The sequence below is a fragment of the Emydura macquarii genome, unplaced genomic scaffold (assembly GCF_026122565.2).
Source record: "Emydura macquarii macquarii isolate MOO-44397 ecotype Brisbane River unplaced genomic scaffold, CSIRO-AGI_Emac_v2 contig_3345, whole genome shotgun sequence".
In the NCBI taxonomy this organism is placed as follows: domain Eukaryota; kingdom Metazoa; phylum Chordata; order Testudines; family Chelidae; genus Emydura; species Emydura macquarii.
The window spans coordinates 2,435,317-2,708,933 of record NW_027133482.1 but is presented as its reverse complement, the minus strand read 5'-3'; the positions used below and the strand labels follow the sequence as shown (position 1 = coordinate 2,708,933).

Sequence of the window (273,617 nt, the reverse complement as noted above, 5' to 3'; positions counted from 1 at the left end):
TGAGATGAGAATCCCCCTATTTTCTATTTATCTACCTGGAAACCTCATCGTAAGTATGTTTGACAAGACACTAGTCTCTGAATACAATTAACTTATGCATAACCCAACTATATTGCCAGAGGTCTCATTTGACCTTATCTTTTCCTACCTTTAATTATGAGTGTAATTGCCAAAGATTCTTAGAAAATATAATTAATGAGAAAGCCACATATGACTATTAAACTGCTGTAATTAATCAAATGTCAGTGAAATTTGCAGACATAATAATAATGAATGGCTGAAAAAGAATAATGCACCTTCAATTCAACAGGATCTTAAAATGCTTTGGATTCACACTGAAATGCAGTCATTTCTGGGGCTGAAGGTAACAACCGGGGCATATCAGCACTATATAAGTTAGGTCAGCCAGGGAAGAACATCATACCTCTTCTGAACTGCAATGAAAATTGTAGGTAGACAGAATGCCATTACTCAAAATGAAATTTAGTTAAACACGCCTATTCTTGCATAAATTTCAATAGGATCCTTAACTATCAGAAGTTGTTAGGACCTTGGCTTTATATCTTATTCAGAAGACAGTGCCTTCAACAGTACAATGCTCCTGACACCACACTGAGGTTTTGGATCAATTATGATTCAGAAGGAAGAGTGCCAATGGCTGAATCACCAACACTGCTTCCTGCAGCACCTGTGTTTTCCCCGTGGTTTCCCATCGATGTATTGACAAAGCCTGACCTTGCTTAGCTTGTGGGTGCCAAAGTTGGCAGGAATTCAGCAGCAATGACACTGACAGAAGTCCGTCGGCTTGAGTTCTGCACTAACTATACTGAAGTCAAGTGAAGTCAAGGCCTAAATGTTCAAAAGTGTTCACTAATTCTGAGTGCCTTGAATTTTGGGTATCCATCTTGAGCCACCTAGGGACAGATCTCCAGAGGTGTCAGGCCCAGGCAACTCCTTTTGCCTTCCATGGAGAGCTGTAAGTGCTCTGAAGATCAGTCCCTAATTCTCACAAGTTGAGCACCTGAAAAATGGAGGTATAGAAAAGTAGCAAATATGTTGTGTATTTTGTGTCCTGCCTAGCTTGCTGTAGCAAACAGAGCTAGAATATTATGGGATAGCTCAGCCAGTTCTGTCTAGCCATAGAGTAGGAAAATAAACTCCGTCTGTGTGTGTTTACATCTCTCGGTGTTCCTGTCTGCTCGTGTCTCTGGGACTGCAAGTAACTTCCAAGTATCCAAACATAACAAAACACTTACGTGCCTTCCCACAGATCACACAGCAAGTCAGTAGCAGAGATGTGAATGGAACCCTGGAGTAATGCCATTCCTGTGCTCAAACCATTACCCACCAACTCTTCCACATTTGAAACAGACTTGTCTCTCTTTTTAAGAGTCTGGTTATTCTGCAAAGAGTTAAAAGGAAACGGCTTGCACTCCCCAGTAACAAAAAGTCAATTCAGTGGGCTCTTCCTGATGAATGCTGTCAGAGAAATAGCACAAAGTGAACAAGAAGTACTTATAACCATCTTGAACTCTGGTATTACAAGAATAAAGGCTTTGTCTGTGATTTGCACTTCCTTAAATTCTAATTGTCCAATTCTAGTATTTTTGGGGGGAGAAGGTGCAAGCATGTAGCTTTATACATCATACTGTCTTCTGCTAGAACAGACTGTGAAGTTCCAACTGCAGTAAGTAATTTGGAGACCATTAGTTGACAATCAGAAGTTAGATAACCTCCGGAGAAAGCCTACATTGTATAAATAATAGCACCCTCTTCTCCCTCTTCCCCCAAAAAAGATTCAGTGGAAGATAATGAAAGGCATTCAGATTCATTGATTAGGCCCAATGCAATGTGAACAATCATGTTTCATTTACAGTCTTCAGTAAAGTGGCTGTGAAGAGGCCCACTGCTGTGAATATGTGGGACACTCAATGAAAGAACAAAAGGGGTCAGGGCAGCCTTTCAGGAATTATGATTTAAAAGAGAGGTTACATATTGCTTGGGAGGGCAAGGGGGTTTATAGAGGCCTCGGCAGAGGAGCACGTCTCCTAAGGCTGACAAACGGCTTTGTTACGTAATAATGGGGTGATAGGAATGGCCTGGGTCAGCAGTGGTTTTAACATTCAGAGCACAGCTACGCTGCAGCCACAGGCGTGACTTGCAGCTTGTGTAGACATACCCAGGCTAGCTGGACTCTAACTATCTTGCTAAAAATAGAAGTGAGGACACAGCAGCCTGGGGTTCAGCATGGAGTATTCCAGCCCACCTGACCCCCCGGGAGATGTACTCGCTTGTTCAGCTGGCCCAGCAGACCATGCCGCAATGTGCTCACTGCTATTTCTGGGGAGCTAGCTAGAATGCAGCTCACGCGGGCACGCTGACATGAGCGGCAAATCACACCCCTTAAGGTCTGCCTACGCTGCAGCCGGATGTGTGCTTCCCAGCGCAGGTAGGCCAGACACACACTAGCTCTCTCTGCTCAAGCCAGCAAGCTAAGCAGTATAGCCAGAGTAGCAGGAGTCCCCTGTGCATGCCCACCCATGTTACCCACTGGCTATCTTTAGCACAGCCGGTGCATGTCTATCTACCCAAGCCGGGAAGCATGTTCCCACCTGCAGTGTAGACGTATCCTAAGAAACCACTCCCATACATTAGTTTACCTTCATAAGGAGTAGAAGAGTGAGTCTTCACTCCTGGAATTCTACTCCTCCCTCTCCCTTCCTCCCACCCATGCACACATTATACCAGTCCTTCCTGGTGTCTGGGAGGATGTCTGCTGGTCATTTAAAACTTCCTACTGGATGCAAGATGCTGGCTTATTTAACGTCAGCTGAGGCTGAAGTTACCTGTTGTGGGCATGAACAGAAAAGCAGTAGCAGTGGGAATTGTCTGCACTGCCCCACCAGTGGACCTCCATGCCGTTTTGGATGGACCATCTCAACTGAGAAGGTAGCTTATGATTCCTGTGCATTCAGCCTCTGCTGAGGCTCCTAACAAGGGTGCTGGCTAGTGCTGGGCATTGTAATATGGACACCTGCCCACTGGAAACTAGGCTGAGACCAACAATCCAGTTCATGCACTAGTAGCTTTAAAGAGTGTCACCTCTTCGGAAGACCTAGTTTTACAACATAAGAGAGCATCTTGCTAAAAATCCAGCCTGTATACGAAACTCTGTAGTCCCATGGCTCTCACTCCATTTTGTTTCAGCCAATAAGCTCCCTCCACCTTTCCATACTGTATTCAATGGTGCTGTGTGGGAGTATAAATACTCCCTCACAGGCTGTCTTGTGTGACCTAAAACAGAGCTAAGAGTAAATACTGGGGCTTCCCCTGCATCAAGAGAAAACTCTGAGGCAAAAAGATACTGTCCCCTAGGTTGGAATGCCTAGGTCCCTACTTTGGGTACTAAGGACAGAAGAAAAAAAAGAAGAAACAGTTCAGCATTTGGGTTCTCTTTGTCTTTTCCCTTGGGCATATATATGTATATATAATTTCAATGCAATTAAAATTCATTTTTGCCTTAACCCTTTCATAATTCTACTTCTTGGATTGTTTTGTTCCCCTTGCTCTGTCAGGCACACACATCCTGGAGGATGAGTTGTTACAGGAATGTTCTGTATCTATGTATATGTAAATGGATAAGGTGTCAGCAGATGACAATCAAGAATGTGTATAGGGCTTCTGATTTTCAGTTTTAACGCATAAAACACTGATAAAACTCTCCCTGATAAAATCAAATCAAATCAGTGTTTATCCAGTAAAAACACTAGTGATAGTTACTTGCACCTAATGGCTTGTTTACACGGAGCACTAATGCAGAATATGGGAGTGTAATTTCTAAAGCACATTAATTGGTCCATGTAGACCCTGCTGGTGTGCATTAAAGTTTCCCTTGTGAGCTTTAACACAGTGCTGTTTGAAACAGTATTATATTAAAGCACGCTAGAGAACATTACAAAGAGCATACTCATTACAGTATACACTACTATAATGAGTAATGGATATAATAATATTACTCATTACAGCACATACGAAGAGAAAGCCCAATTTTTGAACATCTACATACAACTCAAAAATTGCTAAAAAATACCCCCTTCCCAAAATAAATTTATAAACAAAACAAAAACAAAAATACCTAAACCCCCAGAAGCCCTAAATATGTAGCGTAATTATTTCCTGGGTTTTGTAGGGCCAGTAAAACTTGTATAGCATAAGTGGATTCTTGTGTATAGTTTTTTACGTCAGCTCTTACCACATGTTAATAATCCATGGTACTGGAAAGACCTCTTGGGTTTGGAATAATTGGTACATAGATCTTTGAAATGACATTTCTGTGAGTCCCTCACTCCAATGCTAAACTTGTTTTTAAAAAAAACAGGTTTAAGTGAGAGAATTGGAACTAGCCTACTTTTTTCACTTAGATGAAATCATATTGTTTTAAATCATGTTAACAATGGACCCTGGGCTGGGAACTATGTTTAAAGCATGATTTGAAACCCCATCAGGCTAACTTGGTTTAAGCACAATTTGGCCTCTTGGGTCTGGGTCCTGTAAAGATTTACACGTCTGCTTGAAATTTAGCATGTCAGTAACACTGCTGACTTCAATGGGACTGTTCCTGTGCTTAAATTTAAGCACATGCCTAAATCTTGTGAGTGGGTCATTCTGTGTTTAAATAGAATGTAGAGACCCTCGTTTCCAGATTCAGCCAATACATTTTGGCCTCACTTACAGTGACTGGTCAACCCAGTTAGCACAAACTGATTTTAAAACCATGTTTGAAACCACAAACACAGTAAACCCAGCTGGAGCCGCAGTGTGGCCAGTGTCAATAAAATGCATATAGGAAATAATTTTGTAAAGTATAACATTATCGATCATAAAGTCCAAGATAAGTATAGCCCTGTAAATGGTATGTGATTAGGAGTTGGCTGAAATACAATGGAAAGTAGGAATTCCTGAAAGGCTATTATATAGAAAGCAAAAAAGAAAAAGATATATACTGTTTTACAAACATAAATCACCATACAGCCATTGATAAAGCCCCAGAACAAAAATTAGAGAAGAGTTGAAAATAAAAGGGAAAGACAAAATTTCTGAACCCCTAAAAGTATTAACAGTTTAATACTGTTATACTCCAGGACGGTTGTAAATATAGATGTATTGTAATATTTAACACTTGTAGCAAAGGATTATCCCCATTTTACAGGTGGGGAAACTGCAATACAGAGGGCGAGATCCTCAACTGCTGTGAATCAGCATAGCTGCATTCATTTCTGTGGAGCGACACCCATTTACTCCAGCAACGTATCCGATCTTCTAGAGTTTGAGTGCCATAGAGGTGGGATTAGAAGTCAGGAGTTCCTGATTCCCAGGTCTGTGCTCAGTCACTAAATCATGCTGCTCCTTGCCTCACAAGTAAAACATCTGTTGCTTATGGAAGTGTAGCTCCTGTCAGAGTTCAACTAATATTGAGCTTTATGTACTGCTTTGCTTCCATTCTCTCTTACAGAGCCAGATCCTGGAAAGCAGCACGCAGACTAAACAAATAGGGTGTATAATCAGCCTATTGTGAGAGAACCATTATTTATTACCATCACACTATTGCCTACAGGCCCCAGCTGACAGTAGGTGCCCCGGTGCCGTATATACACATAAAGAGAAACAAGACCTATCCTGAAGAGCTTACACTCTAAACAGACAGAATGAAAAAGAGGTACAGACAGGAAAACTGATTTGCCAGAGGTAACACAGCAGGTCAATGGCAAAGCAAGGACTTGAACCTTTATCTCCTGAGGCCTAGTTTAGCATTTCGAGTCACTGTACCACACAGGCTGTCTACAGAGGTGTGAAATGCATAGGACTGAAGGCTGGGATTCTCAGCCACAACATGCAGCAGCCCTCACACACCTGGGTCACGGTAGCTATCACTGGTTATGTGGGGGAGATTAGCAGATGAGACCCAGCGCTCTGCGCCGGGTGGGATTTTGGCCTTTTGGGCCTAGATTCGTAGGGTATGTGTACACCGCAATTAAACACCTGCAGCTGGCCCGTGTCATTTGACTTGGGTTGCAGGCTATAAAACTGAAGTGTAGATTTTCAGGCTCAGGCTAGAGCCCAAGTTTTGTCAGCCCGAGTCATCTGACGTAGGCCAGCCATGTGTGTTTAATTGCTTTGTAGACATACGCATAGAGTTTAAGGTCAGAATGGACCATCTAGTCTGACTTTCTGGATACTACAGGCTCTTAAATTTCAGCCAGTTACCCTGTACTGTGCCTGTGCATAGACTCTGTGTCCACCACACACCACTAATGTGTCTGTTCACCCCTCTGTGTTCCGATATGCTGCCCTGGATCATTTCTCTGTAGCACACCAGGGGTTGCATTTCCACTGCAATTTGAGCCTCGTGCAGCTGTTCAGAGGCACATAGGAGTTGGCTCTGAAAGACAATTGCTATATAATCCCTCGGATTTCTTGCAAGGAAACACTGTCTCCTTATAATCTAACAATTCTTTTAAATTAAAATTTAAAACCCATTGTGATTTATTCAAGAAATAAAAAGAGGGATTTCTGTTCCACTTCTTCGCTTTGAACTTCTCTTGTCAGAGTTACTGTGTGCGAGGGGCTGGACTGAGTGAAGGCAGCATGGGATGAGCAGCCGGGGGTGGATCCAAGAAAGGTTCCCATCAAAGGAAAAAGTGGGGGCCCTGATTGAAAGGGTAAAGTTCTGAAGTTTTCAACAGAGGGGTTAAGAAAAAAAATCTGTCAGGAAATTAGCATGATGGAGAGTGGGCTGTTACAACATGTGGTTGGTGGGTGGGGTAGGACTGTAAATACTCTACTAGCAGAGGGAGCTGACCTGCTGGTGAGTCATGGGCAAGCTTTGTACGAGAAGAAGATATTGCTATTTTGGAGACAGAGAAACCCATTAATGCACAGCAGTTCCAGGATGTTTATATAAAAAGTGCCTAATGCATGTCCGTATGTGGTAGCTCTAGCTCCATCAGTTGCATTTGAGAACGTAGACAGACAATACAGAGAAAGCTCTCAACTCACCAGTGGTTCCCAAGAGGGGTCGTTATACCACAGTGATGAGTGCTTCATAAATAGCCTCAGACAGATACATCCTGGGATCTATGACCAAGCTTATGTTTGGTATTTTTAGATTTGTATGATAGTTGGACACTACTAATAATACCCACCTAGGCTACGGAAACAGCTCAAATACAAAGACGGTAGCAATGTCCAGTACATATTTTCTAACTACATACAACCATCTGTGATAATAAGCTGTTATGATTAAGTATTCATTAGTCCGGGAACGCCAGTGAAATTCACTGCTCTGGAGATCAGGATGTTAGTGGTGCATAGGACTTGTGCTGACCCTCCACAAAGACATGAATGCCACCCTAATTCCTCCTCACTTGTGCATCTGCACTCCGATAACGTCATATGATCGCATGCTATTTTTCAAAATAACAACGTATCATACATTTTCATACAAGCTTAGATACACACATGTTCCATTTTTGTATATATACGCTCATTTCACTGTCGTAACGGTCCAGTGTATCCACTGAGATAGGGCCAAATCCTCCTGGGAGCTTCTCAGACCCTGCTTTGTACCTGCAACTCCCTTTGACTTCAGTGGGAGCTTGAGGTGCTTAGCATGTCTATTTCTTACATTTTTTTTTACTGTTAAGTCCTCTACTTTGTGGGCCTGATCCATAGCCCTTGGAAGTCAGCGAAAAGGCTCCTGTAAACTACCATGGAATTAGGTCAGGCCCTCTAAGGACTATATTTTAATAATAGTATAATGCACTGCTTAAAGAGTGCCTCTCCCTGTGCCCCAGGGAACTCCAAGAGGCATTCTGCCCCTCTGAGGCTGTGCAGATTGCACTATCCCCAGTACAAGACCATACACACAAGGCATTATCGAGGCCTACCTTAATAACTCAAAAGCTGCTTCTCAGAACAATCCAGAGTCATATTGCCAGTGTGTATTTTTAGGGACTTGTTGCACTGTGGGCCCTAGGTGAGCAGAGCACTTAAACACACGATAACTGGCATCACGTGTCTTTCCACTGAATGCAATGAGACCAAAAATGTGCGTCAGTGATCTGCTGGAAGGGGGCTTCAAGCCCCTCTGAAGAACTGTAAATATTTGGGATTTCTCCTGTGAGACTCCTCAAATTGCCGTAATAAAACTGCAGCGTACTAATGGCTGTGTTTTCTTTAACATGCCCTTAGTATGTTTTTCTTAATGAGAATCTGCAAATCAAATCTGTATTCCAACACTACAGATTCAAAAGCGACCAACACATTTCTAATGAGAAAATACAAATAAATGAACTGGGGGTTTATGGACTATGTTCTGGGGCTTAAGTTTTGAACTAATTGCACAAGGTTTTTCTAATAAATCGGCTCTGAGGAGGGGCATTATTGAAGCAAGAGAGCTTGAAGTGGAGCCCTTTGGGTTACCCAAGAAGGAAACTGAGGTGAGGTGCCGCTTACAGGGCTGCCATGAGGGGGTGCCTGGGAGGAAGCCATTTGTCTGCAGGCCCCTTTCGGCCAGGCACTGCACAGACATAGAACAAAGAAGAGAGTCCCTGCCCCAGAGAGCTCACAATCTGTGTGGCCGACAGGACGCAATGGGTGGATCAAATGAACAAATGTGCTGGCAGGACGAGGCAACGGTAAAGCAAACAAAATTTAGCAGAAGCCCAACCCTAACTAGAGCCAGTTGGGACAGATCACAGCAGGGGTATGTTTTAAGAAGAGATTTAAGACGATAAAGTGGCAGGTTTATGAATTTTGATGGGGAGGCTTCCCGTGCAAAGGCGAGAGGGAGGAGCAGGCAGACAAGTGACTTGTGATCTGCTGTCACCGGCAGAGCGATGGCAGGGCTCAAGATAACCCAGTAAGCTAATAGTTTTGACTGGGATGGCATGATGAGAGGCCTGAACAGCAAAGACAAGGAGCTTGTGTCTGACGCAGGATAGGACAGGGAGCCCGTGGAGGGATCTAAGGAGACGTTTAGGGCAGTGAGCCAGGAAGATGATTCAAGTGTTTTGAATGGAAGTCGCAGCAGAATTACTACAAGATGTAGTAAAGAACCACTCTTACAGCCAGATTGTCTCTCTTTTATCCCCAGAAACTTCAGCTGTAGACATGTTCATCAAAGGTTGGCCTGGATATCTTTTATAAATGGGGCAAGTGCACTTTTTTAAATCAGACATCTCTCTCAAACCAGCCAGCATTTCTGGGCAAACCTTGCATCAGAAAAATCATTCACCTTTGGGCTGAGAACAAGCCTGGACATTTTTAGCTCCAAGAGTATCATCTTCAGGACAAGGAGAGACTGACAACAGGGGGTTAAGAACAGAAATCCTTCTGCAATAGCAATGATGGCAGCTTGCAACCAGCACCATGCTATAATTAAGTATGAAAAAATAACAACCTACCATTAAATGACCTTATTAGTCTCAATAATGACCTCAAAGCAGGACATTCACAATAGGATTAAGGAATAGTTGAAACGAGAGAGCTTCCCCAGCACACTGTTATCTCCAGGAAATGCCTTGGCGCTCAATTGTTATTACTTAAATAAACAACGAATGACCTAGTTTATTATGAATGTCATATAAGAATCTCAGAGTAGGAGGTACGGTGAGGGGGCGGGGAGGACAGTATTTTACAAAAGTATCCAGATGCCAAGTTTCTTTCCATCTTTTGGCCATCGTTTTAATTAACCAATGTGCTTTAATTGTTTATGATGGATGCTTTCAATTTAGCAGATTCTTCACTAGAGAAGAGTGATCAGAGTGGAGAAGAATTACAGCCAAAGCAGCTTTGTTTGTGCATGCTGTATTTTTGCACTTTAATTTGCCATTGCTCATGCTGTATTTAAAAATAACAAACAAACAAAAGTATTTTCTTTTTTATTTCCCCATCACATGCACAAAGAATGTGGCTAACTCCTGGTTTGTTGCAATAATGAATGAGATTGTTAGGACATTGCTGGATTACACATTCCACGACAATCAAAATCATGCCATTTATTTTCCGGAGTCTGCTACCTAAAGTGGAGGAATAAGGATGAAGCAGGATTAAGGAAAGGAGAAGGTATTTTGTGTTTGGGTGAACATACATTCTGAGGCATTGATAAAGGCTTTGCTGATTGATTTAAGGGATTCACCTTATTTAAGATAATACTGTAATAATTACCTGTCCACTCTTGGAAGTCGCTGACTTCTGATAATAGAGCAGCAGGTCACAGATTTTATTAGAAGGAGTCTGGCTTTTGGAGTCTCTCAGGAAAATGAACTCTTTACGCAGCATTAAGATAAGTAACTTATTTTTAACCTTTTTCAGCCAGGTTAAGTGAGCAGAATTGGGTCCTCTGTTTTTAAAGTCTGTAATGTAATATGACAGCTACTGGGTTCAGTTAATCATTATTGACTTCAGTCAGGCCTGCTGGTGGGGGTGGGGGGAGGGAGGGAAAGAGGGGCAATTGCCCAGGGCCCTGGCGATTTAAAAGGGCCCCAATGGATGGGAGGATAGATATGTATCCTCCTCTCCTCCATACACCCCCTTCCCCTGTGCCCCTGCTGCATGTGCTCTCCACCCTTCCCCTGAGCCGAGCATATGTATTATGTGCCATGCAGGTTCCCGGGTGGCTGAGGAGGAGATATTTACTACTCAGCTTCCAGGGTTGATCAGTAATCTCCCTGGGGAGTCCAAGGGACCCGGGAAGCTGAGGAACAGATACCGCCTCCTCAGCCCCCCGGGAATCCGCATGGCACGTAATAAGTAAAAACTTCCGGCAGCGGCATACTTGGACCTCAGCCATCCCTTTCTAGGGGGCCATTGACTGTTCTGCCCTGGGGCCTGGAATTGCTGTAGGTGTGCCTGACTGCAGTAGGCTCACCCCAGGGATGAACCTGGCCTATTCACCTTAATTAGTGTGACAGGTGTACTGGGCCTTCGAGGTGGGCTTTCTGACCCAGTACTGCCTTGTTCGTGGTTTGGCAGCCCCAAGGAATGTTGGGAATTGTCCTGTACTGCTGGGAACAGTAGGCCACCATGGCAAGGCAGACTGGGAAAGGGAAGTGAGGTATAGAAACAGCTCCCTTCTCTCCCAGCCATGAGAGATTGAGAAGGTGCTGAGGTCTCTACAGAAGAAGCCTGAGGAGGAGTGGCTGACAGTCGCCTCCATCCAAAGGGTCTTGCAAGGAGTCTTAAAGAGAGATGAAAGGCTGGGAAGAAAAAACCCCTTGTCGGGGATGTGATGCTGGCAGACCAGGTGCCAGCTCATGCCCAAGTCCCAGGCCTCACTGAACACTAACAAATGCCCAGCTGGAAGCCAGGCCGATTCACTTGTGTATTAGTAAAGATCAAAGTGATTGTTAAATCTGTAAGAAAGTGTCTGGTGTTTCAATTTCATGCAAATGAAGGGGATACTACATGCATGGTTTGTTTTCATTTATCTGTATCCTGTTGCAATGCAAATGTTTGCTATTACCCCGTAATGAAAAACCCATCAAATAAGAGAAGCCGTGTGTACTGCAAATGAAGAACTTTAACAGAAATGTGCATGTTCACGTACATTTGAAGGCAAGTGGTCATTGTGGGTGATGATCAGAGCTCAAAAGCTCTAAATGCATTCCTCTCCCGCTGCCAGGCCCAAGAAAGGAGAAAGCGACATGTTGTGTTAGCCCCCTCAACTGGCCGCACTCTATCCTGAAAGGCAGAGAAAGAAGTGGCAATGGAGAAAAGAAAGTCAGTGCATTGAACCTTTTCCACTGCTTTCCGGTGCAGCATTCACGCTGTGCTTTGGATGTCCCTGCCAATACTGAAATTAACCTAATACATGTGAGATGGGAATAATGATAGTGACCTCCTTAGCAAAATGCTTGAAGAGCTACTGATAAAAAGTACTATATGAGCTAGGTATTACAATAATAATTATACTAAGCTACCACAATCCAATACTGACTACCTGTAAGCCAAAAATGTATTCCCACCGATTACTGCAATTAACTACTCTGTCCTCTGCACTCCTGTCTCAAGCAGAGCAATCACAGAGTAATCAAGAACTGGGCAGGACAAGGGCTACAAGCTAGTCAGCTGCAGATGAGGAGGGAAAGGCAATTAATGGTCACAACTGCACCGTGCGGCTCTAGAAGCTATAAAGGATCCCAAAGGATCCCCAAGTTGTGAATTACATTGGAAAAAGGCAGCACTCCGATACATCCCTAATAGAAAGTGCAAGTAAAATCCTTCTATCACAGTTCTCGGGTAAGCTGCCCCTCTCTTGCCTTTCTGGTCTCTCTAAGTGGACCCCCTCGGGTCTTGGGCCTCAAGCCTTTTCCTGACTTGGGGTGGAATTCTGCATTTCTCCCCCAATTCGACTGGTCCCTGGGTTACAGTGCTGTGTATCAACTGTTCTCACCCTGCAGGTCTGTCTGAGTTTGGATAGCTGTGCATCTTATGTTGGGAAATCTGAAGCCAGTGGTGTATAGTGACCGGACAGCAGGTTTGAAACAGAAGTATTGCTTATTTAGCAATAGGAACAAAGCATTAGGGAGATTTTAAAACAATAAAAAGCCTACGTGTGTGTGTGTGTCTTACCTAGGATCCTACCATCCCATGATGGTGACCTGGGCAGGCCTAGTTTTTCCAGGTACTCCTCAACCTCCAGTGGGCTTTGTATCCAAGTCTCATTTCTGTCTGGTTCCTCTCTTGCTCTCCCTCGCCCCAAGAGAGTGCCTGCCTTTAAATCCTGCCTGTTTTCTTTGTACTTGTCTTTGGTGGGCCTTGGACATTTCTAGTCAAACCAGTGCTATTGGTTGGTAGGAGACTAAAGCCAGAATCAGCAAAGCCAACTATTCTGGCATTGTCCTTTTTAAAGGCCAGGTGGCCTGGGGCCAGTCAGCCCTGTTCAGTCAACCCTGCCCTGCTACACACGTGCAGGGTGTGTGATTTAAGAGGAAGGAAGCCCAGCAGCAGGGAACTGGTTGGAGAGGAGGGGAGAGGAGAAGGCTGTGAGGACAGCACAAAGCAGGCAGAGGGCAATAGAAGCCTACATGTAGGACGGTCTCGGGGTGGCTGCTCAGGAAAGAGCCAGGAGCAACCCAAAGGAGCCCAGAAAGGGCTGTGAAGTGAGATGGAAAGGAACCTGAGAAGGGCAAAAGCTGAGTTCAGTCGGAAGAAGAGTGCTTGAATGAGAGGAGAGAACACAGACCCTGGGGGATGGAGGGGCTGGGCCAGCTTGAGACTCAGGGAAAGACTTTGTGTTTTGTTTGTTTCTAGGATACCCTGGGAATGGTGGGCATTTCTTAATGACTTAGCTGGACGGCCAAGCCACTGCAGTAATTCATCCAAGCTGCCCAAAAGGTAGTGGCGGCTGGGTGGAGTTGCAGACGACCAAGAAGAAAGTGAGATAAAGTTGCTGCCCAACTGTGTTGTGAAGGAGTTTTGTAACATGTAACTTAACAACTCCTGACTATATGCTAAGAGATGGTTCATCTTGTACCATTCTCTTCCTTCCTGCAGTAGCCAGTCAGGCTCCTACTGAGTTAAACCAATATATTCATAGAATTATAGAAGATTAGGTGGGAAGGGACCTCAGGAGGTCATCTAGTCCAACCCCATGCTCACAACTGGACCAACCCCAACTAAATCATCCCAGCCAGGGCTTTGTCAAGCCGGGCCTTAAAAACCTCTAAGGATGGAGATTCCACCACCTCCCTAGGTAACCCATTCCATGCTTCACCACCCGCCTAGTGAAAAACTTTTTCCTCATATCCAACCTAGACCTTCCCACAGTATCCACACAGTAAACACCATCCCAACGACTAGGCCACCACACAGCATTCACAAATAGCACAGGCAGCTCCATCTCTGTCACATCTTCTACAGTCCTTTAGATGTGTTCTGCCCCGCCAGCATCTCCTTCTCTCTTTCCCCACTATCACAGGCCGAGAATTCCTTCAATGGATAGATACTTACTGGGTCTGGGCCTTGAGTCTAGCCAAAGAGCCCAACTCATAGTGACGTAGGAGCTGCAAAAGTGACTGGAAGTTTTTGCTCCCAGATCCTGGACTGTCTGTGTGCAGCCCAGTCCCCTAGTGCAAATCCGAGCAGTCTGAGGCCTGCTTTCGCTTGTGCTAATGACCGATAGCCCCAAGGGCTGTTGCAGCTGGCTGGGATTGCTAGAGCACAGGGAGACTGTAACCTGGGCAGTAGGAATCATTCAGTGACCGGCCAGCTGCTCTGCACAGCCCAGGATCTGCCCCATTGTGTCTGACAGCTCAACTTCCCCACACTTAAGCCAAGCTCCAACCATTTTAGTTTGCCTCCGCTAGACGAGGGGATTTTCATCGAGCATGTATGAATCAAGCATATGAATAACTGGGAACAATGGGTCCACAGTAAGAAACCACCCTCCAAGAGGCATGATCTCCCCCTCACTCCAGTCTCTCAGGAAGTGAAAGTCTGATCAGCTTAAGGGTATGCTCACAGGGGGAAGTGAGCGCGCACTAAGCTACAGTGTGAATTTAAAGTATGCTAACTCCCTGCATGGGAGCATCAAGGCGATGTCTGCACTATGACCTACAGGTGTGTTTCCCCTGCCCGTGTGCGCATACTGTCACTGAGCTAACAAGAGTATAAATGGTAGAGTAGCTGGTAGTGGCAGCGGAGGTGTGGCTGAGCCAGGCCAAGTGCAAACATGCCTGAAACCATGCTTCGGCGGTCACTCCTGCCCTACTGGGGCTATGCTGCTCTTTACCCTCATGCGAGCTCGCCAGACACGCAGGAGAATCACACCCCTTGTTCGTGATGCAGACGAGGGGTCAGAGCGCCCTTGCGCATTAAGCTAAAGCTCCTTTCCAACATGCAGGAAGCTGCTGCGGGAAATAGGTGTTCTCAGTGCGCAGTAAGGGTATCCAAACGGGATTGGGAGAGGAGCTAGGATGCACTCCTTGTGTGTGACTTTGCCTTATGGAGCCAAGCCCTGAGCTGCAGCTGCTTGGGCTAAGCAGGGCAGAGATACAGTCTTATCCAGCGGTTTATTTCTGAAGGCTAAGGCACCCGCCATATAGACTCAGTGGGGGAAGGGACAGCACGCAATAGAAGGAAGAGTCCACCAAAAGCCTGTGGAGTCATGTTGTTTCCTATCTGGGTCAGGGCCTCTTTGCCTGCTGCTTTTCTTCCTCCCTCGCCCCTCTGTGATTGGCTGATTGGCTCCGGCCTCAGCTTTGTTAACATGGACGTGTGACATACAAACCTCACCCCAGAAATAAGAGAGAAATGTCAAGGCTTTAAATCTAGCTCTGAAACCCTGTCACTCCCTTTAATCTCCAGCTGAAAGCATCCCGTCTATTTTTGGTGTCGGGGCTCTCACTCCATCTGCTCCTCTGCCTTCAGAAAGGCTCTGTCTTGTCTGTTTCAGCCGCAAGTCTCTGTTGGTTGTTTCGTGGCAGTGCTAAAGATCAGCCTAGGCTGCCTGACTTGGCCTCTGCTTCAGAATAAAAGCTAATCATTCATGAAAGTGCCCCTCCATGCTGTCCGGGGAGAACTGAGTTTAATGATGAGACATTGCCTTCTGTGATTGGGCAGAAGTAAAGGAGCCTTTCAGAAGCCCCCAAGCAATTCAGAACACCCCAAGCAGTGGGTGTATGTTTGCACAGCATAGTGCTTTCTGGTAACCCTTTATTTCCCTTGCCGTAGTAGAACAACCATCTCCTAAATCCTGTATCAATGCCAGGCCTATCTATTTATTTAACCACTGCTTTCTGAGGCCTACACTTCAGCCCCAATCTTGTTTGTTTTACCAGAGCCTGAATCCTTGCAACCCCCATCCTGACCCCCCCACTAGTCAACAGGAGGGTTGAGAATGATTTCAATAGAAGCAAATGCAGGCCCATTGACTTCAGTGGGAGTTGCAAGTGCTCACTGCCTCTCAGGGTGCGGTGGTCATCCAGGTTAATAAGCAGGATTTGGCCCCTGATGTATCTATATTTGACTGACGGAAGCAAGCAGTGAGTAGGCTTCTACTGGGTTCTTGTTTGCTAGGGGGTTAGTGACAGCTATAGTTCAGATTGCCCATGTTTTTATGCAGGCAGTCATTATCCACAGAGCAAATGTGCAAACTGTCAAGTCTTTGCATGGTGCTCTAAGGCCTTACAAGGGGTGTTGTTATGAGTGTTCTCCAGGAATTACTAGCGACCTGTAGCCCCTAAAACTAGAACATGTCATTCTGTATGAGGGCCCTTTTGGAAAGCCAGTTAATAGAGATACTTCCCCATCTGGTCATTTGTCCCAGAATGAGCCAGTAAAAGACCTGGAAGGGCAAAATGGATGCAAAAAAAAATAAAAATAAAAAAAATCTGTTACACACAGACTCCACTCTGTACAGAGGCTGTGATGTTTAGTTATTAGTGGTGGAGGATGAAATAGGTCGAAATTGTTGTAATTAATGACCCATCTGCTACCTCCAGTGTCAAACTCTTGCAGGGGTTATTCCTACATAATAGGTTACCCTTGCCCCACATGGTACTGGCATGCACAGTTCAAGACATGTTTGTCTAGGTATTGCACCCATGAGAGCTGCACTGTATCACCAGCAGCAAATGGAGCAGCTGAGTGTCTATGGCAGTCATTTAAAAAGGGAATGTCAACAAACTCTGTGCTTGGCTTGCTCTCTCTGTGGTTGCAGTGGTTTTGGGAAAAAATACTAGTATTTCCTTGTAACAGAGTGCCTTGCCCCTTTAAAACCTAGATGCCTGGGACCAGTCAAGCCTAATTACTAATTGGCACAGCTGAGCAAGGATCTGGGGGTGGCCTATAAAGAGCAGCAGGAAGCTGCAGAGAAAAGAGGTGGGGTGTTTTGGCAGAGTTAGAAGGTCTCTGCAGCGACCAAAAGAGAGCAAGAGTGATGGGTGATGAGGAGAAGGAACAGGGAGGGCTGGGAATAGCTGCTAACAGGGGGGAATTGAGTTGGACTCTGTGGAGTTTATTTTGGGACTTTGAGTTAATAAAAGCAGACCTAAGAGGGCTGTTAGCACTGAGAAGCCTGGGTGGAGCTGAGAAAGAAGGGAAACTGAGACAGGGTGCTGCAAAGCCACCCCTGGCCACCAGGGGACCTCATATGGTGGCTGGCCCAACACCATCTCCTCACTCCAAGATGGGTTGTAATCTAGCCCTCCCCTCTTTTCTTTTGGCACCTGTGGTTAGATACTAATTTTTCCTGTTGTTTCCCATTTCTTATTTGGCCTCCCAAGCTGGCCTAGTCTCTGCCCTCGCAGGGAAGTGGATGTTTGCTTAAACCATGTCACCCTGGGGGTTTAAAGATTGGATGCTCTTGGTGCAGTGAACTAGTTCCAGACAGTCTAAAGGTTCATGTGAATCAGTTCTAGTTGCATTGTGTTCATACAGAGCAGAAATCAAGTTAGCAGCTTTTGGGTTGGGGAGGAGTATTCCTTCTGCCAGTACAAATTGTGGCATGCCATTCCCAATGTCCCAGTGCACTAGGCAGCCTCTGGCTAGGCTGGATTTAAGACAGATCTCCGGGTCTGGGCCCTGGATGTGGTTTTATTAGTATGATTCTGCTCTTAGTAACTTAGCTAGAAAGGTGCAATGCAGTAAAAGTTAGTTGGTTGCATTTATTGTTGGGAGGTGTGTGTCTGCTAACTTTCTATTTATTTAAGCAAGGTCTGTGTGGCCCTCCTCTGCTCAGCCAGATGAAAGGGGGACACTATTTGCATGGGCTCTGTATTTTTTTTTACCAAACAGTGCATAAGAACTTTTATTCCAGCTCAACATGGCTGAACAGGTTTACAACAGATATGATTGTTCAACATTAAGAAACTGTTTGAAAGCTGGCATGTATCACCTTAGAGAGGAAGTAGAACAGCATAAAGCGTGAAAACAATACTGATTGTGTTAAGTAGACCATGTTCAACGTTTTATAGCTCAAACTAGAAATAAGCAGACAATAAGACAGCAGGTCAACTACTGAGAACTGTACTGGAGATACATACACTGAAGATTTAAAACATTCACAATGCAGTAATGTTTTCTGGACATTTTCATAGCTTTTTCTAGCCACTTTAACCTTAAACATTAAAATGCCCGAGTACAACGAGGTGCTCATGGTTGCACTGTACCTGCAGAAGCACGCCTAGGTGCTGAGCATGATGGGAAACAGTCAGTCTGGCTGGTGTTGGGTCACACATCACTGTAGTGTCAACTGCAGGGGTAACGAAATGTTGCTTCCTTACTGTGTGAACACATGGCGGCAGAACTGAGCGTAGCCTGTTCTGCTGGAAAGATTCGCTCTCATCTGAACAGAACTCCACAAAGGAGGCTTTTTGGATGGCAGAGCCCTGTAAAAGCAGCAGGGAGGGGGTGGGTGGGGGGATGAGTATGAGTCTTCCTGTCCCAGGTGCTGATTAGGAGCTGCTCTCAGGCATGGTTTGACGGCCTCCTCCCACTGTTAAAAGATAGTTAATGGGATTCCCCTTGGAGTTTTTTGTTTTGTTAAAATCTGGGACAAGGCTCCTCTCAGCAGCCAGGGTTTCCCCATGAACGGGAGCTGAAGTGACTGAGACGCTGAGCTCACTAAAGGAAGTGGGGAAACCTCCAGAGACTGAGGGGCAGTGTAGCTAGTCCAGCCCGGGCAGCAGAGCCCAGTGACTAGTTGAGCCCAGTGACTGACAGGGGGCAAGGGCTAGCGGAGCCTGGCAGGAGCCAGCACAGGGGGGCTAGTGGAGCCTAGCAACGGAGAGGTGAACAGTGCGGCTACCATGGCGACGGTCGGTAGGGCAAGGGAGAGGCAAAGGACAGGCCCCACGTACTTCGGGGTGGGTGGGTTCTGCTGGTGGTTCTGATGTTTATGAATTCTGGGTGCACTGTTTTCCCAGACCAGTGCTGAGTTACTGCCGTACTTTCCTTAAAAGGTTGATTTTTCTACACTCAGACTCCGTGCTTGCGAGAGGGGAAGTGTCGCCTTTTGGGGACGCCCAAGGGATGGTGTGTAATTTCCCATCTGACTGGGTGGGGGCTCGACCCGGTTTGGTGTTGTATCACTGACGGGGACCCCTAGATATTGAACACGGCCCTCGTTGCTGCCCACTCTCTCTGGCAGAAGGGTTACATATTGTTATAATTATATCAGCACAGGAGGAGTCCACTTGAATCACAGCGCGGGTGCTGGTGCTGTACAAACACAACAAGAGACTGTCCCTGCTCTGAATAGCTGACAATCCAAATAATCCTTTAGCGCTGAAAGAGCCACCTCTCCATGAGCAGAATACCTTCATAAATATGTGCCTGTTGTTCTAAGTTCCTGGCTTTGCACACAGCAGATTCTTTAAAACTAGGGGTAGGACGAGGCATTTTGGAGACCTCAGCATCCCATGGGTTATGGGTGTTTCTGAGGTGGCAGACTGCAGTTGGCTGGATTGTTCTGAAGACAGCAATCTGCAATGTATTTGTTCTCAAAAAGAGACCCTACCTTCCTGGCTATGATACAAAGCAGGCTTCACATCTTTTTTTTTTAAACTCTGTAGGTGAATTATGACAGGCTTTGGGGCACTGTATGGGCTCCACTTCTCTGTGTGATGGTATATTTTAGGGCTGCAAACCTTCTCCCACGTGCAGTAGAGATCTCACCTTGCCTCTTCATACACAGTGGCTCCAGTATGAGACTATCAGAGGTGAGGGGAATAATATTCCAGATGACCCATGTAAGCAGCAGAGAGTAAAGGAATAACTCGTGACAGCAAACAACGCTGAAGTACCACACAAGCCAATCCGCTCCCACCTTCAGCTGTGTTTTCTGGAATTTCCAACTGCCAACCTCAGAAACAGCCACTAACAAAGCAATGAGAGGAAGCCAGTTGAACTCATCGTGACTGTGTGAAGAGGAATCATCCAAATTCCTGGGCAAATTGTCAGTTCCAGAACAGCTGCTAGTAGTGGGGTTGGATGGATACAGCATGGTGGAGCTTTAATTAAGAGTGGTAGTGCATGGTCTGCTTTACCTCATGCTCTCTCTCCCGGCCCCCTTTCCATAACGGTTAGTAATAGGGCCCGGTAAGGTGTATATGGAGAATGTTGATGATTTCAGTCTCAGTGGAAGGTGCTAATGTGCTTTCTTTATCCGCACACTCACTGATAGAGGCAGTTCAAGCTTAATCCTCCTCTCTGTCCCTTCCATTGTGCCTCCACACTGACCTGCATGGATGAGAAGGGAGTTTAGTCTCCATTTCCCATTTAATCCTTGGTCCCCTGCTTAGATGACCGGAAAAGGGAAGCAGTGATAATGGTGGCTTTGTGAAGTGGGACCCTCCTTCCAGATGGCATCACGGTATCCTTTTGCTCTGAAGATACCCCTCCAGTAGAGGGGACCTCAGTTATTAGGAAAAGACAGTTAATAGTAATGTAACCCACAAGGAGATTACCTAGATTTCTGGGGCTCTGTGTGTTGGTAGCGCAGGGAGGGGGAGTCAGGGCAGACTCAGTCTGCCTGGCAACCAATAGGGATGCAGATGCCCCTCCCAGGGAGCTCAGGATAGGGGAGAGACCAGTTTGGGAACAGTCTGTTATCCTGTGCTTAGAATTTTCTTCCCACGCTGCCCTGGTGACCCTGCCAGGAAGAAATGAGGTGAGTGGAGGCACTGTCAATTAAATTCATAGGGGAAAAATATAAAGCAGATACACCCTGCTGAGTGGGGGGCAGGATCCATAAGAACCCAGGCCTGTCCATCAAATCCTATACGCAGATTGGCTTTAAAGAAGGTGACAGGGTGGAGAGGGGCATTACATATAGTTAGGTTTGTGATGAGCAGAAGAACCGCGTGGTGAATCGCTTGCAGAGCGTCAGGGTTGCAGACCTCTTGAAACATCTAGACAGACTTATGTGCAGTACTGGGGAGGAGCTGGTGGCTGTGGTACACATAGGTACCAGTGACAAAGGGAAGGCTGGCCGAGAGGTCCTGGAGGACAAATTTAGGCTGCTAGGTAGAGATTAAAGTGCAGGACCTCCATGGTAACAGTCTCTGAAATGCTTCCAATTCCATGTGCAGGGCCAGTTAGACAGGCAGAACTGCAGAGTCTCAATGCATGGATGAGATGATGGGGTTGGAATGAGGGATTTAGGTTTATTAAGAACTGGGGGGCCTTTTGGGAAAGGGGGAGCCTATACAGGAAGGAGGGGCTCCGCCTAAACCAAAACAAACCAGGTTGCTGGCATGTCAAACTAAAAAGGGCACACAGGAGATTTTAAACTAAGGGCTGGGAGAAAGCAGAGTGTGTGGTGGAGCATGTGGTTTGACCAGAGACATTGCTTAGGGGAGGATTTATTAAAGGGGATTCTCTATAGCCTAGTAAAGAGGAGAGGATAGACGTTGATGAAGTATAGGTAGGAATGAGGAGAAACAGTCAGATGAAAGAGCCCCATTCAGTTACCTCACGTGAAGGCAGACAACTAAATATTGACAAATTTTATAAGTGCTTGTATATAAATGCTAGAAGTCTAAATATTAAGATGGGTGAACTTGAATGCCTGGTATTAAATGAGGATGCTGTTATGACAGGCATCACAGAAACTTGGTGGAATGAAGATAATCAACAGGACACAGTAATATTGGGGTACAAAATATATACAGGAATGACAGAGTAGGTCATGCTGGTGGAGGAGTGACACTATGTGAAAGAAAGGGTAGAGTCACATACAGTAAAAATCTTAAATGAACCAAAATGTACCGGAATCTCTAGGGATAGAAATCCCATGATGGAATAATAGGAGTATAGCAGTAAGAATACACTATCGACAACCTGACCAGGATGGTGATGGTGACTGTGAAATGCTCAAGGAGATTAGAGAGGCTACAAAAACAGAAAACCCAATAATAATAATGAAGATTTTCAGCTATCCCCATATTGACTGGGTACATGTTACTTCAAGACAGCAAGCAGAAATAAAATTTCTAAATGCCGTAAATGACTGCTTCTTGGAACAGCTAGTCCTGGAACCCACAAGGGGAGAGGCAATTCTTGACTTAGTTCTAAGTGGAGCACAGGATTTGGTCCAAGAAGTGAATATAGCTGAACCGCTTGGTAACAGTGACCATAATGTAATTAAATTTAACATTCTTTTATGTGTGTGGGTGGGGGGTGGAGGGGAATACCAAAGAAATTCACCATAGTAGCATTTAACTTAGCATTAAAGGGGAACTACACAAAAATGAGAAGCTACTTAAATGGAAATTAAAAGGAAAAGTCACAAGGGCGAAACAACTGCAAGTTACATGAAAACTATTTAAAAACACCAGAATAGAGGCTCACACTACATATAGAGCCCAAATCAAACAAAACAGTAAGAGGGCCAAAAAGTAAAAGTAAAAATAAAAAATGCCACCATAGCTAAACAGCAGAGTAAAAGAGGCAGTTAGAAGCAAAAAGCCATCCTTTAAGAATTGGAAGTCAAATCCTACTGAGGCAAATAGAAAGGAGCATCAACTTTGGCAAGTCAAGTGTAAAACTATAATTAGGCAGGCCAAAAAAGAATTTGAAGAGGAACTAGCAAAAGACACAAATTAACAGCAAACAAATTTAAGTGCATCAGAGCAGAAAGCCTACCAAACAGTCAGGGGCGCCACTGGCTGATTGAGGTGCTAAAGGAGTACTCAAGGACGACAAGGCCAAATGAGTTCTTTGCATCTGTCTTCACTGCAGAGGATGTGAGGGAGGTTCCCACACCTGAGCCATTCTCTTTAGGTGACAAATCTGAGGAACTGTCCTAGATTGAGAGATCAATAGAGAAGGTATTAGAACAAATTGTAAATTAAACAGTAATAAGTCACCAGAAGGTATTCATTCAAGAGTTCTGAAGGAACTGAAATATGAAATTGCAGAACTACTAAGCGTGGCATATAACCTATCGCTTAAATCAGCCTCTGTACCAGATGACTGGAGGATAGCTAATGTAATGCTGATTTTTTTTTTTTAAAGGCTCCCGAGGCGATCCTGGTAATTACAGGCCAGTAAGCCTAACTTTAGTACCAGGCAAATTGTTGAAACTTTAAACTATAGCAAAGAACAGAATTACCAGACAATCTAGCTGAACACAATATGTTGGGGAAGAGCCAACATGGCTTTTGTAAAGGGAAACCATGCCTCAACAATCTATTAGAATTCGTTAATGGTATCAACAAGTATATGGACAAGGGTGATCCAGGTGAAATAGTGTACTGGGACTTTCAGAAAGCCTTTGACAATGTCGCTCACCAAAGGATCTTAAGCAAAGTAAGCTGTCATGGGAAAAGAGGGAAGATCCTCTCATGGATCAGTAACTGTTTAAAAGGTGGGAAACAAAGGGTGGGAATAAATGGTCAATGTTCACAATTGAGAGAGGTAAATAGCAAGATCCCCCAAGAATATGTACTGGGACTTGTGCTGTTCAACATATTCATAAATGAGCTGGACAAGGGGAAAAATAATGAAGTGGCACATACTATTGTGAGTAATTTTGTTCAGTCCAAAGCTGACTGCAAAGAGTTACAAAGGAATCTCACAAAACTGGATGACTTGGGCAACAACATGGCAGATGAAAGTCGATGTTGATGGATGCACATTGGAAAACATAATCCCAACTATACATACTAGGGGGTCTAAATTAGCTGTTACCACTCAAGAAAGAGATCTTGGAGTCTTTGTGGATAAGTTCTCTGAAAACGTCTGCTCAATGTGTAGTGGTAGTCAAAAAAGTAGCAATAGTAGGAACCATCAGGAAAGGGATAGACAATAAGACAGAACATGTCATAATGCTACTACATAAATCCCTGGTATGCCCACACCTTCAATACTGTATGCAGTTGGGGTTGCACCATCTCAAACAAGACATATTAAAATTGGAAAAGGTACAGAGAAGGGCAACAAAAATTATTAGGGGTATGGAACACTTTCCATATCAGGAGAGATGAAAAAGACGGGGGCTGTTCATCTTAGAAAAGAGATGACTCAGGGGGATTATGAGAGAGGTATATAAAATAATGAATGGTGTGGAGAAAGTGACTAGGGAAGTGTTATTTACTCCTTCACATAACACAAATACCAAGGGTCACCCGATTAAATTAATAGGCAGCAGGTTTAAAACAAACATAAGGAAGTACTTCGCACAACTCACAGTCAATCTGTGGAACTCGTTGCCAGGGAATGTTGTGAAGGCCAAACATATAACTAGGTTGAAAAAAGAATTAGATAAATTCATGGAGGATAGGTCCATCAGTGGCTATTAGCCAAGATGGTCAGTGACAGAACCCCAGGCTCTGGAAGACCCTAAATGTCTGAGTGCCAGAATCTGGGAGTGGACAACAGGGTGGATCTCTCAGTAACTGCCCTGTTCTGTTCATTCCCTTTCAAGTATCTGGTACTAGCCTGTCCAATAGACATTGGACTGAGACTGTTAAATTCATAGCACATAGTTAGCCATCAGATGGTAGTGACTCTGAGGGTATGTCTATACTGACGGCGGCAAAGTCGCCGCTGCCCGATTGATCTTTCTGGATCGATTGAGCAGTCAGTGTAGACCCACTCAATTGATCAGGAAGTCGACTGAGTAAAACCACCCCCTCAAGTAGCGCAGTGCTGCATCGATGGGAACTGCAGCGCCGTGAAGACAGTGGGCAGAAGGGAAGCACAGCAGTCGACAGGAGTTACGCAAAGTACTCTGCGTAGCTTGTGTAACTCCCATCGACTGCCACCGAATCACCAGGTAAGTGTAGACCAGGGCTTAGGGTGTGTGCACACCATGGAGTGAAGTCATTTTGTTTTAAATCAACTTTCACTTGCCAAGTTTAGAAGTTGCAGGAGCGTGATCACATCACACTCATTGCACTGGGGGATTGCATCCCCACTAGCCATGCTTGAGTCAACAATCAAAGCAGTGCACTGTGGGTAGCTATCCCACAGTGCAACTATCCACAGAGGCTTCTGGGAAGGTTGTCATCCTCCCATGTTGCAACGTACTCCCTCTCCCCTCCCTTCTTGTCCCAGTGCAAACAAACAGACGATCGCCTTTTCGCACCATTTTTTCAAACCCTTTACTCTCTGCTGCATGCATACCATTGCCTGAGAGAAATGGAGCCTGCTCAGCTCTGCACTGTTATTGTGAGCATCACAAACACCTCACGACTTATTCTGCAGTATTTTCAGGGGCGAGACAGGAGCCACAGCACTGAAAATTGCTACAAACCATAGAACAAAACAATTCCCATTTGCTGCAGGCTGTCACACACCATCTGGTCCCAAGAAACAAGCAGTGACTGGCAGGATCGCATCATTATGAAGGTATGGGATGATGAGCAGTGGCTGCAGAACTTTTGAATGCAAAAGGCCACTTTCATTGAGCTTTGCGGAGAGCTCTCCCCAGTCCTGAAATGCATGAATAATGGCTTGAGATCAGCTCTGACAGTGGAGAAGAGAGTGGCCATTGCTCTATGGATGCTAGCAATGCCAGACTGCTACCGGACAGTTGAGAATCAATTTGGAGTTGTTAACTCCACCATGGGAACAGCTGTGATGCAAGCATGCAGGGCCATTAATAGACTTCTGCTAAGAAGGGTAGTGACTTTGGGAAACATGGAGGACATAGTGGAAGACTTTTCCGCAATGGGGTTCCCAAACTGTGGCGGGGGCACAGATGGCACACATATCCCTATCTTAGCGCTGGACTACTTTGCCACAGAGTACATAAATCGAAAGGGATACTTCTCAATGGTGTTGCAGGCCCTTGTGGATAACAGGGGATGCTTCACCAACATCAGTGTGGGGTGGTCTGGAAAGGTGCATGACGCATGCATCTTTAGGAACTCAGGTCTGTTAAAAAATATGCAGATGGGCACTTTCTTCCCTGACCAAAAAATAAAGATTGGTGATGGTGAAATGCCAATAGTGATCCTGGGGGATCCTGCCTACCCCTTGCTAATGAAGCCCTAAACTAGGCACCTGGACATCGAGAAGGAGCATTTTAATAATAGGCTCAACAAGTGCAGAATGGTGGTGGAATGTGCATTTGAATGTTTAAAGGCACGCTGGCGCAGTCTGCTTACTACGTTAGACCTCAGTGAAAGAAACATCCCAATAGTTATTTCTGCCTGCTGTGTGCTCCATAATGTCTGTGAGACAAAGGGGGAGAAGTTCCCATTGGGTTGGGTCATGGAGGCAGATAGGCTGGCCACAAATTTTGAACAGTCAGATGCCACTGCAATGCTCAGAGCCAATCACAGAGTGCTGCACCACAGGGAAACATTGAAAAACTGCTTTTGCAACGAGACACAACAGTAATGTGTGTCGCGTATCTGTGCTGTGCTTTCACTTCTCATCCCCTACCCATCCTCCACTAATCCCGTTCCCCCCATCCCCCTCACCCACCGTTCCAGTTCCCCCACACCTTCCACCTCCCTTTATTCCCTTGTTATCAATAAACAAACAGTAATGAATTGTAAAGCAGCACTTTTTTTATTGGTGATCCTTTGCAGGGAGGGGGAGCAGAGGAAGGAAGATAATTGAACATTCCACATGCATTGTGTGGGGCCTGAGAGGAGATACAGAGCCCATTTTGGCTGTGCACACACAAAAGAATCACACATTCCCACTCCTTAAAGGGGCCATTGCCTCTTTCTGCTCCCCTCAACCGGCAAGGAGTGCAGCACGTACTGCACCCTGCTCAACCTCCTTCTAGACCACTTGGGGGTGGAGTCTAGGAAAGAGTGCATTAGCTCAGAGTTTTTCAGGGGCTGCAGAGGGAGTCTCTCTTGCCATTGAGCTTCCTGAAGCTCAACCAGATGCCTCAACATGTCTGACTGATCACACATTATACACAGCATCTCATCTTGTGTTGAACACTCATACCCCTGTGCTGCCTTCCTGTTGTCCATGTCTATGTTCAGCCTGTCAGATAATGAAATTATCCATGCTCTTAGCTCTGTGTCAGCAGCTGTGGAGGCGTTCATTATCTCATGGAACATGTCATCCTGAGGTGTTTTTTTTCGCCTTCTTATCTGCAACAGGCACTCTGCAGGAGTACGAGACGGTGTGTTGAAGGCCATCTTGTCCACTGTAAGGGAAGAAAAGCACATGGTACCCATTGCTAACTCGTCCCATGGACAAAAAGCAATGTTATAATTTATAAATAACTCCCCTTAGCCTTCCCAAGGGAAGGCTAGAACCGCATACCATTGCCTAAGTATTGCAGGGGTCGGAGTGCTGTTCCAGCCATGGTAAGTAAGGGGCTAGTGCATCTATGTTAGGGAAATCCCTAGTGCTGCTTCACAAGTCCATGCTCCCTAGAGCAACATGGATGTCTGGCTCCCATTGATCAGGCTTTTAACAGGCGGTAGAAAAGGTGAGGGGAGGGTAAGGGTTAACCATCTCTGGTGGAAAAAAATGAGAACCTGTTTGCAGATGCCGAAGGCCCATAGCAACAAGGTCCTGCTTAGGGACTTGTGGTGTGCTGAACCAAAAAACCATCCCCGGCTGCGGAACAACACACACTTTAAAAACTTTCTTGGGCAGGTACTGTAAATGTGCGCCATCTTCCCTAGGTAACCATGAGTGATATCAGCCTGCTGAGGGTCACACAGGTGGAAAGGGAGGATTTGCTGCAAGCATCTGGCTACAGGCCTGGCCCTTAGGCTGCTATGCTGTGTTCCGCGATAATGCCTGCACAATTAATAACAGAGTGGCAGGGGAAAGTGTCCTATCGTGGTGGAAGAAATAAGGCTGTCCTCACAAGAAACCTTCTGCAAAGGATTGCAGAGTACCTACATGAAAGCTTCCTGGAGATATTCATGGAGGATTCTCGGAGCATCCTTGTGCACATAAATAATCTTTTCCGGGGTGATCCCAATGCTCAAGCACACCAAGAACGAGGAAGCACAGCCCCACCACCACACACACCACTTTTTCCTGCTGGTACAAGATTATGGACTAGGCATATATCCGAAGACATGCAATGTGCAGTACATACTCACCAGATGTGCATTCCTTGGCATCCCAGTCATTCACGGTTTCCTGCATCTGGGTGGGCTGCTCCTGTGTTGCAAACAGCTTCTGGCTTTCAGAGAGAAGGGATACCCCACTCGCTTGCCCCCTGTTCTCCTCATCATCCTCCTCTTCCCCATCCGCAGACTGTTCCTCATTCATCCTGGCCTCGGATTCCCCCAAGGTATCAACGCTTCATGGTGGCATAGCGGTGGGGTCTTTGCCGAGAATTGCATGCAGCTCCTCATAAAAGCGGCACATTTTTGGTGAGGAGTCAGAATGACTGTTAGCTTCCCTAGTTTTCTGGTAAGCTTGTCTCAGCTCTTTGATCTTAACGTGGCACTGCTGCGTGTCCCTGTTGTGCCTCTTCTCCAACATGCCGCGAGATATCTTCTCGTAGATATCCTTTTGCTGGCTCGTAGCTGAGCCAGAACAGACTCTTTGCCCCACAGACCAATGAGATCCAAGACCTCAGGTCGACTCCAAACTGGAGTGCATTTGGGGCGTGCAGTCGCCATGACCAGTTGTGCTGGCAAGCTCTCTCCCCGCCGACCAAACAAGACATTGGGAATTCAAAATTTCCCAGGGCTTGAGGGGAGGAACTAGTTCCTGTTTATGTGGCCACAGTGCAGCACACGGCAAACGTGCAGAGCAGTCAAAACAGAGCATTATGGGATACCTCCCAGAGACCAGTGACGTCAATTTACGTTATGCTCTGCCTACACTGACGCTCATTCAACCCACAGAATTCGCCTTCAGCGCTACGCCACTCGCGGAGGTGGTTTTATTAAGTCGAATTTTACCACGATTTAGGCTTGCGGAACAGATCTGCCAGTGGATTTGTATACTTTATGTGATTGATGGAAGCTGCATTCTGTCAACCTACATTATCAGTGTAGACCTGGCTTTAGTGACTACCTAGCTGGAATGAATTCTAACCTGTAACTAATAAGAGAAAAGCTACATAGTTAATTATCAACCGTTACTATGAAAAAACTACCAAAGTTTTCTATAATGTTTTATCCAAAGGACACATCAAGGCTTCTAATTCCCAGCTCTTCTATAGACAAATCCATTACTTGGTTTATACTTAACCTCACAGAGTCACAACTGACATCTTCAGAATAGCCATGTAGATTTCTACAGCTGAGCAATATAAATGAACATCACCAACAGATGAGGTATCTGCAAAAATTCTCCCACTCATCTGGATTTGTTTTGAAAGTTTTATAAATTTTTGGCAGTTCTGAGTCTTACAGCTGTATTTTGTGACCTGGCTATAAAGGGAAGAGTTCGTGACCTTCCATAGCTTTAATCTTGCATCACTCATTGTCTTTAATGTTTCATTTTGTACAGCCTGCCATCACCTGACGTTTGCATAGCCAGTTAGCACTCTCCCTTTCCTCCTAATCTCTGCTACGTGTATTCTCTGTTACAGTCAAATTTAAAATACACTCTCACTCTCTTGTAACCTGGTAGCCATTTTCAGCTCCTTCCCCTTTGCCCACATCTAAACCATGTCACTTTTTACACAACATTTTGAAATCTGTCTCTTCCCTTCTGTCTCTTTTTCATCCACATCCTAAGACTATTTTTCCTCCCTGGAAAAACAGCATGGTATTATCCTGAATAAATGTGTTCCTGGCATGTCACCACATTTTTATCACATATTGGGTCATCTGGTGTTGTTTACTGTTCAGTAAGAGGAGCTAGGGAAAACCGTGCGTTCAGTCAGCTCTGTTAATTAGTGGATGATGTTACTCCACTAGGAAAGGAGACAGGAAATCTCTTTGACATGTTTACAGCAACATGCGGTTGTAAATTTTACATCATGGCACCTCTCTGCTTGTGCAGTCATGTCTCACATATCCTAGGTCTTATAAGTTCAAACAAGAGTCAAAAGCCCGTGTTCTTTCAAATCCCCCGTGTAACGCCGCACACGTACAGAAAGCAACACAGCCGCAGAACTGCTGATGCTATGGCAGAATGGACAGCTGCTTATGTTTACAGAACCTTCATTTTCCAAATGGAATCTCTTATATGTTTAAATGTCTGTGGTAGAAAATGTATGTTAAAGCACAAGTGTGAAATCCTAGCCTCCCAATGAGGCCTTTGACTTCAGCAGGACCCAGCTTTCACCTGGATGATTTATCTATCCATGTCTAGCTGGCAACCAGTCACAAGCGGAGTGCCCCAGGGGTCGATCCTGGGGCTGGTTTTGTTCAACATCTTCATCGATGATCTGGAAGATGGGGTAGATTGCACCCTCGGCAAGTTTGCGGATGACACTAAGCTGGGTGGAGTGGTAGATACCCTGCAAGGTAGGGATAGGATACAGAAGGACCTAAACAAACTGGAGGATTGGGCCAAAAGAAATCTAATGAGGTTCAACAAGGAAAAATGCAGAGTCCTCCACTTAGGAAGGAAGAATCCCATGCACAGCTACAGACTGGGGACCGACGAGCTAGGCAGCAGTTCTGCAGAAAAGGACCTGGGGGTAACAGTGGATAAAAAGTTGGATATGAGTCAGCAGTGTGCCCTGGTTGTCAAGAAGGCTAATAGCATATTGGGCTGCATTAGGAGGAGCATTGCCAGCAGGTCGCGGGAAGTGATTCTTCCCCTCTATTCGGCATTGGTGAGGCCACATTTGGAGTATTGTACCAAGTTTTGAGCCCCCCACTACAAAAAGGATGTAGACAAGTTGGAGAGAGTCCAGCGGAGGGCAACAAAAATGATTAGGGGGCTGGAGCACAAGACTTATGAGGAGAGGCTAAGGAAACTGGGCTTGTTTAGTCTGCAGAAGAGAAAAATGGGGGGGGGGGGGATTTGATAGCGGCCTTTAACTACCTGAAAGGGGTTCCAGGGAGGATGGAGCTAGGCTGTTCTCGGTGGTGGCAGATGACAGAACAAGGAGCAATGGTCTCAAGTTGCAGTTGGGGAGGTCTAGGTTGGACATTAGGAAAAAGTTTTTCCCTAGGAGGGTGATGAAGCACTGGAATGGGTTACCTAGGGAAGTGGTGGAATCTCCATCCGTAGAGGTTTTTAAGCTGCGGTTTGACAAAGCCCTGATTGGGATGATTTAACTGAGGTTAGTCCTGCTTTGAGCAGGGGGTTGGACTAGATGACCTCCTGAGGTCCCTTCCAACTCTATGATTCTATGATCTATTGAATTGGTACTTTCCTTTCAAGCATTAGGTATGAATCAGAGACAGGGTAACTAATAGGCAGGATACCACCTACTAGAAAAGTCCTATACAGATTAATAAAAATCTATATTCTTTCCTAAGTTTTTTAAAACCTTTAACATAATTTAATAAAGACTTATATCTCTGCTCTGGGATAATTCCAGAAAACCATGGAAGGATTGTACCTTCTTAGATTGTAAATGCTTCAGAGCAAGAATTGGCTCTTTGTTCCATGTTTGTACAGCACCTAGCACAATATGGCTTGGGCCTTTAGATGTTACCCCAGGACAAATAATAAATAAGAATAAATGGTATTTATTAGAATGGAGAGGATTTTAAATTAATTTCTGTAGAACCATAGTAGTTTCATCCCCATAAGGTCAGTTCTCAAGAAAGATTCATTAGCTGTGCTAATAATCCAACCTTTTATCTGGCAAGTTGGAAACAAGGATTTTGCATGTTGAATATGAAGGGGAATGAAATACTTCAGACCTGAAATGGCATTTGGAAAGCAACAGGGAACAGGCAAAAGTTCATCATGATGAACTCTTCTGGCTAGAACTGTGTCTGGTATTTTAAGGTCCAGTTTTTAAACAGAAGGGCTTTAATGGATTTTTAAATCCTGTGTTTGGAATCTCATACCAACCCATTCATTGACATAAATGCCAGTTTATGAATTTAAATGCTAATTTGACTGTCCAAATATGAGATTGAGACACAATTAGGAGCCCACATGTGAAATGGTGCTTCCTCATGGGACCTACAGAGATGACGATCACACTGTGAACTGTTCTTTTTTCGGTCTGTGTGTTTACCCATTGATTGTGTAATTAGGATCTTAAAATGAAATCAGAGCAAGACCTAGCCCTAAAGTGACAGTAATAAACTGTTATGTCATGAGCATGGAATTCTGGCCCAGCTTCTGGTCTTATTGACAGTGGGGTAAATCAGGAGTAACTCCATAGGGAAGCAGGCCTGAAGGAATCCTAAGCATCATGGAGTCTGCTTTCATTCACTTTGTCATAGAAATATAGGGCTGGAAGAGACCTTGAAAAGTCATCAAGTCCAGCCCCCTTTGCTATGGCAGGACCAAGTAAACCTAGAACATCCATGACAGGTGTTTGTCCAACCTGTTCTTAAAAACCTTTAAAGATGGGGATTCCATAGTATCCTTTGATGGCCTATTCCAGAGCTTAACTACCTTTATAGTTAGAAAGTTTTCCTTCATATCTAAGCAAAGTCTCCCTTACTGCAGATTAAGCCCATTACTCTGTGTTTTACCCTCAACAAACATGGAAAGCAATTGATCACTGTCCTCTTCATAACAGACCTTAACATACCTGAAGGCTTATCAGCTTCTCTGTCTTTTTTGCTCAAGATTAAACGTTTCCCTTTTAAAAAAACCTTTCCTCACAGGTCAGGTTTTCTAAACCTTTTATCATTTTTGTTGCTTTCCTCTGGACTCTCTCCAATTTGTCCACATCTTTCCAAAGTGTGGTACCCAGAATTGGACATAGTACTCCAGCTGAGGCCTCAGCAGTACCAAGTAAAGTGGGACGATTAGCTCCCATGTCTTACTCCTATGAGTACACCCCAGGATGATATTAGTAACTCACAACTGCATCACATTATTGACTCATGTTCAATTTTTGATCTACTATAACACCCAGCTCCTTTTCAGCACTGCTACCACCTACCCAGTTAATTCCCCATTTTGTAGTTTTGCATTTGATTTTTCCTTTCTAAGTGAAGTACTTTGCACTTGTCCTTATTGAATTTCATCTTGTTGAATTCAGAACAATTCTCCAATTTATCAAGGTAATTTTGAATTTTACTCCTCTCCTCCAAAGTGCTTTCGACTCCTCCCAGCTTGGTGTCATTTTATAAGCAAACTTTCCACTCTTTCATTGAAGTCATCCGTGAAAATATTGAGTAGAACTGGGACCCAGGACTGACACCTCTGGGACCTCACTAGATACATCCTCCCAGTTTAACAGTGAACTACCGATAATTACTCTTTGAGTACAGTTTTTCAACCAGTTGTGCACTCACCTTATAGTAATTCCATCCAGAGCACATTTCCCTAGCTTGCTTATGAGTATGCCATGTGGGACTTTGTCAAAAGCCTTGCTAAAATCAAAATATATCACAAATACTGCCTCCCCTGCATCCACTAGGCCAGTAACCTTGTCAGAAATGGAAATTAGGTTAGCTTGACATGATTTGTTCTTGCCAAATCCATGCTGGCTATTCCTTATAACCCTCTTATCCTCTAGATCAGTGTTTCTCAATTGGTGTTCCCGCGGGAACACTACTAGGGTTCCGCGGGAACACTGTTAGGGTTCTGTGAGAAAGTGACATTGCGCCGCCGAGAGCAGCTGTTCTCCATGCCGCCGAAAAAGGGAAGATGTCCCGGATTTTTCGGTGGAGGGTATCGAGTATGAGTGTAATTTCGCCCCGGAGCCTAAAGGGTTCCGCGGGGAAATTTAACTGAGAAACGCTGACCCAGTTGTTTGTATATAATTTGCTTATTTCGACATTTTTTTTGGCCCCATGTGTAAAAATACTGTTAAGAGTTTGGGGGGGGTTCCGCAATTATTTATCGAGTTCAAAAGGGTTCCGTGGCCAAATTTAATTGAGAAACACTGGTCTAGATGCTTACAAACTTGTCATTTAATATTTTGTTCCAGTATCTTACCAGGAATCTAATTTAGGGTGACTGGTCTATAATTCCCGAGGTCCTCTGTGATCCCTTTTTTAAAGACAGGTACTATGTTTGCCCTTCTCTAGACTTCTAGGACCTCACCTGTCCTCCATGAATTCTCAAAGATAACTGCTAATGGTTCTGAGATTACTTCAGCTCGTTCCTCAAGTATCCTAGGATGAATTTCATCAGGCCCTGCAGACTTAGATACATCCAACTTATCTACATTTTGTTTATCCCACTTTTTCCCCTATTTTGACTTGCATTCCTTCCCCCTTATTGATAATGTTAATTGTGCTGAGTATCTGGTCATAATTAACCTATCCAGTGAAGACTGAAGCAAAATCTTAGTCCTAGTACTAGAATTAAAAAAAGTGGAGGAAAAAAATCCTCTCTAGAAAATACTGGATGTATCACAATGGTTATAAAATTGGTTTCCCCCCCCCCCCCCCCCCAAGAACTTCCTGTGAAACCATAAGGGACTTTAAAGAAAGACTCCTTCATGAAGGAGTCTATCATTGTGGTGTTGTCAGATCATCCTTTGCCAGCATAGAATTGTTCCCTATGGAATATTTTCAAGTGTTTTGTAGCTATGTATAACCAACTTTGAACGACCCATGTCATCGGGTTCCCTCGGGAGAACTTTTCAGCTGTGTTATTGATCATATTAAAGCATAAAATATTAATATTAAAAACTGAGTCATTTCTTAGCACAAAAGGGATAAAGAGAACAGGCTATAGACAGCCTGTGTAGGTGTTGCTGTTCGCCTAGCATGGAGCTGCGGCTTTAGGAAGGGGTCAAAGGGAGGCCAGGAGGATGGCCAGTGAGTCTGCAACAGCACGGATCCATCAGCCAACTCTCCACTCTGGTAGGGGATAGCGAGCAGTAGTGGCGGAAGCTACTAAGCTTTGCTGGTATTCCTCATCTCGGTGGGGAGGATTCTGTCCCCCGCTCCCATGGAGCACCTCTGCTCAAAGCCTGTTGAACTGGACTTTGTACAGAGAGGCTGGTTTTGCCCCTATGTCTGCTGAGCTGCTCTGAGGTACCACAATATAATAAAGTGGACTTGTTCCAGGCAACTGCCCTCTAAGCCATACTTGATCTTGACTTTCTCAACCATAACACTACATGTTATTTCAAACTGGCTTGCGTGGGATAAGGGAGGTTTTTATGTCCCATCTCATTCACTTTCTCCCCTTCCCCCTCCCCCACTCAGAACCACAGCACCAATACTGCACTAAGCTTAACTAGTCTTTTCAGGTAAAAAGAGAAAAATCATATTTCTGAATCGGCTTCGTACATGGCTGTTAGAGAGCACAGTGGTTGCGGACATGGAGATTTTCCTGTTACTGTGCTATTTATTGTATTGCAAGGCACTATGAAAACCATGCTCACAGCAGGTACATAGAGTTTGGTTTAAACTAGAAGGGAACACATTTGATTTGGGCTCTGTGGAGGCATACACCACTCTTTTGAGCTGTATTTTACTGAAGCCCTCTGGTTCCTTGAGACTTCCATAAGTAAGTTTCTCCACTAGCCTCTGGGTTGTAAAATTCATGGAGCCGTCACTCTGTGCACGGCTGTGTTGCTGCTTTTTAGCATTGCACTGTGATTTCCTTGGCTATCAAAGAAGCCTGCAGATTTGGCATTGTACAGAAGCCATCTCTCTGATCAATCCGAGAGTTTCCATGATTTCAGAATGGCTCCCAGTTGGAACATGGCTTGAATAGTAATATTATTCTAGTGCACTCAATCTCCCAGAAGCCATTAATGGCTGGGGACTCTACCTGTGTATGTACCAAGGCATGATCTTGTCCCCGCACGCCCTATAAGCACCTTACCCCCACCTCTATGTCATGGTAGGGGGTCCAGTGTGATCTCCATATAATGTCGTGTTGTAGAAGTTGGTGGTCAGGCCTAATGGGGTTACTGTAAGATGGTCACACCGGGGATCATTATTCAGATGATATTTTAATAAATTGACTATTCTTTCTGGTGTTGTCACCCCAAGTAATACAAGGTATTGGAATTAGATCTCAGCTCACAATGTTGTCAGTGATGCACATGGCAGAATAGAGCTTGCTTTCCAACTGTAGTATTGGTACTAACGTGCTGACAGTAGAAAGGAGCATGTGTGTATCAGAAATCAGATGGGACTTGAGGACACCTTCGAGGCAGAGCTGCTGAGAAAGAAGCAGCCAGTTTTTTGGTTTGTTTTTTTTTTTTTTTATTTTTAAACAGAGTCATTTGTGATCACAGCTACACTACGAACAGGCCCATTATTGTTTGTGTAGACACCCTGGCACCCTTGGTTAGCATGCTGGATGCGAACCAAAGTGTGCTTTGTAAAGCCTTCTGCAAAGGGCATTGGATTGTGGTTGCATAGGTGGGGTGTACCACTGCAGGGTGCAGTCATTGGCAACTGTCGATCCAAACTGGGTCATGTTATAGACGCCAGAGCTCTAATCAGGTGCCTGAAGAATCTGCTTATGGCTGACAAGTCCAATTCAAGAGCCACACAGCCTGTTACAAATTTCACAGATGCACGTGTTGTCTGAGTTAGAGTCCAAGATTACAGCATGCTGCTTTCTTCTTTCTCGCTTGCTTCCATCCTCTGGATCAAAGCTTCCTCTATGATGAGCTGCACTCGGTGCCAAATATTCCCTCCAAATTGGATGTGATTCTGCACGCTCCTCCCAGCTTTCTACATTGATGTTGAATTGACTTCCTATCATTTTTGCATACATCATGGTATCTTCATAAAGGGTGACCCCACTTTCTAGAGCCATCCCGAATCTCACTGTACAAAATATTCTTGGGGATATGGTCTCCTCCCATTCTCCTGACATGACCGAGCCATCGCAACCTCTTCTTCTTGAAAGTGGTTTCTAAGTTGGTCCGTCCTGCGCGCTCCAGCACTTCTGTGTTTGGTATTTTGTCTTCCCACTTTATTTTCAGAATCTTACACGGGCATCTCATGTGGAAGATGTCCAGTCTCCTGATGTGCCTAGCATATGTAGCCCATGTTTCTGAACCACAAAGCAGGGATGGCGGCATACAAGTCTTATAGATTCATATCTTCACCTTCGTTGATAATTGGCTGTTATTCCATGCAAGGTGCAGGCGTCTCCTTCTAAAGGGTGCTGCGGGAAGCACAAGTCACTCGGTGATGTTCTTACCTCCGAGTCGTACCCCATTGTTCAGAGCGGATGTAAAACTGCAGCTCATACCACTCATGGGCTTTATAGTCACCCCAGCCATGAGCGAGTAATCTACATAGTCTTTTAAATATCTGGCAATCCTTCAGAACCATGGGACTACGGAAACGTAAGTTGTCATTATGACCAGTGTAGCAGCCTGTTAGATCAGAGTAGCAAGGGGACATGTTCTTGACTTGCTCTTGGCTGGAAGTAGCTATATGATAATACCAGAGACATGGCCAAAACCAAAGTCTGGGACACAAACCTCTCTCAAACAGGGGCAGATAGGCTCCAGGGTCCACACTCAGAGCTGAATTTCACAGCTGGTCTCACTTCGCATAATGGGCTGAAACCCAAGAGCCAAACAACTGTGAACTTCAGAGGGTTTTGAAGCTTGGAACTGCATTTAACTTTTGTGGCATAGGACTATCTTGCGCCTAATTTTACATATGTAAATGAAGCCATCAGGCTGCTTTCCTTTTGCTCACATACGTCAAGGTTAATGGGACACCCTGCCTGGTGAAATACGCATTGGCTATAAAAGGGCGGCTGTGCCATGGTGAAGTACCGTAATTCCTCTGCTACACTCCATTTGAATGTTTTAGACAGCTGCTAGCATCCTGGCTCCCCTGCTGAGCGGTCATAACACAATGCTGGCTGGCACACATGCAGTGCCCGTCTGTAATGGTAGCACTTAGCGTGGGTATAATAGGGGAACTGCTGTATTATTGATTGTGCCGGTACATTGGGTCTATTCCTAGCCCTCTGCGAGAGCTCTCTAGTGGGGCAGGATTAATAGTAGCACCGTCCTGCCAAAGTAGTCCAGTAACCCTCTAAACAAGGAAGAGGAGATTGACTTTTAGATGCTACGATGATGGGGGGGGGGGGGCATATAAGTGAGGATTGTATATTAAAAAATTTAACAATGTACAAAAACCTATGTTAAAAACCATTAAAGCTGCAAAATTTAAGAAATAAAGCACTCAGAAATTAAGAAATGCCAGAATGCAGCCCCTACTTATTTCCCACGTGAATACCCTTCATGCTATAGTCTGATCACACCCTATTTTTGCTGAGGACGCCTGCTTCATTAATGTTCTGCTGCTGCTACCTTTGCTGCCTACAACGTAGGAAAATCGCTGTTGTGTGTCGTAACCCCCCACCCCAAGTGCAGGCGTGTGCACACGCACGTCATGGGAGCGCCTGTCTTAATAGCGTTTAGATAGATAAGACCCTGCAGCGGGTGTCTGCCCCAGCTGCAGGCTCCCTTGGTCCCTCACTTGTAGCTGCCACTCCCTTCTTTCCCTGCTATTGACTTTCCCAGTTTCTCCCACTGTCTCTACCACTAGCTCGGACTCCTCTGGCTGCGCACAATGGCTCTCCGTGCTCCACACTGCCCCGGTTGCTGGTGTACTGTTCTAATGCAGGCCACAGTGTTGCTAGCGGGGCTGGAATATCAAGACTCCAGATGCTTTGCTCAGGGAGGAGGCTGCTGTCAGTGGCTGTACCCATTCGAACAGAACCATCTTCGCAGTGTATGGCCAGGGGCAGAAGATTAAAGAATAAATAAAGAGCGGCACAGTTGAGTTAGTGAGTCGGGTGGGTGCTATATCCCCTCCCTCCCCCGCGTCACGGATTGGGAGTTTGACATGTATTTGAATAAACAGCTGTGCTACCAATCCATAGGGAGGCTATTTATGGAAATGAATCAGTTCAGCACGGTCTGCCTGCAAAACATCATTTAAATCCACATCAGCATCATTCTGGAAAGCACTGAAATGTAAAGGGCAGAAGCTTGATTACTGTGTGGCTCCTTTCTAGGATTTCTTGACACAGAGACGGTGTTGATTTACGCTTTCAAGGCACTGAACCAGAGCTAGCTGGTTAACCCTCGCTTGCCAGGAGACAGCTGTAACAATATATGCAGAAGTCGGTAGAAACCGACTCTTGTTCTAGGACAGGGATATTAACCTTTGTAACCTGGACCCATGCAAGGTGACTGGGGTCTGAAAACGAAGTTCATGGTCTTCCCACTCTTATTCTAATAGGGAAGCAAAAGTATCAATATCCAGTAAATATAGTATAGTTGATGAAATTGCAGCCAAGAGATTTGGGCCCAGATCTGTAGCAGCGGCCAACGTGAGCTCCCCGCTGCAGTTGGCACATGGGCCTGGAGTTCAGCTTATGCAGACAGAGCTGATTATCTTTGCTCTAGGTATTCCATAACATAATAGTCACAAACCTCTTCCTGCTCTCAGAAAGGAGAGAGAATGCTATGTCCACGTACACCTCTACCGTGTGCATGTAAATTGTAAGGGGCTCAGAGACTCTGTAGTGTCCTGGCATGGGGAAGGGGAAACTGCAGAGAGGAGCCAGCCAGGATACGTCTACGCCGCAATTGAACACTCATGGTTGGCTCAGGCTCTCAGGGCTGTACAATTTCTGTGTTGACATTTGGGCTTGGGTTGGACTCCCTGCAAGGGGAGTGGTGTCCGAGGGCCTGGGGTCCCGCCAGACCCCAGACACCTCAACTGCAGGTTTTAGCCCCCTGAGCCCAAGTCAGCTGAGCCGGGCCAGCCATAGCGGTATCCCCAGCGACTGCCAGAAGTAGCAACAGAAGCAGCCAAAGCAGGGACTGCTGCATTCAGCAGGGCAAAGGGAAGGGGTAAAATGTGGCCCAACTGGGGCTAACACTTCCCCAGCAGCCCCTGGACCCAGAGCTGCGCAGGGGAGACCCCACCCTCAACTCTGGCTGCACAAGGTCCCAATTGATGCCTCCCTCCCGCATCACATGGCCTTGGTGGGGGAAAAACTACAGAGAGGAGCCAGCCAGAGACTCCAGCCAGTAGGAAGAAGAGCAGCAAAACCAGGGACCTTTGGGCAGTCTGTGAATTTTTCTGCCCTATGCTGATCGGTTGTTTGCTCCGATCTTTTCCATACCCCTCCTTCTCCATCTCTTCACCTTTGCTTCACTCCACTCCTGGTCCCCCATCCTCTTCTCTCCTGGCCTGTCCCCCTCAACCCCTTCCCATGCAGCGGAGCCCCTCCTAAGTAAACCCACCTGTCACAGGGTGCTCTATTTACTGCTGGGTGGGGCCCCCTCTGGCAATTCTGGGCGTTAGCCTCTCTCTGTTCAGTGCCCCCTTCCTGGTTTTCCAGTCACAGCTCTCCTCCCACTCACACAGTCGCAGTACGGTTGCTTCATGACTCGGCCCTCCAACCGTGTAACGTTAGGATTGCCCCCTTCCCAGGGAGTATTTCCAGGGCTCTCTGCACAAGCAGTGCCAGAGAGTCCTCACACCCACGGCCCTAATTGTGTCACTCCCACCGGCACCCAAGCAGTCTTCCTGCTCGCCGCCACTAGCAATGCTCCTCTACGGTGGGTGGCAGGGGGACCCCAGCCTGTCCGCTACTTTGGGTTCCAGGCCAGAGCCCTTAAGACAGTAGCTAAGGTCTGGGACTTCACCTACCTTACTGCTCTCTTCCCTGGACTACTTCCTGCTGGGCTTCTTAAAGCTTCTCTTTCATCAGCCTTCTACTCAGACCCCTCTCCCCTTGGCATACAAGTAAACCCTTCCTTCTGGGTGCTTCTCCTCCCCCTTCCATTTCCCTTACCTCAGGGAAACAATGCAGACTTCCTCTTTGCTATCCCTAAACTGTTTCCAGCCTCCTGGCTTTATAGAAGCCCTGCCTGTTCCCTCACAGGTGGGCTTCCATCTAATTAACACCCTCCACTCAGCTTACATCTCCCCCTCTGGCACCTTAATTGGCTGATTGTGCCCACCTGGCCTAATTCAGCTCTTTCGGGGGAGGGACGGACCTCATCCCATCACACCACCCAAACAAACAAAACAAACAAAGAAAAAATCAGCACTGCTGTGACACCTGTTGCCCTCACCTGGCTCACTCTGCTTGTGTGTTATTCCCTTTCCCCCTTCTCAAGTCTGTCTCATCTATTTAGACAGTAAGCTCATGGCAACAGGGACCACCTGTTGCTCTGTGTTTGTGCAGCACCTAGCGCAAAGAGTCCCCAATCTTGGTTGGCCCTTAAGCACTGCTGTAACAAACATGATGAATAATAATCATAAATGCTCAGGTTCATAGATAGCATGCAGGATTAGGTCCGGCTTTGGTGGAAGACCAGGTCACTGAAAATGAGGCTACCTCGATGTGTGGGTGACAGTAAAACCTCTCCAACATTTTCCTTGTTCTGGATACTCTGAGATTTTCAACAACCAGACAGCTTTGTACCTCAGCACGAGTGCTCAGTCCTGTGAAAAAATATTGCTCAAATAACGCACATCATTTGGTCTACTTGTTTGCTGCTTAGAGAGGTAATATCTAGCCAATATACAACCGAAACCGACTGACTGCCTGGAGGTCTGGAGACTTTGGTTACGGCATTTAAAAACTAAAATATTTCTTCAGTGCATCACTCTTAAAACAAGGTGCTTCTAACTCGGAAAACATGCAAAAGAGGGCGGAATTGTTTGCTTTGGCCACAAGTCAGAATGATTATCTTCTAGAACTGGATAGAAAAGTGACAGTGCTAAACAAACAGACTGTAATCTTTGCATCTAGTTGTAACCAGCTGCCTTTAAATAGCTTCTGCAATAAACATTGACCTTTTCGGGCACCTTCCAGCACTGGAGGCAGTAACGCTCATGGAAATGTGGAAGACTTGATTTTTCTTCCATTGAAAATACAGTTTCTTGGCTGTATCCCTGATCTTTTCCTAATCCGGATTCTTTGCCCTGTGTCCCTTAATGTAAACAGGACCCTTTAGATTCAACTCTATGGCAAACCTGCATACAAATATTTATGTCAAAGCATAGTTCCATCTTACAGTGTGAATGGGATATAGCGTTCTAACCATTTCTCCAACTCACGCTAACTCCTTCGAATGTAACCGTTTTTAACTAGACTTGTCCCAGGCTTTAGCAAATAGCGAATACAGATTTTGACTCTGCCTGCATAGCAAGATGGATCCGTGTTTCAACCATGTCAAGGTTCCGCCCTTTTGTAAGTGGGTCCCTTGGCATTGCAGGTTTTTGTAGCGTAGACAGGATCTAGCTTTCAGGAAGCAGACCACCAGCGCTGGTATCTTACCCAATTCCCTGGCCTTCTTGTACAAGACTGTCTATGAGGGGGAAATGACTCTTCCTCATTCCTGCAGTGATGAAGTCAGGTCCTGAAGCATGAAGCTGGATTGCAGTGAGCCTAGCAGGCATGACCACAACTGGTATTAATAAAATAAGAGCATGACTCTAATACCCTGAGATCACATAATTCATAGCTTACCTGCACATGGCAGAGGCATCACGTCACAGGAGAGAGGATATGTTCCTTCTCTGTGGCTCTAGGGAGACAGCTTGTGGAGCCCAATTGCCCTCCTCTAGGACATGAGTAAATCCCAGTTAAAACAATGATAATTAGGCTAATTCGTCAACAACTGGGGGCACTTTAATATACATAGACAAACTGGGGGAAGCTCAGAAAACAGCAACAAAAACGGTGCGGTGGATTGGTCCTGCGGCAGGTTTTGTTCAACAGCTTCATTAATGATCTGGAGGATAGGGTAGATTGCACCCTCAGCAAGTTTGCAGATGACACTAAGATAGGGGGAGTGGTAGATATCCTGGAAGGTAGGGATAGGATACAGCGTGACCTAGACAAATTGGAGGATTGGGCCAAAAGAAATCTGATGAGGTTCAACAAGAACAAGTGCAGAGTCCTGCATTTAGGATGGAGGAATCCCAGACACAGTTACAGACTGGGGACCGATGAGCTAAGCAGCAGTTCTACAGAAAAGGACCTGGGGGTAAGAGTGGATAAGAAACTGGATATGAGTCAGCAGTGTGCCCTGGTTGCCAAGAAGGCTAATAGCATATTGGGCTGCATTAGTAGGAGCATTGCCAGCAGACTGAGGGAAGTGATTATTCCCCTCTATTTGGCATTGGTGAAGCGCTGGAATGGGTTACCTAGGGAGATGGTGGAATCTCCATCTTTAGAGGTTTTTAAGCTGCGGCTTGACAAAGCCCTGGCTGGGATGATTTAGCTGAGGTTAGTCCTGCTTTGAGCAGGGAGTTAGACTAGATGACCTCCTGAGGTCCCTTCCGACTCTAATTTTCTCTGATTCTATGAATGAACTACAGCATGAAGAAAAAGTCAGAGATAACTGCAGCAATAGGATGAGTAACAATGAAGGGAAATGTTACAAACATGTACAGATATATGAAGGATCAAATCACCAAGGAGGAAGGGGAATTATTTAGGCAGCACATAGAGGATAGGGCTGGGAGTACTGTGATTGCATTAAGAAGGGGAAACTTGAAGCTGGAAATGGAGAAATGCTTGTAAGCCAGGGTCTGAATAAGCTCCCACCTGCCATCTATTGATTAAGTGGGGGAAAGACCTAAGGAGCAGACCATATTTGCATAGACACACTTTTTTCACCGAGGTGATCACCAGACAGACCTGCTATGCCAAAGTGACCAGTTCTGGCTGTTTGAGGTCAAAATTCACTTTAATCTTGGATGCAGGCGTAATGATATGTTATTATCCTTATTGTATAACTTAAAGGAGGCTGCGCTGTACTTAATGTGTCGTGATTGAGGGAGTCACCCTCAATGCAACCTCATTTGCTGAGAGTGGGGATAATGATGCCCAATTCAAATAAGAGAGTGAGTGGAGGAGAAGGGATGTGATGGTTTCTTAAAGAGCTTGGGACACTATTTATTTGACTTCCCTTTTCCAGTATTTAAAGACAGTGCTGATAAGACTCAGTGAAAGGCCTTTGTTTCTATGCATTGATCACTAAAGCTGAAATGATTAAGAAGGGGCTCTGGGTGCTGAACCTTAGACCCGGTGGGGAGCCCGTGTTGCAGTGAAAAGCAGGAGGGAGATTCCCTGCTCCCCCAAAGAAATCACTAGAGCTGCCACCACTTAGAATGGGGCTCAGTGGAGGAGCCTCAGAACATAGTGAGTAGTGGTGGCAGTGAGCGTGGGAGTCTTTGATCAATTCCTCCCGCCGCCCTGCAGGGGCTGGCAGTGAACACAGCACTGAATGGGAGGACTTTGCTGACCTCTGACAACCAGCTGTGAGAGGGTGCAATGGAGAGGAAAAGGGGAATGGCGTGTCAAAGGAGTTTTAGCCCTGGTCTGTCACACTGCAAGGTGGGAAACTGAGGCCAAAGGCTACAGCCCAAGATTCTGTGGGGAGGTTATTTACTTATTGTTGCATACTTTACAGTCATTATTGGGGCAAGTTCCCAAATGAATGCTGTGTTCTCCCTTGTAATAAAAGCTTCCTTTTGTTATACAGCGATCTCTTCTGTTGTTATACCCAGTACTTGCAAGTGTGAAAGTATTGCCTCCTAGAGGTGTCCCGGGGTGGTATTTAGCTTCCCCAGATTTCTGGATGGGGGCTTGAGCCAGTTCTGTTTTGTAACGTTAAGAGGAACCCCTCAATATGGAACCTGGCCCTTCTTGTTGTCGATATCACCTGGCAGCAGGGTTACACTTACAAATGTATTAGGCAGTGGAATAATCTCCCAAGGGAAAAGGTCCCTTCCATTGTGTGGGACTTTAAATCTGGATTGCACAAAGTCCTGGAAAATGTCCTGTAGGGGATAATCCTGCAGAAGGGGTGGGTGATCTCACATTTTTCATTCTGTAATGTCTGTGATTTTCACTCCCTTGTCAGAAAGTTGTAAAACGGGCTTTGTAACTGATGAGAAGTTGCAAGATTAATTGCTCTGAAAGCACAAAAGGCGCAGAAAATGCCTGAAGGCACTAGGATTGATAATGTGTTGTATTCATAAAAGGCTTTAATAATTTATTACCAGCAGCTGTATAGTTATTTCCCCCTCTTCCACAACTGCTCTTCAAGGATGACTGAAGGCAGCTACATTTCTACTCAAGATGTGCAAATCAAAGGACTTGGTGAATTCTTCTAAGCAGATCATATTTTATCAACCAGTGTAACTTCTTAGTCATTTAAAAAAGTAAAAGGATTTTTATTGAATGTAGGAATTTATGAAAGATGCCCTGGAAATTAAAGATTATTAACCCTGGCCCTGAGTAAGGAAAGCACCCCTGTTCAGGCAAGCATTTAAGTACATGCTTAAATCCCATTGAAATCAATAAAAATAACGGGAGTCCTGTAGCACTTTAAAGACTAACAAATTTCTGTGGGCATAAGCTTTCGTGGGCTGCAACCCACTTCATCAGATGAAATCAATGGGATTTACGTGTATGTTTAAAGCTAAGCACATGGTAAGTATTTTTGCTGAATCGGGGCCACACAGAGCAATTATGGTGCAAGCAACAATACCGGCTTTCTTTGTGCCACGTAGACCAATGTGTTTCAGTTTTGAGAAAGACCAGTTTTTTATTATTATTATTTGTATTGTGGTGACACCAAGGAGCCCCCAGTCATGGGTCAGGACCCCATAGTACTAGGTGCTGTACAAACCCAGAACAAAAAGATAGTCCCAGCTGCAAAGAGTTCATGATCTAAGTAAGCCACTTCTAAATGTGAGGCTGGTTCAGTGTCCCTGGCTTACTAAGTTCACGACCTCTCTTGTTTGGTTATTACCTGGGCATTATGCATGACTCGGCTCATTAGTCCTTGAATTGAGCATGTGGAGATTTTTAAGACAATACGTTAAATTCCCAACAACAATCTATTTTCATCAGCTGGCCCAAACCTGGTTAAATCATATGGGCGGGTCATCAACTGGTTTAAATCAGCTTAATTCCAATAAAGCCAACAGAACTGTGCATCTGAGGATCTGGCCTACAGAGAATAATACATACTTCAGATCTAAACTGTTGCAGTTTCAAGGAGCCAGAGATTATATGAATAAAGTATAAAACTAGAAAGGATACAAAGGAAATGACTGTCTATATAGTTCTTTTTTCCATTCCCATTTGACTTGGTGGAAGGCTCAGGGGCAGTGGTTTTTTTTTTTTTTTTTTTTTTTTTTTAAATAATGATGGAAAGATGAGACAGCTGAGTCCTGTGTTCAGATTCATCATGAATCTGTAGCTGTGGTGGAGAATGTGATCAGTTTATCTATTCGTTATCTATGAAAAGAGTGATTGCAGTCTGCTGAGATCAGTCTCTATCATAAATGACTGGAGCTTACTCAGTTGAGGGGCAAAGCCAGGCAGATTGGATTATACCGTTGCATGACACAAGTGAATTGGAAACTTTCCTTTCACGCATATAAAGCTACAGAATAAATACTCCAGGGATTTGTACCTACTAGTAGAGAACTCAATTAAACAAACCAAAATCAGTTTATGCCTTCTTTGTACCAAGATGGCAGAACTGAGCTTTCCATGTCTTAGTTCAATCAGCAAGGATTTACATGAGGCTTCACATTCAGACTTTCAGGAATACTCAGTGTAAGATAGACATAAAATATCGTTGTTCAGACAGAATGTTCTATAACACCCAAGCTCTTAGGATCCTAAATATCCCTTTTTCAGGGCTTAATTTATACTATTATTAGGCATCTGACTGCAGGCTGGAGAGATGTCGTCATGACGTCCAGGCCCGCTGTGGAAACAAGTAACACAGTGTATCATAAATGAGTTGATTCCCATTCACCAAAGACTATGTTTACTGTTAACTGTCCCTGTTAAGATCTTGTAATATCTTGGCAATGAAATATTTAATGCCCTGTGGTTGATCTAGATCACGAGTTGATGATGTGTTGAAGGATATTATCTGTAGTGGAGAAAAATGTCTGGAGAAGTCAAAAAGCTCAGGAGAACCTGAGAAGTGTCCACTACAAGAATTGCATTGTGAATGTGTCATTTTTCTGGAAAACAGGAGATTTGCTTGGCATAATAAGTCGTTCCAAGGCTGTATTTCAATAAGAGAACACCACTTTATTTACATGCAGAAAATGTAATGATCTTGAGAATAGGACCAGATTTTCTGCTGGTGAAAATCGGTGCAGCTCCACTGAAGTCAATGTAACCATACTGATTTACACTCATAATGGTGAAAATTGGGATTTAATACCATGGAAGTCAGTGGAGACAGGTTAAGAATAAATTAGACAAATATCTGTTGAGGATAGTTTAATCCCACTTAATCCCACTTCAGCACAGGGTGGTGGACTAGATGACCTCTTGGGGTCCCTTCCAGCTCTACATTTCTCTGAGACACATGTACATCAGTCCCCTGCTCACCCATAGTGCCGTGATCTCAGGCCTTAATTCAGCAACTGTGCAGTCAAGCACACAGCTAATGTTAAGCATGTGCATTTCTGAATAGGGATGGACTGCTAAGCCGATTGAGTGATAGATTCCAAGGCCAGAAGGGACCATTGTGATTATCTAGTCTAACTTCTTGTGTAACATAGGCCAGAGAATTTCCCCCAAATAATTCCTAGAGCGTCTCGTTTAAAAATAAAAAAAAAATCTTGATTTAAAAATGGTCATTGAGGAAGAATCCACCACAATGCTTGGTAAACTGTTCCAGTGGTTGATTGCTCTCACTGTTAAAAATGTATGCCTTATTTCTGGTCTGAATTTGTCTAGCTTCAACTTCTAGCCATTGGATCACATTATACCTTCCTCTGCTTCAATGAAGAGCCTGGTGTTAAAAAAATGTGTTCCCCATGTAAGTACTTACACTGTTCTTTTTTGTTTTGTTTTTTTAAAAGTCACCCCTTAACCTTCTATTAGTTCAGTAGATGGAGCTCCTTGATTCTATCTCTATAAGGCATGTTTTCTAATCCCTCATTCATTTCTCACAGCTCTTCTCTAAACCCTCTCCAATTTATCAACATCTTTTCTGAATTGTAGATATCAGAACTGGACACAGTATGCCAGCAGCAATTGCATCCATGCCAAATACAGAGATAAAGTAACGTCTTTACTCCTACTTGAGATTCCCTTCTTCATGTATCCCAGGATTGCATTAGCTCTTTTGGCCCCAGTATCTCACTGAGAGCTCATGGGCAGCTAATCATCCACCATGACCCCCAAATCTTTTTCTGAGTCACAACTTCCTAGGATAGAGTCCCCTATCTTGTAAGTATGTCCTACATTCTTTGTTACATTTAGCCATATTAAAATGCATATTGTTTGCTTGCACCCAGCTTATCAAATGATCCAGATTGTTCTGTATTAGTGGCCTGTCCTCTTCATTATTTACCACACCCCTAATTTTTGTGTCATCTGCAAACTTTATCAGTGATGACTTGATTTTCTTCCTGATCATTGATGAAATTGTTAAATAGCATAGGGCCAAGGACCAATCCGTACAGGACCCCATTAGAAACACACAGAATGAATGATGATTTTCCCCATTCACAATTACATTTTGAGACCTGTCAGCCAGATTTTAATCCATTTAATATGTGCCATGTTAATTTTATATCATTCTACATTTTTAATCAAAAATGTTGTGCAATAAGTCATATGCCTTACTGAAGTCAAAGTATATTACATCAACACTATTACTGTTGTCAACCAAACTTTTAATCTCATTAAAAATAATCGTTAGTTTGACAACCCTATTTTCCAAAAGCCCATGTTGATTTGCATTAATTATATTACCCTCCTTTAATTGTCTATTAATTGAGTCTTGTCTCAGCTGTTCCATTATGTTGTCTGGGATCATTGTCAGACTGACAGGCCTATAATTACCCAGGTAATCCTATTTACCTTTTCTAAAGATTGGCACACCATTAGCTTTCTTCCAGTCTTCTGGAACTTCCCCAGTTTTCCGAGACTTACTGAAAATCAACATTAATGGTCCAGCCCGCTCTTTTAAAACCCTTGGATGCAAGTTATCTGGACCTGCTGATTTAAAAATGTCTAAATTTAGTAGCTGCTGTTTAACAGCCTTCTGAGATACTAGTGGAACGAAAAGAGTTATCATATGATATGACTCAATCATCGGTTTCTTTCCCAAATATAGTATAAGCGAGATCTATGTGTCTGAGTGGCACTCCCCCTGCTCAGTAGCTGGAAGGGGGGCAAGTTATTTGCATGGGCTTTGTATTTGCATGAGTACACCTAAGTACTCAGCATATTGCATAAGCACACGAGGTGCTGAGCATGATGGGAAATGGTCAATGTGTTTGGTATTGTGTTACAAGTCACTTTTGTGTTAGCTGCAGGGGTAATGAAACGTTGTTTTCCTTCGATTGTATGAACAAATGGCATTAGATCTGTGTTTAACCTGTTCTGATGAAAAATTCACTCTCACCTAAACAGAGCCCAATAAGGGTGGTGGATGGGTGTTTCAGCATCGTAAGTGGGAGTGGTGTGTGTGTGTGTGGGGGGGTGAGAGTCTCTTGTTGAGATTGCACTAGCCCTGGTAAAGGGCTACCCTCAGGCATGGATTGACTATCTCTTCCCATTGTTAAAAGGTAGAATTAATGATTCCTCTTGGAGTCTTTTGTTTGTTAAAAGCAGGGATATTGCTCCTGTGTCAGCAGAAGGTTTTCCCATGAGCTGAAAACTGAAATTCATTAAGAGCTGAATCAGTAGAGGACTGGGAAATCTTGACTGACAACCAGCAGAGAGCAGCCAGCAGTGGGTGGTGCTTACAGACAGTGGGAGCAACATTGGTCAGTGCCAGTAGACAACGGGTACCTGCAGATGGCGCCAACCGGGACTCAGGAAGGTCCGGAGATGATAGGAGATAGCAGCGGAGGAGGCCTGGCCAATACAATGGTTAGGCTTCTTTTTAGTTCCTCATATCCTTAAAAATAAATAAATAAACTAAATAAAAACCTGCTTCTTCTTGTCCTTAACTCTGCTGGCCTTAGAGTCCCCAGGTGTCCCTTTGCTTCCCTTATCAATTTTCTACAATTCTTAGCTCCTGATTTATATTCATGACTGTCAACTTCCCCTTTCTTGCATTCTGTTTTTTATATTATATAAAATAAATTCTTCCTTCACTTCACCTCTACATCAAGCTATTTTTTATTTTTATTTTTTTTAAAACTAAGATGGCTTAAAAAATTTATGGAGGCCATAAAGTGCATTGGAGAAGGTAAAAGCTTTCACAGCTGCAGCCAGCGTTGTTGTCGCTCTGTACATACATCAAGGATTTCAACCCAATGCCTTTCACCCGCTCTAAATTAAAAAAATTGTCACATAAATATATCCACACTTTACTGTTTGTGCGTGTGGAGGAGAGAATCAGTCACATCCCGGTGACTGGGCTTGCTAGGGAGAAGAGTTACTCAAATGGGAAGAAAGGCAGATAGGTTTGTCTAGTCTGCTCACGGTAGAGATGCATATAAAGAGAAATGATATTGCTGACAATGCGTGGGGTGGCTTTCATTCTTAGTGGCAGTTTTATTGGCTTTTAAATTATGTAGACCATGAGTCAGTGACAGATACTGTAGTTAGCAATCCATGCAACCAGAGACATCGCACTGAAATGCAGGTATGCTAATACTGCTTGTATCGAGCCATGCTGGTGGCTGTCTTAAGCTTTAATAGTACACAGCTTCCAAATGGCCAATGACAGGACATCTCATTTGAAAAGTATCCGCTAGATCACTAATACCAAAGGCACTTTGTTTCCAGTTTTTATTTCTCTTTTAACAGCCTGGGACTTGATCCGTGTTTATTTCAAAGATTGAAAAAATGGGTGAAAATCAGTGCAAAAAATGAACTTCACAGTTTTCCAGGTCAGTCATGGGGGTTGAGTGCACAGAAAACAAAGCAACCAGTAGAGAAAAGTAAGAATTTATTCTTTCTGAAACCATTTTCTCTAACCTCCATTACAAAAATAAAATGTCCTTTTTAAAAGCGGTGATTGTTAGTGACTTTTGCCGTTACACTTGATATAAGGGGTTTCAGTGAGAATTCCAAAAGTCCGGGGTCACACAGGCTCAGAGCAGTTTTTGCAAAATGTATTTTCCTTGGCATGGGGAAGAGGGGGTACCCAGCAGTCGTGCAGGAAGCAAGTGGGGAAGGGACCAATACTCCCCCTCCCTGAGCCCTGTCGCTGCAGCAGTCATGGCTGGCTGCTGGCCCAGCTCGCTCCTATGCTACGGAGGTGCAGCAGCCACCAACTGCAGTTACCCCCCCCTTCTGGTGTGCTGTGTTGGCAGGAGGAGTGTCTGTGAGCAGGGAGCCAAAAAATCTGGGTAGAAATCAGGAAAATCCCAATACTGGATTTTTCAACAGTGGAGAATTTTTCAGAGGTTTTTGGTAAAAAACCAAAAATGAATTAATACCATGTTCATACTTAGTCGCTCACAGCCAGGCGAATATTTATTTAATATCCCGCTAAACGCTGTGTTCCTGTATCCCTAGCTAGACAAGCATGAGTCTGTTATTAATATGCTGGTAGTAGGCAGAGTCCCCAAATAAGACCAGCACCCCATTGTGCTGGGTGCTGTATAAAAGTGTAATAAGAGACAGACCCTGCCTGGAAGAGCTTATCATCTAAAAGGGCAAGACAAAGGGTGAGAAAAGGAAATATCACTCTCCCCATTGTACAGCTGGGAAGATAAGCACAGAAAGACTAAGTGACTTGTCCAAGGTCACACAGGGAGTGCAGGACAAACCAGGGACTGTAACCAGATGTCATGAGTTCCACCCAAGTGTTTTAACCACAAGACCATCCTTCCTCCTGACTCTCAACATTAGGGTTCCAGCATGAATACTTGCAAATACAAATTTGCTTTCTGTAAATACTTTGCAGTGTTGGCTTAAAAGTCACTCTTTTAGTGAATAGCCCAGCCAGCATGTTTACTTCCTACAATACTTGGTGAAAACAAACTCTCCAGCGCCATGAATTTGTATTTTAAACTAATACCTGGATTTTCTTAGTCACTATTCAGTGAGCATTCCGATATGTAAAATGGGTGTAATTGTAGTTTCTCCTTTCCTATCTGGTGTGTGTCACTTGTTTCCTTAGACTGTAGCTCTTACTTAATCTGTGACTATATAGTGCTTAGCAAAATGGCCCCCCCACTGCCTGGGACCGCTGGCCACTCACTGCAATAGACACAGTTAATAATTACCTATGAGTTAACATTTGTACAGTGCTTTGAAGAGGTTAAGTGCTAAATCTGATTAATAAGGTCTTGCTGCCTTCTGCTCTGAATGAGTTATACAGATGATGTAACAGAAGGGGGCACTGCTCTGCCATTTTTGCTCTCCAATGTACTTTGGTTGTTTTCTTCTGGGAATGTTGATCTATTTTTAAATTGGTTAAGGGCTAAAGCTCTTTTTGACAGCAACCACCTCCAAAGAACATGCTGAGCATCTAGGAAAGAAAAGCAAAGGAGAAATACACAGGAAATGCACTGTAGTGTGTGTGCTGAATTAGACACTAAATGACTGCTCCTAGAAATAAGCAATAAGCAAAATAATTAATCATCTCAATAGGTGACAATGCCCTAGGCACCTGGTGATTTGCTAAAATGCCCCTCTGCAAGACAACTATGTGGTGGATTAAACAAGTCTCTAATTAATGGTAGACATCCTTTGATGTATTTAGGTATTTGTATCATGTATCTACTCTAACAATGATCTTTTGTCTTGCTAATCTGATCTACCAATTTACCTAGCACTGTTATGAACTAGAGCAAAATGATTGCAAACAATAGGCCAAATTCTGTCCTCCACTTACAGAAATTCAATCCCACTGAAGCTATAAACTCCAGGGTTTCACTAGTGTAACTGAGGGCAGGATGTGACCCATTGTTCTTAGAAGGTAACATACAAATGGAGATCAACAAATTAAAAAGTCTTTCCTACACAGGTGCTATAGGGGGGAGCTGGTAGTGTCTGAAGTGCAATGCTAAACTGTCTTATATTGTTCAGCCACTAGATAGTGCTATGTGTAACATACCTTGCTTCAGCTCACAACAACTATTCCTAGCAGTGCATTGAAGTGTCTTACCATGAACACATCGCTGGTGTATCTCGCTAGGAAAGAAGCTCTGTAGCCAGTCCATATCTGGTACAAAAAGTAGCAGATCTGCAACCTGCCATGTACAAGGTGTCCATGACATTGTGTCAGAAATGAACTAATGCCAGAAGAGAACAGCAACAGAAGGAAAACAGCAACAAAGCTTGCAGGATCGCTTTCATCAACATAATACTCTTCATTGCCCCAGGGAATGTTCGTTTTGACACACCTTCAGAATGGAAGCAATATTTTGCAAGATTTCACATTGTTACAAGACTCCACCAGGGAACTGGAGATATTCAGGTATCATCTTTAATTTATGCTATGGGGAAGCAAACAAGAGTCTATCTTTCAGTCTTTTATCATTACTGAAGACAGTCACAAAGATGATTATGAAAGAATTTAGGCTACGTTTGATGCATCCTCTGTGAAATGTAGTTTATATGAAAGAGCATATTTTCACCAGAGAATTCAGGAACCAAGAGAAAAGACTGAATCTTTTAGAATAGCTTTGCATGCAGTGGCTGCAAAGTGTGATTTTTGGGACTGCAAAACATGACAATATCAGTGGCTGACTGGTGGGATGGGTTCCCCACCCTCTGCGGTGCAGCCTGGAAGCTGTGGGAATGCTGTGCCCCTTTAAATCTCCAGTCTGGGCTGGCTCTTACAATGCCTTGCCAGTGACAAGTAGTGAACCCCTCCAGCTGGTGCTATCAAATAGCAACATGCAGAGCCCCACACCCATTTAGATAGCAGGAATGTTTACCTGAGCTGCCTCTGTTACTGTGATGTTGTCAGCAAGCTACAAACCTCTAGCAGGTATAGTACTCGCACAGACATTCACGAGCAGGCGCACACCCAATTGAAGTACATGAATGCTTTCCCTAGCCACTCATGAACAAACAGCAGATAGAGGCATCAGTCAGTTCCCTCCAACTCCACAGTGTTACATTCTAGGACTGTACTGTCTTGCTCTGGTCTGAAATCTGGCCAGAGTAAGAGCATTATTTAGTCTGCCCCTCCCTCAATGTGAAGAGGTCATGCACCAGCCTTTGTTAACTGAGCAGATTTCCGAAACATTTCAACCAAGACACACGGTTTTAAGGTAAAATATAAAACATTTATTAACAACAGAAAGATTAAGTGATTTATAAGTGGTAGGCACAAAAGATCAGAGATAGCTACCAAAGAAATAAAAATAACTTCGCAATCTAAATTCTACAAACTGTACAGGATTTAAATCAAGCAATCTCTTACGCTGGCAGATGATACAAGTAGGCTACAGATTCTTGATACACAGGCTGCATCTGCTTTGCAGACTGGAACCCCCTCCCCCGTTCAAAGTCATTTGTCTTCCAGATATTGAGTTGCAGGGGAAAGATGACAAGTGATGTCACTCTGCCTCTTTTATAGCTTCTTCAAGCTTGGGAAAGATTTATGCATGTGATGGGGGGACACCCCATTGGTCAAGCAGTCTCCATTGTGTATGTGCTTCCTCTGTGAGGTCTTTTGGGATGGCATTTGAGAGAGTGGATTTCCCTTAATGAGCCATGAGCACATCTGGCTATTCCATTGTTGTACCTGAAAAGTTGGTTGTGGGTATATCCTACCTCACAATATTTTTTAGTAGCATACATATAGCAAAACTTCATACCTTCACATACAGTGGTAGCACATAGAATCCAACCGGGATATTAATGTTCAACAGATCAAGGACTTATAAAATGATACCTCACAAGGCATATTTTGCACAAACACCTAATAATTATGGACAATGGTGAACAAGGGTTCTAGGGTGCTGCTTTGAGACTCAGAGTGTCACAGCTGGTTATTGGGTTAACAGACAAGAATCTCTCACAGCAACTATAATGAATGACAGACTTACATCTATCTGCAGCTATACATATAGCAAAGCAGTCTGAACTAGTCAAACAGCAGAACAAAAGGCAGGAGCAACTTGAAAACCTGAAACTTGTTTAGAAGCTGTAAACAGATATGAGTGCTAAAAGTCATTACCATAAGGAAATACCTGAGGTATTTCAGGCAAACGACAAAGCCTTTCAGAATAAATATTTAAGGTGTAGAAAAATTCATAGCTCAACAGATATATGTTTAGCCAAAGGCACAAGGTGTAATAAATGCATAGAATATGGACTATTTTGCAGCTATTTGCTCTATCAAGGCAAATCTTGATCAAGGCAATCAAGAACCAGGGTTGCTGGGATTTATCACAGGAGATAACTTTGCCTGCCTGGAGACTGAAACTGAATATTCATAGTAAGACTGTTGACTTGAAAATTGACTCAGGAGCAGATGTTACAATCATCTCAGAAGGGACTTCTAACCCCACCCAGAGCGGAAATCACCTGACACAGCCTTGCCTGACCCCACAGATATTCTGAATTGCATGGACCAGTTCACCATAGAAACAACTTACAAAAGGAGAAAAGAAATTTATTTAGAGTGAATGTGATCAAAGGACTAAAGACCAACAACATTCTCAGTCCCAGTGTGGCTCAGTCATGATAGGCCTAGTGAGAAAGGTGGAAGGACTCGACAGAGTGTTTGGTGATATTGCACTTTTGAAAGAGCTCCTGTACAAAATAACTTTGAGACAATGCTGAACCATATAGTACACAGAGCTCTCAGGCTTTCTGTCCCACTACTTCATAAACTGGAAAAAGAGTTAAAGAGAATGGAATGGACTGGCATAAATCAAGAAAATCTGAGCCAATAGCTTGGTGTGCCCCAGTAGTACCAGTTATAAAGAGAAAAATGGAAAAATATGAATCTGTGTGGCTCGTACAAGACATAATGAAGCAGGTGTGAGGGGGGAAAATATATCCTACTAACACTGGATGACTTCCCACCCAAAAGGAAAGGAGCTACAGTATACTTCAAGTTGGATGCCTGGAGGGGATTCTGGCAAATTTCTTTAACCAAACAAAGCGCCAAACTGATGACATTCGTCACACCAGTTCTCAGTGGTCAGTGAATAAAGCATGATTCATATCTGGTCTATCTAGACGTCATGCTGGATAGAACTCACATAATGTGACCATCTTATAAGGACAAAGGTGCAACAACCTGCTTGAAAAACAAGCCAAAATGACATGGGGCACCACACCCAAACGTTACGCACTTCAGCCTTGGCAATCTGTTATTCAGCGCTGGAGTAGTGCGCTCCCACATGGGCTCACTCATCTCACACAGAGATCATTGACATACAACTTAATACCACCATGCATATCATTTCAGGCACACTTAAACCTACTCCTCTATCATGGTTACCAGTTCTTTGCCATATTTCTCTGTCCAGTGTTCGCAGAGAGGAAAGCATAGCACAGCTTATGACAAAACTGTGGGATATGCCACGTCTACCATTAATTAAAGACTTGTTTAATCCACCACCTAGTTGTCTTATAGGGGGCATTTTAGCAAATCACCAGGTGCCTAGGCCATTGTCACCTATTGAGATGATCAATTATTTTGCTTATTGCTTACTTCTAGGAGCAGTCATCTAGTATCTAGTTCAGCCAAGGCAAAGTCAGAAGGGAGGAAAGGTGAGCATGACTTTCTCTGCTCTTTTGAGCCTGACTTTTGAGCCCTTTTATGTGCGGGGCTGAAAAGCAGGTAGTCAGCACACCTGCCAGACTAATTGCTCGAAACCACCTAACTGCATCCTGTTTTGACATTCCTTACAACCTTTACTTGACAATTTCCATTTTGATCAGCTACGCAATACTTTTAACTGACATGTTACTGTAACTTTTGGGGTGTAAGGGGGAGGTAGCAAACCTGAGTCAGGCGGATCACTTTGTGGACACACTGAAAGATCCCCAGGTGCAGATGGAAGGACTGGCCCTCTGGAAATCTGTGACTGATTCACCCGAAGACTGCCCAAAGACTAGCTCAGACTTGTGGGGGTAGTGTTAAGTTTTGGGGTATGATAATATAATAGGCTATTAGTTGTGCTTAAGGCTAATAAGTTGAGACTGTTGCTGAAAGCAATTCCGAGGGAGATTGCTGGGGACCATTAAATAAAATATTAAAGTTTAAAAGCACTTGGTTTTGATTTGTGTCTGTGCCAGCCATATAGCAGGCGGATGTACTGCATTTCCTTTGGTTTTATTGCCTGAGACAGACACACAGAGACTAAAGTTACTGGGTTGAGGAACCCTGTGGTAACAGTCTGCCCTCATATTGCCTGTTGTGGATAAGTTTACCAGGTGAGGGATTTGTGGTAGAGGATGTGTGGCAAGCTTCATGGTCCACAGAGAAAGTGACTGTCTCGTTTCGGACCCTGCTCAACGTCAACCTGGTTTGATTTACTACGAAGGCAATGGAGCCTTCTGCATCAGTTTTATACCAGACATGCAACTTGTGCTGCAGCAGAATTTCAGTGATGTTTTAGAGACAGTCCACTATGTCAATGTGGGTAGCCACAAGCCAGGACACACATTGTTGACTGCAATATGACTCAATTTCCTGGAGGTCTTTGTGCCTTGTACATTGTTGATAAGAATGCTGTGGCTTGGCTTGACTGGATTACATATGCCAAATAAATGCACCAGTGCACCTGACATTTTCCAGAGGAAGATGGCAGAACTATTAAACACAAATAGAATTATGGTTTTCCAGGACAATATGTTTTAGATGGGGCTTCCTTTGCAGCCAGCTCCATAGAGATTGCAATTTCAATGGCTTTCTGCCAGGTGAGCTGGGCCTCTTTCAATAGGCTCTTCTGTATTGCTTCATTGTGCAGACCATGCACTAACCTATCACGTAGGGTGTTATTTAACACATCATTAAATTCACAGTGGTCAGCAAGCTTCTTCAGAGCTGCTACAAATTGCACAATTGTTTCACCTTCTTCTTGATTCCTTTTGTGGAATCTAAATCTCTCTGCAATTACCAGCAGCTCTGGAGAAAAATGTGCCTCTAGGATTTTCACAATGTCACTGTAAGATTTTGTCTCGGGCTTATCAGGGTGCACTAATCTGCATAATAAAGTATAGGTTTTAGCTCCTACAACACTTAAGAAAATGGGCCCCTTCTTTGCATCTGTAATTTCATTTGGCATAACAAAAAGCTGAAAACACTCAGTATATGAATTCCAATTCTCTAGAGTCTCATCAGAAGGTCCCAGGAGCCCCATAAATGTAGCCATTGCTGCCCCTCTTTTTCCCGTACGTTGTCTTGTCTTTTAGTGTCTTTTATTCATGTGTGTTGGGGCTCGTTCACACACAATTGCTGGTGATTTCCATTCACTAGCACTGCTTCTCTCCATTCCCAGTCTGTCTGCTTCATTTTGGTCAGAACAAAGCAGAACCTGTTTTAGTTTCAGTTTGAACCGTCAGTGTAAACAGCCCAGCCCCCAAAACAGCAAAAAGGTTTTTTCTTACATTGACTTTTACTTTTTTGCCGGTGCAGCACAGGTCGATCCCATTCTCCATTGCCACTTTTGTTATGTTGAATTCCTGTTAATTGCTTGTATTCAGAGAGAGAAATCAGCACAGGAACACAGACAGATGCAAGACAGGGAGCATCTTTATTGAACTAACACTAAAACCAGCCAGGACTAGCTGAGCTATCCCCTAATAGTCTAACTCTATTGCTATGGGAAAAAGCTAAGCTCAGTTGCTATGGCAATCTAGGCAATTAGGCAAGACACAAAATACACAGCACCCTCTGACTCTTTATAGGGAAAATCTGTCCTCTACCAAGCCCCATCAAGACTGATAATGAGGCAGAGGTGGACTGGTGCAGTTCCCTCTTAAAGAGCCCAGGCTGCCCTGTGGCTAGGACACTGTACGCCTTGATCCTGCAATAGCAGTGAAGATCTGTGCCTGCGTGGAAATCAAATTGTTGGGAGGCAGTTCACTGCTTTGTTTTCTGAAGCCAACAAATGCTTCTGGACTGCCCCAACGCAACAAAGTGAAATGAATAGTTTTCCATTTCAACACAAGGGGGAGATTCTAAAAGGCACAAACAGGAGTTAAATGTCTAACTCCCGTTGTTCTTCCAAGACTGTTAACTACCTAACTGCCCTTGGGACCTTAGAAAAACTCCCCTAAAAACAGCAAGAGTATCTTAAACTACACAAGCACCAGGGAACTATTTGGCTTATGGGTGTTTTTCTGTTTTACACTTTGTTTTTAATAGGAGAATTTACAAAATCATCTTTTGCCAACCCCAGCCAGTGAAGAAGTGTAAAAATGATTTGAAAAAGAAAGATTGTTTTGTGTCTTTGGGATATTTACTTAGGTAATAGTTCAACAAATATAGGAATCTATTAAAAAAAACCCTCACTAAAGTATATTTAATCACTAATTTAACCTTCCAGAGTGCTGTAAAATGCCTATAAATATACCATACAATTGGTTTAGATGTCAGCAGGTCTACATTCTGCTCTAGCTGTACGGTTCAAATGTCAACAGAACAATTACTGGAGCGTGTGCAGCATCTTCTATTGAATGTTTCTGAGGATACACTACACTACAGCCACTCCAGTGGCACAACTATGCAGCTATGCCACTGTAGTGCCGTAGCATAGATGCTTCCCTGCAGACCTAGGAACCATTCTGGAACAGACATAATGTTTCCAGGTACCCCTGCAGGCATGTCCTCAGCTCCCCTAAGGTAGCATCACAGAAGACATGACTGAGCCCTATGTACGCAAGATTTTTGCCTTAAAAATCCATACAGTTCTTAATTACTGTAAGGATTGTGTTACCTGTGTGGGGACCCAATTCCCCCATTTGGGGTGGTTTGTTACTGGGCAATCGGTTTGTTTTTGGGGGAGGGGAGTGCTGAATTGTTTTGCTGTTTTTCAGTCCAAACACAATCCTGAGGCTTCTCTTCAATCGCTTTGCTACAGAATGAGGTTGGGACCATTTGTTTGCTGAGGACCTGATTTCTTCTCCGTTAGTGGCTGCTTTCAGGGAGGTCCCACAATACAGGACATTCCCTTACTGTATTTGCTTTACTTAGGGCCTTTGTCATAAATACTTTGACTTTTAAAATTAAAAGTTACTTTTATGTAGTCTTGACAATATAAAAGGGGCTGAGTGCAGATGTTCTATTGTCTCTGCCGCCTAATTATCTCCCACTCTTATTTCTTGAAAATGTGGCGTTTACTTTGAGCTAGACTCTGCTACAGCAGCTGTTATGAAATCACCTGGCAGGAGAGCGGCGATGTTGTGACACTTGTGTGAAGCACCTATTTCCCCCAGGATCCGTGCATGAGACCACAGCAAATAACCTCCCAGAGCAGTATGGCTTTGCATGCATGTAACACTACTACTTCTTGTTGCTTTATGCTTTTAAAGGTGAAAATCACCTCTGGGCACAGGACCTGCACATGGCCTCATGCACCACTTCAAACCCTTGAGCCCCATATTGAGAGGCGGGGGTGGAGACTGTTCCAAGGTAAGGGTGACACCAGGGCGGGAGCAATTTGCCCCAGGCTCCCAACTTGAGAGGACCACCACACCAAGCGGTGTTGTGACCTGGCACCCCAATCAGGTTAGCTCAGCGGCCCCTCCATCACGATAGAGGGGTGGCTGGGCCAAACCTGAGCGGTGCTGTGAACCTGTGTGCTGGAGGTCACAATGCCACTCACTGAAGTTTGGCATGAAAGAAGATGTGAAGAAGGAAACAACACAGAGTCAGTGTGTTCTAGTGGGGACGGCACTGGGCTGGGAATCATGAGAGCTGGGTTATTTTCCTAGCTCTGCCACTGACTTGCTGTGTGACCTTGGGCAAGTCACTTTATCTCTCTGTGCCTGTTTCCCTCCCTCCCTTTGTCTGTCATGTCTATTTAGACCATAGGTGATTGGGGAAGGGACTGTGTGTTTGTACAGCACCCAGCACAATATGGCCTTTGGGTGCTACATAGAATATAAATAACAGCATTAATGAGGTGAAGGGCATGGGGAGTGAATGTAGGAGCAGGAGGAAGTAGGATCAGCAATGAGTTGTAATCAGGGGTGAGACTATAGGCCACTCATGTGACATAAGATAGTTAAGAGACAGGAGTACTGAGATATATTGCCCGTGGGCAGACCAGCTACTGGCTCTAGCTAAGAGCAGGGTCAGCTGCAGTGCTAAGTTACAATGGATGAGGCTTCATTTTTATTCCTTTCCGTCTCCCATACCAGTCGGGCTATTTTTCACCCTCCTAGGTGATACACTTTCTCTCTTTCAGTGGTCTTATTGTTTCTGAGAGCTGGCTATGACACCATCCCTGAAACTGTAGCCACTTCTGGCTGTGTCCCGCCGCATGTCATTAGCAATGCTGTCTATAACATGAAATGGTTCAACATCACATACACAGGAGTAACGCTCCATCCGAATTTCTCGGAGGGCAGATTCTGAGACTCCCCCGCTTTGCGAAGGAATGTTACTGGGCTTTGGTTCTTTAGCGCAAACTGCAGCAGCTCATGCTTTTCCGTGCTGGCCAGTGGCAGAGGTGAGGGATCACGAACTTAATTTGGCAGCAGCCCGGAGGAGGAACTGCAGAAGAAGTCCCATTCAATCCAGCCCCACCCATACTCAGTGAGTTTTATAGTGGGTGAGCCATGCTCAGTGGGTACAAGAACCTTAATTCTGTTTTTTTTCGTCCCTTTTGAGTGCTTGCCTTTGCAACTTTCCTAGTTTCTTAACAGTTCTTTTAAAATATATTAACATCCTAGGTTTTTACAACCACCAGAAATGCCATCATATTGACCCCCAGAGGTCATTAGCAGGGTTAGACCTTTAGAGTCATAGCCCAGAGCTCTGCCACGTGAGCTAATTAGGAAACTGGTAACACTAGCAGGCTGTTATCCTCTATGTGAACCAGCCACTAGAGGGGGATGAGAGACACATTTTGCCAGTGGGTTTCACAGCTAATTGCTAGACAGCAGAGGAAATCTGGGACTCAGGAAGCCTGAAGCCTATTCCAGGCTCTGGAGAGAAGAGTTCTGTAGTGGTTACAGACCATTCTGCCCCGTGCCCAATCACGTCCCCACCTCGGCATTGCCCCCTCTGCTCCTATCTCCTCCTTGTACGTCCCAGCCTCTCCTCCGCATCTGAGTCAGACAGATTCTCCTTGCTCAGTGAAGTTTATCTGAGTACCGATCTGAGACCCCTCCCCATGGTATTTGAACAGCTTTCAAACATGAGTGGATCTATTCTTTTTTTTCATGTATTTTTCCATCTGCAATAACAGAAGTTAACAGCATAAATAATCTGTATAATAAACCCAAAGTACACCGTATATACTGCTAGGAAACTCTAAGAAAGCAGTTCTTCAGACTTAGTGTATTCCTCTTCTGTATGTGGTGTACTCATGGCCCAAAAGACTGACCATTGAAAAAAATACAAAACCAGATTTTTCCAGGATAAAATCTACATGCATGGAAGAACAACGGATGCAGTCGGGAATGTGACCAAACAGCTGTTGTATTCCATGTACAGCATGAGTTACAACAGCTTTGGCCACTGCCCTTTGTATGGTCATATCAGCAATGTGTAGGAATAAAACTTGGGCAGGTACAGTCTTATTGCTGGCTCTGTCAGGATTCACAGGTCTGGAAACCAAGTCTGCTGGCTCCTGGGTGGCTGCCGTGTCCACACTGCCACCCAACAGCTCTGGTGAAGTAGGGAACAGCATCCTATGAGCCCTGCGGTTTGAAGCACCTCCCAACCACCCCGCCAGTGGTGGTCCTGATTGGCCCAGGCACTACTGCAATCCCTGATTGGCCCAAGCACACTATTTTAGGCCTAGGGAAAACTACTGCAAACAAACCTGGCTGTGCCTTCCTGATATCTTGCCTGGCTCTTGGTCCTGATACCTGGCCTCCCAGCTCCTGGTCCCCTTTTCTGCTCCTGACTTCTCGCCCTGCCTCTGTTCCACTAATCCTGCCTCAGCTGGCTCATTTGGCCCCAACCCTGCGTAGTTCAGCGACCTCGACTCTGACTTGATCCTCCAGCATGACACTCGTACGGACTGCTGCTTCTGGCCTGCGTCCTCTGGCCTGAACTCTGACCACACCCCTTCTAGCCCTGGCCTCACTCCACGCTCCATAGCTGGGGTCCTGTCAGGCTCCGATGTTAATTTTAAAAAAATCTCCATCTAGACTTTGATCCATGCGCTATCAATAGCTGACATTAAACTAGAGCAATCTTCATTAAAATCCCTCCCTTTCTCCTTGCAATAGAATTTGAGCCCTGTATCTAATATGGTTTATTCCACAGCGCTTGAATTTTTTACTAGAAATTCATGTGGGTTATAGTCATTAAGGCTTGTATTGCTCCTTTTTTATACAGAAGTTGTTCCTGTAATGGAAATTGTATATTTAATAATGTTTGGACGACTGAGGCTCCCTATTCTCCCCGCAGTATAGCAAGACTCCCATGATGCTTTGCAATTAAGCTAAAGCTAACTTTAGAGAGTGTTTTTTACCAACCTGTAAACCTTAGCATAGTTTGAGAACTGTAATACAAGCTATCTTAGCAATGTATTAACCGTAACATAGGAAACCAATAAATATGCCTAAAAAAAGGCATAAATAATGATTAACCAACAGTTGGAAAGTTGCAATGGAACAGGGAACCTTGAAAATAGCCTGAGAAGAAGTGTGTCCCAAAAAGAGGAAATAGATAAGGACCAGAATAATACACAATAAAGGTGACAAGGATATAATTTCCCCTAAATCAGAGGGGGAGTAAGACCGTCTGGATGCGGGCTGACAGAGACTGTGTCAGAGAATACTCTGGGAACTCTTTCAATGGTTTCGTATTACTTATGCCTGAGTTAGAATCATAGAATGATAGAGTTGGAAGGGACATCAGAAGGTCATCTAGTCCAACCCCCTGCTCAAAGCAGGACTAACCTCAGCTAAATAATCCCAGCCAGGGTTTTGTCAAATTCCAATCCTGCCTCTGACACTGAACAAATTATTTAATCTCTCTCTGTTGTCATTGCCCCATTGGGAATAAATGGGGATACTATTTGCTTCTCTCACAAGGTGCTATGGGATGAATGAGTTAATGACCGTACCACACTGTGAACAGGAAAATTGCTATGTAACTGCTCACTATTTTTACATGGCCCATGTATTAAGGAGGTGTAACCTCATCTAGTGATCAGAAAGGCTAGGTAGTTGATCAGAAGCTACATCTGTTTCATACTGCAGCTCTTTTAATCATATCTAAGGTCTAATATTTCTTTCATAATATGCCCATACCTGGCTTCCTCCTTAATATGCTTGGATTTGCTTTGTAACAGAAAAAGCAGACCATCTTGAAGGAAGGTAGGTGGGTTCCCATGGCATCCACCATCAAGCTTTAAGGAAACAGATTGTTGTGCTAGGAGCTGCTTCTCACTGGGTCTTCATGCTAAGATCAGGTACTTCAGAAACCGTGCTGATCAAGGGTGAATGGGTCAAAGATACAGAAACAAATTATTAAAAAAGAAGGAAAGAGACTGAAAGAGAAATTTAAAACAAGGTCCAGTGCATATCTTGGTAGAAAACATTAATTATAGGAGGTGCAGCTGCAAGTCAGTATCCACAGCTGGTATAAAAGTCAGTTTTGGTTTTGTCAGCTTGCAGGGTCTCCCTCAAAGACAGCTGTTCTTTTCCGAAGGACAGATCTTAAGCACAGTGGCTTTCCCTGCTACTTACACACTGCTGTGATGAGTGAGACCATGTTGGTGTTTGGAGGGAACACACACAATGACACATCAAGGAACCAGGTGCTAAGTGCTGCTCTTCAGATGTTCTGGCATTTGATATCGGTACATTCTGGGGGGGAAAAAATCATGGACATTCAAACTGACAATCGTCTTTTAAAAAAAAGAAAAGACAAATTTACATACACAGGGACAAAATCTGCTTTAAGTTACATATGTGTAAGATAAAAGATATTCCACTGAGTCAGCATTAATTTGAGTGCAGTTCCACTAGATGTGTAATGGACAATATAACATTTGGCCTACTATAGAGTGTGTGTGTGAGAGACAGTGTGTTTTCCCACAGGAGGGGGAGTGGAGGGGAGCAAATCTCAGGGTTAACCTCATAGCATGATTTGGGGATAATTGAGGAGGGTGCTGGTGAAGTTCATATGTACATATACACATGCTCCCACCCATCCTCCCCCTAGATATCTATTGACTTTGGAGAAAACACTGTTCATGACTACCAATCAAAACGCTATGTGTGTATATGTGTGTATGTCAGCCCTCATAACCAGATAGACTCCAAAATCCATATTCAGGCACCTAACTTTAAGCTCCTATTGCAGAAAATCTTGGACACTTTACTTATGTAACATTTCCTTTGTAGCTTCATTTGGATACAGTATTGTTCATTTTCGGTCTTGAAATGTCTTATAAAGTTGCTGTGTGCCATTTAACAAACACCCTGTTCCACCCTAGGGGCGGCTACATTGCGATTGTGGTGGGAAATAATTCCTATATGCTGGTCTTTTCTAAAGTGCTTTGGGATCCCTCGTGATGAAAGGCTGTGTCATTTGTTAATGTGACAACTAGAGGAACTTCTCTGAAATCAGCTTTCCTTAATCCTAGTTTGTGATCTGTGGTCAGTACTTCCTCAGCTTGGTCTCCATTGGACAGATATGGGCATTCTGCTGCATTAATAGATTAAAAACACCAAAAAAAAAAAATCTTGTCTCAAATCTTGACCTAAAACTATTGAGAAAAAAACCTCAGTAGTCGATGAAAACCGATTTAGGTTTCTTACATTAGGCAGGAGGGATTCCAAGACCCTATAAGTCTCTACTGTGGGGAAAATTAAACTGCGCAGTTCGTGTCTTGATGGGTCACTCACCCCAACATGGGCTTCAAAGAATTCAGAGCATCGTCAGTCTGTGCCTTTGAACAATCTGAAGCCTGGTGACATCTGAATACATCTTGTGTCAGCAGGAAAACTTGCTTGGGGAACCTGTCCTGGGGATCATCAGCTACCTTGCTGCGTTAAGATGGTACCTTAATGCTGATGTCCAGCCCAGTTAGCAAGACTGTGCGAAAAAGGAGAATCTCCACAGTTACGTTAGATACAATAAGACATTTACAAGGGATATAAACCCTCATGTATCAGTGCATAAACCAGGCTGGAGCAGACAGGAGTTAGGAGAGACTTCCCCTATGAACAGCTTGTTCTACTGCAGAGACAGCTACAGCCAGAGACAAAGCATGAGTGTGATCCATTCTGACATTTCCTATGTTTCTATACCTCAGCAATGACCTCTTACTTCAACAATGGTGTTACTGGATTTGTGAACATTTGGTCTCATCTTGACTATAATGGCTGAGTCACTGTTGTCCTTTAAGAACTATTAAGGTCTAGAATTTAGTGTTTTTCAACGAGCAGCGAATTAGCTTTCCACTTAGACCTCACCCAGGTACATAGGGTGGTGTATAGGGTGGCCAACTCATGCATTCCCAGAATACTGGGCATGCTGATACTTCTGGGAATAGCGTGGGCCCACCCTCACTGGGGTGACCCTATCCCCACTGGTGTGAACTTCCACGCACGGTGCGTATGAGGTGACACCACCTAGTCTATGATTCAATGCAATAAAAGCACAGCTCCTGAGTTGGTGTCTTTGTATCAAATCAATAAAAGAAACCACAGTAAATTGCTATTTGATGGTTTGCCCGATCAAGAGTTTCACAAGTTAAGATGCTGCCAGATGCTGTTTTCAGTAGCCTCGCTCCATCTTGGTTCCTGCAATGCTTTCCGGTGGTCCCCAGGGTTGGGTGACACCTCACTACCTCCTGTCCGTAGCATGAAGCAGCCTTGTCTTTGCCTGCCTGGGGTCAGCTTCCTGACTCCAGCCACTGGCAACCCAAGCTCCACCATCCCTTTGCAGATTAGTGATAAACAACTCAATCCTGGAGTCCTCCGAAGGCCCCCTTTGCCATGCCCAGCCCCTGATCCGCTGGGCTCTCACGGAATTTACAGAACCTCTTTTCCCAAAGAAGCAGTGCCCCCCAACTTGTCAGTTACAATGTAGGATTCAGCTCCGCTTACTGCAGGGCACTCAGATGTGTTTACAGTGAAAACAAGGTTACGTTTATTTATCAAAGAACAGAGCTTTAAATGATAGCAAAGAGAAGTATTGGAAACAAAGGGTTACATATCAAATAAAATCATAACATGCCTTCTAGAGCCTAAACATAACTAACAAGATACCATCCTGTTTGCATGGCTTCCCCAAAGTCCTTCTCACTGAGTTTTTCAACGACAATGGCTGGCCTTTCATGAGACCAACTCCGCTGGTAGCCTGTCTCCCCAGAAGAAGGATGCCACGCAGGGGTGTAGCCAGAACTGACTTTTTGGCAGGGCCTGTGGTTGACATGGGTGGGCCTGCCAAAAAACAAGCCCTTTTCCCAAACTTCCAGCTTCCAGTCACGTGACTGGAAGCAGGAAATTCAGGAAGTGACTGGCCGAGAAACTAAGCTGCCCGACACTCCAGTTGCCAAGGTAACTTAAGTGGAGCATCAGCAGCAGAACTTCTGCAACCAATTGGCTTAGCCTGCTTTCAAAGTGGGTGGGCCATGGTCCACCCAGGCCCACCTGTAGCTACACACTGATGCCGTGGTGTCTTTTTGCATGCCAAAATATATTAGAATAGTCCTTTATTCTTTATGTGTAAACTCTCCCGCTGTTCACATCTTCCTGTTAATTTCTTCTCCTGAAGTCCCTGCAACCTCTTAATTAGCATTTGTCTCAGTATGCAAATAGACTGCCATTATAAGACACACAATATACAATGGTCTGCCAGGGAGATACGTATCTCCCACCTCCTATCTGGTGGAACCCGTCTTAAGGCATGTTATTTCTGGGAGATCTGTCTTCAACGTCAAGGTTTTAAGAACATAATTTCTAATATATATACACATCTCCTTACATATTATCCACATATACCTTTCACAGAGATTATGGCAACCGATGTGACACAGGCTCTCAGCAGACACGATACACAGCACTCTTTAATGGACTAATATCTAAATATGAGACCCAGGGCATCTCTGTAACCATTATGCACTCCTATACCCTCTGCCAGGTGACATCAAGAGGTCCTTGGGTCACACTTCTCACGCCTGGCCACAGCTATAAATTGCTATTTAGCTTCACAGCATTGCACCTACCCTTCTTCCTAAGATCAAGGTCAAGTTCATGGTGATGAACTCAGGCTAAAACAGAGAGATAGGATAGACATACAGGCCGAAATCAAGTTCAAGGAAGACTTCCCAGTCCCTCGCTCCTGATGATGTCATGATTTTATTTTGCGTGTCACTCTATCATGCAGGCAAGGTTCTGGGGAAAAGCCAGAGCTTTCCTCCTCCATTTTGTTAATGTAATTTGTTGAATAAACCTAGTTATGAGATATTTTAAACTGTTATAACTATTGCCTCTAAATGCTACCCTGGCATTTTTTGGATGTTTAAGATTGAATGAGTCTGAATTTCAATAGGGAAAGACAGGGAGAACATGACACTGATATTTACCGTATTACTACATTCTGAGCCTGATTCATTTATTTTTTTAACCATTGTTATTTTACAGTTAGGGAGATAAGCTCCCTTTAAGCATCATTTTGTACACCAAACATTAGATGGGCTCTGGCTTTTGCTTTATTATTTCTGCTTCATTTTTCACAGTGAAATTTAAAAGAGCATCTCGTTGTTTGTTGTGCATGAATGCTTAAAAAAAGCACACGGCCTAGGAACGTGAAGCCTTTGTGAGCATTTCCTCAGTTGTTATCACACCAATTATCATGGGTAATTGAATTCCTACTCCCTTTTTATTTCTGATCTCATTTTTATACAGTTTCCTGATCTGCATAAAACATTTCCTGATTCATCTTCTCATCCAGATGGGCTGAAAATAGTTTCCAGTCATTGTCCTTGGACCTTTCTCGTGAATTCAAACTGTCTCTGTTGTGACAGATGAGCGACATGCTATTTCTTCCTCTAACTACAATGAATACCCGGGTATTTTTAATGCAGTATCTTAGCCAGTTTCCTGGCTCTGTTGCAAGAATAGATAAGCTCTTTTTGTCCTTAGTTCCATTTTAAAATGTCCTCTTTTGCACTGGAAAACAACAGATTTCCTTACTCTTTTTTCAAAAAAAAAGCTTTTTCCTTTGTCTCCTATGGAACAAAGCGCTTGGAACACATTATTTAAATAGAAAGGGTTAAATCTACCCCAGGTGTAAATGCATTGGTTTCAGTATGGTTACACAAGGTAGGAATTTGGCCCTAAGTGTCTAATCACTGTCTGAATTAACGAAAAAGGGTTTCTTTGGAATATACTGAATGGTTCAGCTGCAGCAATTATCTCTTCACTAATCAGAGAGATGACAAAATTAATTCCAGATGTAAAAAATGAACAATACAGATGAGATGCGTAACTGTTATTTATTTTTCAGTTAATGGTTCCTAATTCATTCTCAAAGATTTTCTGCAGCTTCCTTCCCCAAATGTTTTATGCAATCTATGCAATGTTACTTGCAACTCAAGAGGAAGAAGTCAGGGTTCTCATGAGGCCAGACATGTACATATATACATTAGCTTATGCAAGGTTCGCTTATTTTTGTGATCTGCTGTGTTACCTTGAGCAAGCCACTTCTCCTCTCTGTGCACGCTTTTCTCTTCTAGCTTTTGTCTTTCCTGTCTCTTTGGAGCAGGGACTCTCTCTTACTATGTGCTTGTACAGCGCCTAACACAATGGAACTATGTTCTTGTCCGCAGCCTCTAGGTGCTATTGCAGTACAAATAATAGTGAAAATGTCCTATCACTTTATTTGGGAAATAAAAGTTGTGAGGCTGTTACCGATCAAAACCGAAGATGCGACTTTTCCTCAGTTGCTGTTCATCGACCTGCATCTTGTCAGCATGATGGCCAAGTTGAGCCGGGCACACTGATTTCTTTAGTTCCTTTGGTCGAAGCCTGTCTTCCTAACAGGCAGTTACTCAGCCAGTCTGCCCAGCGGATTGTTACATGCCCAGAATGAACTGCAGCAGGGCGGGAAGGAGGGAGGGGCGGGAATCAAAGAAACAATTTATTGCCAAGAGGAGAGCCGAGATTTATATTTTTCTGCTAAACTCTCTTCATTTTGTAACCTAGTTCTTCCACCCTCCCCCACCACCTTGCCCTGTTGACTGAGGGGTTCTCACCTGTTTTGCCCTGTCTCTTACTTAGATGGAAGCTTTCTGGGGCAAGGACTTTCTCCTTTGCTTACTTGACTGTACAGTGCCTAGCACAATGGGTCTCTGATTCTTGACTGGTGGTCCTAGGTGCTACAGTAATAATAATAACTAATATTTGTAAAGCTGCAGTACAGGTCACACTGAGAGTTTCGTGTCATTTATTCTTCAGATTTAAGCTTCTTTTCCAGTTACCTAGCTCAAATCTAAACAATTAACAATAATCTCTAAACAATTAATAATCTGCTAGGCAATTAATAATCTTGCAAGTATTCCAGTGCTGCCTAGGTATGTGGACAAAATGCACTTCCAGTGCTTTCCTATGTAGCAGCTTCATTCCTGCTAAAGCATATTAGCTAGAAAGTTGCTACATTCCCCCATCAGGAGTGTCTGCAATAGAACCTTCCAAAGACAGCGCAGGAGCAGCAGGAAAAGGTGAGCTTGATTTAGTAGATGAGTCCGTACCGATCCAATGCCTCTGAATGGTGCAAAGGGCACAGAAGTGCTAGCAAGTGCTGTCTTCCAGCTTAGATGTGTAACTCAGGGTCCCCCGGTGATTAAACAAATCATGACTATTTGATTGATGACATTAATGACATTATGGCGTTTTTCATAAGTGTAAAAAAAGTGGTGCCCCAAATTCCAGCTCAGGGAAGTACTTTCTGCCTATCTAAACCTCCTCCTTCTTTGTTTTCATTGGGGTGTGGTGGCATACTTCATTTTCTGAACCAAGCAGTTGTAGTGTTGATGTGATCCGTCAAAGGTGCACCATGTATAATGTCCAGGGGCATTGTCCCTTCTATATTCCTGAGCTGAACTTTAAAACAGCCCAGAAAAGAAAGTGCCCCAGGATATCCCTTCAAAGGTTTTAAACTGACTCCAGGGCAGTTTAATCCCACTATGGATTTCACAATGCACATCTTATTCACCTGTTCAGAGCTTAGAGACTATGGTATATAGAATAAACTAAGATATTTAATAAAGTCTCAATGAAGCGTCTACAAGCTTGGCACATAACAGCATTTTCCATCCCAGAGGCAGCTGCATTTCAGTAGTGGGTGAAAAGATCCTTATGTATGCTTTGTGTTTTGGTTCGAGAGCCTGCGGGTCAAAAAGGTATAATAGCTATTAACAAATCACTGCAATCTTCCTTTAAAGAAGGCTGGATAGGTTACTGAGTGGAAGGCAATGTGATTTCAAACAGCTTGTCCTGTGTATTCAGACAAATGGTAAAGACATGGATAGACCTTTACTTAAATTACAGTTCAGCTCCAGGTTTTGTTTGAATTACCTGTTTGACTGTTGAAATAGGTAAAGAGCACTTTGTTAGCAATATTTTCAGATGACAGACGTGGCTATCCCAATAACCAAATTGCGGCTGTTATGTATCAAGCCTGACTTCCAGGAAAGTAAAGGAAGACTGTAGGAGCAAAGGCTGGAGAGAGCTTCTGCATTCAATGGGGAATATTCCCCAGAAAAGAAATTGCCTGAGCAACCTTGTGATGTGTTGCCTGGAGGGACCAGGTCAAAGAAAATGATCTTTTATGTGGCAGGGGAAAGAAATAGCCCATGTGCCTCCAGCGTGGTGTGAAGATCAGCGTTCTCATACCTGACACTGATGCAGCTTCGGAGGCTTTGGAGCTTACAATGTACATTCTCATACAGTGTAGAGACAAGAATTGCCTGCAGCTAACGTCTTAGCAAATCGGTCTGGCTCAAGGGCTTTCTCGTGCTTGCATCCTTCTAAACCAGAAGAGTTAGCCATGTTCGTGACGGGGGACACGTTCTATTGCTACCTTAAAGAGGTTATTCTAGGACTTGGCTAATTGGGAGAACTGACATTTAAAGCAAAATTCACCTATTTTCCTCTGTGATCATGCTAGCTCTCACAAGTTAGACAGGGTCAGGGTAAGTTATTACTTATGATGGGAGACCTTCATGGAAATACCCGGGGCATGCAGGGAGATCCAATGCCACTTAATTAGCGGGGACTCTTTCCCCGGCATCCATATAGCTGGTGCCTCTGATCATGTGCTGACGGAGGTGCCATCTTTTGGGTGAAAGGTAACAAAAAGATCTTGACCATTGGTGATACTTAAAGAGCCATGACGCTTTTTATGACTGAGGTCATTAACCACCCATGGCACTGCTTACACGAGTGAGGGAATTAACTCTGGTGTGCTGAGAAAATTCCAGCTCAAGTCCCAACAGAGCCTTATGCCCTTATGTTGCTTTATATTCTGATTTCCAATCTCACCACTGCTTTTTCTGGTGCTAGTCTCGGGGTATATTGGGTATCGCTATCTCTCTATAAACATAGTATTATGGTAGTGCCTAGATCCTCCCAACCAAGATCAGGATCCCGTTATAGTATGTGTGACAGATATGCAATATCCTCAATAAACCTTACCGATTTATATGTAATACTTTTGGGCTCCACTATGAAATTGCTTATGTGTTATTGTGAGACTGTATGTAATGTCGCTAGGAGGTGGGCCTATGCTAATGTAATTGTTCCAGTTATCACCCTTTGACACTTTGCCCCTGTTGTCTGGCTGATTACCTATTCACGGGCTCGTCAAAGGTTCAGTTTATCTAAAGACCAGCAGACAAAGAAAAGGCATTAGGATAACTAACCTGGTGGTGAACTGACTCTGGGCTTTTGCCCTGAACCAGCAAATGGACAGGACCTCTGGTCCACAAAGGGCCCAAACCTCAGGGAAGGATTGGAAGGACTTTGGACATCTAAGCCGCATAAGACTGAGTTCTCGTTCTGAGAAAATGGTGTGATGAACTTGAAACCAAAGGAAAACCCCTGGGTGGGGTTTTGAAGGACTGTTCCTGCCAGAGCCCTTGTTGGAGGGGTGATCTCTGGTAAGCTTACTAGCAAGTATGTCAGTTCTTTTATTGTTTTTAACACATTTTCTCTGCAACACCTTAAAAGAGACTTGCTTAGAAAGAAAGATGTACTAACCTACTAGCAGTTTCACTGTGTACCATCTCTGTGCAAAGAAGCAAAACAGGCCTGTTTAGGCAGACTGTCTGCTGGGGATAACATAGTGAAGCCAGAGAACTTGGTCAGGGTGGCTAATGTAACAACAATTTTTCAAAAGGGCTCCAGAAGTGATTCTGGCAATTATAGGCCAGGAAGCTTCGCTACTAGGCAAATTGGTAGAAACTATAGTAAAGAACAGAATTATCCGAACATATATCAACATGGCTTTTGTAAAGGGAAATCATACCTCACTAATCTATTGGAATTTTTTGAGGCTGTCAACAAGCATGGAGATAAGGGTGTCTCTGTGTCTGAGTCCCCACAGTATTTTGCCTATTCTCAATATTTGCCCTTGCTTCCTTCAAGTTTGCCTTTGCTGGAACCTTTCTCACCTCCTGTTGGTATAGCGTACTTGGATTTTCAGAAAACCTTTAACAAGGTCCCTCACCAATGGCTCTTGAGAAAACTAGTAGTCGTGGGATCAGAGGGAAGGTCTTCTCGTGGAACAGGGTAGTGAGGCGGCGTGGCTTCCCTCTGAACTAGAGAGTGAGAGACCCCTACACCCTCCCTGGGGCAGAGCCAAACCAGGCCCGTCCCCATTCCGGAAGCAGAAGGGCATGGCAGGAAGTATAAAAGGTGGGCTGCAGCTCAGTTGGGCCGGAGTCAGGGAAGGAGGCAGATATCTCCAGCTCACTGCAGAACTCCGAAGCTAAAACTGCGCTGTGCAGCGCCCTGACCCCAGAAGAGACCGACCCTGGAGAAGAGTTGCCAGGACTGCCATCAGTCGTGTACCCTGAGGAGATGGAGGACCCTTGGACTACGGAGCCCTACAACCAGACTGTGGTAGGAAGCAGCCCAGGGAAACCAGACATTGTCTAGTTTTGCTGCTGTGTAGTGAGTCAGCATGTTTTGGTGGCATCCCCGTTGACCCAGTGGCAGAACCATCCACCACTGTTAGGGCCTTGGGCTGGGACCCGGAGGATTATAGGGGACCCATATCCCCGAACTTCTTACTCCCTACCACCAACCCCACCCCTGGGGTGGCAGCCCACTCCCCCTTGGCCAGAAGGTCTGTGCTGTGTTTGTTTGGTTTGTCTTAGCCAGGAGGCTTTGGGCTAAAGCCTGCTCCCTGCTCTGCCCGGCCCAGTCCCAAAGCCCCAGGCTGCTTATTACTGTCTGCTCCAGCCAAGAGGTGGTGGGCTAACAACTGTTGGTACTCTGCCCTGCCCAGTGGGCCAAAGCTCCCCCCCAGACTTGCTTATTGTCTGCCTGTAGTGAGGCAGAGTGGCCTCCCTCCCTACTCCAGAGCAAGGGACCACAACAATTAGTAATTAGTTAAAAGATAGGAAAGAAAGGGTAGGAATAAATGGTCAGTTTTCAGAATGGAGAAAACAGGATCTGTACTGGGACCTGTGCTGTTCTACATAGTCATTAATCATCTGGAAAAAGGAGTGAATGGTGAAGTGGCAAATTTGCAGATGATTCAATATATTTAAGATAGTGAAATCCAAAACTGACCCTGAAGATTTACAGGGGGACCATACTACTCTGGGCAACAAAATGGGAGATGAAATTCAACATTGATAAGTGCAAAGTAATGCACACAGGAAAAAATAATCCCAACTGACTATGTATAATGATGGAGTCTAAATTCGCTGTTACCACTCAAGAAAGAGATTTTGGAGTTATCGTGGAGAGCTCTCTGCAAACATCTGCTCAGTGTGCAGGAGCACACAAAAAAGCAAACAGAATGTTAGGTGCCATTAGGAAAAGGATAGAAAATAAGACAAAAAATATAATGCCACCATATAAATCAAAGTGTGCTGTGATGGGGTGTTCACCCCAGACTAGCACAGAAAGGATGAATGTGGCCCAGGAAGAGTTAAGTAACCAGACAGGCCACACCTGCAGGAAAGTTGGGCTTGATGTGCAAGCACTGATTAAGGATGGAGCCCAACTGAGTAGAGAACCCCATGACAGGCGACCACACTTTGAATACCGTGTTTAGTTCTGGCCGCCCCATCTGAAAAAGGGTACACTGGAGCTGGAAAAGTTTCTGAGAAGGGCAATAAAGATGATCAAAGATATGGAATGGCTTCCATACCAGGAGAGACTACAAAGAAAAGAAAAGCAAAGAAAAGAAAAGAGGAAATATGGTAGAGGTCTATAAATTCATGAATGGTGTTGAAAAGAAAAGAAAAGAGACAATTAAGAGGAAATATGGTAGAGATCTATAAATTCACGAATGGTATGGAAAAGATGAATACAGAAGTGATATTTACCCTTTCCCCAATAAAAAACTAGATGTCATCTGATGAAATTAATAGGCAGCAAGTTTAATACAAACAAGAGGCTGTACTTTTTCCACACAAAGCACAATTAACCTGTGGAACTCATTGTCATGGTATGTTGTGATAGTCAAAAGTATAACTGGGTTCAAAAAAGAACTAGATAGGATAGGGATAAAACAAATAAATATAGGAGCCCTGATGGGCTTACAGTCTCAAACCCTGATCTGGCAAACACTCAAGTGCATGTGTAATGTCACATATAAATAGTCCCACCGCTGTTGTTGTTGATAAACTGGAGAGAGTTCATTGAAGAGCAACGAGAATGATTAAAGGATTAGAAAACGTTCCTTATGGTGATAGACTTGAAGAGCTCAATCTATTTAGCTTAACAAAGAGAAAATTAAGAGGTGACTTGATTACAGTCTATAAGTACCTACATAGGGAACAAATATTTTATAATGGGCTCTTCAATCTAGCAGAGAAAGGTAGAACACAATCCAATGGTGGGAAGTTAAAGCTAGACAAATTCAGACGGGAAATAAGGCTGACATTTTTAACGGTGAAAGTAATTAACCACTGGAACAATTTACCATGGGTCATGGTGGATTCTCAATCATGGACAATTTTAAAATCAAAATGGGATGTTTTTCTAAAAGATCTGCTCTAGGAATTATTTGGGGGAAATTCTATGTATGTGTTATACAGAAGGTCAGACTGGATGATCATAATAGTCCCTTCAGGCCTTGGAATCTATGAATCTATAAGTTCCTTGAGGATTGGTCCATGAATGGCTATTAGCCAAGATGGTCAGGGATGCAACCCATGGTCGGGGTAACCCTAAACCTCTGACTTCTAGAAAATGGGAGGGGAAGACAAGGATGGATCTCTCCAAAATTGCACTCTTCTATACATTCCCCCTGAAGCTCTGGTCCTGGCCACTGTTAAGACAGGACACTGGGCTAAATGGACCGTTGGTCTGACCCGCTATGGCAGTTCTTATTGTTACGTTCTTATGCCATCCCTCCCATAGAGTAAAGTGATTTTGGCTCCCACAGCAGGATCCCTTGCTGAAGGACCCAACTGAGAACAAATTTCCCACCATTTCCAATCAATTAATTCTGTGTTTGTGCCCCACCTTTGCCCATCCTCTCAACCCCGTAATTAATTATGCACCTTCCCAACTCACATCAATTCTACCTCCCCAGCCCCACATCTGCCCCTTGCCCTTCAGTGCCCCTTGATCCTGTAGTTCCAGGGGCTCTGCATCCCCCTTCCCAGTTCTGGTATCGCAGGGATGGAGAGGGGAGGGGGCCAGGAATAGAGAGGACCTGATCCATTTTCCACAGGCGGGGAACGGGAAGGAGAGAGCAGAGCCACCCTGAACTGCTGGACTCTTTCTGCTCCCTCCTCCCCTCCTGTGGGAATGGTGTTGTCTGCTCCCTCTTCTGCTCCCTTACTCAAAACCTCCACTGGGTCACTGAGGCATGGAAGGAGAGTTCTGCCTACCTCTTATAGCAATCCTGATTGGCTGCTCATCTTCAGAAAGCCGGGAAGTAGGGGAAGGCAGCCGGTCAGTGCTGCTGGGCAGGGCTGAGGATCACACGAGAGCTAGAGCATCTCAAGGCATGGTGAGGCTGTCTCCAGCCAGGGCCAAAACCGTGTTACTTGTCGTGGAATTGCAAGAGTTGGCAACATGGCAGCACATGGTCACAAGAGCTATTCTCAACACACAAAGCGGTGAAACACAGAACACCAAAAATATCTTCACCCTTACCATCCCAATATACAATTGTTTTCTATTAGAAACGGGACACAGAGGAAGTCAGCGGGTCTACTTGCATTACGCATGTACTAGAGTGTTTGCCAGATTAGCGTGTGAGAATGTAAGCCTCTTTGGGCTCCTAGTTTTATTTATTGTCTTTAAAGCCACTTGCATACCTTTTGTGCATGATAAATAATCATAAATCACTGGTGGCATGGGATGGGAGGTTTCTTATAGAGTCTGCCGGAAAGCTTTACATTTCAGTTGCAATCGTCCACAATAATTAGGCAACATGTTATAAGGTTTCATTCTCCAGGCTTAACTCTGCTCTAAGTAGGTAGAAAAGGTTTTATTAGTAAACCAAGATTTATGGCCAGTTAAGCCTGTGTGTTTTCCCAAGCTGGTATATTTCACAGAGATAATAGGAAATGAAGATGCTTTGTGTTGTTTTATTTCCTAAGGTTGGGTTCTAGGGTTTCGTTGTTGGTTTCTAAATGAGTGATTTTTGTCTTAATTTCAAGTAGTGAAAAAAAACATTTTGTGGAGCAGACAATTTACACAGTATGACAGTTCCTGCCTCCCTATCCCCCAAATCATATATTTAATTTATGACGGATTTTTCCTGGTGGCTTAAAAAAAAACATGATGTCAAAGACAGCTGCAAAATAAACTGCATTCCTCTAATTTATATTGATAGCAAAGAAACGTATAAGCTTACAACTTGTGAATGGTAGTTCTCAGAGGTGCTGTGCTGATTTAATTTTAGTCTGTGTATGTAAATACACATAGATCATAAGGAGCCATGCTGAACACCACATCAGTGAAGAAACTGCTCACAGAGGACAATATATTTGAACCCATCTGTCACTGGAGCCCTGAGCTAAGTAACCCTTTGGCTGCTGGCTTTGTTCCATATTGATTGTAATATGAAGGTTACAGTGTACATAACAGCCCGGAAGCTATTCAGCTCATTTCCATACTTCGCTAGAATGTACAGGATCAGAGAAGTGCTGCTATTGACACACAAAGAAATTGACCAAGGACTGGCAGCAGCCAATTTAGAGTCTGATCTACAACACTTACTTAAGAACATAGGAACAACCATACTGCTACAGACCAATGGTCCATCTAGCCCAGCACCCTGTCTTCCGACAATGGCAGGTGCCAGATGGTTCAGAGGGAATGAACAGAACAGGGCAAACATCAAGTGATCCATCCCCTGTCATCCAGTCCCAGTATCTGGCAGTCCAAGGCTTAGGACACCCATAGCAAGGAGTTGCATCCCTGACCATCTTGGCTAATAGTCACTCATGGACCTTACTTATATGAGTAAGAACTACATGTGTATTTATGCAATATTTCCAGGGGTAGAGGGCAGAGTTGTACTGCAAAACCACTTTTAATCATCTATTTTTTTCTTGACTGACAATATCTTGATAGAATTAAATTAATTAAAGTTATTACAGATGCATAAAGTGATTTCTGCTCAGTGTCTGTTGAGGAGGAAAATGAAACTCAAAACTTCTGCTTAAACATTTCAGGATAGAGAATTATACACGATTCTTTTATTACTATTATTAATTATTATTTCTACTACTGTAGGACCTAGGAGCCCTGGTTATGGACCAGGACCTTATGAGCTAGGCTAGCGTTTCTCATACTGGGGGTCCTGACCCAAAAGGTGATTGCAAGCCTATTGTGGGCGGGGGGGGGGGGGGGTCATGGTATTGCCACCCTTACTTCTGCATTCCCTTCAGAGTGGGGTGGCTGGCGAGTGGCTGCTGCTGACTGGACGCCCACCACTAAAGGCAGCACGGGGGTCAGCTGCAGCGCAGAAGTAAAGGTAGCATGGTATGGCGCGGGGAGGGGTTGTCACTTTTGTGATGGGGTCATCAGAGCCTGAAATATTTCCAAAGGGAGTCCCAGCAAAAAAAGTTTGAGAACCCCTGAGCTAGGTGTTGTACAAACACAGAACAAAAGGATGGTCCCTGCCCCAAAGAGCTTCCAATCTAAGGGTCTGTCTATACTGTAGTCACAGGGTGTGATTGCAGCTTGAGTAGCCATCCCCAAACTGACTTTAGTCGTGCCAGTTGGTTCCCAGACCAGCAAAGCTGTGGCACCACAAGATTCAGCATGTGGTCGCTCCAGAAATAATTACCCAGAGTTCCATTTCGGCTTGTACAGCCCATGCCGAAGTGCAAGCTGTCACAGCTTCACCGCTCAGGCACCTGAACTAGCTAGGTTGGCTGGAGCTGCATTCACATCCTGTGATCACAGCAGAGACAGACCTAAGTATGCTGTCCTTACAAGGACACATCTCCTTTCACCCAAAGATCTCAAAGCATTTTAGAAACATTAATGAAGCCTCACAACCCCTTTGTGAGGTAGGTAAATGTTATTATCCCCATTGTATAGCTGGGAGAACAAAGACTATAATGGGGTTCAAAAAGGACTAGATAAATTCATGGAGAATCAGTCCATCAATGGCTATTAGCCAGGATGGGCAGAGATTACTGTTTGCCAGAAGTTGTTAACGGGTGACGGGATGGATCACTTGATGATTCCCTGTTCTATTCATTCCCTCCGAAGCACCTGGCACTGGCCACAGTCCGAAGACTGGATACTGGGCTAGATGGACCCCGTATGGCCATTCTTATGAGGCAGAGGACCTGATTTCCAGAAGTGCTGTGTGCCCACATCTCTGGCTGATGTCAGTGAATGCTGTGAGTGCTCAGTGCTGCTGAAAACTAGGCTGTTAGCACGCTGCTGAAGGTCACACAGCAAGACTGAGGTGGGAGCAGATCAAAGCAGTCCAGACACCCTATCCTTTGTTGTTGTTATAAGAGTGAGATGGGGTATGCGCGGGACAGAAAAGAAGTGATGATCTGTGGGCTCAATCAGCCCCGCCCCACTACACCTGTGGCAGGTATTAAGCTTGGAGACAGACAGAAGCTGCAAGGGGAGAGTTTAGCTCATTCGGGGGCTGACAGGGAAGGAGTACCAGCTCTCACTCTGTGAAAGTAGGTTGGCTGGGAACGGGAACTCTCCGAGAAACTGCCATCTGCCAGAGCCTTCCTGAAGAGAGGCAGGCCTGATGAGGGACTGTTCTTTGCTACCCATGCCTTGCTTGTTGCTGCTAGGTACAATGATGGCAGGTGGTGTCCTGCCTAAAGGGGTGACAGACAAATGAACATCCTTTTTGTTGTGTGACACCCGACCAAGGTCTTGGTATTGGTTTGTCCGAAGCCCAGGAGCAACCCAGGTCACAGAAGGACATTGCAAAATATTTGTGTGGGACTCACCCAATAATCCTAGCCACTGTTTCAGTCGAGGGTGGGTGTCACACCATTGTGCTCATCCAATCCCCATATTCCCCATTCCCTCGCCTCCCTCTCCCCAGACTGTGCTGCTTAAAAAGGTGGACAAACCTTCAAACCTAGCAGCTTGCAGTGGCTGCACTGGGCATATAGGAATCCTATAAATCTGAAGTTGTAGGGAGAAAACAAATTCTTATGAAACACAGCAGCCAATTAACTTGGATGTTTCCTTTTTAACAAAAAAAAAAAAAAAATCACATGCTCCATACTTTGGGGGATAATACCCGGTATTACTTCATTTTAAAATGAATCCATTTCACAGGAGGTCAGTAAAGGTTTGACAATGTGAAAACAGCTTATTGTATTCCTGAAATAGAAACAGGATGGATTTTTAAAATAACTTCTATAAAAAAATCACTACAAACTTGTAGGGAATTGAAACTTGACCTTCAGAATGTCAGAGGAGTAAATCCTTATTGAAGGTTTATAACAAAAGCACCAGCTTTAGTGATAATATTAATATGGATTGTAATGTGTCGCTCCATCATTGAAAAATAATAAACACAATCCTAGAATATTTTAGAAACAGGAGATAGCAATGTTGCCCAGAAACTACATTTGGATTAATTCTTCTTTAATTTAGCACCTGTGGGAAGGTGGAATTTGCTTTTTTATTTTCATTCCCTCTCCCAATACTCACCTGTAAACTCTACACACACTCTCCCCTGTGATACCCAGAGATCTCCTACCTCACCCTGCAGCCCATAATTCACCTCCCAAACCATGATCCCTCTCCTTGTACTTAGCCACCACCTTGAGGACATAGCTTTTCCTGAGATGAGCCCAAGTTGGAAGGTTTACAATTTGTCTCAATAATAACTAATAATAAAATTCCTCTGTATTTATAGATAGACAAGATTTTTCAGTTGCAACTCTTGTGTTATGTCACTGGTGCAGAATCACAGATACATTTCAGTGGCAGCTGGATTGATCATTATATACTGAGGAAGATGGTCTTGTTGTTATAGCACAGGACTGGACATCAGGATGCCTGGGTTCCATTCCTGGCTCTGCTTCTGACTCACAGTGGACAAGTCACCTATGTGCTCTGCCTCAGTTTTCCCATCTGGGACAGTGATATTTTCGTTTATCACAAAATTGTTGCAACGGGGCTTTTTCATGCCTCTAATACATATGGAGATTTTTGGATGGATGTTGTTATAGAAGTATTATAGAAGTAATAAGAAGTATTAAATATGACAGTGAAAGGTGCTAAGATAAATCAATTTATTGGGAGACCAAAGAACCACGCAAGGGCCAAGTGTGTCCTCGGAAGTCCTAAAATAAGGCCTGTGGCCCACCCTTGGTATAAGCACAAAGTGATCAACAAATTATCAACTTCCAGCTGTCACAGCCGATAAATTCAAACAATCCATTTGTTTAACAAGGAAAATGCATGCACAAGCCAATATTGTTAGGTTTGTGCATTTATTTTTAATAAGCTGCAGCCCACAGCCTCCTGGCAAACTGCCAGCATGGGGTTGAAAGGTTTAGGGGTGTCTAGTGTGTAAAGGAACTTAGGATCTTGCAGTATGCAAGGCAGCATATAAATGGAGGCTATTTTTAGCCCATCTGTTTTTCCAGAAACAAATATTTAAAAACAAACAAACAAACAAACAAAAAAGGTGCAATGGGGAGGTTTTTTAAAAAGCCTGGCTACAAATGTAGCATTTTCCAAAGGCAAAAGCCAAATTGTGTCGGGCAATCTGAGCCAAAAGCACAGCAAGCATCGTCTCCACTAGGTCAAGGGTACAGAGATTTTATACTTAACCCAGATTTTATAGATTAATGTTGGATGAGAACTAGGTCAGGAAGAACCCCTGAGCAGCATGTGAAGCAAACTTCCTCCTTTCCTGACATGACAACTTTCTTTCTTTTTCATCTTTAAAGATTGTTGTACATTTAATACAGATTTGTAGCCTTACAGTTTAGAGGAGCTCAAACAATAGCGGGACACCAAATTTCAGAAAAAGTTAATTACTTTCTCCTCTAGTGTCATTGCTGTATGGGGTGTGAGTCATGTCCTGGATCTCTTCCACTCCAGTCATACTCCAGTAAATTTGACATCTTTTCTGCTTTTTCTGGGATCTTCTCAGTTTTGCCATGGTTATCCTGACTCCTACAAGTACCAGGGAAAATCAAACACAAGAAGTAGTAATGTTGGTTTAGGTGTAAAATGCAATGCAGTTTTGGTGCAACATGTTGATCCTGAATCAAAAATAACAACTTGTGTCACTGTGAAACAAAAGTCATGACATCAGTTTCTGGAAAAGGAGCCAGTCCGACACAGCTGCTAGAGAGGAGTTTCCCAGGGAGTTAATTTTTGTTTTTAGTTTTGCTGCCTGCTTTTCATCTTTATGGGTTTTTATTAAAATGGGAATGGATCTCTTTCATCTGTGGGGTTGATTGACTTGTCTCTCAGATTGACTCTCTCCTGAGTGTGTTTGTGCGACTCTTGTAGGTCTTGGTGGCTCTGTGCATGTGTGTGGATCCTTCTGTGGTGGTATTAGAATTTCCTCTATGGGGCAGACAGTTATAATAGTTAGTGCTGGAGTGACTCCCTCTCAGGAGATATAGACTCTCTCCTGAGTTGGGAAAGGTGTATATGATGAACTATTCTTAGCATTTTTGGGTGGGCCTGTGAAATAATTTTCTCTCCCCCTGTTACCTGTGGTTCTTTCAACCCAAAGCTCTTGGTAACCTTACTTTGTGCATGGCGGTGTCAGGAAATAATTCAATGGAGTCGTGGCCATCTGACTGATAGGTGGGCTGGCACAAACAGTACAACACACAAGTGCTCTCACTTAAAGCTATATTTTATTTAGTCTCAAGCACTTACACACGTCTGCAACAGGTTAGTAAAACACCCCCAATAATTAACGAAGTTTGGAGTGGCTGGAATGGTACAGCGGCAGCCTTCCGATTGGGCCATCTTCCAGTTGCCAGTGGAGATCCTAATCTGTGTCCAAGAAGAGATCCCCAAAGAGTCCAAACCTCTCCCCCTCATTTATCTTTGTCAGTGGACAATAACACGTCAAAAAAACTTGTTGGGCAAGCAGTTTCAAAGCTAATAAGAGGTTTTCACAGATCACTAATTAGCCAGATGTGTTTGTGCAGAATCTGCATGCCTTGAGGCCCTGACAAACATCTCCCATCGGGTAAATATAGATAAGCTTCTTGCTTTTCTTCTGAAACACAGACCAGCACGTTCACCAGACATCACTGGAGGGGAGGGGGAAGGGCAGAGTCAGATAAAGGTTGTGCAAAAGGCTCCCTTCCCCCCCTGGCTTAGTCATGCTAAGGCTGCATAGGCCTGCAAAAATGTCTACCGATTTTGGCTGCTGTTAGCAACAAGTATGATAATCAATATTACACTATCGGTAATGGTCCCTGGCCCTTTTACTAGTCCATCCAAATTTTCCCATATACCCCAATGCAATTAATTCATGTCAGAAAAATGTTGATCACCACGCACTGCATGGAGTTGAAATATTTTTGGGAAAGGTTAATGAAATGATTCTTTGGATGTACCTAAACTTTAACTGACTCTACAGAAAGGATGTATACCGGGGACAATCTTCAAGTCCCCCTCTCCCTCCGGTCAGCTTGCTGGAAGAGACACAATGCCCAGCTGATCGTGGCAGGGTCTGTGCAAAGATGCCAACACTTTACAAAGTTTTGCAAGGTACAAATAAATTGGTGCCTAGCAACTCCCAGGTCTCCCACTCACCAGAGGGTTGTAGGTCTTTTAATGTATTAACTCTTTTCACAGCCCTTTGCAAATGGTAACATCATTACATTGAATACCACTGCAACGTACACAGCGTCCTCTCCATTTCACACATGGGGAGAATAAGACAGAGGTTAAGTCCCATGTCTAGCCTAGATGAAACCCAGGAGGAGGCGCTCATGAATTCGAATGGCTTGTTGTCCTCTTGTGTGTTGATGTCATTGTGTGTTGACACTATATCTTGTCTACACACCATGGGGAAGGGAATGGGAACCATGCAGTACATGTATCTGAAGGAAGTAGGAGGTGATGGGAACCTGGGGGCAGGAGCTGGGGTGGTTTGGAGGGGCTGGGGGTGGGGCTGAAGGGGGAAACCTGGGCGTAGGATGGGGGGTGGCTCAGGGGGGCTGGGGGCAGGACTGGGGTGTGGTTCGGGGAAACCTGGGGGTAGGATGGGGGTGGCTCAGGGGGCTGGGCTGAGGGGATCCTGGGGGCAGGACTGGGGGGTGGGTCGGGGGAAACCTGGGGGTAGGATGGGGGGTGGCTCAGGGGGGCTGGGCTGAGGGGAAGCTGGGGGCAGGATGGGAGGGAGTCGAGGGGGGCTGAGAGACGTGACGTGACTGGGGGCGGAGCTGGGGGTGTGGGGGCGGGGCTGCCTGGTCTCGGACCCGCTGTGTCCCCCCCCCCCCCCCGGCTGTTGCCGGGTGGTACCATTGTCAGTGCGGGGGGGGGGGGAAGCGGTTACTCCGCAGGTCCGGGCCGCGCCGGGGAAGAGGCGGTGAGGGTATCGGGGGGAGCTCGTTCCTCCTCGGGGTCGGGGTGTCCTCGGTCCGCGCTGGGGGAGGGGCGGCGGAGAGCAGGAGGGCGATCCCTCCCCTGAGCGGGCGGGGTGGTGTGTTCCGGCCCGCGCCCCGCCCCCTCCCCGGCTCAGTTGGGAGCGAGGCGGCGGCGGAGCAGCAACCGCCCGGCCAGAGTCCCCGGCTCCGCTCCGCTCGCACAATGGCTCTGTCGCCTAGGCCGCCGCTGCTGCTGCTCCCCCCCCTCCCGTCCCCCGCCCTCCGGAGGGGCCGTTCCAGGCCTCGCGGCGGCGCCGACCCCTTCGTGAGGTACCGGCCTCTTCGGGGGGGCCTTGGCGGGGCGGTGCGGGGAGTGGGGCGGCCATGGGGGGGGCATTGGAGGTCCTCGGGGCGTGGGGCAGAAGCAGTGGCGGGCCGTGGGGGGCTGGCTTGGCTTGGCTCGGTGGGGCTGCCGGGACCATTCTGGGCCTGGGAGGTGGCTCGCTGGGAAGGGGGAGAGGTTGCAGGGCGTTGGGGGGTGGGGAGGCCTGTGCGCAGAGGGTGGGCTGGGGATTGAGGGGTGGGTCGTGAAGGTGGGGTGTATGGTGGGAGTGGGGTGCGGAGGAGGAGGAGAAGGGTGCGGGCTTGGTAGGGGCGGCTGTGCCCTTTGCAGTGCAGGCGTGTTGGGGCAGGGAAGGGTTGCTAGGGCTTGGCCCATTTTCTCCAGGTTCCAGTAGCCTGGAGGACAGGGCGCACGTGGGTATTAAAGCAGGGTGTTGTTATTATAAAGTCTGACTGGCTGCAAAGCACCCCGGACAGGATGAGGTGCCCGAAGGCCTGAATAATTAAAGTGCAATCTATGGCAGCAGTTAATTTCATACATACAGTAACAGGAATCTAGCGTCTGCAGCATCCAGAATGCCACCACAAAATGTTTTGCAGAGCTGCCCACATTTAAAACGGCTAAATGTTGTACCGTTTGTAATTTGTCTTCCTCTCTTTCCAAACAAATGCATAAGGCAGCCCAAAATGGGACTGTCATTCTTTAAGGGGACATGCTTGCGTATTAAATCCTGCAGGCTGGCACAAAGAATGGTGGTCTTTCCGTTTGTCTGCAGTGTATTAAGAAAACTGTTTTGTGAAGGTTAAATTCTTCTTCCTTGTGTAGTGGGAAATTGGATGTCGTGAGAGACAAGGAGGAGAAAGGGGAATCTTACTCTGTGAAACTGCTTGTCCTTCAGCTGCGGGTGTTGAAATCTGATGTTTTAAAATAAAATAACACTGCTTAGTGTTCGTTTGAAAATGGAAAGTATAGTTTGTCAAATTTGAAATAACATGGAGTCCAGATGGTTTAATCTTCATTTACTAAAAGAGAAAATGGTTTCCGTTGAAGCTTCGCTGCTTAGGGAAATGAGTGACCTTGGAATCTGAGATCCTGTTTCAGTGCTGCCTGTAGAATTTCTGATTCCTTAGAAACATCTGCGAGTCTTGAGCTCCCTTGGCATATCCAGCCAGCAATTGAACTCCTCCCACTAACATGCCAAATGTTAGCTGTTAATTTTTTCTGCTCTGGCATTCCATTTCACTTGATGCACTGTAACATTTTCAATTCAAATGGGGAGGAAAAACGTCTGTTTGCAGTAAATACTCCCAGACTGCCAATAGGTATTGGGAAGGAAGACAAGTAACTTACAAACAAAACAAAACAGCCAAGCTCCCCAAAATTCCTAAACACAAATGGAAAATTATTAGAGTATATTTATAAACATGGAGAAACATCCCAAGATAATTTTTCTTGGATCTCTTCCATGTACTTTAGAATTTCTGTACTTCTGTAGGGTGCTTGGAAAGCTGGCATTCATAACTGAAATCCTGGGCACCGTATCAGGAAAAGAGAATAAAGAATCATAAATTGTTTTAAATAAAATTTACTGAATCCTTAACTGCTAAAAGAAGTCTTCCAAGAAGTCTTTTCAAAAATTGATTTTTTTGGTGATAGAACCAGATTTAATTTTAAAAAAACCCATGTATTTTCATGTAAAAAAATTAAACACTGGTTAACAAATCTCAGCCAACAATACAAGTTAAATTTCTTTGTTAGTATAGAATTATAAATAGCTGCCCACCTTTGTGTGACCCTTACATAGCTGTCTACTTTATTTTACCAACAAGGATAACACTGGTGATTTGTACTTTATAATACAGATCACTTTTTCAAAGGGAGGAAAAATGTAAAGTCACTGTCTACTAAAATGCTTTCATTTTGATGTTTAGTAACCCTGTCTTGGTGATTCCTGGAACATAATGGAAGTTTATCTTCAAAGGTGAAATATTTAGACCAGGGATGGAGGTATTATTAAAGCAAAATTCTAAAGTAGGTCTCATGACTTTCTTAAATGGGCATCTTTCATAAATGCAAGAGAGAGCTCCCTGACTTGTAGTGAAAAGTGTGGAACTGGGGGCTGGAGAGGGAGACGAAAGGTTCCATGGACAATGAATAGTTGGCACATAAGTTCAATTTTGTATTTTTCCTAACTTGAAAAACGGGCTTTAGTTTTCCAAAATATGCTGGGCAGTCTTGTTGCTGCACTAAGAAATAAGGAGCAGCAACTGAAAGCAAACCCATTTATTTAGCTGAGGTTAGTCCTGCTTAGAGCAGGGGGTTGGACTAGATGACCTCCTGAGGTCCCTTCCAACTCTATGATTCTATCTTAGCTAGGCATTCAGTCGAAAATCCTCACAGTCAGTGCCCTTTGTAGTATGTCCAGGCACGCACTCCTGTGTTCTTGCATTTCAACATAAAGTGTGTTAAATATATAGCTACAATTATCAATCGTTCTACTGATTTGGGTAGTATGGGACTAGAGGAGGAAGTTAGGGATATTGTCTCCAAATTTCTTTATGCTGTGGATGTTCTCCTGCAGAAGGTTTGTTGTTTGCATTGGTATACTTGTGGTGTTCTTGATATAGAATATTAGAGTTGGAAGGGACCTCAAGAGATCATCGAGTCCAACCCCCTGCTCAGAGCAGGACAAACTAGAGGTGCTGGGGATTGAACCCAGAGCCTCATACATGCAAAGCATGTGCTCAAACCACTGATATGTTATGGAGGACTATGTATGTTGTAAAAACATGTTGTGTATTTTGAAAACACATTGAAAAGGGTGTTTCACTTCAAAGAGTCTCATGACTTTTTAAGTGGGTTGTCTCTCAAGTCTCTGAAATTACTGTTCTGTGGACTAGAGGTGGTTAATGTAATGACTAACAGAATTAGTTGAGCACTTCTTCCAAAGATGAAGACAGTTAGGGGAGGAGGGTGTGTATGTTTGTTTTCAGCTAAGGTCTGGTCTTCATGCAAATTTTGTATTAGTATATCTATATTGGTTAGAGGTATTTTATTGTTTTAATTGAAATTGTTTTAGTGGTACAACCCATAGTATGCATTCAGTTATATTGATATAAAGGTGCTTTGTACAGCTATAGCTTATTCCCATATGGAGGGAGAATAAGCTATGAATATGCCTTGTACAGATAGCTTATTTCTGTATGGCGGGAGAATAAGCTATACATACTGGTGGTATTGTGTCCACAGAAGGAGAGGTGTGTGTGTGTGTGTGTGTGTGTGTGTGTGTGTGTGTGTGTGTAGACTGCTTTAATTATACTGGTGCAGTTAGTGATACAACTATTGTCTGCAGACCCAGGCCTAAGTGTGCTAAGGAAAAGCATGGACCGGAGGTAGTAGGGGCGACACTTATATGGATTGAGATGGACAGAAGAGAGGGGTGCATGTTTTTGTTACCTTGCTTAATGAAATGTTGTTTTCAGTGCAAAGGTTTTTTGTTTTTTTTTTGAGGAAAAAGTTTGAAAAAAACCCAAAAACTTTTTTTCTAGTCACTTCCTCATATGGCTTCACCAAGATTTTTTTTCAACTTCTTTTTTTAGATTAATGTTGGAAAAAAATCTTAGCAAAGGCTTGAGAAAGTGAATAGGAGGAAAAAGAATAATTGCCAGTTATCAAAATGAATAGGCGGTGATACTCAAGGCTTGAAAAATTGAGTTGACACCTGCTGGCCTTGGACTGAAACCCTTGTCTAGACTAAAGAAATCAAATGGTAGTACAGCAATTGATTGTTCTTACATCTGTACTGTTACAATACAGTGTGCCTGTATATCCGTGGTGGACTTGTCTTGTACTGTTTCTGGTAGAATGGCAGTTATCTTTTACAGCTCTTATAATCAGCAAACTGAGGAGTTTACTGTATGAGAGGTCTCTGTCTTCTCACATTATCACCCTGAAATGCCCCTTTGTCTTCAGCTGGTGATCCAGCATCAGACTTCAGTCTCTGCCCACACACATACCCCCTCCTTTTAGCCAAACTCACCCACATATGCTGCCCCCCCAAGTCTGCTTTCTCCATGCGTAACCTGGAAAAACCAGTCATGGTTTTATTGGCTGATACTTCTGCTAGTAAATGACACATAGTTCGTCAGAGTAAGCATATTGATTGGTGTTGGGGGGCTGCAGCAGGAGGAGCAGAACAATCTGAAAAATGCAGATCTCAAGTTCAGCTGGCTATCTACTGTTGGAGCACTGGCTGAGTACCAGCAGATTGGATGTGCAAGAGAGAGCTCCCTGAGTTTTAGTGAAAAGTGTGGAACTGGGGGCTGGAGAGGGAGACGAAAGGTTCCATGGACAACGAATAGTTGGCACATAAGTTCAATTTTGTATTTTTCCTAACTTGAAAAACGGGCTTTAGTTTTCCAAAATATGCTGGGCAGTCTTATTGCTGCACTAAGAAATAAGGAGCAGCAACTGAAAGCAAACCCATTCTACCTGGCCTTGTCTACACTAGAGAGTTTTGTTGACAAAAGTCAGCTTTTGTTGACAAAACAGTGCTGCTGGACACTGCAATCAGTGCCCTGCTGCCACAAAAGCTGCTCTGTTTTTTGGACAAAATAAAACCATCGTGACAAGAGGTATATGGCTTTTGTCGGCTGAGTTAGGGTGACGCAGTGTCAATGAAGACACTGCATCCCCTTACATCTGTGGTGGGGCTGTCATTTTTGTCAATTTCACTGCTCCCTGGAGAGGTGAAATTGACAGGAAAGCCCAACCCTGGAGTGTTGCTCAATGCAAGGCAGGACAGGAGAAGCCGCTGGCGGCTGGGCCCTCGGTTCCCTGGAGGGGAACGAGGAACCAGCCCACCAGGAGCCAGCCTATGGGCTTCCAGCAGGGAGCTGAGAGAGACTGGTCTCTCAGCTCCTCACACTGCCCCTCTTAGGTCAGTGGAATTCTCCTGGTGAGGATGCATTCCACTGACCCAATGAGGGTAGTGTGGACGTCAGCCACAGCAGTAATTACTGTATATTATGTCAACTTAGTTTTTGAGTGTAGACAAGGACTTAATTAGCTAATAGTTGTTCAAACAAGTGGTGGTTTTTTTGGCATGATCTACATTATTTTCCTACTCTATTTTTCAGTGTCCTTCCTTCCTGCAGCTTTGTCTCCTCCACCCTACCTCCCCTTCATTTGTATAATTATGTTCAGAGTTGGTACAGGGGTAATCAATAGGTGGACCATGGGCCAAATCCAGACCACCAGATGCTTTTGAATGGATCAAAAAACCTTTTTATTTACTATTAATTATCATTTGTTTTTAATTATTTTCTTTGGAGTCTAGACTTTGACTATCCCATGACCAAGAAATTTTGACTTTGACAGAAAATAGTTGATTACCTCTGGTTTAGTATATTGTATTGTCCCTTAATTATCACCCCCGTTTTGTGTAAGAAAAAAAGTTGAATTAAAGAATGTATTGTTTTGGTACATGATGAAAAAGCACAGCTGCAAGCAAACACTGCATTTGTTTAAACTAAGTGTTGGGCTGCTGAAAGGTGCTATCCTTTTGTGTTCAATGACCATTCACAAATATAGTACATTGCCCAAACTGTAGAAGTAGCATCACAAACTTAGTCAATTCTAAATATTTCGCTTCAGATGACATCTCCACTATCCCTTCAGCCTGCAAAAGTCATATGTCATTACCATTTGACTTTTGCTGATGTGACAGATAGACATGGCTTTGTGTCTGTAATCAGTGACTGATTTAATTATCCAAGGAGCAAGAGAGACTGTCACCCACAATCACTGCAGAAATGACATGAGTGAGTGAGAGAAAATACATTCTACTTTCCCTGTGTACAAACTACAGTTTAAGAAAAATGTGTTTTTGCCTGGCCAGGCAGAGCTAGTGTCTGCTCTGTAAATTGGTATCAGTAGTCCCTCAAGGTCTACTTCACAGCAGCCTTTCTGGTTGTAATACTCACTTGGCATATGCTTTCTCATTATCTGCTTATGTCATTGCACCTGGGGAAAAGCTTCACTTGTGCTTATTGTCTCATTATTACTGAGATTCTTATTTGTAGTAAAAACAAGCTCCTTTTAGCTCCTGCCTGACATTTATATCCACTCCAACTCTTGATTTGCCCATGCTCAAGAAATGTGGTTGACTGCTGTATTCGATATCAGTAGTCCATCTTCACAGAGCAGTAAGAATTACTTTGCTCACAGCAAATGCAGCTTTCGCATGGGCAAACTGCAACTAATGTTGGGTCAAAGTCCTCTAAGTAGTAACTTAGTCATTTTTCGTTATTTTTAGGTTTGCTGATGTACCAGCTCCTACTTATGTGGTGGGAAGTTTTGGACCAAATGGTGCATTCCCCCTAATCCTACCCTATGGTCATTGACACTGTCTTCTGGGTCCCACTTAAGCAGAAGGTCAGGGGTGGGTGCCATTCTGTTCTATGAGCAGCCATGTTTCCTATTTTAGCACTTTCGATATCCGAAGAACTGATGAACAGATTTTTCATGGAGGCATTTGTTCTGTCTGGCAGTCACGGTGTTGTCTGGGGAATTATGTGGCTGCTAAACTGACTCTCAATCCTTTGTCAGTGTGGGGTGGCAAGGACTATCCAAAGTCCTTGCTTCTACAGCTGAGAGGCTATGGCCTTTATGTATCCTAACAAACTTCAACTGCAATTCACCACTAGTGCATCTCTATTGATGTGGTAGAAGCTGTGGCATAGACAGGACTCAAAAGAATGTTACCCACATATATAACTGGGAATGCCAAGTCTGAGCTCTGTTTGTACTACAGGTTCTACTGTTACAGCTGCTGCTTTGGTGGTGTATTACAGAAACAAAGCTTAGAGTAGTTGTAGTGTAACTGCAAGTACACAAACGTGTTCTCAGAACAGGGGGATGGGCTAGATCAGTGGGTCTCAACCTTCCCAGACTACTTTACCCCTTTCAGAAGGCTGAGGGTCAAGACCTGCCACCCAGGACTGAGGCATGTAATTTAGCTTTGTGGGGCCTCTGGAAGTTGCCCTGCTCGTCACCCCCAAAGCCATAGCCACTTGTGACACCCCTAAATCCCTGAGAACCACTGGGCTAGATGACATCTTGAGGTCCCTTCCAGCAGTACATGTCTATGGTTATACAGAATTCTGACATGAGTACTGGTGTGTTTTTAACAGTGGTGATGTTCAGATGTGCTAAGTTGCCTTGGGCGATCCCAAGCAACTTTGTTTTGTTGAAAACTTCATTAAACATTTGAAATATGTGGTACAGGCAGAGCCGGAATAGCAAATATTACAAGTGCAAAGCAAGGAAGAATCTAACAGATTCGAATCTCATGAATACAAAAAGCAAAAACTTGTCTGTAATTTGCTCATTCCGCATAGCCCCTTTTGAGAGTGGGAGATCCAGCAAGACATCTGAGTCTGAATTCTTAATGTGGCCTGTAATGTATTAAGAAGGCTGGAAAGTTTCAATTTTATCTACTCTGAGTGACAGGCAGGAAAAATGGGGTAGACTTTTTTTTTTTTAAGCTAATTAGAAAAATAAACCATATACAAAGTTTGGGGAAATGATTGCCATTTACGTTTTCATTCTCAAAGGTGTAGCATGAGCCTGAGGGAAGCTGAGTATCTGCAACTCCTTTTGAAGCTGGTGAGTTTTGAGAGTATTTGGCTTCTCTCACAGTCAGGCCCTTTTAACTGTGAAAACCAAAAACAGTGAATACTGAATCCCAGGGTGGATTTTTCGTAAAGGTTAATTCTGATCGATTGGTAACCATTAAAACCTGTTGATTTGCAGGTAAATATAGCTTTGCAGAAAATTAGGTATGTTTTGCTAACCAGGAGGATAGACTACATCTGTATACGTTTATTTAAGAAATTATGGGTTTATTCAGTTTTTTAACTTTTGCATGTTTTATTATGTTAGAAAATGTTGAATGATGCATTTCTTATTTACTGGATTAATTTTTTACTCATGATTTATGTCAAGCTGCATTTGGATGGAAATTGGAATGCAATGAAAAATACACAAGTATTTTAAAATTGCTTTTAATTAGTTAAATAAAATTACCTTAAATGTTCTGGATATATGAGAAGTTTATCAACATATTTTTTGCATTTAAAACTAGCTGACTTTTTAAACAAAGGAGGTATTTAGTAATTAAACTGATGGTTTCTGATCACAGTGATTTTCAAGTTTTTAGAACTAGTAGAACTTATCCTCTAACCCCTAGTTTTTATTTGTAGATTGAAGAGGAAAACATGCTTTCCTGCTTTTTCAATCCCAATCAGTTTCTCAACTTTAAGCTAGTCTTTGAAATGAACTAATTGAATACATTGAAATGAAGAAAATATTCTCTTGGCACCTGCAGAAGTGGCTATTGCTGTCCAAAAACTGACTAAGCATGTCAACAGATTCTGATTCCAGGTGCTTAGCTGGTGAATTCCAGTTCAGTGGTTTGACTGTCTTTTAAATTTCAGCAACCAACATGTACTGATTGAATATTTCTGTGATTTAATTTACATGACTTTGTTATAATAAGTTTAGGCCTTCATATCGGTTGTCATAATTTAACTAAAAAAAAATCAGCAATTTTTAAAAATGGGTTTATCCTCCCTTCTGAGTTTGAAATTGCCATTGTTTGAAATTAGGGCAGTGGTATATCCAGACCAGTAGTACTTGCTATCCTGCCTGAAAAGGAGTACCCTTTTCATATTTATTCCAGAGGGGACATTTTGTCAGCATTGCAAAACTGCCAACGGATTTAACATAATTGGCTGTTTATATTTGAGTCAGGTCTATAGCTACAATGGCAATAACAGCAGGCCTGGATACATCTTGCTGGCAACTGCTGAGGAGTGAGGTTTGTTTTAAAGACAATAGGAGAGCCTTTTAGACTCAGCTTTTTAAAAAGATTGTAGTGCAGTATTTGAACAGCAAACACTTCATGTGACAAGCATCTTATTCTTAGATAGCAAATAGCTATTTAAGCCTCTGAAGACACACATTTTAGTTGCTTGCAGATTTTGCATACTTGTGTTGTGGATCTGTTTCTTTAGTTAACGGTGAAGCTTTCATAGATGGCCATGAGTTAAGGAGTCTCAAATGTTTCTGTGGGAGGAGTGTAATGTTTACCAATGTGAAACAAAACATACACAAAGCAACACTTCAGTACAGCAATAGAGCTATAGCCGTTACATCTACTGAATAATATAGTTTACCCACTAACCACAGCTGTGGTTATGACTCAGACATATGGTAAACTATGCCATTTTAATGGCACTTTATTTCTTCCCGTTTCATCAGTAATGCAGACTGGGACACAACAAGAAAAAGAATCTGTGTGTAGTGCACTGAATAAATTAGATGTAGGAATACAGGATGCAATTAAGAGTAATAAGCAGCGTGGTAGTTTTTCCCACAATCTGGGGGTGGAGGGACCATTAGAACTTTATGAAATGAAACAAACTGCTGTGGCATTAACTTTGTAAGCATATTCAGTCCTCATACATAAAACCACACACATTTGTCCAAAATTACAATCTTGTTTTTCTGTAAGGAAAATTGCAAGGACACTGTAGTAGTTGTGATAATTGCTAACTAATGAGACTTGCCACTCTTTTGCATATTCCCTTAGATATTGATAAATGTTTGCCATCCTACTTACCTTTTCAGCACCTTGCCTATTATTTGGACTGTTGTCACTAGAAATGCTGCATTGGCAGCACTGCGCTGGTTTAGTACTTTGGTGTAGACACTCATTACAGTGATGGGAAGGATTTTCCAGTGGCTGTAGTTGATTTAGCTATCCTCTCTTGAGGAGGTGAATTAACTTCTGTTTGACCTAGCGTTGTCTACACCTGGAGTTAGGTCGGGTTAAATACATTGCTTGGGCCAAGTTTCAGTCAGACTAAATCAGTCCAAATGCTTAACTGCTGCAGAGGCGGCTGGAGAGGTGAGCAGATGTTATGAAAAGCTGACACAGTTCTGAATTCAGTTTGCTAGTGAGTGGAATCATCAGAAGACATGTCCCATTTTCGCATCACCAGTGTCTCAGTAGTTCTATAACTTGTTCCAAAGCAATCATTCAGAAATAGACATAAGAGCCTCGTGTTTCCAATATCAAAACTTTAAAATGTGGTGGTGTATGTAAAAACTTAGTAAAATAGGAGATCAAAAATGAAATGACAGTGAAGTGTTTTTTTTTTTTTGTTTGTTTTTTGGAAGAGTGGGTTCTTCACAAACCTATTAAGTATCTAAATACTTTGGAGAATACTTAGATATAGGCAACTTTTGTTTCTCAAATGAGATAAAGAAAACTTACTCTTCTGCTGAAGGTTCTGTAGTGAACTTGGCACAAACAAACAATGTATGTATAGTCTGACCTATTTTATGTCCTATATCTTGGGGTTTCTGAATGAAACTTTGTTTAATTTTGTGTGGTAATAAGTTGTTTAGTAGGTAAAAACATGAGGATTCCATATCAAGAGCATCCTAAATTTAAAAAAAATTAACTGAAAAAATATTGGGAAATCTTTTCAATCCTTTTCTTAGCTTTTTGAGTCCCTGTTGGGAATTTAAGGGGAAAAAGACAGTGCACTAGAAAATAATCATTAAGATATCTTTTTAACAAACAAGAAACCATACCTTGGTTAGTCCATCATTCTGTTCATTACGCTCAATGAGTAAACGTGTAATTGTTGCTTGATCCTGGTCTTTACTCCTCATCTCTTCCTATTGTCTTGTAATTCTCACCTCCCTAATCATTGAGGTCAGAAATTAGTTTAAGCTCCTTGGGACATGATTCCTTTCTCATGTATTTTAATTGTAAGGTGACTGGTATTTTACTATAACAAATGATCCAACATTTGGCTGTGACAGCACTAATGTTAGTTAGTTAAGACACTTAGTTAGTTAAGACACTGTTTTAAAGACAGAGAGACAAAGGACGGAGGCAGAGTAGAAAAGAACAGTGGAGTGGACTGGAAAGAAAAAGGGAAGACATTATTCAGTACACACACAGCTTCCTATATTCCCCCACACTTTTGCCATAGGAAAAACTGTCCTGGCTTCTGAGTGTGAGAGAGACCCTATCTGGGAATATTTTGAAGAAATTCCTTTCCTGAACCACCAAATAACAAGACACCATAGATGAAAAGATTGCTCGGTTCATTTATGCCACAAATTCTCCTTTTTGCATTAACAATAAACACTTCATTGACATGGTTGAGTCCTTACGACCAGGCTCACTCCACCTGATTGAGCAGACATTGGTAGAAGATTGCTAGATACAGTGTATGAGAAGGAACTTTGAACAGTGTGCAAGAAATACTGAGGGGAAATTTGCCAGTGTAAGCCTTGATGGGTGGAGCAATGTACACACTGATCCAGTAATATGTGCCTTTGTGACAGCAGAGGATGGGGTTACATATCTTTCAGAAACAATAGATGGATTGGGAAATGCCCACACAACAGAATTATTTAAAAGAAGTGGCAGTGAAAGCTGTAATAAACTGTGAACAAAAATTCAACTGTCATGTGCGCAGTTTTGTCACAGACAATGCTACAAACGTGGCAAAGACGAGAAGATACTTAGAAGAAGAAACAAAAGGATGCTCCTTAATAACATATGGCCTCAGTGCCCATTTAATGCATCTTTTAGCCAAAGACTTAATACATCTTCTCCAGGAATAAAAGAAAATGTTGTTGAAGTCTCAAAATTCTTCAGAGCAGGTCTAGGTGATATGATTTGAAAAATGCTCCAACCTGATCTATGGGAACCCTCCTGCTGTTGCTGGTGCAGGTGGAACTGCACTGATGCTAGGTCAACAGGAGGAAAATAAATTGCCTAAAATTCCAGTGTTGCCAAGGTAGTAAAATTCCAGTGTTGCAGACAGCAGTTTGGGTAGGAAGGAAGTGACTCTGATCACTATGGTTCCTGCTACTTTTGTAAAACTATTGTCACAATATAGCTGTTTAATTGTTAGGAGACACATTTGTTTTCTCTGCATGCAGCTGTGCAAGTAGATAATTTCTTGAGATGTAATCAGAACTTTTCATTAAAAAAAAAAAAAAAAAAAAGGTACATCTTGGGGGAGAGACTTTATAACTTAAGCCTGATGTAATATGGCTGAGGAGTCCACTTCAGCTACTGAGCACTTGAAATAGTACTAACAGTTTTGTATTGTTTTGGTTAGTGAAAGCAATCTCATCTGTCCTTAAATGTTATTTTAAATGGATACTTGTCAGACTCTAGCCACTCACCTCATGTCAGGGAAATCTTTAATGAGTAGTTGCTACATGAGTTGATTGCACTATAGAAGTAAACAAGAGGAGGCCGTTATTGTTTTTTGTTTAATATTAAGTTTTCCTTTTACTGAAGGCATTTATTGTCACTTGAACATTCAGGAATAAACTGTTTTGCATTTGTAACTGTGTTCTTGATTTCTCATTGTGTTTATAATATAATTTGACTCTCAAAATCTGTATTGCAGCTTATACTTAATTTCAGTTCCCTGTTGTATTGTTGCCACCTCTTTCTAAAAGGAGGAGCTTACTAAAGCTAAATTCACATTGTCTTAAATGTGAATTTTGTCTGAACTGAAAGGTTTCTACTGAAAGGACTGAAAGATCTTTTTGCTCCAGGGAATAAATTAGTTATTGGATCTATATTTGTAAAGATCAAAGACCTTGTTGGGGGTGTCATCTATGGCTTTTAATCTCTTTTTCCCATTACCCTTCTTTTTGAAATTTTTGAAACTCAAATCTGTTTCTTTATGAACAAAACAACTCCCTAACAATGATTGTGTACAAAACATAGAAATAAAATAATAGGTGCTGGTTTTCACTCTTTATTTTGTTTGATAGTATAGAACTTTAAACTTACTTGAAATTTTACTTGGATCCCAGCGTTTCTCTTTCATGTCCTTACCCAATGTATTTAAGAAAAAAGAAAGACCAATCTTGAGTCCTTTTAAGTGCTGTCTCTAAGGATTGGCTCTCTTTCTCTTGCAGTTGCAGCCGTCTTCGACAAATCCAAAGCATCCTGACAGAGAGCAGCAAATCTCAACCTGATGGCATCCTCTGCATTTTAGGTTAGTTCTCTGAACTGTTAAGTCAATAAACAACATGTTAAAGAAATGCACAGAAGACCATTAGGAGTCATGTAAACAATTGAGGATAAAGAAATATTAAAGGATGTAGAGTTTAAAACCATCCTGAAAACCACAAAATAAGATGCATCTCAGATAGAAAAAAGATACCAAAATGGAAATATGTGAACTATTATTTTTAAGTGTCTTATTGTGCTGACAAACTTAGATAGAAAAGAAAATCTGCTACCTTCCCCAAATCAGTGGGATTTTTTTCTTTAAAGGTAAATAATTAAAAACACAGATTCAGTGAGAAGCAACCTCTGAGAAACCTGGGAAGCAATGATGATTTAGTGGTGACAGTAGCAGATAAACTAGACTTGAGTTGCATTGTCTTATGGCACCAGAAAAGTTAATACAAAACAGGTTGGTGTACACAAAGGCATCATCTTATAGGAAGGTAATAGCCCCATTCTATATGCCTCAGGTGTGATCCTGCCTGTAATTTGCATTTAGTTATAAGTACCTAATTAGTATCAAGATATTGACAAAGTGGAGGGAATTCCATAGACAGTGATTGGGGTAGCTGGAGGGTATGAGTATGAGGTTAAAAGTTTTATATAGAACTTGGCTAAGCAATGACAAAGGAGGGAACATAGCAATGTACAAATATTTGAAGGATCTAAATAGGTAAGGAATTATTTACTGTAGCCCAAGAGAGGATAGAATTTATAGCACTGGGATTAAACTTGGAGAAGAGGATATAATGGAAAACTTGTTATAGATGTAGTTTTCTGAGAGTTAGACGACACAGGCTTAGCCTCCAAATCCGTACAGAGTACGGCCCTGGCGCTTGAGAGCATAAACAACGTCCATGGCAGTTACAGTCTTCCGCTTGGCGTGCTCGGTGTAAGTAACAGCGTCTCGGATCACGTTTTCCAGAAACACCTTCAGCACTCCCCGAGTTTCCTCGTAAATGAGACCCGAGATACACTTCACACCCCCACGACGAGCCAAATAGCGAATAGCTGGTTTTGTAATACCTTGGATGTTGTCTCTCAGTACTTTTCTATGGCGCTTAGCGCCCCCTTTGCCGAGCCCCTTGCCACCTTTCCCACGACCAGACATGTTGTTAGCTAGATTTAGTTTGGTATGTTAGACTGTGAAATAGTCTGCCAGAGAAACTGGTGGAAGACCATCAGTTGGAACTTTGAAAACTAGACTGGATAGAAAACTGATAAATATATGGGAGGTAACAATTATGCCTTGGCAGAAGATGGATTAGGTAACCTCCTGGATTTCTTCCATCTGTAGAATATCGGTCTTAATTGTAATAGTTTAAGAAACCTTTTGAGTTTTGGCTCAAGTTGAAACAACTTTTCCCCCACTTGCTGAAGGAATTTTTCCAAGTTGAGAGACCGTGCCAGAATTTTAATTTTAAATTCAACATTTTTCATTTCAGTGATGCAGTAAAAAATATAAATACTTTACCCAAGTTAGACTATCATCAGAAACACATCATTTGAAAACTTTCATTTTTAACTGACACAGCAAGCCCTTCATTAGCACCATAGTATTCCTTGACATACGTTGCTTTCAATTTGAACTCCTGCTGCTGTTCTTACTTTTGTAGCAGCAGCGGAAGGCAAGAAGGAAAGATGCAGCTTTAAAGAAATGCCATGCCTGTTGCTAGAAGCAGCAAGTAGTGTTTAGAGTCTCATTCTGGAATAGACTTCGATATTTACACAGTGAACCATCTGGTAGGATAAGGGAATCCTGATGCATGAACATCAGTGTGATGTGAAGTATTTCAGACCATAGGGAAAATCAACATCCAGTGCATAATTGCCACTATGAAAAATTTTGGCATTTATCATTTGTTAATAAAAAGCACAAACAACATTATTTGTTTCATATTGCAGAAGGGACCGTTATGATTGTCTACTTTGACCTACACAGCACAGGTCATAAAATTTCACCTTGCAAGAAGTTCATAACTTTTGGTTGAGTTAGGGCATATATTTTTTAGAAAGACATCCAGTCTTGATTTAAATACTCTTGAAGTGATAAAGAATTCTCTACTTCCTTAAGCTATTAACCCCACTGTTAAAAAATGGCTCTTTATTTTTAATCTGAATTTTTCTAACTTCTTTTTGCAGCCACTGGATCTTGTGGTGTTTGCTAAATTAAAGAGATCTACATTATAAATATTTCACAGTTTAGATACTTACTTAAGCATGAGGTATCATAATATAAATTGGGATATTCTCCTTTCTCAGAAAAATATTACATGAGTGTGAACTACAGATTTTTGCTCAAATTAAAAACTTCTTTGTAAGATTGCAAAGAAAGGGTGGCAGATGGAGGGTTCAATGGCAATTAAAATTGTAATTAGAGCTGTATTTTTAAAAACATGCATCTTTAAGATCCAAGGTTATTTGAATGGTAGAACTGCTGGGTTCTTTACAGGATGCGAATAACATCACAACTGGCAGTTGTGATCTGTCTGGTTCTCTCAGAAATTGCAACTCAGACTTCTTGGCAATTTAGATTGTCATAATTGGGGTTAAACTAATTTTAGCTCATCACAAATTACATTTTTAAAACAATGTAATTTTTACTTTTCGTATCTTAACTTTAAAAAAAACAAAAAAAAAACACTTGCAGTTCACCTTTGGGCTGAGCAGATTTTTGAGGACACTTAAAGTTTTCAAAATATATGCTGTACAGTTAATTATCTAGATTCACAGATATAAGGGCAGTAAAAACTGATATGCTCTAGTTTAACCATGTGCCTAACACAGGCCACAGGATTTGACTCAATAATTCCTACAGTGGAAGGAAGTATTTTCCTTTACTGCATAGCTGAAATCACTGTACTGGTATCTACATCATTGTGAATAAGTTTCAGTATAATGAAGTTTTATTTTGTATAGCTTTGTGAATTAAATAGTTTTGTTAATACAAAGTTAAATAAAAATAATAGCAGAGAGGGAGAGAAGATACAATGTATGGGCAAACTAGAGAAAATATTTTGCTAGCTGATATTTCAGATGTTTGTTCACAATGACGAGGTGTAGAGGAGAAGGCTCTTGCTTCAAAAGAGATGACATTGTATAGAGGGACAGAAAGGAAGCCAGAACTGAATGAGGGGGTTTTAAAAAGTGAGACGAGGTCTGCAAGGTAAGATGCAGCAAGTCCAGGGAAGAGAATGGATGGCTTTAAACAGAAGGAGGACTATCCTGAACTGGATTTCAAAATAAGTGGGCAGAGCCAGTTGGGCCATCTAAGGGGAGATCTAAGGTTGCGCTCCTCTGTGCTTGCAAGAAAGAAGGCAGGCAATATGATTCTGTACCTGCTGGAGTCTGGACAGCTGGACCTTCAGGCCACAGAAGGGGATATAATAGTCAAGGTAAGAGATGTTGAACATATGGCTGAAGACTTTTTGGTAGAAATGTAGTGGAGACATGGGAGTCTGCTGGGGGTGGTAAATACACCTTACCAAGCGTAAGTTTAGCTATAATTCACCTCTGGCTACAACTCTTGTTGGATGGGGGTATTTTTTTTCCAAATGGAAGCTGGTATATGTCAAAGTTGTGCTGGTAGCACTCTTTTTCTTTCCTTCATTTTATTTCCTCCATTTCCCATTCACTTCTCACTTTTTTTTCCTCTAAAGTTCCTCTACTCATTAGCCATTTATTTAGATTGAATCTGCATGGCACCATGTTGCCATGATGATTCCAAACAGCAGCGGGAAAATTGATGAGTACTGTGCAAGCCTTATCAGTTAGCATTGTTATTAGCTCTGTTCAGCTAGCAATTAATCTTAACTATGATGTGAGATTCTGATTCTTCTGTTTTGGTTGTGGATGGGTGGGAGAGAAGGAGTGGGGGAGAGAAGACTGGATTTCTACCATCAGGAATTTGAATCCCAAGGCTGTGGTGATACCCATATTTTTCTATAAGAGTGTCACGGATTGCAGAACATGCTATGTCTTGTACTCTTCTGCTTTCACTCTTCCTGTTGGACATTCACTTCACTTGAAGGAGTCCTGTGATTCTGGCACTCTTAGACTGGGTTCCTAGGCTTCAGTTCCCATTTTTCATTGTCTCCTTTAGCAAGGCCTGTCTTGGAAGCTTTGTAACCAGAAAATATATGCAGTGACATTGTTCAGCCTTCTCAAAACAAAGTATTTATTTAGTCAACAGGACACAGTAATCAAAGAAATGGGTTAAAAATAAAGAAGGCCTACATGGACTCGGGGCGCACACACAATACAATGTTTTTAACCCGTTACGACACATACATGAATCTTATTCTGGGAGCGTGCTGTAGCTAACAAGGGAGGGCTGAGACACTAGGTCCACGGTCTAAGGGGCTGGACTGTGGGGTCCTTTGTGAAGCGGGGTGTCAGAAATGAGGTCTGCACTGAGGAGTGACCAAGAGCTAACCGTGACCAGTCACTACTCAGACTCGGGGGGCTTAGCAGCCTGTGAGGTTCAGCAGTTGGATCCAGACACAGCAGCCTGGTGATCATCCACCAGGAGATGCTCAGCCAGAGTTCTAATGTGACTTTTGTGTTGTAGACTTTTTATGGGACTGTTACAGCATTATACTGTCTTGTTCTCATTTCTAGTGTATTTGTATGTCTATTATTAATGACCACTTTAGATTCTGATGCAGTTCTGAAGGCAACCTGGATGTGCTTGTTTTCTTGCTTATTGTTCCACTGAGCACTCGTCTGGTTACTGCTAATATATTTAGATTTGTTGGCAGCCACTGAATTGTATCCTAACATAACCCTGTGTGAAAGCTTGATTTTTTTTTTTTTTTTTCTGATTTATATCAGAAGTCCCGTACTTGCGCGGTGATCAAATTTGATGTCTATTAGCACATCCGGATGTTATCTGTGACCAGATCCCATACAATTTTATCTGTGGGGAAACCTTGAATCATTAGGTTCTAATGAAATGTTATACATAATAGGTTTATGTGAATGTTCTCATCTGTAAGAAATCAGTGGGCTGTTTTCTTTATTTCAATTAAAAGCTGCCAGTACAGATTTATGACAAGCTTAGATTTTAAGAGTACTACATCAAGAATTTCCTCCTTGTTTCTCTACAACTTAAGTATAATATATAATCATGTTCACACTGATAAGTACTTCAGCCAACCTGTTAACCTTTTAAGAATTTGAGGTGGCTATGAACAATTAACTCGTGGACACAAACATTGATCTAGAGTGTCACTATTTTTGTGTGTGCAGTGATGGCTTCCAAAAATGTTGTTAAAGTGCTTCCAGCAGTAATAATGTTATAAACATTTCCTTCATTGGTTGTCATGAAAATCTACACCAGTTTTAGAAAGGGAAGATTTGTAGTGTCTTTAATGCTTTTTTTCTTTCATGCCAGATCTTCTGTATTATTCGTTTTTAACGTCTTAGTGCTAGATATTTTGGTGATTATTTCTTGCAAACCTTTCATGTGCTAGATGTTTTGTGAGGATATCTGTAGATAATTTCTGTCCTACTTTTGCAGCTGCTTTTGGTGACTCAGGGATTGTACTGTAATACGTGTGAGCTAATGTTCAATCATGTAGTCTAAAGCAGAAGAATTAGGTAACGGTTAATTTATTAGGAAAGTTCAATCAAGAGATATTAATTAGAATGAATGTTGTATAATTTTAGCTAAATGTGTAAACTTGAATTACTAGATAAGTGAAGTCCTGCTGCTTGACAATGCTGTAGAAGTGTAAAGGGTTCATTTGCAGATGTGTGTGTGGATTTAGTGCAGCTTATATGGTGGTCATTGATCTGGAAAAGGGCATTGACAGAGTTTCAAAGGAAATCATCTAGTGTGTTATGAGGGAGAAAATGGTACCAAAACTTTATGTGCAGCTTGTTCAAGCCACATATGTAGATGTAACATCAATAGTTAGAACTTCTATTGGTGAAACAGATGAACTGTTGGTAAGGTGGGAGAATATCAGTATTCAGCACTGAGCTCTTTTCTTGTTCATCCTCATCTTGGATACCATCACAAGTAACATACAAAAGGAGGCACTTTGGTGCATGTTGTCTGCAGATGATATTCTGTGTAGTGAGGAGACAGGTAGTCTAGAAGAGGAACTGGATAAATATTGAGATGTGTTGGAGAAACATGAACTCAAAATAAGCAAAGGAAAAATATAGTATATGGTATATAATTTTAATAATATGAACACTGAAGAATTATCCTTGAAACTAGATGGGCAGACAATACCAGAAATGCCAAATGTCTGGGTTCCAGAATCTGGGGAAATGGGGGAATGAAATTAGAACTAGGAATAATAAATGCTTGGCTCAAATGGAGAGAGCAGTAAGATTAAAAGGGAAAGTCTATAACACAGGATTCACCCAGTTCTAATGTATGGTGCTGAGTGTTGGGCAACGAAGAAGAAATATGAGCAAATGATCTGTTCCACAGAAATGCAAATGTTGAGATGGATGAGTGGTGTAGGCAAAAAAGACCACATGAGGAATGTGTACATTAGAGACATGCTCAAAGTAACACCCATAAACAGAAAAATGAGGGAGTGCAGGGTCAGATGTTTTAGCCATGCAAAGTGCAGTCCTAATTACTATGTGGGTTAGTCCAACAGATCAAGGTTGAAGGAAAAAGACAGAGAGGCAGGCTGACCCAAGAAGTAGTGTTGGAATGTCATAAAGGAAGGCATGTGGTTTGATAGAGGTTATGGCATTGAACCAGAGCACTTTGCAGGGAGAGGACTTGTGGCATGGACCTTATTTAATGGGTTTAATGCAAGGAAGATGTGCCGCCAATATTTTAACGAGGCTTCTACAAAAATTCCCCGCAATAAGTCCTGTGTATCATGGTGCCAATGTTAGTAGAAGGGGAGGATAAGAGTTAGGGAGTGGGTGATGTAATTTGTATTAATGTTTTTTTAGTTATTTTCTCATAAGTCCTCACCAAGGGAAAAGATGATAAACTATACTACAATGCACTGCACTAGAAGTGATTCTTCTTTGTACCTGAAAAACAAAATGGAGCATAGTGGTAGTATATTGCGGTGTTCCTCTTGTGTAATCTGAAGAGAGGGTTGGAATAAAACCTTTCAAGAAGGATGTGCATCTTTTTCCAGAATTTCTCTGTCCGGAATGAGTTGGCAATATCCAGTGAGGGTGAACTGCAGCACCAGAGAAGTCACCCCAAATCTTTAATAGGGCAGTGGAATATTAACAAGCGGCTCCTGAGAACTTCTTCCAACACAGTGGTGATTTAGGTGTATAGTTCTCGTTAACAGTAACCATCTTAATTTTCTGATGTTACTCTGAAATGAGCCTCACAGGGACCAATTGGAATAACAGCAGTAATAAACAAGGTATTATTTATGTAACAGTAATGCCCAGAGGCCCCAGTCAGGACCAGGATGCCATTGGCCTAAATCAGTGGTTCTTAAACTTATTTGATCGGTCCCCCTTCTTTGTCTATTGTAATTTACACCCCCACCACACAAGTACTTATATTGATTAAAAACCAACATGCAACTCACACTAAATATTAAAAACAGAAGATACTAATTAAAACAGAGCCAACAATCCATTGTAATAAGAGTGTAAATAAAACTGCAATTGTGGTCGATGCTTATAATTAAATGTGTACGCCACATCATAGCAAACATACAGATGGCAATGACTTTGTTTAATGCTATGCCAGCTTAACAGAAATCTGTCAAATTGCACAGCGCCATCTGAGGACCTGTTATGTCTGGAGGAAACAGCTTTGCTAGTTATTCATTGCGATGGTAAAATGTGTGCAGTAAGCTTTAGTGGGAAAAACTTCTCACGCCTCTCCCCGACCCTCAAGAATACATTTCGTACCCCAGACTCCCCAGTTTGAAAATCCCTGGACTACATCATGTATTAGACCTGGTCCTTAGCTCCTCCCCTAATTTGCAAATTAAAGCCCCCATCATGCAAAGTATGTGCACAACTGTATGGTCAATGGGAATACTTGAATCTTTGCAAAATTGGGGATGAAGATAAAAGTGAATTATGAAGAGTTGAGATGAAGGGATACAATCAAGTATAAATTTTTTTTTATATACATGTATTGTCATCTTCAATTCCTGTCTATCAGCTCAACAGCGACAATGGAGCTGACTGAAGTCTTTCCATCACTTTGTATTATACCAGCTTCATAGTTGCATTCATCTTTAAACTTTTAATCTTTTGTTCTGTGCCGTTCTTCACTGTGTCTATTCAATGCCTCCTTGGTTGTCTTGTTTCTAATTGTTTACACACTAGTATGTATTACCATGTGTGGTATCCTTTCTGGGTCCATTCTTGACATGGGTCCAAACTATCGCAGTCATTCTTTACAGAATCTTCTGTAACAGCATTATTTCTTCCCCGCAGACATTTTCTTATCACTTCATTTTTTATTTTCTGTAGTCTTGAAATTCTCAGTATTCCCTTCAGCCAGTTAATTTCTGCAGTCAACGTCTTTTGTTCATCGGCTCTCCTCATACCCTAACTTTTTGACCTGTACAGAACTATCTGCATGACAGTTGTCTCATATATGCTAATATTTTCATTTTTATCGACATGTCCTTGGCAGATTTTGTGATTCTTCCTCCCTCCCCCCTCCAAATGCAGTAGCAGCTAGTCCAGTTCTTTTGTTTATCATATTCATGGTTTCTGTTCTTTGATACTAGTTCTCCCAGGTATACATAATTTTCCACTGGTTCTAGTTCTTTGTATTCAACTTTAATCCTCTTAACTTCCAATTTCCATAATTTTTGTCTTTGTGCTGATCTTCAATCCTCGTTTTCTGCTTTCCCAGTCTACCTTGTCACTTATTCTCTCTAAATCCTCCTTGATCAGTGCTACTGCATATTTAAGGTTATTTGCTGTCCTATCATATAACATTGTTACCCCCCAAAAGGCCTGTTTGCAGTCTATAAAATTGTCACAGATTTGATTGGCTTTTTTGTACTTCTCTATCTGTTTTATCACAAATAACTGATGTGTTATACTTCATCCTGGTTAAAATCTGGCCTGTTCCTCTGCAGATGCAGTTTCTACATACCTCTTTGTTCTCCTCTGCAATGTCCAGGTGAATGCTTTCTCTGGTACAATCAATAAATCTTTACTTCTAAAATTTCCAGCATCTGCTCTCCCTCATTTGTACTGGAAAAATTTTCCAGGACTTTTTCGTCTCTCATATTCTGCATAGCTTTTCCATTGCTTATTCCTTGCATGTTCATTTTCAGTTATTTGCCTGTGCATATGTTTCACCACCATCCTCAACTCATATGTCCCACTCAATTCTCTCATCTTGTGATATGAAACCCTGTGTTGCATTTCTCTTTGTGTATTTTTATGCTTCTTTGTTGTTCACTTATCGCAGTTGTTTCTGTCTCTTTGCTTTCTGTTTTATCTGTCTGGTCAACCTTTTGTGCTCAACATTTACACTTGTGTCTTTCTTTTTGTTCTCCTTCAGCATAATAGAAATATAGGGCTGGAAGGGAACTTGAGAGGGCAAGTCTAGCCTTCTGTGCTGAAGCAGGACCAAGTAAACACCTGGTAGGTGTTTGTCCAACCTGTTCTTAAAAACCTCCAATGATGGTGATTCCACAACCTCCTTTGGAAGATTATCCCAGAGTTTAATTACCCCTGTAGTTAGCTCTTTCCTAGTATATAATCAACTCTTCCTTGCTGCAGATGAAGCCCATTACTTCTTGCTCTACCGTCAGTGGACATGGAGAACAATTGGTCACTGTCCTTTTTATAACAGCCCTTAATGTAGCTGAAGACTTATCAGGTCCCCCCCAGTCTTTTTCTCAAGGCTAACATGCCTAGTTCTTCTTAACCTTTCTTCATACTTCAGTTTTTCTAAACCGTTTATCATTTTTGTTGCTCTTCTCTGCATTCTCTCCCAATTTGGTCACATTATTCATAAAATATGAATTGGACACAGTACTCAGCTGAGGCCTCACCAGTGCTGAGTAGAGTGGACAGTTACTTCCAGTGTCTTACATATGGCATTCCTGTTAATGCACTCCAGAATATTAGGCCCCCCCCCCCCCTTTTTTTTTATTTTTTTTTTTATTTTTATTTTTTTTTTTTTTTGCAACTTTGAGTCGTATTCAGTTTGTGATCCACTATAATGCCCTGCAGCGGTATTACCACCTAGCCAGTTGTTCCTATTTTTGTAGTTGTGCATTTGATTTTTCCTTCCTAGGTGAAGTACTTTGCACTTGTCTTTGGAGAATTGGACTGAAATCAACCAGATAAAGTTCAATAATTTGTCAAGGTTGTTTTGAATTCTAACCTTTCTGTTCAAGGTGCTACAAACTCATTTCAGCTTGGTGTCATCTTCATATTTTATAATCCTACTTTCCACTTCATTATACGATCATTTAATGAAAATAATGAATAGTATCAGACCCATGACTGACCCCCTGCGGGACTCCACTAGATGGTGCCTCCTGATTTGACAGCAAACCATTGATAACTACTCTTTGATTATGGTCTTTCAACTTGTTGTACACTTACTCACATTTCCCTAGGTTGCTTATGAATCATATGGAACTACGTCAAAAGCCTTATTCAAATCATATTCATATTCATATTCAAATCAAATTCATATCACGTCTACTTCCCTCCATCCATTAGGCCAGTAACCCTGTCAAAAAAGGAAATTAGGTTGGCTTGGCATGAGTTGTTAACAAAATCCATACACTATTACTTATAACTCTATTATCCTCAAGTGGCTGACAAGTTGATTAATAATTTGTTCCATATATTTCCAAGTATCAAAGTTAGTCTGACTTCTCTGTAATTCCCTATGTCCTCTTTGTTCCCCTTTTTAAAGATGGGTACTATTTGCCCTTCTCCGGTCCTTAGAGATCTCACCTGTCCTCCATGGATCTTGAAGATAATTGCTAATGGTTCTGAGGTTGCTTCAGCTAGTTTCTTAAGTACCTGAGGGTGAATTTCATCAGGCTCTGCTGACTTGAATAAATGTAATTTATCTAACTATTCTTTCCCTATTTTGGTGAGAATCTAATCACCATTAACCTTATTAGTGAAGATTGAAACAAAATAGGCATTAAATACCTCACTCCTTACTGTCAACTGTTACTAGCTCTCCTTCCACCTACTCCTTAAGTAGAGTACCTATACCTACCTTCATTTTTCTCTTGCTCCTAATGTATTTATAGAACCTCTTCTTATTCCCTTTTACATCCCTTGCTAGGTGTAACCCATTTTGTGACATAGCCTTTCTGATTTTGTACCTACTGTGCTAGTCTTTTGTACTCCTCCTTAGTAATGATTTTGTATCCTTAGTAATAGTAATCCTTAATAGTAATCCTAATCCTTAGTAATAGATTTTGTACCTACTGTGCTAGTCTTTTGTACTCCTCCTTAGTAATGTATCTGTTTCCACTTTCACCAGAATTGCCTTCTACCTTCAGATTTGCAGCCAATTCCTCCATGTTGATCAGAATCAAGTCTAAAATGGCTATCTGCCTGGTTACTTCCTCTATTTTCTGGAACACAACTTGTCCCCCTGTACTTCCAAAGAAGTTATTGAACCCTTTCTTCTTACGTTTGCACTTCATTGTTTATCCATCTTGGTTTCTTCAGTTTGGCTTTGTAGCCCAACAGTTATTCATCCACTTTCACAATCCCATTTTTAACACTGTTCCATGTCTCTTCCACATCTCTGGTGAAAGAAGAAATGAATGTTATGGTTTTGTGCATGGCTTCCTTGTATTATTTCTTGATATTTGGTTTTTTTGTTTTGTTTTTTTTTTTTAAGTTTGTCTATGTCCTAGATCTTTGTTCTCTACACTTTTTTGGTCATTCTTAACCAGCTCATTGATGCCAGCACTAACATTAGATCTGATCTGGTATCCAGTATCTAAGGAGTCTTAGTTGAACACTTTGGTGAATATTGGACCACAGAAACCAATGAAGAATGGAAAAAGAAACAAAACCATGCCAGCTGGGTCACTGCTGGACAAACAAGGGCTGTGATTTTCCTGTCTGAAATTGAAGTGAGGGCAAAAAGTATGTGATTAGAACAAACACAATACACAGGGTAGGGAGTTATATGATGATCTAGAAGGATAAAACGTACTGGAATATGGAACAGAACATAAGTATGTTATACAAAGCTAGAGCACTTGCTGTAATGATGTATGAGTTGAAAAGATATGAATGATTTATGTGAAATGAGAAAGGAAGGCAAAGGAGAATTCTTCCACAATGAACACAGGATATTGACATCAGGAAAGGAAGATGGTCGACACCTGGTCAGAATCGCAGTGGTGCTAATGTTGAAGGCAAGCCAGGCTATTATGCCTTTTAACCTGATATCTCCTCTTACGTTGAAGGTGAGATTCAGAATCAAATCTGATGCAGTTACAATAGTACAGGTACATGCGCTGACCTCAGCAATGTCCCAGGAATAAATTGATAAATTTTATAATGACCTACAGAAAGTTGTACAAGTAATTTAAAGACAAGATATTTTGGGGTGGTGGGAGATGTTAATGCAAAGGTATGATTGGTCTGGAATAATAGACAGATTTGGACTGTGGGAAGAAAACTAAAAACGAGAGGCTACTAAATTTTTGCCGAAGTGTAACAACTTGGTGATAACAAACATGTGAATTGCATATGGAAATTGTGGTGGCCAATATTGGATCAGATACATGTGAGGATCTGCTTTTTTTTTTTTTTTTTTTTTTAAATTCTGCTCATTCTGCCCATCCACTGCTCTCCTTTTTAAAATAAAGTCCTCCTCTCTTAACCCTCATCCTAGACCTTGGACTTAATGTGGAGGTTTAATGAAGGATAAATAGCTTTTGATAACCCTAAGAATCTCTGGCATGTCTAATGTAATCTAGCATTGGAACGTTGTGGCAGGACCCTCATGGCTTCTTCTGCCAGCTCCCTGAAAGTGGGTGGGGGGACCTAGCTCAATTTTGAGGTCCTTCTGATGTGGGGGTTGAGGGGAACAGCAGTGAAGTACTGAACCTTCGTGCATGTAGGAATGACAGCATGGCTCGTGTTGTGACCACACAATGTTACACTGTGTGTAGTAATCAGAATGTTTCAGGCCTCTCTGGTTATGAAAAGTGTAGTTCTTTTTTACATTGCAAGCGTAATTATTTAGTAATGAAAGAGCCTACTGTGAATGCTCAAGGGAACTGTCAAAATTCCCCACACTAAAGTTAACTTTGGAATCTGACTTCACTGAATTCTCAGGCTCACTACCAAGTAAGCATACATTTTTTTGTTTTTGTTTTTGCTTATAATTCCTTTAAAAAAAATTATTGATTTATTTTTAAATCAAAGAGGTGTAGAGGAAACGTACTTTGTTCTGCTCCTGTAACTCCATTGCTAGATGGAATGTTCTCTTCTGTCCAGCAAAGTTCTTGCTCATTATGGTGTCAAGTTCTCATCATCATTGTCCAGTACCTGTGATTTTTCATCAACTATTCATCTTACTAACTAGTATCTACATGATAGTATAACTTGCAAATTCAGTGTTTGCAGTGAGTACATAAATGCATTCCGAGAACTATAGCTGGAGTGCTAGAAAGCTATAGTTTCTATTCTAAATCCTGTGTGCTCAGTTACTTAAAACTTTCCAAAGTTTTTACTTCTTTCATCAACATTTTCCAGATTTGATCTCAGTCCAACAATGAATTTGTATTTTTTGGAATATTTAAGTAGAATAGTTCATCTGTTAAGTAGGAGAATGTGTGGCGTGGAATACATTCTCTGCCATTATTTTTGCTTGTGTATATATAGACAATATGCTATATGTGTATCCAAGATTGTAGCGTGGAAAATATGTTATGGTTGTATCCACAACCTTAATTTTGTCACTTTCTGACGTTTGAGTACTTAGCTGTGCCAACATCAGTATTTTCTTAAACTTTGATGAAATATATAATAAGCTGCCAGGGCAGATGTATGGATAGACAAATCAGAAGGAAGAAACAGTGATTTGATTTTTTTTTTTTTTTTTTGCCACTAGTACCTGTGAAAATAATTTTTAACCTTCTTAAGACCCTTAACATCATCTTCACCAAACAAGGACACTCTACCAGAGAAGTAGATTGTATCCTGGAATGGGCCACCCAAATCCTGAGAGAGCGTGTTTCAATAGAGAAGGAAAAACTCCACTGTACACACACACGTAGTTGTCACCTATCACCCCACACTGGAACCCATACGGGATATCATCGAACAGTTAAAACCCATCCTTGATGGGGACCACATCCTGAAAAGAAATCTTTCCCGAGCCCCCTCTTCTGGCCTTCAAACAACCCTCTAACCTCTCCAAGCTTATAATCAGAAGCAAGCTCCCTATTGACCAGGACACACCTAACTTAAAGTGGCCCCAGATGTTGCCATTATGATGGATGCAGAACCATATCTCTGCTGCTATGATGATCAGAACTCTTCCCAACATATCTTTCAGAATCCTTGGGTCCTACACATGCCTGTCATAATGTGGTGCACCTCATCCAATGCATCAAATACCCCAGCAATTATGTGGGTGAAACAAGGCAATCACTATGCTCTCGAATGGACTTGCAGAAAAATGATAAAAATCAAAAACACCTTATTACCTGTGGGCAAACGCTTTTTGCAAAGCAGTCACTCTATATGTGACTTGTTGGTCCTCCTCATCAAAGGAAGCTTGCACAACACCTTCTAAAAAGGAGCCTGGGAGCTTAAATTCATAATGCTGCCAAACTCTAAAAACATGGGCTCAACAGAGATACTGGTTTTATGTCTCATTACAACCATCTATATTCACTAACCTGCCTTTGTCCTATGACTATGGAGGTATTAATTGCCCACTTCATCTTAAATGGTCTTCCTGCAACGTGTTTACCCCTTATGCTAAACAATCTGACACTCCGATTACCTTTTCCAGACTTGGAGAAGAACTCTATGTAGCTTGAAAACTTGTTTTTCACCAACAGAAATTGGTCTAATTAAAGATATTACCTCACCCATCTTGTATGTCTCATGCCTTTTAAAGCATCCAACCACAAGCTTCTGCATTTGTAACTTTGAGTCCCATAATTTAAGTTCAGAAATTTTGGTAATATTCTACTTCTGCTACTGTGCCTCATTATTTGATATATACCATTAGATTTAACATCTTATAAACAGCTGAGCAACATCCAGTTGTAATTTCAGTTGCTGTAATGCTTATCTGCAGCACAAGTTTCAAGTTCTGCAGAAGGCACATAGGCTTTGTATAATATTTGTCTTTTACAGATAGCTAGTGCATCCTGATTCAGAACAGATGCCCAGAGAGGATCGCAACTTTTTTTGACAAACTGAATATGATGGTGTTTTCAACTTCGTGTTGTTTCATATTATGAGAAGGAGAGAGTTTTTAATTCTGGGGAAAGTGCCAATAAAAAAACTTTCTCCAGACGTGGTGGATGCTGCAGACTTAAAAATTATAGTTATGCTGCTTTGACGGTAGCCAAAATAATTCCTTGACTCCTTTATTATACAAGATTGCTGCTCTTTGTATGGTGTTTGGCTATGGTTCCCAAATGTGTTTAGAGATGGTAGTAGAGTGTAAGTCTGTAAATTACCTTGGAAGAACGTGTTTAGTCTGCTTTAGGGTTGCTTCCACATATTCTCCCTTCCCTTTCTCTCACTACTTGTTAGATGACTGTGGTTCTATTATTAGTGAGCGTCTGTGCCTAGCTTTTACTGTTTAGCTTTTACTGTTGCCATTCATGGTATCACATGCACAAGATTAAGACCAGTCAAAGTCAATAATCAGAGGGAGCTTTGACTTTTCATACTATAGCTGTTCGTATGTTTGTTCTTTTTCAGGAATTGATAGCAGATACAATGAAGGCTGTAGGGAGCTGGCCAACTACCTTCTTTTTGGTTTGTATAACCAAAATAACGACTTTGAAAAAACTGGGTTTCCTGAAGAAGTTCTTGATGGTGAGCAATATAAGATTAAGCATTGTATTTGCACACTTGCTTGTCAAGGTCCATTTCTTGAAAAAAGAAGTACATAGTTATTTTCTGATTTTTTTTTTTTTTTTTTTACATACAGTTTAAAAAAAAACTCATAAAAATTCCTGTGGGTGTATATTGGTGTACCAGTATAAACTCTAATCATATACAAATTATAGCTGTAATGGAAATGAGTGTTTACCGAACTGGAACTTTTGTTATACCATATGTATTTGAGATACCACAATTAATCTGAAATCTAAGTGCTTAAGTTTTTAAAATGTTCTTTGGACTAATGTGTTACCTTGGGTGGAGAGGTGAAGGAGAAGTAAATAAAAGTAAGGAATTCTTCCGTGAAGTATCAAATATCTACCCTTATGAGGTGAGGCGGCTTTGCATATTGGCAACCTATTTTCATATCAAATTAAAAAAAAAAATCTCTTATCCTGAAAGTGTACATCTGGTTTCTGTCCCTTTCCTTTGCGTGATAATGCAGTACGACCTCTTAAGAGTAATTTCACAGTAAAACAAATATGGTTATTGTTGGTACAATGTTATGTAAGTGCTCAGCATTACAACATGAATTTTTTTCAAAGCACATGGTGACACAAACCTGCAAGTAAGAGGTTAGAATAGTCATAACTGTGTTTGCTGAGAAAGAAAGTAAATGTTCCTTGATTTTTTTCTTCAAAAATAGGTATCTGTATTCAGTGCAAGTGGCATTGAGCTAATAATGTTTTCCATCACATATTTGTATTCTGCTTTGCAGACTTTTTTTAATTGGGTACTTCTAGGAAAAACATTTCCTGTTCAGTTGCTTAGATTGTATAGATATGATTTAGATTTCTAGTTAACAGTTTGTAACTATGAAATTAAAGTAGTAATCTCTGATTTGATTCTTGTTTTTGATTATTGCAGATGTAATCATATTAATAAAACCTGACAGTGTCCATCTGTATTGTAACCCTATAAACTACAGTTATCTTTTGCCATATGTGGCATATTGGAGAAATTTGCATTTCCATTGCCTGACTGAAAATGAGGTGAGTGAAGTCAGAATAAGTACACTGAGAACTTCTGCGTAATTTTTCACGAATGACTGAGACTCAAAGGCTTACACATGTTTTTGGAAAGAGTTGCTTTTTTGATAAACTGCGGACTGCCTTTTGATCCTAATAGGAAGCACTGCATTTTTGTTTATATTCTGTTGCTAAGTTATGCAGAAAATATATCACTAAATACAGTGTGCTCTTTTAAAGGAGTAAATCAAACAGAGCTGAAGAATGGATTTTTCTTCCTTGTTCTTCCTCCCTTGACAATGTCACTGATTTGACAGAAATGGATGGTCATGTCACAAGAAAAGAATATTTGTGGCATTAGCAAAATATAGAATCTGAATTAATTACCACAATGAACACTGAAATACCCAATGGTAATTTTAATTATTACTGTCCTTTCGATGTCCGAGTTAAAGTACTTTCAAGTACAAGTAATTTCAGAAGAGTAGGGAAAATATACACCAGAATCTGTGAAAAGCTTGGTTTACTTGAGCCGTGTAAGGGAAAATTATATCTTATTCTTTGTTTAGGTTTGTTGTTTCAAGAGACTACTTCTATCCCTACTCAAATGAATGGGAGTTTTCCATTAACTTCAATAGGAACAGCTTTGGGCCATGTCTTGTGATCATAGTAAATTAAATACATTAAACGTAACTTTAAACACTATCCCTTTCGAATTCTAGTAGAAGTTGATTTATCTTAAATTTCCAATGCTTCATTTTGATCCTTTATATCTCAATGAAGTGTTGGTTCATATGGACCAGGGTGCTGGACAGCCTGGTACTTAACTGCTGAGACTGTCCCCTGGAACTGACTTGGATTGAACCACTGTGCTAATAGTAATCATTGATCATGCACAGCATCATAAATGTACTATGCAATTAGAAATATTTTAATCTGTTGAAGAAAATAAAGTGGGTTTGAAAAATTTGCTTACCGTATTTTGCTGTTCTCTGGAGTAGATTCTTTGTGTATTTTTTGGTCTGGGTAAGTGTTAATGAAATGTCATGGTGCTCATTCAAATGGTTGATTGTGAACAAAAAGATGAGCCAAAACACTAATATAGTGTTGAATGAAATCTACTTTAAGATTTTGAGGTTTCTTGTACTGTACAGATGATGCTGTTTTCTGGTGTATTGCATATGAAAAAAAGGCCACCACACCATGTTAAGTGCCATTTCTTCAAATGTATATGGGACAGCCAGTTTCCTAAAGAGCTGCTGGCTGTTCATAGGAGCTGTGAAATCTTGTCTTGTCAGCCTTCAGACACCATTTTAGATTTATTCTTTCTGACTAATGATTGTCTGTGTGGCTGTTTAAAGTATTTAGTTGTTTTCCTTCACAGTGCCACATCAAAGTGTTGCCTGTTTTAGCTGTGCTTTTGTAACAATAATAATGGCAAAACTTTAGAAAGGAACAAGTCCATGCAAACACATGGGACTTGTGCAGCTCATGTAGAATATTGCAAAATTTAGTGTTCCTCCATCCTTCCATTTAGCCACAATATTTTTGAAGTGAATGTACTGAACAGTGGTGGAAAAGAAATGCCATTGAAAACATATATCTTATAAATAGCCATGTAGCATAATAAAGATACGTATTTTAAATTCTTAATATCATGCTTCAGAAGTATACTGACTGTACGCAACATATGTGATGGAGCGTATTTACAATTAAGCTGAAGAACCTTAATGAGTGACCTTACAGTGGTCCCCTGGAAACCAGGAAAGCTAGTTCTGAAGGCATTTTAAAATCTAACTCGAGTAACTGTCTGTCAATTGGGGACAGGTTTTGAACTGAGAGTGTGCTCCAACTTCCTCGGGGAGGTGAAAGAGGGCTGTATGGGAGGAACTTGGGCTGCATATTAAACTTTGTGGGAAAGCCGAATTAGGGCTTGTTTAGAGAAACATGTTCTGAAATAACTACATTGATTTAATCCCCATTGTAGACACACCACACCATGTTACTATAAACATCTATAATAGAGGGATCAGGAAGACAAGGTTGTTTAGCAGCTAAAGCAGGGTTGTAGGTTAAGAATTCTAGGTTTTATTCCCAGTTTGCCACTCACTTGTTGTGTGACTTGGGACAGACCATTTCACTTCCCTGTTCCTGTTTTCCCATATGCAAAATGGTGATAACTTTTTCTCTCAATAATATTCTGTGCTAAATAACTACTAGAGAGTCTTGAGATTCTCCAATGAAAAGAATATCTTGCACTTAAAGCTTCTTTCATTATTATGTGCACGTTTTCCATGCAAAAATACCTGTTGGTCTTCACTGTCCACATCATAGTAGGAGAGGGAGAGAGAGACGCTTCCTTGAAAATTGAAAGTAAAATATTTATTCTCTTTTCTGCATAGTCTTCTTAAAACATGTTCACTTATGTACTTCAGTTTTGAAAACAGTGCCCTTTGGCCTTTAAATATACATACTGTTATGGTTAAAATCCCTGAGTATTGTGGTTAAATAAGTCGTTTTAGAGAGAGTCTTTGTTATTGTGAGGAATAGTATAATGTATGATCATCATTGGTATGGAAAACAGCGTTTTGTTACCTTTATTGAAAATCTTGTTAACTAGAGATCTCCAGGCAGAAAATGTTAGGTTTAATAAAACTCATATTTTTAAGTTATTCCTTTCAGTATGAAGATGAAGAAGCTGCAGAGGAGTTTAAAATTGCCAGCTTTGTAGACATGGTTCGAGATTGTAGTCGAATTGGCATTCCTTACAGCTCCCAAGGTGGGTTAACTTTGTATTACTTTATTTTGGTGAATTGTTTGATCACTTGTTTGTCAGAATAGAAATAGGACATTGTAACAAAGAAAAAATTAAAATACCTCTGAAAGCTCTTCTTTGTCTTAAGTGAGCCTGTATTTAAAAGAAAAAGAATAAATTACTTTTACTTTATATAAAGTTTTAGATTTCTTAGAATCTGAAAAACTTAAGTTATTGAGGTTTTTTCTTTTCAGAGAAAATAGCGTGTGTGCATTCTACATAATGAATGCTCATAGCATGAGGCAAAGAAATAATTTGCATGCAGAGAAAAGTGTTTGGCTAAATACAGAAGTTCTCTGTTCTGATGAGAGCTTCAAATAAATGCACTTTTATGTAAGAAAAGAATAAACTTCTTTTATATTTGAGCTTCCTGTTTTAGAACAGAAAAAAAACAGGGCTGCATGGCTTCCTGTATGATGTGTTGCCAGGCCTGCAAACAGAACATTTTAATTTTATGTTCCTTCATAAATGCGTTCAGGAATGTAACAGCATACAGCAGCTGATGCAAAAATACTGCAATTCATTTGTTTTGTAATTGTTGACTTTGAAATGAGAGTTCAAAGATAACTCTGTAACAGTGTACTGCTATGCATTTACTAGTAAATCTGTCTTTCCATTGATGGCTGGTAATTGATAACTGTTGATAATTATGGTTGCATTCCATATTCACCTTTAACTCTCCTTTTATTGGTGGTCATAATTCAGATTTCTTTTGTGTGAACACTTTCCTTGCTTGGTCTTGACAAAAGGTGAAATTTATTTGCAAATTTGAGCAAAGTCAGTTCAGGCAGTTTTGTGTTATGTGAATGTAGGAAAGGTACCTTTCTTATACTTTCTGATAAGAAAATTTGTACTCGTAACTAAAATAGCAGATGCTATTAACTTTTTAAAAAATTGTTTGTCAAGTAATAATCCATCCTTAGAATTGTTAGTTGCAATAGTTTTCGAGTCATAAATATATGAAGAACCTTTAGAAATCAACCTAATCTGAGTTAAGATGCATCTTTTCTTCTGGAATTTCTAAATTTGGCTGGATGGTAGTCACACTCCAGTTCAAGCAGTTTATAAGCTCTACTGACAAACTTATGAACTCATCAAGCTGAATCGCCTTAATTTTTTTATTTATAAAAACACAGGGAATTTAGAAGAAGAAAACTAGTATAAAGCAGAGGAAATTAAAACAGTTAAGCCTACCTCCATTACGATATTTTGGACATTTTATGATACAATGTGCTACTTATATTTCTGGTTTCTTTACAAGTTGCTGCTTAGACCTAAAATTCTACAAAACATTTCAATGTGAGTAGTCCTATTAAGTTGAATAGGATTGCTCATGAGTGTAAAGTTAGCCATGTGCTGAAGTGTTTTGTGGGACTGGGACCCTCAGTCTTTCTCATAAATTGTAAAAGACATATTGCCTGGTCTAACTAGTGTTGTGGGAAAAACCTTAAACATTCTGGAAATTCTGTAATACTGAATATTGTTTCTCAACTTTCCCATACTATTAATGTTAATTTTTTCATGCAGTTAATTTTTAGTCCACCTTCCTTACATCCCCCCCCAAAAAATTGGACTAATTTTCCAAATGTAGAATACTGCTGTACATAAACTATTTTGTTTAATATACGGTCTATATTGTAAATCTTACAGCTAGTTCTGCATTTTTCCTTTTGTATTTAAGATCAGTAGGTTGTTTTCTTTTGGCTTTCTGTTGAACTCCACTTTTTGGTAACAAGCACAACAAAATAGTTAAACTGTATATAGAAAGGAATGTTTCAAGTAATTTGTTAGAACCTCAGAACAACTTTGGCATATTATGGAAAGGTGAGTTATAATAAACTGTTGCTTTATTATAGTCATTTAACTTGTTTGTGAAATATTTGGTTCCTATAGGTCATCTACAGATATTTGATATGTTCATTGTAGAAAAGTGGCCAGTAGTCCAGGCCTTTGCACTGGAGGGGATCGGTGGCGATGGCTTCTTTACCATGAAATACGAGGTATGTATTAAGCAAGTACTTCTGTTTATCATTACCTAAACATATAATTTTCTCCTCCGAGCCCCTTCCCCTCTAAAACAAAATTACCTTGGTATGAGGTGGGCAATATTCAGTTGTGAACATAGTTGTAATCTGTTAACTTATGAACTAAGTGTACTAGAAACTGGTGCTTTATTCCATTTCGGAGTTATGAATCTCCCTTTCTGGTGGGGTAGAGCATTTGTTTTGAGCCCCCTTAGGTGATAAGATATAGGTCTGAAAATAATAAACCATTTTAGGTAATTGTTAAGGGTACTTGTGACCCATCATCTGAGGAAAGAAGGAGTGACTGTAACGTCTTGTTTGGATGATTTGTTGGGTTAGCTGTTCTGACAGTTCTTATTATGGCAGGGTCCTCTCTCTTAAGTCAGGTTTTTGCAAGGCAGCATGGCTCTCTGGAAAGGACCCTAGACTGGTCAATTCCATTCCCAGTTCTGCACTGACTTACTGTTTCACTTTGGGCAAGTGTAGTAGCCTCTGTGCCTCAGTTTCCCTGTTGTAAAATGGAGATGTTAAAACTTACCCAATCTGTGTACAGAGGATAGCTCTCTCTAAGTACCATTTACTTCATTTCATCTTCCTGGACTACCTACATAGCTATGCAGACCTCTCTACTTCTGTCCCAGTTCTATTACTTTACTGCCTAAACATTCCTGCCTCATTTCGAGGCATGAGTGCTATTCATTTAGGCTCCTCTGTGGAGGTCCACTTGGTACAAATAAGTTTTATTGTTTTCTGCCTTCTTGATAATAATTAATTACTACTTTTAATGATGCTACTCATCTGACAGCTGAAATAACCCCCCCCCCCTTGTTCAAGTAAAACTTTGGCCCTTCTGTAATTACAGATCTGCCTTTCTCTTCCTCAACTGTGTTCATGTACTTCACTGCTTTGACTCTTCTGCTGAAATCCTCATCCATGCTTTTGTTTCCTTGTACCATCCTGTGTTGTGAAACTTTCTCAGAAGGTGTGAGCAGGGACTGAATAGATAGATGTGCGCTCTAATGGAGGTTTCACTAGATCAGTGATACTCAGATTGAGTGGCTCTTCTCAGCACATGATATTAAAACACTGTGATTTAATTATTAATCAATCAGGATGCTTTTACTATGTTATTAACCAATTGTAGTTGATAAAATAATACTTGGTTAGTCATTTTGCTAATGTTTGCTAATTTGGTTCCTGAACCGTTGAGGTCAGAGTGTCACTGGATGATGATGATCATTTTTGGTCTGAATTGATGGGCGAGATCTTAGCTCCATTGATGTCAATGGGAGTTTTGCCACTGACTTCATTGGGACTAAGATTTTACCCTCTGAATCTCTGTGAAACTTCTAATGGTGTGTCTACATTGCAATAAAAAACCTGCAGTTGGCTTGGATCAGCTGACTTGGGCTTGCAGGCTTGGACTGCAGGGCTATAAAACTGCAGTGTAGACATTTTAAGCTCGGTCTGGAACCTGGGCTCTGGGACCCCAAAGATACTTTAGGGTAATAAGTGCCATATAAACTTAAAGTTGTTGCTGATTCCCTTTCTGAAGTGTGGTTGAGTTTTAGGTCTTCAAACTCCATTGGTATAATGATGCTTTTAACACACAAGTGCAGTTACACTTCCCTATTCTCTTCAGTTCCAATTATTCTTCATTAGAATATTTTAAAACAATTTTAATACTTAAAGTAGTTTGTTTTTCAAATGCAGCTAAGACTTTTTAATCAATATTTCACAGAATATTTAAAGATTAATGATCATATCTCAGTATTTTATGATACAAAGGTGGTGCGTGTTCATAGTGCTATTATACAGAGAACTCCCTGTTAATGCACTTAACTGTAAATGACAACTGAATGGAAACCATGTCTTAGAAGGCGACCTGTTCCCAGATTCAGTGAAGAGAGCAATTGAAATGACTATATAAAGCAATCATATAATAGACTTTCAATGTTGCATTTTAAAAAACTGTTTGAAATATTTCAAAATCTAGAAAGCATTTAAATGTCAGTGTCTGAATGTTTTTGAATGACTAATTATAGCTCCATGTGTATGTTAACCGATGGAGAAAAATGTTTTAATGCGTGTTAGTACTGGTTAAGTTGCAACTTTCTGTAGCTTTGTACTGTCTGCCTCTCTGACCATTCGCTCATAACAAGGAATTGTCTTTTTTGCAGTTCTAGCCATGTGGAACTGCTTTCTTGTATTGCTCTACAACATTGACTCTCAATATCTTTTTAAATCTTAACTGCAAATGTATCTGTTTTCCCATTGATTATACTTATTAATATTTCTTTTCTCTGATCTTAATTAACTCTATTATATTTAACTCTGAAAAGCCTTTTAGAATACAGTTAGTATGAAAGAAGCACATAAGACCTATATATTTATGTTGTATAATATCACTTAGTGTGAAAGAGAGAACCCAATCTGTAAGATTCTTCTAGAGTTTTTAAATCCCATTCAGTCTTGAGTCTGAAATGCTTATGCCATTGGTTGGGTGTTTCAGATTAATACAAACTGTTGTAACAAGCTGAAGGCCTGACTTGCAAAAATGCTAACATCTTGCAGCTAAATGCTTGAGTACAGCATAAATCTGTGCATGTCACACAATTTTCAGTATTTTTATAGTAAAAAGATATATTTTAACGTTTTGCAGTTAATGGATGTCAGTTTGGATCTGTGGAAAACATATAGCAAAATGGACCCTGTTTCCCTGGATGACTTGCTTTTTGAGGTAATGTAGTTGAAATTTTTTAACTAATTTAAGACCAGTATTGGAGAACAAGTGTCAATTTATGCTAATGTATGCAAAAAACTGATTTGACTGGATCAGCCAAAGTGTGTGGGCTCCCCATACTATGAGGATTCTGCAGTGTCGTCTTTGGAAGTTTGCATAATTTCTGTGGAATGAAAGACTTTGCTCAGTACTTTATCTCAAGTGTATAGAGAGAATTCCCACAATTGCATGCGTTTGGCTGTATTTTGTACAGCCACAGCACTGTTTACAATGTATGTTTTTGACACCAGTCCTTCAGTGTATGTGAAAAGATCAGTGTGGCAGGAGCACCATTGTTTGACCATAAACCTAATTGGTCCATATTGATTCATTCCTACTTAGTAGTTTCAAAAACAGATCAACAGTGACACGTAGTGGCCACAGACATTTTTATAATACATTTGTTTGCATTTCCCAGTTCACACTTGTTTTCTAATCAGGCAGTCTGACTTTAAATGCCTAAAACAGTTTGAAGTTGGAGGAATATGTGCTTCTAGTATAGTAGTGCCTTTGGTAGTTAAAGTTCAGTTGACATAAACCCCAATTTGCGGAGCTTAGTATTGCTTCTGCTAAATTCAATTTGAATGCAATTTGAGATGGATTATAAAATGATTGTTCTGTCTAATCTCTTGTTTTAGTGCTGTTTACCTGAAACTGAAATCAGTCTCAAGCAGTTGAAACACTATTTTTTTGTCTTGATGGTTGTCTTTACTATAAACAATGTGGACAAGATATTCAAGATTAATGGTAGCTAATTTTGTGCTTTATATTAATTTTTGTGCATTTTTAGAAATTGGTGTGCTGTTAAAAATTGCCATATTGGCAGTTTTCTTCTGTCCTCCATAGAACAGAAACAACAAGTGTAAAGACATTGGTAACTTCCTTACATTGCTCAGGCAGCAGGCCTCTGATGCTGATGTAACCCAATTGCGTGTAGAATTGAGGGTGTATAGTAACTTACGTACTCAGTTCTTGTTGTCTTAGTTTTATTGTTGCTGTTGGTGCCACAGCATGAGGTGTTAGCTGAGATTTTGTTTTGTCATGTGGATACTTATCGTTTAAAGGTTGTGTGGTTGCTGGTTTGATGCTTGCAGTAGCACTTCGGGGATCCAGAGGTCAGGGCTCCATTGTTCTAGACAGTGAAAAAACACAAAGAGAGAGATGCTCCCTGGCCCAAAGTGCTTAAAATCTCATTAACCTAGTGGTTGGACTGAGACAGGCTCACTTCACATGTCATTAGGCTGCCATTGGATGCTAGTATGCTTTTATCACCACTCTCTTGGACTGAATTTGAACCAGTGACCTAGAGATGAAAGGTTTAGCTTATTACCAATCTCTTAAGGCATCCAGTTGTCAAAAAGTTAGCTTCCATAGTGGTTGAAATGTCAAACATCATTGCATGAATGAGAGATGGTGTCATTATTAGTTTGAGTAAGAGTCTCTCTTGAAACACATTATCAGATATCACATAAATCCCAATGAAATAAACAGGATGTTAGTGCTTTTAATTGAGTATCTATCAAAGCATCTTAAAGTATGTAAATAAGATCTATTTCAATCTTTAGAAGTGAGGCAACTGATGCATTTAAAATACATTTTGGAACAGAGACTTTTGGGAAGTGCCAGATTTTGGAAAGTGCTCACTTTCAAGCAGTTTCCTTATTTCAAATGATTGTTGTGAGGCTGCCGATTTTTGTGATGGTGATTCCGTTTTCTTTTAAATATTGAAGATACAGGGTGGGATTTTCAAAAGTTCTCGGACTTAAGCTGACTCTGCTTCCATTGAGGTGAATCTCCACCGGACATCCGTGGGAGCAGAGTTTGGTCCACATAGTGAATTTTGGAAAATTCCTGCCCTGATTTCTTTTACTCTTAATAAAACCTTGACTCGAAGTCTGACAACTTTGTTTGATATTAAAATGATGAATTATGATATTTGTATGGAACATATCATCTTGTCCTGAATAAACTAATGAAAGTACTTCTCAGCTATGCCATTTTAGAAAGCTAAAGTACCCGATGTGGTATTCTTACTGAACAGAGGTTTCCTTGCAGCATATGGCTTCAACGTGTAGAATTCATGAATATTCATTCATTCATAGGCATAAAAAATTTTGTTTAGACTTAAATGTCCACATTGAAGTGTGTGTAAGGCTAAAAGGCTGTAAATGTTACTTCTCTAATTTCTATGGCTTACTATTGTTAGCCCTGAATTAATGAGGATGCAAGTGAATGAATATTGTCTTGTGCATAGCTTGTAGTTGCTAAATTTATAATGCGGACATAAAAATACAATTTTGACTCCTCGTATCATTTTAAAAAAAAGAGCAGGGACCAAAACCCTCACTTTAGTAATCCTTCCTCTACCTTTGTCGTCTTGGTTAATGCTAAGAAAAACTATGGCGAGCCATTCCACATAATTCATATTGTGCAATAATTTTAGAGCCCATGCTATACTTTGTTATAAATCTGATACACTATATACCCCTCCCAAATATCTACTTCGTCAGTGTGATGCAATTTTGTTTTTCTCTGTTCTTTTTCTGATGTTTGAATTTCATTCTTAACTCTCACTGCTGTAACTTGTAAAAAGTCCTGTTCTCTTCTATGGCAATTCATTTCCATTCTGTATCTGACATTTAGCATGACTGGTATTTATACTTGCTGTCTCCAGCTGTGTTGCTTAAAGATAGAGGGGTGAAGGCACATGGGGCAGACTTTACCTTAATTATTCAGGATAATATCCAATTATAAGATAGTTACTGTCCTTGTTTGATGTTAAAAGTACGAACACGTATTGGAACAATGTACAGATTACTTGTTTTTAAAGTGTATTAAACAGTACTTCATTTTTGATTCTGTTCATATTTACACATCTCTTAAAATTGTGAGAATTAATCTCTTCAAAAAGTTTTTACCCAGAAATCTGAAAACTCAATTGTCCAGTAATTGACGTTCTCAAATTAAATGGCTTAATTTTTAGACTGAAATTACTAATTGGATGAAAGCTTTTTCTAATGAAAATTGAATTTTATAGTTTATATTAAGCTTTGAGTGACAAATTTCGAGGTCTGAAGTAATCATAGAACAAGATTTAGGTAATTGGAATGTAACAAAAATGTTCTAACTCTGTTGATTTCATTATTTAACATCTGTGATTTATTATCCTGCTGACAAGACACTAGCCGTCTAACACATTGCTTTTTTTCCCCTCCTCAGGATTTAATGACTTTTGAACACCAGTGGACCAGCTTTTTTGCTAATTTTGACACTGAAATTCCTTTCATTCTGGAGCTGTCAGAATCTCAGGCGGGGGAAGTATGTTTATTTGATTAAACCTTTTGAAATGCAAATATCCTTAATGCCGATTCATTGTTACCGTCTTGCCTATTACATTTGACAGGGTTCCCCCCGCCCCTCTTTTTTTTTTTTTTTTTTTTTGCTGACAGTAGCATCATAAAACATTTGTCCTTACGTTTATAAGCAAACTTGCCTATTGCAGTGTGTAGGCTTGTGAATACTCTTCTTGCCTATATTGTGTGGTTTAGACTGTGATTTCTGTTTGTTTAGCATTACGGTACAGTTTAATAAAAATGTTGCATCTGTGTAGAAGGGCAATTTATCTTTTCAGCTAAGCTCAAAGTTGAGTTTTGCACTGATGACAGACTTTATTTATATGGCATGTCTGTCTAATAGACATAGATTTATATATGAATTTAATTTCAGTTTGGTGGTAGGAATTCATATAAAGCAACAAACAGGAAAAACTGATTGCAAATTTCAGTCTAGTTTGAACATAATCCATGATAGGACTTTAATAGGATGAGTGGAGAGGTTACCAAGTATCCACTGCTATGATGTTATTGGTTCCAGTTGAGTTTACTAATTATAATTATGTAATAAAATATGAGACTTCATGGTGTTCTTTTTTTTTTTTTTTTTTTTTTTTTTTTTTTTTTTTTTTAAATGGTCTATAATGTAGTTCATTTCTTAGGGCTTGTCTACACTATGGATGCTAGAGTGGCACAGCCATGGTGCTGTAGCTATGTCACTATAGTGTCGTAGTGTAGATATTTCCTACAGCAACGGAATGGGTTTTCCATCACTGTAGGTAATCCACCTTCCCAAGCAGTGGTAACTAGATCTATGGAAGTATTATTCTGTCAACCTAATCATGTTTAACAGGGGGTTAGGTCGTCATAGCTACAGTGTTCAGGGTGTGAGGTTTTTCACACCCCTAAGTGATGCAGCTATGTTCTGTCAGCCAGGCCTTAATGATAGCATTAGCATCTCTTATTTAAACCGTGCAGTCTTTGTGTTTCTTTTTACCGTTGGAGTAGCAAAGTTGTTTTCTTTTATAGCCATTCAGAAGTTACTTCAGTCATGGAATGATTTCAAGCCATATAACAGACAACAGGTATTGTCATTTATCGTATTCCTGTGAAGATGTCGTGTATCAATCAATGTACTATATTTATATAGTCGTACTTGTTATCTGATGCCATAAGACCTATTGTAATGTCATTTGGGATCATGAATACATCTTAATATATAATATCCTATTTTGGATTTTGGTTATGGAGTTATCTTTAGCTATAAAATATTTTTTTTGTAATACCAATTATGTACAGTCTCTTCTCCTGAAGGATCCCAAAACTCTTTTTGTACATTGTCATCAATGCGACTGTATTGTGTACAGAAAGAGCATTTAGCCTTGTAATTACCCACTTTTCCCATTCTGTTGTTCAGATTCTTATACTTGATTCATTACCAAGTTATCTGAGCATCGTGTGTGTGGAATGGCCAAGTTAGAACATTTTGCTCCATATTTTTATAATAGTCTTTAAAAAGTTGCTGTGATATTTGCCTGTTTAATCATTTCCAAAACACACTTAAAAGCAAGGAGATAAGTAGATAAGACAAGCCTAGGTTTTACACTGGCCACATAAGAATAAGGATTAAATAATGCTTATTTCATTCCAGCATGAAAGCATTAATTCTGACAGACTTGTCACAGCAATCCCTATATATAACACAACTCTTATGAAAGAAGTATTATGAAAGTAGAAATGTATAAATGTGCAAATTAATGACACATACTGAACGTTGGTTGAAATGTCAAATCTAGATACATGGCTAATATTTTGCGCTCTCCAAATGCTATTTAGTCACTGGATCTGAAAGGGCACAAAGTTGGTAAGCATTGTTAGTCTGCCGGCTACTCTACCCTTGCTGGATCCTTGTGTAAACAAATGTCTATAGCTTGGAACAAACATTAGGGGAATGTACAGATTAGCTTTAGTAAGGGTGTTAACCAGCTCAGTAATTGGTAAATTCCAAGGTAATCCCAATCAAACACACAACGTATAGACATTCCCTTAAAGTTTGTTTCTACTTACAGCAAATGGACTTGGGCACATTCTCTAGGCCAGGGACCATTTTGGTGGGATGTGCAGGAGGAGATGTCACTTCATCAGCTCCCAAAGTTTCCTTTCATTTTGGAGAAGTAACATTGGCCAGTTTGGAGTTTGAAGTTGAAAATAGTCTGTCACCACTTCCCCCTCCTCTGTTTCATTGCTTAAGTGTCTACTTTTCAAATAATGTCAGTTTCTGATAGATTTTATCATTCTTCCCCTTGAAAACCACTTCTTGCACAAACTTATGTTAAAACGTGTTTCAAAGTCTGACGATGTGGTTTGTGTATTTTACTGAGATACAAAGAAACATTACATTCCTCAAAAATATAAAAGTATTTTTAGTCTTTTATTACAAAGTACTTAATTCGCTCAATTTTCAGAAAACCTTTTACTTAATGAGATGTAACTCCAATTATTTGAAAAATGAAGTGTTTTTTTGGTGGCGCTTTAGAGATAATCAAATCTACCTTCATAATGGAACTGTGGTTGTCATCTGTCACTTATTAAACATATACTTACTGATTTGAAATTAACTCCTGCTCATCCTTCTCTTCCAAAAGTAGAGCATTTTACTGCTTGAGCTAAGGAAATATCTCAGTCCGCTGTCATCTTCAAGAAATACCATTAGGTTCTTTCTTAGCTGAAGCTCATCAATGGAGTTCAAGGTATCCTCTCACACAGCATCAGGGCTTTCCATAGTGATTAATCTCTTTGAAAAGTTTGGAGGCAGATGTCAAGCTTTTTTTGAACTACAGATATCCCATGAAAGATTAGACAGCAGTCAAAATTGCAAATAGGAAATATTTAGATTCCAGTTTTCTTAATATGCTTGCAGTAGGCTTGGAAGATGTTTTCATAATTACTTGATTACCTAATCTTTTAACTCCAGAACCCTTTTGTTGGCTCTTTTTTCTAACAAAAGAGGTTTTCCATTCCAGTAAATAACTTATAAAGAATCTTAAAATATAATCAGGGACTCAAGTATTCTATGAGTGGAGCAGTAATAATTGTATTTTTTTTTTTTTTTTTTTTTTTTTAGCCCTAGCAGGCAGCCTTTTGTGCTGTTTGGTAACCACTCAACTAAAGAGAACCTGAACTCTGGTAACTTTAATTTTCCATCTGAGGGACACCTGGTTCGAAATACAGGCTTTGGCGGAAGTACTGCTAAGCACATGGTGAGCTTTTTAATAACTTACTGATTTTTTTCAAGCTGTATGGTTTTGCTTTGGTAAATTGTGTTTTTTGTATTACAAAATGCTTATTGGTGATCAATCACATATCCAACATGTGCGGTACAAATATATATTGTGAAAGGTTCAAGTAAAACAGTCAGACCTTTAGTGAAAAGGGAGGAAATAGGAAGTTAAAGTTACTACAACCCCTCTTGGAAGTCAAATTTCCATTGACTTAAATGGGTGCTCCATTCATGGGATGCTGCATGATTGGGCCCAGTATGAAAGAAGACAACTTTCTAAGGACTGTGCATAGTTGAAAATATAGGGTTTAATATCGCTGGCCTATATTTGCACTGACTCTAGGCTGCAGATAAAAATACTCTCTAACAGTGCATATTTAATCTAACTTTTTTTCTTCAGTAACTGAAATCTGAGTTATGATAACATAAAACTCTGCATATTTCTAAAAATATGCAGCATTAGCAGTTGTGATAATTTTTTAAATAACTTGTTAACTCATTAATTGTACTCTATTGTGCACTTGAACAACTGTACACTTCACAAAGTCAATGTTGCCAAACCTCATTACATTTTTAAACAGACAGACCCCAAAATCCCTGAAAAGCTTTCAACTGTTAGATTGTTACTAAGATGAACTTTTAAAAAAATTAACTTGTTTCCATTTTCAAGTAAAAGTTAAGCTAAAAAAATATTAGCTCGATGGGGTTTGTTGCACTACCATGCAGGGGACACATTTTGGGAAGTGACCCTGGTGAATACAGATTCTCAGGCTGGCTGGGCTGTGGTATCAAGAAGGTAACTGAAAGCGAACGAGGAGAGGTAGTGTGCAGATTGTATTGTTTAGTTCTCCGAAGTATCCAGTTTAGGAAGGCTTTGAGAGTGTCTGTCAGTCAGAAAGATGTTCTGTAGCATTTCAGGGCTAGAAAATTAAGCCATCTCTTTATAGTTGTTAATGTTTATGCCATAATTTATTGACCTAAGACCCACTTACATCTTATTAATACTGAAAACTAGGCAGTGCAGTGTGTATCTCCAAAGGGACCTCTGGCTTGTTCAAGGACCTATTTTTTTGGAACAACACACATTCCTTACCTAGGTAAGTCTTTCAACATTATCTCAGAGTATTTTTAAGAAACATCTCCTCCTTTTGGTTATTTGTAATTATTTAGCAAAAGGGTATTGCTTGTAGAGAGATTGAAAGCATATTCTATTTAATTCTCACAGCTGTAGTTACTCTGTAGAGGAGGAGCCCACATAAGGAATCCTACCTGAGCATAGTTCCCTTGAGCTTGTCATTCCCACCTTCACCTTTCACTAAAATCTGTTAGACTTTTTCAAGGAATTATTCAAAAGTGTTTAGAAAATAAGACAAAAATAGAGCTTAAATTAATGTAGTTTGAAAATATCTTTGACAAAGTCAAAAGGTAGAGGAGAGGAAATCTTTCAAAGACATGGGATGCATGGTGAGAGTAGAGTTGTGAGCCTCGTGGAAGTTTCTGCCTTTAAGGTGAAATCCACCCCACTGAAGTTAGTGTGGGCCCTGTGTCTTAGCTACTGCGATTCTAAGTCTGAGTTTAAATCTACCAAAGACCAGAAATATGACGTTCAAACTGAAATGTGCTATATGATTGTCACCACTAAAATGTCAAAAAATTACCTAACATACTTGAGGAACACATTTCTTCTTGGTTTAAGTATAGGAACATAACTGCAGTATCACAGCTACCTGCCTATGGTAACTATTGACACATGACTTTTAATGATTGCTTCATTAAATTGTACCATGTTGGAGTATTAAGTTCTTATATTTTTAAGTTACAGACTAATGTGGTGTTCATTGCCTTACCATCTTGTCCCCCACAGCATTTAAAAATATATATATATGTATAGGGCTTGACGGTGCTCCCTTTTGAAGTTTGCAAAACTCCCATTGATTTCAAGGGGGAAGATTCAAGTTTCCCATTGTTACAATTTTCAAGAATTGAATGGGGCCCAGATATTTTGGCAATAGGTGCCAGATGAATTTTAAATATCCTCCAGCACCTGGAACATGATTTATAAAATACAGCAATAAATTTAAAAAAATAATGCTTTTCGGGGAACATAAATCTTAATTCTAAATTGTGAGTGCAGTTGTCTCAAATATCTGTTTCAAGCTATTAGCACAATATTAACAATCAGTTGCACACCTAATATATTTCAAAATATTATGGGACATGCTTGCTTTATTTACTGTACAAAGTTTTTAAGGAACACCATTTTAACTATTGATATTTTACAAGTGACAAACAAGTGTTACACTTGTCTATAACAGAAGGTTATAGAAAATCAAAAGCCATCAATTCAAGGTGGCAGTTACATAGAAAAATCACAACTCTTCTTTCATCAAAAGAAGGTTTTTAGAAGGGAAATGAGAGAAAAGACTTCATACTGTTTTCTTCAGTCCTTTGTCTCTGCCTTGAGTCATCTGAATAGTCTACCCAAGCAAGGGTTGCAGCAATATTATCACTGTAATAAAAAATGTGTACTTTATTCCTAGCTGTAAGGTATTTTAAAAAGATTTTGTCAAATGTCAATCTATTATGTGCTGTTAAGTTTTAATCTAATTTCATCAGTTAATAGTTAGCCTGTTAAAAGTTGTTAAAATATTCTTTAAAAAAACCTCAATATACAAATTCCAATATATTTGCTTAAAAAAAGCTGCTTGTAAAGAAACATTTAGAGCCACTTAATAGATAACAGAATACTGAGATCTTGATATCAAATGTTATACCAGCATGTAATTTTCAACCGGATTAATTTACCATATAGTCAGTCTTCTCTAGAGAAATTTTGCCTCCAGTAGCTCAGGAAGACCATTTAACCAAAATTATTCCAATGAGAAGCAAATGACTTAATATTAAAACTAGCTACTCTCTCGGCTTGGGCAGTTGGGCCAAGTAATCCACCATGTGTGTGGTCTCCTTCATACAACCAATGTTAATTGTTCCTTGTGAATTACCTGTAAAATCAGTGGTGATTGGGTGTGTTACCTTTGATACCCCAATGGTGTAGGACCTTTGGCATGGGATAGATACATGCCTAACTGTAGTTGTACACAGCACATGAGTAATTCATAAATCAAAATGGATGAGAATTTAATTGGGTAGAAACAGACTGCAAATCCCAGTGATTGAACCTGGTGATGTTCTGAACAAAAAGTGCTCTCGACCATGCTTGAGGCTGTTTCCATCATTTCACACTGACTCAACAGACATTATAGGCTTTCGAGTGACAATCCTGGAATCTTCTTATATAGATAGGCCATTAATTCGTCACCTGTGATATAATTCAGTAGCTGAAGTTATTAACCAGAAACCCTGCTGGTCCTTCAAAAATAAAAAAGCTTGCATCTTATTCAAGATCAAATGTGACTTCAGATTTTGCCAAATGCATTAGTAAAAAATGTTCTCTTCTGTATTGCCATCTCACTTTATCTTATACTCACAGGTTAAGTGAGGATATTGAGAAAATTCATTTACCAAAAGAAGGTTTACATAATTTCTTTTCTCAGTGAGATTGTATTCTTAAAAGTAGTAATTTAAGATCTAGCAGTCTCCCCAACATAAACCATAGCATAAGGGCCTTGCAGTAGATTGACGTATCGATTAAATGTGTTAGGGGTTGGTATGTGTATATATTTAAAATGACTTGCATTAAATAACGTCCAAGAATCTCAAGTCAAACATAGTTGAGACCGTTAATGAAATCATGTCTTATGTCTCTCTTTATAGTTCTGAAAACTATACATATATCAGTACTGCCATAAACATTCACCTTTGTTATTTAGAATTGATTTTATTGTAGTTCAGACTTGAAAAGTCATTTCAGATAAGGCCTTTTTTCTTTGTGCAATGTTTGTAGAAAATATGAATGGAGTATTATACTATGTTGTCCTTCTTTCTTCTCTCCCTTCCAATTTTATAATTACAAAAAGGGATTTTAATGAAGCTCTTTCAGTTCCTACCCTTCTTTGTCTGTGACCATTACCTAGCGCACACTGGTGCACATGCAAATAAAAACCATCGATATGTTACTATCATGCTGTGTTTTTGCTTTAGGTATATGTGTAGCCTATATAGAGCCTTGCCAGTAATGTTAAACTTTGACTGAAGAAGTGGAACTGTCATTCTTTACGAAGTTCCTAAATAGAGTAAACATGGTTATTCATAGTATTTTGCAACGTCTTAGGTGTGCAACTATATTTTAAAATATTTTTTCCTGATTTATAAAAGGAAACTACATCCCTTTGTCTTTGACCATTGGAGGGCTTAAAATAGTCACTGTTCAGAAGGATTAGGCTTTGGTCCACTGAAGGCTGTGTGAAAGTTCTACTTTTCACTTTAATGGGAGCCAAACTGAACCTGTACTCCCCGATGCTGCAAACACTTAAGCATATGAATAGTGCCATTTAAGTTAATAGCGCTACCCACATATGAAAAGCCAAGCATGTATGTGTGCAGGATTGGCCCCTCCTGGCCAGGATTTTCAACCCTGAGTGCCTTAAATTAAATTCCTAAATTACCATACAGAAACTACCACATTACTTTATTTAGGGATTGGCCTAATTTTCTGATCACTGCAGGTCCCATTGACTTCATTGAGACTTGTGGATCCTCCACACCTTTGCAAAATAGGTTACTTATATTGAGGTGCCTCAGTATAGTAATTTGGAAGTTTCTGGTAATTTAGATGTTTAACTTTAGGTTCCCAGATATGAAAGTTTTGGCTTTGCCATGGTAGTGCATGTATTGGTACAAGTTGCAGCCTGAAATTTGCCCTCTTTATTTGTGTGGGTTTTAACAAAACCCACCTATCAAAGCAAGATCCTAACCAAAAATACCAGCCACCGTTTGTATGTCAATTTATATAAAATAAGTAGAGTATTCTGCAAGTAAAATGTAGATAGCAGTTGTTTAGATGCTTGAATTCTTAATTCTGCTTTTTTAAAGTAGATACCCTTTGCATGAAATATGTTGCATAACGTAATGTAATAGTATTTAAAACTAACTTGAAATACTTCATTTTCATACAGGAAATGACAATGAGATGCATGAGAAAACTAAACAAGTGTAAGCTATCTATTTTTAACTTTTCCCTCTTCTTCCTCCTCCAATTCCACTTTGACAATACGTCCCAAATCCTATTTTAGACGGGTGACTGCAGATATTTACAGTGCAGTTTGTTTTGTTTTTTAAACAGAGCTCTGTATATATGTAGGAAGGGTTTTTACTAGATGCTTAAATTATGAGAAATCTGGAAATTGATATAAAGTATAGGGATTATTACTTGGTGTGATATCACTTCAGCATCAAAACAGTGTTTTAAAATGTAGGCCTTATATCTTAGTTCCTCCTGTGTTGCTTACACATGGGACAGTCCACAATTAGTGGAGAAAATGGTCTGTTGCTAGTTGTAGTACTTGCTAGATGATGCCTGTGCAACCAGTATCTTGAGTTACTTTCTGCCAGGCCTTCCTTGCCTTCCTCAAGTATCCAATTAAGTGCTTGCATACCATGTCTCCAATCTGTATTTGGGGAAAAACAGATGATATTGCTACATCATGTGGTAACACACTTTCCATTCCTCTAGTATCTCAGGAGGGTGTTAAACAGCAGCTACTAAAGTTAGACATTTTTAAAATTAGCAGGCCTGGATAACTTGCTTCCAAGAGTTTTTAAAAAAACTGACTGAGTAGCTCACTGGCCCATTAATAGTTGGGTTTCAATAAGTCAGGGAACACAAGGTAGGTTGTGCTATCTAACATTTTTATCAATGAGCTGGAAGAAAACATAAAATTATCACTCAAAGTTTGTAGATGACACAAAAATAGGGGGAGTGGTGAATAAAGAGGACAGAATGATCTGGATCGCTTGGTAAACTTGGCACAAGCAAACAATATGCACTTCAGTATGGCTAAAATTATACATCTAGGGACAAGGAGTGTACGCCATACTTACAGGATCGGGAACTCTATCCTGGGAAGTGGTGACTCTGAAAAAGATTTGGGAGTCATGGTGGAAATGAGCTCTCAGTGCAGTGTTGAGGCCAAAAGGACTAGTGTGGTTCCTGGATACACAACAAGTGGAATCTTGAGTAGGAGTAGAGGTTATTTTATCACTTTGTTTGACATTGGTGCCACCACTGCTGGAATACTGTGTTCAGTTCTGGTGCCCACAACTCAGTAAGCATATTGATAACTTGGAGAGGGCTCAGAGAAGAGCCACATGAATAATTAAATAATTAGAAAATATGGCTTATTGTGATAGACTCTAGGAGCTTTATTTGGCTTAACAAAGAGAAAGTTAAGGGGTGACTTGATTAGTCTATAAGTACCTATATGGGGAGCAAATGTTTAATAGTGGCTCTTCAATTTATCGGAGAAACATATTCATCGATCCAATGGCTGGAAGTTGAAACTCTACAAATTCAGAATGGAATAAGGCATACATTTTTAACAATGAGAGTAATGACCATTGGAAGAACTTACCAAGGTTGTGATGGATTCTCCATCACTGACTGTTTTCAATCAAGATAGGATGCTTTTCTAAAAGTTCTGCTCTAGGAGTTACTTTGGGGATATTCTCTGGACTGTTATACAGGAGATCAGACTAGATGATCACTGTGGTCCCTTCTGGACCTTGGAATCTTTGAAGTCTTCGATATAGTGTAAATGTCCCAAGATCCTGAGCTTGCTTTCTTTTGTATTTTTCTAACCTGTCCTGCTCTGTCAGTTCTCTTACTCTTGCATTTATTACCTGGTCTTTCCATTAAATGTGTAGTATCTTCTTCAGCCATCTGCAGCCTGCAGTCTCTTTATTAGCCACTGTCATCAGCCAAGTCTCTGCTCTGTACAGTAATGTGCTCAGTATAATTGCATCATATACTCAGACCTTTAGTTTGGTATGGAGATCTGTTTGACCAGATGTTTATCTTTCCAAGTAGTTAGTGGTGTTTGCTTTTCCTATTCTTGTTATGAATATCTTTATTGCAGCAGGGTTGGCAATTTCCCAATAAAAGCTATTTTAGGGCAGAGTGCTAGCAAACATCAGCTTAAACCCAGTTTAAACTGGGAAGAATAATTGCATCAGTATCCATCAAGTTCTGCAAGCATAGAACACGTCTTTTCAAAGTTTAGACACATCCATTCAAACTGAGAAATAGGCTCGGTCTGTCCACTACATCAAAGTTGGTTGTCTGCTACAGAATGCTGCCTGGCCAAATGGACCTGGACTGGTAGTCTGCAACTCTGCGTGCTTCTGATTGCTTAATGCTTCGACCCTACAACTCTGCATTACTGTCATTTTCATATAATCAGATTTTTACTTTTGTCTATATAATACTGAAAACTGAAATATGAGTCACGACAGGTATAACTTCCTTGAGAAAATACCAAGCCAAAATATATACAGATATTCCAATGTTCAGTAGTAAAATTTACATACTAATATTACACCCACTACAGTTTTACTTTTTATTTGTATATCTTAAATCTATGAAACTACTGCCTTTATGTTAACACAATTTGAATATGTAACTAATATGTAGAAAACAAAACTAAGAAGTGTGGTGTGCTTTATCTAAACAGTTTTAAAAATAGAAAATGCCTTACACTGGGACTAACTAGTTTTTCCCTGTGCAGTAAAACCGATGATTTTTACCTGCTAAAAACCACCACTGGTAAATACCATGCTATCCTTGTATCACTATCACCTTCAAATGTTGACACTTCCCAAAAGCAGAACACTTGAACTTCTTTGGTTTCTTTTTCCATCTTTTCTTTTGCATCTGTTGTCCATTCTTCTATCTTAATAATCTTGGTTTTGTCCGCAATTACTTTCAATCCATTTTTTGCTGCTTCCTAAAGAAGATCGTTCCATTCCACATTATATGTGGTAAAGCAGTGTCAAGGTCATGTAACTCACAATATCACTTGAGGTGGAAAGCAATATTTTAAAGGAAACATTAAAATGAATAAAACCCCACGAACTTAAATTTACTATGTTTTTGGATCTTTAAAATGATGGAAGACTAGTAAGACAAATGTTTGTTTGTTTGTTTGTTTTGCATATCCTCAAATCTCATAAAGCTTTGTACCTATAGAAGGTGTCAAGGGTGATAACAGTTAAAGGATAGAATTAAAACACCTGCATACATTATATTTTTTTTAAAAAATCAGTTGAGTATATAGGCTAAATGACCTGTAAGATTTTTCTCAGTCTTAAGCTGATTTTCACTGTCTTGCCAGCTACCTGGCATCAAATGATACTTGGTCACATTCAATTTGTTTTTTCATGATCTTTCTTCCTGGCATTGTGGATACTCAGTACTATGATAACATTTTCAAATATCACTTTTTCTGAGTGTGTTGTTCATGCACTAAAATACCTCAACCCAATTTTTCCAGCAACGGTGTGATCTTTTCAGATGACACTTAGATATACTTCTTAATACTGCCCATTTCTCTGCATTCTTTGGCATATTCTCAAACATTGTCTGTCTGTTTACCTATAGCTGTCTGCCTTGTGTGCTGCTCCTGTGATCTGGATAAATTAGACCCTTCTTCATTGTTATGGTGTGTTTAATTAGATATGACAACTTCATGTTCCTTTTTCTGTTGCTTATGGGCTGGTCATTTTCCTGTCACTTGCAAGTCTGGTTGAGTTGGGGAATGATAGAGACTTGACTAGTAAGTATGGTGATGGCCTTTATCTTCTATATTGTTGACTTGGAAGACAAGGTCAGCATTACCAGTTACGCAATAAATGTGAAGCACTTCAAGTGGAAAGTTGTTGTTTGTGAAATAATAGACAACTCTCAAGGATGAGCATCAGAACTTTTTCTCAAAGTTGCTTCAAGTTGTCCCTTGTTATGTGTAAAGGATCTATGTACTGTCTCAAACATAAAAGAATTTGGGTATTAGTTGGAATTTCTGTATGTCTGATATCTGATTATATACTTTAGGCTGTTGATAGCACTGCCTACTATGCTGGCCAATATAGTCTTATTGCTTCCTTGTACTCCCGTATCTGTCTGCATCCACTTGCAGTCTCTTGTCTTATACTTCAATTGGAAGCTGTTGGGATGGGAGCTGTCTCTTTTTCTTCTATTTTAGCACAGTGTGGTGTCTGGCCCATGTATGGGGCTCCCAGGTGCTCTGGTAATAAATAATAAAAATGATGATGACGTAGAATCTTCTGATACTGCTCAATAAAAAGACAAAGCAGAAAGTTATTTCTGATGCCCAGCTTAGTCCCAGGTTTGGGTGTATTTAAGAAATATAACTTGGAGGCTTTTTATTCAATCCTTTTCCTGCTTGGGTGCCTTCAAGAGTATAGGGTTAGCTTTGCTCCTCTGAACGGGATACTACAGCCTGACACCAGTTAAAATAACAAAATGCAAAACCAAGTGAAAAATTTTAGTGTCATCTGTTAAAATCTAAATCTGGTCCATTTATGAGGGGCACTTCACTAAGATGTGTGGGAGTTTGTGTAACAGCTGGTCTTGGTTTTGAGCCAGAATGACATCACCTCTGAAACGTGCAGAAATTTATTTTTTTTCTTGTTTTCAGTGCATAGTTTTTTCCCAGCATATTATGCAAAGTTCATGCAGTTTTGTGAACTTGTACAACTAAACACAACAACCACTCTTCTATAAACAAACATATGATAAAATAAGTTACTTTCTCTGTTGTGCTAAGTATATGTAGGACCTCAACTACAATGGCTTGTGTAAGGTTTGTTTGAATCAGTCTCATATTGTAGTCTCCCAGTAAAAATATTTTGAGGCACTCAGCGATTTTCCCCAAATTTATACCACAGAGTGAACCATGCTTGGGAGTTTCGAGAAGCATGCAAGATTGCTTCCTTATTTTCTAAGGGATTCTTTCAATGGGCCTAGAGGATTTAATCCCACTGCCTAAAATCTGGGAGTTGCAGGAATGTAGGTAGGGGAATTGAGGTGCTCCTGTGCAAAGTTTCAGTTTAGGGTTTGAGAGACCACTAGTTAAGGGAGCAGAGTTTGTCCTGCTGTTGCAGACTTGTATAGTAAGCAGAAGAGTCACTTCTTTCTCCCACTCTTGAGCTATAAGACACACTGGAGGCTGTGAATTGTTAGAGGCCCACACATTTTCCCAAGAATTTGGAGATGGAGAGATGCTGAAAGGTATAATTCATTTAGAGGCTGATCTAATTGTCATTGATGTCTGGGAGGGTCTTTCCATTCTCCTTTTTGGAAGGAAATTAGACCAGGCCTTTATACGGGATGAATTTTCTATTGCAGAGCCAAAGAACTGGTTGAGTGTGTGGGTGTGCAGGGTAGGCTGGGGGTTGATTTTGTTCTGTTAACATTTCCATAACAGGTCAATTCTTCTTTTAGATAGATGAACCCAATGTGTTTTCAGGATCTTTGGGTATCTAGGGCTTGCTTGTATGGCCTGCTGAAGGACCGTGGATATGTTGTTTGTTGGAGGTCTCAGGGTGAGATAATTGAAAGTGCTCCCATCTCCCAGTGGTAAAAGTTCCATTGACTGCAGTGGGAACAGAGTTAAGCCAGTGCTGAGGGCTTTTGAAAGTATCTTCGTTGGTGCTGTTGGGGTGGATTGATTTAACTGAGCCAATCAGAGCTCGAGTAGGGAGAAGCTATGAAATAGGAGTATGAGACCATCCAGGTGGTCTCAGTGGATGATCCTGATGAGTTGCATGATGGTGTCAGAAGCTGGGTCCCAGTGCCTGTGATGACTTTGCCAGTCTCTTCCACTCAGTTGCACAGTCTCTAGATCCTCATGTCCTATTGTGCCATATTTATAAAGTTTGACCTCCAAAAGACGGATGTTTTTCCTCTGGTTCTCACCTTATGTAGAAGAGCAGCCATTAACTCAGTATTTGATAGAGGCCTATGGATTGAACATATTGATTTTTGTATTTAAATGTTTTAAGAGCTTATAAGTTTAGGTCTTAATAGTTTGCATTAAATTCAGATTTAATTTAAACAGGTTTATTTTTAAAAAGAAAAATGAATAATTAAAATAACACAATCAAAAATCTGATTTTAAAAAATTCATTTTTTTAGCTTAAAAAAAATCTCTTTATCCACCCCAGTGCAAATAAAATGTCATGAAAATAAACCAAGTAGGCACAATATTAGAGATTTTAAAAGGGGTCTTCACTTTTTATAGTAAGGCATTGTGAGTCTTTCCCTGTAAGAGACTTCTGGATGTTTGAGAGAAGGGAAGCTCTGACTTCCTGATTTCTTCCATTATTTAACATGAATTGCTATAGCCAAAGTTTATTTTATGTTTGCATTTGTCTTTTCAGTAGGCTGTTGTCCCAGATATATGCTGCTGTTGTAGAGGCTGTCCTTGCTGGTATTGCATGCTATGCCAAAACTTCCAATGCAACCAAGGTAATTTAAAATGCCTGTCATGTATGTTGTAGCTGAAATGTCCATTTTAATCAGTGCTGTTTCAAAATGTTATACATGCTGCGGCAAGATGTCTCTCTCTTCTACTGAATTATCTCAATACTGCACTGAGCAAAAGTTTTAGTAATCCTGGGCACTCAGTAGTCTGGCTCAGCTTTTGTATGTTACCTTATGTCTATTGCTCAGTGTCTGGTTCCTGTTCAACATATGTATGCACCCTTTAGTAATGGGGAATTTTGTAAGCATATAATTTTCTGTTTTTTTGCAGGCAAAAGAAACAGCAGAAGAAATTCTTTTGTCGATGTTTGATTCCTTTCATCTAACACAATTTAAAACTGCATTACGGTATGGAATTTCAGATATTGGCTTTTCTGTTGGTATTGTCTTAACTCAATTGTTTATTTGGTGAAAAGTCACACTTAAACCACTTCTTGTTTTTAAATTTGGTTACAAAATTGCAGATTGAAATTGAATGGGTAGAATAATTTCATTTTTCTTCCTCTCCACATTCTCCTGGACCACTTGGAAAGTGATTTTAGTGCTAAAACTGTGTTCAGAGACTTTGCATGTAGTTTAGCATGTAAAAATGATGTGATTCAAGCCTTATGTACACTTATGGCAATGTGTAGAGTACAGACACTGCACGCCCAGCTAGGACGGGTATAAAAAACAGTGTACATGGTGAGGCATGGCTTAAGCAAGTGGAATAGTGCCCTCCATGCCTGAATCCTGGGGTTATACACAGCTCTCTGCATGCCCAAACGGTGCCATTCATGTCTACACTGCTATTTTTATCAGTGTAGTGTACTGCAGCCTTTCCCCTGTTGGGGTCTTTCCCCACCACAGTGAAAGACTCTGGGAGCAGGGAAAGACTACTGGTGCCTTTCCCCAGAGCCTTTCACTGCCACATGTAGCTACACATACCCGACACGCCACTGTAAGTGTAGACAAGCTTATTCATTAGCAAATCTCTAGGAATAAAAAACATTTTAACTGGATACTTCTTCTTTATTTTTGTACACAGCTCCAAAATAGCTTTTCAGATTCAGGCTGTGAATAATCATGGAAGGTCAGTACTATCTTCTGTTTCATATAGGGAATAAATGATTTTAATGCTAATCAGCGACAAACAAAATATTTTTAGCCTTCACAAAACATATTATAGAAGACATTATGATCTTTGTTTGTTATAGCAAATTAGGGCAAACATTAAATGCCTTAGCATTTGTATACAGAGGCAACTTAATGACTTGTTATCCTTCTGTATGTATTTATATTTGTATGGAACCTTAGTAGCACTTTAAAAACAGAACAGCTGCGTAGAGCATCTTTATGATCTCTGCTAATATATAGGAGCAGCAGGAACCCATTAAGAGTTTTCATTTAAAAATAAATTTGTTTGAAGTAAGTTCGCCTTCCTCCCCCCCCCCATGGCATCTTATGTTTTGCCACACTGTCTTTTTTACCATATTTTACCAGATTGACTAAAATGCCCTAGAGGGATGGAACACTTCTTTCAAGTAGAAGTAGTTATTTTGGATGGGTATTGTAAACTCTCATTTTAAAAAGATCTAATCTTTAAATATTGAAATATTATTCTGTTTTAGAATTATTCCATTGGATAAAGACGATAGCCTGTACTTAGTTAAAACTGTAAGTAGAGCTGTTCAATGCTGTGCAACCACTTCCAACAGTGTGTATTTCTAAATGTAATCATCTGTATAGTGGTGAACTTCAAGATCTCTTTTTAAAAATATCACTTGAGGCACATCTAGGGACTAGGTAGACTTGTTTTGTAAGATTTTTGAGTTCTAGCAAACAAATCTCTGCTGTCTTTGGTAGATGGCTTTTGGATGCAAGTACTGGTAATAAGATGATTTAATTGCCTTTTGCTGAAGAACCTATGGCTGGAAGTTAAAGCCAGAATAATTCAAATTAGAAATAAGGCACACGTTTTTAATAGTGAAAGTGACTGACCATTGGACAAAGGACAAAGGGAAGTGGTGGATTCTTCATCTTCAGTGTCTTCAAATCTAGAAAGGGATCCAGTGTTGAAGATATACTTTAGCCAATCACTAGTTATTGTCCTCATTAGAAGTAACTGGGTAAAATTTAATGACGTATGTTATACCTTGGAACAGAGTACATGATCCAGTGGTCTCTTCTGGCTTTAAAATCTGCATATTAGTGTTTCCCAGAGTGAGGTTTTTTTCAGCATTGGAACTGGAAGAAAATTGGGCATGATCTCTGCACACTCCTGCTCTCACTGCAGATAAAGACACTGGGGAATAACTTCAAAAGGGGAAGACTTTTAAAATCTGAATGCAAACAAATGGAGTGAACAAAAGATAGGAAGGAAAATGGAACAAACAAAAGAATAGGGTTGGGGAAAAAGGCAAAGAAACAGCAAGTGTGTGGGGTAGGGTGCAAGGGAAACTAGGTCTACTACACCAATCCATAAAAAGGTTGAAAATCACTCACTTAAAAAATGGTTCTCCTTAACCTCTGAGTATAGGACAAGAAGCAATGGGCTTTAATTGCAGCAAAGATGGCTTTGGTTGGACATTAGGAAACATTTCTTAACTGTCAGGATAGTTAAGCACTAGAATAAATGGCCTAGGGAGGTTGTGGAATCTCCAACATCGGAAATTTTTAAGAGCATGTTAAGCAAACATCTGTCAGGGAAGGTTTAGATAATACTTAGTCCTGCCATACGTGCAGGGGACTGGACTAGATGACCCCTCGAGGTCCCTTCCAGTCCTATGATTAAATAAAATAGATGCATGCTAAAAAATGCAAATGTTTTCTCCATGCTTTAGGAGTATCTTTGTGCTGAGAGCCTTTGCAGTAATCTATTTATTTCTTCAGCCTCCGCACATTCACACTTGTGGAATTGCACATCCTGGTGAGGAGCTGGTTGCAGGGAGGTGCAATCCCACAAGCGTCAATGCACAGAGACAATGATCAATCTTGATGACATACGTATTAAAGAATAGTAACAGCGAAGATTTTCAACAGTTGCGGTAGTTACACTGAAGTCCGGACTCCTTACTTAATGTGGACAGATAGCTACAGTGGCAACTTAAATAAAGAAAAAACAGACCAGATATTTTCCTGTAAACTGAAAATTCAGCCATAGTATGTCCACTTATGTTTGAACTGCTTTCCCTGTACTGCTGGCTGTCTTGTGCTACATCCCCTCCCTCCTTTTTTTTTTTTCCTGGGCACTGGGTTGGAGAACTTGCCGGAGAAACCTGGGGAATTTAAGAGAGCAGCTATGAAGCTCTGGCTTCAGAATCAAAGTATTTACACAGCAGGAGTTCCACAACTCCAACCTTATAAATCTTATACGCCAATCCAGTTTACAATTTTGGTACTCATTTTGTTTTAAAGTATTCCAAACCAAAGCTCTTAGCTTATAGATAAGGATTTAGTACATTTTGAAATAACACAAAGCTTACAAATCACTGAAGAAACCCAATGCTAAAAAATATTGAACTCGCAAGTTAAGGTTACATAAACAGTTATTACACTATTCATTGATACATGCATAAACTGGAGACTTATTTGAGCATTTAATATTTATTTATGTAAACTTCTGTTTTTCTTGATTTTGAGTTCACTTTTTGTTTTTCGTTTTTGTTTTGTTTGATATGAGACTAACAACATTAGAAATAAACAGCTTCCTGTCGAATCAGTTTAGTATTTTATCATGTGGCTGCTCTTTAATTGATTTAGTCCTTGTTTATCTTTGGTCCAAAAGTCTCTTAGCTGCCAGCTCTTACACCTGTTTTTTCCATATCTGCATTAATAAGAGTCCATGGTATAATATTTTACTGGATGAGATACTTCATTGTTCCTTTTTTATACGTGTTGCATTTGAGAAATAGGGTATTAGAGTTAAGTTTGATCTAAAAAAAGACATTTTCTTTAGAGCAACAGTCTCACTAAAATGTTCCAATAAAACATGATAACTTTGTTAACAGTACTGAAGAGTTCTTGATAATTCTCACTGCAAACTAACATAGTTTTTATCTGGTGTATCAGGTAGTTTAGTTTATACCTGTGATAACTAATTATGCTTCTGGTGGGGGTACCAAGATTACATTTTCAGATTGAAGTTGATTGATACACAATTGAGTTTTGAGCTGTGAGGTTTGAGATTATGATTTGAGGCAACACACATTAGTTACGTTTGTTAAAATCCCTGGGCTCTCTGTTTCCATTTGTGTGTGGAAGTGTAATGTCTCAAAAGCAGCCAAAATTTCAACTCTGTTGTTTTGAGTCTCACAACACATTAGATAAAAATTGAAGAATTATACAAGTCTCTTTTGCCTCTCTTCCTTCCACCTCCCCCATTTGCTACAGGCGGCTATGACAATATATGACATTCCAGATTTGCTAGGAGGAAGGGGATGCTTGGGATCTGTAGTCTTCTCAGAATCGTTTCTGGCTTCACAGATCTTTATTAAAGAAAAAGGTAACTATTGCAACTATTTAAAGCTATTTAAATGCACACTACAATCTGTTAATGTTGTTTTGATCAATTCATTATGTAATTAATGGGGGGTAGTAAGATACCTTGTTGTGTATTGTTACCAATGCTATTTTGAAGATTTTTAGCAAGTAAAGACCTAACTAAAATTTACTAGTAATCCAAGTAATCCAGTTGTTTTAAATTAAAGGAGAAGATTGCATTCATTTTTTCTCTGCAACTAATCAAAGGGACGTTTGTTTCCGCTATCAGCTTGTTAGGATTGCTAGACAAAAGAACCTCATGCATATCTGCCTTCTCAGCTTTTTAGTCTTATTGACTATTCACTTATTCTTGTATTATAAAAGAGGACAAATAGGAGCACCAGATTTATCTTCCTTATACTTTTCATTATTTCATATATAGTTTTTCACCCCTGTAGTATTTATCTTGAAGGTAGAAACAAGTAAATGAAAATTTAAAAATAAAATGGATGAAACTTTTATTTGCTGTTTAGAAGTCTTGTTTTGAAATAGAAGATAGTAGGTAACCTTCAACCAGTTTCAAACCCCACTAGATCTTTTCCACAATGCCAGAGTGAAAAAAGCCATTTGTGTTAAGAATTCCTATAGCGTAAGATAGAAAATTTGCTCAAGACACTTGGTTCTAAGCAAGTGGATCGCTCCCTTTTTTTATTTATTTATTCATTTATTTTTTTGGCCGTGTGAGGAGGGTTTTATCTGATTCTTGGTGGATTGCTAACTGTTAAAAACAACCAAAAAACTAATACTGATATTATGGTATACAGAAGTGTGTTGCTTAATCTTGGTCACAGCTGTTTTTTCCCCAAAGTGGAACTCCGTGTCTTGTGCTTCCCCAGCTTCACAAGAGGAAAAAGGAGAAAAGTAAAACATGTTTGGCCCAGACAGTAGTAGGAGTCAGAGGGAGAAAATAAACAGCTTAAGGGTTGAGGAATGTGGGGAAGACAGGAAAGGCAAATAAGAAGCATAGAGAGAAACCAGGACTGTTAATAAATGTGCTCTGCAGTATTTCTGATGTGTGGGTGATAGTACTAAAAAGGCTGGGAACTTTGTCACGTAAGGAACACCGAACGTTTAGGGAATCGGTATTTTATAGGTAAACTAATAGCAATGTGAAATCATCATTGTTGGAAGTGGAGACTAATAGGCTTTTAAGGTGGCTTGATAAGCTCTTTAAATAGTTGAGAAACCATAGTACTTCTGTTTTATTTTTTACATTTGCTTTCCTGCAGATGGCAGTATTAATACAGAAACCAGCTACATCATTCTGACTGCAGCTATCCCAAGATACGTTTCTTGGCTGGTTAGTATAGTGCAACCTAAGTACTTCATAATCCGTAAATTTTGTAAATGCATTCCACCAGAAGAAAATTTAGGTAAATATAAATGTATAAAGTAAGTGTGAATACTCTAACTCCATTTATTGGTAAGTAACTTTCCTTTTAAAGAATGTGAAAATGAGCTTATGCTGAAGGTGTTAGTCATACCATCCATCTTAAATGCTAGTGTTGTCGCTGCTGTAAGGTTTATCCAAACATACAGGTCTGATTTTTTTGAAACGTGTACTGTAACTTTCAACAGTGAATTAAGTGTGGTGCATTTTATAGTACTTGGATATCTAATGTGACTTGTCAATGTAGGACTGCTCCTACAAAATTGAAGGTCTGAGCTCAGATCCTCAGTTGGTGTAATTCCAGTAAAGCTAATGGAACTATACTGATTTACATCAGCTGAGGATCTGATCCCTGGTTGAGAGTCTACTAAAATGTATCTGAGGAGGGCTTCTCCTTTCTCCACCCCTTTATTCCACTTTGGTCTTTAGAGGCTGCTTTAACTGGAGCAGTCCCTTGGATGTCAAAGTTGGTGCTCTGGGCCGTTTTGGCCTCCACAGCAGCACCGAATTAGAAAGGTGCAAAGATGGATTATAGCACAGAATCTGATTCCAATCCTTTACATATCATTAGTCATCCAGGGCTGTCACTAAAGCTGCATAAAGGGGAGTTGTTGTTTGATGTGAATGTTGAGCAGCATTTTTTATAAAAGCGAGTTTAAAATCAGATCATTAGTACACTCTAAATGCAATTTTGGTTTTGACTGCAGGTTGAAGATAATGAAGTGAAACTGTCTGAAAAGGCGCAGCAGATAGTGAAGGTATGTAATAATACAGTGCTTTAATGAATTGTTAATCAAAGGTAAACTTACTTAGTCAAAATATAAAGGTTATGTTCTTCAAGATCTGATATTTGCAAATAGCATGATATAATGGACTATGCATAGTCTTTCTGTATATAAGGAAGTTTATTCTTTCTCTTCCGTTTTTTTCCCCCTGCCTTCAAACTACATTGTACAAAAATACCAGTTTACATGAGTGAATATGACAGAAGCTCAGTTTTAGGTTTTCTTTACTGCAAACAAGCAGCTAAAAACTAACACCAAAAAGAGTTTCTATTACTCTGATTTCCTTGGAATCTTGGTTTTAAATTGTTACCTCTTGAGTTCAGTTATCAAAAGAATGTATTGAAAAGACCAGTACTACTATACATACTTTTTAAAATTTATAGCAGGCTATATGCCTAAAATACTTCAAAACGTTTAGGAAGTATGGAAAAAAAACCCAACATCTGGAAACATCTAGTATTTGAGTTTCACATCTATGGTTTAATTTGAAATTGCCAGAACCCTTCAAAATAAGTATACTCTTGTAATTTGTTCCTATTAAACTGCATAACATGCTTTTAGTTCAATAGACTAACAATATCAAAGCTAAAAGTCATGCTGTGTGAATGTGAAAATAATGTAATGGGTTATATTTTACAAAACTGCGTGTGGGAGAAGCACTTCTGAAAATGGTACTCCAGGCCTTTTTTGTGCCACTAAAAGGCACCTAATTTTTGGATATGCAGAAATTAGGTGCAATACTTACAAAGTTAATCTGGAAGGGTCTAATGCACTGATGTAGCTTTTTCTCAATTTAAACTCTTTTCACCAGAGAATGGCAGAAGGGACTTCTTTTTTGAGGGATGGTATATTTTAATGCAAAACCATTCTCTTATTGCATAATATAAATCTAGGGTGTAAAACAGGATAAAATGTGGTCAGGTTCAGAATGAATAGTTACCATCACCTATACCGTCTATAACGTCACTGTAAAACATTTGTTTTCTTTTTAGGAAGATGAATCTTTCCTGGGCACTTTCCTCACAGGAGGTGATGGAGCATATATTTATTCTAGCAATTCACAAGCCATGCCTGCGCAAGGTGAGTGTTTTGTTTTCTTTTGTAAGTGTTAAAGAACTGCTCAGTGTTCTAGATAGTTACACAAAAGTAGAAGATGTGAATGATCTAGTGAGCTAGGCTCTTGCTTGGCTTGACAAGTTACACTTTAGGCAACTTATATATACATGGTATACTTAAGCTTGGCTTGAAACTCCAAGTCTTCTGCTTCCTTGCTCCTACTGAAGCTTTTGCTTGCCTGTAACTTCTGTCCCTTATCCCAACCCTTCACATTTCCATTGAAACCACAGAGAAATCCATGATGTTCCTGGTCCCTCTGCTCCAACTAACACCTTCCCTTGCTGATGGCTCATGAGCATTGGGGGTTATTGCACAATACATACTTTGTAGATTTGATTTAATTTCTTGCTTAGATAGCAAGGGAACATGAACTTGGCCTCCTCATTCCCCAGTCATGCACACTGCAAGATGACTGCACAGTTCAACATGACTGGCCATTTGTACCTAAGTAAGAGAACCAGGATTAGAACATGTCAGAGTTGAACTCCATTACCTGGCAGAGCTGTGTGGAAAGCTTCTGCACTACCTGGGTAGTGTGTGTGCTTGGTTCCATTCCATGTTATGAATCTCTTGCTTTGAATGAATTTAATCTTCATTAAACTTAAATATAAAGTATTTTTTTCAAAATTCTTTCCATGTATAGATGGTTTCTATTTTTATACGTTGGTAAAATTTGCCTCCTGTTTCACAATTATATTTGTAGTGCTTAGGAATTCTTGTATTTTGAACTAATTGATTAACAGGCTATTACTAATTAAAAAGGCATTGTTTACCGCCTTAACAGTTGGATAAAAAGGTGAAACTAGGATATCATCCAGTTGGTCTTGTGTGAGGTAATTGGGTGACGGATGTTATCCTGACCCCAGGTATTTGAATATGGGCTAAATCCAGTCTCTTTCTGGGTTAACTTTTTTCCCCAGAAGCTCTAACTTTAGATTCATAGATTCCAAGGAGGGGCAGGAACCATTGTGATTTATCTAGTTGTGTGGTTCCTAACCTTTTTGGCTGGAGGGTCACAAATATCATTTTTATAACCCTGAAAGGCCACCAGTCTATTAACTCATAAAAATGTATTGACATATACACCATTAAGGACTAAAAATCACTGCATATTTAAAGTAAACATTTTGATACTACTGTGCTCATTTTTACAGTCACTATTTGACACCTACAAATTACTCGCAGTAGGTCGCACTTACAGACAAAGCACTAGCGTAGATGAGTGACTGTCACTACACACTGAAACACATGGCCTGGCAGCTACGTCACGATGGGTGGCCTGCTAAGTGCAGGCCAAACCAGAAGGCACTGATTTTTAGAGTCCTGCCCCTCCTCAAACATGGTGGGTCCAGGCTGCTCCCAGGCTGAGCGCTTTGCCATGCTCCCAGCTACAGCCAGGGGGAGGTCAGTGCTGATCTCCCATCCCCTTGGCTGCAGCCAGGACCCTGTACCAGTCTTGTAGCCCCGTGACAACGCACCCCGCCTGGGTCCTTAGGCAGCGGTTCCTTTCTGCAGCCAGTGAGAGGGGAGTGGCGGGCCACTTTTGGCCCGAAGGCCACATGTTGGGAACCACTGATCTAGTCTGACCTCCTGTATTAACACAGGCTATGAAATAATTCCTGGAGCACATCTTTTAGGGAAAAAAAATTAATTTTGATTTAAATTTTGACAGTGATGGAGAATCCACTGCAGCCTTTGGTAAATTCACTCCTTCACCCCCTACTATCTTTTCACTTGTCTGTTGTTTTGACACCTGTCTTCTGTGACATACAGCATCCTTTGAGGTTTCTGTGACAGAGAATATCATAAATGCAACGTCTTGCCTTTTCTTGGATGTTTAAGAAAAGAAAGCATGTTACTTCTGTAATGTGCTTGGTTTTGTTGGCCTCAGGAGTCTAGGTAATGAAGCTGTTCTCAAACACACTCAGCCTGACATCTGTGTAATTATGTACATCCTGCCACTTGATTGAACAGTGAATGCCCTTTTCCCAAGGCTTGGATTACTAATACACATTCGAAGGCTAGGCTGCATGCTTCTATTTTCATTGTCCTCTGCATTCTGGCCTTAAACTCATAATTTTTTATTCTTCCTGTTCTGCTCAGCAACAGTTCCATTTTATTGATCTTTCTGTACGGCAGTCTCGTGTATTTGAGGAATGCTAGAGAGCATTTATTCATATAAAATATAAATACAAGCTTCTAAACCAATATCCTCTCCTATTGATCAATTATTGAACTTAAAATATTAGTTGTGTTCACAAGTACAATGCTGATATATTCAGGGCAGTTTCAGTAATGTCACTTTACCTACCTAGCTGTACTATGGATGTACTACTTTGAGACCTGCTAATTTGTTTCATATTGATGTTCTCTTTTCAGAGTAGAATGCTAAAGATTTTGTAACCATAAACTTCTATTTTGTTCTCTTTCAAAAGAGAAAATATTGACACCTATTGTTTCATTAGACCACAATTTGGTAGACTATATGCATGATGTATATCATATTTAACCCTACCTCTCAGTGCTCTGCCTTACTTGTCTTAATTTAGTCTCCCCCTTCCGTTTGATCTCTCTCTCTTCCTACTCCTCTTGAACATTCTTTTACTTCTATTTCTTTTCTTCTTCCTCATATGTGCTTTCCTGTCCAGACTGCTGCCCTGCTCCCCTTGATGGAATGGCTATCAGTAGTGGCTCTGGTCCCATTGGCAGTCCCTGGTCTCTTTTGGCTTCCTTTGTGGTTAGCAGGAGCAGTTTTGCTGATGTCAGCTTGTCAGCTTCCTTTTTTCCTCTTATTTAGCAGCTGACCTCCTTCTTGAGAACTTTTTATTTAACTGTTGTGATAAGTAGGCTGTCTCTTCCTTTTTTTCCAGCCGCTTCCACAGGCCATACAGATTTTCTTAAGAGCCTCAATGCCTGTAAAATCAGCTGGAAACTAGGAAGTAGAGACAGTACTGCGTGACCCACTAGCTGTTACTAGATCAACAGCAAGTTTGAAAATTGTTGACCCAAATGATAGATTTTCTTCTGCACATGCACATAAGTGAGTCTGTGAATAAAGTAAAGAAACTGGATTTTATAATCTTTAATAGTCTCCACATATGCAGATAACGTCACCTTTTGCTGCTAGTAGGTATTTGGGATTGGTAAAAGAAAAACGCCACTGTTCCCTGACTCTTCTTATGTTGGAATATGAATTTATATAAAGTGACATTGTCCAGGTTGGTTTGTCCAAAGCATGCTCTGTTTTGACAGTGTTACTATGCTTAAAATTTTTGCTTGAGGTATCAGATGTTGGATCTTCTATAGAAAATGTTTGGTGTGTGTGTGTGAGATAAAAAAGTATATAAAATTTTGATGAAATGTGAAACACAGAAACCTTGCCCTTCTCGGTTATTTATTTTTTCCTAATCCACATTCACTGTTTTTCTCAATTTTGCGGTTAATCATTAATGGATTTTTCTTATAAAGACCCCCAAAATTGGGGTATAACTTACACAAATCATATGGCAGTTCCTTAAAGGGTTTCCTTCCCTAGCAGCATCTTGAGATATCTGGTAAAAATTACTGAACAAATGTTATCCAGATTGCCTTACTCTGTAGTACATTACTTCTGCTTTTGTTGCCTAAAAAAACATTTTGGACTGAAACACCAGTTGCGTCATGTTGTACAACCTGAATATGATTTTCTTTTAAAGTGTCAATAGATATTGCTAAAGAGTGGTGTGTTGCATACTTTAATATTCTTTCCTTTTTCCAATTATAGGTAAATTATACTTCTTTTCAGATGGCATTCTTTTTTCCCATCCCCATCATGGGAGCATTACTGTTTCAAAGAATCATATGAGTTCCATTAAGTTCTATGATGGGGTAAGTGCTTCATTTGTTTGCAGTTATTGTCCTAGATTGTTTTTAATCTGCTCTTTACAAAGGTATTTATGAAGTAACTAACAAAAGCTTGTTTGAGTCTTTATGATGGTGTTTGCAAGATCGTGCAGAATATTATTAACCTTCAATAGAATGCCATTTAGATGCTTCTTGGACTCCATGATACAAATTCCTACTCTTAGTATTAGTTTTACAGTACTTTCATGGTGGCCGAACTGTAAGTAGGACAAGATTTTTAGGATGGGAGCTTCATCATGGCTATCTTTTTGTGGTTTGGGCTGCTAGCTTTACTTTATGCACTGGAAAGGTTTTTTTATTAACTAACTTTTAATCATTTTATACTACAGTAGAACCTCAGATTTACGAACACCAGAGTTAAAAACTGACCAGTCAACCACACACCTCATTTGGATCCAGAAGTACACAATCAGGCAGCCGCAGAGAAAAAAGCAAATACAGTACAGTACTGTTAAATGTAAACTACTAAAAAATAAAGGAAAAGCAACATTTTTCTTCTGCATAGTAGTGTTTCAAAGCTGTATTAAGTTAATGTTCAGTTGTAAACTTGAAAGAGCAACCATAATGTTTTGTTCAGCATTACAAACATTTGAGTTATGAACAACCTCCATTCCTGAGGTGCTCATAACTCTGAGGTTCTACTGTATTCTTAAAAAACTAAGTAACTGCAAATGAAAACAATTTTACAGATTTTTATACATCTAGCAAACTTATTTTAACTAATTTTTTCATTGTGTTTCAAGGCATAGTTCCAGTTGTATGATTTGTTTGTAGATGAAGTGCTGTATCTAGAGCAGATATTTTTAACCTTCTGTAAAATGTTCCTAGTAGTGTGTCTCATCGTTTAAAAGGTCATGAGGTGTGTCTTTATCTACTGTTGGAGAGTATTGTGTAACTGACAGTGTGAAAGCGATGTCTGGTTCACCTTTCCCAGGGACAGAGAAGTGAGGAAGAAAGACATGCTGTTCTACATTATTATACATATTCTGGTTAATTACAGTAAACCACATGAACTGTTTTCGCAGACATTGTCTTTTGCCATCTTCTGATCAACTTGTTAGTCCATTACATGAAGATGATTACCGTGTTAATTATATGATTCTGATGTGATGTGACTTCTGGGAATTAAGAATTGGGTTAGTGTGGATAGCTCCATTTAAAGATAGACAAATCTGTTTAACTATAATACTTTTTTTCATAGTTTATTACTGTGTGTGGGAATGTGAGATTGTTTTGGATGAGCACAAAGTTTCATAAATGCTCTAAAGAGAAAAGCCCATTTTCTTCAGTCTCAAGTACTTTAAGTAACTGTACAGGGACTTCCAGAGAGCATTGTGTACATATGATTTCATAAAGTGAAAAAAAAATACAAGAAAAGCTTGTGCTTTAAGTTGAAAAGCACAACAGTAAAGAGACCGTTAACTTAGCTGCTTTTTCTTTAATACTATATTGACAGACTCTTTATAGTTTGACCTTCCTTCTATTGTTTGATTCATGACACTCACTTTTATAAAACTCTGGCTATTTATGGGGTCTGTTTATCATTTTTGAACTGTTGCCAAGTTTGTGTGCACAGCAAAACCTTGAAGGAGAATTTTATTGTTTAACTGACTTGGCTTGAAGCAAGGGTGGAGAGCTAAAAATATTAAAACGTGACAGGAGGATAAGGAGATTGTTAGTGCACTGTTTTTGGAAGGTAGAGTGTAACAATAGTATAGATGCAGAGGAAAGGATAATCATTTGCGCTTCCAAGTGAGAAAGTAAGTTAGACCTCAGAGTAACATGCACATGTTATAAAATTCTGAACTTTAGATTTTCTATTTTTATTTTCAATCTTCTAATTATAACTAATCCTAGTAACATTCTCAATGGAACAAACATGGGTTTGGAAGTTGTTTGGGACTCTTGGTCTTAGGGCTACTGAGTTGACACGCCACTTAATTTCCAGTGAGTGAGCATGGACTGGGCCTTTTCCTTTTAAAATCTTGATGGTTTTCTTTGAAGAAAGCCTTGTGTTCCCCATCCTAATTAAAGGAAGATTATTTCTGTGATGTTTAACTAAAAGTACAGGAAGATTGTAGTAAGCTATAAATTACACAAAAATGCATTGTAGAAAGGGGTGCTATGAAAGAAATGTGATAGCACCTATTAACGTTTGATCTGTGGCCCTCATAAACTTAACTTTAGGTCTGCACAAAATTTTTTTCTCAAACTTCACTATCATTTAAAAAAAGTGAACAAAAGCAAATTCTGTAAATACAGAAACATCTAGTTGCAGTGCAAGTTTTAGATACCTTTTCAATTGCTTGCCATTGTACTGTGAAGGTAGTTTCTTCAGTAGTTCAAATGCTGCTAATCTCTATCGGTACTGTGACCAGAATTTCTCTTCCTTGATTTCTTCAACATAAATAATGCATGAACAGGGCTAACTTCTCACCAGTTTTGAGATTTCGTAGTTTTAGTAGTTCTTGAAGACACAGTGTAGGATGAATTTCAAAGCTTTTTGTGACTATTAGCCTTTTGAATAGCACTTTTCTGGCTAGCGAGGTTTATTATTTTCCTGTAGAAATGACCCCTTCTTGGTATACTGCCATATAACGTGTTCTGGAAGCTTCTTTAAAACTTGATTAGGTTTATTGCATTCTTAAGCAAATATAGTTATGTAAAACACAGAATGGCTTGGGAAACTTGCTGTATTCAACAAATGTAAAGCTAATAGCTAAGTAGCTGTTACCCTTTCTGGTTAAAACCATTTGCCTCATGAGCAGGGGGTTGGATTAGATGACCTCCTGTGGTCCCTTCCATCTCTGATCTTCTATGATTCTATCATCTGGGATTCCAGACTGTTGCTACTGACTTGTCGCTCTCTTGACGCTTGTGTATGGTCCTGTTTCCACAATTGAATTGTTCCACATTCACTGATGCTGTGGAGCTGCCATTGTCGTAGAGGTGGAGTGTCCCAGAAGCTATGGGCCCCACAACCCAGGTCAGATGGGGAGTGTGACCCATAAACTCACTTCTAGGTCTCACTCCCTGGGTTGTGATGTCCTGGTCTAAACATTTTCTTACAATAGAGAGGTAGTTAGCAGAGGTGGGGAGAATGGAGTAGTTCCTGAGTCTTATTGTGCTGTAGTATGCAAGGTGATTTGTGTTTTTAAGGAAAAAGGGGGAGAAAGGAGGGGGGGGAAAAAAAAAGGATGTGGTGGTTTTTGACATCCCTGATGGATTTCATAAAAATCCTCCCAGATTTTCTCTCTCTCTCCAGTAGTCTGTGTTCAGTAGCCTGGGTAGGAATTCTGCTTATAGATGGTTATGATGAAAGACTTCCCCAAATTGAGGAGTTCCAATTTAAGTATTGGGCAACCTAAAATTTGAGTCCTTCTCTCAAATTATCATTAGTAGGACACTGCAAAAGAACAAAACAAAACTGGGATTTTTTTTGTCTGTTAGTTGTCCAAGGGGACACTTATAACTATACTAGTCTTCCATCTCCTAGGCAGAACACCGCCAATCCTCCCAAGATGCAGTGTTTGTGATGATGGATACACGCACACAAAAATTCATTATGCTGTATCTATAGTATTTTATTGTATTTAGCATGGAGGCTGGGAGTCAAAATTTGAGTAAAGAACACACCATCAACTTCCTGCATGACTTTAGATTGATTTAACCTTACTTTCTACTTTTGTAAAGTAGAGATAATTTTATCTTCATTACAGGATATTGAGGTCTCATTCTTGTTTGTAAAAAGCATTTTGAGATTTGTTGAATGCAAATACAATATAATTTTATTAAATCAAAATGTGATTGAAATTGACAAGAAGCCTGTTTTAATGAGCTCTAGGGAACAGGAATCTCATCAGTTTCAATTTCCTGTTGGCTCATAAGAATATAATTTTGGCAGTAGGAACGGTAGACTTATTTATTTGAACTTAAACTCTCTAGGGGGCTTTATGAGCTAAACATGGCACTTGCAATATACTGAGATACTGCATCTCTACCAGCAAAGCTCGTAGTCATACTTGACTACTGGCAGAGTTCCTCTCATGGTAGTAATAATGAAATCTGTGATGTAAGGGTAGTTTGCCTGACATACCATACATGCTATCCTTTTTAATCTTCAGTATTACAGATTTTGCCATTTATACTACCAAAAGAGCTGTGCCAGCGGAGAACTATGGGGAACTACTAGTGTATAGCAAAAATAGGAAAGGGATGGTGGTGGGTTGCCTAAACCTCAACATCACAGTTGAACACTTCAAGATGAAAGCTTAACTCTTAGAGGATGCAGAGAGTTTTGAAATGCAACTCTTTTTGGTCTGTTTTAAAAAACAAAACAAACAAATAAACAAAAAAAAACCCCCCACCAACCAGCTGACAAATCTTGAAGGCCCTGTTCAAATTTACATTAACTCTTTAATACCACATGATAAAGAATTTATCCTGTGACTGGGCATCTGAACAGCCCTATCACTGATTATGTGGATTCTTCTGCTATGTATCTGTACTGCAGAACTTTAATGGATCTGCAGAAACTCTACTGGCATAGCCTTTGCAGGCCTGAAAGGATCCATGGTAAATATGACTATAAAATACTATACTAAAATACTATATTAAAATACTAAAATACTATACTAAATACTATACTTCTATACTGTAGAAGTAATAAAACAAAAATGATTAACTGTTTTTTCTTTTTAAATTTCCAACTGTTTATTGTAAAACTTCCTTCTGTTTCCTTTCTAGGACTCTACCAGTGTTGTGGCTGCTCTTTTTATAGACTTCAAAAGTTCCTTGCTTGCTCATCTACCAGTTCAGTTCCATACTTCAAGCAACTTCTTGATGATTGGACTTTGCCCAAAATCAGAGATCTATAAAGCTTTTTACTCACAGGTAAAATAAATACACTTAAAGCAAGATGGTGTTTAACATAAATACCCATAATGTTCTATATGGTGAAAGGGTGAAGGATGTTTCAGGAAGCTAGATAATCATGTGGTTAGAGCAAGGGACCGGGCTCCTCCTAATACGGGATGAGCCACTCAGATTCACCATGGGATCTTTAGCAAGTCAGTTGACTCCCCTATGCCTCAGTCAGTTCAGCTATAAAGTAAAATCAACACCTCACTAAAAATAAAATCAGATTCCGGATTTAAGATAAGCTCTCAAAGCTCAACTTCTCAAAGGCTTAATATGAAAAGTTAGAGGACAGCGGTTTTCTTAATGTAGGCATCCACTGTAATTAACACTTTCTGTTAGTGATGTGACTTAGAGCAACTCTTCCACCCCTCCCCTTTGCCTCAAGTTTGTGGAACTTAATTTTTAGGTATTAAAGCCCAAGAGACTCCCTGATGATCTAGTCCAGGTCCCAGGGCATGGGCCATGAAACTTGTATCTAGCCGCTAATACCAGTGCCTTTTCTCCCAACAGTATGAACGAAATGTGACTGCGCCTGATTCCGCAAATCTTTTGTGTGAGAAAATCTTAACTTTTGTAGATAGTCCTAGTGATAACTTCCTAATTATTGTTGCCATTAGCATATTACCCCTATAGTCACTGTTACAGTTATCACTTGTGTTCTCTTCTAGCCAGTGAGTTTGGGTTGTAGAGTATAAAAGCTGTAATAGTCACATTACAGGTATGGCACTGGTGTATACTTGGCTACAGTAATTATACCTAGCTTTTGTACCATCTCTACAACAATCATGACGTCAAATCTATCTGCTGAGTTAGAGATAATTTTAAGGACACACAAGATATTTTTTATGAGTATCTGAGACCAGTGCACTGTCCTCTCTGTAGACTTAATAATAGCTTGCTTTTTAACATACTGCTCTATCTTCCCCATGTCCCTCCCACTGCCTCCTCTCTCTCACCCTGAAAAACTGTTGGTTTAGTTTGTTATATTCCCAATTCCCGTCAACCCTGAAATCATGAGTCCTATTGTTTCTCCTGTTCTAGATTAGTAGTTCATCTAATTACTAGCCAAATCATATTGGTCAGTTAAACTTATTCTTAGAGAAACTGTGAAGAAATAGTGAAGTAGAGGAGCTCTCATCATGTAAGAGCTCAAGCGTCTCAAATTGCAGTGGGAGAGGTCTAGGTTGAATATTAGGAATAACTTTTTCACTAGGCGGGTGGTGAAGCACTGGAATGGGTTACCTCGGGAGGTGATGAAGTCTCCATCCATACAGGTTTTTAAGGCCTTGCTTGACAAAGCCCAGCTGGGATGATTTAGTTGGAGTTGGTCCTGCAGTGAGTAGGGGGTTGGACTAGATGACCTCCTGAGGTCCCTTCCATCCTCGATCTCCTATGATTCTAAGAGGAGTCACGACTCCTGGAGAGAGTTTTGAAGATCGTTTTAAATCTGATCATTAGAATAGAAAAACTGAACATCCTAGATGATTCGGAGGTGGGAGGGGCAATGTCTGTGTTTGAATAGCTTGTTCTTATTGTTCTGTAATAACATCCTCTAGATGTATATTGTGCTAAGTGAGCTCTTCTACTGTTACCACTTACCTTAAGAGTCCTAACGCTTGAAATTGGAGTGGCAAAGGTTTGTTGCAAGTATCTGGTTATATGCTTCTGGATCATGATCCTAGAAGGTCTTAGTAAATAAGATAAAAGTTTCACTAGTTTAGTTTGAGTACTGCCAAGTACCCCTTTAATTTATAGTCTCTCACTCACAAAGTAGATTGTCCTGGAAAGTATGGAGGAGGCTGTGTTTCATAGGGGACATTTTAAAAGCATTACATTTTTTGGTGCTGAGTTTGGCAGAACAATGTGAGGATTTTAAGAAGGCCATTAAAATCCTCCCGTAGGACACTAATGCTTCAGAAAACCAGTGTAATGTTTTGTCTTCAGTAATAATGTGATAGGTTTTAATTTTATTGTATTCATTAGGATATCAAAATAAAAAGCCTCAAGTGCTGCGATGCTGAATTGTTGTTGGAGATTGTCCTCATCTTTTTATGTCTCTGCAAATTACAGTGAAAAGTGTGACTGTAGGTGTTGCTTTTACTTACAAAGAGGACAGAAAGACCTTAAAATCGTCTGTAATGTCTGCTTCTGATTCCTCTAAACCTGACTTCTGGGCACATAATGCCATTGATGGTAACATGACTTAGATGAATAGAATTTAAGCCAGTCTCTCATAAAGTTAAATCAGCACCTCACTAAAAATCAAATCAGTGTTACAAAATACTTTGAAGGCAATTGTACGTAAATCAAAATAATTTGTTGTTTGCACCTTGATATTGAAGAGACTTGTGGGAAGTGTTGAAAAAAACTTTAGTTTCATGTTCCCTCTCGTGGTCTGCTATGATTTAAAGGTTGAAGTTATTACTCCTCTTTGAACCATCTTGTCCCTGTAACCGAACCAGTCCAATATGTTGGGTACCATATTGTAGTTACCACTGGAGACAGAGGAAATGTGGAGCTTCCTTCTTCTGTTTCAGTCATTTAATCTGATTCTTCTGTCATAACAGTGATATGTTTGTAGGATTTTCATTGATACAAAACAAATTTGGAGCTCTCCAACTGTTTGAATATTCCCTTCTGCTCACTGCAATTCAGTGGTTTCCATGCAGTATGCACTGATTCCTGTGTCTTTTATCAGTCCAGAAGACATTAATGTGGACTCTTTTTTGGTTTTTCATACCATAGTCCATTTCAGAGTTTCATCGTCCCTTCTAGTTTAAGGAAGCAGAAGAAGCCTATATTCACAAAGAGGTATCTGAGGGAATGTTATAGAAGTCGTATGTCTTCGCATCTCTTGAAATGCTGTAGAAGACTATAGGCTTCCCTCCTCTCCCGCCAGGGACTGAGTTCTTATAAAGAAGGCATTTGGCACTCAATAAATATTCTTTTCAAAGTTGTAGGACTTCCACATTCCTGAAGGAAGTGTGTGCATATCCAAGTCCAGCCTTGCTGCAAGAAATTGGATTGTAAATATTTAATGCTCCTTAGAAATGAAAGTAGATGTATGTCATGACTTGTATAATTGTATCGTGTTAATGGTGCCACCTTAGGTCAGAGACTGTTTCACACAGAAGTATGATAGAGCTATATCAATAGAACCATTTGTCAATTTGCTTGAGATATGCATTATTCATTGGCATAGATTAGCAGCATTGGGGTTGAAAGAGAGAGAGCAATTGATTACTGAAATGATCTTACTTCATTATGCCGGTACATCCCTTGATGTTTCTGGATTCTGTCGTGTGACTGGCTTAAAATTTTGAAATTGGGGGTTGCAAGTTACATTTATCCTAATTTCTCTTAATAATGTGGATCATTGAAGATATAACTCTCTCAGAACTTCAATTTCAGGTAAACTTTTCTGGTTTGTCCACTTTGTTCCACACAGTTTAGCATCCACAAGCACTGTCACAGCCCAGTTTGTTTGCCATTTGGTATACAGTTTGTCCTTTCTTTTTGTCTTGTCTCTGTCCCAGGGTAGTAGTAGTGAGATGCTTATTTGAAATCTCAACTCTACGTCAGGAAGCTACCTGAAATCTATATCAATTAGCTTCCTGTAAATGCATCAGTACTGTTGAACATTTTATTTGGTAGTTCCCTGAATTTTTTATTTTGCCTACCATACATTGGGGCAATGTATGCCAATTTCTACCAAACGTGCATTCTGCCAAATGCAATTTCTGCCAAACATGTATGATTGTGCCTTCCCCTACCACTTTGCTTTCTCAGTTATGGGATGGCTTGAGGTGGTGGTTTAGTGAGAGGCTTTTCTGTTTTAAAGAAAAGAAACATTGAGTTGTCATTGTAGATAAGAGACTTAATTTAATGTATTTAAGAAAAATACTCTTAAAAGACCCTTAGATTGTTAATCAACTAACATTTCAAATGTGTAAAAACTAAATTAACTCAATGTTGTGAGGCTTATTTTTTTGTGTTTCAGGTTTTCTCCTCATGGCAACAGACTAACTCAGGAATATCTTTAAAGGTGGCCCAGGCAGATTTCCTATCTGTAGAACAAAAGAGATTGTAAGTTGATGATGTTCATCTTTGTGCATTCAGATATAATTATATGTATAGTGTAGTGTTTTCCATTTAACACTCAGCCAAGCTAATGTGACCTCTCAAGCACTGTAGAATGTTTTACAGCTAATTCACTTGAAGCACCAGAATGATGATGAAATGTTAGATGTATTTTAGAGATGGTATAAAATTGTTTTTGTAACTTTGCATTAATTTTTTTATCAGAATATACTACCTGTATGTGTGGATTAAAAATAGAGGAAATTCTCAGGGTTTGTTTTGAACTAAACAAATTAGTGTGCTTATTTTAGACACTCCAATATGCAGAAGCTATTTAATGCCTTGTCCTATCCTGCTGGGGAAAGATGGAGTCAACTAAAGATATCCGCTAGCCTTCCAGAACTAGAGAGGTGAGCAGTTGAGCTTTTTGTAATTTCAAAAGATCACATGCATCCTAGAATTATTACAAAGATGTCGTATTTTAAGATCTATTGTTTCTCTAACCTCTTCTTACTTAAATCTTATAGTGAGATGTAAATATTAATACACAGTATGAATATTTTTCCCTCTCTGGGAGGTCTCTATTAAGCTTCCAGTAATATGTTTTATTGTAGTCAAGGTACAGCTATTCATGGGGGAGAAGGGGAAATCCATGTTTTGATTAGAAGATAATAAAACTTCACTTTTAAAAGGTTTCTGCAGCACTTTGCGGTCAGCAGCATAAGTCATGAGCCAGTAATGAGAGCACATCTTCCTATTGTGTTACAACAATCGGAACTCCTTCCTGTTAGCAAAGCAGAAAATGATAAGGTAAGATAGCGAAAAAACCCTCAAAACAACTTTTAAAAAATGGATAGGAAGAAAGCTTATAAAATATTGTGCTTTCACCTTCAGTTCTCTTGTATGTAAAATTTAAACAAGTCTTTCACTTTGCAAATCTATTTTGCACCGCTTTTATTCAGTTAGCATTGTGTTACATGAAGCTGTTCGAAAGATTGGTTGTCCAGTCACATTATATTAATTGTAAAATATAAAAGACGTGTCCATGATGTATCTAAATAAATAACTACATAACCAATGCTATATTTATAGTCGTTATGCTCCCTTCTCTTTCTTAGTCTTCCTGCTCTTTTTTGCTCTCAGTAGTATTGTATTATTTTTTATTTAGGATTAAAGTTTCCAGGAGCAGGGAACTTGTCTTATCTGTTCATGAGGCCTCTAGCACACTTTTGGGCACTTGAGGAAAAATAATAATTACAGTAATAGTAATGAACATAACTTTTCTTTTTACTTTAGGTGGTTATCACTATTATAACAGGGCTTCCAGGCTGTCACTCCAGTGATCTGTGTGCATTTCTGGTCACTTTTAACAAGGAATATGCAAGGTTAGTATAGTTTTTGGTTCTACTTTCTACAGCAATCATCACACAAAAAAAATTGGTTCATTTTCCATTCTTGTGCTGAACAGTTTCTGTGATATTCAGGAAGGATGTTGAGTGATTCGGTTAATATGGTGTAAAGTTAAAACAGAATTGAAATCTCACTCAATTTGATTATTTTAGGTGGGTTGTTTATCGGCAAACTATGGACAGCCCTGAGTGTTTCAGTGCAGGCCACTTCCAGCGTTACCTTTCAAGCGTTCTTGAGTCCCAGCAGAACCGTAGCGCTCGTCAGTCCAGTTACACTAGAAAGAAAATGAGGCTGTTGGTGGTTTTACAAGGGTAAGTGGTTCAAATGTTAATCAAGCAGTTTCTACAATAGATTTTTCTCTCCTATTCTGATTTATAAGTATTTCAAGGATTGCCATCACTGTTTGTTTAATAGTTGAGCTAAATACAAGAAGATTAATCTACAAGATAGTACACAGCACTCAGTTCTGCTCTTCATATCTCCTAGGTGAAGCTATTTTGTAACTTCTTGTAATTCCTGCCTTTCTTCATTGGAAGAAGGTATTCGTAAAATGAGGAGTCTTAGTTCATGAAAACTGTCAGGCTTGGCTTTGGTCTTCCCCTTCTGGGAACCTGTTGAAGAGTCTGGGCCCCTTAGCAGAGAATACCTACTTCTGGCTCTCACAGATTTCATCCTGAATACTACAAATAGTGTCTTTTCTAGTGCAGCACAGCCTTTTTTAATAGGTCATGATGGTGAGGCATTCGTTCTCCAGAAACTGATAAGAATGCATTTTGTTGGTATGCCACATCTTCCCCTTAATCCTGCTTCACATATGGTAGCCAACTAAAGGTACTGCTCTCAATTTTGAAAGCCCTTGATTTTTTTGGAACCTGCAGTTAATCTCATGAACTGCTTTGAGAACTGCAGATAAAAGCTACTACACCAGTTATAGCATTGTTTAATTTCTGGAGAGTGAGCTTTCTGTTGTACTTACTATATGCATGTAAGTGCCACAAAATACTTATTTCTCTGTTTTTCCCAATAGACATCATTTATTGTAGAGAAGAGAACAATAAGGTATAGTGAAAATGTTCAATAGCTTGCTGCATCATGCAGAAAAACATGTTAGCTGAGTTCACACCCTACTTTTTGCATTTAATTTTATATTTGAAAGGTTAAGTTACTGACTATGTTTTGAAAAATATCAATAGGGTGGAGTACCAGGCCATTCCTCTCCAAGGGAAAATCTATTGTGTTGAAAATTACTGAAATATCCTTAAGTTTTTGCTAGACTTCAATTTTGAGTGTCTTGACAATGTTATTTAATTTCAGGAAGTAAGAATTGATGTAATTTAATTCTTTGAATACCACAATTAGATTTTTCTTTGGAAAAGCATTGTAAAGGTATTCTGAACAAGCAGTGCAGAAGGATTTTTAATAAATAATTTCAGGGTTTTGTGATGTAAATGAGCCATTCATTATTCTTTTTTCTCAATCATAGAAGATTAGGGTTGGAAGTGACCTCAGGAAGTCATTTAGTCCAATCCCCTGCTCAAAGCAGGACCAACCCCAGATGAATCATCTCAACCAGGGCTTTGTCAAGCCGCACCTTAAAAACTTCTAAATGTAACCATAAAAGTTAATTTTGTATGAGTTAGTTTTTAAACACAAAAATAGATAAATTTGTTAACTACAAGAACTGTAGTTCTGCCCTTTGCATGTGTAGCAGTTGATATTACTATATATAAGTTTGTAACTTGTTATAGTACCTTAATACACCAAATGAGGCTAAGGGCTTTCTACACAAACATTTTGTTCTCTGCAAGCTGCTGTGTGAATCTACCCTCACTAGCCCGACACATGCTAACTGTCTATGGGTACCATGCTGAAGCACACAGACAGTTGATCAGTGTGCTTTAATCTACCCTGCTTTGAAACAGGAGTAGATTAAAGTATGTTAATGAATTGATAGCGCACATCAGCTGGGTCCACGTGGACAGTTAGTGCATGGCAGGCAAGCGTGGGGTGGATTCACACATCAGCTTGCAGCAAACTAAATGTTCACATAGACAAACCTGAATTGTATTTGCTGTGAGAACCATATCTTAGGATCTCACGTCTCTTGCATGTAAAAAATCTCAACCTGAAACTTAATTTTTGTAGATCAAGAAATAGGTAAGTTTACACACATTTGCTTTTTATGTAATTAGTTCTTATTCAGATAAATACACATCAACCTACAGCAGTTTTTGCTGTTGAATGTTCTGAGATTCTCTGATCTATAGTGGATTGCACCCAGCTGAGCTTGTGAACTCTGAAATTCTGGTTTAAGACTGGTTGTGAAGCACAAAACCATATTAAATTAAAACTGCACAGGGAATTTTAAGTAGGCCTTGGTCAAATTCTATTTCAGATAAATGTGCTTACTTTTGTGCGGGAAAAGCTATTAGATCTATAATGAACATGATTGGATAAGACCTCTGTTTTATATATATCATTTGAAAGATGACAGCTTCAACAGCACACATTAGCAACATGATGGGAGGAGGTCAATCTGAATCAGAAAGAAGGGTGCTGTTTTGTTTTATCACTGGTAGCGCACTTGGCAGCGCATTCAGGTACTTGCTCCCTGCCTAATTAAGTCTTATCTCTGCCAGGAGTGTAATAGTTTCAGTTAGTGAAACACATAGATTGTCTTCACTGATACATATTCTAATCGTTTAAAGAAATGTGTACTTCATTTGGATTTAGTATCTATTTTTACTCAGCGTTCCCATCAGATAACGTAAATGTATAATTAAACAAACAATTTTTTCCATCGTGGTTTAGAAATAAATATTCGTTTCTAAATCAGATAGTACAGTTGTGGGTACCATTATAGGAGTCTAAATAGGTCATAGCATTTTGACTTTTGGAGTGTACAGTATTGGAAAAAGATACTGTCAGGTAAACTCTCATGCACACTGGTCACAACTAAACTCTTAACTGCTTTGTTTTGTCCAGTTTCCATTATTACTGGGAATGTAAGAATAGAGTTCATCATAAAGATTCTCATGCTGATTGTTTTTTAGTTTAAGAAAACTAATTATTTCTTAACATATGCCTATAGAGTGCCCTGGTAATCTTGATTGTCAGAGTCTTAACTGTTATGAATATATTTTACACTATTTTCACTGTTCACGGTTTGCTTTTCAACGTGGACAGTAAAAATAGATTACTTAGATGAACTTTTGCTTCAGACCATAAGTAAAATCTCTGGGTTTAGATCAGGAGTTCTCAAATTGGGAGTCGGGACCCCTCAAGGGGTCACGAGGTTATTATGAGGGGGTCATGAGCTGTCAGCCCCTGCACATGCCGTGGCTGTTAGCCCCGTGCATGGCTGAAAGCCAGAGCCCTTCCGAGCTGATGGCCAGATACTCTGAAGGCAGCACCATGCACAGCAGCAGCGCAGAAGTAAGGGTGCCAGGGCATGGTGGGGGGAGGAAGAGATTGGCATGGCATGGGGGGGGAGGGGGCATCACTTTTGGGGGGGGTTGTTAAGCCTGAAATATTTTCAAAGGGGGTCCCAGGAGAAAGAGTTTGAGAACCCCTGGTTTAGATTTAAATTTCTAAAACCACATATCAACAAAAGTCTGAAGCTGAGTCTATGCTAGAGATTCTCAGAAGTTTGTAGAGTGGGCTGAGAGATCTTAGACTTCCCGCATTTGTTGGGAGCTGAACTCTGGGTATCGATTGCTACAGACAAGCCCAAATATTAATATAATTTGAGGATTTTTTAATGCCAGTACAATAAAGGATAAGACATAATTAGTTTAAAAGTAAAAACTTAATCATAAACTCAGTGTAGTCAATTTCATTTTTTTTGTTCTCATTGCCATTAGTACAGTATGGCAATGTTTGAGTTACAAACACAGCAGAAGAATATTTCAATTTAAGTTTAATATGTTTAAGGTAGAATTCTTCTTAAAGAACATGTCATAGAAAAATGCTTGTTATGCAGTTCAGTATACAGAAAATTTAGGAATTCAGACATTTACTTACATAAAGAAAACAGAAGAGGCATCAGAAATTACTAACAGTTATTGCACAATACACTGTTGTGAACTGAACACTGAATAAGTGTAAACTTCTGCTTTCCAGAGGCACAGAAACAACAAGGTAGGAAGAAATTTACGTTATGCCTTCCGCAAGTGATGTAGCATGTGCATGTTAACTGAAGACTTAAATCAAATTTATGATAACCCTTTAAGTCCAAATTGTAGGTTTTGTAGAGAAAAGTACAAAATCCAAGACAAATAGAAATGTTCTCAGAACTCTAGTAATTACTTCTTCTGAGTAGTTGTTGACATGGTTCTTGTATTTCTGTTTCTTTTCTTTCTTCTCTTTGCAGATATACAGATGTTATTGATGTTGTACAGGCACTGCAGACTCACCCTGACCCTGATGTGAAGTCCTCTTTCATCATTGGAACAATTTCTACTTGTATAGAACCACTTAGCTGCTATATGGAACATAGGTACATTTAAAATCTGAATTATTTATGTATTGTTCGTGTATATAGAGTTTGTGGTGTGTTCATCATCTTGTGAGAATTATGTGACTGTACATGCTGTGTTGCCTGTGCACAGCTGAGCTGGCTAATGTGTTGTTGTTTCACTAAATGTTCACATCTCTGAGTTTATATAATTTTAACAGAGCTTTTAAATGCAGTGTGACTTATACATTTATTGTGGGATTGTCATCCACTGGAAAAGCAAAATTTTGTTCTGAAAAGGTTTAAATTGGAAAAAGAAATTAATGCATCCAAGCAACTAATACTTTAAATAGCAAAATACACTTCATAAACTTTTCCAATATGCCCAACCCAAACTATAGAGATGACAAAATCTTGATACTTTGTTAAAATGTTTTTCAAGGGATGAGGAACAGAGCTGATTTTAAGACTTTATGGGCCTAGTTATAAACACTGCACATCATCTTTATAGCTATTTATGATCTCAGTAAGCAGATTGGTGGACTCAAATGCATGAATTCTATCCCTTTCAGTAAATACCAAGTGTGTCTTCTATAATCTTTCAATTTGACGTAGGTAATATTAATCACAAATAAAGGTTATTTATTACTATAACTATTTCATTAGGAGTATGATGAAAGAATTGTGGGTTATCTCCTGAAGTGAAGTAGCTGTTGATGGCAAAGACGTAGCCCTTGTAGTGTCTATTTCGGTCTCACTTTGAAGCTTCTTCCTGTAAGAGCTTGCAAAAGTACAGAATCTGGCAGCCTAAAATGTCTTTGTGCTACCATCAGTCTTTCCGAGTTTGGAAGCTTTGAGGATTCCAGAACGGTAGATTGTGTCTTGCTGATTTGAACCTTCTGTATTTACAAAAAAAAAAAAAAAAAAAATCTCTTGCCCTCCAAAATGTAATTACTGTAGGTATCCAAACGAATTCAATTAATTCAGGCTCTAGGGCCAAGTCATCTGCAGTGCCTCATAATGGGGTCTTTCTTTTGTTCCAGAGTATCCTTTACTTTATCCCCTTTACTGGAGCTCATTACAGGTCTGATAAAGTTGATAAATGGTGTCATTGCTGTGGTTGTTGATATAATGCCAGAAGTTCATATGGTACTGTGCAAAGGGTGAAATGCACCAAATATGAACTGTGTCATAAAAAGTTTGTTTTCTAAAGGCACAACCCAGAATTACAACAATAGAACTCATGTTTAACACTGTACCTTTTCAGAGTAAATACCAATCTTTTATTAATTAACTCAGTATAATACCAGACAGACCACACGAAGTAGAAAGTAGTACCTGAAGGGAGAAAGCTTCATAAAACACACTAGTTTTCCAAATGTGTTTTAGTTGACAGGGAGAGCACATAGTAAATGTTACTTGGAAGGTTATTCCAGGTTATGAGTTAGCATAAAAGACAGCTTGACGATGGGACATGGCAGTGATGCCATGTTAAGTCTAATAGTTGACAATGTTCAGATGATTGGGAATCTTCAAATTTGACACAAGGATTATGATTGTGTTAGGGCTCGATTTAGATTATTGATTGGATGTCAGGTAACCAGGCTCACTCAATTTATTAATGAAAGATTGCCAATGATTGCTGTTCCCTATAGAAAAGGTTAATACTTCATTCAATCCTGGGAGCAGGTTTTCAGCTTACACTTGCTGTTCCAAAGTGATGACATAAACTACCTGCTTTTATATGCTAGTTATTTACTACAAATGGAAAGTCCCTAATTATTACTAATCTTCCTTGTTTGACCTTGTTTCTTCCTCCTGTTTTTCAGGGTATAGACACCTACCCCATTTACTTCTAACACCTTCTCTAGTTGAAGACACCTGTATTGATTATCTCAATTATTCTAGCACATTGTTTGTATCTAGCATCACTTCTGAAAGGTTCTGCATACAAAACAAGTTACATGCAGTTCACTTGCTAATAAGCTTCCACAGTGCTGCTTCTCATGAGTGAAAAGCAGGCCGGGAATTTGATTCATAGTATAAATGCAAAGAATGGAAAGCCTTCTAGAAATATATAGGATTGGCTAACTATTGGTAGAGAGCATCTGTTTGTAACATGTGAATTTTAACATTAAGAATTCTTCTTTTGTTTCCTAGATTCCTTTTCCCTAAATTCCTGGACCAGTGCTCACAAGGTAAATAAACTTTCTTGTTTCTTTGGAAAATGATGCAGAACAAAGCCTCTCAATACCTGGCTTTAAACATTGCCTAGACCAGTGATTACTGACTTCTTTAGCCTGAGGGCCAAGCATATATTTTGCAAAACAGTCAAGGGGCCAAAATCAATACTTTTGAGGTACAATACATGCTTTGTCCTGTGTAGCTGCCTTTCTCCCCATAACATCCAGCTTGGGAGGGAGGAATGGCTGGAGCATAATGCATTTCAGCTACCCTCAGATGGAATATGGTCCTTGGGGAGGGCGGGTGGTGGGTGTTGTCATCTGGCACAGTGTAGAGCAGCCTCTTGGCTGCTGTAATGTGGGCTCTGACAAAGAATCAACAAGCCAGAACTAATTGTTAGTTTCTCCTTATATCCTCCTCTCCTGGACATCTGTGTAGCGAAGAGGAGCCATTCTTTTCTTGGTACCCCAAGGTTCAGGCAGAGCCAGTTATGCTCTCATAGCCCGGTGCTACTTAGAGCTGTTCTCTTTTTCTTCCTGTGTGATGCAGTAGGTGGGGAACAGTGGGCAAGCAGCTCAGTGCTTCTTGTGAGCTGTGCAGTAGAACATATCCTCCCACTTCTTCCTTCTTCCAACCCTCAGCACCGCCCACCTTCCTTCCTGTAGGAAACAGGACTGACTTAAATAATTAAGTTTGAAAAAGCAGATCGTGGCTCAGGGATCCATCTTTTTACTCAAGTACATATAATCGAGTACATATTTTCTTCCTAACATCTTTGAGAGTCACAGGTTATGCCCCGGTAACCTTTGACGTTACAGAAAAATGTCAGTTTTCAATCAATCCATGTCCTTGTGCATTGGATTAAAAAAAAAAAAAACCTGAGTATAAATGTGTACAATATAAACATTGCCTTAAGAAAGTCACCTGTGCATAAAAGTAAGTATTGAAAGTGCATTGGAAACTACAACAGTTACTACTTTTTCTTTCTATGAAAGAGCTCATGAAAGTAGATTTGTTGCCCTGTAGCTGTAGTTAAACAAGAAACACTCTGCTTTAATACTGTATTAATGTTTGGTTCTACTCTGAAAAGTGATTAATGGCACCACATTGAAAATATCTGTTTTCTGGCTGTATTCAGTCACATCTGCTTGCTTTTGAATCAAAAACATGTGTTTATGTCTTCTTTTTTTTTTTTTGCTGGTCACACTGGGAAGCCAGAACAGCTGTGGGTATGAGCTGGGCTCTGTCCCTTCTCATGCCTCATCAAGCAAGTTTATTTAAGTTCTAAATGGAAGACTAAGTTGAGTAACACCACCTGTGCAGTCCCATTGGTGATAACTGTTCAAAGTGTTCAGAACATTGGAGTTGCATAAATTGCTAAGTTCTTACACGTGAAAAGAGAGGGTTTTTTTTTTTTTCTCCAGCCTGCAAATTCAACCTGAGATCTGAAAGTCAGTCTGTTCTTACAGATCATCAATAGCAGAAAAGATTCTGCAGGCCATTTTCTGCCCTCAGTTACGTCTCTGCAATATCACTATATTAAACATCCTTCTCTCTGGCTTTAACACATGGAGTCTGCCCTGCTCAAAATTCATTTTCCTAGTCTGTTGCTTTGACCAGGTCACTTCTCTTTTTTGCATCCCTTCACTGGCTTCCTCTTCTCAATTGTATTGAACACAAGTTGTTTGTCTTCACTTTCCAGGCTTTTTACAGTCACATTTCTCCTATGCTGCCCTTCTTGCTTGAAGTGCTCTCTGTAAACATCGGCAAAGCTACTTCATTATCTACTTTCAGATCCCTCCCCAAAACTCTCCTTTGCCATAATGCCTACAAAAATTTGACAGTGGTTAGGCTGCTGGGGTGCTATGACCACAGCCTATCACAAATGTTGTCTCACTGTTCACTTGTACTCCTCAATCTGTGTCAATCTGTCGGCCTCTTGTATGTGATCTTAAGATCCTTGAGGCAGGGACTGTCCTTTTGTTGCATGTTTGTAGAGTTCCCTGTTCAGTGAGATTGTAATCTATGACTAGGGCTCCTAGATGCTACAGTAATACCAATAATAACGAGGGACAAAGTTATTCTTGCAACTGTCTTGGTTTACAGTTCTATTATGCCTGTGTGTCATAATCGAATATAGCATCCTTACCATGTATGTTAGCTCTGCAATGCTGAGAAATGGTAGTAAAAATATTACTTTAATAGCAAATGTAAACAGATGTGATTCGGAACAATCAAAGGAAGCAAATCTCAGTAAGAATGGGATGGTGACCAATGTGGAAGGTATTATAATGCCATTACATAAATCAGAGTTTTGTTTTTTATCTGGAAAACAATGTTCGGTGCTAGTCACCCCACCTCAAAAATATTTCAGAATTAAGGGAATTCAGAGACGAGCAACAAGAATTAGGGACGTGGGAAAAATCTGGTACAAAAGTGGAGCTATTGGGATTATGTAATTTAGAGATGAATAAAATGGGATATGATCAAAGTATATAAAATGATACTGAGAAGCTAGAGTGAGAACTCCTATTATCCCTATTTCATAACATAAGAACAAGGAGACATTTAATGAAAATAAGTGGAAAATGCAGAACTGATTTAAAAAAAAAATCCATACGGTAAATAATTAGACTGCAGAACTCATTGTCACAGGATGTTAAGACTACTAACTCAACAAGATTCAGAGAGGGATTGGATAGTACGGATGATGAGAATATCCAGAATTATAGTAGTAAGAATATTGAAAGTGGGGGGAGGAAATTGGAGAAATACAAAACTTCATGCTTCAAGCCATTCTATCAGGAGTTAGGAGGAGACTCTTCTGGTGGCTATTATCCCACATCTGCTTGCTACAGGGTTTCTTGCACCTTCCTCAGAAATATCTGCTTGAACCGTCATTGTCTAAGACAAGATACAGAACTAGATGGACCATGGATCTAATCCAATATGGCAAAGCCTATACTCTGAAGAAGTTACCATTTTCGGATTATTGCTCAAAGAAAGGCAGCACTTTTTAAAAATATGGAAATCTGAACATTAAATATAATCAGGCTAATTTTTGATTGAGGTATTGTTCTCTTCTCTTTAGGATTTTGTGTGCCTCTGATGTCCCACTTTGTGTTTTCCTTCTCTGTATTGGCCATATATGGCTAATCTTTCATGAAAGCTCCTATTGTAAGCACTGTAGGCTCATGTATTCACCTTTATTACTGAATGTGCAGTTCTTTTCCACAGTCTAATCTCTGTATTTAGTGGATATGTGTTGGTATTACAAAATCATACTATTTAACATGATTGACACTGTCTCTTTAGGAAACCACAGCAGTTGAGTAACAGGTCTGGTCAGAAGTGGATTGCTACAGCTGGGATGAGAAATTTATCCAGCACCTGTCAGCACTATATAGAGCTTTAAACAGTTCTATTTCTGTTCCTTCCTTGCTTAACTTTTAAATATTGCCCAAACATTCTGACATAAGAACAGCCTTACTAGGTGAGACCAATGGTCCATCTAGTCCTCTATCCTGTCTTCCAACAGTGGCCAATGCCAAGTGCTTCAGAGGGAATGAACAGAACAGGCAATCAAGTGATCCATCCCCTGTCATCAACTCCCAGCTTATGGCAGTCAGAAGCTAGGGGCTAACAGAACATAGGATTGCATCCCTGACTCCTTGGCTAGTAGCCATTGATGGACCTATCCTCCATGAATTTATCTAATTCTCTTTTGAACCCTGCTATAGTTTTGGCCTTCACATGGCTGCTATGTAGGTGATGTTGGCGAGAGGGCTTTTGTTTCTTTGACAGCTGATGTTCCAGGAAAGAGGATTACTGTGCTGGGATGGGTTCCATATATCAAATACTGGGAAGAGCATCTTTTGACATTGTCTGGCTAACCTGATGATGAGAGCTTTAAACTAAGTTCTATGGGGGATGATGACAAAAATCCGGCCAATGCACATCTAGCCTCAAGTAACGGGGACAAGGGGAAAGAGCTAACTTCTGGAGAAGGGTCTAGAAATCACAACTGCTTTAAAAAGGCAAAAAGAAAATCAACAGGACAATTTACGAAATATCTTCGATGCCTGTGTACAAATGGAAGGCGTATAGGGAAGAAGCAGGATGAACTGGAAGTCATGGTATATAAAGAAAATTATGACTTAATTAGCATCACAGAGACTTGGGACAACTCCATGATTAGAGTACTAGTATTGAGGGATATAGCTTGTTTCGAAGAGATAGATATAGGGGAGAAAGGAAGAGATGGTGTGCTGTAGGTCAAGAATGTATACATTTGCTCTGAGGTTGAAGGGGAATTGTACGGCAGACCTATTGAAAGTCTCTGGGTGAGAACAACAAGGGAAAAGAATGGTAGCGATGTCAAGGTGGGGCGTCTATTTTAGACAACCAAATCAGGAGGAGGAAGTGGTTGAGTCATTCTACAACCAGGTAATAAGATTAGCTAACATATATGAGCTAGTGTTAATGGGGGATATTAACTTCCCTGATACCTGTTGGAAAACTATTGCAGCAAAACATAATACATCCTGCAAATTCTTAGTGTGTGTATGGAACAGCTTTCTGATTCAGAAAGTTGAGGAAACCGCTAGTGGGTCATCCATTTTGGCCCTGGTTTTGATCAACAGGTGAATTAGTTGCGAACTTAAAGGTGGTTGGGAAATTGGGAGGACGTGATCAAGGACACTGGACTTCAGAAATGTGGATTTCAACTGACTGAGAAAAATAGTAGGCAAGGTCCCATGGAAAGACCAATTAGAAAGAAAAGGAGTCGAAGGGGGCTGGCAGTTCCTAAAAGATGTAGAGGCTCAACATCAAGCCATTCCGACACAGAGGAGAGATGAGAGTCACAAGAGGCCAGTGTGGCTGCACAAGGAGCTTTTTAGCGATCTAAAAACCAAAAGAGATACACAGAGAAAATGGAAAGAGTGGCGTGTCACCAAGGAAGTGTAAACATGGGAATAGTGTGAGCATGTAGGGGCAAAATCAGGAAAGCCAAGGCAAAGAATGGGTTACAGCTGGCTAGGAATGTTAGAGAGAACAGGAAGGGTTTATTCAAATATGTCAGACACAAAAGGAAGTTCAAGGACAGTGTGGGTCTGCTGCTCAAAGGAGAAAGTGAGCTGGTAATATAAGACAATAGAAAGGCAGCTTAATGCCTACTTTGCTTCAGTCGTCTTAAAAAAAAATGTGACTGGACGACTAGCAAAGTTACTATAGACAATAAAGGGGAAGGGATGCAGATGGGGATAAGTAAAGAGATTTCTGACCAATTTGAATGACACTGAGCAATGGATATATATAAAAGAATTAAAGAGAGGTGGATGGATGGCAGGAGAGGTTCCGGAGGACTGAAGAAGGGCTAATATAGTGCCCATCTATGAAAAGGGGAAAAGGGAGGAGCCGGGAAACTACAGGCCAGTCATCCTGACTTCGATACCTGGGAAGCTACTAGAGCAATGTATAAAATATTCAATTTGCAAATATCTGGAAGATAAAAGGGGTAAACACTAGCAGCCAGCATGGATTAACCAAGAACAAATCATGCCAAACTAGCTTGATTTTCTTCTTTCACAGGGTAACTAGTTTGGTGGATAGGGAGAAATGCAGTGGACATAATATACCTGAACTTCAGCAAGGTTTTGACATAGGCCCACATGACATAGTGATAAGTAAGCTGGAGAAATGTGGGCTCAACAGAACTATCATTAAGTGCCTATGTAATTGGTTAACCAACCACAAAGAGTAACTATTATTGATGTTAGATTGGAGGGAGTTCTCAAGTGGGGTTCCATAGGGATCTGTTCTGGGTCTGGTGGTGGTTAACTTCTTTATTAATTACCTGGATGTAGATAAAGAGAACATACTGCTCAAGTTTGCAGATGACACAAAGCTAGGAGTGGTTGCCAGTACTTTGGAGGATAGAGCTAATATTCAGAGGGATCTTGATAAATTGGAGAACTGGGCTATAAACAACAAAATTAAATTCAACAAAGACAAAAGTAAGGTGCTACACTTAGGGAAGAAAAACCAAATGCACACAAATAATTAAACAGTAAAAAGTCCCCCATTCTATCAGTTAGTTAGTTCCAAAACCACCTCTATTGACACCTCAGACGGACAGTTCTTCAAATTTATTACCTAAAAAGAATGGCTCAAGTATGGGAATTCTCCTCCCATCCTGTGCAGTGAAAACCAATTGAAAGATTTAATTTAGTTTCTCCGCAATGGCCCTATCTTCTCCGAGTGCTCCTTTAACGCCTCGATCATCCAGTGGCCTCACTGATCATTTGGCAGGCTTCCTGCTTCTTATGTACTTAAAAAAAAAAAAAAAAAAAAATGTTGGTTGGTTTTTGAGTTTTTTGCTAAATAAGCAAATGTGGGACTAGGGTGGGGGGGAGAGGTTGAAGAAGGAATATGAGAAGACTTCTTTTCTCATTTTCTTTATTAAAGCATAATGTATTTGCTTCCTATTTCTTGTTTAGCTGATACCATTTTAACATTGCCTTCTTGACTATTTCTTTTTAATTTTTTGTTTTTAATTCTTTCCTATTTTCTCATTCTTTTACATCCTTGACCTGATGGTAGTTTAGTCTGTAATGTAGGTTTGATATGCACACCTATTGTGCTGTGTCACTTACACACCAGTAAATTAAACATAACATTGATTTTTCAATCAAAATTATGAACTAGGAGTTTAAAGCAGCAGTTTGCAATTTATCCATTTGGTGGTGCCAATTAAACTTTAAAAAAAAAAAAAGAAAATATCCAACATGTGCCCATACAAACAAAGCTGTAGTTATTGATGGGCATACTCTTAACTTTCAGGTCATTTGTGTGTTCCTCATATTAACTTGCAAGTGTATCTCTGAATTTGTTTGAAGTTCTCTGTGCTTGCTGTTCTATCCTTCAGCCTCTCAATCCCAATTTTATTATCTGACAATGTAGATGCTTCTGAAATTAGTCTAAGAACTCTTAAGATAAAGATTTTAGAAGGCCCAATTCTGACCTTTACAAATACCTCCCACTATAAGTATTTGCATCTTAACTGGTTTGCTTGTGTAAGTACCCTCTATTCTATCTCATGGTAGTGTCCATGGCATAGGGATATTATCTGAAATCAGTTAAAAATACCCTCATGTCCTCAGTTCAATTTAGAAGTTCAGTCCTTCAGCCTGGGATCTTGCATGGTGCACTCTGCCATCCCTTGAGCGAGGTATTAGACAGAAGTTCCTTCAGGTGTAATTCATCTTTGGTATGATTCTGCTTTGAAATTAATGGCTCCCATGGTACTTTAAGAAAAGAGCAGGGGAATAATTCCAACATGCCAGCCATCATTTCTTCCCTTAATAAAACTGGTTCCAGTGGCCAAGGCTTCTTGGCGATAATAGCTAGCATTTTATTTCTCATTCTCTTCAGAAGGTATTTGCCATAGCAGCAACTGGTTCCCATTTAACATGTAATTTGTCTGCATGCGGGATTTGTTATTTCACCAGGTGTGATAGGGCATCTTTGGTATTCAAATCATGGAGTGTTCCTCTTGTTGAGAACAGTAATTGTTGTTTGGCCCACAGTCTGGGTGAAGAGAGAGCCTTATGATTTTAAAAAAGGAATTTCGCTTTATGCAGCACCAGCAACAGTGTTACTTTTCTCCAAGGTTAGTCTCAAGAAAGTTAGGTGTCTCATTAGTATTTTTCCAGCTGTTATCCTCTTTTATGGCATCTTGTGGAACTCTCATGGAGTGGAATGCAAACTTGATGTCTTAAAGAACCATTTTGAAAATAGAAAGGAAAAGTATTTTCTATTTTTGTCACTAAAAGTGACAGTTACATGATTGTCCATAGTCTCAGCTTGAAAAGGTAAGGCCGAACATGTGTATTGAGCTTGCCATGAGACTTAAATGTTTCATTTTTTTCTTTATGTCCAGTTTTATTAAATTGGCTTTTTCTTTCCCTTTTATTTCTTTTAAACTGGTTCTTGCTCTAACTGATCATGCTCGGCTTCGTTACAGTGATACCATTTGATCTTTACAAATCTGAAGGAATCCTGCTATCTGTTGCCAGGGAAGGAGTCATATTTAGTAAAATCTCCCCTTGCAACAGCAGAGAGCTGCGCACCATACCAGTAATTTCATTGTTTTAAGAGTTGCTGAGTCAGAGGAATCCAAAGATTCAGACTCCTACCGCTACATAATCTTCCCTCCCACCCACACGCACACAGGTTGTCTGAGGTCCTAAGTGACCTGGCAGTAAAGTTTCTTAATAATTCATACGTAGGCACTCCACTGTAATGGGTCTTTGAAAGGAGCAAGTGGTCCTATTCCACTGGATAAATCCTTGTCTGTCTGAACTTTAGATTACAGAAGCTGCATATGTACATACAGGCCATATATGATCAAGTGAACTGCTGTTGTTCTTCTAGGCACTACGATAATACAAAATAATAAGGATTCCTTTATTGATTGGGACCCTATGGTGTTAGGTGCTGCGCAGACATTGAACAAAAAAGCTGTTGCTGCTCCCAGAAGTTTACAGTCTTAAGTATAGACACGCGATAACCGATGGATGCTGACAGACAGATGGGGAAATACAAGGAAACAGTGAGACAGTATTGGTCAGCATGATAAGCTGCTGGGTTTTAGTACACCAACTGCCTAATCACTGTCAAGGTTACATTAACAGTGAAAATGAAGATTTAGGGACCTGAGCATCCCTTTACTTCTACTTTAATCTCCTTATTCTGAAAAATGTTGCAGTGTCAGTATTGCATCTGTTGATGATGACTAGACAGGATTTACTCCAGAGGTCATCAGCACCTTTCCAGAAGGAGATGCAGATGTGACTCAACTGACAGAAATGCAAAAGGATAGGACTGGTATCAAATCTGTTCTTCCCTCCCCCAAAGATGGCAGTGCTAGTCTACGCTACTTGTATAGGCGGATAGATCTTTTTGAAATTGCTCATGGAAGTAAGCTTTTCCTTTCCTGCATCAAAAGTTGTAGTAATTCTGTATCTTCAGGACACTTCACAAGATTAAGCCTCTTAGCTTCACTGTGAGGTAGATAAATATCCCAATTTTACAGATGGGGAAGCTGAGTTAGAGTGGCAGAGTAAATTGCTCAAGGCCATACCGAGTCAGTGACAGAACTGAGATTAGAACCCCACATTCCCAAGTCCCAGTGACTAGGTCACAATACCTTTCACAGAGTAACATTATTTAAGTGATTGGTTTTGAAACCCTCAATTTTATGTATGTTAAAAAGAATATAATGCGATCAGCATAGTTTATGTAGTATAGGAGACTGTAACAATAGCTTTGGACATTGATACGTAATCAGGGTTCAGCATCACTTGCTGCATTGTCCCTCCAAAGCCCTTTCCACTAAAGATCACAACAGCAAAGGGATGAATATTTTAAGGTTGTGACATTTTTTTGACGTTTTTCACCGTAAGATAGGTGAGGAATTTTGGTATTCAGTGTATTTTTGAAACTTTTATAAAAATAAAATATGAGCGGCATGGTGGCATTAGTGGCTTTGGTATGACTTAATTGCTGTTACCAAGTTAATTGGGAATACCTACCAATGGTTACTCTCCTTTTAAGAAGAGTAATATTTTCTGCTCTAAACTTTTCTCCCTTTTCACTGTCAAACAACTGTCTTCTAGTTGGACTGTATGCTAAATATTCACAAACAAATGCTTACTTATATGCATAACTACACAGGTTAGTAAATTTAAGCATGTGCTGAAGAGTTCTTGGGGTGGAAGTCAAAGTTGCTATAGTCTTATTTCCTAAATATGCTATTCCCTCTTTCTAAATGCCACCTTTTATTTCTTGTCTCTTTTGGATTGTCAGATTGTTGGGGCAGAGGGACATATTTTCTCTATATTTGTATAGTGTCTGATACAATTGATCCCTGACCCCCTTGGCTCCTAAAAGCTATTGCTATATAAATGTTTAATAATTCAGAATAATTAAATCTATTGATTGTTCCAGATAACTTAATGTAAAGCTGATAGTATTTTGCGCTTCTCATTTTTAATACATTTTCCTTAATGGGGTGAGATGCAAACAAATATAGATTACTTTCGATGAACTATGTAGTCAATTGCTTGACCACACTTTGGTTCATTATGAAATATATTCAAGAGGCCAAATAACCAGTGTCAGTCAGATTGATTGCTCTAAGCCAATAACATAGTATAGGGAAAAAGGTTATATACAATACCAGTCTCCAGGAAGCTGTCTCATGCAGCCACGTTATATTTATACAGAAGGTGCTCCCAAAGTTACACATTTCAGCTGGCATTCTTTTTATGATGACTTTTTACAGGTTACATATCTCTTGACATGTTTCTAAATTCCAACCTATCAGTTTTCCTAGTTCCCGGACTTCTTGTTCTTTCCTTCTTTAACTTCGTTTTGGGTACTGGTCCATGAAGGTACTTCCCTACCTTGTACTCAGACGTAGAACAATGTATCTTGATTAGGACAAGTTTCCTATTTGCTTATGCCAGATGTTAACTTCAGCAAATTAAAGGTGCTATGGGATACTTAGCATAAAATGAACAGGATAATGGTAAAGACCAATTTAGGCTGTATCACTGTTAGTGTTTGTGCTTAATGTTATTGGTGCTTAATGCATTCTTATATATGGGTTGCAGTGTATATATGTGTATGTTAGCCAGCCTATACTGGTAAATAGTTATGACTTGCAAAAATGTTTTTGATTAAACCACTTAACCATCATATGTATGTTGTTTCTCCATCATTGAAGAGATTATTTGAATAAACTATTCCCCAATTTCCTAATGCAGGACTGGTGAGCAATGTGGTCTTCACAAGTCATACTACAGAGCAGAGACACCCACTCCTTGTACAACTCCAGAGCCTTATACGAGCAGCAAATCCTGCTGTTTCATTTGTCTTAGCAGAAAATGGTCTTGTAACTAGGTAATACTACCTGAAGTTTTCAGTTCTGTCATTTTCAACTTGCTGTTCTAAAAATGGAAAACATACTCTTACAAGAAAAGCTGATCCTCTTTGACTTTCACCTATGAACAAAAAAGTGGGTTTAAGCATTTCTCTAGTTTATGCAGTATTTTTCTTCGTCATTACTTCTCTGATAACAGGATACCTCATCTGTTCTTGGAATTTTGACATTTTAAGAATGTCAGCTACACTTCAACCACATATTCTGATACAGCATGATTCACTAAGGCTTTAAGCATCAGAAGAATACACTAAATGTCAATATACTAGAAATAACGGTGGGATATAGGAAATGTTAAGGTTTAAAATCGGTGTATGTTTTCATTTACAGAGTAATTTTGATGTTATGTTTTTCTTATACAGCAATGCAGGTAATATTCTCTTTCTACAGTTTGTAGGTTTTTATTAAAATTTGTTCAATTCTGCAACCTCTACTCAGATTAAATGGCATGACTGAGTAAACCCACTCCACTTTAATGGGACCAAACTCAATGACTAAGTCCTGATCAACTTCAGTAAAAGTTGAATTGGGTATCCTATGAAGTTTTTATAAGCGATTTTTTTTTTGCTGTGTTTTATATTTTTATTTGGTAGGTTTACTTATATCCTAGTTGCAAATAGAAAATCAGTTCAGTAGAGAACTCCTTTTTTAACTAAAATATTCTCCATTTTCCAGACATTAAAAGTTTATCTACTATAGTTAATAAACGTATAATTATTTTACTTCAATCTGACTAGCACATCCTAATTTATGTAATACTGATAATAACCATTGTTACTGTGTATGTAAATTAAAAATCTCAATCGTTATCTTTTTAATAGGAATGAGGATATTGAGCTTATTCTCTCTGAAAGCAGTTTTTCAAATCCTCAAATGATGAGAGCTCGATATTTAATGTATCCTGGCTGGCAAGTATCTTTATTGAGAAATAATAAAAAAGCATTTTTAATTAACATGAAGATTTTAAAAGTCCCACTAGCTTAATTGTATTTTCAAGACAGTTCATACGTGTGGAACGATCATTTTGTAAATGTCTCTTTTTTTAAGGGAGCCTGTGAGTAGGCATTTTAGATCTACTAGGATGATCTTTTTCCCACTTTAGGGAACCTCTCTTGTTGCCATTAAAATCGGTGGCAGAATTGCTGTTCGTTTCAATGAAAGCAAGAGTGAGCCCTGTGAGAGTAAGATGGGTTAGGTCAGTACTGACTTAAAGTAAATTCATTCTGACTGCCGTTCAGCCTAAATAAAATGATCTAGTGGTATCATTCCAGTTACTAGCCGACAGTTATCCCCAGTGAAATATCAGCATCCTTTATTAGCAGTCCTCGGCAGAGGCCAAGGACAGAAAATACATGGAAACAGAACTCAATTCTAACGCTTAGTGATATCTTCTGCAGTTCAGGGTTGCAACACATTGCTGGAGATTGTATCTTGTTGCTGTCGTCTGTGCTATATCTGTGTGGCAAACAGAGGAATTCGTTCTCCAGAACTGCTAACCTGGCACCGGTCCCAAACCCTGACCAATTCAGTTTTCTAGTTACATTTAAGAGCATTAGAGGCATAGTGTGCTTCAAACAACATACCCTGTCAATCAAGAACAGCTTCTATATCTGCTTCTTGTTCAGAATTAATTAGACCTTGACTCTAAACTGGGTTTTCAGTGAGGCTTCTTAATTAAACCAGCATGGAGTTACATAAGGGTAAGGCTTCTTGTAGGACCATGTGTTGCTCCAAAGGGAAGAGGATTGGGTTGGCGAAGAAATTGTTTCAAATCTCTTGACACTGGGATTCTGCCTTTTTAATGCAGGGTTTGTAGGGGGGAAAGTGATAACAGCAGGAACTTCATTGAAGTGGTTCCTGATATCAGTTGTGATACAAAATTATATACATAGTTCTTACCTTCTTTACAGTTTGTATTTCTCTTCTTACATGTAATGAATTTAATATTTCTCTTCATGAAAGCTCCTCTATAGTAAAATAACAAATATTCTTCATTGTTAGAAACCAGTTAGATAAAAAGCAGATAAAGGATGATAATAGACACTTACGTGAGTACTGGAAGTTCCTGTGACATCTGGGGAAACAACCAAAAATATCTTTGACAAAGTTTATTTCCCTTTTTACTTTTTTTTAAAAGGTATGATGGTAAGTTTAGAGCTGGCTCTGTCTTCCCACCAATGGTTCAGATCTGTGTGTGGTTTAGCCGTCCTCTGGAAAAAACACGATTTGTGACCAAATGTAAAGGTAAAAATGAGACTTATTTTAAGGTTTAAAATATTGTGAGGGTTTATTTAGTGTAGGGAGACCCTATGCTATGCAACACATAATCAATGTGAATTTTTATCTAGAAGGTAATTTCTCTTTCCTTAAAGTGCTTCATGTGCCATGTATATTGACTTTCTTGTCTGTTCTGGGAACGTAAGACTCATGATCATGTTTAAAAAAGTATACGTTTTTAATGTTAAATCTAACATTTATTGTGCAGTCAAACCACGTTAGGGCTATTATCCCATAAATATCAATACTTAGCAGCTTTTTCTTAGTGGAAATAAACATTTTTGTCTGTTTTCTTGTATTAAAGGATAGCTACCTGGTAACTTTATATATAAATATGCTTTGTAATAATTGCAAAACAAGACGTTGCTGCTAGTATTTGTTTTAGAGTAGAAATAATCGTGTCTTTCCTTCTGTCAGAGAAAAACAATTTTTAAGGAGAACCTTCTTTTTCTCCACACAGTGTAAGGGTAAATTATGTGGGAGGGACACTTTTTATTATAGTACCCTATGGGTGTCCAGGGAGTAAGCTAGCAAATAGAGTGAAGTGGGTTATTTAGAGATCAGGACTCCAAATAGATAGAGAACCTACCACTGCTAGCCAAGGTGAATTATGCTGAGTGAGCTGCACCAGGGAAGAGAAAAATAAATTGAATAATCTCTCTCTATTTTTATTTCATACAGCAATTAAGTCATCAGTTAAGCAGAGTCCTTTTTCTGGAAACATATACCACATTTTGGGCAAAGTTAAGTTTTCAGGTAACTGGAGAGTACTTGGTATTCATGGTCTTGAGATTGCACCTGCTTTGTTCACCTACTTTCAGGACGTTAAAACATATTTATAGTAGCGTATGGTTTTGAAGGAACCATATGCACATACACTATCTGTTAAAATAATAGAGATAAATCAGTTATGTCAGCCCAGTGTTTATAGAAAATATGTTCTCTCTGGTAGATTCTGATAAGTTGATCGAAGTCTGTCAAAATACATCATCGAATTCATTAAGCCTGGTGCCTGTTCAGGAGGGCCCTACTCCTCCTGATTCAAGAAATGATAACAGAGATCGCAGTGGTCAGCAGGAGTGCTTCCTTGTGTTCATTGGCTGCTCCCTGAAGGAAGAAGAGATCAAAGACTGGCTCAGACAAACTGCCAAGCAGGTTTGTTGACATATTTGGGATTGTTTTCTGTGTTGTCTGGTTTAACAGTCCAAAGAAAAAATGGAGTATTTTAATATTCTGATTATCAAAGCAGACTGGAAACTGGTTAACTATGTCCTGCAAAAGGTGCCCATCATTCCACCATTAGACATGATTTTTTCAATAAGATGGCTGACGAGGCTCACAAGTGCCACCTGTAATTCAAACTTTATTTTTGAAACATGCCACAGCATATTCATGGTGAAAACTCTTTGCTGTGGAATACACCAAAGCAAAATTGAGTGTGTGAGTATGTCCAAATAAAGACAAGAAGAATTGGACTGTGACATGCTTATCCTGCATATGAGTGGGATCCAGAGCGGGCTAAGCTCAGACAGGCAATTCAGTGTGTGGGACTTGCATTTGGGTGTAATGATGACGAGCAGCAGTAACCACTACACTTATTGTATAATAGTTTTCCTTCCTCTCTCCTGTTTTCAGTTGCTCATAATTTTCATCTTTTGGGTTTACATTTTCCAGGCTTGATCTGTGCTCGACGGTAAAGATTTTTTTTACGGTTTTGAGCAAAAACCATTCAGCTGCTTTTTGCTCATGAGACAATTTTTTGATGTGAGGGGATGTATATTCTTCCTGTTTTTAAAACATTTTGCTGTATAAAGAAAGTTTAAATATAGCATGGAAATAACTTGTGTTCCGGTGAAAACTTGTTTTGATTTACCAAGTTATACTGTCTTGAAAATCATGCATTGAATTTGGCAGTACATGGGGTATTTTCGCTAAGTTTCTAAAGCAGGCCTCAAAATATGTCTAAAATGTGTGTGTGTGTGTGGCTAACATAGCTGCATCATGAAGAGTAAAGGGGTGGGGGACATTTTTAAAGATGGACAAGAGTGACTTGTGTCTGAGGTATTGTAGGAGTTGCAATCAATGCTCCTGCAGGCTTTTTAGATGGTCTGACCAGGATGAGCTCTTGAGGAGTATGGGACAGGGTGTTACGGTGCTTTTCAATCAAATAGTTCCAGGATTTTTGGCAAGTCAATAGAGTGTCAAAGACCTGGAGAATGAATCTTTCAGTTCTTTTTTTAAAGAAAACTCCATACAAAAACCTGTTGAGAACATGAAGTTTGCACTTGAGTCAGAAACTACTAAAATTATGGTTGCACTCACTGCATTAACTCTGCCTCTTTGTCCATGCACATTTTGGTACAATCTTTAATTAAACGGCTGTGATTTCTCAGTTACAATAACATAATTTTTTTTCTACAACTATAGATTGATAGATTCACATGTAGCATCTTGGAATGCAATATAGACTGAGAAGTTGAGATTCTCCAGAAATCAGAGGGGGAGTGATTATCACAGCCAGAATTAGAACTCGAGTTTCTGGCTCCCAGCCCTGTTCTCATGCCACACTATTTCTATTCCTCCAGCATAGCATGTGGCTTTTTATTTAAGTGGGAAAAGTGCTGTATGTATGCGAATGTTATTTCTAAATCATGCTGCTTCTTACATGCCAAAGGCATTTGTCCCTTCTGAAGAGTAAGTTTGATGGAAGATTGGACATTTTTTTAAAATAAGCAAATTTCTCCAAGAGTGGAAAAACGTTCTCTCTCCTTTAAACTAACTCAGCAGTGATTGAACTGAATTTAACCAGACCTTTAAAATAAAAGCATAATCTCTGGACTGAGAACAAACATGAGATTTCAGCCCAAGCGGTAACACTTTGAAAAATTTACAAACCTCTGTAAATGGGATTTAAAATGAAAATGCCTTCTCATCCCTACAGCTTCAACAGTGGAATCTGAATCAAGGGTTTCAGATAATTTAGTATTTCAGTTTCTGCATCCAGGCCTGTCTAGTTAAAATACCTTCAGAATTTTTGTTCTATTCTGTGAACTAAAACACAGTTATATAAGATTCTTGTTTTTTACATGTTTTTGTAAAAATTGGATCTAGAATGCCTTAAGTAAACAATGCAATTCAATAACCCATGTCCACTTATTAGCATTCAGATACATTTAAAATATATACCTTTTATTAGGATTAAGCACAATTATCTGTGGTTACAAATTGCTACTTTTTTCATATTTGCGAGAACTTGGTAGTTGTACCTGTGTGGTCAGGCCCCTTCCCTCCCCCCAATCCCCCCACCCCCGGTACCTTAGTAATAATAGAGTGTGCTGTTGCCATGAGTACTAAATGTATTACTGGTGTCTCTATCTATGTATAGAAACCTCAGAGGAAAGCCCTGAAAACCAGAGGAATGCTGACTCTGCAGGAGATCAAAAACATTCATGTAAGTACAAGCCATTAGTAACAAAGCTTTGTTTTGACCCTCACTTCCTTAAGTACCCATTTATGTGATAGAATACAGTTCTTGCTAGAGTCTTCTAAGTTTCTGGCTTAATGCGTGCAAAACTGTTTTTCTTGAGGCTTTTAAGTTCCAAATGAGTGCTGGGAGTGCCATATAATTGCATTAGTTTCCAAATAACCCAATTCCATAATAGTTTTGGAAGTGGGACCACAGGGTTATCACATATAGCAATCATCACATTTTCATAATAATGTCAGATCTATTTTCATTGATTCTTGGTAGCTGTATAGATACCTACTGTTTGTTCATCTATGCTGTCCTCTGCATGTGAGAAGCAAAAACAAACTCATTTAAGACAGTTCTTTCTGTGGACATTCTACTGGTCTCCCCTTCATCTGCTATTGTTAAACTGGCCTTTGCTGGTTTTGCTGCTGGAGCCGCCTGTTTTTAGACAATCCAGGAGTATTTACAAGCTGTTACATGCCTTCTTGTTGAAAGAGAAGCTGACTAAACTCTAGAATCTCCTGTATGAAATGTAGAGTTCAAGGGAGCATTTGGTCATGTCACAGGACTGAAAAAAGATCCTTATAATCATAAGCACTTGGTGCCTCAAACTTAGATGTTTGCTCTTCAGTATCTTGAAGTAGAGATGCATTTGGAATAGAATCATATATCTCTAGTCAATAAAAGCAGGAAAGAATAAATTTATTTAAGGATCTGATGTAGGAAACTACTAGTACTTATAGTTACACAGCGAGCTATTCATCATTTTTGGGCCTATTCTTCTTGTACTTTGAGAGAGCTTATTTTGATATATTTGTCTTCACAACCAATAAATGGGTAGTTGCAGGGGATCTTTGTGGAGAGTCAGTCTGGGAAATGGCATAGGGTGTGTATCTGTTAAAGGCGCATCCAATGATTTCTTGCACCTTATTTAAAAAACTATCCATTATAAATTGAATTAAATGAATTATTGTTTGATAAAAGCTTCAAGTTACCGAAGTCTGTATGTGTTTCCAAATTAGTTTGAGATGCAGTGAAATCTGTGCAACAGGCCTTCTTAGGAAACCTGTCAGAAAAGACCATCCAAAAGCAACCCCAAAACTGCCTTTATTATAAGGCTACCTCTATGAACCACCCAGTTTGTTAGTTCTTTAAATAGTTAAGACAGATTTTTAAAGCATTTTCTGTTCTGTATGCAGTGCAAAACAATTACAAATAAGGACAGTTTACGGTACATTATACTACTATGGGTATGTCTACGCTGACGGCGGCAAAGTCGCGGCTGCCAGATTGATCTTTCTGGATCGATTGAGTGGTCAGTGAGACCCGCTCGATCGATCAGGAAGTCGACTGAGTAAATCCACCCCCTCAAGTAGCGCAATGCAGTGAAGACTGCGCACAGAAGGGAAGCACAGCAGTCGACGGGAGTTATGCGAGCTACTCTGCGTAGTTTGCGTAACTCCTGTCGACTGCTGCCGAATCTCCAGGTGAGTGTAGACGAGGGCTGTGACTCAGTAACTCCACTCCTCTGACCCAGCTTTTTTGCTTAAGGAAATCGTATTCATGCCACCATTCTCTTAAATGGAATGAGGAGTGATGCACAGAGTATTTATAGTTGCTTGTGTGATGAGTGTTTTTCTAGGCAATCAAATTACCTACAGTCCAAGATGTTCGGATATTATGGGGACACGAGTAATATAAGCACCTATGCTGTTAGATCTCAATTAAAAGATTAGAAGTAATGTAATTAATGCAAATCAACCTGGGTTTATGGAAAACGGGTTCTGTCTAACTTGATACCTTGTTTGAGATTACAGGTTTGGTTGATAAAGGTTATAATGTTGACATAATATAACTCAGACTTCTGTAAGGCATGACATTTTGATTAAAAACCTAGGATGACATAGAATTAAGATGGCACATATTAATGGATTAAAAGCTGGCTAACTGATAGGTCTCAATATGCAATTGTAAATGGGGAGAAATCATCAAGCAGGTATGCTTCAAAGAAGGTGCAGTGGGGATAAGTTCTTGGCCCTATTTAGCATTTTTATGAGTGACTTGAAAGAAAACAGGCATTGCTGATCGTTTGCAGATGATACAGATTTGGGTGTAATGAAGAGGACAGGTCACTGATATAGAGCTAACTGGATTGCTTGGTAAACTGGGCACAAAGTATATGCATTTTAAAATGTATAAATTGATCCAATAGCTGGAAGCTGAAGCTAAACAAATTCAGACTAGAAATAAGGTGGAAATTCTTGATAGTGAGAATAATTAAGCTTTGGAACAATTTGCCAAGTCTCGTGATGGATTCTCAATCACTGACAATTTTTAAGTCAAGATTGGATGTTGTTCTAAAATATCTGCTCTAGGAATTATTATGGGGAAGTTCTGTGGCCTGTGTTATACATGATGCCAGACTAGCTGATCACAGTGGTCCCTTCTGGCCTTGGAAAATATGACTCTATTCTAGATTCAGATGAATAGGGCCAGTCCATGTCTGAGTTATTTTTGTCTGCAGACTCAAGAAGACAACCCTGTATCAGTTAACAACATTAAGGGCTTGTTTAGACTGGGATAAAAGATGCATTTTTAAAACATACTAGCTAAAACAGGGCAGGGCTAACTTGCCCTGTTTAACTAGTTACATTATTTTAGCTAGCAAGTTTTAAGAGCACCTTTTATTCTAGTCTAGACAAGCCCTTCGGGTCCTTTTTTTTTTTTTTTTTTTTTAAAAAAAATAAAAAATTATAAAAAAAAGGGGGGGGGGGGGGGGCGGACAATAAACGTAGTTTTGGGTTTTTATCCTTAATTTTCCCTGTAGAAAACTTGAATTATAAGGAAACTGAGAAGGATACTGCAATAGTGTTTACATTTAAACCTGTTTTGCGAAGTGCCTACCCCATTTAGACAAAAGATCAAGCGCTTTTGTACCTGGTTGATTGTTTCCGGAAAAAGGCATCCCCCTTTGGTTTAACTGCATAGATTTACGTACCTATGTTTTAGACCGTCAATAGGTCTGAATGCTTAATGATCATTATTTGCCTTTGAATGCAGATGAAGCGCCACTTGGATCCACTTCCAGCCGGTTACTTTTACAATGGAACTCAGTTTGTGAATTTCTTTGGGGACAAGATGGATTACCATCCATGTATCCTTTAACGTGTATTTACATTCATGAGTATTTTTGTAGAAAGTTATTCAGGTTTAGACAAACCTGAAGTATGGAATATAGGGCAGAGCATTATCCTTAAAAGAGCTGACTGAGTAGCTCGGGATCATGCAAAGTGAAAGGTTTTGACGTTTAAATCAGCGTGTGACCATTTGCCATGCCAGGCTTCAACAGATCATAGAATCATAGAATATTAGAGTTGGAAGGGACCTCAGGAGGTCATCTAGTCCAACCCCCTGCTCAAAGCAGGACTAACATCAGCTATATCATCCCAGCCAGGGCTTTGTCACTCACTTCCACAGTCACAGTGTAACAAGCTGACTCGAACAGACCAAAGATCATTACATAGCATAAGATCCTATAGTAAAATCAAGTACAGTATAATCCTGATTTTTCCAAAACCTGTTATCTGAGCCACCGCATTATCTGAATCCCTTCTTTGTCCCCATGTCCTGCATTTTGATGATCCAGAGGTTCAGAGGATAGAGCAGAGACCCCTGGCCCTGCTGGAGGCCACCCTGTTGCTGAATGGCCCTTGCTACAGCTCAGGAAGCCGTCCTGTCCTGGGACTGAGTTGAGTGGAGCCATGACAGGAGAGCTGTGCAGAGCTTCCTGCTCTGTCACAGGGCCTGTGACATCTGATCCCTGCAGATGCAAGGTGCAGAGGAAAGCTGTGGTCCTGGTGGGGCAGATCGGAGTACTGGCTGGAAATCTCTGCTTTTGCCCCACTAGGACCTCCTCTCTCTCTCTCCCCCCCCCCCCTGCCCCACACCTTCTGCTTGCAGTAATCAAGAGGGTAGTCCTGGTGCCATGGAAGTGAGTGAGCGGGGCCATGAGCTGCAGAGGGTCCTTGAACTGCCACTCCTGCCTTCTCGATTATCTGGAGTCCTGATTATCCAAACAAAATCCGAGTGCCCTGTGATTTTCAGACAATCGGAAGCATACTATACAAAAAAAGCTCAATTTAAACCAAATAATCCCATAACTACCTTTTAATATAATGTGTTACAAAAAGGATATATGCTTAGAGAAATCAAAAAAGAAAGCAAGATCTCAGACTACAAACAAACTCATTCTTCATGTCCCCCTTGTTTCTTGGAGGTTGATGTCTCAGTAATACAAAAAACCTTATATATAGCCTGATGGATGTGGGAACCTCCCTCCCATCCACCCCCACACACACGTATTGAGATGTCAACCTCCAAGAAACAAACATTTTACTTGTGTGCACACTTTGAAGATATAGTGTGTGTATATATAAAATATGCAACTAATCACTATATCTTCAAAGTGTGCACACAAGTAAAATCAGAAGCATGTACATGATTGCTCTCCAGTATTACTTGTGAATTAAAATATGGCTGCACTTGCTTCATTATTTTAAAATCTTTTGCTTGAGTTCTGTACCCTTTATTTGATTTGAGCAACCAGCTATGGGGAGCATACATGCAATGCTGAAATTAGCCATCGTTGCTTTCTTAAATCAGCAGGATTTGTTCCTTGTCAAGACAGAATAAAGTATACAAAGATCAAAGAGCCTTTTTTTAGTTTCCTTTGAGTCACACTGATTACTTTTTCAGTTGAATGATGGTATTGTATTTTATCTCAATATTTGGCAATAACTCCAGATTCCTACTAACAGACCCCCTCTGTACAATTCTTCATATGTCCATCAGATTTTCTAATATTTTTGTCCTCAAACTCTCACTAAACTATTATTTGTATTACTGTAGCTCCCAGGAGCCTAAGTCGCGGCCCTCACCTCATTGTGCTAGGTCCTATACAAATACAGAACAAAAAGACCATCTCTGCTACAAAGAATTTACCTCAAGTCTGCTTGTGTTTTCAATTTAGTTTTCATTATTTCTTGATCTTCAATAATTGATTGATTGTAATTTACTTTGAAAGTTGTGGGTGGATACTTCAGTTCTTCTTTGAGCAAGAGCAACTTCTGTGGCACTTAATTTTAATTCTTAAATCATCAGACCTCTTCCCTTCTTGAATAAATTCCTTAAGCATGGTCATATGGTAGAAAAGTTAAGGGAAAACAAAGCAGCACATATGCTAAGCCTTCACCTTGAATATTAATCTAGACATTTCTGCTGGTGGAATTTTGAGACTTTTCTAATTGAAACCCACTTAATCAAATTACTGTAATTCTGTTCTGGAAGACCAAATACTAGATGAGACTATCCCAGATAATGTACCATAGCATCAACCACCCTTTCGCAGCCATTAGAACAGTCTAATAACAATAATAATACCCTCAGAATAATACCTCTTTCTGATTTACTATCCCCTCCTAAATCCAGTACCTTTTTAAAATGGCATATATTTCCAGGATCTAGATTCTGTGGTGAGGGGTGTGGTGTACATTTTTTTAGAGTAAATTCAAAAGACAGATTGAAGCAGCAGCTGGTGATACAGGAATCCAGATCTTTTCAAGAACTCTCCCTATCAACATCTGACTGAGCCCTGGGGTGATGTTACAGAGGTAAGGGGCTGAGGCAGAGACTAGTCATGGAGATATCCTTACTGTCACTTACCACTGTGAAAATTGACCAGATCCAGAGGGTGTGGCCCGATCCTGGAGGATTGAGGAATCTTCAAAAAGCAATTTCTCTCCTGCAGGAGGACAGGAAATTTTTCTATAAATATTCCTTATTTAAAAGTGCAGACATGCTAGTTAGAATTAATAGTCCAGCATGTTGCATGTTTTCAACCTTTTGGACTGCCAGGAGCATCCAACCACAGTTCTTCGTTGTGGTTCACTTGTTTGATCATTACTTACCTGTACATTTGAATAACCCCAGTCTATTTTCAGCCTGTGGCCTGAAGAGAGGCTGTCAGGCATAAAAAAAGTTGTTATACATTGGTGTGATACAGCAGGTTCTTCCTATCGATAGTAAACTATGGGTGTATAGGTAGTTCCCGATTCTCTGTCTGAGCTCAAATTAGCTAAACTGGAGTTTTTATGAACCTGAACAGCTGTGACCATCTATAAATCTGACATGCTGGTGTTTCACACAGCCCTTATTATTTTTTCCTATTAAGATTAAGAACATTACCTATGTAACTCTTCCAGCCTCCTTGGGAAGAGTACTGATAGTTGGTTCTGACTTCAGGATTCCCAGATGCTAATCCATTGCATTATTGCCCACAGATGAAAATTCATCCTGTTAATATGCAGAGCTGACCAGTTCTATTGCAGTTAGTCCAACCTGTTCTTATTCTGATATACACTTTTGTTTGGATGAATAGTTTTCCTTAGTATTTTGACATCAGTAATGGACCAGTTCATGAATGACTACGTGGAAGAAGCTAACAGAGAAATCGAAAAGTACAACAGAGAACTAGAAGAACAAGAATACCATGACCTCTTCGAGCAGAAAACATAAGCATGCATGTTCATGGTATTAAATGCACATAAATATTGTGGATTGCTAAACTATCATCTGGCTATCCATAACTGAAAAAGGCTGGCAGCCGTGCTGGTTAACAAGAAAATGAAAATTAAAATGTTAGTTTTCAACAGTTTTAAAATGAAGCTTCATTCCTGTAAGGCTGGCGTTTTAATCTGGTAACTACTTAGTTATTCATACAGACTGGGTCATGTCCACTTCACTTTCATTCCAGATCGTAAAAAGCATCACCTGGAATCTCTTTGGCTACCAGTGGGAATATTACATGTTCAAAAAATAATTGTATGTCCTAATAGCCTTGCGCATAAGCATGACATTGATCTGTGGTACAGATAATCGAAAACCTGTAGCTCATTTCTTTAAATGTCCCAGAATACTTCCTGTACAAAATTTACACAGGTGTCCATAAATGAAAAGGGGCCAACACTTGTTACGCCCTGAAGTATTTCAGTTTGAGAGTGTTCCTAAAGCGAGAAATGGGGGAACACTTGAAAAGCTCTGGAGAGAGCACATGATCTTGCTGCTACTCTCAGTAGTTAATTTTCTCCTGAGACGCTATCATTTGTTATGCAGAATGCATTACAGGCAGAATGGTGTAATCTATGATCTGCCATTGCTGAGGGTAAAAGGGTTATCTTGTAGGTTTTCCTGTAGCCCCAACATCTGAGCAAATCATCTGGGGATGAGCCAGATAACTTTTGGCTGAAGAGACAATTGTTGTTCGTTTACTCTAATTAATTTGTTTCTGAAGGTAAAAAGAACAGATAGGAAATTATTACTTTTCAGACTTGAAGTACTTTATCTGTCAAGCTTTTAGGAAAATCTGTGTGCCATAGCCTTCCACAGAATTGAACCACTGGGTTTGATTTTGTTTGTTCCTGTTTGTTTTTTAAACGAATATTACAGTGAGAATGATGGTACCTCGTCTTCTAAATTGAATGAGAACTATTTTGAATGTGACTATATACAACATTGACCAAGATGCTAAGGTGGCTAACCTGCAAGCTACTGACCGACAACATTGTAGGGGTTGTTACCTTGAAAAACAGATTGTCGTAGGTCACTCTGTATTTGGAAATTAGTTCTGTGGAAATCAGCCATGGTTGAACATTTTAACTGCATATTCATTTGCCTCAGGAACAAATAAGTATCAGCTTTTAGTGCATCTGTGACCTTTCTGTTGATCAGTTGTATTTGATGCAATAAGAATTTATTGAAGAACTAATTCCGTATAGTATGCTTATAATAATGAAGCACAACTGATATTCATAAGCTCTTTTGTTAAGAAAGGGGAGCTAATTTGAACTCCTATAGTCAAATGCAAGTCTACATAGAAAAATGAATGCCTTACTTAGGAAATAAGTTCTTTACATTTGGAATCTTAAATGACTGAGAATTTCAATTAGACCATAAAAATTGGAACACTTTATCTAAAATTTGTATGCATCACTACTATTAACTTCAGTGAGCTGCCTGTACTGTGATCATTAGGATATACAGATTCTGTAAAATAGTATAGATTTTGAGTTCCAGGTGGTGCAGATTAGGATTTAAATGTTTGTAAGGCTGCTTCTTAGATAGTTTTCATGCTAGATTTTAAAAGCTTTCAGAATTCAGGCGTTACCTTGCACACCACAGGACTTTAATAGGATAGAAGTGTTTTCCTGATAAAGTACAGTAAAAGCCAGCAGTTAGTTCCAAGTTTTGTATGCTTTCTGGGGCAACCCATATTACAGGTATAGAGAGTTATCTATGCATGGCTACACTTTAGTATTTTAAAATAATGTAGTGCCTGGTAGAGTAACCGTAGCTAACAGTTAATTTCTGGGGGGGTTGTCAGTGTTTAGGAGCTAAGTAAAATTGGCTGCAGAAACTACGTATTAAGCCAGGGTTGTGAAAATACAAAATTCTGAAGATAACATTGCAACAAAAGGGGCATTTAGAAAATAGAATAATTCTTTGCCAATATAACTTAGTGTAAACACGGTTTGCTCCTTTTTAGCATAAATTGTCTAATCTGCAAAAGCCATATATCTAGAATAGTTGTATGATTATGTAACGTCAGACATAAAATACCAGGAGCTGAGACAACAGGCACTTTGTCGACACTTTGTCTCAACTTGGAAATCAGTAACGGAGTAGGTTTTAAGTGCAATTGATAGATGAAGATACTGTAGCTTACACTCTGCTGAACTCTTTTTAAGAACTCTAATTTGTGCAGCTCTTGAAAATAAATATTGATGGGCTGATTCATCCAGGTTTAGTAGAATGAGCTAATTAAAACTGAGATGTCCTTTGACCAAAACAGGAAACAATAAACATATTAAATTGGGTTTATTGCTGCACAAATCAAGCTGTTTTTAAAGCCTGAATCAGAAGAGATCACCACAACAAAGGCATAGTATAGATATTATATGCTGTACTGCATGCTAAGTGGTAACAATAACTGTAATATGATGAAGACCTTTCACCATACTGGTACTATTTCAATTAATATATTTTGGTATTGAAATAATTTGATTACCTCAGCTTTTAATGTTTAACTGTGATTTTTTTTTAACATTACCGAAATAGTGAAACTGTGACAATGATATCCTTTAAACATAGCAGTGCCTTGCATATGGCGCCAGTGATGCACTAAGCAAATTATGGGAGTATTGCTTGCACCCTTTTTTAAAGGAAAACGGTTTTGGTGAAAGGACTTAAAAATTAACCTAGTGAAGAATATTAGCACATGGTTAAATCATTTATTAAAAAAAAAAAAAAAAACTCTTTGAGGACTGAAATGTATAAATACCTGATGCCACTGATATTTTATAGCAGTTGCTGATTAATTTTGGAGTTGTCTCTAACAGTCAGCAGCCCCTTTTTTTAAGGAGGAAAAGCATAATTTTTGTATTCCTGTCAGAGATGTATATACCATACTGAACCCTAAGTGCAGGGTAATCTGGTTTTTATTTTTTGAAGTTGAGATAAGAATTGGGTTAAACATAAAGATCTAGTTTTGAAATTTTTAGCTACTGTAAAACAAAAAAGCATCATCTCTTGATAAGCTACAAATGTTCAAATAAGTAAAAAGTGCCATTATACTCTCTTTTTACTGTATAATGAAAATTGAGAACGTAACTTTGTGTCCTGGTATTTCTGGGATTGTGATGAAGTGCTAAGAGTCCTCAAGGGGTTTATATGCTTTGCTGACCTTAACGTTAGCAGCTTGTTTTTTCTCACAGAGAATGAGTGTGGTCAGAATTTGCTGAAGTTATAGGGGGGGGGAAAATGTGACAAACTTAGGAAGGGAACACTTGCAACTTGAACTGAGCTGTGACCTAGGATTATTTTTTTGTAAAACTGGAATTTGGTATTCCAGTTTTTATACCTTTGTATTATTATTTAGCAAATACAATTGCAGGGAGGATTTAAGTTGCAATTAAAAGTTCCCTAATAAGTTTTATATTGAGATTTTTCTGAATTTGCACAGATATAAGCTCTGGAATACCTTATTGGTATTCTTAAAAGGGAAAATTGTAACTAGTATAGTAAATCGTAAACTGTGAGTTGTTAGAACAACATTATTAATCTAATTTTAGATTGTTTAAAACGTACCTCAAAAGGCTAGTGAGAAATTGCTTCATTTTTACACAATTGTGAAATACTAATATAACAAATCTCACTTTACAATGTGCCAAAATTCACTTTTATACTAGTTTTCAATGCTTTAATATTTGCAACTTGTTAAGTTAAAACTTGTATTTACAAACACTACTGTAACTTCAGTTAAACTGAAATGTGTGATTGAAGCTTTTTTGCTTATTATTGTATTTATTACACAACTCGATCCAGTAAATATATAAAATTACCTTTCCATTTATTTTTGTATTGTTTTACATGTTTATACCTGCAGTTCGTGTGACTTTTACAATTGTAATTCAGATGTGATGCTAAGAACCAATAAACTATATCCATCTGTTGTCTTTCATTTCATTCTTTGACAAACTGAACAAGCTCAAAGTTATTTAAGCTATTTTTTTTAGGTTCTCAGCAGTCACTTTTTAATTTAAGGCTACATATAATTGTGTGTTAACTAAAATGGGAGACAAAATGCCATGAGATCACTTGCAAATAAAGCTCCCTGGGTACACTTAAAATTTTCAGTGAATGATCTCGGTCAAGCAAGATAATAAGATAAAGCTGTGTTTTAATATCAGGCCCTATGGAAAGCCTCTGAACTAGTTGGGTAAAACTCAAGCAACCAATTTTTTTTTTTATTATGCCTACTCAAGGCTTGATTTTAACCAGTTGCACACTTGTAAAAATAATTATGGCCTTTTCCTTCAGAGCAAGAAATGTCTTGCAAGTCTCAACAGCAAAATTGATTTTATTTGTTGTCTTTTAAAGCAAATTAACTAATGTTCATTTCAGAATTTTAATAATGGACTTGTAGAAGACAGTGTTTACATTTTTGTGTACATGCTGGATAAAGGCTAAATCCTGTCTTTTATTCATACAAGTAAGAGGACCCCTTTTTGAGCAACTGATTCAAGGTCCTAGTCACCATAATGTAAAAGTAGACTGGGCAGAATTTGATGATGATTTTTTTTTTTTTTAAGTTTTTGATAATTTTGACAGTTAATGTCAGTTTGTTTGTTCTGAAAGGTTTTTTTCTACTTGTGTCTATTTAAATTTTCAGAGTTGCAAGGAAGTGGGAGGGAGGGAGGACAGTAGATACTGAGATTCAATAACTATAACTGTTAAAACACATTGTCAACATCACATGTCAAAATATGCAAAGTAAACATCCTTAAATCAAACTCTGTACAGTATTTGGGTTTTTTTAATTTTTGTCTCTGGTGCCTGATTGCGTACTTCGGGTTCCAAATGAGATGTGTGGTTGACTGGTCAGTTCGTAACTCTGGCATTGGTAATGCTGAGGTTCTCCTATATGTTAAAACTATAGTTTTCAAATTAGACTGAAAACAACTAGCTTTCTCATCTCTGAACTCTAGACCCCCAGTCTCTGCCCTGTCTATAGCTGGGGTTACAGCCATGCTAAACTCCTCCCCCTCCCCCCCCCTGCTAAAAAACAAAGCCTTGCAGACAACAACGGGATGAGAAAGCAAGCTATAAAGAAGCAAAAAACAAAACAAAATATCCCAAACAAACTAACCCCCAAAGCACTGTAAAAATATTGGAGACACATCTCAAACCAATTAGACTGGGAAACGCCAGCATTTTTAAATAAAAACCAGCTGCTTGTTCTTTAAAAATAATAATCGCATTAGCCTGCTGGGTTACAGTATTGCTTCCTTACCAAATGATACTCCTTTGGGCATTTTCTTAAACCTAATTTTTTTTTTTAATTTTTTACAAAAATCTTTCATGTCCACCTCCTTGAAAATGAACATTCATCCATGATGGATGTACAGCATGTAACATTATCCCATCCAAATCAACTCACCAACAGTAATTTATGCAAACAAGAAAGTCCCTGCCACAAAAAATCTAGGACAAAACAATAAGTGAATGAAATAGGAGCCGGGGTTGGGAAAGACCAGAATAACCGTAAAAGGCGTGCGTTTTGCATAGTAGATGGTAGCCTCAGCTCAACACCTGCCAGCAAGTGAAATTTAAATTGAATTTTAAAGCAAGATGGATTGTTTTCCCTTTGAGCAATCTGCCTGTCCTCATCCCTTAATTTCAAGTCAGAAGTATGTTTCTGGTGCCTGATGTCAAATGCTTCTTCAATATCACTCGCAGCATAGCATTAAATTGATGATAATCAGGAATTTTCTTTAGTACAAGAGGCCATGTTTGAAAGCAGAGTAGTAATTTCCCTTAAATGTATCCTTTCTGAGCCCATCTTTCTTTGTTGTTGGGTATGTGCAGCTGGCCTGGGCCTTGCTGTGATGTACTGAAAAGAAGAGAAAAAAGTTTTCATTACCCATTTTGGGTTTTTTTGTTTTTTGTTTTTTTTTGTTTTGTTTTTTGGTATAATGGTCAGCTTTTGCCCCGTAGTTTCTACCAAGCAGATCAAGAGTTTAGCCAGAATCCACCAAACAGCCTGAGCGTTGCCTTTTAATGTATTAGATCTCGGTATGCAGAAACTGCACTGTTGTTTTCAGAAATGCCATAAAAAGAACTTGCCCCTGATCTGACAAACGCTTAGGTACGTGTTTAAAGTTGGGACTTTTGCACAAGGGGATAGCTACACTGGAGAGTTTACAGCTGCACTCTAAGCCAACAGGAAAAGTCTGTCCTGTTGGCTTAACTACTCTAGCCTCCACATGCAGCAGAAGCTATGTCAGCAGGAGAAGCTCTCCCGCTGGCATAGGGCTGTCCACACCGACACTGATGTCAGTGTCACTTAACATCTCTGTAAGCTGTAGTGTAGACACAGCTCTAGATCCGGGGGAGGTTTTCCATCAAAGACCGGGCCTTTAGATAGAAAATGCTGGTAAGTTAACTCTCAGGCCTGGTCTACACTGGCAATGGAGGTCGATGTAATGCCACTTACGTCAACCTCCTAAAGTATGCGCTCTACTGGTGTGTAAGTTTCTCCGATCTAAATCACAGTAAGAGTCGACCTAATAAAACCACCTCCGCAAGTGGCGTAGCTCAAGTCGAATTTCCTGGGGCGCATTTGCATCAGTGTAGGCAGAGCACAACATAAATTGATGGCATTGGCCTCTGGGAGGTATCCCATAATGCTCTGTTGTGACCGCTCTGGACATTCCACTCTGCTGTAATGTGGCCATGTAAAAAGGAAATTGCTCCTCCCCTCCAGCTCCGGGAAATTTTGAATGACCATTTCTGGTTAGGACAGCATGGAGAGAGCTTTGTAGCTGAACCGCTCATGGTGACTGCCTGGCCCAAATGCGCTCCAGCATGGAGTCGACCAGAGGTCTTGGATCTCATCAGTCTGTGGGGCGAAGAGTCTGTTCTGGCTCAATTCCGAGCCAGCAAAAGAAATTTAGATATCTGTGAGAAGATATCTCGCGGCATGTTGGAGAAGGGGCGCAACAGGGACACGCAGCAGTGCCGTGTTAAGATCCAAGAGCTGAGGCAGGCTTTTCAGAAAGCTAGGGAAGCTAACAGCTGTTCTGGCTCCTCACCCAAAACATGCCACTTTTTACGAGGAGCTACATGCGTTTCTCGGCGGTGACCCCACCACTGTCCCACCACGCAGCGTCAATACCTCCGCAGAATCCCAGTTCAGAATGAATGAGGACGACTCTGGATGAGGAGAGCAGGGTGTAGGAGAGTGGGGTATCCATTCTCCCTGAGAGCCAGGACCTGTTCGTTACTCCAGAGCAGCCCAGCCACACACAGGACAGTGGGGCTGATGGAGATGCCGGGGAAGCACATCTGGTGAGTGTGTGTGTGGCAAATCTAAGTTTTGCAGTTGTGTCTCCAGTCCAGCTTCTTAAAAGGAGTTTGTGTTTTTGAAGGGATGGGCTTCCTGGGTGTTGCCAAATTTTAGTGGAGGGTTACTCCTGGAACAGGCTATTTATGTACAGAGGTATGCTCCGAGAATCCTCTGTGGATATCTCAAGGAAACTTTCATGTAGATAATCTGTAATCTTTTGCAGAAGGTTTCTGGGGAGGGCAGCTTTATTTCTTCTGCCACTTTACCCTACCACTCTGCTATTAAATGAGCAGGCATCATTGCAGAACACAACATAGCAGCATAAGGACCAGGCCTGTACCCTGATGCTTGCAGCAAATCTTCCCTTTCCACCTTCGTTACCCTCAGGAGACTGGTATCACACATGGTCACCTAGGGAAGATGGTGCAAGTTTAAAATACCTGACCAATACAGTCACTCCGTGTTATTCCTCTGCAGTGGCCGATGTCCCTGTGCGCCTCCCCAAGACAATTCCTAGTTCCGGTTTTGTTGCAATGGGCATTACGGGTCGGGACACTGGTTGCCCTATGTTTTCTGCTGCTACATTTTACCCGCAACGCCCTCTAATCTGTTTTGCCCACCTCCTCCCAAACCGGTCCTTGGGATGTTACAGGGTGATGCCTCTCCTTGCTCAAGTGTGGATTGTGGATTTTAGTACTCCATAGTGGATGCGAAGGCCCCTTGCTTACCATGTCTGGGACGCCACTCTGACCCGTCCTCTACTTAGAGATTGGAGTGCGGGTCTGGCTTAGCCTTGTGAATGTGAAGGGGAGTTCTTTTTACATTGAGACATTTATTTTACTACTTTACTACTCAGCTAACAATGGCAACTTTGCTTTGCTTTTCTCACACTCGACACTGAGGCCTTCAGCCCACCTTGCAGAGCTCCTGCTGAAAGACTTTCCTAGATTAGAAAGCAGGAAAAAAAAAATAACATGGGATGGAATAGAGCCTAGAGGATGTCCTTGTCTGAAAAACTAGATGTGGACATGGAACACAGAAGATGAGCTCAGGAGCATGTAACACAAAATATGTTGTTGCGTGTTGTGAGGGATCAGTCTGACATGCTGAGGCGTCTGGTAGAGCACCAGGAAGAGCAGTGGCAGGACAGACTCCCTCTGCAGCCCCTCACAAATGCTTTGCTGCCTACCACTTGCCTCCTTTCTGCTCCATTTAGTTTTTGCTGCTGGGACTTGTCCAGTGCTTCTATTCAGTTAGCACGGCGAGGTTTAATCTGTGGTCAAGCTGCATGAGGCCATAGATGAAATGTGAAATTGTCTTAACTGGATTGCAAGGAAGCTCCTACGCAAGGAGAAATGCTTTATTGAGAAACTGTAGAAAATCCTTTTAATCCATGCTCGTGCATAACGTACAAGTATTGTGCTGGATTTCAGGCTTCCTGGCATCAAGAGTTTAGCAGTTAAAAATAATGCTTTCAAGGTTAATTTTTAAAGGTTTGGAAGTGTGAATGTATAAAAAGATATAAACCCTGACAACTGTCCAGCCATCTGTGAATCAAGGATTTCTAGAAAGGCTGCAACCCAAAATTTGTATCACATTTTTCTTTCAAAAAGAATTTGAGGGAGAGGAGGGCTTGAACCGGTAACAAGTGGAGCACCTAGGGATCGGTGCTGGGGCTGGTTTTGTTCATTAACGATCTGGAGGATGGGGTAGGTTGCACCCTCAGCAAGTTTGCAGATGCCACTAAGCTGGGAGGAGTGGTAGATATGCGGGGAGGTCGGGATAGGATACAGAGTGACCTAGACAAATTGGAGGATTGGGCCAAAAGAAATCTGATGAGGTTCAACGAGGACAAGTGCGGAGTCCTGCATTTAGGATAGAAGAATCCCATGTGCAGCTACAGACTGGGGACTGACTGACTAGGCAGCAGTTCTGCAGAAAAGGACTGGTGGTTACAGTGGATAAGAAGCTGGATATGAGTCAGCAGTGTGCCCTGGTTGCCAAGAAGGCTAACAGCATATTGGGCTGCATTAGTAGGAGCATTGCCAGCAGATCGACGGAAGTGATTATTGGTGAGGCTGCAGTTTTGGCCCCCCTCACTACAAAAAGGATGTGGATAAAGTAGAGAGAGTCCAGCGGAGGGCAGTGAAAATGATTAGGGGGCTGGGGCACAAGATTTATGAGGAGAAGCTGAGGGAACTGGGCTTGTTTAGTCTGCAGAAGAGAAGAATGAGGGGGGATTTGATAGCAGCCTTCAACTACCTGAAGGGGGTTCTAGGGAGGATGGAGGTAAGCTGTTCTCAGTGGTAGTAGATGACAGAACAAGGAGCAATGGTCTCAAGTTACAGTGGGGAGGTCTAGTTTGGATATTAGGAAAATGTTTTTCACTAGGAGGGTGGTGAAGCACTGGAATGGGTTACCTAAGGAGGTGGTGGAATCTCCATCCTTAGAGGTTTTTAAGGTGCAGCTTGACAAAGCCCTGGCTGGGATGATTTTTTTGGGGTGGGTCCTGCTTTTGAGCAGGGGGTTGGACTAGATACCTCCTGAGGTCCCTCCCAACCTTAATTTTCTAGGATTCTATAAGCTCAGGCTGCGTCCCGGTGAGGACAGCAGGGAAGGGAAGCCTAAGCCCAGATGATGGGGCTCCAGTTGTCCCCTTTATCCCCGCTTTCCACATGTGCACGGCCCTTCTATGTGAGCCCCAGCTACCCGGAGCTGACAGTCAGAGCCTTTTAAAAAAAAAAAAAAAAAAAAAACCACCAAACGCAGCTTGCGCCTCCTTTGACACAGTCCCACGCCTACCGGGGGAGGCCCGCCCCCGTTTGAGAACCACTGCTCATTGAAGTAGACAAAGCTACTATTCATTTTTTTTTGTTTTGTTTTGTTTTCAGGCATAGCCATAGTGATGTTATTTCTTGTTTCAAGGGGGAGTATACAGATATCTCAACCAATCAGGGCTCAGGAGTTAATACACTACAACGTCATCCTTAGCTCCTTTTTTAAAAACCAGATTCCCACAAAAAATGTGGCCCTTCTGCGCATATGCCTTAGTAGCGGCCCCGTTTTAGTCCTACAACTTCTGTTTCCGTTCTACACGAACCATATGTGCTGCTTTCACTCCATGGAGGGTGGGAGATCTGTTGCATTGAACTATTTTCTATTGAAAAATTCATCATAGCTCCACGGGAAACCATTTCTCAATGTACCCCAGGAGAGACCTGTTTACCTACCTTCTTTTGTAGATGCTACATTGAATAGTGCAGATTCAAAAAAGGGCGGTGTTTCCCCCCAGCTCAATCAGAGGGCGTTGGGTTCTGTAGAATATGAAAGATTTGGCACTGTAAATGCTGGACCATTATAACGCCTAGTGCCTGCCATCCCAGACACCTTTTTTTTTTTATTTTTAATTTTTGAAGCATTCTATTGAAGTGTATATCTTAAAGGAGGGCTGAAATGCAGCGGTAACAAGGGCCAGAGCATATGTGAAGGGCCATTGATGTCTCCATGAGGTTTTAAATCTGTCTGGTCATGTTGGAGTCAAACTTGGAAACACTCACCAACATGCTCCTGGAGAACCACACTTTTAGCTTTTGTGAGAGGATGAAGTTTTGCCATACAGCCTCCGTGATTTGCAGTTCTCAGAAGCGCGGCTGCTGGCTTCGCTGAGAGCTGCCCGTGATGTGCTCTGCAGTTTGTGTGGTAAGAATAGGCCAATAAGTGCTTTTCTTTATTTTAAATAATAATGAATAAAACCCCTCAGGAAACTTCCAGGTAGAACATTCTTGGGGGTGGAGAATATAGAGCCTGTGTAAAAGAGGCCTGAGACACTAATGTAAAAAAAAAAAAACCAACTCATAAACCACAGCAACTCAGGACATGTGCAACACCAAGCCTAATCCTGTCCCTGCATCTTCACCCATTCTTGATATTTTCTCAGGCCCCCTTAACTTTCCATCATGGGCCACGTTCCACAACTCTCCCCATCTACTTCAGCTAAGATTTTCAAAAGGGGCGAGTGAGTTTTTGGGTGCCCAGCTCCGCGATACCTTCAAGAGGCCTGGCTGTCAGGTTGGGCGCTCAGCCCATTCTGAAAATCAGGCCCTTGGGCCAGCGTGACCCCACCAAAAACTGAGGCACCCAGAATGGCTTAAACCCTCTTGAAAATCAGGGCCTGGCTGAGCAGATGGCGCAGCCGTGGTAACTATTCCTGCTCCAGGCCAACTCTGTGAGCCGCAGGTTACAATAATATCCCATCTTACTCCTCACATGTGGTCTCGTGACGACACGGTGCCTCATCCCACCCCCGCTGTGGGCGAGAGAGCCCAACTTTCTACGCCTGTCCAAATGGAAACGAGGGAAACCTTTTGTCCACGCTCCTGATAAGGTTCAAAGCTCCCACCCTTCCCCTACAGTCCAGAGAGCCATCTTCACCCCTTCCATTCTACATATACTGGCTGTTGTCGCCATACGCCTGGCCTCTTTATTTCTTCCTCTCTTCCCCCTGAATGGAAGAGGGCGTCAACCTGAGTGTAGCACTGTTGGGCAGCTGCCTTGTGTGTCAGTCACCTAGACACATGGTGTCACTTGCGTCTGCTGGTGCCTCCCATGCACGCTTCTTTTTTTTTTTGCTCTGCCTGGGTCCTATGCACTGCCTAGCCAGCTGCGTGCTCTGGCAAGTGTTAAGGGGGAGGTCCCTTTCTGGCACAGGGGAGGAATCTGCTGTATAGTAGGAGATACCCTGTCAGGGGAACCCTTCCTTTTTCCTTCATAGCAGACATAGGCCAGCAGAATGGCTGCAGGTTGTCTTACGTCTAAACGTGGACTATTGGACGTCAACGGCGCGTGAGCTCCCAGTGTGGTGGTGATGTCAAAAGGGCTAGTGTAGCATGATTCTTGGCTGTATTAACAGGTGCTCTTGAGCGGGGGGAGGGAGAAGGGTGTACAGCATTGATAAAACCTGCCCTGGAATAACACCATGTCTCGTGACGGTGCCCACGCTCAAAGCATGGTGAGTAATTGGAGAGGATACCGGGAGGAGCTAGGAGAATGATCTGTGATGAGGAAAACATCCCTTACGATGATAGTCAAAGGGTCTGTCTACACTGCAGCTTAGAAGCGTGCTTCCCAGCCCGGGCAGACCGATGCACTGGCCCCTGGTCAAGTTAGCATGCTAAAAATAGCAGTAGAGAGGGGTGTAGGGTGGGCCTACCAGAGAACATACCCAGAGTGTCTGGGCCGATTGGCACTCAGGCAGCTAGCCAGAACCACTGCCCCATGCGACACCTGGCTGGGCTGATATATTTTCAGTGCACCAGCTCAATCACTGCTAACACAGGTCTGTCTCCTCCGGCTGGGAAGCACATTCCCAGGTGCATCTCCTTTGAAAGATTGAGCTACCTAGCTTAGTGAAGAGAAGGTTAGACGATGACTTGATCAGGCACTGTAATTATTTACCCAAGGAGAAAGGTACTGGATAATAAAGGGCTCTTTAATGTAGCAGACCACGACAAACCCCATCCAAAACCTAGCTGTTGAAATCTGCAAGGTGCAGTTTTGTGCGGGTAATTAGCCATTGGTACAGACTACTGAGGGAGGTGGCTGACCTTCCATGACTTGGCCTCTTTAAGACTGGATTTCTTTCTTAAAGACATGCTCTGGATCGACAACTAGTGCTTGAGCTAAATAGAGGAATTGGTGGGTGAATATTATGGCCTGTGTTATGTAGGTCAGACAAGGTGATCATCAATGGTCTCTTCTGGCCTTGCAATCTCTGAATATACACAACAGGGCAGTTTTTATTTTTCATGCAGTGAATGGTGAGAATTGTTAGACGGCAGAGGGTGGGCGGGCATGGTTAGTATTAGAACCTTACCAGGAGTGTCATTAAAAAGCTTCTTCATGAACTTGAACATACGCTTGTAAATGAAATTTCTAGTAACGTACTTATCTTTAACTGTGCCTTTCTGTCTTCTGTTCCAGGGAGTCTGGTAATGTTTGCAGAGGTTCCCAACCCTGCTTAGCCTTTCAGTAAAACAGTAAGCCAGCCAAAGAACCTCGATTTGGCATTTCAGTCTGCACATCTACGAACGACGGTGCTTTATGAGCTCCTTGAATTACTAATGGAATTGAAACGACATTCACAACAGGAATTGCATGAAAATGGAACACTTGTTTAAATGAATTGCATTACACTCCCATTGTAGGCATTTTGAGAGGTGTGTCTAGGTAGGAAAGAAAACTCCCAACCGCAAGTCCCAGGGGATTTCAAAAGCTTTATTTCTCCGGCACAGACAAAAAGGCATGGAACGTGAGTCTGAGTTACCCATTCATGGCTAGGAAATCATTAGGCACACAATGTATTGTATAGATCGCCGCAAAAGCACTTGACACAAGTAAAACAGGAAATTTATAATAGTTAAAACTGAGCATTCAGTTAACCCCTCCTCACATCTTCCATTTTTCTGTGCTATCAAAGTTAGTGCAATATTTAGTTTATGTACATCCTGTTCCGGACTTTGCCTCCTTCCATATAGTGCACCTTCCTGCCTTCTACCATCAGATTTATTACCTAGTCATTTTTCTTTGTAAGATTTTGCTCCACCCGCTTTAACTCTTTATCTTGTCAACTCGAAAGTTGGACCTTTCAGTGGAGTGGGAGTCTGTGTCTCACATCCCCCCCCCCTTGGCGCCTAGCTGCCTTGTTGGCTTTTAAATAATCAGTCATTTGGGAGCTCATTGGCCTTACCTCTAGGGGAGCCTGGCACTGAACTCACACTACGTGGATTAAGTCATAGCAGGTTTGGTTTTCTTTTTAGGCAAGAAATTGACAAATAAAAGCACAGCTGAAAAGCAAAGACGAGCACTTTGGGCGTCTGTGCCTTGTGAAAGGGGCACTTGGTCCACTGCACATAACACAGCGGTGCAGAATTGTCATCAAAATGTGCCCGTGCAACTCCACGCACCAGGATGAGGAGAGTAATTGGGGGTGGGGGAGGTCATCCAGCCAAGAAACTTGCCCTGGGTGAATAGAGTTTAGCAAAAGGTGACATAGTCCTTTAGATGTTCAGTGCACTGTAGTGGTCTTAACGTATGTGTACCGCGCCTAGGAATAGCCCCATCATGGACCAGGAACCCACTGTGTAAGGCCCTGTACAAATGCAGAACAAGAAGGGGGGTCTCTGCCCCAAAGAGCTTACAGTCGAAGTAAAGGTATGAACTCTTTGTTTAGCCTTTCATTGCACATTCCTCTGTGTGCACATCACACAGCTCTAATCCACTCAGTCTGGAGAGACCGCCTTCAAACTGTCTTTTTACGCCAGCTTTGCCACCTTTTAGCCTCCCTCGCAACAACCCTGTGAAATACTTCCATGCTATTCCCATTCTACAGCCAGGGAGTCAGAGTCAGAGGTGAAGTGACTTGCCGAAGGCCTCTCAGGGAGTCAGTGGCAGAGTGAGCGTTAGACCAAAGGACAAGAGGAATTAGAGCAATGCAAAGTGGGTGTATAACGCTACCATTGTTCAGATAGCAGTATATACTGGTATAAATAAGTGCACAAAGGTGCTGGGCAATGGAGAATCAGGCCTTGTGTATACAAAATCACCTTTCTGGGGATAGGTTCACTCAGCCTTCCTACTGCTGTGACCTAGCTTTTAACTCGTAGCAGGTTCCCTGAGCCCCAGCCTTCACAAATGAGGGCAAGCAGCTCTGGAAATCTATTTCTCCACCCATACCCCCTGTGCCTAGCATCCATGCTGGTCCCACCATCTGGTGGACAGATGTGTGGAGATCATGGGACGGCAGATCTGCCAAGATTTGCGGGGTGGGAGGGTTTCACCTACAGGCAATTCCGAGCAGCCTATTGTTTTCCCAGATTGCCGGGGAGGGGGAAGGGGACTCCATAAACTGGAGAGCTGATGGCGGGTTAGCAAATACTCCCAGCGCTAACCTCTTTGAATATTCCTTTCGGTTTCCAAGACACTGCTCAAAGCCTAGGTCCTGATCCTGCCACTGGATTCACCAGGGCAAACCCTGAGTAGCCCCATTGGCTTCTGGGGCTCTCTGTATGGGTGTGAGGGTCTGCCCAGGAGGGTCCAGATACAGCCCAGGGGTCTCAGACTCTCGAAAGCTGCATTTACAAATAAATCCAGTTGGGATTTTTTTTTTTTTTTTTTGACAAGACCCTTTTTGATCAAAAAAATGTCAATTTGTCCAGAAACATTTCCTGGGGAATGTATCAGTTTTGACAACTTTTGATGGGAAGATTTCTCAGGTCCTTGCTGGAATTTCTGGCCACCATGAGATCGAGAGAGACAGAGACCTCCCCCACACCTTCACCATGGCCAAATGCCTGGTGGTCAGGGCGCTCACCTAGGAGGTGGGAGACTCAAGTTCAAAGCTCTGGCCTGAACCAGGAAGAGCAGGGACCAGAACCTGGGTCTCCCCCACTCACGGTGGGGCCATTGGTTGCGTGACACTTTTTTCGCAAAGATTTTTGAAAGGTCTTTAGGTTTGTCCTGATACAGAATGGGAAATTGTTTTGAAATCTCAATCTTTTGCAGGCTGGGAAGGCCATTTCCTGCTCTGCTCTATCTATAATCAAGCATTTTACTTATTTATGTCCCTGGTTTGCCAGCTTTTCATCTTATTCAAGTCTGAACCTTGCCCCGAGCGCTTCGTGGGGGCTCCCTGAGAAAATTTCACAATGTTCCCTGAGGGCAAAGAGCAAACATTTCTGCAGCAAAAAAAACTCACAATGAGGTATGTGTTTGGATTCCTGCCTTTTGCCGTGTGCAGCCCTTCAGCTGTTGTTAGCGGTCCCTAGGCACCAGAACACAATTGTGGGCTCGGGTCCCCCCCCCCCTCCCATTGACCTTCTTGCGTGAGGCAAATAAATTCAGGGTTGTTCTAACAGACACACTCCTCCCTAGATCTCTCTTCTCAGCATCTGTTGCCATGCAGAAGAAAATGAATGGAGATTTATCAGCCGTTATTGGTACATATGGCACCTCTCTCCCACACTGACTGTCTGCAGTGCTGGAGGTTCTCTACTTCTTTGATGGCTGTAACCAGACAGACTTTCTTCCCAGCCTGAGAAGGACCCGCTGCCTTGCTGGCGATCTCAGTTTTATGGTCCCAAACTTGAGGAAAACAAACCAACGTCGTTCCTCAGCTTAGCCTGGGCTGTTTCCCAAGGGATTTCCCCCCTTAGCTCTCAGGGTCTCACTGCCTCCCCGCCCGGGGACTCTGGCAGCTGGGCTGCTCCAGCTTCGTATTTCTGACTTGCTAAATCTCTTCCCCTTTCCCCAGGCCCAGCAGCCCTTCCCCTCAGTTTTGCTTTTGTTCCCTTGGACCCCTCCAGTTTTCCCATGAAACATCGAAGAAGGTGGCCCACTCGTGCTAGCTACCTGGAAAGCCTCACGTGCTCTCTGGCTATCGGGTGGCCTGCCAAGGGCTGATTGGCAGTTCTAGAAAGGGGCTCGGCCGGAGTCGGAGATGGCTTGCTGCCCTCCGTTGTACAAGAATGGAGAACTGGCAAGGGGGAACTCGCATCAAGGGTTTGCCTACAGGGCGAGTCAGCGTGCGGCAAGCCAGAGGGTGCTAACGTGCCATGGGAACCCTGCTACAATGTGCTAGAAGGTCCGAGGGCTCTTCCAAATGTCAAACCACACTACGGCACTTCTAGGCCGTGGCAGCAGGGCCCACCGAGGCCGTGACTATGCAGCACGTTCACACCCTGGGCTGCCGCGCGCTGATGTTCCAGTGTAGACAAGCCCTAAAGCAGTCGAGGTGATGCTTTCTACCCCCACTCTCCTGCGCCAAAAAAATCAACCCCTGAATAAAAGTCGTGTTGATACAACTAGCGGCAGGCGGGTGTTCTTGGTCAGTGCTGTTGCGGTAGCTGGTCTTGCCCGTAACGGTGTGTAATGGGGTTTCTTGGCATTTCTAGTAACAATCCTCATTCCCTGGAGCTCGTGACCATGCTGCAGATGTTTGTTCTGGCTGGAGCCCTGCAGTTTAAAATAGCTGGGGTGGAGAGGACAGAAAATGAGCTCTAATTTTTTTTTTTAAAAAAATGGGATCTGAAAGGTGCGGATGTCTCCTCTGCTGCGCTTTATGTTATAAAGTTCTGTGGTGCAAGTGAGTTCCTTAGTATGTGGATTTAAAACAAACCCTTCCCACTGCCACCAATGTGTTGTGTTCGAGTGAGGGGCAGAGATGACCTGTGCCTGCCGATAGTGGGGTGGGAAGGAGGGGCAGAGTGAGGGCAGCCGGCTTCGGTGGTGGTACTGAGCATGCTTAGTCTGTGTGAGCATCCTTCATACCAGCCAAGCGCAAATCGGGAGGGCAGGTGACCTCCGCATGCTTCTGCATATTCCCATGTGTGGGATCAGAGTGCCTGAGCCATCAGTTTCCAAAACCTTCTGGAAAGTTATATGCTCTGGAGCCACTTGCCCACCCCCCCGTTCCCCTTCCATCTGGAGGGTTCCTAGGGAGTAAAAGCGGGACTGGCCCCAACCACCCTCAGTTCCTTTCTAACCACCGAAGGTGCCGCAAGCTCAGTTCTCATGCAGCGTCCTCAATGCTTTCCTTGTGGTTTTTTTGATAGACTGGTAGATTCCAAGTCCAGACAAGACCATAGTGATCCCCTAATCTGACTTTCCTTTATAACACAGGCCAGAGAATGACCCCCAAATAATTCCGAGCGTGGCTCGTTTAGAAAAACATCCAGTCTTGATTTCTGAAAATTTCTCAGTGGTGGAGAATCCACCACAGCCCTTGGTAAATGGTTCCAGTGGTCAGTTACCTTCACTGCCAAAGATTTATGCCTTGTTTCCTGTCTGAATTTGCCTGGCTTCATAGGTTTCTCTGCTAGATGGAAGAGCCCATTGTTAAATATTTGTTCCCCATGTAGGGACGTATAGACTGTGATCAAGTCACCCCTAACCTTCTCTTTGTTAAGCTAAATAGCTCCTTGGGCCTATCACTATAATAAGGCATATTTCTAATCCTTTACTCATTCTTGTGGCTCTTCTCTGGACCCCCTCCAATTTATCAACATCCTTCTCGAACCGTGGACACCAGAACTGGGCCCTGTTCCAGCAGCGATCGCACCAGCTACGGAGGTAAAATAATCTCAAGTAGGAGCAGAGAGGTTCCCCTCTTTTCTTTTTCTCCTTTTCTACCCTTTCGAGCAAATGTTCCCCTCTGTTAGTTGGGGTTTTTCTTTTAAAAGAGAAGAGGAGATGCTCACCCAGCACCCAGGCTGTGTCAGGACCTGCAGGAGTAGGTTGGGCTGCCTCTCTCTCACCCCTATTGAATGGGTCCAGCCGACTAAGCTGGCACTGAATCAGTGCGGCGTTGGCTTTGAAGAGTGCCCTGCAGAGATGGGAGGGTGGCTTCACTCACTCCTACACCTGGGAGCGGCTCGTCTGGCCCAGTGTTTGTGTTGTGGGAGTTGCGGGATTCGCGATGGCTTTGAAGGGAAAGAAGCAGGACCGAGTTCAAGGGGGACAGCTCCAGATGAAGCCAAAAGCTGCCCGTACCCGTTGCTGGGATCTGACCCCAGTCTCTGCGGAAGGCTCTGTCTAGAACTTGTAACCTTTCAGGCTCTGATCAACCTTTCCCAGAGCGAGTGACTTTGTGTGGCTGTGACAGAGGCAATGGGAGGGGAATGAATGGGTAGGTACGAGCGTGATCCTGTTCCCACAGAAACAGATTGTGCCTGTAGGACTGAGTCTTGGGAAATCCAGGTCCATGCCGAGCTCTGGCATGGACTGAGTGTTTGATCCTTGGCAAGCCGCTTAACGGCCGTGTCTCAGTTTCTCTCTCTGAGCTTTGAAAAGTGCCGTAACGGCAAAGTGATGATCATTTTCATTCGTTATCCACTGCGCGGCTCCCGTTGATTGGATGGGGAATGCCCTTGTAAGTGCAGCGTGTGTGTTTGTCGGATCAGGGACTTATTTGTGGATGATAGACGGGGGGAGCACAGGCTCAGCTGTGCATACAGCGACAGCAGTGGCTTTAATTCCTCATAGCACCGGGGTTCAGGACCACCAGAGACAGCTGCAGGGGTTGCAAGCAACCCTGTCACTATTACACTTTAAATGAACCTGACACGTAACAAGGCCTCAAAAGACCAGAAGCTGGGTGGGCAAGGACTGGACACCCAACAGGGCGTGAGCTGCCCCTTGATAGATAAATGGAACGAAATGAAAAGTTCAGATTTTTTTACACTAATATCTTGACACTGACAGAGGATTAAACTCACCAGGAAAGCCTGGGTGTGGCCACAAACTGTGTCTGACTCAGTCCTTGAGTTAAAAAAACACAAACACACAAAAGTTACCAGTGCCACTAGGTGGTGCTGTGCGCAAAATACCGTGTGTAAGCGAACCTCAGCCCTACCTGGCAGAGCGTTAAAGGCTCTTCCAGTGGATTGGTGTGTACCTCGCTAAGAAGGAAGCTCTGTAGCCAGTCCAGAGCAGGTACAGCAACGTGACCTTGTGCTGGGCAAAAATTCCCTGGGCAAGCCTGCTAGACAGTAGCTACTGCCGTCCCTGCCCATCCTGGGCACGTGGTGTGCCAATGCGACTAGAGACTCTGTTGCTGCAGGAGGCGCCATGCTACCCTTCAGTGTGTGAACGGGACAATCTGGTCCTGCTCAGGGCCACCCGGGGGTGTCTGTAGACTGTTTTCTCTCCTGCTTCTATTCAGCTTCTCCGGCTGCCTTCGCCGCAGCTCTGAGAGCTGCTCCCCGGCCTGCCTTATGAGTGGACGCTCAGGTCCTGCCCTGTTATTAACTAGTCAGCTTGGTCTTTGCCTCCTCTTCCCATGCACACATGCGCCGCTAGCAGCTGGGGAGGCAGCGTGAGCCATCACTTCCTGCCTGGGTTCCATTCCCCTGGAAGACGGAGACCGCGCAAACCGGAGGCTGAGCGGGTGGCTGGGGAGAAGGCGCTAGGGTTCGCTGCACGGCATAAGGAGCGTCGCCTTCTCCCTCCGTGGGCTTTGTCGGGATGTTAAAACCCAGCTCGGGGCCGCCGAGCTCTGTACTGGAAAACGCACGACTGCCTAGTCGTGGCAGGCTGAGGAGCCAGGTTCTTGGCAATTGGGAAGCGCTTGAGGCTTTTGCTACTGGAAGGAGGGACAAATGTGTTTCCCTCCTCCATACAGGCAGAACAACCAGGTTCCCCCCCCACACACCCTTGTTGGAGGGACCTGAACTGCCAGTTCCCACCTTTGCAAACCTTGGGGAGGCCAGAAACACCCAAGCTAGCTGCCAGGACAACCACCAGTGTGCGAGAAAACGAAATACCGCCGCGGCTAAATATTGATATTTCCATCTGTGGCCATTGAGCTCCAGAGTTGTCAGCCTCGTTGAGGTGGGTAAGTTCACACCTCTGCGAGCTTTTGTTGGTCTGCCTGCAGACAACGCTCAGTTCATTCATCTGCCGTTTCCTTTATATCCATAATGGCTCAGAGAGCAGTTGTTTTAAATGAAAGTTGAGATTGAGTCGATTCTCTGGCAAATGGCATAATTGAGTACAGCCCCTAGCACAGTGCATGCTTGAAAGCCATTGGGTCACCTCTCTGGTCAGGTAGGATGGTCCACTTATCTGCAGCTAATCTGCCTTGGTGAAGCTGAGAGAGACAAAGTTGGTGGGATAATATCTTTTATGGGGCCAACTTCCATTGGTGAGCGAGACAAGCTTTCGAGCCCCACAGAGCATTGCTTTGTTGTCTTCTCCCTGAAGAAGAGCTCTGTGTGACTTGAAAGCTAGCCTTTCTCACCAACAGAAGTTGGTCCCATAAAAGATATTATCTCACCCACCATCTCTCTTATATCCTGGGAGCACACGAGAGCTACACTGTGTAAACTGTGCAGTGACATGTTGAGCACAATGCTGGACCTCTTCAAGACCGTGTTTTTTTTTGTTTTTTTTTTCCAAAAGAACTACCTGGGAGCTGGGTCACGGGACTGGTAACTATCCCCAGGGAGTCCTTTGAAATTGCTGCTGCCTGTGCCTCTCCTCTGGACTTTAAATCCTTATCTTGGCCATTAATCTATACCAGCACTTGGCATGCAAAACCAGTGAGGAGAAATCAATAGATTCTTTAAAAATTAGTGTCTTTTCCAACCAACTTAAACAGTCCCTCTTCACGTGGATCTAGAGAGAGCGTTCTATGGATATTGACTCATACCAAAATCATCTGATCATTTCTGAGCAGGATTTTCGGCATTCTCCAGAAAGCCTGTATTTAATAGGCCAGGCCTTTGATGATTTCGCAGTGATTCTGGCTGTTTTGCCTCCCCCCACAAGCACAGTTGTAGGAGTGGCTTCTTTCTGCCTTTTAAATAAATCATGTTTGTTTCTAAATCATTTTTTTTTAAGGATTCAAAAAGGAAAGATCACAGAATTAGGGAGCTGTGTATATATATCTTTAGACTAAGACTTGCCCCGTCTACTTGAGATGGTCTCTGATTTTCCACAGAGGTTATCCAGAATTTATTCATTTCATTTCATTATTTTTAATGAAATTGGCTACACTTAAGGTGACCAGAGAGCAAGTGTGAAAAATCGGGACACTGTTTTTTGGGGTCAGGCTGTGTGTAAAGTATATAAGAGACAGTCCCCTAATATTGGGACATCTGGTTACCCTAGGTGCACTGGGCAACTGCCTAATTGTTTTGTATCACTCGCTGTCATAAGAACGGCCATGCTGGATCAGACCAATGGCCCATCAAGCCCAATATCCTGTCTTCTGACAGTGGCCAATGCCAGGTGCTTTAGAGGGAATGAACAGAACAGATAATCATCAAATGATCCATCCCATCGCCCATTCCCAGCTTCAGGCAAACAGCAATCCTTGTGCATCCAGGATAATAGCCATTGAAGGATGTATCCTCCATGAACTTATCTAGTTCTTTTTTGAAACCCGTTATAGTCTTAACCTTCTCCACATCCTCTGGCAAGGAGTTCCACAGATTGACTGTGCCTTGTGTGAAGAAATACGTCCTTTTATTTATTTTAAACCTGCTGCCTATTAATTTAATTTGTTGACCCCTAGTTTTTGTGTTATGAGAAGGAGTAAATAACACTTTCTTTTTTACTTTCTTCATACCAGTCAAGGTTTTTAGACCTCTACCATGTCCACCTCCCCTTATTTGTCTCTTTTCCAAGCTGAAAAGTCCCAGTTTTATTGATCTCTCCTCATATGGAAGCTTTTCCATACCCCTAATCATTTTAGTTGTCCTTTTTTTTACCTTTTCCAATTCCAATATATCTTTTTTGAGATGGGGTGACTAGATCTGCACGCAGTATCCAAGATGTGGGCGTACCATGTATTTATAAAGAGGCAATATGATATTTTCTGTCTTCTTATCTATCCCTTTCCTAATGATTCCCAACATTCTGTTAGTTTTTTTGCCTGCTGCTGCACATTGAGGGGATGTTTGCAGAGAACTATTCACAGTGATTCCAAGATCTCTTCCTTGAATGGTAACAGCTAGCGTAGACCCACTCATTTCATATATATAGTTGGGATTATGTTATCCAATGTGCATTACTTTGCATTTATCAACATTGAATTTCAGCTGCCGTCTTGTTGCCCAGTCACCCAGTTTTGTGAGATCCCTTTGTAACTCTTTGCCATCTGCTTTGGACTTAACTATCTGTGTAGTTTTGTATCATCTGCAAATTTTGCCACCTCACTGTTTACACCCTTTCCAGATCATTTATGAATATGTTGAACAACACTGGTTCCAGTACAGAGTTCTGGGGGACACCACTATTTACCTCTCTCCATTCTGAAAACTGACCGTTTATTTCTACCCTTTGTTTCCTATATGAGCTATGTTGTTCAGGGGTGTGGATTTCCCCCGCCTCCGAGGGACATAGTTATACTGACCTAACCACAGGTGTAGCCAGTGCTATGTAGACAGCAGAGCTTCTCCTGCTAACAAAGCTAACACCTCTCGGGAAGGTGAATTAACTATGCCGATAGGCGAAACTTTCCATTGACGTAGTAGTGTCTTCACTAAAACGCTGGTGCGGCACAGCTTCCCCAGTGTCCGTGAGCTGAGCAAGTCAAGTGTAAACATCACTCGGGCGCTAGCCTACAACCCAGGATGGGACAGCTTCCTTGGGTTTAAAGCAACACCACGTGAGAGGTTTTCATGTGAGGGTGGGAGGTGGGTAGGGGTAACAGCCAAGTAAGAGCCCAAGTAACTCAGCCGTCAAGACCAAGTTCTCTGTGCTGGCTGGGTACCCATGCAGTGCCTTAAATCTCATAGTTAGTTACTTCCCTTTTGCATCGGGACCTATATTTAAGGAGATCCCAGTAACCTGGCTCCTAACATAAGGCATGTTGTGTCCATGTTCTATTGTAGCTCTAATTTTTAATCCTTTCCCCTCGTAGGTTGCAGGCTTGGCGCATTGGTTTTGCTGGAAATTGGCCATATTGTCTCTGAAGGCAAATGAGAAGCTTTCTGCAAACGTGAAGCATCCCCTCACTCCTCTCGTGTCTACATCTCCAACTTGGAAGGTAATGTTATTGCAGGGAAGCGTTTAATGACCATAACTGGTACATTTTTTCTTTTTAAGGTAAATTGAGGTTGTCACAGTCGTGGCAACTTCAGCTTAACAGTGGTCTCGTTTTATTGTCAGCACTCAAAGAGTGAAGGAACAACAGTGACGGATTTCTGCTCACAAACTCGGGGAGGGGGGCGCGGGGAGTGTATGTTCCAGGCTGAAATCCAGCCTGATCCGTGGGCCTGAGGCAAACGCTGTGGTGCCGGACCATCATTCTGGCTTTTTTTTTAAAAAAATTGCATTTGTTTTGCTTTTGTGTCCTTTAAGTCAGAGCCTTCCCATTAATCAAAGATTGTAATTAGTCCACATTTGCCTTTGGTTTCCTCTTCATTTTTATAAAAGAAAAGAAAGACCAAATGGTCTCCTTTTAAAGGAACAGTAAAGAAAAATGCATGCCACTTACTCAGTGCACAACAGATGCTGGATTTCTCGCCTTCTGGCTGTCGAAGGCACCTGTCAGCGTGGTATCTGCCTGTCTACTCACCTATATGGCACCCCTCCCATTGGTATCTCAGCGCCGTTGCTGTAGTGTACGTCCAGCATTGAAGGTGGATGTCTATAATTTCCTGTGAATAACTTTTTGTCAGTTGTGCAGCTAAAAGCTGCTTAAAAATACTGTGCACGTTCCTTTGATGCCATCTCCTGCTCGGCACCTCAGATGTGTCTGCAAATGGTAGCGAAACCTGCACGCCCTCGTGCCATTCCAAAAGCACAGAGTTTGCTGTCTGCGTTCTGCCAGCTGCTCTTAGGGCACCACTGAGCCTGTGTGTCTCATGCAGCCGCGGTGCTTCCAGATCCCTAGTGGCTGAACCTTCCTTTCAGCATTGGATGGAATTTCCAGCCTGCTCTGTCTGGAAGCCGCCATGTCATTTTTGCAGTGGGCCCCGACGCGAGGGGCAGACTGGAGGCAGAACTCCTTGTCTCAGTTCAGGGCAGCTGCACCTATATTCCCCCTCTGTGGTCCACCCGGGGGTATCCACTGCAGATTCTTGCCTCCTCCGTTGTCAGCTCTCTTGGGCAGAGAGCTGCATCTCTCTCCCTCCTGGCTGGGGTTTGTCCATGCTGCACAGCAATCTGCCTACTCTGTGATATCCTCAACAAAACAGGCCAGCGTCTGCGCTTCGCTGTCTTTCTGAAGGCTCTGAACAGCTGTAATTGCCAGTAGCTGCCACACAGCTCTTTCTAAGCAAGCACATTTATTCTTAAGGTGAAAGTATCATGGAGAAGAAAAAACAAACAAACCAAACCTACTCACATGCTATTCAAAAAAACAAAACAAAACAAACCCTACTCACATCTGTGTTTGCGGAGGGCTCTGAGGCTAGACCTTTTTCTGAAAACATCCACTCAACGTGCAGCAGCAGTTCAAAAAAAGCGAACAGAATGTCGGGAATCATTAGGAAAGGGATAGATAATAAGACAGACCATATCGTGTTGCCTCTTTATAAATCCATGGCAGGCCCACATCTTGAATACTGCGTGCAGATCTGGTCACCCCATCTCAAAATATATTGGAACTGGAAAAGGTACAGAAAAAGGGCAACAGATGATTAGGGCATGGAACAGCTTCCGTATGAGGAGAGATTGAATAAGACTGGGACTGTTCAGCTTGGAGAAGAGATGACTACGAGGGGGATGATAGAGGTCTATAAAGTCATGAGTGGCATGGAGAAAGTTTACCATTTCAATAGTTTTCTAATATGTCCGTAAAGGTTGATTTTTGGATCTCACAACCTGCTGGCTGCTTAACCTTGGTTCAGCGTCACTCCTAATTGTCGTAAAACCACCTTGACTAATTAATCAACAGTGCTGATTGATTGATTGATTGATTAACCATTGTTGAAAGTGCACTGGGGTAGTGTGATGCTGAATCAGTTCCCACATTCCTATGTACCTCCCCGTTACTAGGAGTTCCTTTGCACTGACCTGTAGCAACATCCATAATCCCCCTGGCTGGGATGTTGTTGGGTTTTATAAGCTAAGCAGAATGTTGGGCCTAGTCAAAGATTCGGTAGAAGGACCCCTTCAGAAAATGCCCTGTGGTGTTGATTAATTATATGGCGTTATCCAATACTTCATTGCCAGCTTCCTTTGGTCACTGCTGTTTCTGGGAGATACTGCCTCCACGTTCCCAGCGCGGTAACTGCATCAGATCCACACTTAAAACAATGCCTCTGTGCCACTCTAGCATTTAAGTGAAGATGCTCCTACGCTGACGGGAGAGCACTCTCCTGTTGGTGTGGTTAAGCCATCTCCCTGAAAGGCAGTAGCTATGTTGGTGGGAGAAGCTCTCCCATCATCGTAGGGTTGTCTAAGGTAAGGATGGCATAACTATGTCACTCCGGGGGTGTGGATTTTTCACACCCCTGAGTGAAGTAGTTCTGCCGCTACAGGTCTGTTGGGTAGATCAGACCCTAATTCCTAGAAATGCTATCATCTTTGCATCAGGGCTTCTGGGAATGTCATCATCTGGTTACGACACCCAGAGGCAAATGTGGTAAAGGCAGTGCCAACTATACCATACAGGAAGACGATGTGGTTGCCTACAGTCGCTGTGCGTTGTGTAGACGTGTGATTGCTGGTTATCTCACTAGTCATGACCATCTCATTGTTAACCTGTGCTCCTTCTGTTCATTACATCCATCTTACTGCGGTGTCTTCAGAGCCAGGGCCAGCTCCGTTTTAGCCCAACGTGGCCCTTATCCCTCTGGGGCTTTGAGGTGCTACTACTGCCAGGGCCCCCACATGGGGGGAGGGAGAAGGGTCCACTTTACTGGGGCCCGGAGGCCCTGGGGGGCCCGGCCCAGGCTGCAACCCCCATTACCATGAGGAAAAAAATGTTCATGGCTCATGAGATTGCATGTATGGGATTGTGGTATGTGCGCGGGAGGGGGCCCGTGTTACAAGTTTGTACCGGGCCCAAAACAATTATGCTTGGGCCCTGACTACTGCAATATAAATAATGCATTGTTGTGCCTTTATGCAGGCTGAGATGGAGGGAAAATGTCTCTTCCTAGGCCAACACGCTCTCGAGTGAAATCCAGCTACCCTGCCATACATGATAAGGAACACAGCAGAGCTCGCTGTGTTGACTACGTTACAGTAAGTAAACAGCTTTCAGAACAATGTCAAGGTTCTATTATCTGTCCGGTCAGCCCATTTGGCCCATCTCACATCATAGTTCTGCTGCTAGTTTAATACACTCCGGAAGTTGTTCCATTTCTCTCTTTATTCTCGTCAACTATATTTCTGCAGCTATTTGTTTTTGTATCCATAGCAACGAAACACACGCGTTGGCTGCAGTTGCAAAAATGCCAAAGAGGTGTCTGTGCTTCGTTAATTTTGCAAATTGGGTTATCTTTCATCACAGTCATCAGAACTTGGGAGACCTATTTGCACAGTGCTTACTTTCATGTAACCTGATCTCGATCCGGTCTCTAGTCTCTTCCGTTATGCCAATGATAACTACTCATTATAATCCCAGGGGATTGTTCCATATACAATTTACGCCCTCCGGCATTTGGCTATGAATTTTGTGTCTCTGACTTTGCAAAGCTTATGTGCAAAAATACCTGATGATCATTTTCCCCTGGTATTCTGTCCATGACAGGGTGAACTTCCACTGCTTGTAGTATAACTGGGATTAGATCCATCCAGTCCTCTGCAGCGATTTTCGGAATCATCTTTTTTCCTCACCTTACATTGTCAGTATTGCCATACAGGTTTTATTTTGGGGGATAAAAGTATATCTGTTGTTTTTTACCAGAGATTTATGTTGATATTTCCTTTCATAGTCACCTACTGGGGATTCATAGATTCGAAAGTCAAAAGGGAACATTGTGATCATCTAGTTTGACTGCCTGTATAACACAAGTCAAAGAACTTCTCCAAAATCAGTTCTTTGATGATGTCTTTAATCCTACTGCTCCCCCATCCGAAAAAACTCCCATGGAAACTCCAAGTAAAATTCCTGTCTTTAGACGACTTATCTGGCTTTTGCAGTATTTGCAAGAGTTTAGCTCTGTTTCAACAGATAACATTTGTTATATATTTTAATCCTGTTTGCTTCTCTCCCACCTTCTTCCCCCTGAAGCTTTTGTGAAATTAAGTATAATATTGGCACTCTTATAAATGGGGTAAGTTTTGAAATATCCATTGCAGGTACTAGCTGTTCCCCTGTTTCTCTTTCCACGTTTTCAAAAGATTTTTGACAACCCCTGGATTATTTTCTAGGGATATTTCCTGATTTGGTTGACCAGTAAATGGTCTTTCTTTTAGTGGTATTTAAACACCGGGTAATGCTAAATTCCAAAATCTCTGCCCCATGAGTGTCTGCAAATCTTTGTTGTGGAGGTCCTGAGAGTTGTCATTGGAGATGAAGAATGGTCTTGTATTTAAGGCACTTAGCTGGGATTCAGGAGCTCTAAGATCCTTCCACTTTGCAGGGTCCTAGAACCCGGGTCTCCTGCTTGGTCCCAGACACCTACGCTGCAGTTAAATAGCTCCTCAGACTTGCAGGGCTCAGGCTGAGTCAGCTGGCACGAGCCAGCCATGGCTTTTTATTTGCAGTGTAGACATACTCTTAATCTCTCTGTGCCTCAGTTGCCTACCTGTACAACTGGGGCGGTAATGCTTCCTCTGTCTGTGTTGTCTATTTACTTCGTACTTTCTACGGGGTAGGAGCTCTCTGTGTTAATGATAACTGTTAGGTTGCTTGATGCGCTGAGACGGCAGCTTGTCACGCTGACCAGTATTGTCCCATTATTTCCTTGTGCCCCAGTGTCGATCTGTCCGGATCCAGCTGTTGTCTTGTACGTGGAATATAAGCTTTTGGGGATAGGGTCTGTCTTTTTGTTCTGTGTTTTGTACAGCACCTAGCCCAATGGGGCGCTGCTCCAGCACTGGAGCTCCTGGGTGCAATACAAATAATACGGTGTATGCACAGCATCTGGAACAATGAAGCGCAAAGCTCAGGTGAGGGGCTTTAGGTGTTACTGTAAATAATTGTTCGTTAAAAAATGTTGAAGTGGAAACAAAAAACATTGAACCTGATGCCAAAGATTCCAGCAAGTGAAAGCAGCAAAGATTTTTCAGGAGTTTGCATTTGTCCCTTTAATTGCCCAACACTGGAAAAACTGTTAGCATGGCAATTTTGTTTTATTTGTGCCGTCACCTTATGTCCCGGACTCCCAATATGATCTAATGCCATGGTGCTAGACAGGGTTTCACTGTTGGACTGTGGTACATTCTGAAAGAGCCAATCCCCAGACTCTTGCCCTATTTTCTACCCTGCAGCCTGTTAATGCGATCATCCTGAGTGAAATATATTAAATTGCAGCTGCCAAAAACTCAGAGATGAGGGTTTCAGTATTGCAAGTTGTATTAATGCTTAAACCAAGAAGTATTACGGAGAGAGCCAATAGAAGAACCCAGAATTTCATAGACGTCTCATTCACACCTCCTCAGTCTGCAGCGTTGGAAAGATTCATCTTAACTCAGAGCTATGACTTGCATATTTGAATGTTTGCAGTTGTGTTATAGCCATCTCGTTCCCAGGATATTAGAGACAACGTGAGATAAAATCTTTTACTGGACCAACTTCTGTTGGTGAAAGAGAGACACTTTTGAGTTACACAGAGCTGTTCTTCAGGTCTGGGAAAGGCACCGGTGTCACAGCTATATACAAGGGGGGGGGCAGATTGTTTAGCATAAGTAGTTAACACTTATTCAAAGAAACCATTCAAGTCACATTTTTCTGTGTGAGCTCATTTGAGAGCGTAGTGTTTGGCGGGTTTCACCCACACAGTTGTTGTCAGGGTATTTAATGCACTGGGGGAGGTACACCACACGTTGTGATAGGCATGTGTTGGACCTAGGGATCTGGATTATGGAGGGGGAGGGTGTTGATCATCGTAGCAGTGAAGATAGTCTCCAGACTTTGCATCTGTTGTTTTGGCAGGGTCTGGTACCACTTTGGGTTGATGTGTTCTGGTCTGTGGGGAGCTTGCTTCTGATGATGAGCTTGGAGAGGTTATTTTGAAGGCATTTCCCCCCCCCCCGCCCCCCCCTCCCCACCAAAAGCATACAGTCCAATGATGCACACATTATTCCTTAGGACTGACAAGCTTCATTGCTACACGACCCAAATAAAGCCAGTCCCTCCCCAAAGATATTAGAGGTTCATGGTTCAATGGGTGTTTCATATATTCATAGGGTTTAAGGCCACAGAGGATTGTTGGATCATCTACTCTAATCTCCTGGATACCAGTGGCTGCTAAATTTCACTCAGTTGTTCTCCACTGAGCCCAACAACTTGGGTTAGACTAATGCATTTCAGTCCTCAGGAGCCTAAACTGCTGTGCACCCCAGGCAAAGAACAGGAGAGACCGAGGCACTACCAATAGCAGGGAATTGGCTAGGTGAGGCATGCCCAGGTAATCGCAACAAGTGAACCCCATCCCATGCTGCAAAAGAAGGTGAAACCCCCCCAGTTCCCTGATATTCTGACACGGGGGAAATTCCTCCCCAACCCCAAATCTGGCTAAATGTTTGACCCTGAGCATGTACCACTGATTCTCGGTACCACTTCAGTCCATGTCCCCCTCTGCTGGCTGCTCCCCATAGGAGGATAAGCACTTACTACTCTTACCAGCTAATGGAGTTACTCCTTTTGCTTAACTCCCCCTGCATTTTAGCACTGAAAGTCCTGGGTTTAATCCCTGCCAGTGACCCAAAGTTTGGCCTTTGAATCAAAAAGAGGGGCACATCTAAGCTGGTACCATGGCAAGGCCCAGGGTATAATATAGTTGTCTTATCCCGTCATGCTGATTATAAGAGCCCGTCTTTTGGACACTGCTTTGACTGATTTGGCTCACTCGTGTGCATACGGAATCTTGCCAGTGACGACTTGAACTAAAAATCATACAATCATAGAAGATGAGGGTTGGGAGAGGCGTCAGGAGGTCATCTAGTCCAACCCCCTGCTCACAGCAGGACCAACCCCAACTAAATCATCCCAGCCAGGCTTTGTCAACCTGCACCTTAAAAACCTCTACGGATGGACATTCCACCACCTCCCTCGGTAACCCATTCCAGTGCTTCACCAGCCTCCTAGGGAAAAACTTTTTCCTAATATCTAAACTAGACCTCCCCCACTGTAACACTGAGAACAGCCTAGCTCCATCCTCCCTGGAACCCCTTTTCAGGTAGTTAAAGGCTGCTGTCAAATCCCCCCTCATTCTTCTCTTCTGCAGACTAAACAAGCCTAGTTCATTCAGCCTCTCCTCATAAGTCATGTGCTCCAGGCCCCTAATCATTTTCGTTGCCCTCCACTGGACTCTCTCCAATTTGTCCACATCTTTCCTGTAGCGAGGGGCCGAAAACTGGACACAGTACTCCAAATGTGGCCTTACCAGTGCCGAATAGAGGGGAATAATCACTTCCCTTGATCTGCTGGCGATGCTCCTACTAATGCAGCCCGATATGCCGTTAGCCTTCCTGGCAATAAGAGCACACTGCTGACTGATATCCAGCTTCTTGTCCACTGCAACCCTCAAGTCCTTTTCTGCAGAACTGCTGCCTATCCAGTCGTAGAGCTGGAAGGGTCCTTGAGAGGGTCCCCTTCACTGGGGCAGGTCCGAGTACGCCTACACTATCCCGGACAATACTAGTCTAACAAGTTCTTTAAAGTCTCCAATGATGGGGATTCCACAGCCTCCACTGGAAGCCTGTTTTAGAGCTTGACTACTTTTAGAGTTAGAAAGTTATTCCTAATATCTAACCTAAATTTCCCTTACTGCAGCTTAAACCCATCTCTTTTGGTCCTACCTTCAGTGGACATGGAGAACAACCGATCCCTGTCCTCTTTATAACAGCCCTTCACATATTTGAAGACTGCCCGTCTTCTGTTCTCAAGGCTAAGCATGCCCACAGATCCGCTTTTCTAAACCTTTTATCAATTTTGTTGCTCTCCTCGGGACTCTCTCCAATTTGTCCCCATCTTTCGTAAAGTCTGGCACCCAGAACTGGATTTAGTACTGCCTCTGAGGCCTCATTTACTGCCAACTAGAGCGGGACAGTTACCTCCCGGGTCTTACATACGACACTCCTGTTGTTAATAAACCCCAGAATGACATTTGCCCTTTTCACAACTGCGTCACATTGCTGAGTCGTGTTCAATTTGTGATCCACTATAACCCCAGCTCCTTTTCAGCAGTGTTACTGCCTAGCCAGTGAGTCCCCATTTTGTGGTTGTGCAGTTGATTTTTTTCCTTCCTAAGTGTAGTACTTTGCACTTGTCTTTATTGAATTTCATCTTGTTGATTTCAGACCAATTCTCCAATTTGTCAAGATCGTTTTGAATTCTAATCCTGCCCTCAAAGTTCTTGCGACCCCGTTCCAGTTTGGCATCACCTTCAAATGTTGTAAGAGTATGTGCCATTGCCGTATCCCAGTTATCAATAGAAATGGCAGAGAACAATGTGCATTTCTTAACTGCAAGTATGTGCCGTAATTCAGATGTAACTGGATCCTAGTGGGGAGGTGGTGGAGGACGTAGAGGTGAAAGGCCTTTAGGGGTTACAGTGGACAAGTAACTCAACATGAGCTCCCAGGGCAATGCTGTGGCAAAAGGGGCGATTGAGATTCTTGGCTGTGTAAACAGGGAGTAGTGAGTAGGGGTAGTGAGGTGATTTTTACCCCTGTACATGGCATTGGTGAGACCAGTACTGGAATCCTGTCAGGCTGCCTGGAGTGTCTTATGACTGAGAGGGCCACCCTCAGGGCAGAGTGTTACAAACCAGGGCACAATCCCCAAACTGGCTGTGTGTTCGATACGTAGATTTCACCAACTAAATATCAAGTGTGAATTCCTCAAGCACTTCAACAGCCTTAACATGGAGTCACTGACTGTCCCCTAGGGCGTGCGGTCTCTCTTGCCACTCAGACAAGATTGCCTTTGTGATAAATGGTCCCTCACACCAAATATCACAACAATATTCAAGTTACTTCCAATCCCAAAGGATCAGACACTTACCCCAGGTCAATTGTACCTCAGATTTTTCACCAAAGACAGTGCCTGGAGCCAATCCTAAATAAACTAATTAAAGGTTTATTAACTAGGAAAAAGAAATGAGAGTTATTTGCAAGGCTAAAGCAGGTTAACATACACACACAAACGAGTTACCATCTTAGGTGCCAAAAAGTAATAGAAGCTGCGGTAATATGCAAACTCAGAATATCCTTTAGAGCTAACACAGACTAAACAGCCAGGGATCCTTTGCTTATGCTTAGAAGTCTTGCCCTCTCCCTAAAGTCCAAGCAGCAATTTCTTCTCGACAGGAATTTTTATTCCCTTTCCCCAGAGTTCAAGCCAAAGGGATGAGCGTTTGTGCATGTCTCCTCTTCATGGACGGGGCGGAGGGGAGGCAATTATAAAAAAGTCTTTTGTCCACGGATGGTCCACAATGGCTTGTCTGATGTCTGTGGGCCTTCTTTTGTTGGGCAGGAGATGACATCTCTTGTGGTAAACTAGAATTTCACACTAGATAATGCTTCTTTCCTGACTGGGTGGGTTTCCAGTTTCATAGCAAACACTTTTATGGTTACAGAGCAAAACTTTTCAATATTTCCTTATAACATAGGGCACACAGACGATAAATGAGACTAATGCAAGCAGCAATTTACAAGCATTTCATAACGTCTAAACACATTTTTATACATCTAATACCTGTTTAAAAACACTAACACACAGGTGACCCAGACTGGTTTCCAGCTACGCCTTTGTCAGTGTTCAGTACAGCCCAGGGGCCATGGCACAGCTGGCACCTGGTTTGCCAGCACCACAAATACTGTGTACAGTTCTGGTGTCCCCATTTTAAAGAGGACGTCGAAAAATTGGAGAGGATACAGAGGAGAGCCACAAAAATGACCCGAGGGTTGGAGAAAACGTCTTTTAGTGAGAGACTTTAGCTCTGTGTGTTTGGCTTATCAAAAAAGAAGCTTGAGACATGGCTTGATTATCGTGCAGAAGCACCGTGACGAGGGGAAAATACCCGGTCCTAAAGGGCTCTTTAATCGAGTGGAGAAAGGCAGAACAAGAACTAACAGCTGGAAGTTGAAGCCAGACAAATTCAGACTAGAAATTAGGCACAGATTTTTAACAGTCAAGTGATTAGTCACGGAAACAGACTGCCCCGGGAAGTGGTGGATTCACCATCTATTGATGTCTTCAAATCAAGACTGGATGCCTTTCTGGAAAATGTGCTTTAGCCAAACACAAGATTTGGTTTAGTCAAACCTCCCAGTTATTGAGTTCAACGCTGGGCTACCTGGCTGAACTGGAATGGCCTGTGCCGTACAGGAGATCAGGCGAAATGGTCCCTTCTGGCCTTAAAGATTATGAAACAGACAGGACAAAAGGGGGAGGGAAAGCAGGGAGATGCCCCAGGCCAGGTTTACTTGACTTAGAGTGTGGTCCTCTTAGCTCTGGCCCTGCTGCTCGTGAACCAAGCTCTGCCTGCAAGATTGGGGCCTATGACATTATTTCTTTGTCTGACTGTTGCTGGCCCAGTTCTGTACTCCTCCCTAACTCTCCAATAAAGGGTTGGTTTTTTTGTAGATTTTAAGCACTTCAACACTTACAAAAAAGTTTTAACATTTTAAATAACTTTAAAATAGTCTTTGTGAGAGACACGGTTAGAATAAATGGGGCCGTTTCAGCCAAGTGACTCCCACATGAAGAAATCGGAGCAGAAGGGAAAGCCTTGCATGTGAAGGGTAATGCTGTGCAGGTCTAGTGCACAAAGGTGATTAAAAGTCTCTGTTATACAGAGCTTGGCACATGATCATGACACGTGTCAAACTTCCACGGTGACTCATAGGTTATTTTTTTTTAAGGCCAGAAGGGACCGTTACAGTCACCTCGTCTGGCCTACAGCAGGACAGCTCATTTTCCTGCCTTTACTGCCACTGGTTCACGTCTGAGTTCCTCTTGGAGTCCTCTTTGGTCGTGCTCCAGAGGGCCTTCCTCTCCCAGTCATGGCTCCTCATCGGCAACCTCTGCGGTTGAAAGTCTTGTGGCAGCTTGGCAACAAAGCCTGGTCGCGGCTGCATGGGGCCTCGGTGGCTTCTTGGCAGGAGCCCGCATTACACAACCACCTAGCTGCTCCACCCACCTAGCTGCCACAGGACTTTCAACCACAGAGGAGGAAGACAGAAGTGAACCAGCGGCACCCCCAGGAGAACCAAAGCCAGGGTAGGAAGTGGCCCAGGGAGCAGACGTGGGGGTGTCTGCCCACTAGGCTGCGTATTTTGAACTACTGTTTACTGGGCCCTGGGTGGAGCAGGGAAGGCCCAGGTTCCCCTACTTCCGGCCATGGACTCTTGCCACCAGGTGACACAACCGAGAGTATCGTCACTAGGCGGTACTGCCTCCCCGCCCCTGACATGTACTCATTTACACCAGCTGAGAATCTGGCCCATTGTTTCAAAACAAAAGGAAAAGGAAGATCTCGATATGATGAACCTGTTGAGAAACCATCAGGGACTCAAACGGCCCCATCTCTAGTGACCGTTCCTTCCCCAACCCTATTATTTCTAGGCTGTCCTGCCTCTGCGATATTCTGGTTGTTCTCCCTTTTGGTGAACATGGTTTCCTACCTTCCTGGAGCTATGTCGTTCGCACACTGGACCCAATTCTGTTCTCAGTCTGGGCCTATAAGCCCACTGAACTGAGAGTCAGTCAATGGGGTTTTGTGTAAGTGTGAGCACATAATACACATGTTCTGCAAGAATTTATTACTAGTAGAATCCATTCTGTTATACGTAGCAAGCTGCCCATGCAGTGTTCTTATCTCTGCTATTAAGGGTGTCTTTTAGCCTGTCGGATTATAATTGCTTCTTTGACCATTCTTTTCTATGATTTATTTGATGTATCTAGGCCAAGGAACTGCTTTCCTGATGGCTATCCCCGCTCCTAGCATGCATTCCAAAACCTCAGCGCACACGTGTTCCATACACTTAAAGAACATGCTGACTAATGAAGGGCTCATTAGGAAGCAGTCTAATGGTAGACTCATGCTCGATATCCTGGAAGAAATTTTAAAGCAACAGTTAAAAATCACATACATTCTCCCCCGACACTACGGACTCCCTCAGGAAATTATTAACTTCCTTTATACATATTTACAGTTTTAAAAATATTGCTACCACCTGATGCTTTTGGCGCCAGTTCTTTTGTTCGGAAGAGGAAGAAGCCCTGTTAATTTCCAGACCGTGCAGAAATGTCAAATAAAACACACTGAACCATTATTCAATCTGGTAATAAGCAGTGAAACAATCTTTCCTGGAGAGGCGTTGAACAATGGTTTCCCCGGGTACGTGTAAACTTTTAGGAGTCTTCGGTGTCCTGGTTCTGATTAAATTGCTGCATCATCTCTAAGCAAGATAAGAGATGAGGCTATCTTGCAGGAAACGATGTGCCATGCATAATTCTGCAGCTTCATCTGATGTGCAGGTGCTTTGGGCTCATTTCTGTATCTTATCAGAGCCCCTCAATTCTGAGAGCTTCTTGCTTGCTTCCCTCGCACTCTCAATCATTTCCAGCTTCCCCGTGTCTCTGGATCATTCACCCTCGAGACCCCCTCTGAACTGGGGGAGCTGCCTTCCACGTCGAACGACAGAACGACATCCAGGCTGGTGGACTGCTGGCTGAACTTCACCGCCAGCTTGAGCACGGTCCCAGCGAGACCCGTGTACACCTCCCCTTCCCAGATCTTGTTTCGGGTCAGCTGCAGTTCCGTCCTGGCTTGCCCCACCACCAGAGCTCTGTAGGTTTTCGGCATCTTGACTCTGAACCTCATCCAGCTTTGTTCCCGGAGCACGCCTGTCCTGGGTTGTAGCAAGACGCAGCCTCGCCTCCACGTGCTGTACACGCGGGGGAATGGAAGCCACCGGGGCTCGGAAAAGCAGCGGATGACGTAGTCACAGACGTGAGCAAAGTCTCTGTGCTCTTTGTTCTTGCTGAAGAGTCCCACTTTGTACAGGCCCGATTCAGGAAGCAGGATGCAGGCGCTGACCTTGTTTCCCAGATGGGTGAGCAGGGTGTATCTCTCCAGGGGGTACTTGGTGCTGGTGACTTTGTCCTTGCTCAGGATGGCAGCCACTTCGGTGTCTGACGGTGTGGAGAACGTGATGTTGCACTTGCCCTGGTTGGTGTTGATGATGGGGGCAGGGTGGCTGGGGTTAGAAAAGCCCCTCCAGCTGGTGCTGATCCCTGCTCCGCAGTGCATGCTGAGACCGGATGGGAAGAGCTCATTCTGGTTGACAGAACCGGAGCAACGAAGGAGGAAGTTGGCTGCGTTTTTGAACAGGTCCCCTCCTAAATCTTTCACAAACACGGAGAGCCTGTAATAACCCAGAAAAGGACACAGCACATGGCAAGTCAGCTTCTCCTCCTCGGTTTGGGAGGCCAGGCAGTTTGGGCTCAGGGAAGCGTCTAAATCTTTATTCACCAGCTCATACGTGGCCAGTAAGGGTCTGGAGGTCTGTAGAGTCAACAGCAAAGTTCCTGTTGTGACAACAACCAGATCGGCTGTGCAGCTGCAGTCCTCAATCCCAAAGTCTTTCCCCTTTGGATGGAGGCCCCAGAAATGAAAGGGGTTTTCAGGCAGTTCTTTCTTCTTTGACTCCAGGCACTTGGTCTGATAGGAACACACCCAGCGATAGGGGTCCTGAGCATCCATCGGGCGCGCGAAGACCATCAGCTCAAACAAGCCCTCCGTAGGGGGGAGAACTTTGAGAGTCATGCTTTTCTCCGACACCGTCAGCAGCCCATGAGTCGTGCCTAAATCTTCTTTGCTAACCTCGCCGCAGAGCTTGGAGAGATGGTAGCTGAATTCTGCTGGATGTGCGCTCGCCAGAGATACCGTGGCTTCTCCGTGTTCTGCAGGAACAGGTGGTGAAACTCTTCAGAACACAATTCAGAATACAGAGCATCGCAGTAAACGTAATTCTCAGCCAAAAGCCCCTCTCTTTAGAAACTGTTAACAACATTAGTAAAACACAGGTGTGCACACTTAATCGGAAGCAGGCTGGAGATACAACATTGGACTGGGAGTCAAGAAATCTGGGTTCTTTGACCAGCTGAGTGGTCAGAGGAGAGTCACCTCTCCTCTTAGTGCCCCATATTTCCACACCAGGTAGATGGGACTGATGATATCCATGCTCCCTTGTGAAGCACTTTGGAGATCTACAACTGAGAAGCACTCTAGGCGTTATGAGGTCACTTTCCAGTGTGCCCGTTCTTAACGGGAGTTCTTCCCTGAACTATTAGACTTGCGTGACAAACCCAGTGTCCCATCGAGATCATTAATTTTACAGTAGCTCTCTCCCTGGATGCGGGAATCAGCAGTGTAGCCACTGTATCAGGAACGCAGCTGGGAGGAAATCCCACAGCCGTCAGCCAGACTTTCCATTTTTATTTATTTATTTGGGTTTTTTTTGCTCATCTTAAATAGCAAAATTTCCTGTGCTGTTGACTGGGGGTGGGAGGTGGTCTATTAAGTTCAAATCTATTAGGTTGCCTGAGACAATTTACACCTCTCCGACCCTTTTCCTTGCTTGAACCTCTCTTGTTTGGCTTTTTAACTTTCTTTTGATACGGATACACATCTGTATATTGTATTTTAAGGCAGAGGCAGAATATCTTTTAAGACAAAACACTGTTACATGGGGGAAGGATCTTTAGGGGGGATGGACAGCTTATGTGTTTGTACAGCAGCTAGCACCATGGGGTACTGGTCCATGCTAGAGCGCCAAGGCACTACAGCAATAAAAATAAATAACGATAGCCATCCAGGCAACTGGGATATCTGTGACATCTTGGATACTTTAGCCCTGTTCTTCCATTCAAGAAAGCAGCGAAATTGTGATTGTTCCTTTTGGTAGACGGGTAGGGTACAAAACTATTCCCAAATGCTGGCATTTTTAATCTTCGGGTGGATTTACGTATGCCCCTGGCCAGCCTCAGTTTTCCATTCCTGGAGACACTGGGCCTGCCTGATGTGCTGGGCCACCCAGAACATCCTGCCCATTGCATGATGCAGTCTCCTTCTCTTGTGGAGTGGCCATGGCTGGTGAAGGCAGTTTTAAAGGGGTGAAGGAGCATATTCTGTGGTATCTGCGGGTGTGGTGGTAGAAAAGATTTCTTGGTGTGTTTGGGGTGGTTAATGGCTCTGAGAAGTAGATCGCATCGTGAACTGGGCCACCCAAATACCCCGAGGGAACCTGCTTCAAGACAGGAAAATAAACCCAACTCCAACCACACACCCTTTGCCGTCCCTAGCACCTCACACTGGAATTCGCACAGTGGCATAGCGCTTATGCCAGCAAAACCTATGTCACTCGGACAGGGGTGGGGGTCGGGGGTGTTTTTCACACCCCTGAGCGACACAAGTGTTGCCAGCATAAGTGCTAGGGTAGACAAGGCCTTAGAGTCCTTCCAGCAATTGGCAAATCACCTCACCCCATCAGCAGTTATTTACCCCGGTGCAGCATGGGTATTAAACACCAACTTCCTGGTTTAATCGCGTTTTGCACCCTGCTCTGCCCAGCTGTAAATGATGAGACCAGATGAAAGAGAATCAAGGCCATGATTCAAAGGATGCCAAGGTGCTTTACAGCCCATGACCCTGATTCAGCATGGTGCTGAAACACATGCTTAAGTTTCTTGGGCCTCAAAGGGATTTGAGCAGGTGCATAAAGTTAAGCAGATGCTGAAGTGCTTTGCTGAATGGGGTTCCATGCACTCAGGGATCATTCCACCCATTGTGAAAATGCAGCTCCCTCAGAGCAGCTGTCCTGCATCATCTGAATTTACTACACCTTGTAAGAGGGGCGTGAAATATAATTAAGGAATTGTTGACGTTCGATGCCTTCTAACAATATAAATAGGACGTGGTGTAGTAGATCTGCCCTAGGGGTGGAGGCTTTTCATGATCAAGGAAGTAATTAATGGAAATTTTCAATGCAAATCCTATTTTGGTATTTGCCTCAAAGTTTTTGATAGCCTGAAACATACCTGTGAAAAGTGTGGAGTGGCTGAGTGTTTTGTTTTTTTCCTTGATGGTTAAAGTTATGATTTGGCTCATGCAGTAAATGCAAACAATAAGCCTCCAGCAAGTCTTCAGCAGAGACTTTATTGATGACAGAATTTATTAACTGCAGGTTTGCTTGTTATTAAATTTGGCCAACCTTAGTTTCCTAAGCTCCTGCCCTGGCTGTGTCATATTAGGATCTTTCAAAAGAAAGAAAGAAAAGAACATTGTATTCAGCTGAACCAAAGATGGTGAGATATGGAGAACGCTGCAGTCTGCTTTGGGTGGGAAACCCTAAAAGATAATTAAACGATACAATTAAAACCTATCTGGGGACTATTGAATTAATTCCATCCGTGATCTGAAGATTCCTTTATTTAGAAGAAGTCAGGTGACACCACAGATGAGTTCTAGTGAGATTTCTGCATATATGTATTTAATTCCATATCCTACAGATGGTCATTGTGGGTTGGGCTAGTTGCTCAGGAAAACACCCCCATAAAAGTGCAGGCATGTTTTTAATTTCTCAAAATGTTGTTTTAAAAAACGCTTTTTCTCTGCTATTGTATGTAAGGCCTGTGCCACTGACTGGCTTAGTACAGAAAAAGGTTAATGAAGTCTTGTGATATCCACAGGGCCAAATTCTGTTCTGTTACTCCTGGTGCAACTTCTATTGGCCAAAATAATACTAGGAATTAAAAGGGCATGATTTGTAAAAGGTCGATGCTCAGTATTTTCTGAAAGTCCGGTCCCTTTGAAGTATCTCAAAATGTATCCAAAAATAGAGGCAATTAAATAGTCACACATGCAAATCTTAGCCATTGGCTTTGAAACTAATGGGAGTTGCACCACAAATGTAAATGAGCAGAATTTGCTCCATAGCAGGCAGAATAGGCAGAAATGGGCAGCTTTGTAGGAGCGACCTCACACACATTGACATCATTTTAGACTCTTAAAAACAAACTTTCAGACACCAGCCTCCATTTTTTTATACTCATAACTTTGCACACTCAAGATGGAGACCTGTTTAAGGCGTGGCTCACAATTTGTCCTTTTAAGGATATTCCTGATACAGGGCTGGTTGTGGAGCATAATTTTAGTGGGTAAATTACTGGAGTTGGTCACACACTCCATTTTTATCCTCATGGAAATGTTTTAAAATGTTCTGATGTTTAATGGGAAAATTTTTAAACAAAACCCAAAATGAAATGTCACTTCAAAATGAAATTTTGATTTCAGCTCTATTTTTGCATACTGAAAGAATGTTGACATCGTTGGTTTGTCCCTTTCTGTTTCCTTCCTGTCACTGAAGCCACTGGAAGGATGTTTAGAAGCTCTCCCGCCACCTTTTCATTTTTTATTTTCTACTCTAACTTTTCAAAACTTTTTCCAGCTTTGGAAAAGTTACAAAGCAGCAAAGGGAAACACGAAACTCTGCCACTATGTAAACTTTAACAACCTACTCCACTTTTCAAAAGCTGCAGAGTAGCAAAGATAGCATTTAATTTTTCTAACTTTTCCAAAAATGTAGACCATTTCAAAAGTTAGAGTGGGAAGGGGAGCGAGGGGGGGATATTTTTTTCCCCTGGGGTTTTTCACTTAACCTCCTTCACTCTCTTGCATTCAGTGGTAGAGTTGGGAGAAAGGAAAAACCCAAAAAATTAAAACACACCTTTCAGGGATCTTGCCGCTATCTTCAAAGAGTTCAGTAGAAATCATTTGTCATTTGAGGTGGGGAAGCAGTACTGTTCTTATTTTAGGGATGGGGAAACCGAGGCACGCAAGGGCTTAAGTGACTTGCCCAGATTAAGTACAATTCATGAATCTTCACTCCTGATTCTCCAGTCACTGCACCACGCAATGGCTCTGATTCTGGAAAGCACTGAAGCACATGCTTAAGGGCCATTGGCTTCAATGTGACACATGCATGGGCTTAAAGTTAAGCAGATGCTTGTGCCCCATTCCCGAACGGGGTGGCTTTTTCCTGACTCGGGGCCTATATCTGCAAAAAGATACCACCTTACAATCAGGATCTAGGAGTCGAGGGCTGTAAGCTGGGGGCCTTGCTTTGCATTTACCTGTTGTGAGAAGGGAGCAGTTTGGAGAGAGAAGGGAGAGCTGAAGTCTGAAAAACTCTGAAGTTTTAAAAACTCTCTGTTCAAAGTCTTCCAGCGAGACGTGCGGCTGCAACAGCTGCCATTCTGGCTCATCGGGCCAGTGGGTCTCAATGAAGTGGGCAGGGTCCGGTAGAAAGAAGAAGTCGTCATAACTGTAAGAGTGGGGGAAAATCACGTCATAGAATCAGGACACCGGGCAGGAGCAACGTTACTATCCCAGTCCCCGCCTTCACCCCTCAAGTCAGAGGACACAGCTCCATTGACTCCGGCGGAGTTGCATCTGCTTAAACAAAGGGTGAATGCACACAGACATGTCACATCATTTAGAACATGTGCAGGATCCTTCTGTTTTCTGGGCTTAAATGCAGAATCCAGGGCTTTGTCCTTCCTCATCACACTGAAGCTTTTGCCTCCAAAAGTCCTCTCCACAGGCCCCACTAGAAGTTGTGACCTTCCATCTCAGCTGCAGATTATCTTTCACACCCATGTGATACATGAACTCTGAAAAATCTTTGCAGGCCCAATAAAATCTTTATTTTACTTTGGCCTTAGTACAATACCATGGAATCATCTGTTAGTTACCTATGGACTCATGAAGTCCTCGTCTTCAGCTCCTTGGACAGAGCAGGCGGGGGGGGCCTGTGGTATTTCCTTCAATGTATCATCCAGTGCAAGTTCAAATTTAACTATCCAAAGTGAGGGTGTTTCCATCTGTTCCCTCAGGCGACTATTCCACAGGCCATAAGATCTCATGGTCTGGAAGTTTTTTTTCCCATACCTCCTTGAACCATCTGAAACAATTACTCTCCCTTTAGGGCTTTGTCACCCTTCACATATTGAAACAGCTTCCTTTACCCTCCTGCCTAATTGTCATCACTCAGCTATGCTGTATTTCTTTTTATTCCTTTAATCTTTGCTCACAAATCAGTTCTTCTGGCGGCTTAGTTGTTTATGTTGCTGCTCTCTCGACGCTAGTTTTGTTTGTCTCTTTCTAGCACTAAGAACATGGGATTGAAAGGGACCTCCTGGGCCAAAGAGTCCTGTCCCCTGCTATTGCAGGCAACCCCACCATACAATCCCATTCATAAATTCACCAAGCTCCATTTTAAACCACTTACGTTTCTTGCCTGCATTCCTCCTGTTGGGAGGCTGTTCCAGAACCTCACTCTTCGGACGATTAGAAACCGTCATGGCTAATTTATACCCAGACTGAGGGGCCCAGGTCTGGCTGTGCTTTTGTAGACGCATAACCAGATTCAAATAACTCCTGTCCATCAGCCCCCTTGGCACATTCCATTGTGACCTGGGAGTTACGGCGAGAGATTGGAAATCCGTATTAAAGAGCTGGGGGGCGGGAGGGCTCAGCCCTCAGGTTGGAAGCTGATCCTGTGAGTGGCATGTGCCCTCTACTTCCATTGACTTTAACAGGAGTTGAGGGCACCCAGCACCTTACAGGACAGGTTCATCAGGACTCAACCAGCTGGACCATGAGCTTTCTATGAGCTTTGGACTAGACCCAGTTATCATTTGCCTGTTGCCCGAGACAATTTCTGTCTCTTCCACGTTTTTCCCCACCGTTCTTTAAAAAAAACAAAAACAAACAAAAACAAACAAACACAAACAAAAAACCTCCAAACAAGCGGATACTTTTTAAAAGTTGTTCCAAGTAAAATAATTACCAATTAGTAATCCCACTATGCCTCCATTATGCAGGATTGGAGTAAAAAAAAATGTCAAGTCCCTAATGCCTAACGGAACATTATTAAATGTGATAAATCATTTTGACTCCAACATTATTTACTTAGTCAAAATGGGCTGAGAAAACGCAAGCAATTATATCTAGAACCTCATTATAACAAAATGGAACGAGATTAATTACTTAAATGCTGACACATTTTAATCAGAAGTAATGGTGGGAGGAAAGGCATTATTGGACTATTCTTGAAAAATCTGTATTTACAAGCCAATGACTTTTGAAAGTGCATTTTAAATAAAAACACTCATTCTGATCCTAACTTCAGATTTTCACCTGTCAGATGCCTGATACTGTGTTTCAAAGTGTGGCGTCCTATTATTTTTTCTAGCCTCTGACTTACAGCTTGATCCAAATCTCATTGAAGTCAATGTGCAGACTCCCTTTGACTTCAATAGGCATTGAATCAAGTCTCTAAGTATTTAGGTCCACAATGCATGCCAACCAAGGGGTGAAAATCCAGGCATGCAGCATTTGTCTTAGGAGAGCGACCTGTGGGTGGAAGGAGGAAACTCAGTTCACCTAGTCCAGTGGTTTACAGATAGATGCCAAAATGAATCCACTTTATAGGCCATCCTTGTCCCTCTCCTTATAGGGCTTGATTCGCCTTTTATACGAGTCAATTGCAAAACTCCCTTTGTTTTGAATGCTGTGGAATCTAGCTCTTTGCACAATGGTGTGGGAAGTTAGATGGGCAGGGCGAGGCAGGGATAGCACCTAGAAATACTGATTCACCCACTGTAATCCACAGGTCACAATAGAATGAGCCAAGGGGGCTGATGCACGGGAGTATTTAATAAATGTAAATCAATAACACCTGTCTCTCCCATGCTGTAAGCCATGGGGTCTCAACAGTCAGGTCCTGGTAATCCCTGGGATGGGAGAGGGTGTCTGTTCAGGTTTCAGGGATTTGCAATCATCCCTTTCTTGAGGGCTAGATGAGAGGGAGGGTGGGGACCCTGAACCTTTTTTCTGTTGTAACATGAGGTCGCGGTAGGGAAAGGCTGAGCATGACTAATTTAGTCACATCTGAAACAATTAGATTTCTCATTGTCTGGAAATTAGAAACGAGAGGCGGAGGCGTCAGGGTCTCACCTGGGAATAAACAGTCGCTTCTCTGCATCCACAATGCCTGCACCCCAGCACGCATCCAGCAGGTGCCACTGCCCTTCCAGCTTAACGGCATTCCACATGTGATTGGATTTCTTTTGCTGGCAGTTCTGCCCTCCCTGGCATCCAGTACTTCTCCCGTAGCCTGGCACTTCAATGCAGCTCAAACCTGCCTCCCTGTAAGAATGGGAACATTCAGGGGTGGGACACCACAGATTAGGCTGGAAATCTCCTGTCCAGGATGTTTATGGACAGGTGGTCGGAATCTACAGTCATGTGCTTGCTGTTGCGTTCAGGGCTCCTTCACCTCCATTGCTTTAACAGCCCCTTAGGGGAACTTGCTGGCTGTGAAGATCAGCAATGACCATCCCAATTCTTTCGTTTTTTACCTAGGCCACAGTTCATTGACTTTTATTTTGGAATAAGAGAGTGACAAAAACCAAGAAAGAACAAAAGTAAAGCCTCCAGAACAGCTGGGCAGCCTGTGAACGGAAGCAATGCGGAAATAAACACACAACACGCTTTGTGCAGCAGCCTCAGCTATTCTTAGGGTGTCAGTGGGAAGGTAAGACCAAGGTTAATTTATACCTGCACATTTCTCGGCATAAACGGGCATAACCGGAGCACACGCCTCTTCCAGTCTCCAGGACCTGTTCCGGGGTATGGATCTTCTGAGATAACCCTAAGAAGCCATCCACATCATACCCTAGGAGGAGGAAATGAAACCGGGAGCATTATCTGGAGGCTTTGGCAACTCCCTGAATGAAAGAAGGATTAGTAAAGCCTTGAAGGACAGCTCCTCAGATGGTGTAGATTAGGGTAGCGCCAGTGATTTCACTGATGTATTATACTGTGTGTGTGGATTCCAATTGTGTTGAAGCAGCATCAAGCTGTTGCATGAGCGCGCTGGCACACGGCCCTCCCACCAGACACACGTTTATAATGATTATTACTGGGCAAAGTCTGCTGGGTTTGCATCACGCATGGGTTAGCGCAGAAATAGCCCCATAGGTCTTAAATCTCCTGCCTCACTGCGGCTCTGGGTGAAGAGCAACTTGCTTCCCCCTTTTCTGGAAGTAGCGGGCACCCCGCTGTATACCCAGCTAGCTACTCTTGCTGGTGGGTGGGGAGCTCCAAGGCTGAACCATAGCTCCTCCAATTCTGCCCCCTTCTCCTGCCAACTTGTTCACTGCAGAAGCATCGAGCAAATAGTTCTTTTTACCGCGGTCGGAGTGGCGATGTGAGTGGAGTAAAGGCAGTGACTGTCTAGCTCTATGATACCAGTTCTGCTTTTCTCCTCCCCCTGATCTCTTTCTCGCGTGCACATCCCTAATGCACATGCAGCTCAGAAGACGACAGCAGGAAGTCCGGCTGGAAACTGCCGTGGGGTCCAAACCGTCCCTGGCCGCGAGATGGACCCTGTCATCACTCACCCGCCGGAGGTCTCTGTTTCCTCCGGGCTCTGGTTGATGGGGGCCAGGGACACAATTTCAGGATCAGCCAATAGAAGGCCTGTTGTACTGGTGGCTGGCGCTAGCATGGCCCAGAGGTAAGAGGAGAGGTTGAGCCTCAGGTCTTCTCAGTCCATACACGGATTGCTGGCCTCATTTCCCTTAGCCACTCCTTGCTGGGAGGCCAAGCACAGATGCCTGGGCACGCTTGCAGGTGTAATCACGCCCTTTCGGGAGCGGGTGAGCAATGTAAACCTTCCCCTGCTACTCCAGAGGCTTCCACTGAGCTGCCCCCAGTGACTCCAGTACACCTGCAGTGGCGACTCTGAGGTCAGTATCTGGCCCTTTGGAGCGGAACGTCACTGCCCAGGGAGAATCCATGAAACCCCAAGAAAAGGTATAGTGGTCGTAGTCTCTCCTCTCTCTGAGTTACTTATGATCCCCATCGCCAAAGTATCTGAGCGCCTCACCGTCCTTCATGTATTTATCCTCACCACCTCCCTGGGAAGCAGGGCAATTCTCCCCATTGTACAGACGGGGAACTGAGGCACAGAGAGGCTAAGTATCGTGCCCAAGGTCACACATGAATTTTATGGTGAATCAATCCTGGGGCTCTCAAGACCTAAGCTAGTTCCTAGTGCCCGTCCTCGTCAATCTAGACAAATCACCCTCCGGGGCAAATGGAAATGAAAAATGTACTCACGGATATTGTGACACAGCCACATCCATATGGCTCGCACGGTCTCCAGTTGGCTTTGGGCCTCGTCAGTAATCAGCCGAACGATGGTCTGGACTGACGACAAAGCCTGCCTTGGTTTCATCTGGGGAGGACAGGATTTTAGGGGAGCCACTTGAATGTGTGTCACAACCCGTGAGAGGGATTAATGGCCCTCTCTGGTTTTGTACGGTGCTCACCGTAGGGCCAGACTCACTTGTCTGTGCTGGTCCCTTTGCATCCTCCCGTGGCGTGAAGGGCTCAGAACGCGGCTAGCGTTTCACAGCTGGGGAATCACACAGCGTGAGTGGGCCCCCCCTTGGCACAGAGCCGTCCCAAGGTTACTCTAAAGTACACTTGGGCCAGGGCTGGCTGGGACTAGACCCAGAAATGGGGATTCGCCACCAGTTCCTAGGTAGTCCCCGCTCCTGGTCACACCTGTGGATACTGGGCGCAGCTGAGAATCTGGACCACGGACTCTAGGTGCTAGGTAAGCAGGACCAGTCACTCCACTTGACCGCTTTGGATTTCCCTTCTCCCAAACCCCCAGGGGACAGATCCCACAAAGTCTTACTCACAGGAGAAATCCTTACTTGTGTGAATAGCCCCACTGAGGTGACTGGCACTGCTCCCAGCTGGCTTAAGACCTGATTTTGTCTTTGAGTCTAAAGTTCAAGGCCTCCATCTTGGGTCTTTTGCAGAAAGGAGCTCTTTCTAGGGAGCAGTCAGCTAGCGTGGCATGTGGAGAGAAGCGTAGGCAGTTCCTGACCCCAGGGAAGACCTGTGCCACTGTAGCTGAGGTATCACTGAACAGCAGTGATCCCCCCCCACCTGGGCAGAACGCACCGGGCAGAACTCACAGCTGCAATGTAGATAGTTGCCTTATTATTGTTGGTATTTGCAATAATGATTCAGGGGAGTGGAAAGTGACACAATGCACCATTATTTCAGTACATGCAGTCATTGAAATAAACAGGTGAGGGATTAGTACAGCACCCTGTTCCCATGGGTGCATTTTTTTTTTCTTTTTTTGCTATTACCTCCACCTCTCTGGACCTTCGTTTTAACACAACGTTGTAGTATCCAGAGTCCTGAAGCAAAGCGTGCATGTAGAACAAAATTAATTGCATCCAAATCCCAAGAGACGTTAGCCTGTGGCTGGGTATGATTTACAGATTTCTCCCGCACAGGGAGAGCAATTATTTTCAGCGCTGAGTAAATAATTAAACTTTTGCCTTCGCTCTAAATTTGGTGCATAAGTAACAAAAGGTCCTCCATTAAATGGTTGGATCTTTGACATGTTACGATGGTCCTGAGGGTAACCTGGTGGTGTTTCGTGTAGGTGATAGTAATTGCAATTTCTGTGTGCGCCAATCCCTTGGACCTCTTAAACAGCCAGACAAGTATAAATGCATAACTGTAGTTAAATTTTCGCCCTTGTAGAGCCCCAGTCTCTAAACCTCATGTGCTGAAATGTGCCAGAGAGCTGGACTGAGTCTTCCACCGAGTGTAGAGTGAACTGGCTTCTGACTGCCTGCCTAGTTCAGTGTTTCTCAAATGTGGATACTGTGGCTGCATTCGGCCACCAGCGCAATAATTTGCAGCCATGACAGCCTCCAAAACAGGGGCGGAGATTGGAGAGGGCATGGGGGGGCGTTGCCCCCCTAAACAGTATTCTTTGATTGTGGAGGGGCATAATTTAAAGATTCAATCTCCTCTCAAATCAGGGTGCCCCCCCCCCCCAGTAGGCCCCCCACTTACCCTCAGTCTCCCCTCCTGGAAATCAGTGGCCTCTCCCTGTTACCAAGGGCAGCGAGATGCAGCACCTTGGTGTTTGCGCTGGTGCCACCAGCAGGAATCAGAGCCCTGCACTGCGCAGCCACCGTGGGGGCTCCAGGCAGCGCCTCGGAAAACACGTGGGGCTGGCGTGTGCGGCGCCGGAGGCGACTCTTGTCAGAGGTCGGCATCTGGTCGCCAGGGCACTCCTCTGGGTAGCTCCCCTGCTCCCGCCCGGCCAGGGCACAGGAAGCCTGGGACCCAACAGGCAGCCGGTGTATTCCCAACCCACCTTCCCTGGGGTGGGCTCTTGCTGAAGGGCCACGGGAGGCAGGGCCGGAGACAGGCCTGCGTTTGGACGTGTCTTTGTGCATATTTGTTTGTTTATTTCCTAAAGTTAATTAAGTATTTTAGGGGAAATTGTCAGAGCGGCCACCAGCACGAGTTCATGGACACACTCTGAGACCACCAAAAAATTGGTTGCGAGATGCCCTGGCCTGGTAAGAGGATCCAGGAGAATGCCTCATGGCTGAGAAGGAGCAGGACTCAAGTGTATTGACCAGAAAAGGGACCCTGTGATTGTCTCTGGTGTGCTAGCGCTCTCCCTTTTTTCCCCCTTCTTTTTCTAGACACTGTTTCTCTAGCCCCAGACTAACTAAGCACACCCTTTGCTGCCTTATGTTAGCGCACATTAACGCCTCATGCCCTGGCACAGACTTACCAGTCACAGAATGAACTAAATACAGTCTGAGCCTGACTACAAGTGCTTGCTAATGGAGTCTCTTCTTGGCCCAAGTAAACTGGGACCCAGATTTTCACGTGTAGCTGTTTTTGGGTGCCTCACCTGACACCCACCTTTCAGAGGGTGGATACTCAGTGTTTTCTGGAGAATAGGCCCCTTGAAGGTGTCTCAAGTTGGGCACCCAAGCCAACTAGTCACCTGTTGACCTGTAACCCCGACCTGATTTTAGGGTGGAAGCTTAAATTATATATCCTATGCTAATGCATATTAAATTACAGTTCCAATAGTTTTACTAGCTTAACATAGTTTAATGTTAGGGTCTAGGTGGGATATTAGGAAAAACTTTTTCACAAGGAGGGTGTTGAAGCACTGGAATGGGTTACCTAGGGAGGTGGTGGAATTTCCATCCTTAGAGGGTTTTAAGGTGTGGCCTTACAAAGCCCTGGCTGGGATGATTTACTTGGGGTTGATCCTGCTTTGAGCAGGGGGTGAGATTAAATGACTTCCTGAGGTCCCTTCCAACCCTAATCTTCCATTATTCTAACATGGAAAGCAAATGTAAAAATCTTGGTTAAAGGCTTTGCAGAAGCATGAGGCCTAATGAATTAGCTAAAGTGCTTGACCCTAAGAGTTAGCAATATCCATCTTATGATAAACCAATAAACCACAAAAGGGCTGTTTGAGCTTGAAATAAGAGATTTCTAGGGAATTTTTTGGTATGTGTAGCCATGGAGAAACCACATTCACGTATCTAAGCTATTGGAAATGAAGTGACGCAAATAGCTAATGCCAGCAGCCATATCACTGATTATGGTTCCACAGAATACCAAAGATGGGCAGAGAGCTTAGACCTAAATCAAATATTATCTCAGATGTGTGGGGGATATAAGGAAAATGGGTACAAAAAGATGGGCAGAGCTACCCCTGGTTGGGACAGTGAGGACGACTGAATGGTGGAAACCTGAGTACAAACAAAGCTCTCTTGTGGTGATCTCCACGTACTGTTTTTCCATCTTTGTTTCTAATGGCTGCCATACAGCTGTAAGTATGCCCAAGAAGTCTGTAAGGTCAACTTTGGGGGGGGCAGGGGAGGATTGCGTTATCTTTACATATGCACGATCCAAGGGATTGTTTTGCTAGGTTTATTCTACTCCGTGTGTAATCTTATTCGCCTACGATTTCAATTATACTTGACTGTACTAACCAAAGCTCATCCATTTGTGCGTACTTCACCAATCTCGAGCTCAGTAAAATTTCTCGTGTAGCCGTCTGAGTAAAAGAACCTGTTATTAGCCACAAGTGTGTTTGCACCTCAGTCTTATCCAAGGCTACACACCTTGGTCCGTCTTTTAATTTTGGTGGAGAGGAAAGTCATTTGTTCCATTCCTCATGCCAATGGCAGCCTCCCTCTGTGATTTTTGTCTCAACTCATAAGGCGAAAAGGAGGCCCATCATTAGCCAAAGCATTAAAAGGCTGGTTTCTCATTGATAATATCTGTCTAGACCTTGCAGGAAGCTCTGCCTACAGTACCTACCTGCTCACTCACACGTAGAACATGGGCATCAATGTGGCTGAAAACCTTTGAGTCTGGGAAAAGGTCTCTCCTTGTCTTTCTCTGGGTGATGCTGGACAATGCCTGCCTCTCTCTTCTCAAGCCATCCGGCCCTTCTCTGGAAATGGATAGCGGAGAACAACCCTCCATTTGCACAGGAGTCTTCTCAAGCGGCTTATGGAAGGTAGATTTCTTCAGGGTCGTCTTGCTGCCACGACCAACTTTCTTTTCCCCAGAAAGGAAAACACGCTTGATGGGCGAATCCTTGGGAGTATCTGCGATGCTCTTTGTAGCCATGATTTCCTTTGGAATGGCCTTCCCATTCTGTCTGCTCTCCTCAACAACCCTTTGGTGGAGCTTCTCCGAGGCATGATAGTCAAAGTCCCCAGAGGTGCATTGCAGGACCACGTTGCCATTATAGAAGTCTGACCTTTGACTCTCTTTACCAGCAACTGACATGATATCTTCATGGGACCGTGCCGGCTTTTGGCTCTGGTTCCTGCCCTGAGCTTGCCTCACTGGTCCTTTGATGGGATGGTTTTTATGGCAGTTGGCATTACCTGAGGCAGAACAAATGGTGGGAACTGATTGGCTCACGTTGACATCCTGGGGTTTGGATGGCTTGCCACGGTCACAGTCCATCTTCATCTGGGCAGATGGTGGTTGGGTGGAATAATCGCAAAGATCTGTGAGGGAAAAGTAAAAAAGCCTTTTCAGAAGAAATATTTATTCTGCACCACTTCCTTCAGAGCCTGTCTCTCCTTATGTTGTAAGTACCGCTTCTCTGTATTTGATGCAGCTGCAATCTGCAGCACTGAAGGCTCCCGCTGGTAACAGAATTGAGGTATAAGAAGAACAAAGGTGGGCTGGAATTACCCAGCTATAATCATTGCAAAGCCATTTCCAAGCACAGGATATTTTTTTAAGAATGTCAAGCCAGGGAAATTTAGCTGGGAATGAAGAATCAAAGGGAAACTGATAGAGGTATTTAAGCTTATTGGGTGTTGTGACTCCCGTACAGGCCTGGGATCTATTCCTGGCTCTCACAGTGTCTCCATATGTTTTCGTGAGCATAGTCATGTCTCAGTTTTCCCTCTGAAATACTGGAATGATAATTTTGGAGATCCCCCTATGTCAGAGCTGGGGGCGAGCTGAGCCAGTACTCAATGCAATTAGCACTTTCATGCCTGAAATGGGTATTTTGGCACTCAGGTGTGAAAATTAGCCCATAAAAGTTTTTGTTGCCTTCAGTTTCATTAAGCTTGTTGGTTTCTGCAGACGAGCATCATCTCTTGCTCCATCAGAGTTTGGTTCAATGTATTTGTTTTGTTTTCTGTTACTCCTTAAGGCTGGTAGGAGGACAGCGGTACGGGTTGCGACGTGGAATTAAAGGCCTGACCCAAGACTGATAGGATATGTGTGTTAAACTCCCAGAACTTGTGCCTGTACACTGTAACCCTTCCCAGTGCTGCTGAGCAAAAATAATTTTCAGACAAACATGCAGATTAAGCAGCACCAAAATGTTTTTTGCAAATTCATGCCAGTTTCATCAAATTTGTTTGTGTAAAAAGAAAACAAAAGCAAAAAAGTTCTGAAACAAGCGCTGACGTTTTTTAAATGGAACATTTTGATTTTTCCATTCTTTTCATTTCAAAACGTCCTTCGGTTTTGTTAAAATAGTCCAAAACCTTTTCCAAATGGTCAAAATTGAAACAAAATGTTTTTTGTCAGGTTTCATTTTGACAAAATTGAAACCCTCTCTTTCGTTTGACCCCAAATTATTTTTTCCCCAACTCTTCGATTCACCAAAAATTCTCAAAATATTCATGTTCAGTTTGACTCAAAACCATTTTTTTTTTTGAATTGCCAGTGAACTGAGAAATCCACTATTTCTCCAGCTCTGCTTGTTTTTATTAAGTTGGGTTTGTTTCTGTTTTTAATAATAAAATGACTGTTTGTGAAATGCAAATAGCATTTCATGCTGTGAACCACCTACAGTACTGCCCAGAAATGTCATTCCCTGTTTTCCTCCAGCTTTTTGCATGCAGAGGCAGAGTTGATTTTCAGCAGCTACTCTGTAACTCTTGCCTGACTCTTCCAATGAAGCTACATGTCCATCATCTCTGTGCCACCCAGATGTCTGCTTTAAAGTGGTGATTCTTTCCCTTACATTCCTAGGCAGCTCCACTGGTGGGTGATTTGAGATGGTTGGCCACACAGGAAGATATACAAAGAGGGTCTTCCATGTAAGACAAGCTTAGTGCAGCTCCTGCTGATTTGGCCAAGAAGAGGCTTCCCCTTAGCTCAGCTGGTAGAGAATCAGGATGCTTCCTGTCTGGATCTCTGCTGCTCTGATATTCAGGGCACATGCCAATTGCATCTCTCTGACCCTGCTGTTGCAGATGGGAGACACCACTAATGAGTGAAACCTGTTCTAGTTGTTAGTGCAATGCAAATAACACTCTAGCGCTCTCCGGGAAGATACAATACTGGAGAAAACAGTATGGAGCATCAAAGCCTTGTTAGTTAGGAAATCTGTCCCTTAAACTTATTTTACCAGCCCATGCACTGGGCTGAGCTCAGTCTAAGAAAATGTGAACCCAGAGGACTTCATACTGGTATGATTTCACCTTCTTTCAGCCCTTTCAATGTGTGTATCACAGCAATTAAGAATCACCTTACATATTAGTAAAGTATTTCCCCACCAACTTCATGGTAGCTGCCATTTTATTAGCTAGTTGCACTCTTCCATATTTAAGTGTGTTACGGTAACTGATACAATCTCTTATAGAGGGTTTGCCAAAAGCAGAACTATTCAAGTGCTATGGGTTGACCACCCGGCCGGAAGACACCACATGCTTTATATTTACTTTAGGACCACCTCTAAAGGAAGCTGCAGCCCAGCTTCTAAATTTTTCATGTCCACCCGTTGGCATGTACAAGTTGCACTTTTGCACGTGAAACGCAAGTATCTAGTTGTGCAGTTGTCTGTATGCATGGATACCAGCTAGTCGGTATGCACGGATAATGCCTGGTGCGTGGAAATATGAGTTTGGTGTGCAGGTTAATAAGTGAGAAAATGAGAGAGAGCCCACGTCTGCAACCTTGGCCTGTGCTATCTAACAGGTACAGTGCCCATCGCCAGTTGTCAGCTTGGAAATGAAAACACAGCAATACAAGCCCAGTCTTTCTCCACTTGCTCTCTCTGGACTTGTTCCCACAAGGCAGAGGGAGGAGGCAGCGTGGTCTGGTGGGGAAAGCACGGGCTTAAGTAGCTGGAGTCTGGGCTCTAATCCCAGCTCTGCCACTGACCTGCTGTGTGATCTTGGCTTGTTTGGTTAGACTGTAAGCTCTCTACTGCAAGATCTCTTTCTTCCACTATGTATTTGTACAGTGCCTGGAACAATGGAGCCATGATGGTGGGTTTAGACTTCCAGGTGCTATAGTAATGTAAATAACAATGAGGTGCTGAGCATCCTTATCTCTCATTGAGATCACAGGGAGCTGAGGACACTCAACATTTCACAGTACCCCTGAGAAGAGAGTTAGAATTATGTGAGTAACACTCACATTCGTATTTAGTCTGTGTAGTCACTAGGCTGACCTGGGAGTGACGTCATTGTGAACTGAGATCATTCTGTGCTCCTGCAGCCTGGAAGGCAGTAGCAAGGATTGTACGAATTCCTTACTATGAGGTGAACTGTGCCTTGGACCAGTTTTCCCAGTGGTTCCCAATAGGGCCAGCCGTAAACCAAGAATTCCGTTTTGCAAAAAATGTCAAGGTTTCCGCATTTGTTTTTGTTTCAATGCAGAACAAAAATGAGACCTTTCAAAATTCTTTGGGGGGGAAGAAAAACCAGGGTGAGTGGCAGACCAACCTACTGCTGGGTGAAATTTTTTGGACAAAACTTTCACCCAAAAATGCAGATTCAGATTGACCAAAACATTTCACAAATTGGTATCAAATTCAACTAACGGTTTCAATTTAAAAAAGAGAGGGAGGTTTCAGTTGAACCTTTTCAAATCATTGTTGCCAAATGCTTTGTTTCAAATTGATTTCGTTTTTATTTTTAAAAGGTGAAAAACTAAAAAAAAAGCTCCCCTCCCCCCAAACGGGTTTTGTTTGACCCAAAATTATTTTTTTTTTTAATTTTTCACTTCACCCAACAAACCAAAAAAATGATTAGCTATAGACAGACTGGCACATCCCACAACAGCCAATAACCCAGTGAGTGCCCTAACCCTCCTTCTCTGTGTCTCTCTCTGTTTTGACCTGAGAAGCCTCCCAACAAAAATGTTGTCCAAGCTGATACATTTGTTTCACCAAATTGGCGTTTTCTGCGTGTGTGCGCAGGGGCGGGCAGGAGGGGGGAGTTTAGTTGAAAAATGCCAGGCCAGCGCTAGTTCCCAGAAGCAGGACAAGCTGCTATTTCGGTTCTCAAGCACCTGGTGAACGTAGCGTCCTGGCACCCACTAAGTGCTGCACATGAAACGTTTGTCCCAGCGAGCACACGGCAAGGAGAACCCGCTGCGTGCAAGGAATCGTTCCGACTGGTGTGGCCGTTTCTGTGAGCGGCTGGTGGAGGGTGACGTGCAACCTCCTCCTTGCCCCATGACACGCTGTTGTTCTGGTGCCGCTGGCAGCCTCCTGGAGAGCTCCTACAGTACACCCGCTGTGCAGATACACGTTAATCCATGCAAACTCTCTCTCTCCCTTTCCAGCTGGGGATAGAATAATGCTGAAACCCTGGTAGGAATATGATCTCTGTTCAGCCCTGCCCTTGCACACAGACATGCCCTTATCACTGGAGATATGGGTGGCTTCCAAGGGCAGGGGATACTATTTGAATTTGAATTTGAAAAATAACCCAGGCAAACCACCTCCCCTTCACTAGGGAGGAAAAGCCAGATGCATTATCTTTTGGCTGACAGCCAGGGCTCAGTCTTGAAGCTTCAAAAACCCACACGCAGGGCTTTCCCGTTCTCTGCCTATGCAGGCATGCTCCTTGCTTGTAGTTAAAGGACTCACAGAGCTGGAATGGCTTTGCACTGTCTCGGGACGTCTGGCCGGGTTCAGAGAGGTTCAGGCGTCCGTCTCACGAAAACTGCCACCCCCCTTCAACTCCCTTGCTGGCAATTCTCTCAGGAGGCTGGGGACTGCTACAACTCTCTCGCCCCAGCAATCAGAACAAAGCCACGTTCCTGGGGCTGCGTGCAGAAGTTTGAGCTTCTGACGCTCATGCTATCCCTCAGCTGCGGGTTAACAGGACCTCGGGGGATCAGTTCTAGATGTTCTGAAGTCCAGCACTATAAAGGGGTTCCAAAAAGATACATTCATGGGGGATAGGCCCATCAATGGTTATTAGCCAGGATAGGCAGGGATTGCTGTTTGCCTGAGGCTGGGGATAGCTGACGGGATGGAACACTTGATGATCACCTGTCCTATTCATTCCCTCTGAAGCACCTGGCATGGACCACTGTCAGAAGACCGGATATTGGGCTAGATGGACCATTGGTCTGACCCGGTATGGCCGTTCTTATGTTCTATAGCTGTGAGAGGGGGAGATGACCTACAGATCTTTTCCATCTTTATTTTCTATGACTCAGTTCCCAGGACAATCAGTCCGATATCTGCTGCTGTGGGGAAAGTCATTCAAAGAGAGCCTATAATGATCCTATCCTAGCGAGGGGGCAACTCCATGTGTTTGCTGGTTGTGGGAGAGGGCATCTGCTTCACAAAATGGGTCAGAGCTGAGACAGTTTATACATGTGCATAGTCCAAAGGAAAAACCTTTCAGTGACTCCCACAGCTGAAGTAAGGAGGCAGAGCACCTGCCATCTCTCCATGAGTACCGTTAAACTCTGGAAAGGGAAAGGTCATTGGTCAGTCCGTGAGCAGAAGAGAGACCACTGAGATGCAGAGAACTTGAGGTTAGTGGGGGAAGCGCTAGGTCAATGAAATGTGGGAGGTCAAGGAGCAGCCATCTCTCCTGATGCCCCGGGAGTTAGTTTGTGTCAGAATGACAGCCCCGACTAACATCGCTTAGAAAACAAATATAGAACAGCCCCGGAAAGCCCAGCCTTACACTCGATAACTGAAAGTGAACAAGTCAGGCTTCTGCCCATTTTCCTTCCATTACAACATACTAAATATTCAGGTCCTGCTGCTTGAGGATGGGCAAGTGTGCTGCAGTCCTAGGTGGAAGCAGAGATTTAGAAATAGTTGGCTTTGCTTACCTCCGAAGTCCTAGTTGCTATATGTCTGTGTCTCCCTGCGGTCTGCCAAGGTCAGGCAAATACCGGTGGTTCACAGATCTCTTTTATATGCTTATTATCAGGCCTGGGCTGTTCTCATCTACACCTTGCTAGTGCCAACTGAGCTAAAAATACTACAAAGGACTGGAGAACAGGGCATACACGTCACAGAGTGCAAGCCCTCCAGATGGACTGAGAGTTCTGCAGAATAATTGGCCAGAGGGTATGTATTTATATATAAAACGATACGCGTTTGAGAGAGAAGCTACTTTTTAACAGCAGCAGCCAGCACTTGCGAAGGTAGTTGTTTGGCTTCTCTCCCCAGCTGGCTCTTTAGAAGCACTAATGGAAAAAACAAGTGGGTTGTGGAGGGGAGTTTCTGGGGAGGAACAAGGAAATGAATGGGGCTTTTGTTTTTCTTGGGGATTGAAAATGAGGATCTTGCTATTCGTTTTCCCCCTCCCCCCTGTCCCACCCCTCAGCTTGCAAACCTATATCTCCTTTGAGTCCCAACTTCAAGACAATCTCCCTTCATTCTAGGAGGGACCTAGTTTCATCCCAGTCCTCCTTCTTCCTTGCTGGGAAGGGGCGTTTGTTATGTTAAGTCAGGGGTATCAAACTCACTTCCTATGGTGGGCCAGATTGGAAGTAAATGTACTTCAAGTGGGCCATACCCTTGTCTTACCCGTTGCCGAGAAATCTCGTGGCGTCCTACCTTTTGACAGCAGCTTGCAGCGTGTTCGGCGGCAGCCGCCAGGGGCCGGACCTAAAAGAATCGTGGGCTGTATCTGGCCGCCTGTGGACCAGACCAAAAAGGTTCACGGGCTGTATCCGGCCCTCGGGCTGGATGTTTGACACCCCTGTGTTAAGTCCTTGGAAAGTACTTGTATTCAGAAAGAAATCAGCACGGAACACAGAGAGATGCAAACCCATGAAAAGTCTTTATTGAACTACACTAAAACCAGCCAGTACTGGCTGAGCTATCCCCTAATAGTCTAAATCTATTGCTATGGCAACAAGCTGACTGTTGCTACGGCAACCAAGGCAATTAGGCAAGACACACAAAATACACAACATATTCCTCCCCTCTTAATGAAAACGCCCATTTAACAGAACAATCACTAAACTGGGGAATGAGGGTAGACTGCCTCAGTTCCCAGCTAAAGCCCGGGGATTATTCTGCCCTGTAATGTGGGTTTGGCCTAGCTAAAGATCCAGCCGTTGAGGAGGCTGCCTCTCTCTAGGTGGATCACAACGGACTTCCAGAGTTCTTGCACTGGAAGGCGTTACTGGCGCGGGTCTAACAATGGGCTCAGGACTCGTAGCTCGAACAGGTGAGGGGTGCTGTATGTGCTCGAAGACGGGAGGGGGCTGTATCTACTGCAGAGGTGGATGGAGAAGGGGAGTCAGGAACGGGTGACTCTTGACTCGATCATATCTCACCTGTAATGGTGAGGTCAGGCAGTTCAACTGGAGATGTGTCCTTGGGACATGTATGACCTGGCAACAACTGAACTACATGCCACCACCATCATCTGCCGTCTGGACAATGCAGGAAACAGGTCCCATTTGGGCGCTGACTGTAGCAGGACCCATTTAGCTCCAGAAGCAGAGTTCCGAGCTAGGACAGGCTGTCCAGGACTAAAGGTTCGGTCTTTTGCTCCGTGTGCCCGTCCGATGACTTGGTTTTGCTGTTGACGTTGCACAACTTGTCGTGCTTTGATCTGCTGAAAGCCACCAAAGCAAGTGCACAACTGTCGTCCCATCATTAGAAAGGCCGGGGACGCTTTGGTCGTAGCATGAGGTGTGTTTCTGTAGGATAATAAGAAGGTGTCCAGATGCTTTTGAATGGACGAAAGTCCCTGTGCAGCTCTTAAAGCTTGTTTCATGGTCTGCACAAACCTTTCAGCTAATCCACTGGTGGATGGATGATACGGTGCTGAAGCGATGTGATGTATCCCATTTGCTTTCATAAAATTTTCAAACTCCTGAGAGACGAACTGCGGTCCGTTGACACTCACAAATTGTTCTGGCAGACTGAAATGACTAAAAGATTTCACGCAGTTTCTGCATAGTACTTTCAGCAGTAGTGGACAGCATTACAGAGACTTCTGGCCATTTAGAGTGGGTGTCTACAACAACCAGGAACATTCTTCCTTCAAATGGGGTGGCAAAATCAACGTGAATACGCTGCTATGGGTTTTCAGGCCAGTCCCATGGGTTTTGGGGCGCCAATCAAGGCGTGTTCCTCACACTCTGACATGAAGTACAAGCTCTTGCTGTCTCTTCAATAGGACTGTCCAGGCCAGGCCACCACAAGTAGCTTTTTGCATCTTTGTGCATCTTTGTGCATCTAAGCTTTGTGATCTAAGTAGTGGCGGAATAATGGTGTGCGTCCCCCACAAAAAGCAACCAGAATGGATTGATAACTCCATCCTCCTGGACATGTAGGGAAGAAGGTTGTGTGAGACCTGAGAGTCCCATAAAGATGTTCCATGCATCACTAGGTCCATAACTTGGGACAGTACTGGGTCAACACGAGTTGCCTTCTTTACTTGAGTAGCAGTGATGAGTGTGTTCTCTACCTGTTCAAAGTAGAAGATTTCTTTCTGGCCAATATCTTGATGTTTAACTGGTAAAGGCAGCCTTGGGAGACCATCTGTGTTTCAGTGCAGAGTGAATTTCTGATATTTGATCTCGTGTGTGTGCAGAAAGCAACAATGCCCATCGTTGCATATGACTAGCAGCCAATGGTGGAATGCCTAAGCGTGGTCCAAAAATTAATGTTAGAGGTTGATGGTCAGTGAGAAGTGTGAACTTCCGTCCAAACAGGTACTGGTGAAATTTCTGAATTCCAAAAACGATTCCCAGTGCTTCACGTTCGATTTGGGCATAGTTGGTTTCTGCTTTGCTTAAGGTGCATGAGGCAAAAGCGATGGGTCTCTCCTCTCCCGAAGGCATAAGGTGTGACACAACCGCTCCCACTCCATAATGGAAGGCATTGTAGGCCAACTGTAGAGGTAAGGATGGATCAAAATGCGTCAGAATCTCTGAATTTAGCAATGCACGTTTAACATTGTTAAATGCAACATCACAGGTTTCAGTCCACTTCCAGACCTTGTTCTGGCCAAGGAGTTCATGTAGTGGTTTTAGTAGTGTTGCTAACTGTGGAATAAATTTTCCATAATAGTTCAATAGCCCTAAAAAAGAGCAAAACTGGCTTACATTTTGAGGAGGTAGAGCTTCCACATTATCCTTGACTTTTGTAGGGGCCTTACAAAGGCCTGTAGCATCTATGATATGTCCCAAATATTCAACAGAGGGCTAAAAGAATTCACATTTGTCTTTGCAGACTCGTAGGCCATACTCTTCCAGTCTTTGTAGGGCAGCCTCCAAGTTCTTAAGGTGATCCTCCTCATTCTTGCCAGTGACCAGTATGTTCTCAAGAGAGCACTGGACTCCTGGCAAGCCACTCAAGATCTGGTCCATAGCCTTCTGGAACAAAACTGGAGCAGACGTTATTCCGAAGGGCAAGCTACAGTATCGGTTACAGCCCTTTACGTGTGACGATAATCAACAGCTCTTGGGACTTCTCATCGACATGCATCTGTAAATACGCCTGACTCAGATCAATCTTGCTGAACTTTTGTCCACCAGCCACGCCAGTGAAGAGGTCATCGATGTGCAGAAGAGGGTATTGCTCTGCACACAATGGTGTCTTTAACGGTGGCTTTAAAATCCCCACAAATCTGAATGGAGCCATCTTTCTTCAATACTGGAACAATTGGGGTTGCCCATTGGTTCTGAGTAACTGGTACTAGGACTCCATTTTTGACCAGGCGCTCCAGGTCCACTTCAACTTTTGGCCTGATGGCATTTGGCACAGTTCTGGCTTTCAGACATTTTGGTCAGCTGTCAGGCTTAATGTTCAGTTTCACAGTGATTCCCTTCATACTTCCCAGGTCCTCTCCAAAACCAGCAGCATGTTTCTTTAATACAGCTGTCAGACCTGTTTCTTCTTTAGTCATCCTGTGCACCTCTGCCTAGTTCAGCTGGATTTTCCTATGCCATGACCTTCCCATTAAGGCTGGGTAATTGCCTTCCACCACAAACAGTGGCAATTTAGCAGCCTGTCCATTGAGCTCCACCTTCACATCAGTAGTGCCCAGCATGGGTACAGCTTCTCCAGCGTACGTCTTCAGAACAGTTTTTGTCGGCATAAGCGGGAGATGCTTTAGCTTCTCCTTATACACAATGTCTGAGACCAGTGAAACTGCTGTGCCGGTGTCCAGTTCCATGCGTACAGATTTACCTTCCAACAGCGGGATTACCCAGTATTCATGTGAGCCGACTGCCATGGACAAGACACGGAGTGGAACTTCTTCTTCTGACTGGGTGTCACTTGGATCATCCTGAGTCTGCTCTGCCGTGTGCAGATTATCCTTTTTGGTCCCCCAGACAGGAGGCTTTTAGAACTGATGAGAGAAATGCATCAAAGAAGCTGCCATGGATATTATTCAATCAGTTCTTCTCTGGACTTTCTGTGTAATGAAATCACAGCTTATCCAGGCAGCAGGTTGCTGTTTGTTTCCCCTCCTCCTTATGTAGGATCTGCTTCTGTCTGCGGATGCATGTGGCAATAGGGGCTGCAGGCTGCACGCACCTCAGAGCAGACTGCACCATTCCATGGTTAGTGCTGTGACTTTTTATTGGCAGACAGTTGTTAAAAAGGGAAACTTTCACAGTCAGCAGATTGTGGCATGAAGGACTTAGCAGGGGAAGGTTGGTGGACCCATGGGAGCCACCTAAATATGCAGTGGCTATGGGATGGGGTGTCCACCCCACACAAGCCTGAGCAGGTGAATGGGGGCCAGATAGGACCAATTAACCTGAGATGTTGCAGCTAGAGGGGAATTGGGGTTTGATAGTCTACTGGCAGATTAGGACCAGCTGGGGGAGGAACTGGACTAAGAGTATAAATCAGGAAGTGAGAGCAGGAAGGAAGGAAGTGAGAGCATGGATGAGGTCTGCAGTCACTTCCAAGAAAGAAAGAGGCCTGACTAGGAATAAGGAGGAGATCCAGGGGGGAGAGTATGCCATGGGGTCCTGTCCTGGACTGGGAAGTCCAGCAAGAGGCTGATAAGAGTGAAGTAGCCATGGGGAACAGAGGAATCTCCAGGGTAAACCCAGAGCTAGGCAAGACGAGAGAGAGCTGCAGTAGGAAGGAGCCCAGGGAAATGACAGCAGGGCCTGAGATTGAGATGATGTAAGTTGCTAGTTATAGGGTCCCTGGGCTGGAACATGGAGGAGCAGGCACATCCACGTTTCCCTACCAGCCACAGGGAAGGACTTGGAGCCTTGGAACTGGAGACCATCAGAAATAGCATCTGGACAACTTGTCCAGTGGGACATTGTTACCCTGGAAAGAGGGGACTAGATAGTGACCTGGTTGGAGGGCCGAGTAGTGAAGAGAGGGGTACCCTGAGTCATGGAGAGAGGGGCCACAGTGCAAACTATGGACAGAAGGTGGCGCCAGAGGAGGCGAAAGCTAATTTCCAGACCCAGCCACAAGGAGGCGCACTTGCAGCGAGTGGAACACCGTCAGCGGCTAAAATACACTTCCAGTCCTTCCTAAACATTAATGGCTCTGTCATACTACCAAAGACACTAGCACAGACCCCGAGACAGTGTAGACATCCAGTGGGGCTTTGTGTGGGACCTACACTAATTGAACAGGGCAGGGGATTACAAAAGGAGTAAGTCTTAGCACCTTCTCCATCCCTCTGCCAACACAAGGTCATTCCCTCACGGTATCTTCTCCATTGTGTTGTCCAGCCAGGTTTCCCAAGCTCTGCTTGCAGAGAGAAGCAAAGCACAGCAGTTAGTGTCTCTAGGTGTGATCTGAATGTGTCATGTGTGTACTGGTGCGAAATGGGCATAATGTAAGGAGAAGTGTAACTGGTTTACAAGTGCCCACCTTTGTGGGCATCCCATGAAACTGGCTGGGTCAAATGTTTGTTGATTTCACTTCTGCAAACTCACTAGGGACATAGGAACCGCCAGACTGGATCAGAGCTGTAATCCGTCTAGCCTAGTGTCCTGTCTCTGGCTGACACCAGCAGCAAATGTGTCGGAAAAAGGTGCAAGAACCCTGCAGTAGGTGCTTTGAATCCCTCCAAGGGGGAAAATAGTTGGCACAGTAATTTCATGTGCTCTTTTATTTTAATTGCAAAGCCCTTCCAGCCTCTCTTGGCTCCTAAAGTGCGTAGCTGCTTTTTCACAAAGCCCTCAGCAAGAAGCCCGAAATTGAGACAAGGGGGAATTGCTCACTTTTAGACTGGCTGCTGGCTGCCTTTTCATTCCAATTCCCTGGAAAGAGAAACTGAATCCATGAAAATAAGGCTGGGGGAATATTTTAAAATAGTCCATATAAATACCTTTACCTGGACTAGATTTGTACTTAAGTGTACATGTAACTTCCACAGAACGATAAATCTGATGGTTGTACTAGAGCAAATCTGATTGTATTAGATCAGAACTTTTAGAAAGGAATCCCATTTTCAATTAAAGACTCCCTGTGGTAGCAAATTTACCACAACCATTTGTAAACTGAGCCAGTAGTTAAGCTATCCTTATTGATAAAAACTTGTATCTTACTTGCAATTTGCATTTTTTCTGTCTTCAAAATCCAGCTATTGGACCTTCTTACTTTTCTGCTAGATTTATCAGCCCTCTACTGTAGATTACGATTTCTTTGGGGCAGGGACCATTTTTGTTCTGTCTTTGTACAGCACCTAGCACAAATGGGTCCATGATTGGGGCTCGTAGATGTGACTGCAATAAAAATAAATAATAGCAGTGGATATCTTCTTGCTGTGTGGAAATCTTTATTCTGAGCGCCAGCGTTCCTAGAAAATATGCAGTACACTGGGAATGTGGGTTGATCACTGAATTAAACATTTGTACAGGTGGGGACAGTGAAGGGGTTGTGGTTTTCTAAACAAATCATATGGCCATGACCCTAATTTGCCCATGGGAGAGCTTGTTTTCTAGAGTTCAACCCATTCTTCCTGGATGATCTTGGACAAGTAGCTCCCTCCTCTCTGTATCTCATGGCAGGTGGGGGTTCCCAGGGCTAGGAGAGGGGTCCCAGACACCTATCTCTGCACAAACACCAACCCTTCTTCCAAGGAGGGGTCAGAGTTAACCCCTGGAACAAACACCCCACTTAACAACAGAACACCACTTTTATCTAACCAGGTAAAGCCAGCCGTAGACCTCGGTCAGGATCTCAAACAGGTTACGCAGACTCCTGTGCCCCTGATGCAACATACAGCCCCCGGCCCCCATCATGTGTGGCTAGAGACACTGCGACTCTCTGCCCCACACCAGTGCAATCCTCTGCCCGCGTTTGGGTCAGCCCAGCCTGTGCGTACACTCCGATGTGGACATGTGGTGTGAGCTCAGAATGGTGGGTCCTGTAGCACAGGCTCAGCTGTCCTGCCAGCTCCAGGCTGAGCGTTGATAAAAGTTCCCTTTTGCAAGTAGCTGGTTCTCCTCCAAGTAGCTCCATCTCTGCCCTAGTTCAGGGTTCCTGCTTCCTGCAACTGCTTCTTCCTTGGTTTCCTCTCTGAATTTTCCTGGGCTCGTCCCCCATCTGCCCATTAGCTCATACCCTCCCAGGGGTCCCAGTTAATTCTGCGTCCTTGGTTTGGAGTGGCACTCCCCTCAGCCAATCAGGTCTGCGCAGAGTAGCAGGAGGATGGGTGAGAGGGAAAGGGAGGAGCTTTCTGCCCAGCCCCACACCCACCACCACATACACTGCCTGGGCCCAGGTATGTTTATCAGTCAGGTGAGTGGGCTATCAAATTTCATTCCATTTCTATTACTCCAATTTTCAAGGACGTCCAGATCTTCTTGTATGATATTCCGGTCCTGCTCCATACTGGCAATACTTCCCGACTTTGTGTCATCTGCAGATTTTATTAGCACACTCCCGCTTTTTGTGCCAAGGCGAAAAAGTGAAATAAGATTGGTCCAAGGACTGATCTCTGAGGAACTCCACTAGTAACCTCCCTCCAGCCTGACAGTTCACCTTTCAGTATGACCCACTGTAGTCTCCTCTTTAACCAGTTCCCATTTCTTCCTGATGTAGTGGGGCATAGAACATCAGACAACTGGGTCCTAGATATCATCTTGACCAGCTACAGGAACGGCTTTTATTTCAGCTACTTCTTCATCCCCAATTAGAAGGGGGGGCCTATACCACTTGAGATTCAGGATGACCACCGTGCTCTCAATAGTTCCCTCCCCAAATGAAGGCGACTGAAGGGTTTGGAGACGATCCTTTAGCCCACCCCTTCCGGGGTCCCAAGCTAAAAGTAAAAAAATGTCTTTAAGAGAAATAAATACCTTTCTGCTCTCTCTGGGGCTCTTCAGCTCAATCTGCTGCCTCCTTCCTGGGCTCAACAACTCTGACAATGCCCCTTTCCTTGGGCCAGTAGGGGAACCCAGTCCCACCCTCTGTGCTGGGTTCTGGCCCGGGGCCCTACACCAAGCAGATCTGCTTCTCTAAATTTGCTGTGGTTTTCCCTGGGCCACTTCCTACCTCTCTTCTCAAGTTTCCCTGTGGGTCTTCCCTGGTTATCCAGAGTCTCGCCCAGGCCTCCCTGTCTGGAGAGCTTTTCGTCTTCGCTCTCTTCCCTGCAGCTTCCTTTCCTACTCTGAGCTTTTCCCCTGCTGATTCAGGGCCCTGTGGGAGTCGTCTTTCTCCCTGCAGTCCATGCAGACAGCTGCAGTTTCCTTTTGCACAGGCATCACCTGATACCTTTCAGGGTTGGTTTAGCCCCAAGATTTCCAGCCCACAAGGTAATACATCAAAGGCGTCTGTCGCTAGGCGTCCCTATCTTATGCATCTTCTTCCTTGAGGACGATTTCAAGGGCACTCTTTTAATTAACAGGTTCCTCTTTCATACTGAGGAAGAACACATCAGTTTTGACAATTCCCCTCCATTATGCAATTTTTTTCTTCATAGGTGACTGTGAAATTGAAATAAGTTGATGCCTTTTTGATCATGCATGAAAATACCATAGGGACTGTACATTCTGCTTTATAAACTGACATGAGAAGTGCACAACCAGTGCCAAAGGGCTTGATGTTTATTTTGGTAAAAGTAAAATAAAAGCTACCCCTACCTGAGCCTTCCTGCATCACACAAATCCAAACCTGGAACCTTTGTTGAGGCTGGAAAAGAAATTGGCTGACTTGATTCTGTTATGCTGGGGGCGTGGTAATGACATCGCCGTGTAGAGGCTGTTGGACACGTTGGCCACTTTCTTTTCAGGCAAAATGGGGGAACAATTAAATGTCTTTGTTCAGTGATAGCTGAAATTATGGAAAACCACTGCCCAAGAACTAGACCTCATACAAACGTGGGCAGTGGTTTTGCAAGCACTCCAAAGATTTTCTTGGTGGGATTCTAATAGCAAACACAAGGGAGGGGGACTAATTTGATTGCAGATGTGTGTGTGCATGTGTGTGCACAGAAGGAGAAAAAGCAGGCATCAGAAAAACCAAAGAAAGAGGCAAGTGAAGCACTGTCAACATTGTTGACAGAGAGAGAGAGAGCGCTTTTTGGGCAGAGTACTGGCTGAAACCAGGCTTGGAACCATGAGCAAGGAACCTGCCTCCTGTTTGATTTCTGCTGTGTTCAGAGAAACAGGGCTGTCTTTGTAAATAAACAGGACTGTATCAAAGAAATACCTGACTCTCATCAATTTCTCCTAATGGAGACAACTCTCAAAATCCTGAATAGTGGCTAATTGCTCGGGCCCATAGGAATAACAGCTTTTTTTCACCTTTATTGCCAGATTTCAGACAGGAGTAGAAGCATAAGAAAACAAGTGAGAGAGGCTGTTCTCGTATCTCTGACTTGCATGGAAGCAGGAGGTCCTGGAAATCTGTTAAAGTCCCTGGCTGGAGAGATTTTCAAGCTGCAGATTGAGTCTGGAAAAGCTTCTGAATAGCATCTGAAATAAACCCCTCTCAGTCTTGGGGGGTTTGCCCCTCTAGGCAAGGCATGTGGTCCACATATTGAATAGGGTGGTAAAAAGACACTATTTTTGAGTTGTCTGTGGCACTCCAGATGTACTGTGCTACTATAATAGTAATGTAGCAGTGACATTAAGTGGTTGGTGCGGCTGCAGGAGCAGCTGTCGACGTGCCACATAGGCCAGATGAGCAGCAGCAGCACGATGACGTCCTAGCTGCTTCCAGAATTATTACAATGTGTATCCATTGCAGTCTGCTTTAGTGTGCCTGGCGCTTCCGCATCCACTTTGGCACCTTGCTCCTTTTTAGTCCACCTAAGTTCAGGTCTGGATCTTTTGTTCTGTCTGGAACATGCCCTCTGCAGGCCTCCTACTGACATATGGTTCCAGCACCTGCGTGTTGCCATGGTCACTTGTCCCCTGCTTTGTAAATATTAAATGTGTGGGAAGAGCACAACCCCATTTTGCTGTTTTTCAGGCTGGCATTTTAATCTGAGATCTAGTTTTAAAATGTACAGTACCTGCGCTCACTTCTTGGTTTGAGGAAGAGGTGGGCTGGATAGCAGAACTCTGCTATGGAGGTGATGGGTGCAGTCCATGGAACTATGACTATGAAAGATACAAAATCCTGCAACAAGCAATCCTTAACACTTAGGGAATTAGTGGGGAGACAAAACAAGGAAGTGGGGGATGGGTAGAGGAGGTGGCAAGGATCCAAGGTAAGGTGCTAAAATAGTTTGTCTTTTCTGGATGGGAAACGTCACCTTCACCACTAGACACCTGGTTCATGGGGTTCCACAAGGATCAATTCTTTCTCTGGTCCTTTTCATCATCGACATGCAGCCACCAAGGGAACAGGTCAGATGACATGGACTCAAGTGCTGGTAATATGCAGATGACACACACACCTATCCTTCCCCACTGCCACCAAGACGGCCCAGTGCTTGGGTGAGATCAGCTATGGATGAAGAACAGTTGGCTGAAGTTGAACCCAAGCAAGACAGAAGTGATGCCGGTGGGCAGAGGAAAGCGTTTTAAAGAGCTTGCATCCATGGCGCCACCATCTTTGGCGGTAGGTTCACACACCCAGGTGGTCAATTCAGTCGGTAGTCTAGGAGTTCTTGCTAATGCTGTGCACCCACATAGCAACTCCATGCATAACATTTTCTACCACCTCCAGTTGGCCAGGAATCTTTGTCCCATCCTGGCGGATGAAGACCTGGCTTCAGTTAGTCATGCTTTGTCCCTTCTCGGCTGGACTACAGCAATGAAATATACCAGGGGATGAAATCTGCAAAACGTAGGGAACTTCAACCAGTACTAGAGGCTGACGCATGTCTCCTCAGCAACACAGGCTGCTGTGCGCACCTGAGACCTCTACTCTGCTCTCTCAGCTAGCTTCCCATCGATTTCAAGGTCTCTGTTCTAAGGCACTCAATGGCCTGGGCCTGTGATATCTAAAAGATCTTAAAGCTATAGACTGTGGTCAACAATTTCACTCCTCTGGCACAATGGAATGCTCTCTGCAATAAAGTTAAAGCTTGTCTGTGCAGGAGACAGAGCTTTCTTGGAGGCCAGTCCAAGACTGTGGGATGAATTCTCCCATATTGCAGTACCGGAAGGTGCTCAGATCCTGAGGTGATGAGTGAGGCCCAAGAAGCTATACAGAATAGAACAGAAATTATCCCATCAGTTTCGTGGGATTTTGCTTTCATCTGCTACATGCTGATGCGTTGCACTGACCCACTTCTGTCCCATTTCGACAACCCGTGATTCTGACCCAGGGGGCATTACTAAATGGGCTGCACAGTAAAAGGTGCTGCTTGTCAGACCAAAAATGAGTTTCCTCTTTTATTTTTGTCAATTGCACCCTGCCTGATTCGGTCACACTGGCCTTGTTATGCTGCTGAAAGCTCCTTTTATTTTCTGCGAGACTTGTAGCTATGCTGATTTGAGTTGAGGAGGGGTAGCTGTTCAATGTGATCTTGTTTTCCTTAGGATCAAAAGCAGTCTGATTTTTCTGCTTTTCTGCTAAGCTTTATTCTTCATTTGTTCTCCTTCAGTTCAGAACCGGTTTGATTTTTCTGCTTTTATGGTTAAGCTTTGTTCCTTATCGGTCCTTGCAGGCCAGCTGTGCATCGTAGCACAATCAATGGAAATAATTCAGACTGAGTTGGATCAGGACCACAGTGTGCAATTGGGAGCATCGTGACTATTTTCATTAGGCCAATTTTTGTTCCTCCTATCGCAAGCAACCACTGTGAGCTTGACTTAGCCTTCCTCATAGACCCATCCACTCCACTCTAGTCAGAGGGAGTTGACATGTTGGCTGCCTGCAGCATCAGGCCCTATGTTCTGATTAGAGCTGGTCGAAACCTGGGAATTCCTAATTTTGCAGGAAATTCCAACGTTTTGGAAGATGTTTTATTCCAGTTCGGAACGAAAATCAGAAATTTCTAAATTTCCCACAAAAGAGAGATTCCAGGGGAAAAAATCACTGTACAATCTCCTTATGATTATCCACCCATCCATCCATCTATCCATCATCTAATCTATCTAATCAAAAACACCTACTATTCTAATTAGTACTGAGTGAAACCTTTTATCCTATTTTATTGTTCCAGCTGTCTCCTGATGTAATGAAACACTTTGACACTTGGAACAAGAAAATAAGATCAGAAGTTTCACTCAGTGAATCATAGAGTCGGAAGGGACCTCAGGAGGTCATCTAGTCCAACCCCCTGCTCAAAGCAGGACTAACCTCAGCTAAATCTTAAAGTACCAGCGGTTTTTAAGATTCTAGAAAATTGATTCCAGGCTAACATAAAATTAAAGAACCAGTTCCAAGTCTCCTGACTAGTGGGCGGAAGAGGAACTTTAATTTTGATTTTTTCCTGACCCAAAAAAATGCAAATATTCTTGCAAAAAAGAAATTTCCTGGCCAAAAAATTTCAATCTCGTGGAAATTTGCATTCTCTATTGGAAAGTTAATCCACTAGAAAATTCCCAGCCAGCTTTAACTCTGTATCTGTACAAAAGCCTCAATGTAGTGCCCTCCATAAAAGAGGTGTCAATTGAAATTCTGATCATTTCCACAGAGGGTATGGCTAGGGCCACGTTTTGCTAGGCAAAGTACAAAGACAGCTGAGATGCCCCAAAGAGCTTATAACTGAAGTATAGGATTAGCATCACAGAGTGGAAAGGCCCTGTAGCGGTTTTGGGCTCTGTGCCTTGTGATCTGTTCTGAGCTGAGCTGTAGCGGTTTTGGGCTTAGGTCAGTGGTTGGGTCAGAGGACCAGGCATCGCATGATGGTAGCCCCAGGAGCAGGGCTTTCTATAAGAGGCAATCTGTTCTGTTGGATGAGGGGCTATGACAGACCTAGTGGGAGGTCTCTCCAGAGAATCCCAGAGTCCACAGTAGGCCTGGAAGAGCTTCACTGCTTGGAGAGATCTGAGGAGTTGAGAGCGCTGGGTCCTCAAGCCCTCATACAAGGATAACTGAGGGGAGAGACCAGCAGGGAAGCTTCTGTAGGGGATCCGGAGTCTTAGAAGAAGGGATTCTACACACCAGCCAGATGGAGACGGTTGACTGGAACCACCTGCAGTGAGGGGCAAGGGCAGAACCTTGAAGAGGCGTGAGGAAAATCCCAGGCAACAGGATCTAGTTTTGGGAAACAATGGTTGAGTCCGGCAAGGGGCTGAAGAAACTGGAGCCAGGGTAAGACTGGCTTTGATATAAGCTGACGTTTGAATTGTGTCTTAATCAACCAAGTCCCAAGTAGGGGGAATGTTTGATTTGCATAAGAGTCTAGGTGCAGTTTTTTTGAGAAGCCCCAGAAGGCGAAACTGAGGTAGTGGCTAGGTCTGACATGAGATCAGGTTTGACCTTGTAACAATGAGACAGCAGGTAGGTACGGCCCAGTGAGATTGCTCTTTGAGTCAGGGATGGTCTCTGTGTTCTGTTGGTTCAGTTCCTGGTGAAATAGGGCTGGAGTCTCTAGGTGCTGCCCCAATACAGATAATTAATAATAATTTTAGGGCCAGCTGCTGCGAGACACTGGATGCGGGCTGCACTGGTCACCTCTCAGGATTTGACACGTAGTGATCTTGCCCCATGGGAAACAAAAGAGGACTTCATTATAAAGGGATCACTGTAGATGGGTTTGGCGCATTGGACATACAAACCATCCTCAATGTCCTTAGCCAGAGATTTATGTATTGATTCCAGTGGATGTTGTCAGTTGTTGGCTGCGTGTGTGTCCCCCCAGTGTGTTTGCTGTGCCAACTCAGCGCAGATAACCGAGACACCAAATCACGATCGGATTATCCAATAAGACCAAAGATCTGTTTCAGTCATGAAGGTATCAGGCCAGGTTTATTGCCAGTCGATCAGGGTAAAAAGTGCCCTATACGTGCTACAAGTACCCTTAATACATGTATGCCCCTGATAATGGTACTGGCTCAATAAATGGCGGGATTTATCGTTCCTCACTCGGCCAGACAAAGACACTCTCTTTGAGACCCTCCTGTATACACTGATGCAAACAAGTTGCATATTGTCCCTCTGACGTGGTAAGATACCACCCTTTACCTTGGACTGGATAGTTCAGTCAAAATATCTCTGTCCATCATATTATCAAGACATCTCTATTCATCATAATGTCATCCTGGCCTTAGGGAGGAGTCAATGTGTCCTCGTTATCTTTGATAAGTGTGTTTGTACCATTCCTGGTATCTGACTGTTCTGGTACCAGCTTTTTGGAATGTGCTTGCGGAGTATTCTGTGCCTAGCACTTCTTTAGGAATGTGTGTTTTTGCCAGTTTCTGTGAGTCTGCCAGGATTCACAGCCTGACTTCTGCTAACTTTGCTTTATAATAGCAGGGCTTGACTATTACTTTAGCTCAGGCCTCATACCTGGCCTGCTATACTAGGCCTCATGTCTCAGACTCTCACTTTCTACTACAGTGGATAAGCCTGGCCCATTCTATCAGACTATTCATATGGTCAAATATATAAAACTATTGGTTGTTTGGCTAACTAACCATTTCACCAGGGCCTTTCACCACGTTGTTACAAGTTCCAAGTGTTTGATCAAGTGATTGACAATAAGTGAAGATACTTGTTGAAGCTCTGAAAGCTGATCGTTGACTGAAATTACCCAAGGAAAGGTTGTTCCACTGTCTGGATTAGGAATGACCATTTATAATATTACTGATACCAATACTACAGAATTGCAATAAATATCATATAGGATATGCCATGCAAGGCACCGATGGAAAAGTCATGATTTGCTAAGATGGATGAACACATTTATTTGTACGTATCAGTTTTGTATCATAAGTTTTAAATATGTGCGATATAATTGTATTTTGATCTTGTGCTGTTTTTCTGGGTGACACCCCCAGAGAGGAAGGCAGCAGCATTAAGCCTGCTTAATGGCCCATCCAGGGAATTCAAATGTACAATGAATCCAATGAAAGATTCATGAATCCAGGGGCTACACCTTATGAGTCACCAGGACATGTAGGATCATGCCTATGGAGAAGGGACTCTGAGGATTTTTCATGCCATGGGCTGTGTAGCTGTGTTTGGGACAAAGGAAGTACAAGCCTCATGGCAGAAACTGTAACATGCAGCTGCACCATCTCCATCTTGTCTTCATTCCTGCTTCCTACCTCTGGATCAACTCATCTACAACTGACACTGTGAAACGAAGGACTGAGACCCATCCAGGTATGGGATGTACACCAGAGGAACTGTAGAAGCCTGCAAATTCCACAATTCTGCTGGGAATCTGATATATATATGGACTTTAAAGTCATTGGTTTGTATCTAATTGCTTTGACCATTTCCATCTCTCTTCTAGTTTGTTTCTTTCCTTTTATAATAAACCTTTAGTTTTAGTTTCTAAAGCATTGGCTGGCAGCGTGGTATTTTGGCTAAGATCCAAACATATACTGATCTGGTACTGTGGCTGACCCTTTGGTTTTAAATAACTGATCTCTTTACTGGACCTAGTTGCTGATTGGGAGCCAGAGACTGAAATGCAAAAAAGGGGGCTGTGTATTTTTTGTTTTGCTTCTTGATAACCGGTGTGGAGAATTAGAAGCATTGTTTGTGACTGGTTGGTGAATCTAATTGCAGTGTTAGTCACCAGTGCTAGGAGAATCTGCTCTCCTTTTGCAGCCTGCCCTGACTTGGGCATTTTCAGGTGAGCTACCTTAGGCACAGATGGGTCACAAAGGTTGATTCATTTTAGCACACACTGTCATGTAACACATTTTAGCATTTATTCAGGGCTTTGTGATTTCTGAGCACTGTACAAACATCCTCACTAGACCACTGGGGCTAGGTACGATTCGTTGTATTATCCTCATTTTATAGCTGGAGAAACTGAGAGACAGAGAAGTGAAGTGATTTGCCAAAGGTGTCACAGACAACAAATGGCAAAGTTGAGACTAGAATTCATGACCCCAAGTTTAACCATCATCCTTATTATTATTATTTATATATGGGAATTCTCACTGTGGAGTGTTTGCTTTCCAAATGTACAAGGACAATCCTTGCTCTGAGACATTCACAATTGAAGAACAGGCAGACAAGTAGATGGAGGCTAGGGAAAGGGGAGCTTTTGTACAAGCTAACTTTATTTATGTGGTAGAATGGGCCCTTACAGGCTTGTCTGGGTTAGGATAAAAGGTGTGGAGATTTTTAAAAACATTTTAGATCACTCATTTTAAGTAACACATTTTTAAACCCTAGTGAAGACAGGTCAAATCTGTAGTTAAACCCATGTTAGAGGTGAACCTTAAGTAGTGTTGGTGGTGGGACTTAGGATTCATCTCGACCAACTGACAGATAAGAATGGCCATGCAGGGTCAGACCAATGGTCTATCTATCAACAATGGCCAGTGCCAGATGCTTCAGAGGGAATAAATAGAACAGGGCAATTATCAAGTGATCCATCCCCTGTTGTCCAGTCCTACCTTCTGGCAATTAGAGGCTTACGGACACCCAGAGTATGGGGTTGCTGAACTGACCATCTATGTTAATTGTCACTGATGAACCTCTCCTCCATGAAATTATCTAATTCATTTTTTAACCTAGTTATACTTTTTGCCTTGACAACATCCCCTGGCAATAAGTTCCACCAGTTGACTGTACATTGTGTGAAGAAGTACTTCCTTTTGTTTCTTAAACATGCTGCCTCTTAATTTCATTGGGTGACCCCTGGTTACTATGTTACGTGAAGGGTAAATAACACTTCTATATTCACTTGCCGTACACCATTCATTATTTGACAGACCTCTATAATTTCACCATTGATTGTCTTTTTAAAGATGAACAGTCCCCTTCTTTTTAATCTCTCCTTGTATCAAAGCTCTTCCATACCTCTAATCCTTTTTGTTGTCCTTTTCTGAACCTTTTCCAGTTCTAATATATCTTTGATGAGATGAGGTGTCCAGAATTACACACAGTATTCAACGTGTAGGAATACCATGGCTTTATATAGTGGCATTAAGATATTTTCTATTTTATTATCTAGCCCTTTCCTAATGATTCCTAACATTCTGTTAGCTTTTTTTATTACTGCTGTACATCTGCCAGGCAGATGTTTTCAGTGAGCTGTCCATAATGATTCCAAGACCTTTCTTGAGTGATAACAGCTAATTTAGAATGCATCTCTTTTTATATATAGTTGGGATTATGATATTCAATGTTCATTACTTTGCATTTATCAGCATTGAATTTCATCTGCCATTTTGTTGCCCAGTCACCCAGTTTTGTGAGCTCCATTTGTAACTCTTCACAGTCAGCTTTGGACTTAACTGTTTTGAGTAAATTTGTATCTTATGCAAACTTTACCATCTCACTGTTTACCCCCTTTTCTTGATCATTTATGAATATGCTGAAAGCACTGGTCCCAGTACAGACCCCTGGGGATTTCACTATTTACTTCTTTCCAGTGCGAAAAATGAACATTTATTCTTATCTTTTCGTTTCCTGTCTTTTAACAAGTTACTGATCCTTGAGAGGACCTTCCCTCTGATCTCTGGCTGCTTATGAGCCTTTGATGTGGGAACTTGTCAAAGGCTTATTGACAACCTAAAAGACTTCTAATATATTGCTGAGGCATGATTTTCCTTTACAAAAGTCATATTGACGCTTCCTCAATGTATCTTGGTCATCTGTGTGTTTGATAATTCTGTTCTTAACCGTACTTTCAACCAGTTTGACTGATACCAGCCTGTAACTGCCAGGATCGCTTCTGGAGTTTTTTAAAAAAATTGGAGTTATGTTAGCTATCCTCCAGTCATCTGGTACAGAGGCTGATTTAAGTGATAGGTTGCATATCACAGTTAGTAGCATGGCAATTTCATATCTAGGTTCCTTCAGAACTCTTGGATATATGCCTTCTGGTCCTGGTGTCTTATTACTGTTTAATTTATCAGTTTGTTCCAAAACCTCTATCAACACCTCAATCTGGGACAGTTTCTCAGATTTGTCACCTGAAAAAGAATGGCTGTCACGATCAGTATGTGGGTGGTCTGACCTAGTGGTCAGAGAAGAAGTCAGGGAGGGTGTGATGTTCCCCTCTGCAATCTGGACTGGTGTATAGCTGTGTCACCCCAATCCCTCACTCCTGGACACTGTCTTGCATTTGCCTCTGCTGTGTGAACCCCCCACTCCTGGGTCAGCCCCCACACAGCCTCCTGCAAGCAAGCAGTCCCTGATTTAGTGAATGAGCACTTCTGGCCAGCCACTCATGGATTATACAATAGAATGACCCAGCATATACCCCCAGTACCAGATGCAAACCTAGGAACTGCCATTTTACAGAGTTCAGTGCTACCCAGTGGACTCTGCAAGCTCATGATCCATCAATTTATCAAAGAAATTGATATGCACCAGCTCTGTCACTTTAAACAAAGTCTCTACACACACCTAAACCACATGCACTGCTTTAGATAAAACAAACAATTAAGTTTATTAAGTACAGAAAGATTGTAAGTGATTATAAGCCAGAAGAATATAGGTCACATTTGATCAGGAAGAAATAAAAGCAAACCACATTCTAAATGAAACTTACACTTCAGTAGCCTTACAGTCTTTACATGGTTCTCACCACAGGCTGGTTGGTCAGCCACCAGCCAGGCTTTCCCCCTGTGAACAGTCTTGATGTTGTCTTGAGATGGATTGCAAGAGAGCTCCCAGGAGCAAAATGCCCTCCCTATTTCAAATGTCTCCATGCTGCCCTCTGTGGCCTCATGCCCCTCCTCCCTGTCATGGTCAGGTGACCAACGGTATTCCTGCCTGGTCTTCTCTATGTCCGGAGTCAAGGATCATCACCGTATCAAATGCTTAGGTTAATCCATTGTTCCTGGAAGAGCTGGATTGTTTTATGCATGCCTTAGCAAGGTGTGATCTACCTTCCTGTCTTTAGTTTTTACCTGGATCTGCCTCAAGCAATGTGAGACACACATTTGGGAATATTACATAGCAGAGTCTCATAACCATACATATAACATTGCAAGAAACATACTACTAGAACAATAATGTTCAGTATGTCATGAGCATTCCAAAAACACCTTACATGACATACTTTGCATTAGACAATACACCGTTTCACTATAAGGGTGAACATGAATGAGACACAATCACACCATAAGGGTGTACATGGGATGCAATGTGTCTCACCTGGTCAGATGTCGGGAATTCAGAGTCCAAGGCAGGCCACAGGGCAGATTGAGACTCAGGTCAGGTTACCAGGAGATCGGAGTTGGGCGTCAGGTTACTGACAGCAATTGGAGAGTGAGGTCGAGGATGAATCAGGGTCAGAAGCTGGAATCTAGGGTCTATTGTTAGCAGGATCTGGAGCAGAAGTAGGCAGGCAGTCTGTGTTTTTGCTCAGACAGCTCTTTATCATTGCTTCCAGGTTTATATACTGGTATTGGTCAATCAGTGCATTGTGAGGGCTGCAACTCAGGCCCAGTGGGGAGGTACTTTTTGCCAAGCCTAGATTTGCAGGGTCCTCCCAGGGATACCCAGTCTAAGCCTCTAGTGGTGATGTGGAAGCATCAGCAGCCTCAAACACCCATGGTCCCAGGTTCTACCTCTGCAGGTTCTTACACCATCTCCTCCTTTAGTGTCCCCTTCAGTATGGTGCTGATCCAGGCTTGTTCAGGTGAGCCTTGTGGAGTTCCCCCATGAAGTCAGGGGTGTGGACATGGGAGGCAGGCTCACAAGTGTGCTCTTCGGGTCCATCGTCTTCACCAGATAGTACATGCGATCATGCTTTCATTGGGAACTGAGGATGTATTTGTATTCCTTGTGATCCTGGATTTCAAATGGTGGGAGGTGATGGTGTGGTTGGATCAGGGAAGGGGTTCTCGGTGTAAGGCTTCAAAAGGGAAACATGGAAAACTGGCTGTATTTTAAGCTGGAGTTTGAAGGTAACTGGGTTAAACTGCTGACAAATCAGGAAGGGTCCTAGGAACTAGAGGTCCAATTTCTGGAAAGGTCGACAGATCTGGAGATCTTTGGCAGCGAACCACATCTTCTGACCACCAGGAGCATTGGAGCTTCTTGTTGACAACAGTCTGCATGTCTCTTGTAAGCCTTCTTCACTTTTTCTAGGTGGTTCCTGAGCTCTTCCTGAATAAGACTGGTCTGTTGGACCAGTCAGTGGTGGCAGGGTTCAAGGAGGCTGCTGGTAGCACCAGGTGGAAACAGGAGTGGAACCTTTAATTGGCAAAGAAGGGTCTCTGACCCTTGGAGGCTTGGTCAGCATTGTTGTATGACAAGGCTGCATATGGCAGGAGTGTGAATCAGTTATCCTGATGGTAATTTCTGAAGCACTTCTAGTACTGCTGCAATACTTGGTTCATCTGTTCAGTTTATCCATCTGTTTGGGGGTGATATGCAGTGGAGGTAGATAATCAGAAGACTTCACTCCAGAAGTAAGAGGTGGACTGTGGGCCTTGGTGATCTGGGAGTCTACAAAGCCAGACCATGTAGTGCAGCAGAAGCTGGGCAGTAGTCTTGGCAGAAGGCAGATGGCTGCAGGAGATGAAGTGGACCATTTTGGTCAGGTGGTCTACAATTGTTAAGACTGTGGTGTGGCCATCAGACAGCAGAAGTTCTACAATAAAGTCTAGTCTGATGGTGGACTAAGGCCTAGCTGGAGTCTCCAGGGGTACTAAGGTGCCAAGGGGTATCTTTGTGTAGCCCCTCCTGTCCACTAGCCCAGCATGAGGATGTTCAAGATAGGGAAAGTCTGCCTAGTGACTTTTTACACAGCTTTGGAAAACTGGGTCTGAGGCTCCTCTGTGTTGTGTGTCAGTGTGTATTCGCTCAGACCAGAGCCACTCAGACCAATGACCAGGAACAAGGTTTTATTCTGCAAGGAAACATTTAACAGGATTACAGTCCATTGGCCTCCTCTCTGCTTGCCTGCCACATGCCCCCAGCCTCAATCAGTACATAAACTCCCTGCTGGGAAAGCAGAGGGTACTTTGTATAATGCAACAAACCCTGCTTACAAACCGATCCTAACTCCCACAATAACTGAACCACAAAACAAGCCAGCATTGTCCTTTTGCCTCATTTAGACTCCTCTCAGGGTGCTTTTTAAGCCCCTTTTGGCCCTACCTGTAGGGAACATAGAATAGGATTACGGTCCATGTGCCTCCTCCCTGCTTATCTGTCACACGCTCCCACTCCCAGCCTCAGTCGGTGCAGAAACTCCCTGCTGGGGAGGGCAGAGGGTGCTTCCTGGCAGGAGCCAGGAAGTTCTCCCAACATGCCGCAGTTTGTAGTCCACAACTTGTAGCTCCTACTGCTGGTGTTGAAGCACATTGGACCTTGGGCTACATTTGTACATGCAAAACACTTGCAGGAGTCCACATATGCTTGGACCTCAGCCTGCATGCAGGACCACCATAAAAATGGGCACCATGTGGGAGGTCTTCTGCTAACTCAAGTGACCCATCAATGGAGCATCATGGCACAGCCATAGCACCTCCAGTCAGAGGCATCCTGGGGGTACATTTATATGCTCATTAAAGTATGCTATGCCATCCTGTGTGGAGCAGTGCATCTCCAAAGGCATGGACTATGTCCCTTGGGCAAATGGGTCTTCTTACAAGGTGGACCACCTGAAGGAGAGCAGGTCTCGCTGAATTGTGTCACTGGCAAAATTACTGGGTAGGAGACATTAGGGGGGCTTGGAAGTCAGTGCTTCACTTCCCTGCTAGTATTCTTCCTTCTATGATAGAGTATCATCTTTCTCATTTCACTTTCCTGGGCAGTAGGTATTAGTAAACTCGAACCGAGAAAAGAACCAGGCCCACCTTAACTGCCCCTGGTTCAACGCTCCACCCTTGCAGAGGTACTTGAGTTCTTATGATCAGTGAAAACCTGTAATGGGTGCCAAGGTGATGTTGCCATTTTTCAAATGCAGTTTTTGTAGACAGCAGCTCTTTGTCAAGTATTTCACAGCTCATCTCTGTGGGGGTAATTTT

General features: G+C 42.1%; 3 protein-coding genes across 5 annotated transcripts; 1 reads left to right on the top strand and 2 right to left on the bottom strand.

Moving 5' to 3' along the window:
• Window positions 1-85,426: 85,426 nt before the first annotated feature.
• DNAAF9 (dynein axonemal assembly factor 9) lies at window positions 85,427-197,488 on the top strand. 3 transcript variants are annotated; one of them, XM_067533659.1, is made up of 37 exons: window positions 85,427-85,541; window positions 98,587-98,666; window positions 114,560-114,676; window positions 115,610-115,734; window positions 118,393-118,489; window positions 120,419-120,525; window positions 123,212-123,289; window positions 126,551-126,649; window positions 127,693-127,748; window positions 129,788-129,923; window positions 130,959-131,040; window positions 135,019-135,055; window positions 141,299-141,386; window positions 141,673-141,749; window positions 142,429-142,473; window positions 143,012-143,057; window positions 145,773-145,884; window positions 147,152-147,222; window positions 148,020-148,070; window positions 149,090-149,177; window positions 152,977-153,080; window positions 157,863-158,009; window positions 162,037-162,122; window positions 162,428-162,526; window positions 162,809-162,926; window positions 163,413-163,501; window positions 163,679-163,837; window positions 167,899-168,024; window positions 170,143-170,180; window positions 180,999-181,134; window positions 181,996-182,082; window positions 183,312-183,418; window positions 184,133-184,207; window positions 184,404-184,606; window positions 186,837-186,902; window positions 189,984-190,077; window positions 193,384-197,488. In XM_067533659.1, exons 1-37 carry the CDS (start codon window positions 85,435-85,437, stop codon window positions 193,494-193,496), a joined length of 3,546 nt encoding a protein of 1,181 aa, XP_067389760.1. In that variant the 5' UTR covers window positions 85,427-85,434; the 3' UTR covers window positions 193,497-197,488. The 3 variants fall into 3 exon arrangements, with proteins under 3 accessions (XP_067389760.1, XP_067389762.1, XP_067389761.1); XM_067533660.1 differs by lacking the exons at window positions 85,427-85,541; window positions 98,587-98,666; window positions 114,560-114,676; window positions 115,610-115,734 and adding an exon at window positions 116,008-116,123; XM_067533661.1 differs by lacking the exons at window positions 180,999-181,134; window positions 181,996-182,082; window positions 183,312-183,418; ... (3 more) ...; window positions 189,984-190,077; window positions 193,384-197,488 and adding an exon at window positions 171,591-175,425.
• Window positions 99,468-99,791, bottom strand: LOC137143646 (histone H4-like). Its single transcript, XM_067533543.1, has one exon. The coding sequence runs from the start codon at window positions 99,789-99,791 to the stop codon at window positions 99,480-99,482; it is 312 nt and encodes a 103-aa protein (XP_067389644.1). The 3' UTR covers window positions 99,468-99,479.
• A 32,581-nt stretch (window positions 197,489-230,069) lies between the features above and the next one.
• LOC137143690 (kyphoscoliosis peptidase-like) lies at window positions 230,070-245,469 on the bottom strand. The gene is made up of 6 exons (XM_067533607.1): window positions 244,770-245,469; window positions 240,705-240,822; window positions 239,139-239,256; window positions 238,536-238,727; window positions 235,649-235,839; window positions 230,070-231,418 (listed from the first exon to the last, which is right to left on the bottom strand). The coding sequence occupies exons 1-6, from the start codon at window positions 245,433-245,435 to the stop codon at window positions 230,070-230,072; spliced, it is 2,634 nt and encodes an 877-aa protein (XP_067389708.1). The 5' UTR covers window positions 245,436-245,469.
• Window positions 245,470-273,617: the final 28,148 nt, after the last annotated feature.

What these genes read in the sequence shown, in the direction of transcription:
- DNAAF9 (XM_067533659.1), top strand. Translation starts at nt 85,435, where the DNA reads ATGGCTCTGTCGCCTAGGCCGCCGCTGCTGCTGCTCCCCCCCCTCCCG. An exon ending in TCTGTAGAACAAAAGAGATT is followed by an intron (nt 162,123 to 162,427) that starts GTAAGTTGATGA and finishes TGCTTATTTTAG; the next exon opens with ACACTCCAATATGCAGAAGC. An exon ending in AGCTGCTATATGGAACATAG is followed by an intron (nt 168,025 to 170,142) that starts GTACATTTAAAA and finishes TTTGTTTCCTAG; the next exon opens with ATTCCTTTTCCCTAAATTCC.
- LOC137143646 (XM_067533543.1), bottom strand. Translation starts at nt 99,791, where the DNA reads ATGTCTGGTCGTGGGAAAGGTGGCAAGGGGCTCGGCAAAGGGGGCGCT.
- LOC137143690 (XM_067533607.1), bottom strand. Translation starts at nt 245,435, where the DNA reads ATGAAGATGGACTGTGACCGTGGCAAGCCATCCAAACCCCAGGATGTC. An exon ending in TTATGCCGAGAAATGTGCAG is followed by an intron (nt 238,728 to 239,138) that starts GTATAAATTAAC and finishes CCATTCTTACAG; the next exon opens with GGAGGCAGGTTTGAGCTGCA. An exon ending in CTGCTCCCTTCTCACAACAG is followed by an intron (nt 231,419 to 235,648) that starts GTAAATGCAAAG and finishes CTGTTCCTGCAG; the next exon opens with AACACGGAGAAGCCACGGTA.